The sequence below is a fragment of the Biomphalaria glabrata genome, chromosome 10 (assembly GCF_947242115.1).
Source record: "Biomphalaria glabrata chromosome 10, xgBioGlab47.1, whole genome shotgun sequence".
Taxonomy (NCBI): domain Eukaryota; kingdom Metazoa; phylum Mollusca; class Gastropoda; family Planorbidae; genus Biomphalaria; species Biomphalaria glabrata.
Window position 1 is genome coordinate 42951701 of NC_074720.1, and position 288358 is coordinate 43240058.

At 35.5% G+C, this 288358-nt stretch overlaps 10 protein-coding genes and 3 long non-coding RNA genes across 20 annotated transcripts in view; 4 read left to right on the forward strand and 9 right to left on the reverse strand.

Moving 5' to 3' along the window:
• LOC106056806 (uncharacterized) overlaps window positions 1-10746 on the reverse strand; it is a 25599-nt gene extending 14853 nt beyond the window's left edge. The window contains exons 1-3 of the mRNA XM_056045180.1: window positions 10166-10746; window positions 818-921; window positions 181-334 (exon numbers count right to left, since the gene is read on the reverse strand). Of these exons, the coding sequence (XP_055901155.1) occupies window positions 181-334; window positions 818-921; window positions 10166-10223 (316 nt within the window). The 5' untranslated portion in view covers window positions 10224-10746. The remainder of the gene's footprint in view (window positions 1-180; window positions 335-817; window positions 922-10165) is intronic.
• Window positions 10747-24235: 13489 nt separating this feature from the next.
• On the reverse strand, window positions 24236-31839 carry LOC129928840 (uncharacterized). Its single transcript, XR_008780358.1, has 3 exons — window positions 31671-31839; window positions 26877-27016; window positions 24236-24296 (listed from the first exon to the last, which is right to left on the reverse strand). It is a non-coding gene; the product is annotated as an uncharacterized LOC129928840 (long non-coding RNA).
• A 3434-nt stretch (window positions 31840-35273) lies between these two features.
• LOC106056807 (uncharacterized) lies at window positions 35274-74601 on the reverse strand. Its single transcript, XM_056045197.1, has 34 exons — window positions 74422-74601; window positions 71802-71941; window positions 68570-68739; window positions 67876-68036; window positions 65603-65679; window positions 65137-65219; window positions 63744-63963; window positions 62513-62592; window positions 61382-61528; window positions 60642-60744; window positions 59314-59462; window positions 57953-58063; window positions 57799-57865; window positions 56717-56817; window positions 55536-55694; window positions 54148-54270; window positions 52685-52789; window positions 51628-51685; window positions 49376-49525; window positions 47262-47454; window positions 46970-47074; window positions 46784-46862; window positions 45464-45578; window positions 44726-44806; window positions 43822-43931; window positions 43585-43698; window positions 42168-42329; window positions 40968-41096; window positions 40025-40155; window positions 39573-39704; window positions 39294-39417; window positions 37418-37514; window positions 36810-36917; window positions 35274-35371 (listed from the first exon to the last, which is right to left on the reverse strand). The coding sequence occupies exons 1-34, from the start codon at window positions 74487-74489 to the stop codon at window positions 35298-35300; spliced, it is 4026 nt and encodes a 1341-aa protein (XP_055901172.1). The 5' UTR covers window positions 74490-74601; the 3' UTR covers window positions 35274-35297.
• A 4370-nt stretch (window positions 74602-78971) lies between these two features.
• On the forward strand, window positions 78972-109327 carry LOC106056808 (osmotic avoidance abnormal protein 3-like). Its single transcript, XM_056045198.1, has 19 exons — window positions 78972-79274; window positions 79860-79975; window positions 80752-80921; window positions 82667-82900; window positions 84649-84788; window positions 85514-85748; window positions 87551-87642; window positions 88053-88212; window positions 89890-89946; window positions 92788-92877; window positions 93460-93521; window positions 93681-93698; window positions 99139-99332; window positions 100304-100419; window positions 101127-101233; window positions 102718-102979; window positions 104466-104563; window positions 105181-105271; window positions 106410-109327. Exons 1-19 carry the CDS (start codon window positions 79047-79049, stop codon window positions 106637-106639), a joined length of 2700 nt encoding a protein of 899 aa, XP_055901173.1. The 5' UTR covers window positions 78972-79046; the 3' UTR covers window positions 106640-109327.
• Window positions 109328-114568: 5241 nt separating this feature from the next.
• LOC106056809 (transforming growth factor-beta receptor-associated protein 1-like) lies at window positions 114569-135435 on the reverse strand. The gene is made up of 22 exons (XM_056045172.1): window positions 135204-135435; window positions 133011-133063; window positions 131547-131640; window positions 130612-130710; window positions 128726-128812; window positions 128209-128313; window positions 127914-128048; window positions 127643-127803; window positions 127068-127200; window positions 126604-126699; window positions 126400-126504; window positions 125555-125746; window positions 124273-124466; window positions 124065-124133; window positions 123752-123824; window positions 122556-122690; window positions 120860-120960; window positions 119891-120002; window positions 118929-119089; window positions 117318-117390; window positions 116203-116393; window positions 114569-115668 (listed from the first exon to the last, which is right to left on the reverse strand). Exons 1-22 carry the CDS (start codon window positions 135276-135278, stop codon window positions 115527-115529), a joined length of 2586 nt encoding a protein of 861 aa, XP_055901147.1. The 5' UTR covers window positions 135279-135435; the 3' UTR covers window positions 114569-115526.
• An 11170-nt stretch (window positions 135436-146605) lies between these two features.
• LOC106056813 (ecdysone-induced protein 78C-like) lies at window positions 146606-178535 on the reverse strand. The gene is made up of 8 exons (XM_056045177.1): window positions 178080-178535; window positions 157832-157956; window positions 155630-155771; window positions 154762-154970; window positions 154042-154186; window positions 152550-152713; window positions 147903-148008; window positions 146606-147701 (listed from the first exon to the last, which is right to left on the reverse strand). The coding sequence occupies exons 1-8, from the start codon at window positions 178504-178506 to the stop codon at window positions 147448-147450; spliced, it is 1572 nt and encodes a 523-aa protein (XP_055901152.1). The 5' UTR covers window positions 178507-178535; the 3' UTR covers window positions 146606-147447.
• Window positions 178536-186103: 7568 nt separating this feature from the next.
• On the forward strand, window positions 186104-191925 carry LOC106056821 (zinc finger protein Pegasus-like). Its single transcript, XM_013213684.2, has 3 exons — window positions 186104-186238; window positions 187122-189685; window positions 190470-191925. The coding sequence occupies exon 2, from the start codon at window positions 187145-187147 to the stop codon at window positions 188297-188299; it is 1155 nt and encodes a 384-aa protein (XP_013069138.2). The 5' UTR covers window positions 186104-186238; window positions 187122-187144; the 3' UTR covers window positions 188300-189685; window positions 190470-191925.
• Window positions 191926-197999: 6074 nt separating this feature from the next.
• Window positions 198000-205193, reverse strand: LOC106056814 (prenylcysteine oxidase 1-like). Its single transcript, XM_013213667.2, has 5 exons — window positions 205039-205193; window positions 201744-201956; window positions 200473-200644; window positions 199481-199689; window positions 198000-199341 (listed from the first exon to the last, which is right to left on the reverse strand). Exons 1-5 carry the CDS (start codon window positions 205145-205147, stop codon window positions 198518-198520), a joined length of 1527 nt encoding a protein of 508 aa, XP_013069121.2. The 5' UTR covers window positions 205148-205193; the 3' UTR covers window positions 198000-198517.
• A 9784-nt stretch (window positions 205194-214977) lies between these two features.
• LOC129928841 (uncharacterized) lies at window positions 214978-218195 on the reverse strand. Its single transcript, XR_008780359.1, has 3 exons — window positions 217996-218195; window positions 216598-216709; window positions 214978-215869 (listed from the first exon to the last, which is right to left on the reverse strand). It is a non-coding gene; the product is annotated as an uncharacterized LOC129928841 (long non-coding RNA).
• A 4055-nt stretch (window positions 218196-222250) lies between these two features.
• Window positions 222251-244269, forward strand: LOC106064700 (uncharacterized). Of its 3 annotated transcripts, XM_056045171.1 has the most exons (11): window positions 222835-223456; window positions 225301-228674; window positions 230372-231361; window positions 231793-231946; window positions 233806-233924; window positions 236610-236849; window positions 237760-238001; window positions 238359-238583; window positions 239637-239741; window positions 241670-241896; window positions 243985-244269. In XM_056045171.1, the coding sequence occupies exons 1-11, from the start codon at window positions 223440-223442 to the stop codon at window positions 244253-244255; spliced, it is 5964 nt and encodes a 1987-aa protein (XP_055901146.1). In that variant the 5' UTR covers window positions 222835-223439; the 3' UTR covers window positions 244256-244269. The 3 variants fall into 3 exon arrangements, with proteins under 3 accessions (XP_055901143.1, XP_055901144.1, XP_055901146.1); XM_056045168.1 differs by lacking the exons at window positions 222835-223456; window positions 243985-244269 and adding an exon at window positions 222251-222460 and having other exon boundaries at window positions 241670-242109; XM_056045169.1 differs by lacking the exons at window positions 222835-223456; window positions 243985-244269 and adding an exon at window positions 222251-222420 and having other exon boundaries at window positions 241670-242109.
• Window positions 244270-247681: 3412 nt separating this feature from the next.
• LOC106077259 (uncharacterized) lies at window positions 247682-251713 on the reverse strand. The gene is made up of 3 exons (XR_008780352.1): window positions 251553-251713; window positions 249499-249624; window positions 247682-247838 (listed from the first exon to the last, which is right to left on the reverse strand). It is a non-coding gene; the product is annotated as an uncharacterized LOC106077259 (long non-coding RNA).
• An 11016-nt stretch (window positions 251714-262729) lies between these two features.
• LOC106056810 (kielin/chordin-like protein) lies at window positions 262730-273099 on the reverse strand. Its single transcript, XM_013213664.2, has 5 exons — window positions 272965-273099; window positions 270875-271000; window positions 269299-269424; window positions 267399-267524; window positions 262730-263057 (listed from the first exon to the last, which is right to left on the reverse strand). The coding sequence occupies exons 1-5, from the start codon at window positions 273032-273034 to the stop codon at window positions 263005-263007; spliced, it is 501 nt and encodes a 166-aa protein (XP_013069118.2). The 5' UTR covers window positions 273035-273099; the 3' UTR covers window positions 262730-263004.
• A 5600-nt stretch (window positions 273100-278699) lies between these two features.
• LOC106056818 (kielin/chordin-like protein) overlaps window positions 278700-288358 on the forward strand; it is a 17145-nt gene continuing 7486 nt past the window's right edge. Inside the window, exons 1-2 of one of the 6 annotated variants that reach the window (XM_056045189.1) lie at window positions 278700-278718; window positions 286745-286842. In XM_056045189.1, the coding sequence (XP_055901164.1) occupies window positions 286785-286842 (58 nt within the window). In that variant the 5' untranslated portion in view covers window positions 278700-278718; window positions 286745-286784. Of the gene's footprint in view, window positions 278719-278910; window positions 278930-284406; window positions 284849-284892; window positions 285035-286744; window positions 286843-288358 lie in introns of those variants that run through there. The other 5 variants (XM_056045186.1, XM_056045187.1, XM_056045191.1 and 2 more) reach the window with 5 other exon arrangements.

Here is a 288358-nt window from a genome sequence, read left to right on the forward strand (position 1 = left end):
CATCAAATAATGTATACTTGAAATTAGGCCAGTAGGTCAATGTGTATTTGTAAGTAGATATGGTGCTGGTATATTCCTGTAGTTACTTTAGATTAATTGCATGACGCGTAGGACGTAGCCTAATCATCTTCTTTTTTGAAGTAACGTCTGTATTATATAAGATAAGATTATTCTACGTACCAGCAGGCGAGTTAAAGGTGACGAAGGCCAGTTTGACCTGTCTAGTCAAGGCGGTTAACTCTGTTTTATTATGGACGTCACTCAAGCCAAACAGTCGCGAGGCCAGGGACAATCTGATTGGCTCTGGGTTGTCACATGACATGGAACTTGACCCCTGAATATTGAGAAATGGAAAAAGAGAGAGCTGATTTCTGATAATGGATGCCATCGACCATACAATGAAGTTAATACTTAAAACATATATTATATTGATTGAAGGGACAGAACCGTTAAAATCTCTGTCATCTCTTAATATTACAATGTTTATCTCCTCCTTTTCTATTTAATACCAGAAATTAATCAATTACGACTGATAAACTAAATAATTTGCTAATTTATTTTATTGATCCATATGTTGTCAGAATAATTGTGCAAAATGTCCACTAGATGCGAGAATGGGAAGTGGGAGATAGAAAAATTCACCTCTTCAAGCCAAACGGAGTGGATTACTATAGGCCTAAACTTTGTATAAACTGCAGATGACCGCGACAAAACGATGGCATATGATTGTGAACGCGTCCACAGTGTTGCCCAAAAGAAAATAGGATAAGCATTATTAAAACTTCAGCATTTTTATTTTACAACATAGCCTACTTACTTGGCAAGTCTCGTTGTGAGATGTTCCGAACCAGTAATAACTGGTATTAACCAGCACCTGGCGCATAGTCCTCACACATGTCACTTGGTCTTCGTAACATAAACCTGAACAAGGAGATACATAATAGTTAGTGTGTGTATACGACTCTATTTTAAAAGCGAATTATATCATATAAGTATTCTATATGTCTGGCGTTTTCAGGCAAAGTAGGAAAGAACTACAAAATAATTAGAAATACTTTAGGCAGTGTATAAAATATCTCGAAAGAAAATGTTACAATAAAACAAAAGTAAATGAAAAAAAGTAATTAACAATGAACAATGGGAAAGAACTAGACCAAAGCCCATAGCCCAAGACATCACAAAGCGAAAGTGGAGCTGGATAGGACACACCCTGCGAAAACCAGCTACCAATGTTGCAAGGCAGGCACTTGACTGGAACCCACAAGGAAAGAGGAAAGTGGGCAGACCCAAGCTAACCTGGAAGAGGTCAGTCATCAGTGAAGCTGAGGGTACTGGAATGGGAGCAGATGAAGAAAGCTGCTCAGAGCCGAGTTCGGTGGCGACTAGTGGAGAGGTGTGGTTGCGGCCCTTTGCTGCCCTGGGCGTGCACAGGATTAAGTAAGTAAGTAAGTAATGAATACCATGTTATACAATTGTACAAATTTGTCCTAGCAGATGGAACAAGTAATGTGCCTTTATCTTTGTGTCTTTCTGAGTATTTTATTAAATTTTGTTTTTGAATTTGAAGATTATGGTTCAGTGTTTTATATATAATTGCTACTTTACTTTTGAGTCTTCTATCCTGAAGGCTTTCTAAATTTAGTGATTTTACTAAAGGTGTTACTCTAGTCAAATGCGAATATTCGTTTGTTATGAATCTCATTGCTCTATTTTGTGTCTGTTCCAGTTTCTTAATGTTTTCTTGAGTTGAGGGGTCCCAAACGGAGGATGCATATTCTATTATTGGCCTAACCAAGGTCAAATAACATTTTAGTTTTAATTTTTGTATTTGATTTATAGAAATTTTAAAAAATAAATCATTAAGCTTTGCTTGATTTTTGTTATAGTTTCATCAATATGGGGACTCATGTAATTCTCTTTGTAAAATATCTGTACCTTGTGTTGTTTTTATTGTTCTACTAGCCTGACATTACCCGCGGCCTGCGGGTCTAAGTTTGTGTTTACTAATCTAGTGGATTGGATTTAGATGTATGTTAATTTTAGCTAATGATCCTTTCAAGTTTTTTCTCTTTCGCTACGAAAATAAAATTAGTTTTGCGAAAATGGGTTTACCCGAAGCCGATACATTCTTATCTATTAAAAACGAAAAGAGCGATAGCTTTGTTAAATGAATGGGATTGTATAAAGTAAACGATTAAACGAAATAATTGTTAGTACGCGATTCATGAATGAATATAGATCTAGGCCTATCTCAACTCGGCTTCGCAGCTTTCGTAAATGAATGTAGCTTTGGAAAACCAAATCTGAATGTTTATTTGATCAAAATATGAAATGAATGGACTATAATTAGTATGTTCATGTGTTAAAGTATAAAACTATCTGTGCGTAGAGAAGTTTTATCATCTTAGAGTTGAATTAGAGTTTTAGATCTAGGGATGGGATTATAAAGTAAACAATTAAACAAATTAAATTTTAGTACGCGATTCATTACGGTATTGTCTAATGAAAGAATGTTCGCCAGGAAATCTGTAGTCACAGATATAACGAACTAATAAATGCAAAAAATGCTTTTGAAACACAAAATTGAAGTTTAATTTTATTATATAATGAAATTAATGGATCTTCTTTTGTATTTTCATGTGTCAAAGTAAAAAACTATCTGCGCAAAGTGTATTTCTTAAAATTAGATCTAGGTCTAAATCCTTTCGATCTTTTCTCACGTCAACATTTTAGACATGGCCTAGATCCATAAAATACTATAGCTGTAATAGAGTTGAACAACTTATTTTTTTTTAGGGTCTTAAGTTTGTTTTAGGGCTACAATACATACACTAAGGTCTAAGTTGGTACCCAAGAAACATTCCTGCCAAGTTTTATCAAGATTGGTCAAGCGGTTTTGATGTCTATAAGTCACATACATACACCTCACATTCTACTTTATAGTATAGATATATTTTGCAATCGTCTGCGAATAATCTGACTTTTGCTGCTGAACTAATGTAAATATGGCTTCAGGCTTGTGACTTTTTAAAACCCATTTACGACTTTGGTCTTATGTTAACATGAGTGGGTGATTCAAGCAATGTGAATATGTTACAAAAGTCGTTAACTATTTTGTTGTTTTAAGGCGCCTAAGAATAAAAAAAATTAAATTAAGATAATCTTGGTGCACCAGGATTGGATTTTTGGATTTGAGGCACATCGGCACAATTTAGGCCATGTCGTGCCTGCAGTCCCTTAAGGACTACTCTCTCTCTAAACAACAAGGGCCAGATTCTATACAGTCATATAATTAAGATCAAGGTCTATTCACAGTTAAAATAGTAAAGGTAGTAAAAATTTAAATATTTGGTAAAAATCTAATGTAAATAGTGCATGTTCACAAATTCAGAAATCAGATCTTCGTAGTTAGCCCCACTTCCCGAATAAAGCCCAGTACCTTCCCAGGGTCGACATTATTAAATAGTGTTTTTAGATTAGTGGCTCTAAAATATTTCGCCCTGACATCCTGGTATCTGGGGCAATCAACGAGGATATGTTCCACGGTGAGGCGAGAGTCACAGTACTCGCAAAGTGGGGGCTCCTCTCTCTTCAGTACAAAAGAGTGCGTGATGTAGGTGTGGCCAATCCTAAGTCTGGACATGGTTGTGCTACCACGCCTTGTCAGACCCTTAGATGTGGGCCGCCACCTGACATCCGCCACAATCTGCCTGAGTTTACTGTGAGTCTCAGCCTCCCATCGGTTCTGCCACTCTCGATAGGTGGCAGAGGCAATACTTTGTCTCAGGTCCGAGTAGGGAATTTGGGTTCCTGACACCGCATGATTTAGGGCTCTCTTTGCTTCTCTGTCTGCGGCTTCGTTTCCCTCAATGCCAACATGGGAGGGGACCCAGATGAAGGTGACATCCCTACGGTCGGCTGTTATTAGGTCCAACAGCTTCAGGCTCTTATGGTGCACCAGTAACCAAAAGTATCAAGATGGAACTGAAAAGTCAATTAGTTCGACATAATGACAAGAGTTATAATTATGCCTATAACTATTATAATTTCCCCTTTTTTTTAAACAAAACTCTTTCTCTCCAAATCGACGATGCCAACGTTGATTTGACACCCATTAAACTAAATGGATTTTCGGATTTATAAACTTGAATTAGTGTTGTGTACAAAGAGCATGCATTCTTCTTTAACCCAATACCAAATATAACATTTTCTGACAACAAACATAAACGCTAATACTATCGAAACGAGAGAAATATTGATGGAGAGAAAGAGTTAAAACATTTCATATATCTATAAGAGCTCATACTGGTAGTTAAAAAAAATTGTAGCTCTATGGCATGATAAGTTAAGTAGGCGCGGCAGCTGAGTGGAAAATGCGCTTGGCTTCCGAACCGGAGGGTCCCGGATTCGAATCCTGCAGCAGACTGGGATTTTTAATTTCATAACATATGAGTGATCTGTTAAACCAAGTTTGCATGTCAGAATATTCTGATAAATCCACGTACCTGCATTATCTCCCCTCGATGCTGTCCACCTATTTAATGGCATTAACGCATGTATCGTATTAACCAACAATTTATGCAGTACAAAAAGTTACGCACACTAAAAAGTCCAGTCCCAAATTCAGACGTTCTCTAGGGAAGATGATGTTCAGTTATGGCCAACGTTTGACGAGGGTGTAGTGTAGCCAGCACAACAACCAACCATCTTTCATCCACTAATGTTAGGTACCCAATAGAGTTTGCTGGACTAAGGGGGGTCCTTAAAAACCCACAAATTGGAAATCCCAGTCTTCAAGGAGATTCGAACCCGAGACTCCTCGGATTGGAGTCCAAGCGCATTACCACTCAACCACCACTCCCCCCTTACTTTCACTATAAAGTCATGGAAAGATACATCCTTTATTTCTGCAAGTCGGACTAGAATTACCCCACGTAATTTTCGCCTCGACAGAGAGCTCGGCTCAGAAAAACAAAGAGGGGGCTGGAGGAGAACAAGTAATCTTTCTCTTTGTACATTCTATATTTGACTACATTTATGTATGTATATTTTTACACACGTCAAAATCTGGTGTTATTAAACTAGTTGCATGTCTTTTCTGTAGCTTTGTTTTGATTTTGCCCCTTCGTATTTCCCTTCCTTTCCTAACCATGGCCACCGCTTCACATATATTTCGTGGAGTCAAACAGGTCTTTAAATGTAGTCCAAATTCCTGCATCAGGCAACTGTTTTTTTTTCTATCAGTCGCATATTTCTGGGAAAATGTCATCGACGAAACTGTTGCTTTCGAACTTCGAAAGATGGCTGTAAGCTTTGTTTGCGAACATAGTGATAACCATGGCGTTGTTCTTACTCCTGGAAGCACATTCATACACTCTGCTCGACAATACGCTACCTACGTGAATGCTTCCGGTAAATAGCGGCGTATGCTACGCCGAGGGTCGACAAGTATATAAAATTTCGTTACATGTATCAGGGACAGACTCATTGCAGCAGCAAATCTTATCTTATATAATACAGACGTTACTTCAAAAAAGAAGATGATTACGTCCTACGCATCATGCATTTAGTCATGCATATTAACCAATGACTTAAATTCTGCCAAGTCACTGGTTTTTCTGGCTAGCTCAGGCAACCCATTCCATGCTCTAATAGCACTAGGGAAGAAGGAGTATTTGTACAAATTTGTCCTAGCATATGGGACGAGGAATGTGCCTTTATGTGCAAAAATCAAATATACAGAGACCATTGCTACTGAACACAGGAAGCATCTCTCAACACATTGAATGGAAGTTTAGAAAGATCGAAAAAAGTCCCATGTAACGGGCCAGATGTGGCCCGCAGGTTGTAGTTTGGGCATCACTACTTTGATAAATAGATATCCACCTACGTAATGATTTAACTCTTGCGTCGCGATGTAAATATGAAGGGGCATTTTAAAGTTGATGAACATTTGATGCAAGTTGAACATTTGATGCAAGTTGATGAGCATTAGATGCACGTTGATGAGCATTCGATGCAAGATGCTGAACATTCGATGCAAGATGATGAACATTTGATGCAAGTTGATGAACAATTGATCCAAGTTGATGAACTTTTAGATAGTTGATAGTTCACACGTTACGAGTCAGAATCCTGTTTTCCCCCCGCCTCCACCACGGTGCTGTAAGATTCAAACAAATGTGACATTTGATCGGATTGGTTCAAAGTCAAAAATTTGGGGTAGAGAGTAGTCAAAGTGTCAACACTGAGAGAGTAAGGAATGCTGGTCACATTACTCTCCACACCTTCGTGTACACAGGAGAGCTGTGTGTGTGAGTGTGTGTGTGTACTACACTCGGACAGTCATCTACCCTGTTTGTAGATCATTCACGTGACGATCAAAGCGGGAAATCCTTGAACGTAAATCTAACGATTGATTGTACACTGTTTGGGAAGTCGGTCGCATTATTTCTAGGGATTATTTTGTAAAAAAAGGGGGGGGGGAATTTATAAAAAAGGGAAGGGTATACTAGTTTTAATATAAAAACAAGATCGATAATTATATTCAATTTATGAATTGAGTATTTATAAATTTAAGAATGTTCCCAAACATCGTTATTAGATCCACAAATCACGTGACTGGGAAGAAGAAAAAAAGGAGCGCTAAGCACAACAGACTAAAATTCGTCCCCCATTTGTGTGTGGCGTGTGGCATAGAACTGTTTGGCCAAATCAATATTGAAATAAGTTCTTTGGTCAAATTTGTTCATTTCTTATATTTTAATAACTTTGGTCTATGTTTGTCTCCCTCCGTACGGTGATTTCTGTTTTTGGTTTGCATTCTTTTCATATGTTCAAAAAATGGTTGAAAAATGGGTGAACGGGTTTTTGAAAAACAGCTCTAATAATTTTTTTTAGAAATGTGACAGTTTATGTTTATCTTTGGGGAAAAAATCACCAGCTGATATCCACACAGTAAAAATTAAAAAACTAAACTCTGGTTTGACTGCCATAGTTTTTTTTTATATATATACAATGAATCATCTTCAATAAAATAGGACTTACCTCTTTAAGCAATTTTTAGCGGGAATTCCCGATCTCGCCTCAAATGTTGTTGTTTTTGTATTAAGTTAAGATAATGGTAAATAAGAGTAGGCCCTAAATAAGAGTAAATAGACGTTCATGAATGTTTAGGGCACCGTGCTACGTAGAATTCATTAGCTTCATATTTTACTTGGCATTAAAAACAAAGAGAAAAGAATGGCTAATGTTAGCACTACGCTAACCCCGAGCTCCCTTCATAGGTAGCCAAGCCAAGTCAAGTTCAAGCGTACTTACAACCATGTAACTAGATAGGATTTCGATTCACATGTAAGGAGCGCGGCTGTAAGGTGTATGTCTAGAGCTGTTTATATGTCTAGAGCTGTTTATATGTCTAGAGCTGTTTATATGTCTAGAGCTGTTTATATGTCTAGAGATGTTTATGTGTCTAGAGCTGCTTATATGTCTAGAGGTGTTTATGTGTCTAGAGCTGTTCATGTGCATAGAGTTGTTTATAAAGTTGTATATGTGTATAAAGTTGTATATATGCCTTTGTACCTTAGCGAAGTTATCACTCCATATGTCCCTCAGAGTGGTGTCCAGTTTGTCCCTCAAAAGCTACGGTCTGCGGGCTTTTTCAGTGCACGGTTTAAAACTCACTCCCCATTGATCTCAGGCAACATGCTTCACTACATTCAAGAAGAACATTAAGACCTATCTGTTCAAAACTTTTTTTTTTGTAGATTAGTTTATCATTTGAGCTCTCGTGTTTATGTTTGTAATGTTATCACAGCGCCTTGAGCCTACATTTTGTTTGTTAACAGCGCTTTTATACATTAAATAAGTTTAGTAGTAGAAGTATATGCGAATTGAGCTGTATATATGTGCTGAGTTGTAGTATATATGTATAGAGTTGTATATGTGTACATATTTTTAAATGTGTATAGATTTAGGTATGTGTACTGAGTTCAAGTATATGAGTATAGAGTTGTATATGTGTATAGATTTTCGCATATGTGTATAGATTTAGGTATGTGTGCTGAGTTGAAGTATATGTGTATAAAGTCGTATAAGTGTATAGATTTTCGCATATGTGTATAGATTTAGGTATGTGTGCTGAGTTGTAGTATATGCGTATAGAGTTGTATATGTGTATAGATTTTCGCATATGTGTATAGATTTAGGTATGTGTGCTGAGTTGTAGTATATGTGTATAGAGTTGTATATGTGTATAGATTTTTGCATATGTGTATAGATTTAGGTATGTGTGCTGAGTTGTAGTATATGTGTATAGAGTTGCATATGTGTATAGATTTATGTATGTGTGCTGAGTTGTAGTATATGTGTATAGAGTTGTATATGTGTATAGATTTTCGCATATGTGTATAGATTTAGGTATGTGTGCTGAGTTGTAGTATATGTGTATAGAGTTGTATATGTGTATAGATTTTCGCATATGTGTATAGATTTAGGTATGTGTGCTGAGTTGTAGTATATGTGTATAGAGTTGTATATGTGTATAGATTTTCGCATATGTGTATAGATTTATGTATGTATGCTGAGTTCAAGTATATGCGTATAGAGTTGTGTGTATTGTTGTGCGCTTCCGCGGTGATGAGTACTTCAACTAGGACCAAATCCCAATGAGGTAACACCGAACTCAATGCTGGAACATGAACACCGACAAAAGGCCAACAATCGATGAATGGAGTCGACTCGGTGTTGAACGATAATAAACACTTTTAATACCCGAAAAGGGAACCGTCGGATGTCCTCTAGTACTAGCCGTCTATATAATTCTTCTTATTCTCATTGTCCTAATGAAGAGCCTCATGTTGATAGAGTCTAGTCGAGCGTTCTTACTTTTTAAAGATCTGTCACGTCACTTGTCACTAAGTAAAACTTTCCCCTTATTCCCGAAACAAATACCTAATTCCTAATCATGTCATAACCGTAAACATAAATAAATATAGACTGGAAGTAGGAAGTTATTTCTATTTGGGGGGGAGTCAATATGTTTTATGTACTATATCTATGTGAAAAAAAAATGGCGGCGATTGAGCTATAAATTCTAGGACTAACATTTCAGCCAATATATACCTTTGATCTTTAGTTTTGAAAAGTGCAAAACTGCCATATTCCCAATATTTTGTCTTTGTTTCATAATCATAGACATAAGCAAATATATATAGGTTTGTGATGTGGATCTACAAACTTATCTTTTCCCAAATATTTCCCATAATAATTTGTTCTTTATCGTCCTGTCTATATATATATGTCTATGGTCATAACAATGTGTATGTGTTGTTGTGTATGAGTATAGGCCTAGAGTTGTAGTATATTTGTATTGAGTAGTATATGTGTGTAGAGTTGAATACGTGTATAAAGTTTTATATGTGTATCAGTGGCGCAGCTAGGGTAGGGGTAGGGGGTGCACATTTGAAAATCCCTCCGGTTCCCCAAAAGGATTGTACGAATTTTTTAAAAATTAAATATAAAGCCAATGCCATGTTATCTTGCTATTCATGTTGTTATGTAAATACATTATATCATGTCATGATTTCGAATGTCAAAAAGCAGGGGCCCCTAAAAAGGGCAAGGCTCCCCCACCCGGCCCCGGGCCACCAAATCCCTTGCTACGCCACTGAGACGCAGATATTTTTTGTTAGCTTAGAAATCTAGCGTCCCTTTTAGTCGTTGAAAGGCTATTTCTATTGGTCTCCTTTAGTCACGGAACTACTACATGGTCATTAGGTCAGTCACGGAACTACTACATGGTCATTAGGTCAGTTATGGTACTACATGGTCATTAGGTCAGTCGCGGAAATACTGCATGGTCATTAGGTCAGTCACGGAACTATTACATGGTCATTAGGTCAGTAACGGAACTACTACATGGTCATTAGGTCAGTCACGGTACTACTACATGGTCATTAGGTCAGTCACGGAACTACATGGTCATTAGGTCAGTCACGGAACTACATGGTCATTAGGTCAGTCACGGAACTACATGGTCTTAACTTTATTCGGAAGTACACGGAAAGTTACACTTATAAAGAAATTTTTTTGAAGTATGCGAATGTATGTTTGAATTTTAAAGCTTGAATAAAATGAAAGAAATTGTTGTTGTTTTTTAAGTTACCTTTACTTGAATGGACCAACAATAGAGAATACAGCGTCAGGAACAATAACTCAAACATTTTGTGATTTATCCACGACGTTCAGACAGAGGTTGTGAGAACTCTTCAGTGATGAGGATAAAATAGTTAAAACTCACACAACTTGTAGTCCGTACAATTCCACAGAATTAAAAATCAAAGGTATAGCACAAAGTCATGGCATGCCACTGTTTGTCAAAAACGTTGGGTGTGACTTTTATATATTCAGTCATATGACTGCTTAAGTCACTAAAATTCTACACTATGGTTAAAGTCCACCCGAAGCACGAAACACGGCCTCTCCTTCGATAACGTCAACCGACTGAAGATCAAAAGCGAAGCGTACTCCACAAGCAAGGCCACAGAATCAGCGATCACATAATCAACTGTCACATAATCATCAGTCACAAAGTCAGCTTTTTCCGAAGCTACCTTTTTATTTGTGCATGTAAAAGTCTTTTTTTCTCTCTTTCCACCAAAAGAACAGCCTACACTTGTTCTATAAAAATCCGTATGTATTCAAGCAGATGGATGTCAATAATACTGTCGATGTCACCCGATAGTCTGAAAAACATCAAACTAACCGTTTCGCTGAGTCACTTTGTACCGGCTCAAGGAACAATGTCAAACACTAATGAAGGGGGGACAAATCCCTGCGATGAAAATTAACCTTTAACCCTTGGTTATGTCCCCGCGACGGATTTTTTACTCCATTTTTTGGATAACAACCACAACAACAACAAAATCGACTTTAAAAAAAAATATTCGGTCCATATAGATTTTCGCTGCATCATAAAAACAACTAGCTACAATATTTTGAGCTCATATTATTCTGTCAACTGTTATTTTGAAAAAAAAAAAATGTTTTTTGTTGATTTTGTGTATCTTTCTGTCAAAGTTTCTTTCGTTTCTTTATCCTCCATTATATTGAGCATTTTTAAAAAACCTATAGCCAGAGAGAAAGTTTTTTAAACTTTCTCTCTTAAAAACTTTCTCTCTTTGTCTAGACCAAAATTACTCCAGAGAGACGAAACGAAATATTTACTTGTCTATTCACTGAACGGCTTGCATAATATAAACCTTTGTATACATTGAGAAAGTGGACAGAGGTACGTTTTACGTTAGGTTGTTGTTGTTGTTGGTAGTCAGTGTTTTGTGGGCCCGTGTTCGGCTTCTACCTGGTTGGATTGAATGGCTAAGCCCCCCCCCCCCCCCAAAAAAAAAAAAAAAAAAAACCCTATTTTTTTCCCCAACACAGTAGCTTCCCTTGATATTATTTTTTAAATTAGCTACACTGTTACCATACAGATGTTATTACGATGAAGCGATTCGTGTGACTAGAGTAACAGTCAGTAACACCTTTAGTAAAATCACTAAATTTAGAAAGCCTTCAGGATAGAGGACTCAAAAGTAAAGTAGAAATTATACATAAAACACTGAGCCATAATCTTCAAATACAAAAGCAGAATTTAATAAAATACTCAAAAAAGACACAAAGATAAAGGCACATACCTCGTTCCATATGCTAGGACAAATTTGTACAAATGCTCCTTCTACCCAAGAATTTTGTTCCAACTGAAGAGTTCAATCCTGCAGGTCTAATTTATCAGCTTAGGAGTGAGGCACTTATTACATGCTATCAAACGGCATGCGTCTCAAATAGCTTCCGAAAACCAGTTCAGCTCCTGGCCTTCACGTGTGGGTCATTTGCTGGGTCAGACGAAACTGTAATCACAGAAAGGGCTAAGGCTGGGGTGGCCAAGCTATGACGCATGCGCCAAAAGTGGCACATTGCACTATTTCAAGAGGCGCATATCACATTGAGAAAAAAAAAATTAAGAAAAAGCATGTCTGTTCGTAAAAAATGATAACTACCATTTTCTATCGAAATAAGAAATCAACGGGAAGTTAACTTACTAGCTATTACGACGCCCTAATTGACCGAAATGTTTATAAAACTAATCAGACCAAAAAAAAACAACAGCACAGAACACGATGGCTAAATGTAATTGTTAGCATTGGCTCATATTCTACTTGTGAATATGTATGCTTTCTTCTCGTTACCTTTGTACATTTTGTTACTTATTCAAGCTTTTCAGTATTAGAAAAAAAAAAATGATGATAATTTCAACATTTTTGAATAACTTAATGGCCTTAAGTTAGTCTAAGGGAAAAACCAAATCGTCAGACATATTTGAGGAAGCAAAGTCATGTCAAGGAAATCATCAAGTAAATAAAGTAAACTAAACAGTAAATAACAGTAAATAAGGATGGCTGCCTGGTCGTGCGGTTTGCGCGCTGGACTGTCGTTCGGACATATCGATGGTCCCGGGTTCAAACCCTGCCCGCTCCCATCCCCCGTCGTCCTGCGGGAGGTTTGGACTAGGAAGTAATTATCTTCAACTCTGAAGGAACATCCGAAACATGTAAAACATTTTACAAACATTTTTAACTGGTAGAGTTACTGGAGCTGTAATCTTGCTTAAAAGAATTTTAGATTGTCCTTTTCTGAGATAGTATTGCTTTATACACCAAGAGGTTGTGTGGGGAAGGAACACTTCTAAACTTGCAGGATACCAGTTGTGAAATGTTTGAATAAAATTAGAAAAAAAGGGTTCATAAATTATAATTAGTCTATAATTATAAATGCAAACTAAAAATCTTAACATAGACTTATATAAGTAAAGTTTATTTTGTTTTGTTTTTCTTAAATCCTCTCCTCTACTAAACACAAATGTGTATAACCGAACAAATATGTACAAATTACCATTCTTTAAAGGACTGAATTAAACTTGTAAAATTCTAAGTAGCACATCTGAATCATAAATGAACAAAATTGGCGCACGGAAGCAAAAGGTTGGCCACCCCTGGACTAAGGCGACTAAGTGGCACCCAGACCAGTCAGCTACGCACAGGAGGGGCTCGTAGATGTAGACAAAGCCTTGGCACTCTTTTTGCGCTTGTCTCTCGTACAGGGGCTTTTCTTTGGGCCTCAAAAGCTTCCACAACCTTCTTGAGAGCTCTTCAACTCTTTCAGAAACCATCTGCTGCCAGCTACTTCCCTCTTTGACAGTGAGCGCTAAAGGGCGCCTGAATTGAATTTAACGCCCTTCCAGGGGAGGGGGGAACCTCTGTTACGCTGCCCTTCTTTAAGCTAGACAGTTTTTTAAATAAGCCCTAATTATACGAATGTTCATGAATGACTTTATCAAAGATTGATTTTGTATGTTTATAACTAAATGTAATTAACTTAGTTACGAAGAAATAAATAAATTCGATTGCCGAAAAATGCAGCCTACGATCATATCTTACAGACATTCATTCAAAAGAGAAGATAATTATCTTATCTTATAAATTACAAACGTCACATTCAAAAGAGAGGATAATTACGTCTTCCGCATGCCATGTGTCAATCTAGTCATGCACTTAAACTCAGATAAGTCGTTGGTTTTCCTAGCTGATTCAGGCAGTCCGTTCCTCTGACGACACTAGGGAAGAAGGAGCACTTTGTACGATTTTAGTCTTAGCATATGGACTAAGAATTGAGGCGTTGTGTCCTACAGGAAATAAGAAAGAAAGCCAGACACGGTGTTCACACTTGAGGCTAAAGCCTGTCGGACGGAGGACACGTACCCTTAAAGGAGGTCATGTCCTCCTTTTGCCGGACGGCTGGTAACCCTAATGAAATAGCAATACAAATAAAAACTAACAGAAACCATTTATTAATTTATGTTCTTTTCACCCGATGGAACAATCTAAAAATAGCCACTGTGGTACGAAATCGGAAGTTGTAATCAAACAGACCATGCAGTAGAGAATGTTAATACAGCATTCCTTGCAGACGACAGCTTCCATGCGGGGGTGGGGGCTGACGCAGTAGATATGACGACGTATGTGTCCGGTGATCCTGACCTAGCCGCGCTAAGACTAAGCAAACGTCTGGATTTTATTTTAGGACACCTGTCATGACCAACACTACAGCTTAATTTCGATCAGAGCTTGAATGTAACATTTTCCCGTCCCTAGCAAACGTTGGTAGCCTAACCAAAAAATAAATGTGAATCCGAATCATCGACAGCTGAACTTTGACCTGGAGAGAGGGATGAGGTGATGTTATGGGAACGTCTGTCATTGGTTGATTTTGTTTTTATCAGAATAGATATTTGACAGTGGTTTAAAACTACAGTACTATTTCCACCAACACTTTTCAGTATCTTCCTTGAAGGATAATGGAAGATGCTCTTGAAGGTAAGGTACTGTAAGCACTGGAGGTACAAAAACCTACTAGATCTAACTTTGCAGATGGCACACATGATCAGACAAGGACAAATAGCTGATCCGGTGATGCACACATTGACATGACTTCCGCAGCATATGATATGCAAATCAATGCCGAAAAAAAATTATGACCAATAGCCAACAAGGCTTTAAAAGGGACATAAGTATTGTGGGCGAAAAAGTGGCAATAAGTGGCAGAAGTTTTAAATACTTCGGATCTAGGGCCTATTGTTTCAGACAAACGAACCAAACCTGAACGACTGGTCAGAATAGCACAGTCCACATCAGCACTTGCAAAACAATCTGGAAATACAAAGGCATATCCCTCGACACTAAAATAAGACTGATGCGCTCGGTCACGGCCACATTCTAATACGCTAATGAATCTTGGACGCTAACTGCAGAACTGGAAAGAACGATCCTAGCAATGGAATTGAGATGTTATAGAAGTATCCTAGCAATGGAATTGAGATGCTATAGAAGTATCCTAGCAATGGCATTGAGATGCTATAGAAGTATCCTAGCAATGGAATTGAGATGTTATAGAAGTATCCTAGCAATGGAATTGAGATGTTATAGAAGTATCCTAGCAATGGAATTGAGATGCTATAGAAGTATCCTAGCAATGGCATTGAGATGTTATAGAAGTATCCTAGCAATGGAATTGAGATGCTATAGAAGGATCCTAGCAATGGAATTGAGATGCTATAGAAGGATCCTATGTATCAAATACAAAGACCGCATCAAAAAACAACAACAGGACATTAGAAAAATAACAAATAACTATAGTCAAAAAACGCAAACTAAAATACTCGGGTCTAGCAAAGACCTTCCTTCAGGGAACAGTATCGGGAAAAGGAAGAAAAGGCAGACAGATTTGAGAGAAAGCGATAAGGAGACGACATAAAAGAATAAACGGTTCTATCGTTGAAAGAGATGCTATTCAAGGCAAAAGACAGAAAGCAATGGAGAAAGATGGTTGACAGATCATATGTGCTGCCCCAAAGGTTCAACGGACCAAGGGACAGGTGAGACATGAAGGTGACTGCCTTACGGCTTTACCTAAACATAAGAAAGGCTTCAGGAGTCAACCTTGAGGAAAAGTCAGGGGCAGGTGATCCTTAGGAAGTTTGGTACTATGACCTTTAAAGTGACTCGAGTATCTTCTATATTCCTTTGGACACAGTAGCTGTGTGGAGAGGGACCATCACTCACTGATTTTATAATTATATAATTGTTTCGAAATTTTTTAAAATTATATAATTGTTTCGAAATTTTTTTTTAACAAAATAGAAAAACAAATGTTTCAACAAATGTAGATTTAATCAATATTAAAAAAAAATTAATCAAATCAAGAGAGGATAATATACGCCATGTTGTAAAACAAAAACATTGAAAAGTTAAACTGGTAATTATCTAATTAAAAAAAACAAAACATTATAAATAAAAAAGAAAGCTATAGATAGTTCTTTTATATAGCATTTTTTAAATTTAATGTTAACAAGAAAAAATTATCTAAATAGTTTTTCAAAAATTATATTTCGCAATCCTGGTAATAAAGACTTCGAGCCAACCCATGCTACTTCAAGGGGCCCAATCAAGGGTGAGCTTGGACTTTTAATAGCTTAGATGAACCCTCCCATGAAACTGTGGTGCCAATAAGGTGTGAACCCAACAAGACCAAACACATAGGGCCTATTAGGAGGATGAATGTTTGCCCTAATGAAAGCCCCTTGTAGTGAGCCTGGATACAGATAGAGGGGCTCAGACGAACCTCTTTGATAGTTCTGACATTGTACTAAGTCTAGTTGTTACGCAATAAACTATGTAATCATAGCTCATTGTTGCAGGTATTAAACTATTTCTTTTATCTAATGTTGGAATATCTCTTTGGTGAGGAATACATTGTCTAGACTGACAATAATTGTGGTAACAAATGAGACAAACAATTTTCATTCCAATAGGTCAATGAAACCCCAAAGGTTATCAAATGGGTACAATTCACATGGATACCATTCACTTGGTTGTAAATCTTGTATTCAATATAACCCCATTCATCACTCAAAATGCATTTCTATAAAGTTCTCACCCAAATGATGCTTCTTGTATGTATCACAAACTTGTATACAATAAATACATTAAAACTATCAGATGTAATATATTGCTGCAAAAAAAGATTTAGGTATTCTGTTCACCTGATTCAAGTTGGTTATGAAGCAGAAAGAAAAAAATATAATAAATAATATATAATATATATATAATAAATAATTTCAAACTCTCAGCTATAACTATGGAACAGATGTAATATATATTCCCATTCATCACTCAAAATGCATTTCTATAAAGTTCTCACCCAAATGATGCTTCTTGTATGTATCACAAACTTGTATACAATAAATACATTAAAACTATCAGATGTAATATATTGCTGCAAAAAAAGATTTAGGTATTCTGTTCACCTGATTCAAGTTGGTTATGAAGCAGAAAGAAAAAAATATAATAAATAATATATAATATATATATAATAAATAATTTCAAACTCTCAGCTATAACTATGGAACAGATGTAATATATATTCCCATTCATCACTCAAAATGCATTTCTATAAAGTTCTCACCCAAATGATGCTTCTTGTATGTATCACAAACTTGTATACAATAAATACATTAAAACTATCAGATGTAATATATTGCTGCAAAAAAAGATTTAGGTATTCTGTTCACCTGATTCAAGTTGGTTATGAAGCAGAAAGAAAAAAATATAATAAATAATATATAATATATATATAATAAATAATTTCAAACTCTCAGCTATAACTATGGAACAGATGTAATATATTTTGTAACAAGCAAGATGTTGTTTTTTTGTTCACATGATTTGGGTTAATTATAAAGCAGAAAATTAGTGAAGAATCTTCTAAGTTTTTTCAGTGAAAACAAGGTACTCATCTACCTACTATGAAAAAAAAACAACAGAACAAAATTCTGTTTTTTTTTATACACATAAGATTGGTTTCAGTTCTACTCAGCAAATTATACATATATTGTTTTTGTATACTGTGATAAGTATTGGCCAACGCTTAAGGAGCAAATAAATATATAATATATTTCATCAGAATATGATATAGACAAAAAAGCCTTATTTTCCAATAACAACTATGTGAAACACCCTTCTGTTTTAAATTTAAAGTACTCCATCATATATTCAAGAGAAAAAACAAAGAATATTTATTTCATAACAAAGTTTGTGAAAGTCCATTTATATAAATTTGTCTAAACACAATGTCTATAGTGCATAGTGAATTGTTGTATATAGATTCATTATATTTAGCTCTATTAATACTACTATTAATATTTTTTATACCACTGCTTACAAAAATAATGGTAGAAAGTAGCAATTTAAAAAGATGAGAAAAAAACAGCAACATTTTACAAAAACAAAAAGACAGTTACCACTGAATTTTCTGTGGTTTTCGACAGCCAATTTTTTAAAAAATCACAAATATAATGTTACCAAAAATAGAATTGAAAGTTGAAAAAAATGCCTTTTTACAAAAAAAATATTTAGATTCCAAAAGTAAAATTGCTGATGTCATTCAAGCAGTAACCTTGAACTTTGTCAGGTGTAGCAGGAGCATCTGGAAACATAAAAATTAAATACTTATAAAAACTCATAATACACAAATTGTATTAAATAAACTATTACAAATTTTTAGCTCTTTAAAAACAATAGATAAATGGAAGAGAAAACAATAAAACATTACAACACTTTAACTCTCAGTGTTTATAAAATGACATACAACAACATTGTTAAAGACAGACTTTTAAATGTTATAAAGTTCTTTTAACACTGAAAAAAAATCTTTGGTATAAAAGAAGTACAGTTAACCCATATTATATGAATGTGATGGCCAAGATTAGATTACAAGGCCAGCTCAGCAGCTTTACCCCAATTCATTCCATGTAGATATTAAAGCTAAATATACAGAAAAGTATGAAATATATACAAGTCTTGAAAGAAAGAAATGTTTTAATAATAATAATAATCTTTAATACCCATAAGGAAATTTGACTAACAATTTGTGCATGACATCAGAAACAAAAAAACAACAAATATACATTCAAACTAGATTTGCATAAAAGTGATTCTAACTTAGCATCATCAGCTGAAAGTGCTTTTGAAATAACATTGTTTTATTTCAAGTTAAGCAATTATTTCACAACAGGTAACCTATACCTAGGAACAACTTTTGGGTTTTCCCATAAGTGCAGTAATATTTTTCTAATATTAAAAATAACATTCTAACAATAAAACATAAAACAACTCACTGAGGGCAAAGAATGAGTCCTGGCTGACCTCTGACCTTGCAGCCTCCACAACATGTTTTATAGCCAACAGTGCAGCCACACCCATAGTAAGTGGTGGCTCACCAACAGCTAGGGGAGAGAATTGAATCTCTAGTACTTAATGTTTAGTTTTTTGCAAGACTATTAATAAAATTCATTCATAAAATATGGTTTATATTTATAAATGAAAATATGTGGAGGAAATTGCCCTAGATTGAAGAGAACATAGACACACTTTGCAAGCCAACATAACTCTTGCAGAAAGCAAAAAGTCAGAGTAAGCCTTTGAAGAAAGATGTTCTAAAGCTGAATCATTGTAATGCATAAAATGTGGCAAAGTTAACCAAGTAAGGAGAAGCAATCAACATGAGTGATTCATGCATTTTTATCAAGAAAGAGGAGCAAACACATAATAATATAAATAAGTCAAAATAATAATAATAATGGCAGTGCCTTTGATTCCGAAGATTAAGGATGAGTGCAGTGTTTCACAGTTGGGACCTGCATATTTTCCAGCAAGGCTAACAAGCTGCCCTAGTCTGAAACTGCAGTCCTCAGCCTCTTGGATGATAAATTTGTCACATCAAAACACAATGGTTGAACTACATTAGAACTCTATTTTGATTAGTGATTTCAATAAAACCAGTATTTAATGTTTAGTTTTTTACAAGATTATAAATAAAAAATAAATGGCAAGTTATGATGCTTGATTATTTTTAAATTGTCATAAAACACCTTGATCAGACCAGTTAAAGATCAGAATTGTACAAAATATTCCTTTAAAATGGACAATAGATCTTTCATGATTCTCCTTTTATAATAATATTCATCTACAAAAGTTGATGGTTCTTTACTTTAATGACATTTTGGTATTAATTTGGTCACATTTTACTTTTTTGTGAGCACTAATTGTATACAATTTGTGTAATAAATAAATTATTTAAAATTCTCCCAAGTTATGCTACATAACAAAAATGAACACTTTTTGAAATGAATCAAGTCGGTAAAACAAAAATCTTTACCTTTAGAGCGAAGAACTCCAAGAGGATTTGGGGCATTCCTTATAAACTTGAAGTTAAAATTCATTGGTAGATCTTTGGCCAGTGGTATCTTGTATTCCTGCATAAGGTTTAAAGTTTAATTATACATATAAATTTTTATGTTAACTGAACAATTGTTAAACTATTAAGACAAATGTTTAACAATTTAAAAGAGTATTTTTTAAACAGCTTTTTGTTAAAAATGTAATCTAGGTATTTGGGGTTTTATTCACTGGTTTATTAATTGTTTGTATTCATTTTATTGTATTTTGTTACTGTTAAAAACTGTCACTTTTCTGTTACTTGTATTTCAGTACCTTGTGTTGTTTTCAATCTATACAGATCTAGATCTAGAGCCAACAGCAAAAATAAAAAAGTTTTTGTTGTAATTCTATTGAAATTATATCTGTTTTTTTTTTAGTTCGAAATCTCCTTTTCTGTTTTTTATACTATCAAAAGTAAACTTATTGAAGATGTTTAGTATTGCAAATGTCTAAGTTTCATTCTCAAGTTCCTCAGCATTATGCACATTGTCATTGGTTAGAAGGTCTGGTGCATGTTGATGTAATGAGGGATGATGTAAGTGAGATAGCAGACAACATGAATGCCAATCAGCATTCTGATTTATGACTAAATTAACACAAAAATACACATAGGATGCAATTTTCTGTTCTTTTTTTTTTGAAGGAACTTCTTTACTTTTATAGGATTTAAATATGGATTTTAGTTTTCAAAAGTATATCTTAGTATGGATAATTATAATACAATTCCTCATTACATTTAACTATTTGTTTTAGTTCTTACAGATGATGAAATACTCTGTTTTTAAAGTTTGAAGATTATATATAATATATATATATATATATATATATATATATATAACTTAAAGAGTTGATTTAGCTCTATTCCACATTTGTTTAAACTGTGTTTAAAATATTTAGAAAAATTTAGAAATGTCTGCTTAAAGAGTCCTACACATAAACTAAAATCTACTTTAATAGTACATAGAGCACCATGAAGTCTTCAAATACTGTTGAAACTGTTAATTACCCATGTGCCATCATTTAAAGCCTTGCCAGTGGTAGGATCAAACTTCATTCCTTCTAGTAAGAAGTAGCCCATGCCCATGATAAATCCCCCCTTCTGCTTGACCAATGTCCAGTTCAGGAATCATGCTTAGAAAACAAAAAAGAAGCTTTCAATCAGTAAATGCCAGTAGTTGAATAGCATCAAATGCACATTATAAAATCAGATACATAATCAGTTTGTTTTTAATAATTGAATCACCATCCACATTCTATTCAGATATTATTTCTTTTTCTTTTCAGTGACATTTCTGGTAGGCCCTCACCTTATGCCAGCATCATAAAGCATGTCCATTAGGCGTAGTTGGTATCGGCCAGTTAGGACATCCAATTCAGCCTCAACACAAGCCACGATGTAACAGTTGTATCGGCTGGCATACTTGTCTGTTGGATAGGTCCTGGCAAACAAATTATCAAAAGCTATCAATGAACCCGCTAATCTTATATAACCAGAGCTTTTTTAAAACTTAAAATGGATTTATAATAAAGGGCAATAATGAGGCCAAAGACATCATTGAAAAAAGCTAATGATGATAGCCCAAAAAATATATACAAAGTCAATTTCTTGCATTTAAATTTGCCAAAAGTATAGGTTGTTGTTTTTATTATCCTCTTGATTTATTTTTATTATATATGAAATGAAATAGTATTTAAAATTTTAAAAATAAAAATTTTAATTTATTAAAAAAAAATATATATCTAAAAAGATAAAAGATGAAATGGTACATGAATGAGCAGTCAAATCAATGCCTTTCTCATAACACTACTGTACTAATTGCTCTCATGCTGGGTTGACCATAGAGGCTTTGACTGGAGCCATTCTGTTTTTCAGTATAGTGCAAGCTTCAATAACACCCTGGTCCATTGAACAAACAATGTGTCTTCAATTATTTAGAGTAGGAATGCTTTTTCTTGTCAATATATAGTAACTATTTATAATGAATAACAAAATGCCTTAGAAATTTCATTCTTTTATTGTTTTTTTTTTTTAAGTTGATTTTCACTCATTTTACACATAAAATTAGGTGCCCCCCTACCCAAAAGTGTTATAAAGATGAAGTCAGGCATCAGTTTGCCCTCACTGGCATAGATAAAGATGAAGTCAGGCATCAGTTTGCCCTCACTGGCATAGATAAAAATGAAGTCAGGCATCAGTTTGTCCTCACTGGCATAGATAAACACAGCTGGCAGCAAATGGCTTCTGAAGGAGACACCCGGAGAGCCAGTGACTCTGAGACCCAAAGATAAATCCGTGTGGAAGACAGGCACAAACGGCAAAATGAGAGAGAGAAAAAAAGACCCATGGTGTACAATGGCTTTGTCTGTATGAGATGTATCAAATTATGCAGGTCACTAATTTGTTTGTGTAATCCCATGAAATACTGCACCTTTTTATCCTGTCAATTACAGACGATCCTTCAAAAGGGAAGGTTACATCCTAGACATGTGTTAGCCTAGTCATGCATGTCAATTAGTGACTTAAACTCTGCTAAGTCATAGATTTCCCAAGCTGATTCAGGCAGCCCATTCCATGCTCTAATGGCAGAAGGGAAACCCTAACCTTTAATCCTCAGACAATTCATTTATTTCACAAAATCATTTGCCATACATACAACTAGTGAAAACCATACAACTAATCGATTAACATAGCACACTAGCAAAAAATTATATGATGATAGTATCATCTAATGCAACATGTGAAAGGATTATGTGATATGGTTATGGCAATATTATTTACATATCAATTGTGTTGTCAGTTTAACTATACTATCTTTCAGGCCAATGTGATAATATTATGACAATTTAATCAAACCAATATAATATTGTTATAAAAAGACAAGAGTGATATGACCTTTGCAAAATTATTTTTTAGATTATCATTCTACACAGTTATAATTCTTAACAGGTAACAGAACACATAAAATAACTTACCATACAACAAAGTTCAGAGGTAATGGATCTTCCTGATGTGATGGAGTTGGCATTGATAATAGAGGATGATGTCTGCACTTTAATCTTGTCCATTGGAATGCCAAACTCATAAGCACAGACCTGAGTCACCTGATTAAAATAATGATAGAAAAAAAAACAACTTGTTAACTTATAATCCTTTTGTATAATTTGTATATAAGCATTTAGAAACTTTTATTCCCTTACTAACATTTTACAAAAGAAAGATGATGGTTTAATTATATCTTGCCTATGAAGCTTAGTTAAGTAGAGAGTTATTTTCAAAATCATAGTCTTACATAGAAGGTTAAAACTTAGTTATAAATATTTCAACATTATACAAAATAATTGCCAGGTAAACTATTGATCTGTAAGTTAAAAGTGCTATTGACTCTTTCTCTCCATAACTATTTTTCTAGTTCTAATAGTATTATTCATTTTGCTCATTTGGATTTCACTATTCTGTTATGAATAAACTTCAATAAATTTTGTGTTTGTTATCAGAAAATGTTATATTTGGTGTTAAATTATAGGAGAATGCATGCTCTTTTTACACAACACAAATTAAAGTTTATAAATCCAAAAACCAATTTAGCTTAATGGGAGTCAAATCAATGTTGGCATTATAAATTAGGAGAGAAAGAGTTAAAAGATGAAAAGCACATATTCCAACAAGCTTCATACATTGGAATCATCTGTCATCTGTATATCCCTGTATATTTCAGAATGAGTCTAATTCAAGACATAAATTAAATTTATTTCCTAAGTAAAAAAAAGTACTGAAACATTATTTTTTTACACGAAAATTTTGTAGAGATAAAGTTCCCCTTTCAGACCTTTGATCTATACTGCAGATGATGTAAAGGTCATCTGTTTTTGTGGCCCACGGTTAACAAGTATGTCATCCATCAGCACAATGACCAACTGGGTTTACTTTCCCCAACTAGAGTCAGGCACCCATTAGAGGTTGGTAGACTAAGAGACGCCCAAAGATCCTGAAATTTAAAATGCCAGTCTACAATACGATTCGAACCTGGGACCCCTGGTTCAGAAGCCAAGTACTTTACTACTCAGCCACCACGCGAAGAGATATTAAAAAAATTATTGTATTTTAAAAGCAAAAAGAAAAATATATATTCTGAAACCTTGGTGTTAATGCCTTGACCCATGTCAATGCCACCATGAGCAATGGCTACACTGCCATCGCCAAGGTAAATAATCACATGTGTGTTGAAATTTTCTCCTGACCAGCCAATACCAAATCTGTTGGGCAGAGTTCTCTGTATGCTAGTTTTAGCAAGTAATGTTCTATTTTATAATTTCAACAGCTCAGCTTAAAGCAAGAGTCTTAGACAGACACTCCAGTCATACGCATGTATTCATTCAGAGATGTAGCTGGGCTGAACTCATTGCCAACTAAGAGACAGACCTCAATTTTAGGAGGGCTGGACAAGGTTAGTCTCTTTGGTTTCAAGAGAGGGACATTTTTCTTTTACATTACTTGCAAAAAGTCTTTTGAATTAACTCTTTCTCTCCTAATTGACAATATGATTTGACCTCATTAAATTAAATTACTGTTTAATTTTATAAACTTGATATTGTGTTATATAAAAAGAGCATGCATTTCCCTTTAATTGTATACCAAATACAACATTTTCTGATAACAAACGACAAAGCTACTGTAGCTCAATCATAACAGGGTAGTGAAATAATAATGAGCAAAATGGAGAATTCCTTCGAAACGTGAAAAAATAATTACGGAGAGAAAGAGTTAAGGTAAACAAATAAAGATGCTACAGAAAGATCCTAGTTGTCACTTACCAAGACTGCATGACGAACAAAGAGATTAGAAACAGGATTAATACAGCATTGGACCCCACAATGACCTGCTAACCAGGGTCAAAAACGTAAACTCAAACTCTCATCACAAGGTCCTCAGGGCTTGCAAAAACCTTCCTTCAGGGAACAGTACCAGGAAGAAGAAGAAGAGAAAAAAAGAGAAAGTGATGGAAAGTGATGGAAAGACAACATCATAGAATGGACAGGCCTGTCAGTGAATGAAATTCTATCCAAGGCAAAGGACAGAGAGTTTTGGAGAAAGACTGTCAACAGATCTTCTGTGGTGCCCCAATGGTCCAACAGACTAAGGCATAGGTGACGGTGAAAATACAAGGAGAGATTCAAACACAAAAATGCAAACAAACACACATAACATACTAGTGATATAACCTATGCTTTGATCATTACAAATGACAGTAATGGGGAAATGGAGAGACTATTTAAAGCTAAATTTTTTTTATTCCAAAAATACGGTCATTTACTAAGTACAAGAACTAGCAAGCCTATCATTGGAATCAATAAAATCACATCTGTAAACATGTATCTGAAATGGGAACTTAAAATATGAGGGATGATCTTATCTACTTTGTTATTAGTATATAGAAAAAATTACTTTACACTATTTTATACATATTATTGGAATCAATAAAATCATATCTGTAAACATGTATCTGAGAAATAGGAACTTAAAATATGAGGGATGATCCCAATCTAATATGTTATTAATATATAGAACAAAATCGAGAAAGCCTGGACATTGTTTATGGTCAAATTGATGTCACCCACACATGAAAAAGAGTTTGAGATGAACCATAGTCATTCTACAACTGAAGGAGGCCTGAATAGAATAGAATAGAAAAATAATACTTTACACTATTTTATGCGTAATTTTGATTTTTATGCAATCAATAAAATCACATCTGTAAACATGTATCTGATATGGGAACTTAAAATATGAAGGATGATCATATCAACTTTGTTGTTAATATAGAGAAAAAAAATTACTTTACACTATTTTATGCGTAATTTTGATCTCAAAACAACAATGATAACAGTGCGCCTATGTAGCTCAAGAGAAAACTAATCTGACTTGATTGATAATCAGTTAGTAACTCTAAGATACAGAAAAAAAACTGAAAACCATTTTCCAACAACTTGGATAAGAGATAACTTTCGATTTTTTTTCCTTTACTCTATCAATGTTTAATTTAAATAAAACAAGACATGTTTCCTTTTTTAACTGGGATATTTAGCATGAATTGATAAAACTGATGGATCTAGCAGGTCACAGTTTGAGCTAAAAAAAAATCTATTCTCAGTGATTGTTAAGTTCAAAATTGGATCACAGTACTATTATCAATCATCATTGATAGCCCAGTAATGATCTGATAAATAAAAATGCTTTGTCACTTTCAAGACATGGAAACAAAGGGAAATAATCAAACGTGACTGTCACTATTCGCTTCACAGTTTTTTTTTAGCTGACTCACTGAGCTCTGTGGAGATAAGATCATTATTCACATTTTAAGGTCTCATATCAGATACATGTTTTGAGATGTGATTTTGACTCCAATGATATGCTTTCTAGTTTCTAGTACTTAGTACAGAAATTTATTTTTAGAATTTAAAAAAAAAAAAAACTGTAGCTAAACAAATTATCTCCCTTTTCCCACATAAATTTCAAGCTCAATTACATTTACAAAAAAATGTACAATGCTTAAATACATAAGAAAATAAGTTTTGTTTTGTGTAATATATAGACATAAAGCCCACCATTCTGGCACATATTTAAAGATAAAACAGACTCACAGAACTCATAAAGTCTTAGTTTCCCAATCATGCTTGCTCCAGCCAGATGTCCCAGTAGTATCATTCAAGACCTTAAGAAGAATTTAAGTTAAAAGACCTTAAGAAGAACTTAGGTTAAAAGACTTCAAGAAGAACTTAAGTTACAAGATCTTATGAAGAACTTGCAAAATTCTAGTACTGCTACATGGCTGTGAAGTCAGAGCTTCATGAGTCATGCTATAGACATAGCATGCTGTTATTTCCTCACTTTCTTTCATTAAATTACTGTACTCTAGTGCTGTCATTATATCTGTAGCATGCATGTATATAGACATTACGATAGCACATAGAACTCTACATGGCACTAACCTGTATAGGAAATGTTGTTAATCGTGAAAGTCACAGTACTTTTAAAGTCATGAATAGCTTTGAATTTAAAGAAGTGTCCGCAGTTCTCACAAGTGCATCCAAAGACCCCATTGGTCAGGCTCTTCTTTAAAGGGAGATGACTTCAAACAAAGAAAAAAATGCATTTTAAACAATAATTATAAAAAATAATAAATCTGCTTTTGTTAAGTTATTAAAGACACAATTAAAAATGTCTAATGGCATTATCTAGGCTGTGCTTTTTTGATAGACCTAGCTATATAAATTTTGATTGGATAAGTAAAGGTTGTCGCTGTGCTTATTTTAAATGTTTTGGTCATTTCTTCAAAAAAAGAAGATAATTACGTCCTAGCAAAAAAAAATCCTGCACAATGGCAGGCAATGATGGTGGACAATGTTTAAACTTGAGACCATTGGATGACAGTCCAAGGCAAATATAACTCAACTAGTTACACAACATTGTGTGAAAGTGCTGGCTACATTTTTATCTTGACAATGCTTCATGACTAATTGAAGAATACATCACCAGTAGATGTGACAAGTCACTTCTAATAACTTTAAGAGAAAAAAAAAAGAGCCAATGCATTATGAAAATATTACAGAAACTCTATATTACATTTTGACTAAGTTGTAAAGTGCTTGCTAGCTACAAAAAGCATCCAGAAAATTTGGTATCTACTAAAAGCATTCAGAACAATTTATAGCTACACATAGCATAACATTCAAAACACTATCTAGTTACATAACATTCAAAACACTATCTAGTTACATAACATTCAAAACACTATCTAGTTACATAACATTCAAAACACTATCTAGTTACATAACATTCAAAACACTACCTAGTTACATAACATTCAAAACACTATCTAGTTACATAACATTCAAAACACTATCTAGTTACATAACATTCAATACACTACCTAGTTACAAAACATTCAAAACATTATCTAGTTACATAACATTCAAAACACTATCTAGTTACATAACATTCAAAACACTATCTAGTTACATAACATTCAAAACACTATCTAGTTACATAACATTCAAAACACTATCTAGTTATATAAAATTCAATACACTAGCAAGTAACATAACATTCAAAACACTATCTAGTAACATAACATTCAAAACACTATCTAGTAACATAACATTCAAAACACTATCAAGTTACATAACATTCAAAACACTATCTAGTTATATAAAATTCAATACACTAGCAAGTAACATAACATTCAAAACACTATCTAGTTACATAACATTCAAAAACACTATCAAGTTACATAACATTCAAAACACTATCTAGTTACATAACATTCAAAAACACTATCAAGTTACATAACATTCAAAACACTATCTAGTTACATAACATTCAAAAACACTAGCTAATTACAAATAATAACAATCAAAACATTAACTAGCAATGTAACATTCAATACACTAGCTAGTTACATAACATTCGAAACACTGGCTAGTTATATCACAGTTAGAACACTAGCAAGCTGCACGTAGCCTTCGGAATATTTTCAATACACTAGCTAGTTACATAACATTCGAAACACTGGCTAGTTATATCACAGTTAGAACACTAGCAAGCTGCCCATAGCCTTCAGAATATTTGTTAGCTTTACATTCAGAACATTTGCTAGCTACATAAGAACATGATAAGAACACTTGTTAGCTACATAACAACACTTGATAGTTAAATAACAAGAACATTTGCTAGCTACATAAGAACATGATAAGAACACTTGTTAGCTACATAACAACATTTGATAGCTAAATAACAAGAACATTCGCTAAGTACCTAACAACATGATAAGAACATTTGTTAGCTACATAGAAGACAAGCTTTATTATTATTATAACAATCTAAATAAATAGAAACATGTGGAATGTCAAATTAAAAAAAAAAAACTATTGACGATTAATTTATATACACGAAGATGACATAAAAACATAGATCTTGCTATATACAAATTAAAAGCAAGTAAAAGCCCTGTTTCACACAGTCTCAACCCATCAGATTTCATAGTGAATGTTTTGTAAAGCTGGTCTGAATCAATCATCACGGGGCGATTAGTGCAACTTTGTATGTGATTAACAATTGCTGACGAAAACTACCAAACTGTGCACATAAAATGAATTCAAATGGCTTGACGACATATGGCTGTTAAGACGCCAGGCATGGAGATATTTGGTTGGAAAGATGCCCTACCAACAGTCTTGACTCTTGTACAGTCAAACGTCACCTTGTTTATGTTTCTTCACTCACACTGTAGCACTCTCTGATGGTAAAGTTAAAGTTGACAATGGCAAGGGTAGATCGCTATCTTTCTGTTGGTCGTGTGGGTATTTACCAGGAATGCACTGTCTCTTAATGCTCAGGTTTCAAAAACTTTCTTCCCACACAAAGAAGATTAATTAAATGTAGTGGGGTAACAAACTGATGACAAGGCTCTGTCTGAAGTCTGCCATGTTGCAATATAGTATTCTTACGCTTGATGCACAGCGAATAACCCAAGAGGGACTCCGGTGCGATACGAGACAGAAAGTAGAGCCAGTTTAGAAAGGGGGGGGGGGAAATGTCTCTACTCTCTACACACAGCAAACGTGTGACTAGACCAAATAGATACAAAGTGTTTTCTTCTGGTCGCTAGATCAAAAGGTAATTAGAAGATATATTTCGTAAAAGTTTTCCACACAGGTATTTTCTTCTCTTCAGTTTTTGCAGTCACAGGAACTGAATGTAACGTCTCCAACACACACACACACAAAGGTCAGCTACAATATGCGTTAGAACTCTCTCCTTGACCTTTAGGAAGTAGTTTCCAAACAATAAAAGCAGTTCTACACATGTGTAGTTTTAAAATGCAAGTCAAGCAGAAACAAATTCTTAGCTACGTTTTCATTCATGTCTTTCCACCAGCCATACTAGAGCGTGAATTGCCCGAAGCGGCGCAGTTAAAAGCCTCAAACCTAATTGTAAATCTTTTTTCTCTATAGTTTTTTAGTAAGCAGGCGTTTCCTCTTCCTCATCTACACCATCGACCTTCTTGGCCAGATTTTCCCAACTGTCTGGACATTTTACACAAAAGATGTCTGTCAAAAAAAATGTCAATCTCGACCACCTGGATTTAAACTTTTCATTCTTTGTTGAACTGAGATGCCTGACATCGAATAATGCGTCTTGCTTGACCTTCACCTTTCTCATGGCCTATGCCTTTTACTTGACCTACTTTTCTAATCTGATTTCCACCTTTTACTTGCCTATTATCATAATGTTCCACAATGGGCTCACTGATATATATATCTCGTCTTACAGAACTACTAAACTTTTCACGATTTTGTTTTATGGTATCCGCCGCTCATAAAGCCTTCCTATTTTCATCCAGAGACGTTTGGTCTAATAACTCTATTTTGATACATGCATGGGACTCTCACTTTACTTTCTTCCCCAATAAACGTTTTTACAGATGTCTTAGCCTCTTCATACGGCGTCTCCTGATTAGCAGATCTCATACCTGTCAGAACTAGCATCTTCTTATTCTAATTCTTGCCTTTCTGAGCAACTAGAAGGCCAGAATTTCAGGTAACAGCTTCATCTTTTTCTCTTCTATACATGGTGTCAAACTCTGGGATAAAGTCTTGTATTGATTGATTTTCATTGCCTGAAGTCTTCAAAGTCGTTGAATTTATGAATACTGTCTGCCAGGTCAACTTTAGCCAGGTTCTTGTCAAGAAACTTTAGATGATTATAGAAACCTTCCTGACATTTAAGATCCAACAAATCTAATGGTTCAAAAACTGTACATATTGGTATTATATGTACATTTGCACACTAGCGCGTCAGTGCAACACCGCTTGTGTTTACGTAATAAATGGAGTTCCTAATATGTCTTCCCTCTTAAACACTAGCTTGTTAATTGTGTAACACAAATATCATACATGTATCAAGAGTTTTTAAGGTTTCAACAGCAGGTGAGCTTTTGTTTCAAAAGACCGTTAGCTGGTGCCGATAGTAAACAAAAAGCCGGATGGCTGGGAATGTGGATAGGTCAACAGGGTCGAGAAGTTTACAAAACTCTTAATATTAGTGATAGCGAAGAGGGAGATCCGCAATTGCTATTAAAGAAAATAGAAGACTACATAAGGCCAAGACAAAATAAGAAAGTGTCTAGATTTAGAGCACATCAGAGAAAGCAGGAAGAAGGAGAAAGTTTTGATAACTTTGTTAAAGACCTAAAGCTTCTCATTATGGACTGTATGACGATCCAGACGATATGCTCATTGATTTGATTAATTAATTAATAATTATTTATTAGTGGAGTCATACACGAAAAGATACTGTTAAGACTGCTTGATCAGGGACAGAAGTTGACCCTTAGCAAGGCTATTGAAATTGGACAACAATATGAGGTGTCGCAAAGCCAAGTGAAAATGTTTAGGGGCCAAGAAGTTCTAGCAATCAAGAGACAGTCATACTATGTACTCAAGCAGAAGTCTAAAGACAACTCAGATAAATTATGTAGTAAATACGGCAAGAACCACGAAAAGGGAAAATTCTTCTCTCTTATAGAGGCCTATGATTCACTGCTTTGTGGTACTGGAAGGGCTACGGATCGCTCTTGACTTTTCTTTTCCTTGAGATCCATGCAAGCAGTTTTTTTTTTCTTATAGAGCTCATAAGGTATATCTTTTAATAAGGATGGGATCTCAGTTAGTGTAGGCATTATCACGTCTAATAGGATCAATAGGGTAAATACCTTTACTTACACGCTCTTGCTGCCACTTGTTAGCTTATATAATGATACACTTTAAACTTAGTATTACACTAAAGAACACTGAACTTAAGGGGCGCTAATCCTTGATGCTGGATACATTACACTCTTTTAATCACACGCTCTCACATAACACAGGTTACACACAACAATACAATATGAACTTTTTTTTTTGCCAAGGGGAATAATTCTGCACGCAAATAACATACACATACACATAATGTCAACAAATATGACCTGCACATTTTAAGCTGTCTGTGGGTCAATTTTAACTGCTGTATAGATTATCTTATCTTATCTTGTAAAATAAAGAGGGTCTCTTAAAAAAAAGAAGATGCTATTAGGGAGGAAGGAATAGGTTGTCTGAATCAGCTAGGGACCCTATATAAAGAGCGGAGGTGTCGCAGTCAAGACGGTTCGGAAAGGAGGTTAATTGAGAGCCCGGTTCACGACAGCGGTTCAGAAAAGGGGTTCAGAGCCCAGTTCACTACAGTCCGGTCGACTACAGCACAGTTCAGTGTGGTTCAGCGGTGTGGTTCTGTACGGAGCATTACGACGGTTCAGTGCGGAGTACTATCAAGTACAGTTGAGACGAACGGCGTCTTGATCTTGGTCTGTGATCGAGTCCGACACAACGAGCCCAGTGTGTGAAGTCAGTCCTGAACTGTTGAACCCAGTGCAAGCCCGGAACGAGACGTAGAGACCAGTGCAAGAGTTGATACGGTGGTACGGTTGATACGGAGAGATATTTGTACAGCCTGTGTTACGTGTTGCCAATTGTTCAGTATTGGCTGTAATTTATTGGACATTAAACTGTTACGTTACTTTGGAGCCCTGAGTTGTCAAGCTCTTTAAGTTGGTGGTGTATGGTGCAGTTTGCAGAGAGCCTGGAAAGTGAGATTCGTAACAATATTTTAGAGACATAAAATGTATTTAGGACTTGTGACTGTGAACGCCATTAGGCTACTGAAAGCCACATAATATGTTCTATAAAATTGTGTTCCTTCAGTTCTAAGCAAATTTGTCAATATCCTAATGAACAGCAACACAGGTGTTGAGGCCGCTCCAATGATAAATCTTTCGGTTATCAATAGAAAACTAAACAACTGATTATAAATAATATATTTGAATTATTGCAATTGTTACAGTGTTTGCTAATATTCATTGTGGGGCTAAATTTATAGTCTTACTCTGCATTGTGTGTTGAAAGGTTGACCATGTCTAGCACAAGATGTTGAGATCTTGGTTAACAGGTCCACATGAATGTGTGTAGGGGACTATGAGGTGTTTAATAGAGTTAGAGTTGGTGACTGGATGAGAGACTGAGTTTAACTCTTTGACTGAGTTTAACTCTTTCTCTCCGTAATTATTTACCACACTCTGGTGGAATCAACGCTTTTAGCGTCAGTTAGGAGAGAAAGAGTTAATAGAGTTAAGAGTTGGTGACTGGATGAGAGACTGAGTTTAATAGAGTTAAGAGTTGGTGACTGGATGAGAGACTGAGTTGAATTGAGCTGATGATCCACTTGACGAATATGTAAATAGTTGAATACAGTGTTATTTACTATACTTCTGATTTGAGTCTTTTTGGAGAGTGTTATTGCTCCATTGCTAGACGTTAAGATGTCATGTCATCAAAAGACTGAACTAGGGCTTGGAGTTGCTCGCCAGTGATCCAACCCTTAGAGAACGACCTTCTCAACCACCCAAGCAACCAAAATATACACAGGCGATTTTGTAACAGCCATGATACTCAGCTGACAATATATTTTAACAATATTTTATTGGACTTGTTCAATAGGATTATAATGGATTGTAAATCAGTTTGAAAAGTTAAATATAATTAATTAATTTGATGCCACTTTATAAAGGCTCAAAATTCAATGGAAACAATTTAACTCGAAAAATAGAAAAACAAAACAAATTGAATACAACCTTATTATATGTATATATATATATTTTCTTTTATTGTAAAGATTTTTCATATTAAGTAGCAAATAATAAATCGGTTTATTTTAATCTAAATATCATAATCTCTTTTGTTAGAAGAAATGGCATTGGTCTAATCAACAAAGTAGGCCAATACATACCTCTATGTCATAGTTACAGAACTAATGCTGTAATATCTCTTAGGAAGTCATGTCACAGTTACACAACTAATGTTATAATATCTCTTTGGAAGTCATGTCACAGCTACACAACTAATGTTAGAATATCTCTTTGGTAAAGATAATGCTGCTTAGTTACCAAATAGTTGTCGTAACAAATAAATGTAAACACCAAAACATGAAAGAAGTTTTTATCACAATGTGTACTCATTAGATGAAACCTAGAAAAAGTTATAACAAAAGGGTACACTTGATTTTAAATTTGTTTTTTTTAACCTTTGCATACACATAGGTTTATCACTAAACTTACATCTTGATAAACATTTCCAGCAAAAGACTAAAATAATAACATAAAATGTGTGTACAATAAAAGAATCAAAACCATAGGATATAATTATGGCACAGTTTGTATAAATTGCATCAGGCAAGACTTTTCTCATTTCATTTGGGTCAGCAAATGTATTTTATGTAACTTAAATCTTCTAGTGAATACAAGTAAGTAGTAGTAAGTAAAGGTCCCCTTTCAGACCTTGTGGTCTATAGGGCAGATGATGTGAATACAATACACTCACTAAAATTATTTGATTAGGGTTTGCTAATACATTTAAAACTTATGTTAGAAGGGTCACAATTAGTCTTCTAGTGAATACAAGACACTCACTACCATTATGAAAGACAACACAACCAAAATAGTCTAACAAATGCAAACAACTACAAATTATATAAATGTCACATTTTGGAGGTGTAAACTGAAATTAAATTTGACTATCAGTTATAACATATCAAAAGATGAAAATGTAAATATATATCACACTATTTACTTTTCAAAATAAATATGCTGATTGTATTCAAAATGCCGAGTTACAAATATAAAAAAATATAACAAGAGTATTGTGCTACAACAATCAATGCAGCGTCAAACAGACCTAAAATGGGTCTAAGATTTTTTTTTTTTACTGTGATAAGTATGCAACGCTAAAAAAAATTGAGTATACAAGTGATCATATTATAATGCAGACCAAAGAACCTGATTATCCAACAACCATCAATGTGAAAAAACAACTGTCATCGTTTTTAAAACATTTCAGAGGAATACCCAAAATTTAATTTATTTTGCACAGATAAAACATTTGAGACTGTCAATTAATATAATATTGTTTGTAACTTAAAACATTGTGTGACAGTTCACAGTTGCTAAATGCTTTTTTATTATTATACCTTTGAAAGGTTTAATGTTTAAAAACATTTCTTAATCAAATTAATAGTTAAAAAAAAACAAAAAAAAGGTAATTGAAGTAAATTACATTTTTTCATGCAATTAACATCAACCAAATTTCTTTTACAAAAAATAACAAGTACTTTACTTCTGGATTGGGCAATGTTCTGGTGAACATCTACAGGAAAGTAAAAAATGAAATACAAATACAGAGCTGTTCAAGACTTTGTGCATACTTTTTTTTAATGCAAATATTTTGTTTCATTAGTTGTTGTTTTTTTTAAATCTCAATTTTTATTCAGTTTCCAAAAGTAAAATTGTTGATGTCATTCAAACAGTAACCTTGAACTACATCAGGAGTAGCAGGAGCACCTGGACCGAATAAAAATTTGACCTCAATTACATTAAAGTAAGGAGCATGATCATCCTTAAATCTCAAAAACAAAAAGGATTTTAAACTCTTGACCATCAGCTCAATAAACTATAACTGAGCCACCACAGTATTGAAGGAGAAACAATGTTTTATCATCATCTGAGACATGTCGATATACAGAAAGCAACTTGGGATTACCGAAGGCTTTCACCGAAGGTTTCTGCGCTTCATCACGAGCAATATGATGGCAAGTGACCTTTACAAATAGCAATGTTCAAAGCCAGTGTAGAGGGACTGCTTATTGTACGACAGATATGCTGAGCAGGGCACTGTCCCTGCATTGGGCATGACCATAAGCCAAAGTCAATCTCATTTGGTGAGCTGATAGGTCGTCAGCTTAACAGAGGTGCTCCACTGCCCCCCCCTCCCAATACTTTGTTGTCATCTTGCTTGAACTGACATAAAAAAAGATTTCCTAGAAGCAGGCAGTAAAAGCAACAAGATCAAAAGGAAACTACTGACAAGCACAGAAGTAGTAGGAAAAAATAAATTAAATCAACCACTGGCAGACAAGGGTTAAGCCTATGCTAGTTCCCCTATCACAACTTTGGATCTATAGGGCGAATGATGTAAAGGTCATCTGTTTCTGTGTCTTACGGTTAACGACGGTGTCATGTGGCTAGCACAACTACCAACCGCCTTTACTTTTCCCCAACTAATGTTAGGTATCCATTAGAGCTGGGTGGAGTCAGAGGCACCCTAAAAATCCTGAAATTCAAAATCCTAGTCTTCACCAAGATTTGAACCCAGGACCCCCAGGTTCAGAAGCCAAGCCCCCCATCTTGCTTTAACTGGCATAAAAATAAATAAATTAGGCAGCAAAAGCTACAAGATACACATTTGAACTCAAGAAACTCCAAGGACAGGAGCAGTTGAAAAAAAAAGAGAATTTATATCAACCATTGGCAGACAAGGGTTATGCCTGTGCAGGATGGGGAAAAAACTGTATATCAAAGCTAGGGCTGCATATTATTATTATTATAGCTTTTATATAGCGTTACTTTCATGCTTATAGCATGCTCAGAGCGCTTTTGGTCCAATCTCATTTGTGGACCAGTGGGGGGAAGGGGGTATATAGGAGTTGGTTTTCCATTCTGCCTTTAGGTGCTCAGTAAACACAACTCTGCCCGTGTCGGGTGTCGAACCTCGAGCCCCCTTCTAGGTAGCCAAGCCAAGCCAAGTTCAAGCGCACTTGGCCTCTCGACCACGCTTCCCACTTACATAGATGCGTGAGATACAATTCTTTATCTTCAGACTTAAAGGCAAATCTTATTTTATTTATTTCTTAACTTAATGATTATTTTTGTTAACCATAAGCACTTATTACTCGATATTAAAAATAACATTCTCACAGTAACTAACATAGAAACAACTCACTGAGGGCAAAGAATGAGTCCTGATTGACCTCTGACCTTGCAGCCTCCACAGCGTGTTTTATAGCCAACAGTGCAGCCGCACCCATAGTTAGTGGTGGCTCACCAACAGCTAGGGGAGAGAATTGAATCTTCAGTATTTAATGTTTATTTTTTTAGAAGATTATAAATAAAAAATAAATGACAATTTATGATTATTTTAAAATTGTCGTAAAACTTGTGGATCAAACTTTTTGCAGTCAGAGATCAGTATTGTACAAAATATCCCTTTAACTCTTTCTCTCCGTAATTATTTAGCACATTCTGGTGGAATCAAGGTTGGTATCGTTAGTTAGGAGAGAAAGAGTTAAAATGGACAATAAATCTTTCATGGTTTTCCTTTTCTAATAAAATAATATCCATCTACAAAAGTTGATGGCTCTTTACTTTGATGTCATTTTGGTATTAATTTAGTCACATCATACTTTTTTGAGAGTACTAATTACATACCCTTAACTGTCATTAACAATTTGTGTAATAAATAAATTATTTAAAATTCTCCCAAGTTATGCTATATAACAAAAATGAACACTTTTTGAAATTAATCAAGTCGGTAAAACCAAAAATCTTTACCTTTAGAGCGTAGAACTCCAAGAGGATTGGGGGCATTCCTTATAAACTTGAAGTTAAAGTTCATTGGTAGATCTTTGGCCAGTGGTATCTTGTATTCCTGCAAAAGGTTTAAATTTTAATAATACATAACAGTTTGATGTAGAACAAACAATTGTTAAGACATAATTGTCAAGATACAAGTCAAACAATTTAACTTTGCTGAATCAAAATGCTTTTGTTTTGTTTTATAAGTTTTGGCCATTCCTTCAGAAATGAAGATTAGGAAGTCTTGCCTAAACCTCCAGGAGGGATAAAAGCGAACAGGGTTTGAATTGAACAGTCTAGAACAGCGGTTCTCAACCTTTTAAGCTTGGCGACCCCTTTTTACCTCCGTGACACCCCCCCCCCCCCCCCCATAACACACACAGCAATAGAAGAATACACTAAATACAATCCATATTTTCGATGGTCTTAGGCGACCCCTGACAAATCCTCAATCGACCCCTCAAGGGGTCGTGACCCACAGGTTGAGAACCCCTGGTCTAGAACATCTAAAACACAACCAGAATTAGGGGAAACCTGACAACATGCTACTAGAAAAATATAAAGGAAGTCCTCATCTTTGAGGGAAGATATAAAAAAAATGCTAGAACATTTAGAACTGGGAATGGCTTTTTACAGAAGAAACAATTGCAAGCATGCACTGAAAATATGAATGGCTGGTCTGGAAAATTAAATTGAAATTAAATGAAATGTGTAGATTTGAGAAGGAGGCGCCTTGAGGTTTAGCATTTTAACCAAAGATGTTACTATTATCTGAGAATAATCATTTAAAACAAACCATTCTGCTCTTTTTCAAAGCCTGTCTATGCATTTTTTTTTGTACTTGGTAAATCTTAGACAGAGGATAATCAAGTGTAGGACTAAATTATGTGTATTACAACTTTTCTTTGAAGGATAGAGTTAATAGTAATTGTTGTTAAGATCCAGTTATAATTACTGGATTCTTTGGTGTAGTGGCCAGAAATGCCTAAGTATTTTAAATACACTAAAGTCGAAAGTGAAGTTTATCAAAAAAATTGAGAGAAGTGTAACAAGAAGCACTTTATTTTTATTTGTAAGAAAATATTTAGCAAGCCTATTTGGCAAATCACAAATGAACTAAGTTTTTTAAAGCTAGGTTTATTTAAGTTTAGAATATTAGGTTAACTTGCGGTTTGTATTGTGTCTATAAATAAGTCATTTATATTTTATTTTATTTTCTAGCTTTCAAGGATTCCTTCAGAAATGAAGATCATCATGTCCTAGTCCATCCCTCCTGCAGGTTCACAGGAGATAGCAGCAGGCAGGGTTGCAACTTGTAACCAGCCTAATGGCAGTGTGAAGTGCAAACCACATAAGCATGTAGCCAGGGCCAGATTTAAGAATATGGAGGCCCTGGAGTTTTTGTGGCGTTCCCTACACTTTTTCGAAACCTTTAAGACAAATCCACTTACTAATAATAATACAAATATCTAAAAGCATGCCATATTATAGAAGAAGCCCTACACTACATGCAGCCTTTCTGACCAGGCAGCCATGTCTATATTTATTATTCCTTGATAGTTACACAAACAGCTGCATTTATATTGATCTGTATTGATATGTACTAAAATTGGTCTATAAAGAACTTAACATTAAAATTTGGTGGTCTCACTCTCTTTATATATATATATATATATATATATATATATATATATTTATTTATATATATATATATATTTATATATATTATATAACTTTTTTAATATAAAAAGTGTGTTTAACATTTTTAATGGTCTTGAAATGTTGACAAGGTACTGAATGCATGATAAAAGTTTTTATTCCAGGTAATGATATCAGTATGAAGGTGCATTACCCATGTCCCATCATTCAACGCCTTGCCAGTGGTAGGATCAAACTTCATTCCTTCTTGTAAGAAGTAGCCCATGCCCATGATAAAGCCTCCTTCAGCTTGACCAATGTCCAGTTCAGGATTCATGCTGAAAAAAAAAATGAAATACCTCTATGTCAATGATGTTCAAATAAACATTTTAAGGTCAACTAGTTTTTTTCTCAATATTAAAATTTGATCCACTTTTTGTTCAAAAATGAGTTAAAGTTTTTTTTCCACTAACACTTTTTGATAAACCCTGACCTGATGCCAGCATCATAAAGCATGTCCATCTGGCGTAGTTGGTATTGGCCAGTTAGGACATCCAATTCAGCCTCAACACAAGCCACACTGTAACAGTTGTACCGACTGGCATACTGGTCTGTTGGAGAGGTCCTGGCAAACAAATTTAATATAAAAAGCAATCAGTGGTCTTTTATCTTTTATAACCACATCTTTTTTAAAACTTGAACAAAATAAATGACAACACCGAAACAAATCAAAACATTTTTGAATAAAGTTAATGAGGATAGCCCATTGAAGATGATTGAAGTGGATTTCTTTCCTTAAAATTTAAATCTTAAAAAAAGCTACATATTTTTCATATGTTCTTAAATATTGTATATATTTAATTATATAAAAATATTTTTAAAATAATCATTAATAATTTTTAAATAATTCACTAAAATAATTTTATCAAAAAGATGAAATGGTACATGTATGAAGCGGTCAAATCAATGCCTTTCTCATAACACTGCTGTACTAATTGCTCCCAAGTAGGGTTGACCATAGAGGCTTTCACTGGAGCCATTCTGTTTTTCAGTATAGTGCAAGCTTCAATAACACCCTGGTCCATAGAGCAAACAATAGATACAAGATAATAAAAGCTAGAATTTGTTTTAGCTGATGAAATACATTGATGGAGGTTGTATGTAGGCTTAGTGAAATATCTTCTACGTCTGCATCTTGGTAAGTTAAAAAGTTTTGAAGTTACTGGCATAAAAATTTATTACAAAATAAAAAATAATATTTCATTATTTATACAATTTAGCTATGCAAAGTTTACAACTTCAGTATTAACTTCATACCCCAGAAAATAGTGATATGAAAATATCATCTTGCCTGGCACTCTAATATAAAGCGATGACAATATTATCTCTTATGGTAATTTGATATGACCTTTACCTTTATCTGTTTGTTTTGGCAATACTATGAAGCCTTTGTGACATAGTCAAGAAAATATTTTTAGGCCATTAAAATATGGTCTTTGGAAATGCAATCTAACAAACAATTCTCATCTGGTCAGGACAATGTTATCTATCAGATCAGCTTTAGATGACTTTCACAATGTTCTACATCATTCAACATGACAAACAATTAAAACTCTAGACAGTCAACAAAACACTAAGACAACATACCATACAGCAAAAGTTCAGAGACAGTCAACAAAACGCTAAGACAACATACCATACAGCAAAGTTCAGAGACAGTCAACAAAACACTAAGACAACATACCATACAGCAAAGTTCAGAGACAGTCAACAAAACACTAAGACAACATACCATACAGCCAAGTTCAGAGACAGTCAACAAAACACTAAGACAACATACCATACAGCAAAGTTTAGAGACAGTCAACAAAACACTAAGACAACATACCATACAGCAAAGTTCAGAAGTAATTGATCCTCCAGATGTGATGGAATTGGCATTGATAATAGAGGATGATGTCTGCACTTTAATCTTGTCCATTGGAATGCCAAACTCATAAGCACAGACCTGAGTGACCTGATTAAAATAATGGTGGAGAAACTTATAGAATGTCTATCTATTTAAGAAAATATCTAAAACGGCTAGGTATATCAAAGGAGGTAGAATATCTAAAACATGGCTAGGTATATCAAAGGAGGTAGAATATCTAAAACATGGCTAGGTATATCAAAGGAGGTAGAATATCTAAAACATGGCTAGGTATATCAAAGGAGGTAGAATATCTAAAACATGGCTAGGTATATCAAAGGAGGTAGAATATCTAAAACATGGCTAGGTATATCAAAAAAGGTAGAATATCTAAAACATGGCTAGGTATATCAAAGGAGATAGAATATCTAAAAAATGGCTAGGTATATCAAAGGAGGTAGAATATCTAAAACATGGCTAGGTATATCAAAGAAGGTAGAATATCTAAAACATGGCTAGGTATATCAAAGGAGGTAGAATATCTAAAACATGGCTAGGTATATCAAAGGAGGTAAAATATCTAAAACATGGCTAGGTATATCAAAGGAGGTAAAATATCTAAAACATGGCTAGGTATATCAAAGGAGGTAGAATATCTAAAACATGGCTAGGTATATCAAAGGATGTAGTTGGGGAGAGTTTCTGAATGCACTTAGTTCTTTTCAGTTGAATAATTTTTTTTTCTTTAAACATTGGATTAAAAAATAATGTATTACATCTGATTCAATTGTAAATGCAAGTTTGAATCAGAGTTCAAGTTTTTATTCCATTGACTGTGTTCCCTTTTATTCATTTACAAACACATCTGAGCATTGCGACATAGTAGTCAAAATAAAGTTAGACTTTTTATTAATACAAAGTATAAATGAATATCAATAAAACAAAATCAAGATTCCAATCATGGATTTGAATGGGAATCTCCCATTTTATTAAGCCCTTAATAGTTGAAACTGACTCTCAGATTTAAAATGGTGACACCTCCACAGTAAAAGAAATTAAAGACCTTCATCAAATCCATCGACCAGTTCAATGCAAACACTGAAATCTTTTGATGCATGTATTGTGAAGATATATAAACAAGTCAAAAGTGAAATGAAAAAAAAAAAAGCATGCTGAAACCTTGGTGTTAATGCCTTGACCCATGTCAATGCCACCGTGAGCAATGGCTACACTGCCGTCCCCATGGTAAATAATCACATGTGTGTTGTAATTAGCTCCGGTCCAGCCAATACCAAATCTGTTGGGCATCACAGCCAGGCCACGTTTTTTCCATCTGTTGGCCTGTAATATTAAAATATAATAATGACATTATTTTAATTATCCTGGAGGAAATTTGTTTTACAAAACTGCTTACACATAACAAAATATATTGCAATGCAAATGAAATGTACAATCATACAACGATCTCACTCAAACATTGCATGTAGACTTTAGATTTTAAGAAAGCTGGCTTTCATTTAATAATACATACAATAATAATGCCCTGTTAAATCTAACAAATACATCTCTACATGATTATAAAAATATCAAGAGAATAACTAATATTCTGCTTGTTGATGGAATGTTACGCCCCTTTCAGTAACTCACATAATTTTGTATATTACCCCCCCTTTTAGGGATACTGTATATAGTAGAAAGAGTTGTGCCCATGTATAGGGGACATTTCTCTGGTAGCCAAGATGGCTGATTAAAGTTGTTATGATCTTAAATGTTCTTATTTCAAATTTGTGTACTTTCAACTATCTATGGCAACACTGCTAAGGACTACTGCTGACTGACTATTACTGATAGAAGGGATTTAGTTGCATGAGCCATCAAAGCATCCCTACGACACAAATCAAGGGGCTGCTTATATTCATAATAAATATCATGGAAGAAAATATATGTTGCATAGTTATGGACCAGGTTAGGGACATGATTTTGCAGAGAAATTACTTTTATATTTTTCCAAATATACAGAAAGACCAAATTACATTTTATTGGAAATTTTAGTATTTTAGGTGTACAGAATTCAGTTTGATAAAATGTGTATTGCATAAAGTATACAATAATTTCTGTGCCCTTTTTAGCAATGTAAAATCTTATTTTTAAGCTCTTTTAGCTTACAGAAAAATTTTCAAGCTCTTTTAGCTTATAGGCAAAATTATTTTTATTATATAGTTGCTACAGTGATCTTTTAATATAACGTTTTTGAGATTTATTTCAATATCTCTCCCAATCTTTCTTATTTTCATTTTTTTTTTAAGGTAAACTACATTTCTCCAGATTTTTGAAAATAGCTTTTATATAATGTAAATTTCATGCTTCCAGCATGCTCAGAGTGCTATGGTCAAATCTCATTAGTGGACCAGTTGGGAGGGGTATCTGGGAGAGGTTTTCCGTGCTGCCTTTAGGGGCTCAGTAAACACAACTCTGCTAGAGCCGAGTGTCAAACCTCAAGCCCCCTTGATAGGTAGCCAAGTTAAGCTCAAGCATACTTATACTCTCAGTCGCACATCTCTTCTCTAGAACTATTGTATTTTTATTTTCTATTTACCTGGTTGAACTGGTTGACAGCTTGTTGTCTTTGCGCAATGTTGATGTCAACCTCGAACTGGGAGACAACATTTCGTATTGTGCAATAGTTCAAGGGCATGCCAGTTGGTGTTTTCTACAAGAAGATTACACAAAGAAAGAATTTTTCTTTCACCAATTTATGGTTCAAAATAGCTTTTATTAAAATGATTAAATAAAAATAGGTAATTCTTAGTTGACAGCTATGTTAACTCAATACCTGTCCTTTCACATAGAGGTTTTGTTTTCTGACTGAGAAAGGATCTTTTCCTAAAGACTTGGCCACATGATCCATAATACTTTCAATAATAAATAAAGCTGGAGTTGACCCTGAGAAATAAGATAAACATATATTTAGTTTGAAAAAAGTAAACATTTAAAACTAAAAACAATTGCCATTCCAAAAGTACTAAAACAAAATTAAATATCTAAACATGTACTTTTTCTAAGGCAAGTAATCTAAACAAAAACAAAGAATAACAAGCTCTGACATGCAGTACTTGTTGGTTTGAAAGTACTTAACAGGAGACCTACATGGAGTACTTGTTGGTTTGAAAGTACTTAACAGGAGACCTACATACAGTACTTATTGGTTTGTAAGTACTTACCAGGAGACCTACATGCAGTACTTATTGGTTTGTAAGTACTTACCAGGAGACCTACATGCAGTACTTGTTAGTTTGTAAGTACTTACCAGGAGACCTACATGCAGTACTTGTTAGTTTGTAAGTACTTACCAGGAGACCTACATGCAGTACTTGTTAGTTTGTAAGTACTTAACAGGAGACCTACATGCAGTACTTGTTGGTTTGTAAGTACTTACCAGGAGACCTACGTGCAGTACTTGTTGGTTTGTAAGTACTTACCAGGAGACCTACATGCAGTACTTGTTGGTTTGTAAGTACTTACCAGGAGACCTACACGCAGTACTTGTTAGTTTGTAAGTACTTACCAGGAGACCTACATGCAGTACTTGTTGGTTTATAAGTACTTACCAGGAGACCTACACGCAGTACTTGTTAGTTTGTAAGTACTTACCAGGAGACCTACATGCAGTACTTGTTGGTTTGTAAGTACTTACCAGGAGACCTACACGAAGTACTTGTTGGTTTGAAAGTACTTACCAGGAGATCTACATGCAGTACTTGTTGGTTTGTGTGTTTTCACAGCTATAGGAGAAAACAGCCAGTTGGGACAGTAGTAAGCTGACAAAGAGACAACAGTTGTTAATAAAACATTTATTTTTTCAGAATATTAAGAAAATATACAAATCATTTAGGTACACGTTACCCTTTGAAGCTTGAAACTCGACAAAGAAATACAAAAAAATATACTTTAATTGTTTTTATCAAACATAGGTCTCTTAATCATTAGCTACTTGGAATCATTAGTTAAAAGCATTTCAGTCTAAAAATCAATCTTTACAACAAAGGTATCACACCCCATTAAATTGCAATGATAAAAAGTTCTGGTCTACTATCTAATTGAAAGTAGCAGAAATGTGAAATTAAAATTATAAACTTTACAACAAACAAGCAGAAATCACTAGGAAACAATATTTTTGAGAATCCTAATCTTAAATTTAATTTAAATTGATAAATCTATCATTTTAAATTATTATATCAGTATAAATTATTATACATTTTAGACATCCACCAATTATCCATCATTATTGATTCAGAAACGTATCAATATCTACCCATTGTACATTAAGTCTATAAATTTAGAAACATTATCTATACATGTATTGCTATATATATAGTGATCACTATCAAACAATAATTCATTATCTAAACATAAATTGACTGTGTTCCTTGAATTCCATTAATATCTGTACATTATCCACAAATTATTCAACTGACCATTATCAATCCAGGTCAGCAGGTCTCCACCATCACTCTCAGCCAGTATAATTCCCTCATCAGCGTAGACTGTAACAATGACACCCAGTAATGTACCATTGTCATCAAAACCAACCTGTGTCATAAATGTCAGGTGATTAAATATGGATTTCATTTTTTCTTTTACTTTGATAAATACAGTTTCCACTTTCTCTCATTGCTTAAATGGTAGCAAATGTCATGTTTTAATCTAGCATGATTAATATCCCTTGCAAGACAAAGTCTCATGAGCTGTTTCCCTCTAAAAACAGAACACTAGCTCTAAGGGAGGCAACTCACACAGAATGCTTTGCTACAGAAGAATTAAAAATTAGAATTTAAAAAGAGGTTTTACATTCTATCTATTGCCATATTGTTTATATTTATTTGTATATTATGACTGTGTTTGGTGTCAGGCAGTTGCATTGGTATTCAACATTTAGAAACATTTTTCATTTTTTAAATATTTATTGTGTAGATTAAAGATGATAAATTGGAAAGAGGAAATCTTTGTGTCCTGTGGGTATCCATGTGTCAATCTAATCACACATGTTAATCAGTAACTTAAACTCTGCTAAGGCCTTGGTATTTCCTGACTGATTCAGGCAACTACCACTAGGGAAGAAGGAGTACTTGTACAAATATGTCCTAGCATTTGGAATAAGAAATGTGACTAAAAAGATATGTTTCTATTTGGATGTAAGAAGAGAAACCATACAACAAACTTGCATGACTTGCAGATTAAAAAAATGACTTGCAGTAATAAGCTCTGAGCCACAGACTGTCTGTTACATCTCTCAATGACACCAGCCTGCTAGCATTAAAACATGATGGAACGATGTCTAAGATTTTCCCAATAATCGTGCAGCATTTTTCAGCTAGGGTAGGAGTCTTACAGCATGTTTCATATAGCAAAAGATTCTTACAGCATTTTTTAAGTAGTGTAGGAGTCTTACAGCATGTTTCAAATAGCGCTGGATTTTTAAGCATTTTTCAGCAAACGCTGAAGTCTTAAAATATTTTAAGTTTGTATTAAAGTCTTCAGTACTTTTATTTTGGAATCTAAGTTCCTTTCCTTTTCCACAGTATTAAAGTCTTCAGTACTTTTATTTTGGAATCTAAGTTCCTTTCCTTTTCCACACTCAAGCAGTCATCAGATTATTTTGAATAAATAATTTTTATAAATAAATAAATAATATATAATTATGATAACCTATCAAATCTGCCCCATGACCTAGTATCAAGTTATATTCTGTCCAACCAGCAAGTTTACGTTTTCTAACAAACAATGAAAAATTTTACCTGATAATCTGCGAAATAAGCTTCTCTCTTTCCTGCCAACTGCATGTTGCGGTGAATATCAAGATGCATTTTCACCGGCCTGTATAAGAAAATTTCTGATCAAATGAAAATAGCTTTGTTTTTTTTTTATAAAAAAGAACTCATCCATTAAAAAAAATTACATTTGGTGTCCAGTAAACTACTTACTTGCCAACAACATAAGCAGCAAGGGCACATAATCCAGAAACCAGAAAGTTTTGAGTAATTTTACCACCAAATCCTCCTCCAAGTCTTTCTGTAGTGACTTCCACACTGGAAACAAGTGAATTAGCCAAATAAAATAGATAATTTTTTTCTTTTAAAAATATATGAGTTGAAACAGAAAGAAAAGATTCATTAGATTCAAAATTTTAATTTCTTCTTCAGAGAATGATACAAAATTTTAATTCTGAGCTGTATTTTTTAAGGAAAAAAATAAATTAATTTGACAAAGTGTCACCTAGATTGTGGCAAGCCTAGAATCTGTGCCACAGCCATTCCTACACCATCAAGCCATTGAGTTGAGGCCTTGACCTTCATGCCTCCAATATCACTGGGTGTACAAACAGAGGTCTGTGTCTCCAGGTAGAAATGGAACTGATCACCACATCGAATGCTACCACTAATTTTATGAGGAGCTGAAGCGATAGCACCTGTAGTAGAGAACAAAAAATAATTTCAAGCTCAGGATTTCAATATAATTGAAAAAAAAAATTAGTGGAACAGTTTTAATCAAGTAAAGCAGGATGTAGATGAAGTCATTGGATCTAAAGCTTCAAAAAAATACTAAATTGCTTTTAAAATATTTAAAAGAAATGTGCTTTAATAAAGAAAAAAAATGTATACATTATTTATTTACTGGTGGCATGGCAGCTAAGTGGTAAAGCACTTGGCTTATGAACCGGGGTGTCCTGGGTTCCAATCCTGGTGATGGATTTTTTTAAAATTTTGGGATATTTAGGGTGCCTCTAAGCCCACCCAGCTCTGAGTACTTGACAATAGTTGGAGAAAGGTAAAGGCAGTTGGTGGTTGTGCTGGCCACTTGACATCCTCACTAACCATGGACCACAAAAACAGGTGACCTTAACATCATCTGCCCTATAGACCACAAGGTCTGAAAGGGGAACTTTACTTTTTTTTTTTACTTTCATCCCCATTAACTAAAAATATTAATTTAATCTTATAGATTTCATCATTATCTGTCCCTTGACTTTAGTCATAGTGGTGCTGAGACAGCTCACATACTAATCCCTAACCTTTTTACGGTCAGGAGCCGTTCTTAGCAGGATATCAGGAGAGGCCAATCCATTCTTTAACACTGCCCAACAAGCTTTTTTTTTTGGACGACCCATGTTAGATTTTAAACTTTACAAAACACTTATCACTGGGACGGCAATGAGCTTGGTCATAGAAAGTGGCAGAGAGGAAAGAATTCTGGGTATTATTGTCATTAGTTTGCAAAGCTTTGAAAGTTATACCTTATCATCCTTGTAAATATTGAACTATTTTTATCATTTTAAGATTGATGTAGAAGTAAGACTATTAAATTTAAATTTGGGAAGCGTGGTCGAGAGGCCAAGTGTGCTTGAACTTGGCTTGGCTTGGCTACCTAGAAGGGGGCTCGAGGTTCGACACCCGACTCGGGCAGAGTTGTGTTTACTGAGCGCCTAAAGGCAGCATGGAAAACCAACTCCTAGATACCCCCTCATCCCCACTGGTCCACAAATGAGATTGGACCAATTGCGCTCTGAGCATGCTATAAGCATGAAAGTAGCGCTATATAAAAAGCTAGAATAATAATTCTTATTGCAAATTTATTTTTCGTATACCAATTTTGACATTATTTATCCTCACTTCTTCTTTTAAATTATTGTCTGTTGTGTTGGAAGCAAATATAAATAAAAAAATATGCAACAAGTACTAAACCTTCCCTACCACTTGATTCACAAACATATGTTTTCAGAATTTCAGAATATGTTTTAAAACTACATTTAGAAATAAAGGTTATCACATTGTAACCCAAGACTCCTGAAGGACAGCAGAGAATGGAAGTGATCAGGGTTTGAACTCAAGACCATCAGATAGATGACAGTCCAAACCGCATACCACTAGACTAGGCAGCCATCAGAGCTAAGTCTAGTGCTGCCATTTTGACAGTAGAAAGATTCTGGCCTTGTCACATTTGTTTCCACCTTATCTTATTAATTATAGACGTTACTTCAAAAAAAGAAGATAATTATGTCCTAAGCGTTTCATGTGTCAATGTAGTCATGGATGTTAATCAATGACTTCAACTCTACTAAGTCGTCGTTTTTTCCTGGCTGATTCAGGCAACCCATTCCCTTCTCTAACAGCACTAGGAAAGAAGGAGCACTTGTAGGAATTTGTTCTAGTGTATGGAATAAGAAATGCGCCCCTTATTGCACTCTTATCTCTCATCAGAACCTTCACTTTCGTCGTGGGGGTGCTGTGATGGTTTGCATAACCAAATCCTTCCATTTTTCCAGTCAGCAGTAGATTAAATAAAAAATATGTTATAGGTTTGTATCATCTAAAAGTATAAGGCAATCTTACCTTTTGGGTCACCAACTTGTGTGGGGGGAGGTGGGTTAGGAAAGAATGACTTTTGCTGCACTGCTTGTTCCACATCAACAATGACTGGCTTGACATTTTTGTAAGTCACTTGGACCAAACTGGCACCGGTCTGAGCCATTGTTTCAGTGTCTGGAATGGTTAGATTAGTCACAAGTTATGCATGTAAGTTTATTCAATATGAAAAATTCTATATATGGATGCTTGCACATTCTATATATAATTATTATATAGTACTTATAATCCAGTAGCTAAAACTCACCAAGAGCAAATGTCCTCACCCTTAGTTGGTTAAGACCATAATGTCAAGTGCATATTGTACCATAATTTATTGGTCAACATTTTGAATAAAACATTTTGATATTACAGTTCATCTTTAGAGTTCAACAATTTATTAAAACTAAGCAGATCTAAGACAGCAAAAAAAAATGGATGTGCCTGCCATTGAAAGAGATTCTATCCAAGGTAAAAGACAGACAGGAATGGAGAAAGATGAATGACAGATCTTGCGTGGTACCCCAACAGTCCAATAGCCTACAGGATAGGTGAAGGTGAAGCAGATGTAAAGAAGAGCAGAACTGAAGAGGAAGCCATCTTTACTTTAAAGTCATTGCTTGATAGAGTCTAGTATTTGATCTTAAAGTGTTTATAAACTTGTCAGTCTAGTCATGAGGCAGATCATGAATAATGATTGTGAGGCTTCAGTCATGAGGCAGATCATGAATAATGATTGTGAGGCTTCAGTCACGAGGCAGATCATGAATAATGATTGTGAGGCTTCAGTCACGAGGTGGATCATGAATAATGATTGTGAGGCTTCAGTCACGAGGCAGATCATGAATAATGATTGTGAGGCTTCAGTCATGAGGCAGATCATGAATAATGATTGTGAGGCTTCAGTCACGAGGCAGATCATGAATAATGATTGTGAGGCTTCAGTCACGAGGTGGATCATGAATAATAATTGTGAGGCTTCAGTCACAAGGTGGATCATGAATAATGATTGTGAGGCTTCAGTCACGAGGTGGATCATGAATGATTGTGAGGCTTCAGTCACGAGGTGGATCATAAATAATTATTGTGAGGCTTCAGTCATGAGGTGGATCATGAATAATGATTGTGAGGCTTCAGTCACAAGGTGGATCATAAATAATGATTGTGAGGCTTCAGTCATGAGGTGGATCATGAATAATGATTGTGAGGCTTCAGTCATGAGGTGGATCATGAATAATGATTGTGAGGCTTCAGCCACGAGGTGGATCATGAATAATGATTGTGAGGCTTCAGTCACGAGTTCAGTCACGAGGTGGATCATAAATAATGATTGTGAGGCTTCAGTCACGAGGTGGATCATAAATAATGATTGTGAGGCTTCAGTCACGAGGTGGATCATGAATAATGATTGTGAGGCTTCAGTCACGAGGTGGATCATGAATAATGATTGTGAGGCTTCAGTCACGAGGTGGATCATGAATAATGATTGTGTGGCTTCAGTCACGAGGTGGATCATAAATAATGATTGTGAGGCTTCAGTCACGAGGTGGATCATGAATAATGATTGTGAGGCTTCAGTCACGAGGTGGATCATGAATAATGATTGTGAGGCTTCAGTCACGAGGTGGATCATAAATAATGATTGTGAGGCTTCAGTCACGAGGTGGATCATAAATAATGATTGAGGCTTCAGTCATGAGGTGGATCATGAATAATGATTGTGAGGCTTCAGTCACAAGTTGGATCATGAATAATGATTGTGAGGCTTCAGTCAAGAGGTGGATCATAAATAATGATTGTGAGGCTTCAGTCACGAGGTGGATCATGAATAATGATTGTGAGGCTTCAGTCACGAGGTGGATCATGAATAATGATTGTGAGGCTTCAGTCACGAGGTGGATCATGAATAATGATTGTGAGGCTTCAGTCACGAGGTGGATCATAAATAATGATTGTGAGGCTTCAGTCAAGAGGTGGATCATAAATAATGATTGTGAGGCTTCAGTCACGAGGTGGATCATGAATAATGATTGTGAGGCTTCAGTCATGAGGTGGATCATGAATAATGATTGTGAGGCTTCAGTCATGAGGTAGATCATAAATAATGATTAAGAGGCTTCAGTCATGAGGTGGATCATAAAATGATAGTGAGGCTTCAGTCTTTTTTAGCCACAGTGAAAACTTCAGTTTATAAATAAGAATACATTATTCTAAGTATTTATTAATTTAAACATTCCAACCTGCCACAATGATGCCAAGGGGCTGTCCAGCATATAGAACAGGGCCAGTGCTGAGCAGCTACCAAGTTAAGAAACAAACATTTATTAGTTCAACGAAACAAATATTTATATACTTGGTTTTATTTTATAACATAAATTTGTGATAGTGTGTTTTGGGTTGCTATTGTGTGTATCTATGTATTGATAAACTGATAGTGTGTTTTGGGTTGCTATTGTGTGTATCTATGTATTGATAAACTAAATATTTTGTTGTTGTTGTCATTTGGAAGAGGGAACTGCTGATCAAGAGGGTTCATGTATCACTGTCTCAGAATGGCTGAGTTGGCAGTAGAGTGCTGATAGAGAGCCAAGCCAAGGATTAAAAGAGTAGTAAATAAAGTTAGTTGCTGCCTAGTTATTCAATCTTTTTCTTGGTGTCTACTAGACTTCCATGGCAGAAGCAAACTAAAGTTGGTAAATAATTGAACAGCGCCAGTCATTAGAATTAGATAAACCTAAAACCTCACAGAATAACATATAATCAAAGACAAAGGCTAAAGTGGTGACACAGGATGCTGTTATTAAAGCTGTTACTAAAGTAAAAAAAAATAAAGTTCCCCTATCAGACCTTACAATATATGGGGCAGATGATGTAAAGGTTATTGGTTTCTGTAGCCCATGGTCATCTAGGGTGCCATATGGCCAGCACAACAACCAACACCATTACTTTTCCCCTATTAATATCAGGTGGAGCTGGGTGGAGCTGGGAGGACTGAGATGCGCCCCAAAAGATTCTGAAATAAAAAATCCTAGTCTTCACCAGAATTTGAACCTGGGGACCCCTCGGTTCAGAAACCAAGTTCCTTACCACACAGCCACTAAAGCTGTTTGGGACTAAAAAAAAAATAAAATGGTGAAAATGATTGTTTATTGATATTCCTTTAAAAAAGAAGCTGACCCCCGACCCCAACTCAAACCTGCTACAGAATGGTGGAGGATGACGAGAAAGGTCTGACTCTTACATGTATCTTACATGTATCTTACATGTATCAATTACATTTTTTATACATCTCATTACCTCTTGATGGCCTTTTACGAAGGGAATGCCTTGAGGTCTCCAGTCATTAGACCCTCCTTTGGGTATATCTGAAGCTTTGATGAACGCTTTAACACCAGGAAGTGTCTGCAAAATATTAAACATGATCAAAAATTATAAGTGATAACATATACCAAGAAATCATTTTTAAAAATCTGAATTGATATTTCACAATAAGATTTTTCTTTAAACTATAAAGAGAAAAAAGTATGTTTGAGTAAATATTAAAAATTCTTTGATTTAGTTAAAAATGTTGGACAGGATAAAATTTTGTAGGCCACACAAAACATTCAGCAAGCAGCCCCATTAAGAGTTAACTGTATTTCACCTTGCATTATAGTCTACTCCATGGCATGTCATTTGATTTTAACCCCAAAGGTCTAGTTTGAAAATACATATGTGTTTTTAGTTTCTGTTTATTTGCATAGATCTGTCTAGATAAAGAAATTATGTAAAACTATAAGACAAGTCCCTTAATCTTTAGTGATGCACTCTTATGGTACCAACAGTAATTATCTCCTCATGAAACAAGACAACCTACATGACAGCTGGCTACTAATGGCTCAATGTATTTGTGCATTGCAATACTATGTTACTTTGTCAGCTTGTTTTCCTTTCACGTACTGTGTAGTCTGTCTTTCACATGTCTGTCTGTGGCATTTTATGTCTTAAGAGATTATCTTTTCCCTTTGCAACTTCTTGTGTGACTGAAGAGGCCAATTCTTGATACACAGCTGGGGTCACAGGTTGGGCATCTGTAATCACCAGGCGCTGTTGCATTTTTCCCCTTCTTTCTGCTTCTGTTGTGTATGGCATCTGCAATCCGAGACCCTTCCTTTATGCTCTCTCTCCATGTGGATCTATCCAGTGCCACTTTTCCCCAGTTGCCAGTGTCGATTTTGAAGAGATTCATGTTGTGTTTGCATACATCCGTATAACGTAAAAGTGGGCGACCAGAGGCACTCCTGCCTTCTTTGAGATCGCCATACAGAATGTCTTGTGGAAGTTGACCTACTGGCATTCTACGAACGTGGCCAAGCCAGCCAAGGCGTCTGCTGCTGATAACAGAGTGAATGTCCTGGCACCCTGTTCTTCATAGCACTTCCTCATTTTATCTTGCCACCTTATTTTAAAGATCCGCCTTAGGCATCGGAGGTGGAAGACATTCAGCTTTTTTTTCCTGCCATGAGTAGGTTGACCATGCTTCACTTCCGTATAGCAAAGTGCTCATCACACAGGTCCGGTAGACTAAGGCTTTAGTATTGTTAGTCAGCAATATATTGTCCCACACTCTTTTCTGCAACCGTGACATGGTGCCTGTTGCTTTGGCTATCCTGTTGTTGATGTCTTTATCCAGTAGATCATTGTTGGATATGATGGAGCCAAGATAGCAAAAGTGACCAACAATTTCACATGTATATTTCAGATAAAATGTGTATATTTACCAATGCTATAGATGGATCCATAGAATCTATTTCAGCATTGCCAACAGTACTCAACACAGGGGAGGCAAACAATTGACCAGGGACAGGAGGCAGATCATCCAAGAATGCAACTTTTCCACTGGTCTATAATGATAGAATAAAATAAAAAAGATGTATAAAATGTTTAGAAATTTGAGATAAGGATTATTTAAATATGTTGTTATGTGTTTTACTTTTCCAGGCAGCACTCCAATAAACTCCTCACACATTGATGTGTTACATTATGAGGTCTAATGATCCCAAATCACCAATAAGACAAAATAGTTTTTCAAAGCTGATAGATTTTATGAACATGAACTTACAAACATGAATGAATATAGCCAACACAATATTAGTTAATGAGAAAACATTATTTCTTAATTCAGAACTCAATAAATGTAGTCAACACAAAATTAGTTCATGAGAAAACATTACCGGGTATTTCCTAACTCAGAAATCAATAAATGGCCTTTGTCTCTCTATTTCTCCCTAATGTTCCCTTAATGATATCATGTACTTAATACAGTTGGGTGAACTCTGCTGTGTCCTGGAAACCCACACAGTTCATATTCATAGTCTTCATCAGGTTTCAAACTCAAGACCCCCCACTTCAGAAGCCAAGCGCTTTACCATTCAGTCACCATGCCGCTTTTAAAGCAGCTATTGAACTAATAAATAATTAAATTATACTATTATCCAGGTCATGATGCTCTCGACAGGTAGTATCAATCATTATCTTGGTTGATTTTATGCAAAAACAACTAACTAAATAGAAGTTTGCTAAGAAACAATGACAAGCCAGATTTAATTGAACTTCAGAAAGCAAAGAGTTACAAAGGGTTAAAAGAAAAGAAACTAGACCTGTGTACAATTCAGTTTCTAAATGTTAAATAACTAAGTATCTAACTGAGATGGTCCAAGATGGATCTAATGATATTCAAGATAACACTATTACAAAGTCAATAGCACCTGTAGTTTCAAATTAAAAAAAAAAAATTTAATTAAAACAAGAAAATGTAGGACAAGGTTATCTTCTCGTTGAAGTAAGTCAAAAGTCTTTCTTCAAAGTACAATGGAGGTGACATGAAGTATGGATCATCTAAAAAAAAAAGCTGGCTCAACAACGTGAATGAATGGACCGGCCTATCTCTTGAACTGCTGCTGACTGGGAAAAGTGGGGGGGCACTTCTACGACAAGTCAAGGGACAGATGATGATGATGTTAATGAAAGAAATTCTGTATTTTCCATGATAGATTAATAGCAATAAACTTTTTTCTTTACAAATCATAAATCTTTATAAAACATGTACGAGCTCAACATGTCTATGAATAATAAATAAAAGTTTCATTAAAACAAATATGAAACCAACCAAATATGGAGCAGTTATTTTTGGCATTGGTTTAGAAACAGGATATTCTGATGGGTCTGTGCCATAGTCTTGTGTGCCAACAATCGGAGTTCTGACAAGTCCTGTGGCCCCACTGGTGTAACGTTGATTTACTTTGGATTGGCAAACATTCAACACAAACTGTAAAACATACATGTGTGGTTACGTTGCAAAAATAATTTTAAATTGGATAAAAAAATGACTTACTTAATTTCAGGTTTTTTTTTATATAACCTGTAAATTATGACACCTACTGTGTCAAGAGAGAAGTTAATTTTTTAAAAATCTTATTATTACTGTTATTGCACGGATGAGAATTATTTGTTTCATAGATAGGGAAAGTTTTGACTTTTACTTGACAAATTAAAAACTTGAGAAAGTTACTGTAAGCAGTTAGTAAAGAATTATTATAAAGCAGTTGAGATAAGTACTAGTTGTCAAGTATTTCTATGAAGGATTATTACTGATTATTCTTTAATTGTGTATCATATTTTCTATGTGGTGTTATTACTGTTTATATTAAACATATTATTTGTGTCTGCTACATCAAGAGTTATTTCCTCATTTACGAGAGAGGTATGAACGTGCAAGTATTCATCCAAATAATGCCTACAATATATATCATTATAATATGAACCCTATGTCACCCAATGACCCTCTAAAAAAACGTGGTGACATGAACCAAGTAGTTTTTGCCACTCTGCCACCAACAGCCTTCATTTTTACTTTTCAAGTCAATGTGTACTCCATTTTATACATGTTATTCTGCATGAGGAATGATCACATACCAAAGATGATCTTCTTTGATAAGCATCAAGGAGGTTAGCATAAAAGAGGTGGCCCCCATAAGTGCTATAATGATTAACCTTTTGAACTCACTGGCATAGAGGAAAGCTGGCAACAGGTGGCGAGACACGCATTTGAAACCAAAGAAAAGTCCTTGTTGAAGACAGGCAGACAGAAGAAAAATGCCAGAGGCAAGGCAAACCACACTAGCTCCAGCTGGAATAACCTGCCCAGTGTGCGGCCGAACATTCACATAGGTCTCACCGGCCACATGAGGAGGCATAATACCCCAGTGCAAAGCTCTGAGCCCCCTGGATGACAAAGTGGTCATCATCGAACCACGATGGACGAACTATATATATTATTATTATCCTTACCTTATAAAACAAACTGAGAGCAAGGGATTTTCTAAATGTTGCACTGGACCAGTTTGGCCTTGACTCTGGAACAAGCTCAGTTGACAGAAGTGACAAGGCATCTAATAACATTTTACAAATAGTAAATATAAGTGGTTTAGAAGATATGAATAATATAAATAGAATACAGTTTACTAGTTGAAAAGCTTATTTCTCTTCCCAAAATAGGTTTCCTTTTTTTTAAAGACAAAATTTATCTTCATATTAATATTTTGTTGTTGTTTTTTTAAGTAATAATTTAAAATAGCTTCTCATGTCACAAGAAACACAAACAAAAATTAAAGTTGTTAGATATGGAAAGACAAGGGCATAACATTCAGTACAAAAGTCAGGCTGATGAACGCCTTAGTGACAATTCCAGTAATCTTGGTCTCTTACTGCAGAACTAAAGCAGAAGGGTTAGGGGTAATTAAGGGTTTTAGCCAAGAACTGAAATGTTACAGAAGGATTCTAGGCAGCACATACAAAAACTGTAATACAAACTTGGAAATCAGAAACAGGATCACTGAAAAGTTAAGACTATGGCCATATAATAAGATCCTCAGGACTTTTCTGCAGGAATCATTGCCAAGAAAAAAGGGAGAGGTGAATGGAAATACAATATTAAGGAATGTACAGGCCTGTCTGTGGAAAGGATCTAATCCTGGCAAAAGACAGAGGAATGGAGAAAGATGGTTGACAAATCATATGCGGTGTAACTGTTAGCTTGCTACTAAGGGAAAGGTGAAGGTGAAGTTAGATGTGCGAGACATAATTCATTGACATAAAAATTAATTTGGTAGCAAAATTAAAAAACATAATGACCTAATGACCAATGTAATGGCTAAAAACTTTTTGTCAGAAAAGAAAGGCTGATTGCATGACAAACTAGTAAGTAGGATTTCTGATGGAGGGGCTGCAAGAAATTTGACTGTGTAATCGTCAATGCAACTCTATAAAATTATTCAAGATTCCAGAGAATGAAGGACATATTTCTCAGGCATCAAATACTATTTGAAAGTTAAAAAGATGTCAAATAAGCAGACAAGAAAACAAATAATTACTTTTTAAAACAGTTGGGTCGCCAAGTTGTTTGTTCAATAAGAAGGCTTCAGTTTGTACAGCATGAGTCTGTGAACAGACATTGAGCATTTAGTATTGGTAGATAGTGCAATTATAGTTTTAAAACTTGGATTTCAACTATTTACACAGAATTACCAATTGAGAATTGACTCCTTGAATGACAATGGATGGCTTGGTTTGTATCAAAAAATTTTGGCTGGTAACCACATCAACCATAAAACCAGCTGAGACATAGCCTTGACTTGCCTGTGGAAACAATCAACAAACATTTTTTATAAGCTAGAAAGTTCTCACCTTTTCTTCAAACGGAAAATAAACTATATCATAAAACAATCAATATTAATGTGAGACAGTTCTCACATGTTTATGAGTTTATAGAGTTAGTGCTAAACATCAGATCCCCTTTCAATCTTACACTAGTTTTTATAATGAGAAACTTTTGGTGACTATCACAATTATTGTGACATTGTCATGGTCTATGGTTTCACAGAGAGAAGAGATTACAGAGAAAAGAACTGGTTTGTTAGTCCATGTCAGGTTTGGACTATTTTTTTTTTGTAGTTTGTTGATGGATTGGTTTGATTCATTTTATTATACATTTGGTATAATTTAAATAATCACAAGTTGTTTCTTTTTAAGAGAACTACCAAGCAAAGAGTAAGAGAGAGCCAAATACCCCAATAAAAAAGAAGATATCCTGTTGGCAAATGATTGGACTATTTTAAATTGCCAATGATCAAGCCCCTAGACCTATACAACCACCCCAAATCAGCATATGTAGACATGGTTTTGAACACATTTTCTCAATACAGAGACAGCTAATGTACTTGAAAATCAAGATTCTATAGAATAATGTAATTAACAGTAATGAGTTCTTAAACTGAGAACTTAATTTCTTTTTAACCTTAGTAAATAGTTAGCATGTCTACAACGACAAATCTTTGACTAAAAAAAAAGAGATTCTAGATGATCTGACAACAGTTAATAAACAATGCCAACAGGCCTTCCAACAAAAATTTTCTTTACTTGAAAACATGACATTAAGACTTTTTACCCTAAAAAAACATGGCAGCACCAGCAATTCAAAAGACTATAAGACAAGTATTGAAATATTGCAAACAACACACACATTTTACTTAAAAATTATCAACTTTAACTATTATTTAAACTAACCATATGAAATTTAAAAAGTCAAATTTAACAAATACATTTTAAATACAGAACATTGTACATTACACAATACAAAGATCATATACTCTTACATATTAGATGCAGCTAATCCTATCAGATTTATCATTGGCATTTTTCTCTCTTCTTCAGATCAATGTCAATGGTATTAAATCAGATTTATCATTGGCATTTTTCAAAACTATTACAAAATTTGAAGGACATGAATAAAAGTATCAAAAGAAAGTATACCACATTAATTAGTCATGATCTCATATCCCAGATCTTTAATCTTTGATTAATTATAACTAAGCAATCACAACACTGACCTGCAGACGATGTGATGGCTTGTATGTCTGAACTCTGACTCCAGTAGATGTGAATTTGGGTAAATTTACTGAAGTGATCACTTTGCCTTTCAGATCAAGTGAAAGGAAATCCACAAGGGAGTACTGGGCCTGGGTGCCATTACTGTCAGCTATAACATACAAGGAAATACTTTTGTTTGTAAGCAATGGGATGGGGTCAAGTGGGTAAGGATAATATCTATTAGAAATTATTCACGTTAAATTGAGATGTTACAAAGATGCCATCACCTATGAGGAAATCCAAAACAGAATCACAGTGGTGACCTTCTGATATTTAAAAAAAAAAAAAGCAATTAAAACCAGTGACTTGGCAGAATTGAAGTCATTGGTTAATATGCATGACTAAATGCATGACGCGTAGGACGTAATCATCTTCTTTTTTTAAGTAACGTCTGTATTATATAAGATAAGATATTAGATCTTATCTTATAAAATACAGATGTTACTTCCAAAAAGATGACTAAGTCCTATAAAAAAAAAGTACAGTTCCCCTTTCAGACCTCATGGTCTATAGGGCAGATGATGTAAAGGTCATCTGTTTCTGTGGCCTATGGTCAATCTAGTCATGCATGTTAACCAATGACTTAAATTCTGCCAATTCATTAGTTTTAGTGTCCGAATCAGGCAACCCATTCTGTGCACTAGGGAAGAAGGAGCATTTGTACAAATTTGTCCTAGCATATGGGATGAGGAATGTGCCTTCATCCTTGTGTCTTTCTGAGTATCTTATAGGTTTTGTTTTTGTATTCGAAAATTATGGTTCAGTGTTTTAAGCATAATTGCTACTTTACTTTTAAGTATTCTGTCCAGAAGGGTCTTAAACTTTAATGATTTTACTAAAGGTGTTACTTCTGTATTATGGCCATATCAGGGCTGACAAAGACTTTTCTGCAGGGAACAGAGAAGAGAAGAATAACAACATCAAGAAATGGAAAAAGACAGTTAACAAATCATGTGTGATGCCTCAATGTCTAACTCTAAGGGACAGGACAGAGCAGATCTTTATTTTTAAATAGATAACAGAAATATAATTAAAAAACATCCCTCTTAATGTATTGGTTCAACATTACAGAAATCGCAAATGTTTTGGAAAAACAATCAATTTTAGTTTTATCTAATTAAAATAATGCATCATTTTATATTAATTGTATCCCAAATATATTTATATTGAAGAATCTAAAGACAGCAGAGAAAACATAATAATATAGTTACTTACTGATAGACAGTTTGGCTCCAACAGTTTCAAAAGAGAAAGCTAAATGAAATCGTATAATAATATAGTTACTTACTGATAGACAGTTTGGCTCCAACAGTTTCAAAAAGAGCAAAAATGTCTGAAGGAAATTCTGGGTGTGCATGCTTCATGACCAGATTTCCAGCCCAGTTAGCCATCTGCAGGTAGGAAAGAGAATGAATCAATATTTGGTTACATGATCTCCTTACTGGGGAATTTAATGAGTGAAATTTATAAGAACATTTATTACAGTAGCATTTTTAAATTGTCATTGGCACACAAAATGCAGATGAGGATCCTTCCAGAAAAAAATAAATTTATTCCTGGTAAAAAACAAAACAAAATCAAGATCTTCAGTATTAGATCTATGAAGGCAAGTATGACTCAGATTTTTGTGAACTGCTGCAAATAATGATAGCAGATAACATTTTTCTGTCAAAAATAAACTAATCACATGTTTGCTTCATATCTATTTCATTCTTGAATAAAAACAATTTTTTTATTATAGTATGTAAACAAACGTTCATTTTAATACTACCTATGCAAATTATTAGACACTAAAAAATGTTCACCGCAGATATGAAACAAACTATTTGACTTTAAAAAATTATTTCTAGCATATGATTTTTTTATGTAACAAACAAATTCATTGAAAGTTTATAAACAATTTATAAACAGATTAAACCTACAGTAACAAAAAAAATGCAGAAATGTCTGAGAAATTTCTAGTTTATTTCTTGTTTTTTTTGTGTGTGTTTTTTTATGCAGTGCTTTAAGATGCAGTTCAAAACTTACATTTCTGATGCCATGATGAGCCACATACTGGAGGTGTTTAGCAAATGTAGCAGCATATGGTAGAGTGGCATCACTCTCAGACTGGGCAAAAAGTTCTTGAAGGTTGCTCAGAGATAGATTGGCTCCCAACACAAGGCTTGTCCCACGCTTCAAAAAATAATTTTACCATATGTATACATTGCTCACACTGACTAAATGGAGTTACATCAGACCTCTGATCTTAAAAAAATTTTAATCATTGAAATACTCATTTACTGGAGCTAACAAAACAAGAAAACATAAGAAATACTTTCTTTAAAAAGCAGAATTTATATTAAGTGTAACGACTGTATCAATTAGTTTGGATTTGTCATGTGATTAAATTTGTAATAGATTTAGCCTAACAATAATAAATCTGTGCGATTAGAAATATTTTTACCAATTGTTTTGTTTAGCCCAATTTCATCCTTTTAGCTTTCTCAATATGCTATGATCCTATCACTTGTCTAGATCAGTTCGGAAAGGGGAGGGGGGAGAAGGGGGCATCTGGGTTAATGTTACATTAAAAACTTTTTTAATACATTAAAAAAAAGTACAACTTGAATTCAAACTCAGGGCTAAAGCCTCTTCAAGGGGACAAATTCAACTTATACCACCACATCTGTCAAGTACAATTATTTTTCTTTGTTTGATGCCATACAAAATAATTATCAATAGTTAATTAACTAATTGGTCAGTTTTTTGTATTTTCTGTTATTTTGTCAGGTAAAAAAAATTAGCAAAATTTCAACTTGATCAAAGATTGGGTGTGGAATAACGTGTATAAAACTTTTACCATACAGAGTTGACATAAGCTTTGTAATAAGTAACAGTCTGTACAATCAAGGCTCTTCACTTGCTATGTGTCATAAATCATCAACATTAACTTATAAGACAGTCCTTTGTGTATTCAAAAAGCTTCTGCATTACAGTGAAGAACAATCTTACCCAAAGCAACATATTTCACAATGTGACCATACCATCCCATTCCAGCAATCTACTGATGCATTTACCCTCAAATAGCCTAAATTGGTATTTCAACCTTAGCATTACCCAAAGTGCATCAAATTATTGAGTTTCAAACATTATAAAGAAGTATTATATGCTCTATACCTGGATGGTGTATAGTTCCTTGACACCTCGTATGTCAATCAAGACAGAAAAATTCCAAGGGCCAAACTCTTGGTAAACACCTAGAGAGAAAACAAGTCCAGATTTTCTTTGAGATATAAACACACTAGGGTAAACCAAGGTACACTGCATTAAAAATATTATAAGCAACCAAAGTATTGAAAAACCAAAACACATTTCAAACATAACATGAAACCCTAAGCTACCAAAGTCAAAACAATAAAACTAACTATGGCGATTTGGGCCCATGATTATTTTCTTGACATTGTTAAAAAGTGCAAGCTAAGCCGGTATGGCCAAAACAAGAGATTATCAGGATCTAAGTAATTGGAAGAAAACATTAAAGAATGAATAGACCGGTCAATGATAGAGACTGTAATCCAGGCCAAAGACAGAGAGGGATGAAGAGCTAGATCAAATGTAGTGCTCCATTGGTCAAACAGTCAAAGGGACAGGTGAAGAAGATTAGTAATCCAACATTTTTTACTTCTGCATAGAAGATTTATGAATCTAGACATTAGACAAACTTCTTCCTGTCATTATACTCTGACAAGGGAGATAAACCTACAAAAATTAAATGTAATTTTAACTCTTAGAAACACAGAGCTCTAAGAATTTATGAAAGGAACTTTGACATCTGAAAACCATGTAGGGTAAATATCTCATTTTGATGGGAAATTTTGTTTTAATGTAATGAGCAGAGAAATTAATTTTAATTGATAAACATTTATTTGAAGGGAAATTCTGTAAACCTTTATCTTGTTGTTTGTGTGTAGCTATGAGGTCAAAATGCTTATGGGCATAGAAAAACTGCAACAGGGTATTAAAAGTTCAGGAAAGCTTCTGATTATGTTATGTGGTATGCAAACTAGACAGTCATCTTGATGGTCCTGGGTTCCAACCTTGCCTGACCCCATCCCCAGCTGTCTTGCTGGAGTGGTTGGGCTAGGATGTAATAATGTTCACTTCTGAAGGAACATGCAAAAAACAGATTATGGTGAAATGCAGAACCTTTTAATTTCATAGAAAAATTTAAAAATCTGGAAGAAAACTTTCAGAATTAAACAATCAGGCAAGCATATTAAGTAGAATGTAAATTGTTTAGAAGTTAAAGACATTCAACAATGTTTACTCCTGGTAATGAAACTCAATAAAAAATCCCAGAGAGTACTAAATGGACTTGCAATAGATTACTTGTATAATGACATTTTACCAAATGCAGTATTTCCAAAGACTAGTCTGTAGTTTTCTGTTTTATGTTGAGCCAACAGCTGGACCAAATCTTGAAGGTTGGTGGGTTTGAACCATTGGGCCACATCACCAATAATGTGTATGGGTCGTTGGATCTGGTTTTCACATTTCTGTCCATCTTTGGTCTTGCAGTGACCTACACATGCTTTGCCAGATTTTTTACACAGCTTGCCATCTAGTTCCTACATGACAATTAAAAAATTTTTGTTTAGATTTTGAAGAAAGGGAAATTAGTCATTGAGAATATTAATACTGTGGCTGATTGATAAACATTACAATGACAAGTAAAAGATCCAAAGTTTAAGCCCTTTTAAAAAATGTGATTTTGACTTCATACAAGATAATTTTCCTGAATATACTCACAGTTTAATCTCATATTTGTTGTAGACGGTAAATATAGTTTTTGATGTTTGCATAATATCTTCAACACATTTTTAATTAACTGCTAGAGATTGAATGATAAATCAGTTATCTCAAAAATGCAATCAATGCAAAATAATACCAAAACTCTACAAGGCAAGAAATGCAATCATTCAGATGGGATTCAATCCACTTTTTTATTGAATGGATGATATTTTTGTACAGCGTTTCTCAAACTGTGGAACACTGACAGGGCAGGCGTTAAGGTCTTTTTTTGTTTGTTTTCGAATAAAAAAAAATGTGCTGTATGAATATTTTAGTTAAAAATACATATCTTAATATTAATTAAAGAAAAAACAACAACATAATATGAAGGTTTAAGAAATGTCATTTCATCTTCTGAGTAGGACCTTTTAAACTGTTGAATTATGGATTCAGAATTTCTTTAAGAAGACATTTCAATATGCCCATCTTACTTGCATCAGAATAGTAAAATTTTTCCTTATCTTACTTGCATCAGAATAGTAAAATTTTCCCCATGAGACATGATTGTTCTGTAGACTTCTTTTGCATGAACAATACAGACCTGCTAGGAGACATCTAGCTAAGCATGAGGGTGATATTACAGCAATGTAGCCCATTTCAAAAATACATACTTAACTGTCTAATATCTCTCTCACACACTTCAATGTCAATCTGACCCCCCAATTCTACAACTTTATTTTGCCGGAGTTTATCTTATTAAGGGAAAAAGTGTATTTTAGAATGTTATTTTTTTGGTTTAGGAGGGCATCATAAGTAAAAATGTGAGAGACACTGTTTTAGTATATCACTATTAGTAAGTCCTTCACCTTCACCTATCCCTTAGTATGGCCCTTGGGGTACCACACATGATCTATTGACTGTCTTTCTCCATTTGGCCTTGTCTTTCAATAACAGGCCTGTCCATTCCCTTATGTTATCAGTAAGAGTAACAGAAAAAACAAAAGCTATACCTCAATGTCAATGAGCTTTCCTTTCAGCTCACGAGGTGCATCCACAGCGAATGATTTCATTGCATCTAAAATTGCTCTGTAGCCTGAAATTAAAATCATTCCCAATGGACCTCATTCACCAACGGTAAAGAAACAACATTTAGCCACGTGGTGCTCTATCTCTTCTATATAATTTACGATCTTATGTTTAATTCATGATGGTTGTCACGTGACAGTTTTTTCCCATTGTTTTATCAATAAGATCACGTGACTCAATGTTGTTTGTTTACGTTTGGTGAATGAGGTCCATTCACATTTAAGTTAATTATTAATCATGTAAGTAATAAAAAAAAGTTGTGTGTGAATTTGAAAAGAAAAAAATGAATAAACAAAATTGAAGTTTTGTTATTGATTCCAAGTAAGGAAATATTTTCAATCATCCACTCTTCAATGTTTTTAAAAAATTTAAACAACAGAAGATTCAAACCTGTGCAGCGACATAGAGTAGCATCAAACTCATCTTCGATTTGTTGAACTGTTGGCTGGGGAAATCTTTTCAACAGTCTGGTGAAATAAATATAAAAATTAAATATAAAAGAATACGTTTAAAATGATATAGCGTACACATAAAAAAATTGCTTTTAAAGCAAAATTGTAATTAGAATCAACCTGCTGTCTAAATAAAAGTGTTTATCCTTCATGAAATTCTTATTAATTTTTATATGTACTTTATGAAGGAGTTAATTTTTGAATTATGAAAGAACTTTTCAGTCAGCTTTATAAATATTATATAAAATATACACTGTCATCTAGACAAGCAAATAACTTTTAGTTTATTACTTTTCAATCAACCATCAATCGAAAGTTATTAAAATTGATAGCCAAAGGTTAAAGTCTTGGAATTTCGGCTAATATTAAATACTTAATATTAAAAATTTAATTCATCAAATTATTGTATGGAGTACTCTGCTCTGTTGAAATGATACTATGTCTTTCTAGTAGTAATAAATAAATGATCTTTAATTACAGTGTCTCAAAAAGTCTGTCTTGGTTAAAATTTTAAATGCGGAGTGCCAAAACTTTCATATGATATAATATAACCATGCGTTGCACCAAGATAAAGTCATGGAAAGATAACTCTTTTATTTCTGTCAGTCGGACTAGAGTTACCCCTTGTAACTTTCGGGGTGATAGAAAGTGAGGCTCAGAAAAAAAAAAAGAGGATGGGGGGGGGGGGGGGGGCTTATCCTATGCAGCAGGTCGGCTCACATAATAAAAAAAATTGTAATGTCAACTGGCTACAATATATATATATCAAATTCTAAAAGGCATTTTGCATAGAACAACTTCAGTAGCATCGTATTTGAGCTAAAAGATATTTATAGATATGCATGGCTGTTGTATGTGATAATCATAGGCAAACAGGAACCTAAAAACATTAAAGCTGACAAGAATGATGAATGTTATTCAAACTCTAAGGAGGAAAGGCAACTGTAGAAAAACCACACATTAAAAAGTTTATGACAACCTCTCCTGCTTTTATGTGACCATACTAAGCTGTCAATGAATAGGAAACATGACAATTTAAGACATAACATCCTGCAATAAGCTTATTAACTCTTTCTCTCCGTAATTATTTACCACCTTATGGTGGAATCAACGCTGGTATCGTCAGTGAGGAGAGAAAGAGTTAACACTGTAAAACTCAATCATATATAATCACAATCTGTCCAAGCATACATTGTAAAACTTAACTTACCCATATATAATCATAATCTGTCCAAGCATACATTGTAAAACTCAACTGACCCATATATAATCATAATCTGTCCATGTGAACATTGTAGTCAAACTTACCAATACATAATCATAATCTGTCCAAGCATACATTGTAAAACTCAACTGACCCATATATAATCATAATCTGTCCATGTGAACATTGGAGTAAAACTTACCAATACATAATCACAATCTGTCCAAGCATACATTGTAAAACTCAACTTACCCATATATAATCATAATCTGTCCATGTGAACATTGGAGTAAAACTTACCAATACATAATCACAATCTGTCCAAGCATACATTGTAAAACTCAACTGACCCATATATAATCATAATCTGTCCATGTGAACATTGGAGTAAAACTTACCAATACATAATCACAATCTGTCCCAGCATACATTGTAAAACTCAACTTACCCATATATAATCATAATCTGACCATCCATGTGAACATTGTAGTAAAACTTACCAATACATAATCACAATCTGTCCAAGCATACATTGTAAAACTCAACTGACCCATATATAATCACAATCTGTCCACGTGAACATTGTAGTCAAACTTACCAATACATAATCACAATCTGTCCTAGCATACATTGTAAAACTTAACTTACCCATATATAATCATAATCTGACCATCCATGTGAACATTGTAGTAAAACTTACCAATACATAATCACAATCTGTCCCAGCATACATTGTAAAACTCAACTGACCCATATATAATCACAATCTGTCCACATGAACATTGTAGTCAAACTTACCAATACATAATCACAATCTGTCCCAGCATACATTGTAAAACTTAACTTACCCATATATAATCATAATCTGTCCATGTGAACATTGGAGTAAAACTTACCAATACATAATCACAATCTGTCCAAGCATACATTGTAAAACTTAACTTACTTATATATATAGTCATAAACTTTTCAGGAGTAGGCATACACTGTAAAACTATTTAACTTACCCATACATATTCATAATCTGTCCAGGCGTACAAAAGCCACACTGAGCACCATCATGTTGTACCATCTTGTCTTGTATTGGGTGGAGGCCAACTCTGGGGTCACCCAGTCCTTCAATGGTGGTGATCTCCAGGCCGTCACACGTGTACAGTTGGAGGCAACACTGAAACATCACAACGATGGAATCAGATATAAAAAAAAAGATATTTATAAAGTGCATCTCATATCAAGGTGATTATTGACAACGAAAGATGAATGAGACTTTTCATCACAAGTTTGAAAATGATGTCCATTGTATCACTATATTTAATTCCCAATTTTCTCTCATTAAAAATGTGGTCCCTAGTGTTTCATTTATAAGTGTAACCTGCAAGCATCATTAATTGTTTCAGCACTAAGCTTCACATTACCGTACTAATTTTTATTATTTCAAGTTAACTAGACAGTAGATCATGTGCTGACCACTTTATAAGCTTTAAAAAAAATAGATCATAGATCAAGTAACCAATTATTTTACTTTCAATTTTCACTCATTCAGAATCATATAAAAAATTCTTTAAAATTTATTTTAGAATAAAATCTTCTTGAAGTTAAATTTATTTAAAAAATAATAAGTATTTGATGATACAATAAATGTATAATTTTTTTTTTCAGAACTACTAGATGTTTTATGAAAAAGAAATCTTAGGCCCTTACAGAGTTGATAGCATATTCCACAGTCTGTCCAGAAATTGGTTCAAATAATTTGACAGTGACGAGGCAGACTCCACAGCCTCCTTCATAGCAGCATCCTTTGGTGCCAACAGACACTCCAGTCATACGCATGTATTCATTTAGAGATGTAGCTGGGTTGAACTCATTGCCAACTAAGAGACACATAAATCACTTGTAACAGGATGAAGCTAATCAAATTAGTTTTAAAGGAAAGAGATTTTTTTATTCTATGCCATTCACAGAGCCTTTTATTAAACATTATAACTTAAAGGGGACAGAGTTAAATGACATGCATGAAAACAAAAACACATGCATATATACATAGATCAAAAGTAAAAAACATTGGATCAACAAGGCTGTCATGTGGCCTTGTGGCCAGGAGGTAATGTGTTGAAATCGCCTTTACTTTCCCCAACTAATGTTAGGTACCCATTAGAGGTGGCTGAACTCAGGGACATCCTATGAATATCAAAGATCTGAATCTGTTGTATTTGAACATGAGACCACATGAAACCCTTTGTTTTAGATGCAATTTGCTTTGCAAATCAGCCAATATGCCAAGTGATAAAAAGTATATTTAATAAGCTTTATTACATAAAATATAAATATGAATGCATAATAGTGTATGACTCCAATTCTGAAAAAGTTACTTCTTAATAGTTTCTGCGAATTTTTTCATTAAAAAATGTACAGAATTCAAAATGCTAAAAGATTTCAATGATGTTTCAAAACGCTTTTTCTTAGCGTTTTCTCTTAAGGATTTAGTTAAATTTTATAATTTTTTTTTTAGAATTATGTTGCAAACAGTGATTCAAATATAATTTTTTTTTCAAGATTATAAAGTGACTTAAGAAAAAAGTAAAAAATTTAGTTACAGAATTTTTATTTATTAAGTTTTTGATGATTCTGTGACAGTATTAATGGCAGACATACAGGTATGTGTATACTTTCTGAACTTAGTAACACATACGAGGACATTCATGACAGATTAGCTGGAATAACAGAGAATTATTGATAGCATGATTTTATAGAGCATCTTGTAGTTTATTGATAAAGTCAGTTGCTTAACAATGAGCTAGAGTTTCTTCAGTGAGTGGCTGTGTAGTAAGTGGTGGATAAAACAGACACCATGATACCATTACAATTACACATTCATAGATTTTTTTAAAATTTCATTTCTATTCAGTACATCAATAATGCTATAGCATTACTGGGTAAAAAGTTGACAATGAAACTACAACAGAATAGAAAGAAAATTGAAAAAAAAAAGTGTTCCAGCGATTTGATTTAGAGATTCCCTGGGATTTTCCCCCTTGTTTTATCATTGTTCTTCATATTGCAACAAAACAAAACTGGCTTTAAAACAGTGATATGTAACATGATTAGATAAAACCAATTATTTCTAATAGGCCATAGTATAAGCTGAAAAGCTATTCGCAGTGATTGCTTAGCTCTTAATAAGACAAGTAGATCAACTATCAACCGTCATCCACTTGATAGCCCAGTATCAAATGACCTGATAAAAAAAATATGCTATGTCACTTTGAAGACATGGAAATAAAGTAAAAAAAACAACACATTAATGGTTGTCTCAAAATCGCTTCACAGTTTTTAGCTGACTTACTGAGCTCAACAGTGAAATAAAGCAGATAAGATTATCCCTCACAGTTTATTGCCCCATATTAGACACGTGATTAGAGATGTGGTTTTGTTTACTACAAAGATGTGCTTGCTAGATTCTATTACTTAGTTCAAGGCTCTAATTTACAATTTAAAACAACTGTATTACATCTAAACGGAATGCTCAGATTGTCTCTGTTTCCCTAAGAAAATTTTAAACTTAATTACTTTATATTAAAAAATCTGCAAACAATTAAACAAGAAAATGAGTTTTGTTTTACTGAAGATATAAAGCACATCAATACGGTACAGAGTTTGCAAAGAAGAAACAAGACTCCAGAACTCATATTACAACAATACCTAACCTGAGAGTACCTGGATGGCTGCCTGGTCGTGCGGTTTGCGTGCTGGACTGTCGTTCGAATTTATCGACGGTCGAGGGTTCAAACCCTGCCCGCTCCCATCCCCCGTCGTCCTGCAAGAGGTTTGGACTAGGAAGTAAACTATCTTCAACTCTGAAGGAACATCCGAAACATGTCAAACATTTTACAAACCAAACATGTTTGTTTCAGCCAGATGACCCTGGTTTATTAATCAAGTAAAATGACTCTAAGGAGAACTCACAAAATACTAATACTGCTGTTTGGTGGAGTTGTCAAGAGTCAGAGGTTCATCTCATGCCTGATCAGAGATTGCATAATGTCACCAGATTTCATTTACTTATTCTCACTGTTAAAAATATTGAACTCTAGTGCTGACAGTGTGAATGTTATATGTATGTATATATTGACAATGAGAAAGGACATAGATATATGTTTGCCTCCTGACTCATCTTGCGGAGCACTTTTTCATGTGACTGTACACCATAGTCTGGAGAGACATTTCCATCCACAATCCACATGCAATGCAGGTAAAGGTGGCATTTCTTTTGAACATAGCTATATAAAGGTTCCGCAAGGCTGTCATTGCCAGAAATGGAAATGGATATAAGCTCTGCACTACCTAAAAATACTTCCTATTGGTATGCGTCTGAAATAGCCTTTGACAACCAGTCCAACTCCTGGCCTTCACGTGTGGCTCAGATATTGAGTCTGGCGGAACTGTTTTCACTAACAGAAGAAGGGGTGAAGGTGAGAAACAGGTGCCTAAACCAGTAAGATTTGGGCAGGAGCTACCCACCTAGCAGAAGAAAAACTCTGAATTCAAACCTCTACTGTTTTGCAGCTAGACCCAAACAATATTGGCTACCCACCTAAGAGAGGGGGAAAGGGGGGGGGTAACTCTGAATACAAAACTCTGCTGCCTTTCAGCTATACCCAAACATGGGAAAGACTTTGAGAGTCAACCCTGAGGAAAAATCAGGAGCCAGCAACAGTGCTACACCTTGGCAGAGCCTGCAATGTTGCTGATCACAAACTATATTGGCTTTTCCTGTTCCTACAGATAGATCAGCTGCATCGAGAGGTGGGCACAGCTGTGTGGGTGACATGTCAGTCACATGTTCCAACCATAGCTAATCCCAAAGCATTCATCTCATTTCTATGAGATGATCCATAGTAGCTTGGCATAGATAGATCTCTACATTGTCACTAACCTGTATAGGAAATGTTGTTTATCTTGAAAGTCACAGTACTTTTGAAGTCATGAATAGCTTTGAATTTAAAGAAGTGTCCACAGTTCTCACAAGTGCATCCATAGACCCCATTGGTCAGGCTCTTCTTTAAAGGGAGATGACTTCAAACAAGAAAGAAAAATGCATTTTAAAAATCATTCATTTGAGTTTGTATGCTAATTTTGTTTTTCAAACCGGTGTCTTAAACGAAAATAACATTAATCTAAAATACAAATGTCCCAATCTCTACAATGTTTTGCTTTTTTTAATAGCTAAATTAAATAAAGTTGGGAAATGATAAAAAGTAAGTCTCTAAGTTTTAAGCACAGAACACATCTAGAACACTTTCTAGCTACATAACATCTAGAACACTTTCCAGCTACATAAAATCTAGAACACTTTTTAGCTACATAACATCTAGAACACTTTCTAACTACATTGAAAGTTAAGTTCCCCTTTCAGACCTTGCAATCTATAGGGCAGTCTAAAACTAATAATTGATGACCACTAATTCATTGACTAATTGAGTATTTTGTTTATTGATTCATATTTGTTTACGATAAAATAAAAAATTGTTTAAAGTATCAACTTGATCGGAGAAATAACGTTAACAACTATTTGAGTGGACTAAACCCAACAAATTTAGCCATATCTGTGACTACTTTAGTATTAGTTTCCCTTGTTGCTATTAAACAAAATAATGATTTACCAGTAATTAATTGTCTAATTGGTTACTTTGTTTTAATTGATTCATCTCTTGCCTATGTCAATGAATAATTGTGCAAAGTTTAATTAAACTTGATCCAAGAATGGGTGTGGGAGAAATAATGTGTACACACTTTTTACCAGACAGACAGAGTGCGTTGAAATAAGCTTTGTAAAAATAACAACTTAGTGTTTTAGTCTCAACACTGCAAAGGAGCCTACAGCTCATTTGTAAAAAGCTGGCTAGTTGAAGAAAAAGAATGAAGGAGCTCAGCTAGTTTATGATACATATAGAAACAAATTCTGTAATATATTGCATTATAAATGTATTCCCATGTATTATATGACATATCGTGACTTAGATCTAGACTTATGGCAAGTAGAGCTCAAGTGGCACATGACTCACAAGTCTAGATCTATATTGTGATTGAATGTGATTCATGATTTTAAGCAGCAATGCTCTAACTCATTGGTTCTCAAACATGTGTTGTATACAGTCAAAATAACTTCTTTACTAAAAGCTAATTTATCTGATTATTTTAATAATAAACTCCCTTCTCACTACTGTTTAATATGTCTACTATGTACTACTCTATGCTGACGCAAACCAAAGATTTTAACTCTTTCTTGATTTTGACCTCATTAAATTTAATTAATGTTTAATTTTTCAAACTTGACTTTGAATTATATAAAAAGAGCATGCATTTGCCTTTAATTCTATACCAAATACAACAAAGCTATTGAAGCCCAATCATAACAGGGGTAGTGAAATAGTAATGAGCAAATGAAGAATTCCTTCAAAACATGGAAAAATAATTACGGAGAGAAAGAGTTAAGATAATCCTATCTTGTATGTTCCTAATTTGGTATTAAACCCTTTTGGGAGTAGACAAACTCAGATACTAATCCAGAGGCATAGCTAGCCATGGGCAGGCAAGTGGTGCAGGCCGCATGGGACAAGTGGTGAGGGGAATCAAATTTTCTCAGTAAAAACAACACATTGTACATACATGAACAAAGTCAAACTACTGTACTAGAAATGTTAACTACAAATTTAATAATTTCGCTACTTTGTTAATCTCTTATGTTCTTTCTTAGATTAAATGTAAGTTGTAAACCATGTTGAATTTGAATCACATTTCTTAAATCGAACTTATGAAACAAGAACATGCTTGAGATCTTCAGTTTTATATTTTAAAAAAAAGATATTGGCTAGATGATTGAGTTCCGAATATTGTCTTTATTTGCATATTTCTGACAGTTGCGGTAAGTACCGTGTGACTATATGCGAGCAAAGTTGTTTAGGCTTACGATGATCAAGAATTAATTACGCCAATGATGACAAATTTGCAACTCACTATTCTGCCTATTGATGGAAGAAAATTGATTTTGATAAAATTGATAAAATGATTGATAGTTTTGTGAGCAAGAAAAAATGCATTTTAAGATTCATTTGTAGTATATTTTTGTCAAAAAAGGTGGCATCATGAGGAGCTGCTGCACTGGGCATCATATAACCTAGCGACACCACTGTACCAATCACAGGTGAATGCATACTAGACTTAATAAACACTTTAAAAAAATATTTGCTTTTGTATTTGTAGCTTAGAGTTACATGTATATTAGTAATACTCTATGCATTTATGTATATTTTCACTTAGAGGTCCGTATGCAAGTTTTAATTAGATTTAGAAAAAAAATCTAGATAAACTAATTAATAAGGGGTCGCAGGATCACAAAATTTTGTGAACCACTGCTCTATCCTAAATATACTCAATACTGTAAGACAGTTACTCTTTAAAAAAAAAAAAAAAAAGTCTAAGTCAAATAAAGTATTAAATTAATTTAAAAAAAAGTTAACAATAGATTCTAGAATTATGTAAAACTATATAAATACCTGGCTGCACAAACAGGACAATTCACCAAAGAGACAAAAGGTTTAGAAAAGTGGCTGCTGTCAGACATTATTGCAATACCGAGTGGGTGTTTGAGCAGTGTCCTTAGTATGCATCAACAGCAGTTCAGTTGCATTTTGACAGTCAAGTAACACAACACCGACACCCAATTTAATAGTAAACAGATAAGTCACGTGATGCAGATCTTCATGTGACATAGAAAAAAATATTCGTTTTTTTTTTCTGAACGACACTAGGCTCACTAGCGATTATTTTTAATCATTATTATTGTAATTTTTTATATATTTTTTTTTTTTTGCATGTTGTCTGCAATGTAGTTGTATCATGATTTTTTGGATGATTGATCACGATATCTCAGCATTGTTTTGAATTTTACAAATACTAAAAAGAAGTTTATTATTTCCTTCGATTTCTAAATTGACCAATGCATTTCACAATTCAATTTCTAAAAATTGTCATTTTAGATTTATAGATTTCTATTTGTTTTCAGAACTTCAGACACATAGTTTAGAGATCCTATCTGGCGGTCAAAAGCACTTTCCCAGTGTCCCTACAAAATAAAATCCGAAAATTCAACAAATAAAATGCGAAAGCAGTTCTTTCGTATGGCGCAGAGACCTATATTATAATAAGGCTAGTCTGCGAGTCCGAAGAATGGTGAGGAATGCAGTATTTCCCGTGGCTGCGCAGCCCCAGACGTGACCTACATATTTTGCCACATCCAGGGCAAGCACAACCATTGTCCGCAGGCGGTCGATTTAGATTTTCTTTTCGCCGTCTGCGTTTGTCCTCGGCAGCAGATTTTCTTTTGGTCTCAAATGTGTATCCCGCGGCCTTCGTGAGAAACCTCCAGCTGTCTCGTTCTGAGGCCGCATGCAACCTGGTGCTCTCTTCTATGTCAGCCAAGGAAAGTTGACACCTAAGCTGGTCTTTGAGGCGTTCCGTGGGGCGCCTCTGTTACGTCGACCACCTCTTAGCTCATCAAAAAAGACTGCCTTTGGCATACGTTCGTCTCCCATACGAGATAATACGTGCCTTACCCAGCGTAACTGCCGGACCATAAACTAGACGTCCTTCTATACTGTCCATACGGCGTTCGCAAGGACATCACTGTTAGTAGTGCGGTCTTGCCACCGTATGTCCATGATGGAGCGCAAGCGTCTCTGGTGGAAATGCTCAAGAAGTCTTAGTTTTTTTCTGTATAGTGTCCATGTCTAAGAACCATATAGAAGGGTTGAGAGAACCACCGCCTGGTAGACATTGATTTTTGTAGGCAGGCGGATCGATTTGTTCCGCCAAACTCTTGCCTGAAGGCGTCCAAAAGCGCTACTGGCCCTGGTCAGAGGGTTATCAACTTCCCTTGAAAGTGAGGCCTTATTTGACACCTAGATATGTGAAGTGATCTACCACATTAAGGGGTTGTCCGTTTACGGTAATCCTTGGGACTGAGTATGTATTACTGGGTGACTTCTGGAACATGACTTCTGTTTTCCTGAGGGCAGCGTATGCAGATAACAATACATATAATTATCTCCAGGCATTCACTAACAAATGTTGCGTCAATAGACGTATATAACAGCAGGCGTCAGATGGTGTTAAAAAATCTCAAACTACATCCCATTTGAAACAACTCTGCAAACAACAATATAATAATAAATCAAATGACGCGTATTATAGTGTATTTTACCTTGTACATTTCAGACGTTAAAAAAAAAAAAAGATAGTTTAATACTTTCTACACATTTCACGTGTCAATTTAATTTATACATGCATGCTAATCAGTGACTTAAACTATAACTGCTAAGTCATTGGTTTTCCTGATTCAGGCAACCCATTCCATATTCTCTAATGACGCTAGGGAAGAATTCTTAAGGAGCACTTGTGCGAATTAGTCCTAGCACATATTTGTATCTTTTCGAGTATTTTATTGGGTTTTGTTTTCTATTATCTTATCTTATTATATTATTGACGTTACTTTAAAAAAAAAAAAAAAAAGAAAGAAAAAAGCCTTCGTCCTACGCGTCATGCATTTAGTCATGCATATTAACCAATGACTTAACTTCTCCCAAGTCACTAGTTCAGGCAATTTAACCCATTCCATGCTGTTTGTAAATTATGGCTGAGTATTTTATATATTATTGTTAATTTACTTTTTATTCTTCTGCCCTGAAGTGTCTCTAAATTTAGTGATTTTACTCATTTACTCTAGTCATGGGGCTGGACTGGACATTAGCCTAATAATGCAATGAACATGGTTGCCTGTGGTCATGCGGTTTGCTGAACTGTCTTTGGATGGTCCCAGGTTCAAACCAAACTCGCTCCCATCCCCCTGGGGGAGGTTTGGACTAGGAAGTAAATTTTCTTCAACTCTGAAGGAACATCCGAAAAACAAACATTTTACAAACAACATTTGAGAAATGCTCTATGCTGAGACGAAAGAAAACATGAAAAGATCGGTATTATAGGCTAAAAAGCAAAGATGGCAGGATAGACATAACGAAGTACTGTTGTGGCCCAGTAGGAGTGAAAAAGATTAATCAATTTAAGAGGACATGGGCGGAACCTAAAAAAAAATTAAAAAGGTGGAAATTTATGATGTTCACGGAGATGTCGTATTAAAATGCGAAATATTTATTTTTAATGCGATACTTGGTTCTGCTTTGTATATTTTCTGTTGCATCCGCTACCATGTAAACTTCCGGAATCCTATGAAGTTTTGTATTCTCGTGAAACTAGTAGCCTAAATAGGACTCTAGATATACGATATAATCATACTTTACTGACTAGATAGATTATATCTAGACTCTAGATCACATTGACTATCTTCATTAGTCTAGATCTAGATGTGAAATCTATGGGGAAAATATAAAAAAGGCTATTACACTCCGTAGTTATCTAAATTTCTTTACAATCAGTCACAGTGAGTGACAGTGCCAGCAGTGCAATCACAGTGTCTACTGTCTTGTAAGTTGTAGATCTATCATCTAGTTAGTCTACTATCATCGACTATTGAGTATATTATATACTATATATTATATAATACATGCACCGTTCACTAGGCCTATATGTGTATGTCTAGCTGACCAGGTTGCTAAAATCAGTTGGACACAGTCTATTTACTTTATGGTCAGAGAGGGCATGGATTAAGATTTTTTTTCTAGTTCAAGTAGTTGGTTATCCTTCAGAAGCCTAATGAATAATGCTTTTAGATCTATATAGGCCTAGCTGTCGATTTAGACTTAAATTTCAATAATAGGCCTATGTCTACTTGGTGGGTGTACTTGATGTTCCTGCATTTAAAAAATTATTGTTTGCCGCAAATGAATTGATTAAAACCACTAAATATTGACCTAACTCACTAGTCAGATTCCCACTATAAACAGAAATTAAACACCGCGCTCACAAAAAAATTTGGAACAACTCCATTCATATTGCATAGAAGCTTTTGGCAAAATATGTTTAACAACATTTTATATACTGCTACTTTCAATTGCAAATATTTATTCCCATAACTTCTACCAGGATCTTACTTTACCCTCTTCAAATGCATGCTGACTATATAGTTGTTAACTGCATCATTTTTTTTGATAATCAAAGTTATTGATATCACATGACCAGAAAAGAGGGATATGCGTTTCAACCCTGACCACATGTTGAAAAGTTGTACAAATTTTAATTAAACTTTTTAGTTTGTAACTAAAAAAAATTAATTAAACTACAATTTTAACTAAACTTTTTTTTTCTGGTTAAACAATGGCCTTAATTAATTTTTTTTAGTTAAACTAAAAGTTTCTAACTTTTTAGTTAACATTTGCTCATCACTAGATTTAATCAGTAAAACTTTACATCTATGGCCCATGGTTTTTCAGGTCAAAGGTCAATTATTTGGCAGCTATCTTACCATTGAATTACCATTGAATCTACTAACTAAATCTATATCTATATATAGTATAAACTCTATATAATTATCTAATAGCTTGAAAAGTTAAATCTAGATCTATTGTCATTTTGCTATACATTCAAAAGGGGTAAAATAAAGGATACAATAAATAAAATAAAATCAATATTTCTTTTTATTTGGAGAACAAAATACCAAGAGAAGTATTTTAATGGGAATGTGTATGAAGGACGAACTTTTTGTTGTTAGCAGGGGATTGGGATGTAGGCATGAATAAGTAAAAGCGCTACTAAAATTAACCGGCCAAAAAATATGAGAGCATGAATGTGTCAGGGGCACATTATGAAGTGAATCTTTTCAAATCAAGTCAAAAGTCTATATGGGAGAAATTCAAAATGTAGATATACTGCTAAGTTCTTAGTATGGAAAATTGACTTTTTTTCCCCAATATTCTCTGTTGATACATTGCCAATTGTCTCTTTAACATGTAAAAAGTCTAGAACCTACATAGAATCTTAGATGGAGTTCTTCATTCTATGCAAAAATATTTTAATATATATATCTTATATGTCAAATAATGTGTTATAACATTCTTTTGTTCAATATTAAATTCTTAAAATGCATATTTGATTATTTTATATTTATATTAAACTAATTACTAGATTCTAGCTTTGAACACAGCACAAAAACATATTGAAAAAAAAAGCCATGGCTGAAACAGTAAAAGTCATTGTACGATGCCGCCCGATGAACCAGAGAGAGAAGGGGCTCAACTGCAAAACAGTCATTGCAATGGATACCCCCAGGGGGCAGTGTAGTATTGTTAATCCGTCTGACTCGAAAGCTCCACCCAAAATGTTTACCTTCGATGGGTCTTATTTTACTGACTCAACTACTGAACAAATTTATGGTGAGAATGCCTACCCTCTTGTTGAGGTAAGTTTAGTGTCAAGTTCTGTCTAAACAAAATTATGAAAAATTTAATGATATTGGACCTTGGGAAAAGCCCATTAGGGCATCAGAATGCTTTTCCCCTTTGACCACTGAGAAGGGTTTCTTAAGGTTATTGAAGTAATCAATAATTTTATATTTTTATTTCTGTTTTAAAAAATTAATAAAAAAAAAAAAAAAGAAAATCAAGATTTCAGGAAATTAATAAAAAATGAAAGGGTTTGTGAGAACATTTAAATTATCTACTCAAAACTACATTGTCACCTTCTGTGCTAGCTATTTTCTTACTATGGATTGCTGCCTGGCCATGTAGTATGCACTCTAGACTATCATCTTGGTGGTCCCAGTTCAAACTCATCCCCATCCCACATTAGAAAACAAACACATACATTTTTTCTTAAGACAAATGACTGAGAGAAATGGAGAAAGATGGTCAACAGATCTGTGTGGTGCCCCAACAGACCAAAGGATAGGTGACGGTGGTAAAAGACAAATGGAATTTTAAGATCATATGAATCTGTATGACCATTTCTAAACAAGAATATTAATTGTTACTTTTATCTCGACAAGGGTGTCATCGAAGGCTATAATGGAACAATATTTGCATATGGCCAAACAGGATGTGGAAAAAGTTTTTCGATGCAAGGTGTACATGACCCACCAACACAAAGAGGAATAATTCCAAGGTAATCAGAAACAATATGTGCAGTGTGATGTTACTTCTTACTTCAAAATGATAGGGTTCCATGGAAGGTCTACTTCACTTTCTGAAGAGCAACTTAAAGAGTCTAGCCTATATTGACAAAGTTGTGTAACAGCCAGATGCATAATTCAAAATCTTTGTGCCACATTGGCATTGGCTGAACACATCATTTTTTTTTAATTTAAAATATCAGCCACAAAAATAAAATTATTTTTCAGACAGTCTTGACCAACAAAGAAATTTGACTTTGGCATAACATTGAAGTAGTAATTCTTTATTATAAAAAAAAAAAGTTTAATATAAGTTAAAAAAAAAAGATCTCTAGCTTTTGTTTCTCATTAAATAGACAGATAATTGATAAATCATGTGTTTAATTTTTAAAAACATATATTACAAAAACATAAAGATAAATTTTGTAATTTGCACCAACAAATTTTGTCTTTTAATATTACCATGTCTTGCACTATCTTTTAGTTGCAGAGTCCTGGGCTCAAATCCTGGTAAATTTTAATTTCAGTATCTTTAGGGTGCTTCTGATTCCACCCAGCTCTAATGGGTACCTGACATTAGTTTAGGAAAAGTAAAGGGGGTTGGTCATTGTGCTGGCCACATGACACCCTCGTTAACCATTGGCCACAGGAACTGATGACCTTTACATCATCTGCCCTACAGATTGCATGGTCTGAAAGGGGAACTTACACTATCTAATTAATTATTTCATTTCATAACTTGAATGTATCAACAACATTTCTGTTGCAGAGCATTTACTCACATCTTTGAGTCTATTAGCATCAAAAACGGCATAAAGTTTCTTATCCATGCTTCATACCTGGAAATCTACAATGAAGAAATACGTGATTTATTGGGTAAAGATGTCAAGGCAAAACTGGAGCTGAAGGAACATCCAGAGAAAGGAGTGTATGTCAATGGTCAGAAGGAATTCTTTACTTTTTTTGGTCTTTTTGTGGTTTAAAATTGTTTTGAATGGTTCTTATTTGTTTATCTTAAGAACCTTCAAGGGAAAGGACATCTTTTTTACCTTAATACTTGATAAAACTGTTATGCATTATTCCTCAGTAATCAAAACATTTTATGTACTTGTATAATCAAAATTATAAGCTATTTACAAAGCTTATATCAACTCACTCTGTCTGGAGTGTATGTCAATGGTCAGAAGGAATTCTTTTTTTTTTTTTTGGTCTTTCTGTGGTTTAAAATTGTTTTGAATGGTTCTTATTTGTTTATCTTAAGAACCTTCAAGGGAAAGGCCATCATGTTTACCTTAATACTTGATAAAAATTTTACGCATTATTCCTCAGTTATGAAAACATTTTATGTACCTGTATAATCAAAATTATAAGCTATTTACAAAGCTTATATTAACTCACTCTATCTGTCTGGTACAAATTTTGAACATATTATTTCTCCCACTTCCCATTCTTGGAATGAGTTGCACAATTATGCATTGTTCCTAACAAAACAGGAATCATTACAAAATTAACCAATCAGTTAATTGATTAGGGGTCATTAATTAATTTTGTTTGATCTAAAAAGGGGAATATATCTTAGAGTAAAATTTTTTTTTGTTTTTAAAATGTTTTATGTGTTTCGGATGTTGTTTCAGAGTTGAAGATAATTTACTTCCTGGTCCAAACCTCCCGCAGGACAATAGGGGATGGGAGTGGGCAGGATTTGAACCTTGGACCATTGATCAGTCCTAACGACAGCCTAGCACGCAATACGCACTACCAGGCAGCCAGTATTGATATTTCTGGCTGTAAATGTGGAGTTCTTCTCTTAGACAAAGTTTGGGGGTGTTTTTTTTTTTAGAGCATTTATTTATTTTGCTTGTTTTCTAGATAGAACTAATATGAAAAGATAGAAAATATTTTGCTTACTCATAGTAGGCTATAGGCTTACAGTTTTAATACACTCATCATACTGGATAAGTTTTGGCATATAGGCTGGTACAAGGGGTCTGATACTTTCATTCCCAGCAATGTATCAGCAACTGTAGAAAGTTTTTAAATTGGTGTTGTTTAGATGTTTTTCTTAGGAAAGTTACTCATATAGTCAGCTGACTATTATTTAACAAGCTAGGAATTTTGTTGTTGTTAGTAAATCTAAAAAAAATTTACCCACTTTACCTTCCCTTAGTCTGTTGGATCATTGGGGCACCACACAAGATCTGTTGACCATCTCTCTCCATTCATCTCTATCTTTTGCTTTGGATAGAATCTCTATCAATCATAGGCCAATCCATTCTTTTATATTGTCCTCCCATCGCTTCCTCTTTCAGCCTCTTCTTCTTTTTCCTGATACTGTTCATTGGAGGAGGGTCTTTGTGAGCCCTGACGACCTTGTGATATGGTCATAGAGTTTTAGTTGTCATTTTTATGCAGTTGTTAGCAGGTCATCATTGGGTCCGATTGTTGCATTAATCCTGTCTCTACTAGCAAGGCTAAAGCAAGTTTTAATTTAATATTAATATTAAACTTCATTGAATATTAAACTTCATTTTCTTTAATTGCAAACAAAGATCTCCTTTGAAACTTTTAAAGACTTCACCTACAACCTCTACAGATTTTTAAAAAAAGTAAATTTCATCTTTCATAATTTTTTTCTCTGTTAATTGTTCATAAATAATATAGGTTGCAAGTATTTCTTGATTCAGGTCTCTCCATGCATCCAGTACACAATGTATCAGAGTGTGAAAATATCATGAACAAAGGCTGGATGAATCGCAGCACCGGAGCCACGTTGATGAATGCTGACTCTTCAAGAAGCCACTCCATATTTTCCATCAGTCTTGAGATGGTGACGCAAGATGAGAATGGAGAAGATCATATACGAGCTGGGAAACTGAATCTGGTGGATTTGGCTGGCAGTGAGAGGCAGGGAAAAACTGGTACATTTTCTTTGCTATCATATACTCTTTTTCATTGGCACTATTGTAGTTTTTTTTTGTAAGTAGTTAAGAGATTACTAGTCCTCATGGTGGTGATTTGTCGGCAGACACCACAAGTATTTTATTTTGTCCCTGTATTTAGGATTTATACTAAGAAATCTAGCATCTTACTGCTAAGTTAAGTTATTTTCTGCTAAATTAAGTTATTTTCTGATATCTTCAGAGTGTGAGGAAATTCCAAAATTAACCGAGCTCTAGAGTTGGTTAAAAAAAAAAACTTGATTTGTTGATATCTTCATACATAACAGCACTACACTGTTGCTTTGGAAATAGTCAAAGTGATTTTTAAAAAAAATCTTTTTATTATTTATAATATTTATGGTTTGTATAGCATGACAAAATTAATCTTAGTTTGTTTTTTTCTTACATCAATGATGATTCATACTTTTAATTGTTCTTTCCTTTAAACAAGCCTGTACAAGTTCCTTACTTTTTCCTTGGTAAACAGTTGCATTAATTTTGATTTAACCTGCACTGTTGGTTTTGTTTCCACTAATTAGAAATTGTTGAAAATGTTCTTCTTGAGTGTGTTACTTCATCCTAAAACATCCCCTTATGCCCAGTAGTCAAGACCAGACAATACTTTGTATGGATAAGGCAGCCTACAATTTAGCAGCATAAAAAGATGGTTAAGAGATTAGATGACAAGTGTTAAAAATAAAAATGAGATAATCAATAGAGGGAGATAATACAGGCATTTTTTTTAGTAATTCAAGACTATATCTTGTAGGTAATAATAGGAATATGATAACTGAACAAGGATTAAGATTTTATCATTCTATAACACTCATAAGAGCTGCTTCATTGTGAAGATGGCTTCAATTAATTTTATGAAATGTTAACATTCCATTCTCCCCCTTGGCAGAAGAATAAAATTATATTTTCAGTATTATACATTCAAGGAACAATGTCATAGAACCCAATCTTCGTTCTGTTTTGTAAGGGCATTTAGGAGCATCAGGGCACGTGGCACATTAGCAGCCTTACAACTTCCTTGTCTTTTAATTGACTTGTTTTTATTCTGGGATGGTCACTTCTATGTATATGTACAAGTCGGAGATGGAGAAAACTGGGGAATTGTGGGAATTGTGTCGTTTGTTTTTTATTTGTCGTTAGGACTTAGCATGTTTGTTAGGAATATGTGGCAGGCTACTGCTGCTTCTGCATAGATTGAATTGTAGTCTGTAGGTCTACTATTGATATCTAAGTTTAGATGCACAGTTATGTAGATCTAAGAGCATTAGGAAAACCAACTCTAGAAGAAAAAAAAAACTCATCCACACCCTTCATACCATGTTTACAGTTAGTATGTTACCTGAAGATGTGTCAGCTTACTGGAGCAGTCAAATTATGTTGCTGTATTTTTCTGACCCTTTTGAGTCATATCATTTCATTGCCTTTGCTTTTGTTCCCCTGGCAATCAAATCATTAAATAAGAACAATCTGGTACAAACTTTGTCACATGTAAATTATGAGTGAGTCTGGTGTGAATGTACACTTTGGTTTCTTATAGTTATAATGTTTTTTGTTTGGTAATGCACAAATTGTAAGACAAATTTCCTTACGGATAATAAAGATTATTATTATTATTATTATTATAAAGGGGTGAGCAAATTATATACAACTGCTAGGATTAAGATACAAATTTGCACAACATATTAAGAAGTAAATTTTGTTTTGCATTGTAGGTGCCACAGGTGATAGATTGAAAGAAGCCACTAAAATTAACCTATCTCTTTCTGCTTTGGGGAATGTCATCTCTGCTCTTGTGGATGGGAAATCCAAACACATACCTTACAGGGACTCCAAACTTACCAGACTTTTACAGGTCAGTGAGTACATAGCAGACATATAATATTTTTTAATATCATTATTTTTTTATGAAGATACTGTGGCTGAATAAAGACTTAGCATTTGTATGTGTTGATAAATACTGTGTACAGGCCTTTGTGGGATGTGTGGCTGGTTAGCATAAACTGCTTGGCTGCCTAATGAGAAAGCTTGAATTCAAATCTTGGCTTGAAACCTTCTCCCAAGTTATCACCCCCCCCCCCCCCCCACCTGTCCACAAAGAGAATGGACCAAAGAGTGCTTAACATGATTATAGCCTGATAGATGTGTTACGTTATACAAAAACAATTTAAAAAAAACAACCTTTCATTTAAGAGAAGCTTAGATGTCAGTTTGTTTTCTTCTTCTTTTTCTGCATTCTCATTGTTATGTTAGAAGGTTCAGATAACTAGACCAGTATTTGAGATGAAATAGGCAGTGGTTTCCAGATCAGGGAGCTCTGATGGTCTAAATTGTGCCAATGTGACACATATCCAAAATATCAAATATCAACACCATATAGTTTTCCTTCCATAGGGGTGTTTTAAGGCCATTGTCTTGCTTGTACATCTCAATGGAGAATGCAGTTTTGAAGGACATGGTCTGCATTCTCTAGAGACACTCCAAAAGGGCAAATGTTACTAATTCCAACTTTTTAGTTACCAAAATGTTTCATTCTGTTGTGTCTGTTTCTGAGGGAGCTCATTTTGAATTTCTTCCAAGGATTCTCTTGGCGGTAACACTAAGACCATGATGGTAGCGTGTCTGTCTCCAGCGGACAATAATTACGAAGAGACTCTGTCCACGCTTCGCTACGCTAACAGAGCCAAGAACATCAAGAACAAACCCAAGATCAACGAAGATCCAAAAGACGCCTTGCTGAGGCAGTACCAGGAGGAAATAGAGAAACTCAAAGCGATGCTTTCTGGTCAAATACCTGTAGATGTCAGTCTCAGCGGTGAGTTATGCTAAACATTACTGTGACGATCACCCTTGCCGGGGATTATTATTATCAAACTTGACAATTCAATGAAATGAAGAAAGAAACATCTCTCTGTATTTTCTTAAAACTTCTTTAATGATACTTCTCCAACTTTTACATAAAATTGACTTCTCAATTCAATAACAACTTGACTTGATACTTCATAAATAAAACTTAAATGATACATGAAACTTCACTTAGTCTAACTTCAACTTCAACTACTAAAACTTTACTTAATGGACCCGCTAATATCACAAAACTTATTACTAATCGAGGACTGAGCGAGGACCCCCGTCTAACTGAATTTCCCTTAATTTATACCTTTCTTAATCATACATTCCAGAATCATGGAAACTTCTCAGATAATTATTTTAGTAACTTTGACCTTCTAGAAGCTGACGTGTGCTATTTTTGTCCTTAACCCCTTTCTTTGATTGGATACCTAAAATTAACTTGTTTACGCTGGACACTTGCACTGGTTTGAACTCGAGCTTCTAGAAACTGGTCGAAATAGGTCACAGACTCGACTCGTGACAATTACATCCTTTGAGAGTCAGGATGTTGTAGGTGCCAAATCTGTCCTTAATCCTTGTGTTGCTTGACTTCATCCTTTTTACTCCCAGTGGAACATAGGGTCGCAACAATACTTCACTATCTGACTCTGTTCTCAGTTGGAATCATGTCCATCTTGGCAACCTTGCTTCTTGGTCTGCAGATCACCTCTGTAACCCAGTAGCTACCATTTCCTGTTTTATAAAGTCATGTCTAACACCTGAGCAAAGTAACGCTTTTTAAAAATTTGAATTAAAAAATAAAAATTGTTTTAAAGAGAGAAGATGTATTCAAAATAAACGGGAGATAATTAATACATTGATTTGCACAGATCCAGTTTTTATTTTGAAAGTAACAAAGCTGATCTTCTTGTTCTGAACAAGACTAGAACTCTTCTTATACGATGTACAAAGATGTTGGTAACATCCTGTCGCATAGCACTTCATAGCCTAAAAACCACATTTTATTGCTATAGGAGCTATTGGGTTATATGAGTTAATATCATTTTCTCTTTCTTGAATGATTAGTCACTCATCATTAACAACCAAAAAAGAAAAGGAAAAGGAAAGATGATGTAAAAGTCATCAGTTTCTCTGGCAATGGTTAACTCTTTCTCTCCTAATTGACGATACCATCGCTGATTTGACCCCATTAAATTAATTTTTGGTTTTAGAAAGTGTAACTTGGGTTATAGAAAAAGAGCATGCACTCTCCTATAAATCTAGACCAAAAGTAAGGTTTTCTGATTACAAACAAAAAAATGTTATTGAAGTTTAATCATAACAGGGTTGAATGTGAAAAACGAACAATTCTGTCAGAACGTGGAAAAATAAATACGGAGATAAAGAGTTAACAAAGGAGTCATGTGGCCAGCACTATGATCAAACTGCCTTTAATGTCATGTATCCATTAGAGTAGGGTGGCATCTTAAAAATCCCATAGTTCAAAATTCCCAGTCTTCACCAAGATTCCAGCCAAGCACTTCACCACTCTGCTAACATGCACCCAAACAACCAAAGCAGTTGATCAAAAGAAATTTCAACTGAAAAGCTATATATTTTCAAAGCCATAGAAGTGTTAATCTCAAGAGTTGATTGTCAATTTATTTATGATTGTAAATGATTATAACAACCTATATTTTGTGTGTCCCATTCCATAGAAATGAAGATCTTCTGCATGATATATGATTTGCAATAAAATGTACATTATCTAACAAACTTATACAGCAGGTCCAGTGAAGACTACATCTAAAGAGAGCCAGAAAGATATTGAAGTTGTCAGACAAGAACTCGAGGTTGAGAAAGAGAAAATTAAAGAGGTTAGTAGAGTGAAATGATTTAGAAAAAAATGAAATGAATTTAATTAAAATTATTTCCCTTGAACTATTTTTATTGCATAGGAATGATCCTTGGTACATTGGTTTACTTTGAGCCATGATTGCTACCCCAATGACTGTTAAGTCTGTAAAAGATCTTTTATATACTCCCCTTGGGGCCTCTTTATAAGTGAATAATATCAAATCTATAACAGGCCTTTATTATTAAAAGTGTCCCTTTCGATGGTGTTCCCACTGGCCAAATGAGTTTTGGTCCACTGGGCATTTTCCAGAACGCCTATATAGCCAGTCTGCCCCTGTATATTTGTGGAAATTTATAAGAACTGTGGCATATAGAATATCTAGTTACAGAGATGCTGTATATTTTTACGTTTAGTCAACATATCTTTCAGGAATACGAAACTAAAATGAATGAGCTAAAAATAGCCTTTGAGGAAGAAAAGACAAACAAAACCAAACTTCAACAAGACATGGACAAACTGAGGGCTTTCTACGACAGTAAGATTAAAAGTGTGGATGGTCAACTGGCTGGACTACCTTCCACTGACGTCGGTAAGATGATAATAAAGACATAAATAGATTATGTTTATTTGACAAGATTGTACCATATAAGGAATATCACATGCACTTGGCCAGATTTTTAAATGAAAAGTAAAACTAAAAAGAAATATGTCAAAATATTTTTAAAACCCTATAAAAATTGTTGGACCTTTTTCTTTCTATTTAAAAAAAATTATATAGTAAATGAAAGTCAGACTAAATAACTTAATGGTTTTTTTTTAAATATAAATATTATTAACTCTTTCTCTCCTAAGTGACGATACCAACGTTGATTCCACCAGAATGTGGTAAATAATTAAGGAGAGAAAGAGTTAAGTTACACATTCTATAAGTTAATGAAAGAAAAATAAAAGGCAATGCATAGGTACGATATATCATAAACTCAAATCTTTGTTTTGAAAAAAATATAATGAAACCATCTTAAAGCTGTTTTTATCTAATTAATTAATTAAGCAATCTATCAATCTGTATAACTCTTCCGTCACATTTGGTCATTAGACTACTATGTACCGGTATTTATGTGAAAACATTAGTCATTTTTGCTTAGTTTTTCTTAAAACTCATTTTATACTTAACGCTTTCATTCGATAAAAAGAAACTGGTAAGGTGGATTTTACATTCAGACTTATTTTCAATTGGTTTTAATTTAATCCTCACAAATATTGTTGGTAAGAAATGATGCAACAATTTTTTTTTTTAGATTTCAGTTTTGAAATAATTATTTACCCTTTTTTTTTTAAATAACAAAATACAAAATTATTAGTTGTAAATATTGTATTGTATTATCAACTTAGAGCTAACATTTTGGCATGTTTTTTTTTTTCACACATCACACACTTTAAATGTTGTACAAAAAATGTATGTGTATTAAAATTATAGCTATGTATATTTAAGTCTAAGTATTTTTTTTTCTTTGAGGCTATTGATTTGTATAAACCCTTTCCTTTCTTAATAATTAACAATATAGGCCTACACTTTTTTTTTTAAAGTAAGAAAACTTCCACACAAAAGAAGAAAAAGGAATAATTGCCATTATTGGGTATTTCCACGATAATTTTGTAATACAATGACAAGGATGCTATAGTCGGACAGTTGGGGCACCTTATATGATCTGTTGACCATCTTTCTCCATTTCTTTCTGTCTTTTAAAATTTTTCCACCTAAATAACAGTTTCTGCTATAAAAACAAGAGATTGGAAATATGATTTTACATTGCAAAAAAATTTTTTATATTCCTTCTAAATGACATAGGTAATCAATACTTCTTATTTTCTGTACACCAGATACACCAATAGATAGCTATTTATAGTTTTCCACCGAAGATGAAAATCTCCAATAAAAGAAAAATCTATTGAACTTATACACATCTCAACAAATGGACTATCTCTTCCATTGAGGTTCTTGAATAGTTGATTAACGTCTCTAAAAGACACTGTTTTGAATAATGATCCATGACCAACACACACACACGACACACAAACGAGCATGCACACCCATGCCTGCATCATACAGGATGGTCTTTACATGAGAACCACTGCCACTGTTATAAGCAATTTAACATTTCTCTTAACGCTATTTAAGCAGAGCTTTTCTTATAGCCATTCTGCACCATATATTTGCTTCCTTAGATTGTGTATATCTTTAATTATCCCATGCTATATATGTTAGTGCTAGGGGAGAAGACTCTTAATGAAGACAAGGAAACAGATGTCACATCACAGAGGAGTAAGTCCCTACACCAGAATTATTTTTCATTTGTTTGAAATCTGTAGCTTGCATTTTTTCTCCTAATTTTGTTTTGTTTATTAATTTTATGAAAGAAAGCAAACAATTATTTGAACCTTTTATTTTTTTTTGTTGAAATTTTTATTTTTAAATATTCTTCAAAGTAAACTTAAAACTTTTCTATGACTCAGCAGTTTTGAAGAATAGCATCATCAAGTATGAATTCTATTTTAAACCTTAAGCTCAAAAGTTGTCAAATAGACCATTAATAAAAATAAATAGACCATTAATTATCATTTTTCTTCATGATTTTAATAAAAAATAAAATAGCATGATTTTATAACTTGGAGTGAAATATCATGACCTAAATGGTTAAATATATTTATACGTAGGCCTTCTCAAATTTTAAGCACCTCATAATATGAGACCCATTCAGGATCTTCATTTTTTTAAAAAAGATTGTTATATAAAAAAAGAAAAACTTTATTTCCAGAAAGATGTTTTATTTTTACTCTTTTTTTTTTTAATTACATCTAAATACTATCAAGAAATTTTATTATTTTTTTAAATTATTTTTTTCATTTCTAAATAGTTCCTTGTTTTTTATCAAAGCAAGCTCTCCTTTCTTTTTTTCTTAACTTTCAATATGAAAGAATAAACAAAGACTTATGAGGTCATAGTTTGAAGAGAAAAAAAACATAAATAGATCTATATGCAACTAAAGTTTATCAACACATAAATTGCTCTGTCTATAGCTTTCTTGTCTAAAACCTGTTTGTTCTTCTGATTTAATTTTAAGTCAAGCACCCATACAAGTTTTCCTGGAGATGACATTGGAAGTGACCATATTCCTGGTGAACTTCTACAGGCTGGAGGAGAAGCCATGATAAATGCATTTTTAAATATTAGCAACCAGATCAGGCAGTCAGGAGAATGGCCAAAGCCCTGGAACCAATCACTCGTTAGATGAGAGGTTAATTGGTAGGAGTCACTTCCTGCCTTGGCATTCCAGTCTCCTTGTACAACAAGAATGTCCTTTTTTGGGACTTAATTGAGGCCAAAGCCCTGGGCCCCATCACTCGTTAGATGAGAGGTTTGGTAGAAGTCACTTCCTGCCTTGACATTCCAGTCTCCTTTTTCTGGACTTTATTGACCTCTTCCGCAAATTTTGTGTTAAGCTCTTCCATTGCCTCATCATACTAGGTTGATGTAGCAGCATAAGCTTGTATAATGATTATAAAGGGTGATGCCTTTAATGTATGGAATTGAGTTGGCTTGATACTGGGTGTGAACATCTTGCAGTCCACTGTAGTTCAGTTAATGACCCTATTTGGTTATTTCCCCAATGCTTTTGCAGTGCATTTGGCAGAGTTCAATGACATTGAAACAGAGTCTGTTCAGCTGATGTGTAAGCTCTTCAACTTTTCCTTCCTCTCATAAGGATCCTGGTTCCAATAGTGATTTTATTTAGGGCATATATTCTATTTTTATTTGGACCTCTGCTATGGGTTTATTTACTGAAAGAGTTGTCTTTCTCTTTTAAAGTTTGTCATCATTTTAATTCATCTCATGATGAAACTTGTTATTTCTAAAAATAGCTATTTCTTGTTATAAATAAAAGAAAGAATTAATCTATTTATGAAAAAGGATGGAAGGGGAGGGGGGTAATCCAAATTTTACAAGCACATTCAATTGCTCTGCTCATGAAAAACTGTATGTGTGCTTTGAACCAATAAAATTGTGTGTATTTATGGTTTCCATTAAAGAAATTGATTTTATTTAATGACTTATTATTTTTGTAACCACTCTATGAGAATATAATCCTATTCATAACTAACAAGAGATGATCTTGGTTTCTTTGACATTAACTTTCCTATTTCCCATGTATCTCTATTTTGTAGTCACCTTATACGGAGCTCTTCAGTCTGAAACTTTCATTTTGTTTCATTAGCAAATGCGTTATTGAAGCAATTGAAGCTATTTATGAATTTCAAAAAAATTAGTTAAAACATAAATTCTATATATCTTTAAAAAAAAAGAATATTAAAAAATTACATTTATAATGTAACTATTAGATCTATATTCTGAATTTTATTTCACTTTTTTTCTGTAGTTATACTCTCCATAATCTAAATTTTTTATACTTTTTAAAAATAAATAATCTATATATTATTATATCTATAAGTGGTATCTATGTTATAAAACGTAGTGGTATTACATTGGAACTGAAGTTCAAGAATAAATTACAATTTTTATTGTCTTTTTTTAGGTTTTTAGAATTTGAATAAAATAATTTGCTTTGTAGTTCTGGTAATGAAACAGAGTAACTCAAATAAATAATAAAAAAACTGCTGCATTATCATCCCCAACTATTCAGTATTTAGAAGAAAACATCATCCAATGAGTAATGAAATTAAAATTATGCAACTATACATTAGATTAAATCTTGTGGTTCTGTGGTTAGTGGCAGTGTCTGCCAAATACAAGGTCAAGGTTATTTTGTATATGAAATAAACCTGACACTAGTTGGGGAAAAGTAAAGGCTGTTGCTCATTGTGCTGGCCATATGACTTCCTCATTAATCATTGGCTACAGAGATGACCTTTACATCACCTGCCTTATAGATTGCAAGGTCTTGAAAGGAAACTTTACTTTTTTATTGTAATGGGCCATCATCACAAAAGAATTTTTGTATAATATTTTTTTTTGCAGGAAGCTAAAATAGTCATTGTCTCTCTTCCTAAAGGAATCCATTTCATTCTAAGATATAATGGGAGTTTTAGTTTGATGGAGTGTTTCTTGCATTTATTTGCATTCATATGTTTTCTTGGACTTTATCAGGTAAAGCCACAAAGGTGAAAAAGAAGGGAAATGATACAATCTTACATCCAAGCTCAACAGCTGTTGAAGACTCTGGGATAGTTGGCCCAGGTATGTTTGAACTTTTATGTTGTATAATTTAATCTTGGCTTCTGAACATGGGGTCCTGGGTTCAAATCTCAGTGAAGACTGGAAATCTAAATTTTGTGATTTTTAGGACACCCCTGACACCTTGCTTGGCCAAAGAAACAGATGACCCTAACATTGGCCCTATAGATCAAAAGGTCTGAAAGGGGGAACGTTACTTTTTATCGTTTGTTTGTTGTTGTTGCTTTTTTAACGATTCTAAGCAGCTCTTTTCAGTTGTTTTTTCTTATGCTTGTGTCTTTGACCATCCACGTTTACAACCTGTAATGGCTAAGGTTATATACAAATAAATGTGTGTACATTTTTTTTCTCTTGGTTAATCTTGCTCTATGCACTTCTGCCCTTTTTGTTATAAATCTTCCTTAAAAAATAATTACTTGCCAGCTTGCTTTTTACATAAGGCTTAAAATTCTTAAATCTGGCCAAATAAAAACTAAAAGATCTAGATCTCTAAAGCCACAGCCAATGAATGTGTGTTGTTTTTTTTTATTCTGCATTTGTATTTAAAAACTTCAGTAGCACAAATTCACTGTTCAATTTCTTCAGATATTTCTGACATTGGGAAGCCAATTATACTGGGACCTGACGGACTGCCAAGAATTGAAAAAGTTAGTTGTTTGTTTGTTTTTTCATTTAATTATTTACAAAAAAAAGAAAATTTTAGAATAATTGCCTCATATAGATTTCTTTATTAGGGCTATGACCCTTTTGTGCGTTTAGCAAAATATTTTTTTCTCAACACACATTTGTAACTTTCTATCACAAAGATTGCAGAAGATGAAGAGGTAAGATTTGTTTTCGATGTTTTGTTTTTAAATGTAACAAAAATGTGCTGGGTTCAGTGAATTTGTGTTTTTTTGTTTGCTGTTCTATTTATTTATTTCAGTTGTTGGCATATTTTAATGTGGATTTGGTGTTTGTTTTTCAGTTGTGCAAGCATTTATTATTTCAAAAAATTTGAATAAACTAAAAGTTTGGCCTCAGCGATTTATATTCTCTCAGATTAAATTTTTTAAAAATCTGATTCATTTAGACACCATTCTATAAATTCTATACTTTTGGTTTGTCATTACCTATCAGGTTTCAAACTTTTTTAGAATTATAAATTATAACGCATTTTCTACAAATGAAATAAATGTATTTTTTTCATTTTCAGTATAAAAATTTAAAAAAAAATGTTTTTCTTTTTAAATTAATTATTTGTTGTCACTTATGTTTTTTTTCACTACCTTTAAAATGTTTATAATTCAAAATGTATGTCATTTAGCTATTTTAATCAGTAATAATGGAGTGTTACACATGGTGACTGGCTTAACATCTTGAGTTTCCATTGTGGTGCCTGGCTTCACCTATCTAGTGCTACTTGACCAATTAAAATTCTTTAAAAATATTTCTTGGTTTGCATTGCACAGGTTTACAAGGTAATCTTGATGACCATGCATGGAACAAGAAAGTCATCTTGATGAACATGCATGGAACAAGAAAATCATCTGGATGAACATGCATGGAACAAGAAAGATATCTTGATGAACATGCATGGAACAAGAAAGTAATCTTGATGAACATGCATGGAACAAGAAAATCATCTGGATAAACATGCATGGAACAAGAAAATCATCTTGATGAACATGCATGGAACAAGAAAGATATCTTGATGACCATGCATGGAACAAGAAAGTCATCTTGATGAACATGCATGGAACAAGAAAGTAATCTTGATGAACATGCATGGAACAAGAAAGTCATCTTGATGACCATGCATGGAACAAGAAAGTCATCTTGATGACCATGCATGGAACAAGAAAGTCATCTTGATGAACATGCATGGAACAAGAAAGTAATCTTGATGAACATGCATGGAACAAGAAAGTAATCTTGATGAACATGCATGGAACAAGAAAGTAATCTTGATGAACATGCATGGAACAAGAAAGTCATCTTGATGAACATGCATGGAACAAGAAAGTCATCTTGATGAACATGCATGGAACAAGAAAGTCATCTTGATGACCATGCATGGAACAAGAAAGTCATCTTGATGACCATGCATGGAACAAGGAAGTCATCTTGATGACCATGCATGGAACAAGAAAGTCATCTTGATGACCATGCATGGAACAAGAAAGTAACCTTGATGACCATGCATGGAACAAGAAAGTCATCTTGATGACCATGCATGGAACAAGAAAGTCATCTTGATGACCATGCATTGAACAAGAAAGTCATCTTGATGACCATGCATGGAACAAGAAAGTCATCTTGATGAACATGCATGGAACAAGAAAGTCATCTTGATGACCATGCATGGAACAAGAAAGTCATCTTGATGAACATGCATGGAACAAGAAAGTCATCTTGAACATGCATGGAACAAGAAAGTAACCTTGATGACCATGCATGGAACAAGAAAGTAATCTTGATGACCATGCATGGAACAAGAAAGTCATCTTGATGACCATGCATGGAACAAGAAAGTAATCTTGATGAACATGCATGGAACAAGAAAGTAATCTTGATGAACATACATGGAACAAGAAAGTCATCTTGATGACCATGCATGGAACAAGAAAGTCATCTTGATGACCATGCATGGAACAAGAAAGTCATCTTGATGACCATGCATGGAACAAGAAAGTCATCTTGATGAACATGCATGGAACAAGAAAGTCATCTTCATGACAATGCATGGAACAAGAAAGTCATCTTGATGAACATGCATGGAACAAGAAAGTCATCTTGATGACCATGCATGGAACAAGAAAGTAATCTTGATGACAATGCATGGAACAAGAAAGTCATCTTGATGACAATGCATGGAACAAGAAAGTAACCTTGATGACCATGCATGGAACAAGAAAGTCATCTTGATGAACATGCATGGAACAAGAAAGTCATCTTGATGAACATGCATGGAACAAGAAAGTCATCTTGATGACCATGCATGGAACAAGAAAATCATCTTGATGACCATGCATGGAACAAGAAAGTCATCTTGATGAACATGCATGGAACAAGAAAGTCATCTTGATGAACATGCATGGAACAAGAAAGTAATCTTGATGAACATGCATGGAACAAGAAAGTCATCTTGATGAACATGCATGGAACAAGAAAGTCATCTTGATGACCATGCATGGAACAAGAAAGTCATCTTGATGACCATGCATGGAACAAGAAAGTCATCTTGATGACCATGCAAGGAGCAAGAAAGTCATCTTGATGACCATGCATGGAACAAGAAAGTCATCTTGATGACCATGCAAGTAGCAAGAAAGTCATCTTGATGACCATGCATGGAACAAGAAAGTCATCTTGATGAACATGCATGGAACAAGAAAGTAATCTTGATGAACATGCATGGAACAAGAAAGTCATCTTGATGAACATGCATGGAACAAGAAAGTCATCTTGATGACCATGCATGGAACAAGAAAGTCATCTTGATGACCATGCATGGAACAAGAAAGTCATCTTGATGACCATGCAAGGAGCAAGAAAGTCATCTTGATGACCATGCATGGAACAAGAAAGTCATCTTGATGACCATGCAAGGAGCAAGAAAGTCATCTTGATGACCATGCATGGAACAAGAAAGTCATCTTGATGACCATGCATGGAACAAGAAAGTCATCTTGATGACCATGCAAGGAACAAGAAAGTCATCTTGATGACCATGCATGGAACAAGAAAGTAATCTTGATGACCATGCATGGAACAAGAAAGTCATCTTGGTGACCATGCAAGGAACAAGAAAGTCATCTTGATGACCATGCATGGAACAAGAAAGTAATCTTGATGACCATGCATGGAACAAGAAAGTCATCTTGATGACCATGCATGGAACAAGAAAGTCATCTTGATGACCATGCAAGGAACAAGAAAGTCATCTTGATGACCATGCAAGGAACAAGAAAGTCATCTTGATGACCATGCATGGAACAAGAAAGTCATCTTGATGACCATGCATGGAACAAGAAAGTCATCTTGATGACCATGCATGGAACAAGAAAGTCATCTTGATGAACATGCAAGGAACAAGAAAGTCATCTTGATGAACATGCATGGAACAAGAAAGTCATCTTGATGACAATGCATGGAACAAGAAAGTCATCTTGATGACAATGCATGGAACAAGAAAGTCATCTTGATGAACATGCATGGAACAAGAAAGTCATCTTGATGACCATGCATGGAACAAGAAAGTCATCTTGATGACCATGCATGGAACAAGAAAGTCATCTTGATGACCATGCATGGAACAAGAAAGTCATCTTGATGACCATGCATGGAACAAGAAAGTCATCTTGATGAACATGCAAGGAACAAGAAAGTCATCTTGATGAACATGCATGGAACAAGAAAGTCATCTTGATGACAATGCATGGAACAAGAAAGTCATCTTGATGACAATGCATGGAACAAGAAAGTCATCTTGATGAACATGCATGGAACAAGAAAGTCATCTTGATGACCATGCATGGAACAAGAAAGTAATCTTGATGACAATGCATGGAACAAGAAAGTCATCTTGATGACAATGCATGGAACAAGAAAGTAACCTTGATGACCATGCATGGAACAAGAAAGTCATCTTGATGAACATGCATGGAACAAGAAAGTCATCTTGATGAACATGCATGGAACAAGAAAGTCATCTTGATGACCATGCATGGAACAAGAAAATCATCTTGATGACCATGCATGGAACAAGAAAGTAATCTTGATGAACATGCATGGAACAAGAAAGTCATCTTGATGAACATGCATGGAACAAGAAAGTAATCTTGATGAACATGCATGGAACAAGAAAGTAATCTTGATGAACATGCATGGAACAAGAAAATCATCTGGATGAACATGCATGGAACAAGAAAGACATCTTGATGAACATGCATGGAACAAGAAAGACATCTTGATGAACATGCATGGAACAAGAAAGTAATCTTGATGCCCATGCATGGAACAAGAAAGACATCTTGATGAACATGCATGGAACAAGAAAGACATTAAAAACAAAATATTTAAACAAAAAACAAAAACAAAGCTTATATGGAGTGTAATTGTAACAATTAGTTTGGATCAGTCATGCAATTAAATTTGTAATAGATCTAGACCATCAGCAAGAATCAGTGTGATTAATAATATTTTTACAAATTGTTTTTGTTTAGCGCTATTTCATGCTTTTGGCTTTCTCAGTATGCTATGATCCTATTACTTATCTGGACCAGTTGAGAAAGTGGGGTGGGTGGGCGGGGAGAGATGTCTGAATTTTACCGTAATCATTTTTTAAAAGCATTAATAAAACATATTTTTAAAAAGAGGGGAAATGACCTGATTTTGAACTCATGACTCAAGCTTCCTCAAGCCAACATTCTAACTATTCTGTATTAAAATTGAAGAATTGTATAGTTATCTATTGTTTGTTTAAAAATTACTTTAAAGTGGTGACCTAAATAGTGAACTATCTCAGCTAAAACACTACCTCAGTCAAGTACAGTTTCCCTTGTTGGAGATACCAAACAAAATTATTAATTACCAATAGTTAATTGACTAATTGTTAAATTTTTTAAATTGATTCTTGTGTTGTCAGGTAAAAGAAATAAATGTGCAAAATTGTGGGAAACGTGGTCGAGAGGCTAAGTGCGCTTGAACATGCCTTGGCTTGGCTACCTAAAAGAGGGCTCGAGGTTCAACACCCGACTCGGGCAGAGTTGCGTTTACTGAGCGCCTAAAGGCAGCACGGAAAACCAACTCCTAGATACCCCCCCCCCACTGGTCCACAAATGAGATTGGACCAAAAGCGCTCTGAGCATGCTATAAGCATGAAAGTAGCGCTACATAAAAGCTATAATAAAAAAATTTCATCTTGATCGAAGATTGGGTGTTGAAGAAATAACATTTTAAAAAATGTTTGCCTAACCGACAGAGTGAGTTGATATAAGCTTTGTAAAATATTTCTTGCTTTGCATTATACAAGTTTAAAAGTCATCTTGACGAAGATATATGAGAAAAAAATTACTTTCAAACTAAAATTACCTTGCAACATTAAACTCAGTTAAAAAAAAAAATATTTTTTTTAGAATTTTGATACAAATTGTAATTTAAGAAAAGCTGCAATAAATACATTTTTGACTTTGATTTTCTTTAAAAATTTAATTTTATATGTTTTTTTCTTCTTTAATGACTTTTTAAAAATTTAATCTTCTTTTTTTTTTTTCCAAACAGGAAATCCCCAGTGTTAAAGTTGTTGTCCCAGAATCCTTGTTTAAAGACCAACAAGATCAGCTGCAGAAGATCACCCAGCAGCAACAACAAAACAAACACAAGCGTCAAGCTGATGATGAAGTCATTCACAGGCCGACCTCTTCCCCTGTTTTGGAAGCTGACCTTGAAACAAAACAGCGAGAAGCTTTAGCCAGGCATGTGTTAAACTATTTTTTCTGGTTATTTTATCACCAAATCGAACTCAAAGACTTTGTAATATTTTCTGAACTGGTCTGCATTCAAATAGAGTCTTGCTTGAGTTACGACTGCATTCGATGAATTAATAATAAAGCTTGTCTTCCTGTTGGAAGATATAGGAGGAGTGCAGTATTTTACATGGCTATACAGTCTAAGCTATGATCTACGTATTTTGCCACATCCAACCTGTCTTGGCAGTAGATTTCCTTATGGTATTTGTTGCATTAAATGACTTTCATCCCCAATAAATATTTAAAAGACTTCTAAATAAGATGAGCTGTCATAAAGTAACTGTAACCCTTTAGATCCCATTCATAAAGTAACTGTAACCCTTTAGATCCCATTCATAAAGTAACTGTAAACCTTTAGGTCCCATTCATAAAGTAACTGTACCCTTTAGATCTCATTCATAAAGTAATCGTTACTCTTTAGATCTCATTCATAAAGTAATCGTTACTCTTTAGATCCCATTCATAAAGTAACTGTAACTCTAGATCCCATTCATAAAGTAATGGTAACCCTTTATGATCCTTTTCATAAAGTAACTGTAACCCTTTAGATCCCAAGGATTCACTGAATCCTATAACACAAGTCACAGAAATTTCTTGTATGTTATCAACATCACCTAAATAGCAACTTAACCATTAAAAAGGGATGGCTTCCTGCTGGTCGTGTAGTATGCACTCTGGAGTGCGTCTCAATTGTCCCATGTTCAAAGCTTTCCACCCACCATCTCCCCCCCCCACACACACACACACACCATCCTGCGGGAGGTTTGGCTAGCATGTAGTAATCTTTAATTCTAAAATAAACATCCAAATCTTGTAAGACAAACGAATGTTTTTTTTAATCATTTTTTACTTTTAGCTTTTTGTATTGCTTGATAGACTAATACATTTTTTTTTGTCTGCATGTTTCTGCTTGATAGACTGTTGGCGCTACAAAGTCAGATGGTGGGTGGAGAGAATGCTGACAATGAACAAGTTAAACTTGAACATGACAAGAAATTACAGAGGGCCAACAAGATACGTCAGAAACTGGATGGTACATTTTAATCTTGTTCTATCATTTCCTTCAGCCCAATACACATTTTATTTTCTTTCTCTCCATACACATTTTATTTTCTTTAGCTCAATACACATTTCCTTTCACTCAATACACATTTTATTTCCTTTGATTCAATACACATTCATTTTCTTTGACTCAATATACATTTTATTTCCCTTGAATTAATACACATTTTATTTCCCTTGAACCAATACACAATTTATTTCCTTGAATCTATACACATTTAATTTTCTTTGGCTCAATACACATTTCCTTTCACTCTATAAACATTTTATTTCCTTTGACTCAATTCACATTTTATTTCCCTTGAACCAATACACAATTTATTTCCTTGAATCTATACACATTTAATTTTCTTTGGCTCAATACACATTTCCTTTCACTCTATAAACATTTTATTTCCTTTGACTCAATTCACATTTTATTTCACTTGAATCAATACACAATTCATTTTCTTTGGATCAATACACATTTCCTTTTACTTAATACACATTTTATTTCCCTTGAATCTATACACATTTCATTTCCTTTCACTCAATACACATTTCATTTCTCTTGACTTAATACACATTTCATTGCCTTTGAATCAATACATTTCATTTTATTTATCTCAATAGACATTTCCATTCTCTTTTCACTAAAGTAGAAAAGCTGCGACTGGCAAATTTTAAAATTTTTTTCAGAGGCCAATAAAAATTTAGAAGACGACGGCATCATGTTGAGCATATTTGACAACGTCCAGGAAGAACTTCACTTTAAAAATCAAATTCTAGAAGACAGGAAATCAAGAGTAAGTGCCCCTTTATTACTTTGGGATGTTTTGGCTTGGATGTAATTATCTTCAAATCCGAAGGAACAATCTGAAACATGTAAAACAAAGCCTTATTGTAATTTTTTTAATCCATTTTTTTTTAAGGTTTTTGAAACCTATACATTGTTGTTGATTGCATGGCGCATGATTTTAAAGTATTGTTTTTGATTAAAATTTTGAGCATTGGATCAGTTTAAATATTTAAAAGGTCAAACTCTAAATGAATAGATTATAAAATAGCAGAAGATAGAATTATCTTCCCTGAAATAGTTAAAGCCAAAACAAGATAAGAAAACTAAATTAGATACAATAACAATTTACTAGAAGAAAGAGACGCTGGAAGAAATAAACTATTCATTTAAGAAATATTTATTTATATATAGATATACATAATTTGAATTATTTGAACTAATTCTAATTCTAAAATCCATCTCTGGCTAAGAAGAATAGTTAAATAAAATTTTATATTATCTTTTAAGGGGGGATGCAATACGATGGCACTATCTTTGATTCCAAAGATTAAGGCTGAGTACAGTGTTTCATATGGCCATGCAAACCCAGTTGCAACCTGCATATGTTCACACATCTGATGCAGACAAAGCCGGGGGTCTATTTAAGTTCTCTTTACAGCATCTGCTGCCAGCTACTTTCCTCTATGCCAGTGAGGGGAAAATGCCACCTCAGTTGATCTTTATAGCACTTACAGTGGGCATCTTTGTTACGCTGTATTCCTTTAAGCTTGCCCCCCAAAAAAAATTGCTTTTGGCATGCAGTCACCCCCCATGTGGGATAGGTGTGTCTGACCCAGCGCAACTGTTAAATGGTAAATTGTGCTTCTATACTGTCAGCACCAGCCTCCATCAGAACATATGCCCATTGTGGAACAAAGGCACCTTTGATTGTAGCATTCAATGAGAATAGAGGACCCAGGTTTCAGAGCCTTTTACCAAGTTTAAACTGGTGATTATGTAACTGATTGTGTTTTTACATATCAGGTCTCTGCAGATTTGAGAATTTTAAAAAGTAGGCTATCTGGTTACAGCTTTTTATTACATTTTTGTTGAAGAGCACATTTTCATGTAATTTTTACATAAATAGATTTTTTTTTTAAATTTAGTACTTTTATACAATTTAAGTGAAAATAAAATCAGCTCAAAACTAACTTTTTACCATATTTATACCTGGAAATACACTGAGCTGAGCACCATTCACTTTGATGGGTTAGGAGCGCAAATGAGTTTTTGTTTTCTTCACTTCTTTGCTTCCCTTGTAATATTTACATTGATGACATGGAGTTGCCTCCCATGAATTAAAGTCATGCCTAATGGGCAGATTTTGTAATTTTTTGGGGTCAAATGTTAATTTTGTTAGCAAGAACTTTGGAAAAAAGAAAATTTAAAGATAAACATTTATCATTGTCTCGATTAAAACTAAGATGTAAATTTACTTCATTAATTCTCTAGATTGAAAGTTTAGAAAGAGACATCATAGACATTCAGTCCGAGTTTGAGTTTGACAGGATGGATTATCTGGACACCATAAGGAAACAAGATCGACAGATTGCGTATCTTGAAGCTTTAGTCGAGAGGATTCAGCCTTGTCTACGCCGCGACTGCAACTATTATAACCTAGATAGAATTCGCATGGAAAGTAAATATAATGATGAGACTGAGAAATGGATCCTGCCGAAGATGGTGATCGACAGAACTGCACTTCCTGTTTCAGGTTCTCAGTTATCAATTGAAATTTAAATATTGTTAAATGTTTAGCAATGAGATAGATGGTAGATGGGTAGCTTAGGTTGATATCTTCAGTCTGTCAAGGTGGACAAGGTGATAACATTGATTGCCAAACTAAAAGATTGAAATCCTGTTAGAACAGACTTAATACTAGTTTGATGCATAGGACAGGTGATATCATTGATTGCCAAACTTTCCATCTATCCATCTTAGTGGTGCTACAGGCCATGGAAGGCTCTGGCTTGCTTCAATACATCCTTCCATTCAGATCTCTCCTGGGCCTTTCGTTCTCCACACCCTAACCCCAAGCTGTTGCAGATCTGCCTCCACATCATCAATCCATCGCATTGCCAAACTAAAAGATAAAAATTGAAATCCTGTTGGAACAGAATTAATACTAGTTTGAAGCATAGGACAGGTGATAACATTGTCTGACAAAGTAAAAGATAAAAATTGAAATCCTGTTGGAACAGAATTAATACTAGTTTGAAGCATAGGACAGGTGATAACATTGTCTGACAAAGTAAAAGATAAAAATTGAAATCCTGTTAGAACAGAATTAATACTATTTTGAAGCATAGGACAGGTGATAACAATGTCTGACAAAGTAAAAGATAAAAATTGAAATCCTGTTAGAACAGAATTAATACTAGTTTGAAGCATAGGAGAATTTGTCAGGGACTAGGACTAGATTCAGACTTAATAAAACCCTAAGCTATTTGAGATATGGGCCCTTGTAATCAACAAAAGCCTAATTTTCCTCTTTTCTTTTTCTTCAAAATGATTGAAAACATTCCTGGAAGTATTTTTGAGGAAGCAAGAGGGGGGGGGGGCCTAAGCTATAGTTTTTGTTGCCTATAGGTAAGTTCCAGGGCTGGTCAGGATGACACCTTTCGTGGAAAAAGAAAAATAAGGGGTCATTATTTTTGCCTTGAAACATTCTCATCAATCTTAAAGTCATAGAAAAAGTTGGAACTCTTCCTCTCAAGAAGTTCATAAGATCTTACCCTCAAACTTTGATTGAACTTATTAGAATGGAAGAAGGACTAAATAGTAACATTACTTGTAGGCCATTCTTTTATGTACAAAGCTTATATCAACTCACTCTGTCTGGTATAAATCTTGTACATATTATTTCTCCCACATACCATATTCAGATCAAGTTGAAACTTTTCACAATTTTTCATTGTTAATAACAAATGAATCAATCGAAAAAGTTAACAACTAAGTTAATTTTTTTAACAGAAAAGGGTGGTAAATATTGCAGTATTTAGACATGTCCATAACTGCACAGTTCCATTATACAAGGCTTCGTTGTTTTTTTAATTATTTGTTATATTTTGCAGTTTTTTTTCTCAAACTGCAGTGACTGTACTATAACCATTTAAGATAAGATAATTTGTGTTAATCCATTCAAATGGAAATTCAGTTTGACTACAATTGACAACCTCTGCATTTCATGTATTTTACAGGCACCGTGCTTCCAAATGGCAAAATGGAAGGAAGAAATCGTCATATGGGAATGAACGGAGACTTTGACGATGATGTGGATGATGAGAAACTCAGAGAAGTTTGTTATTGAACTAATTCCTTACATGTTGTTGAGTGAAAATTACCTTTCTAAAATATTTGATTAAGAAAATTTTAAAAGTACCCTGTTAATCTATCAGTCAACACCCTGTCTGGATTGATGAAGCAGTTGAAGTCACCATTGGGGGATCAGGCATCAGCTGTCAACCATCTTTCTACATTCCTCTCCGTCATTAGCCATGAATAGAATCTCTTTCTATGGCAGGCACATTCATTCTTTAGAAGGGTATTTTAACATTGTCTTCCCATCGCTTTCTCAGTCTGCCTCTTCTTCTTTTGCCTGGCACTGTTCCCTGAAGGAAAGTCTTTGCAAGCCCTGCGGATCTTGTGATGTAGCTACAAAATTTTAGTTTGCATTTTCGAGTGGTCAGCAGGTCATCATGGAGGCCTATTGCAGTTGTGTCCAGTATTGAATCTTCTCATTTATGATGCGATCTTTCAAGCAGTTGAAGTATTAAAGCATTTGGGCCGTTTATATTTTAAATGTACCAAATTTACTTGATCATCATGAAATATTTGCTTTTCATTTTGCATAATAAACAAAATGTTCCATTAGTTATAAGTCAGTTGATGTATTTAAATTTATTTTTTTTCCAGAAACTCCGTAGGTCAGAAGATCAAAGTCATTTGCTTCAGCCCCGACGAGCTTCTCAATTAATGAATATGAATGAGCCTGTGAATAAACTTAGTAAGTTCAAAAGTTTTGTTAACAAATGTGTCACCAACAAAGTTTTTACATGCATAGTTAGATTCAAGATCAGATCTCCATGGAGCAAGTGACATAGAATGTAAAAGTCCTCTGTTTCTGTGTCCCATGCTTAATGAGGGTGTCATGTGGCCATGGCCGGCACAATGACCAACCTCCTTTACTTTTCACCAACTAATGTCAGGTGCCCATTAGAGCTGGATGCACTCAGAGGTGCCGAAAAGATCCCAAAAGTAAAAACCCCAGTCTTCACCAGAATTCCAACCCAGAACCACTGGTTTGAAATCCAAGGGCTTTACCACTCAACCACCGCACCTCCCGTTGAGCTCAATGGACATCATAACATCTTAAAATGTGGATTAAATTAATGATCCCTATCCTAGCTGTGATATAAATTTTAAAGTTCATCAGTCAAGAGATTTAGCATTTCTTATAAATAGCTTTTGATGTAAAAAAAACCCACAAAAACTCATTTACAACATACATTCTCATTTTATTTTCATTTTTAAGTTGGCACATTATTTCTGTTCTCTTTTTATAAAATACAGATATGCAAGACATCCGTAATTCTCATTTTATTTTCATTTTTAAGTTGGCACATTATTTCTGTTCTCTATTTAAAATACAGATATGCAAGACATCCGTAATTCTCATTTTATTTTCATATTTAAGTTGGCACATTATTTCTGTTCTCTTTTTTTAAAATACAGATATGCAAGACATCCGTAATTCTCATTTTATTTTCATTTTTAAGTTGGCACATTATTTCTGTTCTCTTTTTATAAAATACAGATATGCAAGACATCCGTAATTCTCATTTTATTTTCATTTTTAAGTTGGCACATTATTTCTGTTCTCTTTTTTTAAAATACAGATATGCAAGACATCCGTAATTCTCATTTTATTTTCATTTTTAAGTTGGCACATTATTTCTGTTCTCTTTTTATAAAATACAGATATGCAAGACATCCGTAATCCTCATTTTATTTTCATTTTTAAGTTGGCACATTATTTCTGTTCTCTTTTTATAAAATACAGATATGCAAGACATCCGTAATTCTCATTTTATTTTCATTTTTAAGTTGGCACATTATTTCTGTTCTCTTTTTTTAAAATACAGATATGCAAGACATCCGTAATTCTCTTCGCCAACCAGGATCCTTACACTCAACAACTGCAAATGGGATGAACTATCTAGAAGAGGATGTCAGCAGTGATCTCCGAGCAGCTCAGGTTCATGGCCAGATTCATTCAGACGAACTGGTTCGCAAGCCAACTCGTTTGGATGCACTACCGTCCGTCAGTAACAAAAAATCTCGCAAGAAGAAGAACGGCATTGACTATTATTGACCTTCAGTTTTTTGTTGATTCGTTGATTCTTTGTTTTCCGGGTGATTATATTCACGTGTGATATTTTGACTTTATTAGATTATTTGTGTAACATGTTGATATCTAAGTGCTCATGAAAGTTATCATTATTATTTATATACATCCGTCCTTGACCTTTCTTATTGATTTTCAATGGTCGAATGGTTTATTTTTTACAGTAATAGAAATAACTACCCACCCCCCCCCACACCCGCTTGATACTGTACAGGTATATCTGGTATATCTTACATGCTTTGATCTGTGTGTTAAACATTAAGACCCAATCAGCTATTTAGCGTTCTGAGATAAGTTTTCTTTAACTTTAGTTAACTATCATAACATAGTACAAAGAAAACAAATTTTAGCCATATTCCTTTTTATTTATTAATACTAAGAATATGGAAATAATTTTTTTTTATTAATTCATACTTAGGAAATTATTTTTTTTTATTAAATTATACTAAGGAAATTAATTTTTTTTATTAATTTATACTAAGGATAAGGAAATTATTTTTATGAATTAATACTAAGGATAAGGAAATTATTATTTTTGTATTAATTTATACTAAGGAAATTATTATATTTTGTTTAATTTATACTAAGGAAATTTTTTATTTTTTAAAATTTATACCAGGTACTAAGGAAATTTTTGTTAATTAAATTATGCTAAGGAAATTATTTTTTTTATTAAATTATACTTAGCAAATTAATCCTTTTTATTAATTTATACTAAGGAATTTTTTTCTATTCAATTATACTTAGCAAATTATTTTTTTTATTAATTTATACTAAGGAAATTATTTTTTTTATTAATTTATACTAAGGAAAATATATCTGATACACAATCTTAAATAGGATACTTTATGAGGAAAAGCCTTTCAAGTCTTGGCAATAAGGAAGAAGTTTGATCTATTTTTTTACCTATCTCTAGGCCATTCATTTTTCCTTACTGTTGAACTATCATTAATTTGCTAGGATTGGCAATGTTGTTTCATTAATTTTTTAGGAGCCAAATGAGTTATTTTCTAAGAAATGTCTTCTATGTTTGATAGTGTGCAATACAGATGTCACATAAAAGTTACAGTGTGTGTGTGTGTTTTAGATGCCAAATGATGTGTACATATACAATGTTATCACTTGCATAGAAATCTTTTGCGAATCTTGTACTTTTGTGGAAATCACAATTGCGTGATAGCTCAGACTGATGACACTGTTGCATATGGCAGTCCTAGCAGTAATGAGCTTACCTAACAATAAATTTTAACCATGTCAGTGAACAGTGGCAGCAAAGTGGCTAACTTCCTAGCCTTCAAATGCAATGCTTCAGAGATTTACAGTTTAAATTGCTTTTTATAAGTTTCTGTGTTCCTTCAGAAAGGAAGATTATTAACTCTTCATCTCCGTAATTATTTTCCATGTTCTGACAGGATTGTTTGTTTTTCACATTTGTACATTCTACCCTGTTATGATAAAACTTCAATAACATTTTTGTTTGTAATCAGGAAATGTTACTTTTGATACAGAATTATAGGAGAGTGCATGCTCCTTTTTATAAAACACAAAATTAAAGTTTATAAAATCTAATATTAATTGAATTTAATGGGGTCAATTCAATGATGGTATAGTTAATTAGGAGAGAAAGAGTTAAGGTCTAGCCCAAACCTCTTTCAGGATGAAGGAAATGGAAGCAGACTCGGGACTGCCATAATGACAGACCAAGTGCATCTGACATGACCATGCATTCAATTAGTACAGTGCTCGAGTAATGACATCCAGTATCGACAAAAGCAATTACATGTGTTCCTTATTTTGTTAAGATAATGATATGCACGCATGTTAAGAAGTCTCAGCTAATAGTCAACAATCAATTTTTTTAATTATCATATTACATTGATGCTTTTTTTTTGTCAATCTTAAATCATTTTCAGCCATGCAACAAAATGCCCTGGTTATGAATTCATCTGAACATTTTTATTGTAGTTGAGAAGTTCATTCCTGTTCAATATTGTGATAGAAGCTATAACATCTTCGACTTTAATCGTCTCATTGGTTAGCTATAAACATTTCAACTGATTTGTATAAATATATTTATATGTTTTTTTGTTGAAAACAACCACATTCCAGTTCATAGTTTCCTTAATTTGTTTAAATATTAAAATAGTTGAAGTTTGAATAGCATACAAAATACTAACACTTTATTAAAATAGAAATATGATGTTTTTTTGTTTAAACATATTTGGCATTGAAGATTGATTCAGTATAAAATGTTTTAAATACACATTTGGGAAACTTTGTTGAGACTTTTAGGTGCAAAAAAACAAACAAAAAACTATTAACAATACTCAATCACATAAACTTGACTTGTATGTGACTATATTATGTTAGTGATCAAAGTCATTCATTCTTCGTTATATTTCCTCCATCTCTATACGTCGTTACATTGTATTTTCCGTCCATCCATTTCATTCATTAAAAATACTTCAGTCCAACCTATTACCTTTTTTTTTTTTACTGTTTGTTAAATGTTAGTAAGTACTTCCATTACCAGAGTGTGTTGTCATCCACATTTATTTAAAATTTGATCTGTTATTTATTCAAAGATCGTTGAAAGATTTTAAATTGTTTACTAAAAAATTTTATTTTATTAACATTTATTTGGTGAAGATTTTTCATTTTGGACTTATCTACAATGATTATATTTTTTTAAAAACATGTCTTCAAATGGTGCAGATCTGGGACTTACAAAAAAGATCTGGGTGTTACCTTAACTGAACTCGAGTCCAGTATCTATTTTTTTTAAGTTTAAACTTTTTCAAAAGACTGATTAACAGACAATAAAAGAAATATGTTTCACTAATAAATTTGTGTTCTTTATTTAACCTTATGATGTAATAAAAACAAGAATTGTGAGTGTGCGTGAGTTAGCCTTGGTGTTAAGTCACACAGTAAAAAAAAAATCATAACTGAGTGCGTACTGAAACATTCTTACAGGATTAAGTTTTTATTACTTGAAAATGGTTATTAACAAAAATAGGAGGAGTGGTGGCTGAGTTGTCGCTCAATTGGCTTTGTGAAGGCTGGAATTTTGGACTACAGGATTTTCAAGACACTCCAGAGTCCACACAACTGTAATGGACACCTGAGATTAGTTGGGACAAGTAAAGATGGTCGTTGTGCTGGCAGATGAACTTTACATCAACTGCCCTATAGATCGCAAGGTCTGTACGGGGTGCTTTGGGTACTTTTATTAACAAAATAAAGAATAAATATTGATTGTTTATTTTTTTTAATATTTTTATAAACAATTTACTGAAAAAGTAATAAAATTCATTTCCAAAAAAATTTTATTTTCATTATTTGAAAAACAAAAAAGTTACTTTGTACAAATGACAATAATTACACAAAGTGAACGAACATTAAAGTTTACGAGTGTCTAACACTTCAGTCTTCCACTACAAGTTTCAGTGGATGACTCAATGTTAAACATGATCAATACCTACATTCCTTTATGTTTTAATGTCACTATCATTTTGACATTTCACAAACAAAACAATTAATTACACACTCAAATAATTGCACATTTTCCACAAAAAACAAAATATTGAAAGCTGTGGTAGAAACATTATCAAGAGATAGGACAAGACAATAACAATGCCCTAAAGCTAGAAGAAAGAGACACTGGTTTAGTGTGATAAAGCTGTGCTGAGCTTCAGTCTCTTGCAAAGGGAGGGGTGGGGGATGGCTGACTGCATGCTTCCTTAAACATTCTAAGATTGATTTGAGACATCTTAATTCTAAAGACAAAGAGAGAACAAAGAGGCAACTGGCCTCTGAGCTGGAACAGCGGGAGAGATGCTAATGAAGACTTTGATACAAATATTTGACATTCAAAGAGAAATCCAACATCAAAGAAAATAGAACCAAAATCAAATCCCAGAAAAGTCAAAAGCACCGTTTGCATTAGGCATAGCTAAATATGTAAGTCGAAAGAGGGTCTACATAGTCACATAAACTCTTCAGAAGACTTGGCTTCTAATTATAGCAGGCAAAAAATGTTTAATAAAAGCAATGTATTTTTAGTTAAAAGGGAGACAAACAGTATATATATTACTCTGGGATTGACAGTAAAATTACTTAGGCCTTTTTTAAAAAAAACATACTTCTGATCTTTTTTTATCCCCCCTGCAGGAAGAACTGGAATTCCATTTTTATTTTTCCTAGTCAGGTTCATTCTCAAACAGGAAAAAAAAAAACGATATGAAAATTCAATTTCACTGATGAACATGTGACGTCTGCTTCCAAAAAGTAAAACCGTTTCATTAACTCTTTCTCTCCTGATTGACGATACCATCGTTGATTTGACCTCATTAAATTAAATTGGAATGCTTAAACTTTACTTTGTGTTATATACAAAGAGCATGCATTCCCTTTTAACTCTATACCAAATAAAACACTTTCTGATAACAACTGAAAAAGTTCTTTAAGCAGGTTAGAAAAAATACCAATGAGCAGAATGAAGAATTCCGTCAGAACGTGGAAAAAAATTACGGAAAGAAAAAGTTAATGGACTACAAATGTATGTGAAGAAAACTTTAAATAAGAAACAAACTTGTATAGAAGGCAATGCACTGAATGTTGATTTTTTCAAAAAAACTATTTTTGTTGTTGTTCTGCAGGCAACTAGATTTCTCCAAGCTACTAAAGATGTAGACTCTCAGAACAAAAATATGCACCACTTTCAGAAGGTGGCTCATGAAATATGGAATAACCTTTAATGAAAGTAAACGTATAATTGCTACTGATAAGGTAAAGCTGCTCGGATATGAAATATCCAAAGGACATTGGAAGACAGACCTTGATAGATTTCAGCTCTTCAAGATTTGCCACTACCTAAAGATCTGAAGTCTCAGAAAAGAATTGTAGGACTCTTGGCATATTATGCTCAATGGATACCCAAATTCTCTGACAAAATGTATCCTTTATGAGAAATCAATTTTTTCCTGTACATACAGAAATAAGAAAAGCTTTAGAAGACTTGAAACAGGAATTGCAAAAAAATTATATCTTCACAATAGACTACAATGGTCCTCAAATTGTCAAAACTGATGCTTCTGTCATTTCAGTAGCATCTACATTGAACCAGGATGGAAGTTTAATTGCCTTCTTCTCTATGGCTCTTTCATCTTATGAAAAGCATCAATCTGCGATAGAAAAGGAAGCCACTACAATAGTTGAATGAAGCTATACGCAAGTGAAAACATTATTTGTTTGGTAATCATTTTACCCTGATTACTGACCAGCTATCTATTGGATTTATATTCAAGGACTCTCATAATAGAAAAATTGTAAATGACTCAATACAAAGATGGAAATTAGAACTAGCTGGCTTCAAATTTGACATTCAGTACAGAGCTGGTAACGCCTACACAGAAGCAGACATTTTGTCTAGTGGACACTGTGCTACCATGACAAAAAAAATATCACGAATACCTCTGTCATCCATGTGTTACAAGGCTTGTACATCATATCAAGTCTAAAAACTTACTTTTCTCAGTAGAGGTGGTTAAACAGACCATTCAACAATGCCGAAATTGCCACCTGATCAAACCTTGATTTTATAAAGAATCTATGCCCTAAAATGGGAGGACACAAAGAAGTTTTATGTCAATCTGCAAAAGGACTTTTAAAAACTGTGTAAATACAGCATATATTCCCATGAAAGTGAAAACTATTATTGACCTAATCACGAGAGATCAAATTTACAGTATTCTGTCAGAGGACATTGGAAGCCAGACCTTGATAGATTTCAAGCTCTTCGAGATTCGCCACCACATCAAGATCTGAAATCTCAGAAAAGAATTGTAGAACTCTTGGCATAATGCGCACTGGATACCCAAATTCTCTGACAAAATGTATCCTATTATTGGAGGACATTCTAAAAAAAAAAACAACACAACAGCCAAGGAGGCACTTGAATGCATTGATCAACTTAAAGAGGCAACTCAAGTTTCATAAGAAATTGTAAAAAAAAAAATTCACTAAGTCACCATCAGAGATACTCCTCATCTAGGAGCCCCGTCCTCTAGCCCTTTTGTCAGTCTGACCAAACAATGGGGGCTAATATGTTTTAATTATTGGAGGTTCCATGCATGGTGGAAAAACTATAAATAGTAAAGCTTTTTGGTGTAACCAGGGGAAAAAAATAATGTGTTTAGTGTTGATAAGCTTTGCTTTTTAAAAGACATGCGATAATATTTTTAGCACTTTTAAGCACTACAGATACAAATTTTCTTCCAAGCTCTTCCATTTCTAGCACAGAATCAACGCGTAATGGACGAATCAACTCGTAATGGACGAATCAACTCATAATGGACGAATCAACTCCTAATGGACGAATCAACTCCTAATGGACGAATCAACTCCTAATGGACGAATCATTAGAATTTTAACTTTAAGACAGTGGCACAACTCCAAACTAATTTAAAAACAGGGCAATTTACGACAGGTAATAAAACAAAGTTGATATGAAGATCAACCGGGTTCAAATGACAACGTCTCAGGAATGTAAAGTTGAGTTTAATAATGTTGTCAATAAATTAGAATGAAATCTAAACTATGTAGATCTTGTCTATCATTTACAAATATGATGTCAACAATTGATATTGTTTAGCTACAATAATAGTTCTGATCTTTAGATTTGGCTTATCTAAACAGAATACCATTGCATTTAAAAACTAGATTTTGAGATTTATTAACAAGCTATTACAAATTACCCCCCGGTCCCCGGTTCGGAAGCCAAGCGCTTTACCGCTCAGCCACCACGCCTCCAATCTTCGGGCGCCTCTGAGTCCACCTAGCTCTAATGGGTACCTGACATTAGTTAGGGAAAAGTAAAGGCGGTTGGTCGTTGTGCTGGCCACATGACACCCTTGTTAACCGTAGGCCACAGAATCAGATGACCTTTACATCATCTGCCCTATAGACCACAAGGTCTGAAAGGGGAACTTTACTTACTTACTACTATTACAAATTATGAGTTCAGTTTCACATCTTCGGGCTTATAAAATATATTTGACACATGGATATGTACTATAGAATTATAGGCTAGTGTATTCATAAAAGAAAACATTAAGAATTTTATACTTTTTTTTTATATTCAGTTGGCAACATTCAGGGTCAATTCAGTGTCCTTGACATTTTTTAGTTACACTTGGAAACCACCAATAGACGCAGAAAAAACAGGTCATTTGTCCTATGATCACATGTGAGGACAAAATAATAATCAATACTTCTATGCATCTAGTCGACAAAGACCACCTCAAAACCAGAATCAACCGACATTTCCAAGACAGTGTCAGTCACAAGGGAGTAGATGTTATGAAAGCTGTCAAGGGGACACAACATCATCTACAAGTGTTATTCAGAGAGCTAGAAGATACTACTCTCCCTAGTGCTGTAATGTCTTTAGGATTCTATAAGATCCTTAAACAATAGTGTAAAAAGCTAGCTGACAATGTGGCACAGAATTGTAAAAACTCGTGTTTGCTACTGAGAGATCATAAATTTAGTGTTGGCTTCGACCCCTAAACCCTCCTATAGAACAAAAACTGTAAGGAGAACTGCCTGATCTGGAAACCACTGCACGGTTCATCTCAGATATAGGATTACTGTTCTGAACCCTTCGACGTGAAAAAAATAAGAAGGAAGAAGAGGCTACTGAGAAATGATAAATTTAGGACTTGTTAGGCGCTTTGCTGTGTCTAATGCAAATAAACCCAATGGAGGTAAAAACTCAACTGAATACGTAATCCAATAACACCGCCAAAAGGCCGAACAATCAATAGAAGTTAGTCGACGCTGATACTCAATGTCGAACAAGTTTAATAGCAATGAAGGGAATTGTCCAATGTCATCTACCTCTATACATTTATAAAATGCTATTTGTTTCTACATTGTACTGAAAGTAGTCTAATTACGCCGACTTCTATTTAGTTCTGACTCTAAAACCCTATCCTTGTTTTACCAGTAACATCATTGTCACTTAGTCAAAACTTCCCCTAATTCCGAAACAAATAATTAATTCCTTATCGTGCCATAACATTATGTTGACTCTGGCTTCAAAACCCTCCAACAGAGAAAAAAAAACTATATGGAGAACTGCCTGATCTGGAAACCACTGCGCAGTTCATCTCAGATATAGGAATACTGGTCTGAACTCTTGGACATGAAAAAATAAGAAGGAAGAAACTATTAATTAATTCCTAATCATGCCATAACATTATGTTGAGTCTGGACCCAAAACCCTCCAATAGAGAAATGGACTGTATGGAGAACTGCCTGATCTGGAAACCACTGCACGGTTCATCTCAGATATAGGAATACTGGTCTGAACTCTTGGACATGAAAAAATAAGAAGGAAGAAGAAGACGCTGCTAAGAGATCATAAATTTAGTACTCAAGAGAATGTCTAGCATAAGAACCTCTACAATTTTACAGTCAGATTACCACACTGATTGCAGATGACTATAGTCAACTAGACTAGACAAAGATTACAAATGAATCAACACAGAAAAAATTTTTTACAACAGGCTTACTACTAAAAGTCACTAGCGTAACTAATTAAACTAGTTAGACTAGGATTCTCAATGGGAGCTACTTTTGTTCAAATGTTTTGTAACAAATATTGGTGACATATCAAAATGCATTTTTAAATAGTTAGTGGTGAAAAACAATTGAGTATAATAATTTAACAATGTCATTGACCAATCATTTGAAGACTGTGTGTCCATAAATGCTAGCCAGTGTCATTACTATAAATTCTTGTCTATAAATTCTGCTATACAAACATAAAGCATCATCACCCGCTCTGTCATCTTTTGCCAACGCTGAAGAGTTTCCCAGATACAGGACAAACATACTTATTCTTGGCACAATGGACATGGGTTATAACTCCGTTTGGATAGCGCACAAATGTTGAGTCGTTGAAGGCTCTATTACAAACAGCGCACGTTCTGAAAATAGACAGAATATAGATCTTTATTGTAGTTGTAAATTCAGCGTTTTATGCAAAATTGCAACTTTACTTTTTACAAAGCTTATACCATCTCACACTGTCTGGGTGGATTCTTTTACACATTTTTTCTCCCTCTTTCCATTCTCAAATCATTTTGAAATTTTGCACAAGTATTCATAGTCAAAGACAACACATGAATCATTAAAAAAATTAACCAATTAGTTCCTAAGTGGTCATTAATTTTGATGTATTTAGAAAAAGGGTAGATAAACCTTGCAAATAATGAGTGATGGAAGCAATCTAATGGTCCTCACCCTTTTTTAATATAGGCTGTGTTTAAAAAAAAAGTATTTTTTATATTTTGCTTGTTAGTTTTTTGTTCTGAAGAGTCTTCAGGTGCAGTGATTTTTACTAACAATTGCTGCTTGTGTTTGCAACTAATAATGATCAAAAGGTTTTAAAATATTGATAACTTCAAACAGTTAACTGAAAGGAATGAAACCAATAATGCAACAAAATACTGATCACTCACTTTTCATCGTTCATGACAATTGCCTCCCTTTGCATCTCAATGAAATTTTGCTTCACTAACAGGTTCTCTCCCCTGGCCATCATTCTCTGTATCCGGGTCATTCTGTAGTTGTGCATGCCCATCCGCATAGCTCGCGTCAGGAATTGAGACAGAAGTCCAATGGACCAGTTGTCAGGAAGAAGGTGAAGAACCTTACGAATAATAAAAAACAAAACAAAAGGAGAATACAAAATAATCAACAGAGGAGGACTACAAAGGTAGATAATTATTCAAAAAGACTCGTACAGGTAGTTCATTACAGTTTAAATTGCGGCTACAAATAAATATTGCTTCTTCTGTCTTGGGAGACAACAAATGTGTCAAGCATTGAGCGCATATTTCTGGACTCTAGAAAAAGGGATCATGGTCCCTCTTTTGGCTTTGCTAGTGTATTTCCAAAAGGGTAAAAATGTGTAGGTTACTGTGATTCCTTCAGGTTACAGAACAGCTGTTTCACTAGGTGGAAAGAGTAGAATGATGTACAGAAGAGGTTCGCTTATAGTATTACTATAGGACCCTGCAGAATATTCACAAAGTATCTAAAGCTGTTTAAGTACAAAAATGTACATTTATTTTTAATCTTATATTATAAAATACAGACGTTACTTCAAAAAATAAGAAGATTATGTCCTACGCATGTTCCTAGATAAATGTTAATCAATGATTTCAGCACTGCCAAGTAATTGGTTTTCTTGTCTGGCTCAGGCAACTTATTCCATACTCTAATAGCACTAGGGAAGAAGGAGCATTTGTACAAATTTGTCATAGCATATGGAACAATGAATGTGCTTTTATCTTTGTGTCTTTATGAGTATTTCATTAGGTTTTGTTTTTGTATGTGATGTTTATGGTTGTGTGTTTTTATGTATAATTGCTCCTTGACTTTAAACTATTGTTTAGAATAACTTAATTTTGGTTAATGGAGGTATGAATAAAAAAAACTGTTTTCTCAGTTTTTTCCCCTGTAAATGTTGAAAGATATATTATTCTCCAAACGTTTCTAGCCATCCCTACCCCGCCCCCTTCCTAATGGTCTCAAGCGCAGGTATCAAGGTTCACACGATGATAAGAAATACCTTTAATGTATCAAAGTCAGCGACTGAACTGTTCAACAAAGCAATGGCAGGTGCCACCAAAGTATCTCTTCTCCTGAGGACACAAAGTAAACCATGGATCTTGCACAAACTACATTTTACTAATCTACTTGGAAAATGTTCAACATAACTTATAATGAGTTTAGTAAAAAAAAGAATTGAATTCTGCCACTATGGAATAAATATTTTGTTAAACATATTGACTATTTGTGCAATGTTTTTTTTATCTAGGTTAGTCTTTTTTTTTAATCTAGGTTTGGCTGGGTTTTTTTTTTATCTAGATATGGCTTTTTTTTCTAGAAGGAAGGAAAGTATAAAGATTTGGCTATTTTTTTTTAACCTGTTCAAACTTTTTTAAGAAATTAGTTAGCATGTTATGTTATGTTCTCATAGCCCTTTGAGCCTAAATTATGTTTCTTGGCAGAACTTTATACATTTAATTTTAAATGTTCATAACCTAATTAACATTTTTAAATAAAAGATATTCATTGAAACATTGCCCTGGAAATGAATATCATTTAACTTAAGCTGTTACAGAACTGGGTTTTAACTTTTGCTTCTATAAAAACACTTGATCTAGACTTCAATTTTAGTCCAACTCAAAACAAAGTTTACAATGAAATCATGATTAGTGGCAAAGTGGCAGTAACTAGTCGGTTATCTATCAAGGGGGCTCAAGTTCGAATGGAATGTGTTTGATAAGCGCCTCGGAAACCTTGTACAAGTTATCCACTTCCACCACAGATCCTCAAAAGAAATTGGACCACAGTGCACTGAGCATGATCATAGAGTGAAAGATCCACAAAAGAGATTGGACCATAGTGCACAGAGCATGATCATAGAGTGAAAGATCCACAAAAGAGATTGGACCATAGTGCACTGAGCATGATCATAGAGTGAAAGATCCACAAAAGAGATTGGACCATAGTGCACCGAGCATGATCATAGAGTGAAAGATCCACAAAAGATATTGGACCATAGTGCACCGAGCATGATCATAGAGTGAAAGATCCACAAAAGAGATTGGACCATAGTGCACTGAGCATGATCATAGAGTGAAAGATCCACAAAAGAGATTGGACCATAGTGCACAGAGCATGATCATAGAGTGAAAGATCCACAAAAGAGATTGGACCATAGTGCACAGAGCATGATCATTGAGTGAAAGATCCACAAAAAAGATTGGACCATAGTGCACTGAGCATGATCATAGAGTGAAAGATCCACAAAAGAGATTGGACCAAAATTAACTAAGCATGCTGAAAGAGTAAAAGATCCACAAAAGAGATTGGACCATAGTGCACTTAGCATGATCATAGAGTGAAAGATCCACAAAAGAGATTGGACCATAGTGCACAGAGCATGATCATAGAGTGAAAGATCCACAAAAAAGATTGGACCATAGTGCACAGAGCATGATCATAGAGTGAAAGATCCACAAAAGAGATTGGACCATAGTGCACTGAGCATGATCATAGAGTGAAAGATCCACAAAAGAGATTGGACCATAGTGCACCGAGCATGATCATAGAGTGAAAGATTTGTTATACTAAAAGTAATTTAAAATAAAAATAAGACATCTTTGTGACTCACTCGTAAGATGGATCCAGGTACACACTCAGCAGCACATGATATAAACGTTTTCTATAACCTGGTTCTTTCCCTTGGGAGTTCAGCTGACAGTAGTTCTCCGCAGCTCCATAATCTTTGAGTTTGTGAACCAAAATACGAAGAGCTTTGTCATGTTCTTCCAGCTGAGAAACAAATTTGTCGATTTTATGTTCATGTTTGTCATTGTATGTCTGCTATTGTGGCTAAGAACACAAAACCAGGTCAGTGCCCAGCTAGTGGTGAAGGGTGTCATACAAGAGGTCATTTTTAGTGGGTGTGCAGATTAAAGTCTGCGAAATGGGTCAAGTCAAAAGGTCAAGATGATTCCATTGATGAAAATAATTTTTGGCAGCGTTGGCTCAAATAGTTAAATGGAATTAAGTCATTACTGTTGAGAATTAACAATTTACATTCACATTGGACATTCTCCCATTTAGAATTTTCATCAGAATGAAAAAAGGGAAAAAAAAATATCAAGTCAACATTAAGACTAACTGACTTATACCTACAAAGGAGAACAATTAAATGTTGTCAGCAAGGCACATATTAAATGTACATTAAAAGGAAAAATAGAAATTATAGACTTTCAAAACCAATTAAGGGTCTACAAGGCTGCCAACAAAGTAGATATTTCAAAAATGAAACATTGTCCTGCAATGCAGATGTCTCACTATAAAGTAGAGTAGAGTTCCCCTTTCAGACCTTGTGGCCTATAGGGTAGATGATGTAAAGGTCATCTGTTTCTGTGGCCTACGGTTAGCGAGGGTGTCATGTGGCCTGCACAACGACCAACCTCCTTGACTTTTCCCAACTAATGTCAGGTACCCATTAGAGCTGGGTGGACTCTAGACTTCCTCTAGCCTTGACATCGCCAAAACTCTTGATCTGATTGGATTGCTAAAGAAAGTCATGTAAGTTTTTAAAAAAAGGACAAAATCTTTTACCTTGCCATAAAGTATAGCACATTCAGCGTGCATGTCTTTTTCTTTAGCCTTGCCTAAAATCAGCTGAACTCTGTACAAGTTGGACATTTGTAGCATGTGGCGTAACTTAGACCTTAGAGGAAACAAGTATTAAAATAAATTATTTTTAAAATATGACGATATTAGTTAATGGAGACAATACACAACTACATTGAAAGCAAACAGTGCCAAGGACCAATCAATTAAAAAAACAACACCTTAACTAACAGATCTTGCCAAGTGGTAGAGCGGCACATTATTCGTGGTCTATTTTATCACGAGGGGTGCGGTGGCTGAGTGGCTAAGCGCTTGGCTTCCAAACCAGGGGTCCTGGGTTCAAATAGAGGTGAATAATGGGACTTTGAATTCCTAGGTTTTTAGGGTGCCCATGAGTCCACCCAACTCTAATGGATACCTGACTTTAGTTGGGGAAAGTAAAGGCGGTTTGTCTGTTGTGCTGGCCAAGTGACACCCTGCTCGTTAACCATTGGCCAAAGAAACAGTTGACCTTATCATCATCTGCCCTATAGATTGCAAGGTGTGAAAGGAGAAACTTTTTATCATGACATTGTTAAATGAAAAAGTGTAATAAAAATGCTAATTAGTAAAAGAAAAATCAATTTAAAAAAAAAAAACATAGCTTTATGAGTACAAAAACATATGCTAATAAAATCCTTAAAAAGACTTAAAAATCAAAACATTTTTCTTGTTCCATATTCTAGGAAAAAAAAATATTTTTTTTGCCAAGTGTCATATGCGCATGAAATATATGTATAACTTGGTAGAGTTTGAAAAATTTCCAATAACACAAACAACTAGATTAATAAAAGATCTGCGTTTTAATTTTTTTTTTTAAGGACTGTCCATAAAAGATAAGTTTATGTACATGGGTATATCGAGCGATGCGTCAGACTAAAGCAGCAAAGTATCTAGCTATATCGAATCACTGACCTGGCTATGTCCAGCTCCTCTTTCTTCACATTGTTAGACTCCATCAGTTTCAGGACATCCTCCAAGTAGAGCACCGCTAAATGTGTGTGGTATTTTTCTTTCTGGGAAACACGCAAAATATAGCCAATAAAAAAAAGAGTAAAAAAAAAAAAAAAAAGAAAGAAAGAAAGTTACCTGAGTTCTACTAAGAACCCGAGGTCTCAAGCCTCCAGTATGAAAGGCTGACATGCTAACCACTGATCTATTCAAGTTCTTATAACAAATAGACACTGTGCCCACCCCTTTGAAACCGTAAACCATATCCTCTTTGAATGCCCCTCCCTAATCCACCTTAGGCAGACCCTACTTCCACTACAGCCCAACATAACCAACACCCTGTACGGCAGTGCTGAACAACTGAAGAAAACAGCACACTTTTTTTCCTTGGCACAGTCTGCAAAAGAGCTCACAGCTCAGCAGCAATAAAGCTGGCTAGAAGAAGAAGAAGAAGAAGAAGAAGAACAAATAGAAAAGTTTTCTAGTCTAAATAAATAAATTTAAAATTTTCTGAGAATGACCTAATTCTCATCACAAGAGTTTATCTCCCCTTAACTTAGTACATTTTCTATATAAAACAAAAAAAAAGAAATTACAACTAATTGATTAACTAATTAGTTAATTTGTTTTAGGAAATCATGTGGTGCAAAGTTTCCACTTGATCCGAGAACGGGAAGTGGAAGAAACAATGTGAACAAGATCCCACCCAGACAGACAGATCCCACCCAGACAGATAGACAGAGTGAGTTGATATAAGCTTTGTAAAAAATGTTTTGTATTACTTGTCAGACTCTGCAACACAACAAATTTTACCCTTTAAGCAATGTTCCAGTGTAGTAGAAATGGGGGACGGGGGGTGTATGGAGGTGCATAAGGGATAACAGGGCACAATTTAAAATACGGATTTACCTAAACAAGCATAAACCTAGCACTTTAACATTAAAGTATAAAACATTTTGACCTAATAGAATGATGTTGCGTGTCAATGTGTTAGGCACCAGGAGGCCCATTGATTCCGACTTCAGCCTGTTTTTCTTTCTGGGTGTGCTCCCATAGCCTTTGATCATCCCAGATCATCTGCAAAGTGTTTATTTTCAAAGTTTTCTCTCCTAGATGAACTGCTATCCCTAGGTAACGACTTTCATCTACCCAGGTTTAGAATTAGAGTGCCCTATACTCGCTTTTTGCCATCATTTCCCTGGATTTCTCAGATGTTTTTTAGTAAATATTCTAACCACTGGAATACTTCACCTCATCCTCCGTGACTGCAAACCAGTTGGTCCGCGGCTGTTTATTTGCTATTCACAGCTAACCCTTATATCTAAGGGTCTTTCCCCTATCCGCCACCAGGGGATGCGCTTGGTAGAAGGTGGTAGGGGATAAGGGTGAACAGGGCACAATTTAAAATTAAAATACAGATTTAAGTAAACAAACATAAAACTAGCATTTTAATTTTAAAATATAAAATATTTTGACCTAATAGAATGTTTTGACCTAATACAATGTTATGACCTAATAGAATGTTTTGACCTAATATAATATTTTGACCTAATAGAATGTTTTGACCTAATACAATGTTATGACCTAATTGAATGTTTTGACCTAAAAGAATGTTTCGACCTAAAAGAATGTTTTGACCTAATAGAATGTTTAGACCTACTTCAAGTTTCCTCTGAAAGATCAGGTACTCTAAATATGTTATGATAGCCTTAGGAAATCTGTGAAGATAATCAATGACCATTTCTGGTCGGAGTCTTTCCGACTGGGCTTCACTAGTTGGACGGTCTGTAAATATCTAAAATTGATACAAAAAAATTACATTGTTAAAAAAACTAGGCCTGACTATCGAAAGTATACTTAAGCTAGAGTTCATCTTAACAATGAACTAAAAGATTTAAACTAGGCACCCTCAACAGACATTGCTTTTATCAAACCATATGATGTTTACATACATAACACACAAAACTTTGTCGTTTTAAAAATCTAAAATGTGCATGTAATGAGGTAAAGCATGGGTAGAAATACCTGTTACATTAATTTGAATACCACCATATTGTTACAAGATTTTTAGCACCTTCACATTGTCATATGACTTACAGTACCTGATCACATGACTCAGAATACCTTCATAAGGCCTTGAAATACCTTTCTTTATGTTACATGGTGTCACGTACACAGTATCTATATTTAGTTAGTCAACGACCTCGGGAAATTCCTTCACGCTGTATCACGCGGAGAGCTATGTGTCAGAATAAAAGTGATTGGTTTGAGGTGTTGATTGTTGCTGCATTTATTGGTCAGATTTTAACCAAGCGGAAATTAGATATTTAGTCACATGACAAAGCGCCCAAAAGCTTTGTTAAGCTGGGATTTTGACCGCCAGTCTTGTATGGAACGTGTTAGGATACAGATGTATATTACATTATTGTGTAGATCAGTTATTTTATTCAAGTACATTTAACCATTGTAATTATTTGTGAATAGCTTTTTCAAGTTCTGAATTTAAGTAATTGTTTTTTGGACGAAGAGAAGTTTCTTCATTGAATACAATAAAATACTTAGATCATACTGTCAAATAGTAACTCCTAGATCTAGATGATCCTCTTATCAACTGGCAACATTCTGAATGATCGAATTATCAACATAGATCTAGCTACTTCTATACGATCATCTTATTGAAAGATTATTTCAAGATCCTCGGCAATCACGATCATTGATGGTGTGATACAGATCAAGATAATCTACAACGTGACATTCATCATAGCATCTTCATAGATCTTGACATCTGACATCCACAATCAAGATTGAACGTAATATCTGACACCATTGATGAGCGTGAGACATGAATTGACTTACCCTGACTCCCAGCTCTTCATCTTTCTCTAAGATCCAGTCCACATACTTCCACAACAATTCATGATCTGTCAAGCTGATTAATGACATTGAAAAAAAAAAAAAAAAAAAAAAAAAAAAAAAAAGATATAACTATGTTGATTGTTTAACACAAATTTCATTTAAAATAGTTTTAGAAATAGTTTATTGAATATGCATATTAAGTTTTAAAAGCAAATGATGAAAAGTAATAATTCATCTACACTGAACAAATTGTGTCTTCAACAGCTAGCTACATTACAAGCTCTTAAATGTTGGAAGCTTAATAACACCTTACTTGGCTAAAAAGTCAACAACAAAGTCCAGTCCTGGGAAAGAAGGATCACTAGTCTGGCTATCTACCAATCTGGAAGACAAAAGTTTAATTTAGCTACAAAATGAGAAAATACTAAATGGCTGATGACCTTAAAGCAAAAAAACAACGCTGCTTCTTCGGATCTAAAATATATCTACTTCTAAGTACTTATGGCAATGTAACAACCTACCTTGTCCAAACACCCAGGGCTTTGTCACTTTCTCCGTGTCTCTGATACAACAGACCAAGGGCATGTAGCCTGTTGTACTTCTCCAACCACTCCACACAGTCGCCAAGGTCACAACCAGTGTCAACAGAGATAAGTTCTGAGAGTTTCTCTGGCATCAACTCAGCATACAGCTTCAGTAAGGCAACGTCTACTTCCTAGAGTGTAGAAAAACTCTGACATCACTCAACCACAATCAAAGTAAACAGAATGCATATATACATTAAATATCTCAATCACACTGAAAGTAAAGAGACCCCAGACATACATTAAATAAAACATGATCCTGTTTCACTTTTTGTTTTAGTGGTAATTAAAAAATATGCATCTCATAAATAAAGGTCATTTTCTAAACAAAACAAAAAACTTTGCTGTTTTCTAATAAAAAAAACAATGGAATGAAATCATTTTTGTTTTAGTGGTAATTAAAAAATATGCATCTCATAAATAAAGGTCATTTTCTAAACAAAACAAAAAAATTTGCTGTTTTCTAATAAAAAAAAACAATGGAATGAAATCATTTTTGTTTTAGTGGTAATTAAAAAATATGCATCTCATAAATAAAGGTCATTTTCTAAACAAAACAAAAAAATTTGCTGTTTTCTAATAAAAAAAAACAATGGAATGAAATCATTTTTCTTTTCAAAGGTCTTCAATTGAGGATGATTTTCAAAAGAACCAAGTCTACTTTTTCTATACCTGTGACTAATTTTATGAAAGCTAAAAACTGAAAATAAAAAAAAACTGTTTGCACTCTGGGCATGTATGACATCACACATTCAAAGATCTGCTAAAGCAGCAGTTCTCAACCTTTTATGATCGGCGACCCCTTTTTACAATCCCCCACTCTTCAGCGACCCCCCCCCACCCACACACACACAGCAATAGAAGAATAGACAATAACAATTTTTAACAATTAATAATTTTCTATGGTCTTAGGCGACCCCTGGCAAATCGTCAATCGACCCCCAAGGGGGTCGCGACCCACAGGTTGAGAACCCCTGTGCTAAAGCATGAACTTACAAAAGTTGTCATCAACAAAATGACTGACAAGTTATCATCTAACCTTGCTATGTAGATGCTTGACATTTTATTTGTTTATAAGACCAAAATAAAGCTTTAAGCATATGTAGATTTGGTCTCTTGTATAGATAATCCAATTTTACAGACAGATTACTTAAAACATAAATTTATATATTTTAATTATTTAAAGACTATTTTCAAATTGTATTTTCTTTTGAATTACCCTTTTATATCCAAGAGCGAAATTCGTTCCTTTAATTTCCTCCAGAAAAGTTTTGAGAAAATCTTTGTAAGCTGCCTTCAGGTTTTCATCCGACTTTGACAGTTGGTTAATATCAGCTATTTCATGCAGTGGAGGCACTGATCGGGTGAAGTTTGAGTGGGCTGGGAGATAGTGAGGATAGAGGCAAATGATCTGTGGATAGATTATTCATGAAATCTTGACCAACTATCGAGAGTACTTTTTCTATGGACTTCAATGATGCTTTTTAATAGTACATAGTCAGTAAACTCTGGCTCATTTCTTTCTTGGTCTCTCATAACAACCAGAGATGGTGTTGGCAACATTTGAAATATCATGGCGGCTGAGTGGTAAAGCATAAGGCTTTTGAACAGAGGGTCTTGGATTTGAATCTTATTGGTTTTAAATTTAGGGATTTTTAGAATGCCCCTCAGTCCATTCAACTCTAATAGGTACCTGACATAGTTGTAGCAAGTAGTATCTACTTAGATTTAAACTTAAAATGGAAATGACTTTTCTTTATATCTTTGTCTTGTGACTTTTCTTTATGGGAAAAAAATTCTCCATGACATTTATAGGATATGTTCATTTATCTGAGCCTTAGCCATGAAATTACTCTTAAAGCTGTAGATTACTATATATTTAGAGAAGCATACTACTAGCTTTATTTGATTTACAGTTGTTAATCGCTGGGTGTATCATACTTGCAGTGGTACACTATTGGTTTAATTATATTTAAGGTGGAGCAACTCTATTACATTAGCATCAACAACAAGTGTTGAACTGAATTAAAAACTGAATTAAAAAAACTATTTATACTGGCTTACCTCCCGGACATCTATGGAACTCTCTTTAAACAGCTGACTGGCTTCATCAAACTGCTGACGAGAGAACTCTATAAATGCTGCTTGCTGCTGAATTGTTTTAAACATCTGAAACAGCCAAGAAGAATCTAGAATTAAATTGCTTGGATAAACATTTCTAACCAGGAATACAGCAATCAAGTTGACAGAAGCATTTGACCAACTTACTTTTAGGAATTTATCTCTAGACATGCCAGTTTTGTTTGCATTCCTGGCCAAATCTAAGGCTTCTGTGACACGCTTGTCTGCCAGTAGAGCTTGAATCTAAAATATATTTTAGACTAAAATTAATGGAAGTAGTTTATTAATAAAGTTAACTAAATGATTGTAGAAATGTCATAGTCAGAAAAGAAAAGTACATTTTAAAATTACTGGACTGAATTAAAATTACCGAACTAAAATTACTGATAAAACTACTAAGAGCTCATGGCATGCTGAAATACATTGCATATCTTTATAGATAAGGAATCATCTGATTATACAGCTTTTAAAGCAAAGAATAAAAAGGATAAGGTTAGTTGCTGGAGGTTTGCTGCAGGAGATTAGCTGCAGGTTAGCTGCCAGAGGTTTGGGCTAAAACGTAATTATTCTTATTTCTAAAGGAACCTCAGAAACTTGTGAAACAAACAAACCTGTTTTTCAAAAGGTATTGGCACTAGAGAGTAAATTTCTCTACCAGATGCTACAAATATTCTTCCATCAAAATCCCCCAGAAAAACACCTCCTTGGAATGGTATAGCTTGTTTTTGCTGCTGGTCTAATATGCTAAAGTAATCATAAAGTAATGACATAGGTTAATTAATTATAATCTTACATAATATCTTGCAATATCTTGTTTTAATTATTTTTTTACAATATTAGAGTATCAAACTGGCTTTTTAAGTAAGTTTATAAGTTAGAAGAGTATACAAATTATCCCTACAAAACAAAACAGTACCAAGTAAACCATGTTTCATATAAAATAAATATACATAGATTCCAACCCTACAATCAATTTTTAATGTGAAGTCCCCTGTAAAAGCCTCTTCAAGGTCTTGGGTCACTTAGATTCACTTAAATGAGGGAGTGATGAAAACAAAAAAGGCTAGAAACCATTTGCTTGAAAGTGTCTTCTATATTTATTTTTATGTGAAAGACACTAATCTCCAACTAAAAGTAAGAAAGACGATGCAGACCTACTGCTTAAGTGTTTGAACTATGCACTGACCTATGTACTGTGATAAATTCATCATTCATGGCCAGAATGTAAGGATGAACAAAGCAGACTGCAGTCAAACGATCTGACCATTGCATAGGTGGACGCTGTGACACTCCAGCGGATGTGGCAAATATTCCAAGCGCACTTGGGCCACTTAACAAAAACTCTTCCTAAAAAGAAATGCAAAGTAACGAGTTCTCATCCCTTTAATGTCATCAGATTCGCTTTTAAGGCAATAAATATTTAAAGCAACGTTTAAAAAAAAAAATTACCAACAAACCTTGCTAATTCGTTTGATTACGGGATGAATTTGTTCAGAATCAATAGGGAACAGCTCTGTGATGTGACCCCCATCCATGTCAATCATGCAATATTGCGAGGTCAATGCAGCACAAACAAATATTCCATCGACTCCCTGCGGAAACCAAGAAACAGCTGAAACAGCTTCAAACAGATTGAAACGTCTTTTTTTTTCTTATTAGGATTAATATTATTATTTTTTTTTTAATGAGAGCTATCGCTAAATTATTTAGACCCTTTGTCTCTACAATTGAAAGTTTATCTGCAGTACTGACCAGAGACAGAGGCAGATCTGGTACATTCACATCTCTCAGATGTATGAGTCTGTCTTCAGTCACTGTGTACAACTGGATAACTTTCTTCTTTAGAGCCACACAGATCTGAAGACGACATTATTTACATGACATTAAGATTGATCAAACAGAGGTAAGAATTCCCACTGGGAATATTTATGAATAACATTAGGAGTACTGAAAATACATTTAAAAAAATAGCAAATAACAGAAGTGAGGATCTTAAAATCAGGGCCACAAATCAAACATTTGAAGAAAATGTCGTCCTTAGATTTACCTTATAAAGGTAAATATATATACAGCTTTGTTTTGTACATTCAGGATTCTATATACCTGTTTTGCATAGTCTGGACTTTGTTTTCAAATGCCATTAGCTTTTCAGATTTCTATTTAGCCTATAAACCAAGATTTTTTTACCATTTATACCCAGACAAGTTTATTTTACTATAAATAAACCTTTGCTTAATTATATAATTATTGTTTAAAAAAAAAAAATCACCTCAACACTGAAAGGATTGGTTCGAAGTGGATTTTCATTAATACAGAAACACACAACGCCTTTCACTTTGGCACCGGTAACAATTGGCTGAGAAAGGAAAACAAAGAATGAGAAGTGATTTGGGGAAACAAATGTGCATCTCATGGGACATGTTGAAATGTTACTTTTCATGTTGTACATAGATCTAAGTAAAATGTTTAAAATATTGTCATTTTTCCCCATCTTTTAGTTTCATACTGATCTTATATATAAACTGTATAGCACTTTGATAGCAGTGTGGTCATGTGGTATGAACTCAGATGCACAAAGATGCCAATGCAAAACAAACTGGACAGTATTAACTTTTCCCCCGCAAAGAGCAATCTACAATCTTCCAACTAAGAACAGGACACACACCTCTGTTTAAATTACCACCTGAACAAAATAAATCCCACACACCTACACCTTTGTAGACACTGCGCCCACCTTTATGAAACTGTAAACCACATCTTCTTTGAATGACTCTTCCTAATCTACCTTAGGCAGACCCCACTTCCACTATAGCCCAACATAACCAACACCCTGTACGGCAGTGCTGAACAACTGAAGAGAACAGCACACCATTTTTCCTTGGCACAGTCTGCAAAAGAGCTCACAGCTCAGCAGCAAAAAAGCTGGCTAGAAGAGGAAGTATGAACTCGGAACTGTCCTGTCAATGGGCCAGAATTTGAAACCTGCCCATCGCTATTTCCTGCTGTCCGGCATGAGGTTTGGACTAGGATGTAATAATCTTCCTTTCAGAAAGAACTTTCAAAACTTACAAGTCATTTCCAAACCAAGGGGTCTTGCATTTGAATTCTGGGATTTTTAGGGCAACTATGTGTCAACCCAACACTAATTTGTACCTGACATATATAAATGAAAGTATTATGTGTTGTCATTGTGCTTGCACATGACAACCTCTTCAACCATTGGCCATACAAACAGATGAGCTTGATATCATCTGCCCAATGGATAGGAAGGTCTGAAATGGGAAACCCTGTATTACTTAATTTCTCTTGATGTGTAATTTACATATGTTTCTAGAAGGATTACTCATATTTTGTCACAAGCTCTCAACTCAGTCACTCCTTATTAGAATACCATTGTTAGTGGCTAGATTAAAATAAACTATTTTATTTTATTTTTTATTCTAAATATTTTATAGTCATACAATATGACCTGTCTAATGCTACAAAGTTAACCATATATAAAATTACTGTTGCTTTTAATGCCAAAAACTTGAACATACTATGTGTGATGAACTGGCTGAGGATTGTATTCTCAAACTTGACAATTCAATGAAATGAAGAAAGAAACATTTCTCTGTATTTTCTTAAAACTTCTTTAATAATACTTCTTCAACTTTCACATAAAATTAGTTCTCAATTCAATAACAACTTGACTGGATACTTCATAAAAAAAACTTAAATGATACATAAAACTTCACTTAGTATAACTTCAACTAATAAAACTTTAACTAATGGACCCACTAATATCACAAAACTTATTACTAATCGAGGACTGAGCGAGGACCATCGCTCTACAAGAACTACTACTATGCGAGGACCCCATCTAACTGACTTTCCCCTAATTTATACTTTCTTGGATCGTACGTTCCAGAATCATGGAACCTTCTCAGATAATTAATTTAGTAACTTTGACCTTCTAGAAGCTGACGTGTGCTTTTTTTTCCCTTAACCTCTTTCTTTGATTGGATACCTAAAATTAACTTGTTTACGCTGGACACTTGCACTGGTTTGAACTCGCTTCTAGAAACTGGTCGAAATAGGTCACAGACTCGACACTATGAACCAAATTACTATCCTATCCAGTTTTAAAAACTTAGACATACAGTCTCCACTTACTTCTAAATCAAACATATTGAGCAAGGTGAGAGTGTTATCACAAAGAACCATGATACGATTCAAGGCAGAGGCTCCTCGTAACTGTACCACTGGCTTTTTCTGAAAATCAAAATAGTCCTATTATTGTTATTATTATGACACCCTCGTTAATAGTAGGCCACAGAATCAGATGACCTTTACATCATCTGCCCAATAAACCGCAAGGTCCGAAAGGGGAACTTTTTACTATTATAGTGGAACAAATAAACACTAGCTAACAAACAAATAATTAGTTACAAACTACTAATGACTTCAAGGAGAATGACTGATCTATTTCAGAACATTAAAATAATTCTATTATATAAATTGTAGAATGTTTAAGTATTGCTAATTGCAATTAAGTATTGCTAACCCCAAGGAGAATGACTGATCTATTTCAGAACATTAAAATAATTCTATTATATAAATTGTATAATGTTTAAGTATAGCTAATTGCAATTAAGTATTGCTAACCCCAAGGAGAATGACTGATCTATTTCTGAACATTAAAATAATTCTATTATATAAATTGTAGAATGTTTAAGTATTGCTAATTGCAATTAAGTATTGCTAACCCCAAGGAGAATGACTGATCTATTTCTGAACATTAAAATAATTCTATTGTATAAATTGTAGAATGTATAAGTATTGCTAACCATTAAACAATTAATTATAAAAGGGATGTGTGACTGAGTGGTGTAAATCGCTAAGCTAACTATCACAGGGCTAGAATTTGAATCCTGACCCGAGCTGAGTTTGCCGAACGCCTAAAGGTAACAAGAAAACCCTCTTCCAGATACCTCCTCTTCCCACTGGTCCTCTTAGATAAATTGGACCATGGCGAGCACCAAGACTGCTAGAGCATGGAAGATAAAGATGCCTTGTACAAAAGTAATAAGAAAAAAATCATTTCTTACCACAAGTAAAAACTTATGACCTTGTTTTTCAGTTATAAAAGTAACTCTTCCGTTAGACTGAGTTTTTTCCTCGATACTGTAGTGGACCACAAAACTGAAAGAAAAAACATGCATGGTATTATATGACAGTTAAAGCAGGCTAAAATGTAAAATCAAAGTAATAATAATCTTCAAAGACAATAATACAGTTGATGAAAATAACAGTAGGTCTATTCACAAGTTCTATCTACTAATATAGCAGCATAACACCTAAATATGGGGCATGTTGGTGAAGTGCTTGACTTCCATACCAAGGCGCCCTGAGTTCAAATCCTGGTGTAGAGTAGGATTTTGAACTCCAGGATTTTAATGATGCCCCTGAGTCCACCCAACTCTAAGGGATACAGGACATATGTTGAGGAAGTAAAGGTGGATGGTTGTTGTGCTGGCCACATGACACCTTGGTTAACCATCATAGAAAATAGAATCAAATAAGCTTCACATCATCTTCCCCCACTTCTGATCTAAAAGAGATACTTTTAGTTGACTATTGAAAGGTGTCAGGGGGAGGTATGGCAAGAATGAATGTTACTTTGATATTTTGGTATGATTGTTATATCCCCTTGTTGTGAATGTGTTGCACGTGTTGTGAACTGAGTGATTAAGTTTCGTTGAATGTGTGAGAGAGTGTGTTCAGTTAGTAAGGTCTTGCTTCCGGTCCAGGAAGGTTGGACGTTTACTTCCTGGACTAGTGTTTGTTAATTAATATTCATATTTATTGTGCATTTTTTGAGCTATATTGGATATTAAAATTTCATTGTTATATTCTTGGAGATCTGGAGTTGATGTGTATTAAGAACATTGTTCTTAGTTGTAATATTTAAGAATTGAAGAATTTAAGAATCAAGTAATATTTGTTCGTATAAGTGAAACCCCTAGTGAGCCACAGGAACCAAGTCAAGAAACACAAGAACAAGAGCCAAGCATATAATTTGAACTCTGACATCTGGGGGCTCGTCCGGGAGATTTACCTTTAGTTTACTACAACACCTAAATACAGTTTTATGAAATTAAAATAGAAGGCCCATGCACAGGTGTCATAGAAGTCCAATGTTAGAGCTATTCTCAGACTTGGCGTTTCTTTAGTTACAAGAATGAACTTAAACCTAATCTTGATCTTTTTTTCTTGATCTTCCTTAAAATGTGGGGATTATATAGAAAAGCCTGAGGAACACCCCCCCCCCCGGCCAACATTAAATGCAATACTAACTTACTAACTTAAAATAAGAATACTTTAGATTACAAACATAAACAAACATTAAAAAACTACTACTAAAAGAGTATTTCTATAATATTTCAGTAAACCAATCTGGTTGGCTAGCAAAAGGCATTTTTTTTCAATTCAGATATAACATTATCAACAGAACTAGCCAATATATATATATATTAAAAAAAAAAAAAAAAAAAAAAGAACAAGATACTAACCAATCACTGGTTCCTATATACATATTTTTCCCACACACATCAAGGCATTCAATCTGTAAAAATAATAGTATTACAATTTAGAATACATCTGGACTATAAATAACCAATGTAATCAAACATTGTGAACCAATAAAGCAATCTTGTTCACTTAGTGAGGATTTTTCTTTTAGTTGACATTCAAAAAACTCTTGACTAAATATATGTTACTTCTTTTTTATGTTTACATTAATTTTAAACTTAATCAGAAGTAACCATGGCAATGCATCTCTTTATCTTTATTGCTTTTGTGATAATGTATAACATTGGAAGAACTAACTCTCACTTCATGGATGACATAAATGGCCTAGCAGGGACAGAAGTAGCACTAGCTGACTTGGTGATGTGCATAGACAAGACTTGCACAGCATATGGTATGCAAATAAATGCAGAAAAAACTCAAATTATGACCAATAGCCAACAGGGCTTAAAAAGGGGCATCAGCATTGGAGGTGAAAAGCTGACAAGTCTCAGATGAGGAAACCAAACCCAAACTACTGGCCCAAATTGCACACTCCACAGCAGCACTTGTGAAACTCAAAACAATATGGAAAGACAAAGGCATAGCTCTCAACACCAAAGTCAAACTGATGCATTGCCTGGTCATAGCCACATTCTTACAAGTCTTAGACGCTGCCTGCAGAGCTAAAGAGGAGGATCCTAGCAATCGAATTGACATGCTACAGAAGGATTTACAGACCGCATTACAAACGAAGAGATTAGAGACATGGTTACTACAGTGATTGGACCCCACGATGACCTTCTAACTATTGTAAAAAAACACAAACTAAAACTCTATGGAAATATTAGAAGGTCTTCAGGGCTTGCAAAGACCTTCCTTCAGGGAACAGTACCAGCAAAAAGAAGAAGACAGAAAACGTAATGGGAAGACAACATAAAAGAATGGATGGGCCTGTCAATTAAAAAGGTTTTATCCAAGGCCAAAGACAGAGAAGAATGGAGGATGGTCGACAAATTTTGTGTGGTGACCCAATGGTCCAGCAAGATTTACACTGATGCCCAAAAATGCCCAATTAAAAAAAAATACATGATTGGAGGTGCAGTGGCTGAGTGGTTACGTCTTGGCTTCCAAACCAGAAGGTACCAGGTTCAAATCCTGGTGAAGATTGGGATGTTTAATTTCTGGATCTTTAGGGCACCTCCCAGCTCTAATGGGTACCAGACATTATGTTTTAGCCAGCAATTATAAAAAAAGGAAGCACAGACCAAGCTATTTACAGAGAAATGACCACGCATGCCTAACCAGAAAGTTCCATCTCTACAATCTTCCAACTTCCAACCACCCATCTTTAAATTTTCAAATAAAAAAAAAATAACTGTCGAGTCATCGTACCCTCTTTGAATGACCCTCCAATTTAATTCACCTTAACCCTTAAAGTGCTGAGCTGTTTTACAATGAGTGCATACAAAATGGAAATACAATGTATGGAGGCTAAGCTACCACACGCGCTTTAGGGGTTAAGCAGACCCTATTACCACAACAAGGGCTTAAATTAACAGGTGGTTGATGTTGTAAGTTCCATAAAGGAATGTCTATGAGTTGAATGAAATAGATGAATGACTGAAGTGAATACTGAAATTTCAGACTGATTAAAAATGAATCCTGTATGGTTATGGAGTATAGACCTAGAATATCTAGACTCTAGATCTATTCTATCTAGAATCTATTAATAGATCTATATACATTAATATATAAATTTAAAGTATATATAATTATATAAAATATAATATAATTATATATATATATAAATCTAGATAAGTATTGGACTTGGAGCCATGGTATGAAGATAATGAAGTATGGACTCTGGAGGTCTTGGTCTAGATTCTAGATAGTAGATCTAGATCTAGATTATAGTAGATAGCACTATAGCAGGGAGTAATGACACTACTACTCTGACTACTAACTAGACACTAGACTTCACTTAGACTTTAGTGTCTTTAGACTCTAATCTATTTAATGTCTAGAGTCTAGATCTATGTCTCTAGATCTATTATCTCTGGGACTCTGACGAAAACGTATTTCTTAATAATAATAGACTAGAGGACTAGACGTCTAATCCTTACTCAAGTTACTGTTAGTGTTACTCAGTCACTGTAGTGTTAGTAGTGTTAAGTGTTAGTGTTAGTAATTCTTACCTGTGTTTTGGCTTTATCGGACATTAATTTGACCCGCTCTATGGCGGAAACAAGTTCAAAAGCCTTAATACTCATTTTAGAGTTGAGTATGTTACAAGCAAGTCTAACTATAACTTAATGATTTAAACCATTGGTGTAGATCTAGAATAATGTTTTCTTTCCGGGAATTTAATCCTGATGTGTGCCATCTTGTAGATCTACACACATAAGAGACATCTAGTGAAACGAAGCCACCTCCCACTCACTGACATGCATAATTATGAACTCTCGTGGAATCTATAATCTTAGTACCAGGTGACATTAATTTCATAAGGAAATAATAGGATATATAGATATAGATCTATACCCGAAGTCATTTTGGAAATATTTTTGTTGCTTTTGTGTTCTGTTAGTTCTAGGTCTAAATGTATTTGTACATGACAATTAGTTGTCCTGTAGAAAGATTATCAGGTCCCCCAACAGTGTAGAAAAAACAACAACACTTCAATACTGTTTGTAATTGGCCTATTATTGGTTTGGAAGAAAGTCTTAGTCTTTGCAGTGTAACTTCTCGATTGGTTATGTTGAGACATTTAATATTGCAATTAGTATATTCATTATGGCTTTACGAAACATCAGGTGATGCAAAATCTCTACGTTATAGGGTAAACATATGCACTTTGAAATAAAGTAAAATAGCGCATTTTTTTCCCAAAGAGACTTAAAAACACTGCGTTAGTATTCTAAAGAAACGTTTCCGTGGGGCATCTCTGTTACGCCCACCACCTTTCAGCTCAATAAAAAAAAGATTTCCTTTGGCATATTATTGTTCTTCCTCCATACGGGATACGTGCCTTGCCCAGCGTGACCGTCGGACTATAAGAAGTTCATACCGGCATTGGCAAGAACATCGCTGTTTGGAGTGCGGTCTTGCCACCGTATGTCCATGATAGAGCGCAAGCATCTTTGGTGAAAGCGTTCAAGAAGTCTTATATTAGTTGCTCTCTGTAAAGTACCCGTGTCTCAGATGAATGAGTTATTGAGATTTTTCCCCCATCCATATACACACAGGCCTACCTTGAAATTTTAAAGAAAACCGTAAGAGTCGTTTTCGAAATAAAATTTATATATATATTTATAGATAGATAGATAGATAGATAGATAGATAGATAGATAGATAGATAGATAGATAGATAGATAGATAGATAGATAGATAGATAGATAGATAGATATAGATACATATAGATAGACAGACAGACAGATAGATAGATAGATAGATAGATAGATAGATAGATAGATAGATAGATAATATATATATAGCCTATATGTGTGTGTGTAATGTAGGCCTATATAGGCCTATGCCCTTTTGTAAGAGCCGAAGATATCACTAAATAATTTTGTGTCAGCTGCCTGACCAGAATTGTATTCTTTGCAATGTGACGCTGAACTTCTAATTATAGCCTACATCAGCATTTCTCAAACCGAATCAATTAATAATTAACCAATCAGCTTCCACGTCATATAGTTGTAAATGTGGAACACTTTCCCTTAGATAAGCTTTGTTTATCTTATCTTATATAATACAGAAGCTACTTCAAAAAAAGAAGATGATTACGTCCTACATACCCAGAAAGACACAAAGATAAAGGCACATTCCTCGTCCCATATGCTAGGACAAATTTGTACAAATGCCCCTTCTTCCCAAGCGCTATTAGAGCATGGAATGGGTTGCCTGAGGAAAAAACAGTGACTTAGCAGAATTTAGGTCATTGGTTAATATGCATGACTGAATGCATGACGCCTAGGACGTAATCATCTTCTTTTTTTTTTGAAGTAACGTCCGTATTATATAAGATAAGATCGCAGAATCCGAAAGCTACCAAGCATAAGGCGCTTGTGAATTGTAATCCTCTGTAGACACTGCACACTACCTTATGACTCATGAGACTCAATCTTTGAAGGCCCGAATTTAATTCCCCCTAAGCAGACCCTCTTTGAATGCCCCAATTGAATTCACCACATGCATTAATTTACCACTGCAACCCAACTTAAGCCAACACTATGTATGGCAGTGAGGAACAGCTTTAAAAAAAAAGCGTATGATATAAATGTCATCTGTTTCTGTGGCCCAGTTAATGAGGGTGTCATGTGGTCAGCACAATGACCAACTGCCTTTACTTTTCCCAAACTAACATCAGGTACCCATCAGAACTAGGTGGACTCAGATGTGCCCTAAAGATACCAAAATAAATAAGGTTATAAAGACAGTTTGTGTTTCCACACAAACTTGGAAACACAAACCCGAAGTGGTCCACCCAGGCAGGTTTCAATATTTTCAGAAAGAACATCAGAATGAAATTCTATCAAAGTTAAATGACAGAGAAGAATGGAGAAAGAAGGTTGACAGATCTTGTATGGTGCCTCAGCAGACCAATGGATAGGTGTCTCCCTAAAGTAAAGTTTCCCTTTCAAACATGCAATCAATAGGGCAGATGGTGTTAAGGTCAAACTTTGGCAGTGGTTAACGAGCAGGGTGCCAGCACAATGACCAACCAGCTTTACTTTCCCCAACAATAGTCAGGTGCCCATTAGAGTTGGGTGGACTTAAGGGCGCCCTAGTAATCCCAAAATTCAAAATCACAATCTTCAACGAGCCCAGGACCCAAGAATTGGAAGCGAAACGCTTTATCACTAAGCCACCTGGAAATAGAAAACTGAAATTGGACTTAAGGGCGCCCTAGTAATCCCAAAATTCAAAATCACAATCTTCAACGAGCCCAGGACCCAAGAATTGGAAGCGAAACGCTTTATCACTAAGCCACCTGGAAATAGAAAACTGAAATTGGACTTAAGGGCGCCCTAGTAATCCCAAAATTCAAAATCACAATCTTCAACGAGCCCAGGACCCAAGAATTGGAAGCGAAACGCTTTATCACTAAGCCACCTGGAAATAGAAAAGTGAAATTGGACTTAGGGGCGCCCTAGTAATCCCAAAATTCAAAATCACAATCTTCAATGAGCCCAGGACCCAAGAAATGGATGCGAAGCGCTTTATTACTAAGCCACCGGGAAATAGAAAACTGAAATGAAAACAAGTCTTAAGTGTACATTTTTCAATATATATTTTATTGACTTGTACTTGTTGCATACTTTAAAGAGTAAAAATAAAAATTATGAAATAATTAAAATGATTAAAAATAAGAATACATGTAGAGAGGAAAAAAAAAGATATATTGATATAAAACAAACACAATGTACCCAAAATAGAATCAAAAAGTTCCAGTTCAAACCAGATTTGTAGTTCATACAATGAAAAGTAGCTGCTGATAATGAAACAGACTTATTCCTAGAACTCTCCAAGAATAAAGTTTAAATTTGTTATATTTCACTTATTTAAATGATACATAGTTGCTGCCTCTTCTAAACTGTTAACATATCAGAATGGCATCTATCACACACAATCAGTCTATAGTATGGACTCCTTCAATGACCAGGTAGGGAAGTGTTTTTTGTATTCAATCAGAGAATTATATAGTCAAATCCTTTGTAGCTATTAATATTTCTAGACAAATCATTCAATTCACAAAAGCTTTGCATAAAGAACAAAAAAATTAATTGGAAACCTGAAGTTCTAACAATATTTGTTGTTACAAAAAAAAAAAAAACAACTTGATTTTAATATTCCAAAAAAAAAATATCACTAACAAATAAATAATAATGGAGGCAAAGACTAAGCCAAATATATTGAACAGAAAAAAAAACAAAAAAAGATAACTCAAAACTGTTATTTTTTAAAAAAAAATACTGAACAAAAAAATATTTCAACAAATTCTATAGAGATATTATCACTCAATGAATAAGAAATGTTGATGAAAACAATGTGACCCAGTGACAGCTGCATGTCAGCGTGAACTATTTAAAAGTGTTGCTGTCAATGTGACAGCCAGACGTGCACAGTCCACGATGACGCTGTCGTTGGTCAAGACTGAACATAAAAGATGAACAAGAAGGTCAAGGGTTAGTTCAGACGTCTTATGAAACTGGCCAGCAATGACATGTCAGGGGTCTCCAAACTATGGATTGTTGTCACAGCTATTATAGCCGGCTCTTGGCCCAAAGGAATTATATAAGAAATACTTAACTCTGTATTGTGATGGCAAGTCAATCTGAAAATATTAGATTTACTTAAAAACTTGTTTTTTTTAATAGTATATAACCATTGTTAGAAATACCTGAATTTAATTGCTATATTTATTACCTTTGCACTAAAGATCTATATGAAGTGAAAATACATTAAAATGTTGTTTTTTTTTACATTTTTAAAATTAAAAATAATAAACATGTCAAATTCTGCAATATTACAAAAACTATTTCTATGAGTTGAATAGGGGGACATAATGGATAAAATGCATCCAATTTATTGATTTATTTTGACTTTTATCTTGAATTTAGATCAGTAATATTAATTATTCTCACAAATATTGAGCTGCTGGTGAAGAAAAGTTGGCAATGCTGAAAATGAGCAACATTTGAAAAAAAATTAAACATTTGACAGTCAAATAAAACCCAGTAAAACCAAGCCACTTTGTCCAACAAAGATAATCTTGTACACTAGCAGGTTGCTGAGCTACAAGTTGAGCTTCAAGTTGAAAAAAAAAAACGGGGTGGAGTGGGGAGGGGTTAAAGAAATATTATTTTCCTCGAGAAATTAACAAGAATATGGAGGAAACAATATGGCAGTTGTAGTGTCCCACTATGACTCAGGCTTTAAGTGTGGTACTAGTACTAGTGATTTGTGATCGTAAACTAGTGTTCAATACAGATTCAATCAAGAGAAAGGATTGAAATGTATGGATAGTTTCCTGATTGTCATTATATTATTATGAATGGTTGATAATCATGTACTGCCTACTTGTGCTAATAAAACATTATTTCCATGTTGTTAATTTGAAGGTGGCTGCGTGATAAAGCACTTGACTTCCTAACCAAGGGTCCAAGGTTAAAATCTCAGTAAAGACTCTGATTTTTAATTTCGATACTTTTAAGGTACCTAAGTCCACCCAACTCTGAAGGGTACCCGACAATTGTTGGGTAAAGTAAAGTGGTTGGTCGTTGTGCTGGGCACATGACACACTCGTTAACCATCAGCCTTAGAAACAGATGACCTTTACAACATCTGAAATCGTTACCTTGCTCTTTAACTTTTTTTTATATGAACTATGGATAAATAGTTTACAGCGATTATTAGAAGGGAAATTAATTTAAAGCTTCATATCTTCTATCAAACTAAAACGTTAGCCACGATGGAAATGATATTAATGAAAAAAAAAAAAGCATTTATTATACATTATATTCTTGTATGATACTTTTAAAGGCTAAACACCCAATGCTTTAATTCGGGAAAATAAAACATAATCTTTAATAATTGAAGCAGGATCAAAATTTGGAGACCCCTGACCTATGCCAAAAAAAAAAATATTGAAAAAAAAATGCAAATATATACAAATAAAATGATTTCTCAAAAGTTTGTAACATTATATATAAAACTTTCACACCATATAAATATACTCAAAGAGCTGCGACATGACAATGTAGTAAAATGATCTCTGTTTTCATGCAACAGTAAAGTGGAAAAAAAACAACAACACATACTTGATATAATACAGCCTTATGGTCTTCCAAAAAATTATTTAAAAAAAATGCCAATGACTTTTAAGAAATAAGACTGTAAATTCTTATCACTTTAAAACCTGATCACTTTCTCAATCGTAGGGTATTAAACAATAATGCTACTTTAAAAAGGGTCTTCTTAGTTGGAGATTAAAAAAATACTCCTCTCCCTGAAATGAGTTCACATTGTTACCGTCTATAAGCCAATATGATATATACATCCAATATTAATGTCAGAATGCTTTATGTTATAAAATATATATTTCACCCTCCAGTGACTTATATTCATTTATCTATGGCACATAAATGACTTAGTATACAAATAGAAGGGCACAGTACACACACACATACACTTGTATATATAAACACAATTCATTTGAAATAAAAATGACTGAATTGTTCAATACAGATACAGATATCAGAAGTGACAGGCTAAACTAACCACAGAGTTCTTTAGTCTCTGAACAGTTGCTGCTCTAAATAGTTTAACTCCTAATACTTCAAGTTCACAATTGTAAAGAAAATTTTTATTGTTAAAAAAAAAAAAAAATCATTAAAAAATATATTTATTTTCCCCGCTAATGAAATCAATATTCAACCGATGGTTCACCAAAAAGGAAATAAAGTTTTCTAAGGGTGTTCTCACATAAAGGGGGGTAATCAAATTGATCAATTGTAATAGCATTCTATGCATTAACAATTAATTTGCGACTTTTTACACACAGAAAAAAAACCTGCCGCTATTTGCATAACTAGTAAACAAAGTCACTGTGTATGAACAAACAAAAAATTGTTGACTTTCAATATGATGAAATCCAATTTAAAATAAAACTTTAAAAAATAAATACAACCTCAGAACCATGTTACGGTAACCGTAAATGAAATGCAGTTTGGCAATATTCCTACTTGACAATGTACTATCCTGTATGAGGTAGATGTTACAGGTGGCATCAATTGTGGTGTAGACTGCATTGTACTTTAGCGATAGGAGGTAGCGTCTGGATAAAGTTAACTCCTCTAAGAGAAGATCAACTTTCAATAAGAGATTCACTTCTATCTAAAGATATAGCATTTGTATATAAATCTCATCATTATAAAGTAAGTGTGAGCAGATGACTCAGAGAGGTATATCAATCTAAAGTGTTTCTTACAAATATCTAGAATATAAATTATTTCAAGAGGTAGCTACATAAAATTCACGTATATTTACACGCACGCAAAAAAAAAGATCCAGGAAAGAATTTTGTTTTTACCTTTTCTTCCTGGGTCAACTCTTTGTTTCATGTTAAAAATGCATCATATAAAACATAGGACAACATCTATATATTATGTTTTCAATGTTTAAGATAAGATAAAAGAATCGGATACAATTCTAAAACTAGCTGAATATTTCAGACTGACCAGGGCAGAGGAACGTAAATGCAGAGTCGAGTCCTCAGACCTCTGGGTGACAGAAGTACTCATCAATCACTACGATGGGGGAAAGTTATAAAACTTTAGAACAAATAGTTTTTTACCCTCTTCAACTAGACTTCACCAATGAACAGGACACTTCTCATGAAGGATATGCACAACAAAGATTTAACAACAAGTTTAGACTACAAGTGCAAATCGTTGAGCCAGGTCACCAAGGCAAGGCTCAACCTGGATGAATGAAACCATACTGGCCAGACATAAAATCATAAATATCAGGCATTTAAAAAAAAAATTCTCCCCAAACACAATAATAGTAACTAAATCAACAGAAAACTAAAAAACATTCCTGAGTTGAGCCACAAATCTGCTAAGTGTTCAAGATGTATGTTTAAGTTAAAAAGAATGCTAAACTTTTTGAAGATATAATGTATTGAAAGCTATGAAAACCCCATGTACTCTACTCATGTAAGGTATCACACCACTTGTATTGCTGGAGTCCTCTAGTTCTAGCGCTATAAGCTAAGCCAAGCTAATTATGATCAAACTCAGTATGCTTGAGATCATTAAAAAACCTCTCAGTTAAACTTTCTTTAAAGTTGAATCTGAATGTCAGAACAGCCTTTGAATACATTGCTGTTGGTTTTTTGTCATTATTGTAAAGGTTTTAAACTAAGTTACTATCAAGTCCAAGTGTGTGTTTGAGTTTTTGGCACACCAGCACAATTTAGGCCATGTCATGCACGTCAAGTCCAAAGCAATTAAGGATTCTGAAGTACAATGAGATTTTGGTTTCAACAAATTTGAATGAATTCAGTTGATATCAGATACATGAAGCTATAATTAAACTGCAAGTAACAACAGAGAAAGAAGAAACAGATGGTCTCTCTAATGTAGTTTTAGTATTGACATGTGATTGGTTAACTCAACTATTTCAGTGATATAGTTAGACAATCAATGAAGTGGCCAATAAAGTTGACAACTAAACAAAAGACTTAAGCAATAGTTACAAGTGTCCCCCAGACCAAACACAAACTTTATACACTCTCAATATGAAGAGAACTTTAAAAAAAACAACATTTTTACATGTTTTAAAAAAAGGTCTAAAATAGTTTTGCTAAAATGCAAAAATAATGTATACATTAAAAATAAGAATTCTTATATAACACATACATGCTTCTAGTTCTGAAAACAATTATTGTTTGTGCCAATAAAAAAAAATGGTTGTAAGTCCAAATTCTAAACCTTGCTTACAAGAAATCAAATGTTCAGGCCATACTAAGAAACTAAATGCTAGTATTATATCCAAATGAAAACTCTTCAAACTATCTAAGCTATTTAGAGCAAATGAAAGAAAATTATTTTTCAGCCATATTATTGGGCATGAAATGAAAATAATTTGGGTAATGTATTTATAAAAGGTTAGATATTAGTTGTTTCTTTTTTAAACTGTATTTTTATAGGTAAAAACAGACTTCTGCAAATTAACAAAAAATCTTTGACTTAAAACAAGTAATGCCCTAAATAAAACACTTCAAAATGAGGTCACATTACCAAACATGCAGTGATCATTTTGATCTTAGTGGTCTATGCTTTTGCATATCAATACATCAATAACATTGCTAGCCCACAAAACACTTGATAAGCAACTTTTCAAATTAAGTTTCTAAATCTTCTAACCAACAGTTAAGTTTCGACTTTAATTACAGTTTAACATGAAAACTTATTTAGCAAGTGAGAAGCATATGAACATAAAGTCAGTATACGTTATTGAACTACAGAAAGTAAACTGGTACATAACACCATTCAACATTTGAGCCTCACAGTTGAGGAATACAAGACAACAGACAACAAACAGTTTTGTTTAATACTCAGTACTAAGTGATATCAGTACCTTCCGCCCATACATTTTAACACATTGGACACACAACAAATTGTAATGGCATGTATAAGAAAAAACCCCCCCCAAAAAATATGAATGAATGAAATAAAAATAACACAGAAGATAATCTTTGGTAATGATGTCTGTTATGATGAAGCTAGGAGGAAGAGCAGAGACCAGTGAAAGCTGATGACTAAACTCAACAGCTTCACAATGATAGTGTAGGCAGATATACATTGCTCAACACAACTGGAACATCTTTCATTTCAATACTATACAAAACAGTTACACAGATCAGAATTGAAGATCATAACCCAAAATCTCCTGCAGAATGACGGGGGATGGCAGGCTTTGAACCTGGGACCATCAAGGTGACAGCACTGAGCGCATTCTACATGCAACTGCAGCAATTTTTTTGATACACTATAAAATTTTTTTTAAAAAATGTACTGCTCCCAAGGTTACAAAAATATATATTAAAGGGTTGAAGTAAGGAGATAGTTCAAAGCCAAAAGATTTGTTACAAGTTTGAAACAAGTCGAATACAAATAAAATGTTTATAATCGAAACATACTCTGAAACTTTCTCTATATACATTTGTTTCAGAAACTTTAAAGGTGTCCACCATAAAGGTCAAAGCTTTAATTCTAAAGGCCAATATGTTAGAATATATAGTGTTCTTATTAGTGTTTTGATTACAATATAATGTCACAACTCTATGTTATAGGAAAGTAGAATCTTGGAGTGACAAGACAATCCATGCAAGAAGGTGAAGAGCGACTGTGGCTCCTTTTGCAAGTATCTCTGAGTGGACTGGCAAACACAAAGTGGAACATTGTCATTAGATGAACGTCACACCAATTTTCTACATTACCTCCAAATTCCGTCTTATTCTAATCATTTGTTTGTATACTGCTAACATTTTGTTTTACTTTCATGCTTTGAAGGTTAGGAGTAGGGAACAGTTACTTTCAGGTTTCAGATATGGATATAATAATTTCAGATATAATAAAAAGTCTTATTTATTTAAAGAAAAATAATTTCTGATTGATAGGAACTTTGAACACTTTACTAATTATCAAATAACAATTTTGTGCGTTCACTGGACTAGATTGTTGGAAAATTTGAAAAATTACAAAACACATTTTAAAAATCTAATAATATTACAACAGTCATACCAGATTTAAAATGAATCATTTTTAATAGAAACCAGCCCTACAATGTAATTTTTTTATTTAGCAGGCATGTTTGTTCAGTAATGTTAATTGTACATCATTTTTTTTTATGGAGTCATTATTTGCCTGACATCACAACGTTAAATAATAATAGTAGGACAGTTTTCTTATAACAGAGTTACTAAAGCAGTGTTAACTGTAATTGTTATGAAATTCTAAACAGACACGTGAAACAGCATTTCAAAAACAAATAAATGTTGCCATACAGCAGAAACATTGACACACAAACTGCGTATGCTACAAAAATTATGATGTCACCTGGACAGAAAAATTTGATGTAACTCGAAAAAAAAAAAAATCTTACGTCACCCGAATGAAAGATTTGATGTCACTCAAGCCATGCCTTTTAAAATTTGACAAAATGTCCTTCAAGTTTAGGTTTTAAAAAATGTACTCTGAAATATTATCTTATATAATACAGACATTACTTCAAAAAAGAAGATGATTACGTCCTACGCGTCATGCATTTAGTCATGCATATTAATCAAGGACTTAAATTCTGCCAATATAAATTCTGCAAAAATATTGCATTTGTTTAAACCTGTTTTTTCTTCAAACTATGCTTTTTTTTTTTTCAATTCAGCTTAGTATGTCAAGGGAAAATAAATCTATTAACAGTCCACATCATGGCATGCCAAGGCTCTCAGTGTTTGTGGAGGCCGACAAAGTGTTCAAGTTATGAAGACAATGATGATGAGAAAGTGCTGGGCTATACTGATGGCACACAGAGAATCACTGACACCACCGTTAACAATTTACAATGCAACAAGTTAAATGACACAAAAACTGACGTCACAAAGAAGTGCTGCCGTTCCCTGAGCATATTTGATTCAGGTGCAAAATGATGACAATGACTTTTTTTTTCCCCCGATTAAAACAAAAAATTGATCGGAGGTAACCCATTGATATTTAAAGTATTTATAGGAGACACTAAATAGATTTTTAAAAAAACAGAACAATTTCATTTCAACAGAGACTAGGATGTGATGATTTGGTTTAAACAAATGTTCCTGCGCTATTTCAACAACAACGTTTATTCAGTCCATAGAGACCCAAGGAGCAATACTACTGGTCCTAACTGGGCTATGAAAGTTTTATAGCCAAAAAAATATAAATTAATAATTAAATGGTCAACTGGCAATAAAGAACAGTAGTGCCTGAGCTTTTCAAAAAGGTCAAACCAAATGCCAAAAACTAAGCATGTTCTATAAGCCCCACAGCCAGGGCGCCATATAGATCTCCCCTATGCAGGGCCGGTCCTAGCGATTACGGGGCCCTATGCAAATCTAATTGTGCTGGGCCTAGTCAGGGTGGGAATAAGGATAATAAATGAAAATTAAGATTTTGTATTAGAAAATAAATTCGGCTTTGCATTTTATTCATTCTTTTCTAAGTAAAAAATTGCGATCAAGTTAATTTTACTTTACCAATCTTGCAACCTATGGTATATTTATATTCCAGTGACTATAAAAGTAAATACAGTATTGGAACTTTCTGTTATGAGGAAAATTCGTCCGATTATTACATTTTATCGCACGAAAGCTGACACTGCCTTTTTTTTTAATCGCGTGTAGGAATGGCGTTTTCCATAATGAATGACACACACAAATGATAATTTTGTCTATTTTTTAATGAGTTTTCAGGAAATTTTAATAAGTGCAGGTTATTTCCAGGAATTTTTCTTATATATTTTGCAATTAATAATTACACATAAAATTAGCGCGGGGCCCACTGCGACCGCATAGGTTGCAGTGGCCTAAGACCGGCCCTGCCCCTATGTCCTGTGAGAAGTTTCAAGGAGCTGCTTTTGACTCATGGGCTATAAGCTGGCATCAATGTTCAAAATGATTCAGACCAGTTACTCAAACTAGCGAAAAACCATGATATAAAGGATAACTTTTCCACATGCCTATTATCTAGGCTAATATCATCACATTAAGAAAAGAAAAAAGAAAAACATCATTCAGTAAAAAATATTTCTCTAAAAAAAAAAAAAACAACCTTCAATCTAATACTCTTACATGTCAATTTGATAAAAACGCATAACTCTGACCAAATACTGGACTCAAACTTTCATAGGAATATCGTAAATCTCAGCAAATAACTGTGGCACATTGCTGCGGTGCCACTGCATACGGTACCACCTGAGCAGGTCATTATGCTGCGATCCTAGAGTCCGGAGTTCAGGCAGTTTCATAATTATTGAAGGGAAGAGATTTTCTTCGGTGGAGTGGTTGCGGCTCACTTGAAGCTTCAGGGCTTCAACCAGTCTGTCCTGTATCCGTTCTACAGATTGTGAATCTGATAGTCCCTGACGATCTGGAATGGACAAAATGATCAAGTTAATATTAATTTTCACAAATTTATATACACTAGGAAAAATTAAGAAGAACAGAAATGAATGTGTGAGATAACTGCTAGAATAAAAGAACCAAAATTTTCTATGCAATTCGTCTACTTTATCTCAGATAACTTATGATCATGCAGTGAAAGAAAATAACAGAGAAAGTCAACAATTACCTGATGTTGCTAAGACTATGCCTGTAAATAAGCCAATTTCAGTATCATTTAAATTCAGCAAATTAAATCCACTGGCCACTTCAAAAAGTAGGGTGACAAAGTCAGGCTGAGAAAGACAGGATTTCAAAACAACACATTTATAAACAATTTTTATACTTCATTTGATGTACTACTTTTTTTTTTTAACCAGTTTTTCATTTGCTTAATTTTAATCTCTAATACAGTCTATGATTCAGTCAGGTTAGGCTCTAATACACTCTGCAATTTACTTTAAAAACTCTAATACAATCTGTGATTCGTTAAAGTTAAGCAGCTTCTGATAATTCTTTTTACTTCACATTTCAGGGGATTGTCCAACCCCCCCCCCCCCCCCACCACCCAATCAAAAAAAGCTACATGCAATTATCCCCCTTCAGAGATACATACAAAGTTTAATGTTTGGGTTAGGATGTAATAATCTTCAAATCTGAAGGAACAATTAAAACATGTAAAAGAAAACATCCAAATGCAAACTGAATTGTGGTTTTGCAAGGAGCCTATACATTCACCAGTCTCTTTAAACACCCATACTTCAGCTGATATAGCGGTACTACTGTTGGTTACACCTATATGAAACCTACTAGACTAGAATAAGCTCTAATGACTATCAGATATCTATAGGTCAAAATGAAAGGTAGTTGATCTTTCTGCTAACTTCTAGGCACTTAAGTTAACCTTACATAACTTCTAGGCACTTAAGTTAAAAAAAGTAAGTAAAGTTTCCCTTTCAGATCTTGCGATCTATGGGGAAGATGATGTTAAGGTCATCTGTTTCTTTAGCCAACGATTAACAAGCATAGTGTCATGTGGCCAGCATAATGACCAACTGCCTTTTTTTTTCCCCAACTAAAATCAGGTACCCATTAGAGTTGGGTGGATTCAGGGGTGCCCTAAAAATCCCAAAATTCAAAATCCCAGTCTTCACCGAGATTCGAACCCAGAACTCCAGGTTCGGAAGCCGAGCGCCTAACCACTTAGCCACCGCGCCCCCTAGGTACTTAAAGTTAACCTTACATAACTTCTGGGCACTTAAGTTAACCTTACAATAACTTCAAGGCACTTAAAGTTAACCTTACATAACTTCTAGGCACTTAAGTTAAGGGGGTCATCTACCTTGAAAACTTTTTTTTTTGTTTTTAACATTTTAGGCTTTTTAATGTATTCAAATGATGTATTTGATCATAGGAACACATAATATGCCTTTAAAAAATATTTTTTTAATGAAATTCAACTTTTTTTCATCATAAGGGGGGGTCAAGGGGTCAAATCATGTCATTTCTAAGAATGTGTTTCTGAAATAACCATTAAAGCTACAGGTCTGAAATTTGGTATATTGATAGACACCCTATCTCCTTACAGGATGACAATGAGACATTGTGAAAAATGTATATAGATTTTTTTTTATAAATTTTTTAATTTTACCCTCTTCTGCGGACAGCGTTTTCAGCCATTGTAACCAATTAAAATGTCCTTTACTCTTTTCCTGTAAACATTTTATAACATTTTCTATTGTCATCCTGTGCTAAGACCATATTTAAACATGTATACCAAATATTATTATAATTGAACTGATAGTTTTTGAGAAAAGTGATTCTTAAGATCACATACCCATGTAAAATAGACATTTTGAGAAAAATCAAAATGAAAGTTTCAATGAGTGAGAAAAACAAGATATGTATGTATATTGTTCAAAAAGATGTTTTATTTAGCTCATGTAACATTTAGGAATAGAAGCAAACACAGAATTTATTAAAATATTGTTAAATTTTATTTAAGATAGCTTCCCCACACTACCCCCCCCCCCCCCCGGCGCAAAAAAAAAAAATTCACCCGAAGACATAATAAGTCCAATTTTTACTTTTCAGACATTATTGTAATCCCCAAAACAACTAAAAATCAAGATAAAGTATCCCTTAATTATAAATACATGCAAATAATAAGTAAATAAATAGTTACAATATAATTAATATGAATATGGTTGTGGTTTACACAAGTAGTTTTTCAAAGTTAAAAAAAAAATTACCTACACCAGTTCAAATAATTTGGAATCTAGTCTTTCTCAGGTTTCAGGCATGCATTTTTTTTTATAAGCACCTAATGTTATTTGTACTCATACTAGAGGTTTGATAAGAGTACACACAATAATAAATCCAGTGAATAGAATGGCACCAGTATTTGAAAAAAAATGCAACTTGTATATTTTAGGTGGCTGAATAATTGTAGAGTGCAGTGCCTTTATAGTAGATAGTCCTTCATTGTAATATGATATGGCTTTTTATATATAGCCATTGAACTGATAATGCACATATGTAAGTTGTGCAGTATAAATGTTATACATGGTAAGAAATGCTGATATAATGTGACATGGCGAGACTGAAGCTCATTGCATGTGTACAGCTACAACGACAGAAAAACTCTGGTCCTTATTTATGTTGAAACAGTAGTTGATGATAAATTGGTTCACCAGGAACCATGCAGTGCTTGATGATGAATCTTGTAATGAAATAAGTTAGGTAGAACTTTATAATGATGTAAGAGTCTTTGTAGCTGGAGGTGGTGGTCAACGACAGTATCCAACGAGAAAAGAATCCCAGGTTGTTAACATGATATAGATCCAGGTCTATAAAGTGGAAATTATTGCTATATATGTGATAAGCAGCGTGTGATGTGTTTGATTATGAAGTACTTCTATGTCATACTGCAGTATTTAGGCAGCTTTCAGACAGGGTAGGTGGCTGACGAGGTACTAGTATGTGGTGATGTTTTCTTCCAACAAGAGGAAGGGTCAGTGTACACTGCATGTGTTGTTTTGATCTGTTGATATAAAGAAAAGGAAAATATAAATTAAATAGCCTATTATGAAAGTATTCAAATGATAAATATAGCATTAGTGTTATTTACTCAATATATAATCAAGAACTAAAAAGAATGATAGAAAAAAATTAATGGACAAAACCTTTTTTTCTTACCTACAATTCCCAATGTGATTGTGTGTAGATCTAATGTCTATATCCTTGTAACAGATTAGGTAGATCATTACTTCTAATGGTAGTCAGGAGAACCTGAGACTGGAAAAAAAAAAGGAAAAAGTTATTGTATGTAAACAGTATGTATCAGTATGCTATTGTAGCCCAGTAAAATTTAGATCTAGAAATCTAGTAAATAAATCTACACTAGCAGGACTCACTCATAACTCATTTATTCACTACTCAGACTATTTATTCTTGAGTCATCAAAGTTATTTTAGATCTAGAATTAGAAAAAGCAACAACTAGATCTAGACTATATTAGATATATAGATCTAGATCTAGATCTAATATCTATTCTAGAATCTAATCTTCTCTTCTGCAGTGGATACGATCTTACTGCTCATGAAATGGAGATCTAGATCTAGATCTAGACTAAAGTAGACAAGATAGATGATAGAGATAGACCTATATAGATCTAAAACGAAATCAAGTTTCTAAATCTATTTTATAGAACTAGATCAATCCAAATACTAAGGCACTAGAATACTAGAATATGAATCTAGATCTATCTAGATCTAGACTAATAGGATAGCCTTAGCCTTGCCTTAGTCACCTTAGACTAGCCTAGCCCCAAGGCCAAGCCCAAGTGAAAGTGTAGTAACTAAAACTAGATCTAGTACGACCTAAACACTGAATATGTGCTTGTCCGACCCCTAGATCTATGTTTTTATGATAATGCTATATCTAGATCTATAAAAATATTAGGAAACATGTACTTACCATAAATAATAATGGCAAAGATAGCATACAATATCCAAAAGGGTCTTCTATCGATTCACGGACGCCATCATTGTTGCTGTAAACATCGGAACCACATGGCCGGAAGGAACCAATCAAAATCGTTTATTTCATAAATACACATCATGATCCAATCGGATTTGAATAGAGACACGTGTAGTGGTCTAGTTTGAACTAGTTTCAAGGCTAAGGTTATTTTTAGATGAATGAGTCATTGAAATGGACTTGTAGAGCTGACCGTAGGCTTTTCAAAGACACCAAACATGACCCACTTTTATGGCGGGCTACGCGGTAATCGGCATCGTAAAACGGCGATTTTTTCAACATTTAGAGCAAAATTAGCTTACCCCTACCCCTTTCTAACTCATTTTTTACATTAAAATACCTTTATTTTAGTTATTTTAGCTAAACTATATCATTTATAAGATATTATTCTAACATAATATGCAACTTTTGAAAAATCGATTTTTTTAATGAAAAATGATTATTTTTGACCCGTTGACCCCCTTAACCTTACATAATCAGCTCTCTAAATGAGATTTGGTCAAACCAGTAACCACAGTTTGGTCTTAAGAATTTGTCAAAAAAAAATATAAAAAATAGATCAACCTACTTTCATTTCATTTTACTTTACAGAGCTAAAGTGGGTTTGCTAAATAATGAATTAGGTCATTGGTTAATGCATGACACGTAGGACGTAATCATCTTCTTTTTTGAAGTAACGCCTGTATCATATAAGATAAGAAACGATAAGATAAGGCAGAGCTGTGGAAAAAAAGCCGCCTAATAAACAATGAAAGTAATAAAAAAGGTAAAGAGACCTAGTCAATCTGGTACTTACTGAATACACCACAGCCAGTTCTTGTCTTGCTATACAACTGCCATCTTCAAACACAATGATATCCTCATCTTTTAGTATCATACGAGACATTCTTGCCAACCAAATTTCAAAAAAGCCTGTCTTTATCAAAATAAGTTGATCATCTTGAGAAAGATCAGGAAAATCTGAAAACAACAAAACAAACAGTTGAACTAAATTGACTATAAAATGTGTCACACCAAACTGCACATTTGGTTAGCATGGCAGGTTTTGAACAAAAGTAAAACAAAAATTACAGAAAGTAGATTTTATAAGTAGAGATTTTGTTTTGTAAACAAATCCATGTGGTCAGCTATATAATAATAATAATAATATTAAGGCTTGTCTTCGAGTCCAAAGATTAGTGAAGAATGCAGTATTTCCAGTGGCTGCGCAGCACAAGCTGTGATCTACTGTATAAAGAATATTCAAAGGAAGAGTCAATAGTTAGTAAGGTTTCTAGAATGGCCTTTTTGAAATAATACCAATGACCATTTCAGGGGTGGGTTCAGTTCTATCGGTCAGCAGTACATCATTACTGTCACTTAATTGTACAAACATTTGAACAGTTAATATCATATTTATAAATATGATATACAATTCATTTCAACAAAAGCATTCCTATTCTTTTTCTGTGGATTGAGTTTGAAAGAATTAAACATTAGTCCACTTTATATTGAGAAGAAACATAAATACATAAGTGTTAATATACATTTGTATACATACAAGTTTTATTACATTTTAATTTCACAGTTCTTAAGCAACAGGAATAGAGTCCTTTGAAATTATTAGAAATAAAGCAATTTAATGTGTTTGTGTTAAGTCTGCTCTTGAAAATTCTTGTAAAACAAAAGGCCTAGAATCTTTATAACCATACGTTTATTGCAGATGCCCTACCTGTGACAGCAGCTAAATATTTAGGATTGGCCTCCTTAGTCACATAAGAAGTTGCAAAGTGAAAAGATAATCTCTCAAGATGTAAAATGCTACAAAATGTTTTGTTTTACATGTTTCGGATGCGCCTTCAGAATTGAAGATAATTACATTCTAGCCCTAGCCTCCTGCAGGATAGCAGGGATGGTAGTGGGCAGGTTTCAAACCCAGAATAAAAAAGATGTGAGTTCAGAGAGAATACAACATGACCATCAGAGATTGAAATCATTTCAAGAAAGAACTGAATGTTCAATGAATCAGGACCAATGCCATACATAAACCTTGTTTAATACTAAGTAGGAACCTGCTTTAAAAACCTTTATTTGATACTCACTAGGAAACTGCTTTGAAAACCCTATTTGATACTCACTAGAACCCACTTTGAAAACCCCTATTTGATACTCACTAGGAACCTGCTTTAAAAACCTTATTCAGGAGGAACCCGCTTTGAAAACCGTATTTGATACTCACTAGGAACCAACTTTAAAAACCATTGATACTCACTAGGAACCTGCTTTAAAAACCTTTATTTGATACTCACTAGGAACCCGCTTTGAAAACTCCACAACACTGTGTATGGAGGGTGTGACTAGTGCTGCTAATTGCTGCCACATTAGTAAACGATGCATCTCTATTTCTTCATTTGTAAACTGCAGCCTCCCTGTTGGTAACTGAATTTTTGTCATCTGAAAATAGAAGGTCATTTTTAAATGTTTAGTAAGCACAAAATAAAAATGATGAAAGCAAAGAAATGTTCTAAGGTTTACTTTAAGAGGTTAACAAGAAATAAGCAATGATTTAATAAATGTAAAAGAAAAAAAGCTACCCCTTTCAGACCTTGCGACACATGGGTAAAGGCCATTGGTTTCAATGGCCAATGATTAACACCAAGAAAGAACCCCCTTTACTCCCCCAACATTTGCCAGGTACCCATCAGAGTTGGGTGGATGCTGGGTTACCTAAAATTCCAAATACCAGTCTTCACTGGGATTCAAAATCGAGATCCCTCTGCTTAGAAGCCAAGCCCTTTATCACTCAGCCACCTTACCCACAATGAATGTGAAATCAACAAGTCAATTTTGCCTAAGATGCTTTATACTCCTGCAAGTAAATTTCGAATCAATACTGAATTTTTCTTTTCAAAACAAAAATCAATCCCCACAAGCTTCTCATGATTTGATTTTTGATTTGAGGCACATCGGCACAATTTAGGCCATGTCATGCCTGCCGCAAGCTTCTCACGAGTGTTAACTAGACTCACCAGCGTAGCGTGACGTTTCACAATATTTTTACTTTTATCTTCAGTGATGGCGCAGTGAGCGTGGTGGGCCTGAGAAATACTGAGAATCACATCATAGATGGCCAGCTGTTTACTTTCCAGAGCTGACTGGTCTTGACTAGAGTCGCTGGAGCTGACGCTCTGTTCCTCTTGACCTTTTGACCTCTTGGGTACACGCCCATAGCGAACAGCTATACAATGCAAAGACATAATATTATAGTGTTAGTATGTCCATCAAAGACAAATTCAACAGTAGAAGACAAAATAATATCAAACCAAAGAGTGTTTAAAAAATTTTAGCTATGGGATGATTTTGTATTTTTTTTAAAGCCATAAAATATCATTGTATAATCTCTATACAAATTTTCAGGGTCCAGAATCATTCTGGTTAAAATATAAAATTAGCGCCATATAAAAGCCATAATTTATTTATTCATTATTTAATTATGACATACTTTTAAATTAAGCATTAACCTCAAATTTATTTCAGAGATTGTTATGACAAAATATTCACTGTGATGGTGTAACTATGCTTTGAAGATGAACACTTAGACTATTATTGAAAACAAAGTAAAAAATTTTTTAGATGGACAAAAATATTATCATATCAAAATAACAGACTTAGAGACTTAAACTCTGCCTAGTCATTGGTTTTCTTGGCTGATTCAGGCTACTGGTTCCATCCTCTAATCATCCTCTAATCACACTAAGAAAAAAAGATGGACTTGTACAAATTTGTCTACGCATAATGGAATAAGAAATGTGTCTTTATTTTTGTATCTTTCTGAGTATTTTAATAAAATAAAAAATTTCCCTCCTAGAGCAAAAGAAAGTAAGGCAAGTAACTTACAGTCCCTCGACATGCCGACTGCCAAGCATTTTTTAAACCGACAATACTGACAACGATTTCTATTCAGGCGTATGACCATACATTTGCCTTCTCTGAGACAGCGATATTCAATTTGTTTCTGTATGCTGCGTCGAAAGAAACCCTAGGAGAAATAAGTCATTGTTTAGATAAAGTAGTTAGCAGGCATAAGAGTAAAAAAAAACCCAGTTTTAATTTAAAACAATACCCTTATGTTATGATGCAAGTTTTTTAAAACTATTGATGACTTCTATTTCTTTGGTTATTCTTCAATAATGCAAGGACAAGTGTGTGTTGTAGCAGTTTCAATAGATCTAGTATACAAATACTTTTATAATACAACTCCATCTCTATTGTCTGTACAACTCCAACTTCTAATAATGCAAGGACAAAGTGTACGTTGTAGCAGTTTCAATAGATCTAGTATACAAATACTTTTACAATACAACTCCATCTTTATTGTCTATACAACTCCAAATTCTACAAACTTACTATATGTCTACAAGCTCTCATTTCTGACTACAAGTTCTAGCTCTACTTTCACTCTCTAACTCTCTCTATAAGCTCCAAGTTCTAACTAACTCTCTCTATAAGCTCCAAGTTCTAACTAAATCTCTCTACAAGCTGCAAGTTCTAACTAACTCTCTCTACAAGCTCTCTCTATAAGCAAGTTTTAACCAACTAGCCCTAAAAAAATACCTTTTTGCTGCACCCATACTTTTTCACATGTACATGCTCAAACACACCACAAAGACACTTTTATTGCTGCATGTCTCAAACTTTTGTCTCACAGTCACCCGTACCACCACGACAACAACATCATTCCCCTCCAGACATTGACACATTCGCCCTCTCGTATCTCACACAATCGCCCTCTCGTATTTCCAGTCCTCACACCTTACTATGCATGAACAACATGTCTGATATGCACAGCTGTGCTAGAGGATGTCACAATGAGTGGAACTCCAGTCCCACTAGAATGAAATGCAGGTTTAAGAACTTTAAATAGTTGAAACACAACTTTTAATATGAATAGACAAAGTAGTTTCTCTTAACAAAACCACAACAGAAGAACATTTGCACTTTTCAAGCGACGGATTCAAATTCTTCTTTTATCCCCTGCTTCCAGAAACTATGTGAAACAACAGTACTACTTTATAATATTTTTATGAATTTCTGTTATTCATGCTGTATAATTCATTGTTTAATCATAGCATCAAACACATTTCATTCTAATTTTATAATCATGAATTGTAAAAAAGACTAAACATGTCTGACAAGATTAAAGTAAAATGAAAAGTTCCCCCTTCAGACTTTGTGGTCTGACAAGATTAGAACTTTAAAAATATCTTTTGCAAAAGAAAACTTAACTGAGATTTTGAAACTAAATGTAAGATAATGCACACAAAGGATAAAATGAGAAACAATAAATTAGATAAAATCAACTGTGTGTAAATCTCTGAACTTAAAAATGGTGTAACACTTGAAAGAAATGGAAGCAAGATTTACAAAGGATCAAAGAGAAGTGGTCAGTCACGTGTCCACTTTACTCTCTAAATGTAGTATTTGGATTTTTGGCACATCGGCACAATTGAGGCCATGTCGCACCCCTCTCTAAATTTATTTCGCAGGTCAAAATGCTCGACGAGACCTAGAAAACAAAATGTCTTTTATAGTTTAAAAGAATAGAGGTGCCAAAGATTACAACATAATGTCCCAGGACTTATAATTACTGTTGCCTGTTTAATAGATTCTTTTATAGTTGTTTTTACTTTAAAACAACAACTCAATGTTTAATTCCACTACTACTGGCTGTACAACTGCAACCAATACATAATAGTATTTATGCTAAGAATCAGAACAATCAGTACATTCTCTGCTCTAAGTCTTTGCGGCAGTAAGTTGTTTAAATGCATATACACTAGTGAAATGCTAATACTATACTTGATAAAAAAGTTGCTTAGCTGGAGACTTCTAGTCAGAAACCAATTTAACACAATCTTTCTTGAGCTAGGCAAGATAACTAAAGACTGAATGTTAAAATCCCCCACTTTTCTCCTTTCACAAGAAATATTTAACCAATATTTTCAAAATCTAAATGGTGTCAGAAGTAGTCTAGTCATTTTATGGTATGGTTATCTTTAGTACATGGATAAAAAAAAAAGTACTAAAAAATGGACTCACTTTGCATCCCTCACAAGATGTCACTCCATAATGATAACCCGAAGCCTTATCTCCACACACCTTGCATGGAACAAACGGCTGCTTAGAACTGTTGGAGTCCGCAGCTTGTTGAATTTTGTCATCATCTGAAAGGAACAAATATCAGTGTGTCAATTCCTGTTCATAGGTCTTGTATATGTGTGTGTTTTGTGTTACATGTTTCATGTTGGGTTTGTGTTAGGTCTGTGATTATTCTGAGAATTGAAATTACTATGTAGTGATAAGGTTGTTTTTTTGTGCAATAATTCATAGATTGGTTATTATTTTGCACTGACAAACACCAATAATACCAAAAGAAGTGATTTCCATTTATTTTTTCAACTTGTCTTATGTTTTATACACAGAAACAACAGAACATTTGTTTTCATGTTACTAAAAAAAACCCAAAAAAACAGAGGATTGGGTGAAAGGTTAAACATATTTACAAATGAAAACTTGGTAATGTAAGAGAGAGATGAGCTTAAAGTCAATCACATAGAGATCTAAGCAAAACTTCATCAAATGGAATAAGAGAATATCATTTCTATTGATCTAAGCAAATGGAAATTCTGTTGACTACAATGAACCATTTAAGCATAACTACTGTAGAAAAAATAATATTGATGCAGATACGAACAACATTCACACAAGAAACACACTCACAACCAGCACTTCATGAATTAGACTTCTATGTACTTCTCGATGATGAAAGATGACCTTGTAACACTGACCGAAAGTGGGATAAAGGAGTTTTTAAATCTCTCTGTTTTAGTCCTAATGGAAAGTAGACAACCACTTCGTTCAGATCTGGTGTAACAATGGTTTAATGGGTGCAGGTTGTCTTTAAGAATCGTGAGTGTTTTGGAAAGGCATTTTTCTTGAAAAAGTTATTCAAGAGATAGCTGTGTTCGAGTGATATACCATGCTTTTTTAATTAGTCTATTTAGTCTATGTCTTTGTGCCAGTGAAGTATTACCATACCAGCAGGTGATGGCAAAAGTTAATTAGACTGCTGATGGTTGCTGTATAGAAGAGTTTAATTATTGTTTTGTTGATTTTAAATTTTCTTATTTTTCTAAGATAGAAGAGTCATTGATGAATTTTGGTGTAAAGGTTTTGACAGTGTTCACTACATTTTAAAAAGTGAGATTCAGAGCTAAACAACAACAACACCAACAAAAACTTGAAAAAAGAAAATATTTTTTTAAAATACTTTAAAAAAAAACAAAGTTTATATTAAGGCTACTTGTATCAATTAGTTTGGTTCAGTCATGTAATTAAATTTGTAATAGATCTAGACTATCAATTAAAAAGCGTTAATAAATTAATTTTTTTTAAATAGGGAATGACCTGAAGTTGAACTCAGGCTCAAGCCTTCTCAAGCCAACACAGTAACCACTCTGCTAGTGGAGAGCTTATGAAAATGGAAAATTGTATAGTTATCTATTGGACAGGTTTTTTTTTAAGTCATTTAAGTCATACAAACTTTTAAAAAAAAAATACACATTGTTAAGAGTTGCTAGTGGTACAGTGATACAATTTTTAGTTTGAAAATAAATGTAAAATTCAATATTAGACTTTGGTAAGGTCTCAATATAGGATGAGTGGTGCACAATACATCATCAGGTAAGTGCACAATGCGTTGGAAAAAATAAGTGCACAGCAATGTAAGAGTACAATGCATCAGCAAAATAAGTGCATAGTGCATCAGCAAATAAGTGCACAATGCATCAGCAATTTAAGTGCACAATGAATTGGCAATTTAAGTGCACAATGCATCAGTAAGTCAGCACAATTTCAGTCTAGTCTGAAAACGTGTGAATTTCAGGTCATCTCCCTTCCTTTTCTCTTCCTCTTGTTCCCTTTCTTTGATCCTGGGCTGTCCATCTCCAGCCTTGGTTAATGTTTGGCTACCATTGTTGTAAGCCACATTAGATTCAAAACTGTCATTGAAAGACACCCGAGTTTGTCTCCCGAAATGTTTATGAAACCTCTACATTATTGCCATGTTCCTATCATATTATTTGCGATGTTCTTATCACATTATTTACTGTGTTCCTATCACACTATTAGCCATGTTTCTATTATATTGTTTGCCATGTTTCTATCATATTGTTTGCCATGTTTCTATCATATGGTTTGCCATGTTCGTATCACATCATTCGCTGTGTTCCTACCACATTGTGGCTATGTTCCTATCACATGTTTCTATTATATCGTTTGCCATGTTCCTATCACATCATTCGCTGTGTTCCTACCACATTGTGACCATGTTCCTATCAATCAAAGCTCTTCTGTGTCCACGTATTTTCCGTAATATTTCACTCACAGTATTTTGAACAGTCCTTCTTTCGGCATATCTGCACTTGCCAGTGTGACTGTTCAAACTCTGGACATGCTGGACGCCTTGGTAACTTCCGCCACAGACATAGCTGTGTTAATATCTAGATATGCTTCTACTCGTGTAATGTCAAGCCCGTAGACTGGGTCATATGTTTCCATTCTATGTGTGTGTGTGGATACACGAAACAAATCTCTGGACATCAAGTTTTTAAAAAAAAAAACGTTTGGATGAAGCCCCCCCCCCTGCCCCCTCTCTTTACACGAACACGAATAACGCTAAAGTTCAACATTCTGATGATCGTATTTCAAGGTGGTGCACAGGTTAATGACAAGTTTATTATGTGTGTCAGGGGGGGGGGGAGAGACGGTGAAAAACGTCACTGGCTCGCCGACTTGCCTCCAGTTCTTCTCGCTTAGAAGTTAAAATTATTTTACCATTTTTAAAAGTGGCACTGCATTGTCTCTCAATGAAACAAAACCACGTGCTTCTACACTTCCTGTTCTCTACATCACACACACACACACTTGGGGGTGGAGTCATTTCGTTTCACACGCCATGACCTCTATACTACAATGCTACAACACACACACACGCGTAGATAATGAACAGTGAGATAAGGAGTCACGTGGGAGGTGTGAACCAAATATAAGCCTACAAGTAGATCTACATTACGACTTTAAACAAATTTTGTGAACCAAATTAGAAACGAACTTTTTTTCAACATGTAAACATTGGTAACATTACATCAAACAATGCAAAAGATAGCCGGTACTCAATTTTTAATGGATATCACACAGCTACATAGATAGACCAAGGATTTACTCAATTTTTTAATGCATATTATAAACAGTTAGCCGGTACATAGATCAAAGATTTACTCAATTGTTTTTCAACACCCACTGTAACCAGAGCAAAAACGGAAAATAGTGTTATCGTTGAATGTTTGCAATGGCGTAGCTAGGGTGGGGGCAGGAGGGGGGAGACTTTGAAAATCCCCTCCGGGCCCCCACTTAAGGGGAGCCCAAATTAGTGGGTTTTTTTTACATACAAATTTAAATATTTAGCAAAATGCAGGGGCTCCCAAAGAGGTCAAACGATGTAAAATTCCTGGCTACGCCCCTGATTGTTTGCTTCATTTTGTCTAACTCTAACTTTAGGCTATTCAAAATATTGACCATAAGTAGGTGACTGAATCAGAAGACGTTTTTGTCAACTGCGAGAAAGAAGACTTGAAACTGGCTCTATCAGTCAGAAGTTCTGTCCTCATGTCACCCACAGTGAAATCAGCGTGCGCACTGTTACGGGCGGTGTCAGTGACCCCGTGTGAACTGGGGCTGACCTCGCTGGGAACCGGGCTGTGTGTTCAATGGGGAAACTGGGTCAAGTTCAAGGCACGCCCCAAGACTAGTACTATGTGTACGCCTGCTAGTGAGACTACGGGAACCAACAAGGACAGGGATACGCAAGATCCCTATAATTAGCTTCCTTAACGACTCAAGACTAGCGGAGAACATAAATAAATCAAGGTCTAGTTAAACAACGAATCCGAAAATGTGCACTTAACTGCTTAGGGCATTTTCTTCTAGTGATTACAAAACTAGACCGACTGAAATGAAATCATGCATTAACGTTAAACTTCAATGCAAAAGGAAGGAAGATATAACCTGTATCATCATTTATGACGCCTCCTATAGATCTAATAGTAAAGTTCCCCTTTCAGACCGTGCGGTCTATAGATCATCTGTTTTTTTGTGGCCCAGTGTTAACGAGGGTGTCTAGTGGCCAGCACAACGACCACCGCCTTCACCGCGAAGGTACCCATTAGAGAGCTGGGTGGACTCAGAGGCGCCATAAGGATTCCGAAATTAAAAATCCCAGCCTTCTAATAACGAAACGATAATTTCAAAATGGATATCCACACATTTCTGAGTATATAACGGAACACTTTGCTTATTTTTTTTAGAGAGATTTATTTATGTGGCGGCCTACTGGTTAATTATTCCAACAGTTTGTGGAATACTTATTCATCCCTCGCGGAACACAGTTTGGGAGACACTGGACTACTGAGTGACAGAATCTATAAAAACTAGTTGACATTAATAAAAAAAAAAAAGCGTAACGCTTACAGGCAGACACGCCCATGGCTACCAACAATAGTGTAATAGTTAAACATAATTAGATTCTCGCAGACATCTTTTCCCTTCTTTAAAAAAAAAACATGAACATGCAATGGACCTCATTCACCAATCGTAAACAAACCACATTTAGCCACGTGGTGCTCTATCTCTTCTATATAATTTACGATCTCGTGTTTAATTCATGATGGTTGTCACGTGAACGTTTGTTTCGTTGTTTTCTCAATAAGATCACGTGACTAAATGTTGTTTGTTTACGATTGGTGAATGAGGTCCATTTTGTGGTTTCATTTGCATAAAGAAATAAATAATAATTCTAATAATAATAGAAAGAATAAAATCTATGGCCATATTACCAGATCTTCGGGGCTCGCAAAGACCATCCTTCAGGGAACAGCACCAGGAAAAAGAAGAAGAGGCAGACAGAGAACGCGATGAGAGGACAACATAAAAGAATGGACGGGCCTACCATTTAAAGAGGTTCTAAGGCCAAAGACAGAGAGGAATGGAGAAAGAGCTCGACGAATGATGCATGGTGCCCCCAACTGACCACACGTGTTTTCAGCTCCAAACTTCTGGACACCACTTTGTGACCAGTGGATCAGTCTTGCCACCCACCAGCCAGGGTAAGAGCTCTCTGGTTATAACAACCCGTCTAGATGGCTCTGTCAAAGCCAGGGCCTTTTTTTTCTCTCTCTCTTTTTCCGTGACCTCATTTCGCTGAATTTTAATCAAATTTTAAAGCATGCAACGAATGTTGTGTAGCTCTTCTTTTTTTCTTCTTCTTCGTTTTTTTCCCCCCGGACAGACGTAATAAAGATTATGGGCGAGAGAAGGTGGAAAATCTTGTTATCGATCTGGCGCCCCCCCTCCTTTCCCCCGCCCGAAGTGAGGCGCAGACGTGAAAAGTTTCCCAGAATAGAGGCGACGGAAGAAGAAAAAAAAAAGTTGCAGAATAAAATCATTATTGTTGCAGAAATTGGCCTCCGTGCTGACCAGGTGCAAAACAGAAATGTCGACAAAACTAAATAGGACGATTGGAGAACCATTTAGAAATCCATCATTTGAACTGCGTGTTCGCCTACAAGTGTGCGCGCCATCGCTGGGCGAGACGATCTAGCCTGCATACTATACAAAACAGATCCAAATCATTATTGTTGCAGAAATTGGCCAGGTACAAAACAGAAATGTCGACAAAACTAAATAGGAAGATTGGAGAACTATTTAGAAATCCACCATTTGAAGTGTTCGCCTATATGTGTGCGCACCATCGCTGGGCGAGACGTTCTAGCCTGCATACTATACATAACAGATCCAAATCATTATTGTTGCAGAAATTGGCCAGGTACAAAACAGAAATGTCGACAAAACTAAATAGGACGATTGGAGAACCATTTAGAAATCCACCATTTGAAGTGTTCGCCTATATGTGTGCGCACCATCGCTGGGCGAGACGATCTAGCCTGCATACTATACATAACAGATCCAAATCATTATTGTTGCAGAAATTGGCCAGGTACAAAACAGAAATGTCGACAAAACTAAATAGGACGATTGGAGAATCATTTAGAAATCCATCATTTGAACTGCGTGTTCGCCTACAAGTGTGCGCGCCATCGCTGGGCGAGACGATCTAGCCTGCATACTATACATAACAGATCCAAATCATTATTGTTGCAGAAATTGGCCAGGTACGAAACAGAAATGTCGACAAAACTAAATAGGAAGATTGGAGAACCATTTAGAAATCCATCATTTGAACTGCGTGTTCGCCTACAAGTTTTCGCCCCATCGCAGGGCGAGACGAATTAGCCTACATGCTATACATAACAGATCCAAATACCTTTGTTCAAGATAATGATACTATCGTTTTCAGTTTTTCAAAGTTGTGATTCCATGAAAAAAGACACCAGATCGACGGAATCGCTGAGCCTACCTTTATTATATCTTGTTCGTTCTTACTTGGACCTTAAATTCGAGAGCAAACTTTATCAAAAGTGCAGTAGTGACAATCCAGAAATTTATAGAAATCAGAGTTGTCAACGGCGAGATGAACTTTTTTTTTTTTAAATCTACAAGAAGAAATATGTCCCAACGTTTTTGGTTGAGGGTAGACCAACAACCGAATGTATCGTTCCATAAAAGAATACAAGAATAGTGTTCGAATGACACACGTGTAAATATATCTAAAAAAGAACAACTTTGTGCTTAAAAGATGGATTGGTTGTTCTCTTCCAAACGTTTCAACAGATTTAATACAAGGCTTGCAAGTTTCAATATGGTTTTCACCTTCACCCATACCTTAGTCTGTTGAACCGTTGGGTCACTAAACATGATCTTTCGACCGTCTTCCTCCATTCAGCTGTGGCTTTTGTCTTAAAAAGAATCTCTTCCAGGCCCGTACACTTTTTGATGCTGTCTTCCCATCGCTTTCTTCGCCTGTCTCTTCGTTTTTTCCCGGTACTGAGCCCTGAGGGCCTTTTGATATGGCCATACAGTGTAACTTTGCGTTTTACAGCGGTCAGCAGGTCATCGTGTTCCCCAACTGCCATTATGATCCTGTTCAGAATCTCATCATTTGAGATGAGGTCTTTGTATGGGTATCCTTCTATATAATAACATCCCAATTATATTGCTATGATCCTTTTCTCTGGTTCTGCAGTCAGTGCCCGCAAGCGTGAAAGACTGAAGTGGCCACGACCAACGAGAGCATCAGTCTGATTTAGCGTCGAGGGCTATTGGTCCTCCCAAATTGTTTTGAGCCTTGCTGGTGTGGCCTGTGCAGCTCTGACGTATGAAACGATAGGCTCAAAGGTATTTCAAACTACTGACACTTGTCAGTTTTTAGCCTCCAACACTGACGCTCATTTTAAAACTTTTGTGTTTTGGACGAAGATATGCGTATTTCAGAAACCATAAAAGAAAAAAAAAATCCGTTAGATTAACTAGGACTGGGATTTTGAATATCGGGAACATAAGGCGCCTCCGATTCCACTCAGGTCTACGGGGTATTTGATATTAGTTGGGGAAAAGTAAAATCAGTTGGCCATTGTGCTGGTCACATGACACCCTCGTTAACCGTGGACCACAGAAACATATGTCCTATAAAATACAAAATCTGAAAGAGGGCCTTTACTTACTGGTAGATCTTGTACTGGAAAATACCGAGCTATTACTATTTACGGTTATATAAAGAAAAATGTCATTCAATCTTAAGGAAAACTCGAAAGTATAGCCCACACTCTTAAAGTCATTGATCCAGACACAGAGAGCCAGAGAACGTGTCCTTCTTAAAACTACTAAGATTTTTATGGTCAGCTTTCATTCAATCACTTTTAGCTTTGAATCCTAATCTAATCTTGACAATGTCGACATACTGACTTGGCTGATATTCTACAACTTGTTTTGTTTTGTTTTTGTATGCAAACAACTCAGACATCGTCCCAAAACTAAACACGTCAGACTCGTTTCCTTCAATGAACACGGACCGGCGTACTCTTATCTACAGCAACCTCAGCTTTATACACTTGAGAAAATACTATCATTCAGTAAGAAAGTCGTTCTCGTAGTGACCAGAGACGCAATAGGGAGATTTTAAAGGCCGGGGAGGGGAGGAGGGGGGCAAAAGTGAGCTAAAACTTTTGTGGTCACCAAACAAAAAAAGGCGAAAAACTTGTGAAAGGCATACATTTCATACATTTCTTCGTAATTGGTAAAATTAAAAAATACACTTCTAGCTAAGATGCTTCATGTAGTTGTAGGATTCAAGCGTGATGTCATGAATAAGGGAACAATTAGATCTAGTGTACACCAGTATGTGTAAGTCAGTGTGTGTAAGTCAGTGTGTGTACACCAGTGTGTGTAAGTCAGACCACATATGTTGCATCTTTTTACTAAAGTTTATAAGAACTATTGTGCACCAGTTGATGAAAGGCTGAATGTATTGCACCTCTATAAGAACTATTGTACACCAGTTGATGAAAGGCTGAATGTATGCACATCTCTATAAGAACTATTGTACACCAGTTGATGAAAGGCTGAGTGTATTACATCTCTATAAGAACTATTGTACACCAGTTGATGAAAGGCTGAATGTATTACATCTCTATAAGAACTATTGTGCACCAGTTGATGAAAGGCTGAATGTATTACATCTCTATAAGAACTATTGTACACCAGTTGATGAAAGGCTGAATGTATGCACATCTCTATAAGAACTATTGTACACCAGTTGATGAAAGGCTGAATGTATTACATCTCTATAAGAACTATTGTACACCAGTTGATGAAAGGCTGAATGTATTGCATCTCTATAAGAACTATTGTACACCAGTTGATGAAAGGCTGAATGTATTACATCTCTATAAGAACTATTGTGCACCAGTTGATGAAAGGCTGAATGTATTACATCTCTATAAGAACTATTGTACACCAGTTGATGAAAGGCTGAATGTATGCACATCTCTATAAGAACTATTGTACACCAGTTGATGAAAGGCTGAATGTATTACATCTCTATAAGAACTATTGTACACCAGTTGATGAAAGGCTGAATGTATTGCATCTCTATAAGAACTATTGTACACCAGTTGATGAAAGGCTGAATGTATTACATCTCTATAAGAACTATTGTGCACCAGTTGATGAAAGGCTGAATGTATTACATCTCTATAAGAACTATTGTACACCAGTTGATGAAAGGCTGAATGTATTGCACCTCTATAAGAACTATTGTGCACCAGTTGATGAAAGGCTGAATGTATGCACATCTCTATAAGAACTATTGTGCACCAGTTGATGAAAGGCTGAATGTATTGCACCTCTATAAGAACTATTGTGCACCAGTTGATGAAAGGCTGAATGTATTGCACCTCTATAAGAACTATTGTACACCAGTTGATGAAAGGCTGAATGTATTACATCTCTATAAGAACTATTGTACACCAGTTGATGAAAGGCTGAATGTATTGCACCTCTATAAGAACTATTGTGCACCAGTTGATGAAAGGCTGAATGTATGCACATCTCTATAAGAACTATTGTGCACCAGTTGATGATTTGATTTGATTTGTTGATTTGAGGCACATCGGCACAATTTAGGCCATGTCGTGCCTGCAGTCCCTTAAGGACTACTCTCTCTCTAAACAACAAGGGCCAGATTCTATACAGTAATATAATTAAAATTAAGGTCTATTCACAGTTAAAATAGTAAAGGTAGTAAAAATTTAAATATTTGGTAAAAATCTAATGTAAATAGTGCATGTTCACAAATTCAGAAATCAGATCTTCGTAGATAGCCCCACTTCCCGAATAAAGCCCAGTACCTTCCCAGGGTCGACATTATTAAATAGTGTTTTTAGATTAGTGGCTCTAAAATGTTTCGCCCTGACATCCTGGTATCTGGGGCAATCAACGAGGATATGTTCCACGGTGAGGCGAGAGTCACAGTACTCGCAAAGTGGGGGCTCCTCTCTCTTCAGTACAAAAGAGTGCGTGATGTAGGTGTGGCCAATCCTAAGTCTGGACATGGTTGTGCTACCACGCCTTGTCAGACCCTTAGATGTGGGCCGCCACCTGACATCCGCCACAATCTGCCTGAGTTTACTGTGAGTCTCAGCCTCCCATCGGTTCTGCCACTCTCGATAGGTGGCAGAGGCAATACTTTGTCTCAGGTCCGAGTAGGGAATTTGGGTTCCTGACACCGCATGATTTAGGGCTCTCTTTGCTTCTCTGTCTGCGGCTTCGTTTCCCTCAATGCCAACATGGGAGGGGACCCAGATGAAGGTGACATCCCTACGGTCGGCTGTTATTAGGTCCAACAGCTTCAGGCTCTTATGTACCAATGGGATGTCAGTCTTCATCCGCCCCAAAGCTTGCAATGCAGATTTGGAGTCGGAGCAGATTATAAATTTACTCCTTTCTGATGCTTTTACGGCCATAAGTGCAAGCAATATTGCGTGCAATTCGGCCGTAAAGATGGAGCAGCCATCGGGGAGTCTACGGGAGATTGTTTTGTTCCGAAAGGAGCAGGCACACGCGACCTTTCCCTCCATTTTGGATCCGTCTGTGTAGATGGTGCCACAATCTCCGTAGCTCTCCTGCAGTTCCCTAAAGTGGACTTGTAGTATGCTTGGGTCTGTATTTTCTTTTTTGAAATTAAGGAGGGATAAATTTAATTTAGGTTTATTCATTAGCCAAGGAGGATTCTGAGGGGTTTCTATTTTAGAGATTTGGTCAATGGGTGGGGTTAAATTTTGGATGGGTTCTCTCATTCGAAGGCCCAACGGCTGTATGACGTTAGGCCTTCGATTGTATAATTCTACCTCTGTGGGGTTAAATATGGAGTCAAAAGCAGGGTTTGTGGGGTTGGATTTTAGCTTGACTATATACTGCATTGCAAGCTTTTTCATTCTTATATCCATGGGGAGTTCTCCAGCCTCCACATGGAGACTTGGGATAGGTGATGTACGAAACGCGCCGAGACAGAGACGCAGGGCAGCATTTTGTATTGGTTCCAGTATTTTTAGGTACGACTTCCTTGCTGCTCCATATATTATGGATCCGTAGTCTAGCTTGGATCGAATTAGACTCCGATAGAGCAGCAGCAAGGTATCTCTGTCAGCTCCCCAGTCCGTATGGCTGAGTACTCTTAGTATGTTTAATGACTTTTGGCATTTCTTCTTAAGTTCCTTAATGTGGGGGAGAAAATTAAATTTGGAATCTAAGGTGAGGCCTAAAAATTTTGTAGTTTTCACGACAGGGATCTTCTTTTTGAGTATAAATAGTTCAGGGTCTGGGTGGAGCCCCCTTAGATTACAAAAATGCATACTAACTGTTTTGGAGTCAGAGAATTTGAAACCATTATAGTTTGCCCAACCCTGAATTTTGTTTAAACATAACTGTAATTTCCTTTCTAAGGTGTTCATGTTTTTCCCATAAGTAAGAATGACAAAGTCATCAACATACAAAGAGCACTCTATGCCAGGGGACAGCGCATTTATGATGCTATTTATTTTAATGTTGAACAGGGTGACTGACAGAATGCTGCCCTGGGGTACACCCATTTCCTGGTCATGAGTGTCAGAAGCGGAGTTGCCCACTCGGACCTGAAATTTTCGATCTTTCAGGAATTCCTCCACAAAACGGGGGAGGTGTCCCTTAAGCCCCATAAGCGCCAGGTCACGTAGAATGCCATGTTTCCAGGTTGTGTCATAGGCCTTTTCTATATCGAAGAATACAGCTACTAGATGTTCTCTTCTGAGTAATGCATTTCTAATATAAGCTTCCAGCCTTACCAGGTGGTCAGTTGTTGTCCGCCCCTGCCGGAATCCACACTGGTAGTTTGAGATCACTTTATTCCTTTCCAGGTACCAGACCAGCCTACTGTTAATCATTCTTTCCATGGTTTTGCAGATGCAGCTTGTTAGTGCTATTGGTCGATAGTTAGCTGGGTCAGAGCCGTCTCTTCCCGGTTTAGGTATCGGTATAACTGTGGCTTTCCTCCAGCTGTTTGGGAAAGCGCCTGTTTGCCACACACAGTTATAGACCCCTAGTAGGACTGCCAATGAGGGTTCGGGAAGGTGCTTGAGGAACTGGTAATGGATTTCGTCTTCTCCAGGCGCTGTGTCATGTGACTTGTCCAGCGATTCCCTCAGTTCCTCAAGCGAGAACGGTTTGTTGTAGTCTTCATTGTTCTCTGACCTGAAATCAATGGGGTGTCTTTCCTCCCTGGTTTTGACTTTTTGGAACTCTGGCGTGTAGTGTGCAGTGGATGATTTTTCTGCTATTGAGGATGCAAGGCAGTCAGCTATTTCTCTGGGGGACGTGACAGTTCGTCCTTGGTTTTTCAAATGCCCTATTGCATTTGATTCTTTCCCTTTGATTCGCCTTACTGCCTTCCAAACCGCTCTAGCAGAAGTTTTGGCATCCAGACTGCCGACAAAACTTCTCCAGGAATTCCTTTTGGCTGACCGTATGGTTTGTCTAGCCTTTGCTCTAGCTATCCTGAATAGCTTTAGGTTTTCCTGGGAAGGATTCTTTATAAATGCAGCCAGTCGTTTTTTCCTATCACCAATAGCACTTTTGCAAGCTGTATCAAACCATGGTTTGCTAGGCCGTTTTGGATTTGCAGAGGTTAGGGGTACAACTTTCCTGGATATACTTAGTAGCTTGCTAGCAAAGGTATCAGCTGGGTTCTGTTCATGGAGGATATTTTCTGTGATATCCTCAGAGCATCTTTTTTGGAATTGTTCCCAATCGGCCTTATTCAGTTTCCACCGCTGAGGTCGTCCCAATGAAGGGAGATTGTTAGTAATGATGATTGGGAAGTGATCACTTCCCCGTAGATCATTGCTAACTGACCATTTAAAATCGTCCAGAAGTCCGGGGACGCATACGGTGAGGTCAATGCATGTGAATGATCCAGTTCCTGGGTGCAAGTAGGTCGGTGATGCATCATTAAGTATGCATAAATCATGTTGGAGGAAGATATCCTCCAGCATACGACCTCTTGTGTCGGTATTGTTGGATCCCCACATGGTGTTATGGGCATTGAAATTCCCAAGGATTAAATAAGGCCGGGGGAGTTGTTTCAATAGGTCCTCCATGTCTGTTCGGTTTAATGGAGCGCCTGGTGGTAGATACAGGCTGCAGCAAGTGATAACCTTGTGAAGGGTTATCCTAGCTGCTACGGCCTGTAGTGTGGTCTGTAGTTCTACCCTCTCATGGGGGATGCTATCCTTCACAAGGATACAGACTCCACCTGATGCTCTCTCTGCATCCTCAACATTCTTGGTGTAAGCACGGTAGCTTCGGAAGCTGATGCAATCTTTTAGAAATGTTTCCTGTAAGCAGACAGCTACAGGAGTCTCAGAGTCCATCAGTAGCTGCATTTCCTCGTAATTGGCCTTGAGGCCTCTACAATTCCACTGTACAATTCTGGAATCCATGGCTTATTCTAGATGACCTACTTGGAGCTATTTGGCCTTGGGAGGCCCCCGGAGGGGTTTCCCTTTATTCCAGTGACCTTGGTATTTTTATTCTTGGGTTTGGATGGAGAGGAGGACAACCCCCTTTTGGGGGAAGTCTTTCTCTCTGGAGAGGGGAGATCCCTCTGGTTAGAGCGGAGGTTATTTCCTCCTCTCTCACCTCGGGCATCCTCTCCGCTTTGATTTCTCCCCTTAGGGAGTTGGTCAACCTCTAACTCAGTAGAGGTTGGGGTGTCTGGCTGGGTTCTCTGAGGAGAACCTGTGTCAGACATGATGTCTCCGGGTTCTCCCGGAGTATTGGTTTTGACATGCTGCTCAGTCTCCATGCTCTCATCAGCGAGCACAGAGAACCTGTTCTTTAGCATGACAACAGGGCTTTCTTGTTTCTTCAGAGGTGTGTTCTTTGGCGGTGTTTTCTTCTGAGTTGGGGGAGGAGGAGGGGGTGGTGGGGTCAATGTGTCCGTCTGTGTGGCTATGGATCTTCCTTTCTTAGCAACAGCCTGGGCGTAGGTCTTTGTCAAGCCGAATTGGCCCTTGGGTAGGGCCAGTACAGCCGATTTCGCCTGGCTAAAGGTACATCCGTTTCTTGCCTTGTACTCCTGCACGGCAACCTCCTGTTTCCACACAGGGCAGTCCTTGGAGTAGGCTGAGTGGCCAGCTTGACAGTTTGGGCATTTGAACTGGGCTGTGCAGCCCTTGTCCTCATGACCCTCTCCAGCACATCTGGCACACACAGTGTTCCTCTTACAGACTGCCGCGCCGTGTCCATAACCCTGGCACTTAAAGCACCTCATGGGGTTAGGTATGTAGGGCCTCACTGGAACTCGTAGGTATCCTGCCTTCACATACTCTGGCGGTGTCCTAGTTCCGAATGTGAGGATAATAGTGGCGGTTTTGACCTCCTCACCCTCCCTGCGCCTGGTAATGCGCCGGGCATGGGTGACTCCTTCAATGCCCTCCACTATTTCCTTCTCGGAACATTCCAGTAGGTCCCTAGAGCTGATTACACCTCTGCTGGTGTTCAGACTCTTGTGTGGCATGACTTCCACTTGGAGTTCACAGAGTCTTCTGCATCTTAAAAGCCCATCAGAGTGTGTCTTGCTGTCTACTTCTACAAGGAGTTCCATTGTTTTGTGTAGCTTAGACACACTCTTGGGCTCTCCCACTACTGACTTGAGTCCCTTATAGATAATAAAAGGGCTCAACTTGGTCAGGCTTTTTCCCTCCTCTGTGCATCTAACCACCAGAAATGATGGCCAGGTGGCACAGCTTTTTGGGACCTCCTCTTTTTTATCGTCAATTCGTCGTTTCTTGCCCAGACATAGGTCTGGGGCAAGTAGTTTTGTGTGTGTTTTTTTGTCCATATATATTTTGGTTAATTCGGCACCTGTGCTCCCCACCCGCCATCGAGTCCAACAAGGGGACGGGCCATTCGGATGTCCAGAATGAGCCCGCCAGGGCTACACAGGTGCTATACTCAGTCAGCTGCTACATCGGACATGTGTCCGATACAGCAGCTCCCTGATTGACCCTCCAGCCACCGCCCTCCAGCATAGGTCGACGACCTATGCTGGTAGCTCGGCATGACCAGCCGGTTGACCCAGAGCGGGCCATCTGGGTCTCAGGTCTAGGGGAACTTGGAGCCAAAGTATTGTGTTGTTGTGGTTTATCCTCAGATAGCCACCACTCAAACACCAGGATCTCTTTATCCCCCCTTACCCGTCGCAGTCCACGGCAAACGGACTGGTCTAGGACGTAGTGAGAATTTAAAGTTAAGGAGACAGTGTGATGATCAATGAAGGCAGACTTAGGAAAAGAGGAGGCAGACACAATGATAGAAAAGAAGTAGGGCACTTTTGAGCTCCAAAAGTGCTAAGGAAAGAGGAGCGCAGTTTAACGTCATGTCTCGGGACGAACCAGTTGATGAAAGGCTGAATGTATTACACCTCTATAAGAACTATTGTACACCAGTTGATGAAAGGCTGAATGTATGCACATCTCTATAAGAACTATTGTACACCAGTTGATGAAAGGCTGAATGTATTACACCTCTATAAGAACTATTGTACACCAGTTGATGAAAGGCTGAATGTATTGCATCTCTATAAGAACTATTGTACGCCAGTTGATGAAAGGCTGAATGTATTGCATCTCTATAAGAACTATTGTACACCAGTTGATGAAAGGCTGAATGTATTACATCTCTATAAGAACTATTGTACACCAGTTGATGAAAGGCTGAATGTATTGCACCTCTATAAGAACTATTGTACACCAGTTGATGAAAGGCTGAATGTATTACATCTCTATAAGAACTATTGTACACCAGTTGATGAAAGGCTGAATGTATTACATCTCTATAAGAACTATTGTACACCAGTTGATGAAAGGCTGAATGTATTACATCTCTATAAGAACAATTGTACACCAGTTGATGAAAGGCTGAATGTATTACATCTCTATAAGAACTATTGTACACCAGTTGATGAAAGACTGAATGTATTGCATCTCTATAAGAACTATTGTACACCAGTTGATGAAAGGCTGAATGTATGCACATCTCTATAAGAACTATTGTGCACCAGTTGATGAAAGGCTGAATGTATTGCACCTCTATAAGAACTATTGTGCACCAGTTGATGAAAGGCTGAATGTATGCACATCTCTATAAGAACTATTGTGCACCAGTTGATGAAAGGCTGAATGTATGCACATCTCTATAAGAACTATTGTGCACCAGTTGATGAAAGGCTGAATGTATGCACATCTCTATAAGAACTATTGTGCACCAGTTGATGAAAGGCTGAATGTATTGCACCTCTATAAGAACTATTGTGCACCAGTTGATGAAAGGCTGAATGTATTGCATCTCTATAAGAACTATTGTACACCAGTTGATGAAAGGCTGAATGTATTGCAACTCTCTATAAGAACTATTGTACACCAGTTGATGAAAGGCTGAATGTATTGCATCTCTATAAGAACTATTGTACACCAGTTGATGAAAGGCTGAATGTATGCACATCTCTATAAGAACTATTGTGCACCAGTTGATGAAAGGCTGAATGTATTGCACCTCTATAAGAACTATTGTGCACCAGTTGATGAAAGGCTGAATGTATTGCATCTCTATAAGAACTATTGTACACCAGTTGATGAAAGGCTGAATGTATTGCAACTCTCTATAAGAACTATTGTACACCAGTTGATGAAAGGCTGAATGTATTGCATCTCTATAAGAACTATTGTACACCAGTTGATGAAAGGCTGAATGTATTACATCTCTATAAGAACTATTGTACACCAGTTGATGAAAGGCTGAATGTATTACATCTCTATAAGAACTATTGTACACCAGTTGATGAAAGGCTGAATGTATTGCACCTCTATAAGAACTATTGTACACCAGTTGATGAAAGGCTGAATGTATTACATCTCTATAAGAACTATTGTACACCAGTTGATGAAAGGCTGAATGTATTACATCTCTATAAGAACTATTGTACACCAGTTGATGAAAGGCTGAATGTATTACATCTCTATAAGAACTATTGTACACCAGTTGATGAAAGGCTGAATGTATTACATCTCTATAAGAACTATTGTACACCAGTTGATGAAAGGCTGAATGTATTGCACCTCTATAAGAACTATTGTGCACCAGTTGATGAAAGGCTGAATGTATGCACATCTCTATAAGAACTATTGTGCACCAGTTGATGAAAGGCTGAATGTATGCACATCTCTATAAGAACTATTGTGCACCAGTTGATGAAAGGCTGAATGTATGCACATCTCTATAAGAACTATTGTGCACCAGTTGATGAAAGGCTGAATGTATGCACATCTCTATAAGAACTATTGTGCACCAGTTGATGAAAGGCTGAATGTATTGCACCTCTATAAGAACTATTGTGCACCAGTTGATGAAAGGCTGAATGTATGCACATCTCTATAAGAACTATTGTGCACCAGTTGATGAAAGGCTGAATGTATTGCACCTCTATAAGAACTATTGTGCACCAGTTGATGAAAGGCTGAATGTATGCACATCTCTATAAGAACTATTGTGCACCAGTTGATGAAAGGCTGAATGTATGCACATCTCTATAAGAACTATTGTGCACCAGTTGATGAAAGGCTGAATGTATGCACATCTCTATAAGAACTATTGTGCACCAGTTGATGAAAGGCTGAATGTATTGCACCTCTATAAGAACTATTGTGCACCAGTTGATGAAAGGCTGAATGTATTGCATCTCTATAAGAACTATTGTACACCAGTTGATGAAAGGCTGAATGTATTGCAACTCTCTATAAGAACTATTGTACACCAGTTGATGAAAGGCTGAATGTATTGCATCTCTATAAGAACTATTGTACACCAGTTGATGAAAGGCTGAATGTATGCACATCTCTATAAGAACTATTGTGCACCAGTTGATGAAAGGCTGAATGTATTGCACCTCTATAAGAACTATTGTGCACCAGTTGATGAAAGGCTGAATGTATTGCATCTCTATAAGAACTATTGTACACCAGTTGATGAAAGGCTGAATGTATTGCAACTCTCTATAAGAACTATTGTACACCAGTTGATGAAAGGCTGAATGTATTGCATCTCTATAAGAACTATTGTACACCAGTTGATGAAAGGCTGAATGTATTACATCTCTATAAGAACTATTGTACACCAGTTGATGAAAGGCTAAATGTATTGCATCTCTATAAGAACTATTGTACACCAGTTGATGAAAGGCTGAATGTATTACATCTCTATCAGAACTATTGTACACCAGTTGATGAAAGGCTGAATGTATGCACATCTCTATAAGAACTATTGTACACCAGTTGATGAAAGACTGAATGTATTGCATCTCTATAAGAACTATTGTACACCAGTTGATGAAAGGCTGAATGTATGCACATCTCTATAAGAACTATTGTACACCAGTTGATGAAAGTCTGAATGTATTGCATCTCTATAAGAACTATTGTACACCAGTTGATGAAAGGCTGAATGTATTACATCTCTATAAGAACTATTGTACACCAGTTGATGAAAGGCTGAATGTATTACATCTCTAAAAGAACTATTGTGCACCAGTTGATGAAAGGCTGAGTGTATTGCATCTCTATAAGAACTATTGTACACCAGTTGATGAAAGGCTGAATGTATTGCAACTCTCTATAAGAACTATTGTACACCAGTTGATGAAAGGCTGAATGTATTGCATCTCTATAAGAACTACTGTACACCAGTTGATGAAAGGCTGAATGTATTACATCTCTATAAGAACTATTGTACACCAGTTCATGAAAGGCTGAATGTATTACATCTCTATAAGAACTATTGTACACCAGTTGATGAAAGGCTAAATGTATTGCATCTCTATAAGAACTATTGTACACCAGTTGATGAAAGGCTGAATGTATTACATCTCTATCAGAACTATTGTACACCAGTTGATGAAAGGCTGAATGTATTACATCTCTATAAGAACTATTGTACACCAGTTGATGAAAGGCTGAATGTATTACATCTCTATCAGAACTATTGTACACCAGTTGATGAAAGGCTGAATGTATTGCATCTCTATAAGAACTATTGTACACCAGTTGATGAAAGGCTGAATGTATTACATCTCTATAAGAACTATTGTACACCAGTTGATGAAAGGCTAAATGTATTGCATCTCTATAAGAACTATTGTACACCAGTTGATGAAAGGCTGAATGTATTGCATCTCTATAAGAACTATTGTACACCAGTTGATGAAAGGCTAAATGTATTGCATCTCTATAAGAACTATTGTGCACCAGTTGATGAAAGGCTGAATGTATTGCATTTCTTTATAAAGTTGAAGTTTATTTTTCAATTCGCGTATGTCATGTACTGAAAAATTTAACACTACCACAGAGACATTCTTTGATGGAGAGTACAGATGACTTTTACATCATCTGCCCTATAGGACCACAAGGTCTGAATGGGGAACTTTACTTTTACTTTCTTACTTACCATATAACATCACCATTTTATGGTGAACAAGATATAAATAGCTCAACTTGTTTTAAATTATCCAGCATACAGAAGAAAGGAAATGCTGATAAGTTATATTTAAATGTTCTTTTTTTTCCCTTCTAAATTTTTTTTTTTTTTTTGCACTTTTAAGCATTGCAAAATCAAATTTTACTAGTACTTTTTTCTTAGTTGGCAACATACAAGTTCAATTTAGCATCCTTGACATTGTTCAGTCTCTTGTGAAAGCCCCCAGTAGTAGCTTTTGCAGCAGACTAACTGCTAACAAAACAAAATTCTTAGACCTAGTGCCGCTGCATTTATGTAAATCTGATCATGTAGTGTTAAGTAATAACATATTTTCTCACATATAACCTGCAGGTTACACATGTTTATACACACCGATGGCAGCTGTGTGGGGTAAACAAAGGTGTGGGGTTAAGACAACTTATTTTACTCAAATATAGGTGTCTCTTTATATCTACTACAGTTTGCTGTGAGGTTCTGAAATGTACATTGGAAATCTTTAAGAAATTCTCAACCTCAAGAAAACAAATAGTAGTGATGCAGTAGAGAATTTTTAATAGACCTGTAATCAATTGTGATCAAAGAGTCATGTGCAGGGGTATGCAAGGGTGTGGAATGTGTGATTTTGTTTTTACTTATTTTGTGATTTCTGCGGAGTATGCATGAGAAAATAAGGTACTCAAACCAAGTGCTGCTTATAGAAGCAAGAAATACTTACCAAAATGATCTTTGCTGCTATGTCCCTGAGTAGTTGATGGTCTTTCGCTTGGACTGGATGCTTCTCTGACTGGAGCATGTGAAATTTGGTCAGGTGATGTTGTGGACGATGGCAAGCCATAAACACCTACACTCTGATCCTCCTCACTCGGCACAGTCTGACCAACCTGTGACGCAAGCATTGAAGCACAGCCGCTGCCTGATGGCCTCTCTGTTGGTAAATTGTATCCAGAACATTCTGCAGCCATGTAGGTCACTCTCCTAGGGTTTTCATGAGCCACTAAGGAGCTGCCTGAGCTTCCTGCCGACATATTGGCCGAAGTCATTGAGCTGCGCAGAGAGGAGGAGGAGGAAACTGCAGACGACAGAATGTTGAAGGAGGGACCCTGGCCACAAGGAGTGCTGGAGCCAGGGCCATTTGAGTCCATGGTGTCCTAGCGCCCCAGAGTACAGAGACACCACCCTGGAACATAAAAGAATGATGCTTAAAATTAAATATTTCTATTAGTAATTCAGTGGTATTTGACACAAATAAAATGTAAATTTGAACTAGTGACCTAGTGGCTAGCAGGTAAAGTAAAAAACAAAAAGAGTAAAGTTTCCCCTTTCAGACCTTGTGATCTATGGGGCAGATGATGTTAAGGTCATCTGTTTCCTTGGGCCAACGGTTAATAAGCAGGGTGCTATGTGGCCAGCACAGCGACCAACTGCCTTTACTTTCCCCAACTAAAGTCAGGTACCCATTAGAGTTGGGTGGACTCAGGGGCGCCCTAAAAATCCCGAAATTCAAATCCCAGGCTTCACCAAGATTTGAACCCAGGACCCCAGGTTCAGAAGCCTAGCGCTTATTCATTCAGCCACCGCACCACCCGCTAGCACCAAGATTTGAACCCAGGACCCCAGGTTCAGAAGCCTAGCGCTTATTCATTCAGCCACCGCACCACCCGCTAGCACCAAGATTTGAACCCAGGACCCCAGGTTCAGAAGCCTAGCGCTTATTTATTCAGCCACCGCACCACCCGCTAGCAGGTCAGATAATGTAAAATTTGGCTTAGATTCAAGTGGTCTTTATAACAAATGATGTAATGTTTGCCTATTTTGACATTTTCTTTACTTTTTATCTATCAGATGCAAAAATTTCAGTTACTTTTGAGTAGAGATGGGAAACGAACTGAACCTGAACTGGACAAACTGAACTCCAACCTAACGACCGAACCGAAGCCGAACTTTAAAACTGATCATTATGGACACAAACAGAACGAACTGTCTTTACCTTGACCGAACTGAATCAAAGATTTTGCAATATTTTTTAAGCAAGAAAAAATAAAAACTTAGTTCCAGTGAGAAGATTTGACAGTTATTTTAATTTTTGGAAAACTCAGCTGGCTCACTTTGGGTTGTCTTCTTTTGATTCACCGCTAATGGTACCTTAACATGTAATATTTGTGTGTTAATGAAAGGGGAGAGTCAAAGAAATTAAAAGTAGACTCCCAATGTAGAGACTACCAGGAAAAGTGGATAGATCTTTGCCTTTTTATGTAGCACGAAAATAGGCCAATATTTTTTATTGGTATAGAGATGTTGTGGCTGTTTTTATTAAAGAAAGTAACTTTAAACAGCATTATGAAATCAATAACATAAAAATATTGAGGCATTCTTAGTTTGAGCCACCAAGAAAAAATTACTAAGAAACGTCTAAAGATTAGAGGATTGACGAGAATATTTACCTAGAAGGGACAAGAAAATGAGTCAGCGGTAAGGGAATGTTACATAGTTGCTCACATTTTAAGTAGTGAAATGAAACCTTTTTTTTTTGACATTCAGTAAATGCTTTAGAGGGGACTACTATCAGTGATGGAAGAAATGTGGCATGAAAATAGGAATGCAGTTGAAGCCGCCATTAGTTCCGACATATCTGATAGCCTTCTACAGCTACTTGTTAGCAGTACAAAAAGCAATTTTTAAATCACAGAGAAGATATCTGCTATGAGGAACATGCATTGGGACCACCACTGCCGGTTCAAAGAAGTTTCAGACATCATGGAGGAGGAGGCTTCTTCCTTTGGGAGAAATTATTGTGAGTGACTACTGATACCGCCAGAAGTATGGCTGGATGACATAGCAAAATGGCAGCAAGAGAAAAATTGTCAAATCAAACGGAACCTCTGTGGCAAGAAGCTGAATCAGGCTAACATAGGCGCCTTCTAAATGAAATTGCAACTCTTTATTTAGCTGGCGGAAAGGGACAAAACCATTTTGGCATATTCGCCTCACAGATGAGCATCAAGATTCAGTGCAACTTGGTGCAGTGGGATCTTCAAAAGTTGGATTTGGATAAACTTCCTACATCCCATGAATTAGTGTACATATTATATTCACATGGCAGGCGCGTGACTTAGTGGTAAAGCGCTTGACTTGGGATCCGAGGGGTCCCTGGTTAAAATCCTGGTGAAGACTGAGATTTTTAATTTCGGGATCTTAAGATCGCTTCTGAGTCCACCAAGCTATAATGGGTACCTGACATTTGTTGGGAAAAGTCAAGGTAGTTGATCGTTGTGATGGTTACAGGACACCCTCGTTAACCTTGGACCACAGAAATTGATGACATTTACATCATCTGCCCTATAGATCGTAAAGTCTAAAAGGGAAATTTTTTTTAGAAATTATATCCATGTGTTTCTAATAAAAGTGCTTTATTTTATGGGTTGTTGTTTTTTTTGTTCTTTTTTAAAGAATCTTTACTGTTATGTGGCCCACAAAACGAGTGTTGGAAATTAAAGTGTCCCACCTGCCGAATAAGGTGTCACATCACTTTTTTATCTAATTAATAACTGAATTAAACAATATTACATGTACCTAATAACATAATAACATAACATTGAACCGAACCTGATCCCAAACTTTAGACCTGACTGAACCGAAACTGAACTTTACTCGTCATCAAACCGAACCCGAGCTTAAATCTGACGGAACCAAACCGAACCCGAACTTTAAAAGTTGGGTTCGATTCCCATCTCTACTTATGAGTGAAACTAATGTGAATGTATATTTTGTTTCTATAGTTATAATGTAATGTTTTTTTAAGGCAAAAATTGTAAGACAAATTTCTTCAAGGATAATAAAGATAATCATTAAAAGAGAGCTATTTTTTCGCTAGAAACTATGCTGTGCCAGCAATGACCTGCTAAGTACCGTAAAAAAAAATGCAAACTTAAACTCTAAGGCTAAGGCATTTCACAAGAAGGTCCTCAGGGCGCGCAAAGACTTTCCTTCAGGGAAAAGTACCAGGATAAAGAAGAAGAGGAAGACAAAGAAATCAAAGGGAAGACAACATTAAAGAATGGTCAGACTTATACTATAGATCTACTTAAATCTACTAACTACTAATCAATCTACTATTACTACTAGATCTAGATCTACTGTAAAACTTACTAGATCTAATCTAGGTCTAGAATAATCTAGATCTAGATGAAGAATAGATCAGTTATGTGCAGTAGATCACAGGATGGCCTCCTTAAAAATAATGGTGAATATGGCAATATATGCAAATTATAGGGTAAATAATGAAATTAATGAATATCTGATTCTGATCGCACTATCATGACTATCACAGTGGACAATATCCACGTCCACGACACATGCACCCAAGCCTTGAATACAGAATAGTATTATTATAATTATACTGTGGGCTGGGCTTTAATATATAAACATAGTTGCCTTTTCAGACTTTTCTACATATGATCTAGATAATTGAAATGACAAAATCATCCGATGTGACAATGATCACAATCATGGAATCATCATATCATGATGAATTTGAATGAAAGAACTCAGAACTAGACAGATCTACATTCTAGTAGATTATCATGATGATATTACTAGAATCTAGATCTAGATTACAATCTAGATCTTGAATATTCCATATAATCTTGATCTAGACCGTCTAGTAAACCCCAACCCTAACCCGCACAACCACTATTCTAGATCTAGATCATCTAGACTCGAAATCTACTCTGATCTAATGATATCTCTGAGCTCTAAAGAGCCTAGATCTATTCCAGATCAAAGACCTAAACACTCTGTTGCAGTGCTTGCCAGTCGACACAGTTCCAAACTAGGTCAAGATGGAGGCGTTAAAGTGTAAATATAGATCTATATCTATATAGTCAATATAGATCAATATAGATCTATATATTTTTTAAGTTAAGGATAATCCATAATTAATTACGTCTGCGCAAAAAAAAATGGTTATCGGGTCAAAGTAGAAGCCTAGCTTTAGCACTTCAGGCATTAAGGGGTATAGTTATTATGAAAAAAAAAAAGGCAATCATTTATAAATAATTTATTTTATGTCATTAATAAATTAAATAGCAACACACGGCTGCCTGCATGCATGCACTTTTTTCTGTCCCGAGTTTGGACCTTGCCCGCCAACTTCCCCTGTCGCTCAGACTAAGCTAATATAGATTCTTCATTTGAGAAGCAAAAGAAACTTAAAACAAAACAACAACTCTATGTAATGGGCTATGCTGCTGCAAATGCAAGTAAAAAATTATATATATGTCAGACGCAAATAGTAAAATTTGTTTTTGTAAAAGAAGTTACAAAAGTTATTTTTCTATAAAAGAAGTTACGAAAGTTATTATGAATGTATATGTCTGTGGTATGTCAGGTGAACCATGGATGAACGAATAATCGTGTGAATGAATTGTCGGTGAACGAATTGACGTGGAGCCGGCTGGCAAGAAGGAAGAACTCCTCGATACTGTGAAGAGACGAAAGCTGAGCTGGTTTGGTCATTTTGCAAGACATGAACCAATATCAAAAGTCATTCTTCAATGTACAATGGAGGGAGCATGAAGAAAAGGTGGCTGGAGAACATAAAAGAATGGACCTGCCTCTCTCTCTTGATATCCTGCTTAAAACAGCTGCTGATCGGGAAAAGTGGAAGGATTTGATTACTTGAACTGTCACAGTAGGGCCTACCCCTAAAGTAAAGGGACTAATTAAAATAGAATGAAATCCATAGAAGAAATATTGAGAACCCCCAACGTCGTGAAAAATACATTTGTTAATAATAATAATAATAGTAATCTTTATTGTCCGTATGGAAATTGGTCTTACAATTTGTGCATTACACCAAACAAAAAACATTATAACTATAAGAAACCAAAGTGTACATTCACACCAGACTCACTCATAATTTACATGTGACAAAGTTTATATCAGATTGTTCTTATTTAATGATTTGTATCTCTTTTATGATGGTAAAATCACAAAATCCTGACACAAAGGGTGATTCTTTATTTCGAGGATCTTGTTAGCTTTTTTTTTTATAGATGTTTGTCTCAAACAACTGATCAAATGGGGTTTGTTTTTTGCCAATGATTTTACCAGCAGCATGTAGGATCGTATAAAGTTTATTTTTAATGCTCAGATTGCCATACCATTGCAGGCAGTGATATTGAAACTTAAAATATTGCAGATGTGAGCGTGATAAAACATAGCCAAGGCCTTTTCGCTAACATTAAACGAGGACAGTTTTCTTAGTAATCGTAATCTTTGCTGCCCTTTTTTGCTTATATAGTCAGTATTTGCAGTAAAATTACGTTTATTGTCTAGAATAGTAGGCCTACAAAGGTATTTAAAGGTTTGCACTATTTCAATGGTCTCTCCAGCTACAGAAACAATTTCATTTTCCTTCTTTTCCCAACGAAAATCGATTATCATTTCTTTGTTGTTGTTTTTTACATTTAATAATAAAAAAAAATATTTTTACAGTAGGCCTATTCTTCAATGTGTTCTATTTCTTTGAAATACTCATTTACGTCTGAGCTCTCAGAGAGCAGGGCAAGAAGAGCCGCATCATTAATAAATCAATCTACACAATTGTTTGTATGAGTGGCGCTTCTTTAACAGAACAAAAAATTATTTTCGTTTTTTTCTTACATTAATAAATCAATCTACACACTTGTTTGTATGAGTGGCGCTTCTTTAACAGAACAAAAATTAAAAATTAAAATGTTATTTATTTTCAAGAGCAAAAATAAATTAAAGGTATGGAAAAATGTTAGAGTAGATTTTGGAAGAGAAATTGAAATCTTTTTTTTTTCCAGACCTTGTTAAAACACAAATTGAAAGCGATGAATATTTTTGAATTGCATTGGGATTTTATAATTGTGAATATCTTTTTAGTGCACCCGAAAGGGAAAAGGCCGCTAATATTTGTGGTCTGATCTGTAAGGAAAGATGTTAAAATTTGCGCTCCAAAATAATAAGGCTTTGTCTTCGAGTCGGAAGATTAATGAGGAATACAGTATTTCCCGTGGCTGCGCAGCCCCAGCTGTGACCTGCATATTTTGCCACATCCAGGGCAAGCATAACCATTGTCCGCAGGTGGTCGATTTAGTTTTTCTTTTCGTCGTTTGCGTTTGTCCTCGGCAGCAGATTTTTCTTTTGGTCTCAAATGTGTATATATCCCGCGGCCTTCGTGAGTGACCTCCAGCTGTCTCGTTCCGACGCCGCATGCAGTCAGGTGCTCTCTTCTATGTCAGCCAAGGAAAGTTGACACCTAAGCTGGTCTTTGAAGCGTTTCCGTGGGGCGCCTCTGTTACGTCGACCACCTTTTAGCTCACCAAAAAAGACTGCCTTTGGCATACGTTCGTCTCCCATACGGGATACGTGCCCTTCCCAGCGTAACTGACGGACCAAAAGAAGTCCCTCTATACTGTCCATACCGGCGTTCGAAAGGACATCGCTGTTTGTAGTGCGGTCTTGCCACCGTATGTTTATGATGGAGCGCAAGCTTCTTTGGTGAAAGCGTTCAAGAAGTCTTAGTTGTTTTTTTATATAGTGTCCATGTCTCAGAGCCATACAGAAGGGTTGAGAAAACCACCTCCTGGTAGACATTGATTTTTGTAGACAGGCGGAGCGATTTGTTCTTCCAGACTCTCGCCTGAAGGCGTCCAAAAGCGCTACTAGCCCTGGCCAGACGGTTATCAACTTCCCTTGAAAGTGAGGCGTCATTTGACACTATACTACCTAGATATGTGAAGTGGTCTACCACGTTAAGGGGCTGTCCGTTTACTGTGATCCTTGGGGCTGAGTATGTTTCATTGGGTGACTTCTGGAACATGACTTCTGTTTTCCCGAGGTTTATAGATAGACCGAAAGAGGCGGCAGCGTATGCAAATTCGTTTACCTCTCCATGATGCACTATAAAATAGAGATGTTCTTGCAAATTCCGATATAGACAGTGGGCAGGGTACGTATCGCGTAGGCCTATGCGAAACGCACGTATACCAAAGGCAGTTTTTTTTTTGGTGATATTTATTTTTATATATAAATCTTCAAAGCCAATAATACGCTAATTTAAGCCTTTTTTTTTTTTATAAAAAACAAAAAACGACTGGATGCGAGTTTTTCAAGACTGTTGGGGCACTAAGAGACTTTCTGTTAAAATCGCCATAAATGTACAATGACATTTAGAACTAACAGAACAAATAAGCAATCCATAGGACTGGAAGTCGCTTCCCAATCGCTCGATTTCGTCATTGCAAATATGTTTCCGAAATGAGTTCTGATAAATATCAATGTTCATCAAATTATTCAACGGTGCGAGGCTCGGTTACCAGATACTTAATTTGGTAAGCAATCTTTCGTCATTTAGTCTTGCCTAGATCTATAGATAGTGCTAGACTAGTAGTAGTCTCTAGACTTCAATAAATAGTCTATAATTATAAATATTAGACTAGATCTATCTATCTAGATTTATATTTCTAACTAGATTTATCTAAACAAAAAGTAGATGGTACTATCTAGATCCAGACTCTTTATAATGGCTATATAGATCTAGATCTAAAAGTGTGTAGGCTAGGAAGTCTTTTGAAGTCTATTCTGACTATTCATATAATCATGATATTGTATTTCTATCTACATCTATATCTAGATCTTAGACTATAGATTTACTCCTTAGTCCGCCTTAGAATACTTAGATTTAGATCTAAGATTAGCCTACCCCTACAAGCAAGCCAAGGCTACATATGAATTATGATCTAGTTATTCTAGTACATCAGTACACTGAGTACATGTAACATTAGACTCAAATTAGTTACAAATTAGTTAGTAACGCTTGTGCTTGTTGGCTTGTTTTAATTTTAGGTAATTATCATTAGATTATCATCATTATGATTATGGTAACAAACTTTGCTCTATCTTCAATCTTGATCTTAGTTGTCTTAGACTTATAGAGTACTTAGACTTATTAGTTAGAGTCAGTAGACAGTAGACTCACATTAGAGTGTCATAATCTAATTCTAATCTAGTCTAGACTCTAGACCAGTCATTTGAGTCATTGATAATTTGATTATTAACAATAATAATTAATAAAATGCAATTGTTTGAATTATGCATATGTTACATTGTGGCTAAATGATTATTATTGAATTATTATAATTATATAAATAATAAATATAGTCAATATTTAAATATAGATCTAGAATCTAGTCTAGATATAGATTGACTATTAAATTTAAATGCAAAAGGGGAGGCTCATAATTTAGATATAATTAGACTACTAATTATAAAATCTTCTTTTTTGAAGTTACGTCTCTAAGTCTAAGTGTAATATATCATAATATGTATTTAATATAAATATAGTATTTAATAAATATTATATTATATAGATTATTTATAGATCTGTAAAAAAAAATTAAGGATTTGGTTGGTGACAGAAAATTTTAATATATCCTATCTATGGTCTTCCATCAGCTTCATAATGGTGGAATTGGTTAAAAAAAATTAAGGGCCCTTTGGTCGGTAGAAAATTTTAATTATATATTTCTAAGCACTGATCTAAGAAATATCCATAGTAAACCTAGTTGATTTAAGGAGCATTCATATATCTTACTTTTTGCTCTTTCTTTATATATTATATATAATTATAGATTATTTAGATAAGATTTAAATAACTTTTGCTGTATATTTTTATAATTAGAAAAGCTATATAAACACAATGTATACTTTTGTTTTCTCTTTATTACAGGGTGGTAAATTGAAAGAAAAAAAATGAAGGAAACAGAGCCTAACCCGACTGACATTCTAGAGAACAAGGTTCCAAACCCTACTGATTTCAAATCTAGTGACTATTCTAATGTGCCTCTTGATTTTAAGCAAGAACTGGCTCACTTTTCAGAACTGAATGGTCGATATGAAGAGACCAATAAAATGTTTATTTGTCATTTGTGTGATTTCCGCACAGCTTTCAGGAACAGTCTTTTAAATCACCAAGCTGTCCACTCAGACTTGAGACCTTGGATATGCTCCATGTGCGACTATGCAGCCAAACGGAAACAAGACTTGAAAAAACATCTTCACACAATCCATGGCATGATGGTAGAGTCTACCATGCTGAGACCCATCGGGATGAACCTGAACATAAGCGGCTCTTCCAAGTCTTTGTCTAGGGAGGAAAGCAGTGAAGACAACTCTTGTGATAATGATAAAAACAAAGGTATAGGCATGGTTGACCCTGCTATGTACTATCCTCACATAAACACAGACAGTCCATCTGTGATAGTGAAGCAAGAGATACAGGATAAGGCGTCTCATCCATCGTGTCAAGCCAACTTGCCCAGTATGTCTAACTTTGTTAAGAAGAAACAACGAGACTCGCCTGATCTTGACTTGCCTCTTTCTTTTCCCTCAATAACATTCGCAAAGACTTTGGGTAATTCGCATACAGAATTTGCCAAGGACAGTAACAATGGAGAAGATTATCCCTTCCAGGCAGAGCACTTCCCTGCTACAAACAGCTCAGCTTTATCTGCAAGAGATAAATCTTCTTCCGAAACATTCTCTTCCAATATCTCACAAAAGCCTAACAGAAAAAGACCCTACTCCAGTGTATCAGAGGGGCAGGCAGGCCTGCAGGAGTCCACACATCCATCAGATAGGCCAGCGCCCTCACTTTCTAAAACCAATGACTCTGATGAGCACCATCCATGCAGCAGCTCGAGTGCCGCCAGCAGCTCTCACAATAAAGAGGGCCAGACCCAGGCCACATTTCTGTGCGACCACTGTGACATCATGTTTTTCCAACGGGCCATGTACCTCATGCACATAGGTCTGCACTCGCCAGAGGACCCATGGTGCTGTGCAGTGTGTGGCGGAACTTTCACCGAGAAATATAGTTTTACCTCCCACTTTATTAACCAGCATTGATTTCTCATAGTTATCTTTAAAATTGCTTTTTTTTTCCTAGTCTTGTAGCTATGTAACTTCTAAGAATTCATCATTGGATAATTACATTATAAGTCTTATAAATTAGACTTAGACTTAGTCTATATCAGTCAATAGTGCCATATAAGCATTGTACACTAATTTCAGTTGGGTGAAATCAAATATTGGTGTGTAGCATATCTTCAAACCCCCCTCCCCCATTTTTTTTTCATAAGTTAATGGCAATATCTTCAATTCTTAAGAATAAGGGGTGAGTACTGTTTCACATGACTATGAAAACCTGGTTTTCCAACCTGCATATTTTTCCACATCCAATGCAGACAAAGCTATTGTCCGCTGGGGGTCTGTTAAAGTTTTCTTTATGTCATAAAAATAAATAAATTATAGCTTTTATATAGCCCTACTTTCATGTTTATAACATGCTCAGAGCGCTATGGTCCAATCTCATTTGTGGACCAGTTGCTGTTTTTAGGTGCTCAGTGAACATAGCTCTGCTCGAGTCGTATGTCGATCCTCGAGCCCCTTTTGTAGGTAGCCAAGCCAAGTTCAAGCATACTTAGCCTCTCGACCACGCTTCCCACTGCTTCATCTGCGTCTTCTGCGCCTGTCTTCTACTGTAAGGGTTTTTCTTTAGGCCTCAATAGTATTTTCCAGAAAAAAATGTCAATGCTAACTCTATTAGGTTAAGAATGTTGCAAACTATTAATTGTTATATTTAAAAATGTCACTCTTTCTATTTCTTGAATAGTCTTCTATATCTTTGTGTTTTATTTTAAGGTGCCTTTGACACTTCACATTATACACACACTGGGATAATATAAAAGAGTAGTTAATTATTCTAGAGGTAATTAGCAATCTAAAGTAGAAACACATTTTCCCTTAAGAAAATTGAAATAATAATGTTAAGTTTTACTATTCAATCCACAAGGTAGTGCTGGTCATACTAAAGGATTACATTGTTGCTTTAAGGGGGAAAAAAAAGGCAATTTTTTGTCTTAAAGTTAAACATAGGCAATCATTTCCCATAATGGCCTTTTTTTTAATATTATTGTTATCAAAGAGTATGGCTAATTCTGCTAGATGCTGAGGAAGGTGATATGCTTACAGGGCTGTCTTGTGCTTGCTACCAAGGATTTGTTTCCCTTGCAGTCACCACTCCTTCCTTCACCTACCGTTAGACAGTTTGGGGCACCACGCAAGATTCTTTTACCGTCTTTCTCCATTCCTTTCTGTCTTTAGCTTTGAATAGAATCTCTTTCAACAGCAGGCCTGTCCAGTCTTCCTATCTGTCTCTTCTTCTTTTTCCTGGTACTGTTCCCTAAAGGAAGGTCTTTGCGAGCCCCAAAGAGCTTGTAATGTGGCCATAGAGTTTTCCATCCATCCATCCCAGTGGCGCTACAGCCCATGGAGGGCTCTGGCCTGCTTTAACACATCCTTCCATTCAGATCTCTCCTGGGCCTTTCGTCTCCACGCCCTAACCCCAAGCTGCTTCAGATCTGCTTCCACGTCATCTATCCATCGCATTCGGGGTCTGCCTTTGGGTCGCCTGCCTTTTGGTTTTTGCCTGTATACGATTTTCGCCCCTCTGTTGTCTGACATTCTTTCAAGGTGACCTGCCCAACGTAGTCTGTTCTTTTTTATTTCGGTCACTATTGGTGGGTCTTCATATAATTGATATAACTCATGGTTAGTGCGTGTCCTCCACCCTGTTTCATCCTGTATGGCACCATAGATTTTCCTAAGAATTTTTCTTTCCCAAGTGTTAAGTAAATTTTCAGATGTCTTTGTCAGTGTCCAGGTCTCACTTCCATACATTGCTGCTGGTCTTATTATAGTTTTGTATGTTATTTTCTTGGTTTTACTTGAAATCATTTTGCTCTTAAGTAAATGGTGGGTGCTATAAAATGCCCTGTTGCCTGCTGCTATTCTTTCCTTTATTTCTGTTAGTAGGTCATTTTTGAAATTAATAGTACTTCCTAGATATTTGAAAGTTTGGACGTTTTCAAATTCGTGGTCTTTGATTTTGATATTTTGTCCCTCTGTTTGATTGTCTCTTGTCATTGTGATGTACTTGGTTTTACTGTCATTGACCTCAAGTCCTGCTGGTCGAGATGCTTCTTCTAGTTGTATGAAGGCTCTAGCGATGTCAGAGGTTTTAGTTTGCAAATATATGTGAGCTATTCAGATAAAGATTTCATCAGGACTCAGGAAGCATTGTCCTTTAAATTTTTTAAGAATCAAATTTTTTTTTAATGATTTACATTTTTATTATACGTATAAAACAAAATGATGGCAATTAATTTTATTCATTCAGTTTTAGAATGAAGGTCTAACATAAATTCTAATTTTTTCTGTCTTTTTAGGAAATCTACCAAATAATTAACATGTAAGCAGGGTTTATTTTATTTATTTTCATACATACATGTCATATGCCATTTTTATTTGTATTTTTCAATCAGATTTACATTTGTTTTGATGTTTAATCATATTTTTGTTTTATGACCTGATGTAATAATCATGTCTATGTTTTATGACCTGATGTAATCATATTTATGTTTTATGACCTGGTGTAATCATATCTGTTTTATGGCCTGATATAATCACATTTTTATGTTTTATGACCTAATTTAATCGTATTTTATGTTTTATGACCTAATTTAATCATATTTTATGTTTTTTTTTTTAATAATTTATTTAAGGACATTAATGTTATACAACTTTTAATATAATTATGTTTTATGAATACACTATATAGGATCATGTGCAATGTAGCACATAGGTATTTGGTCAATGTCCCTTGTTTCTAATAAACATCAACAACTGGGTGGTATACTGAAGAAAACAGCACACTATGGCACAGTCTGCAAAAGAGCTCACAGCTCAGCAGCAAAAAGCTGGCTAGAAGAAGAAGAAAAATGGTGTTACTCATCTGAAGACATTTGATAGCTGATATCTTCACAATTATTTGGTTATTTTGAATCGAACTTAATCTTATCACCCAAGAGGTTGAAATGAATTTCCTTGGAGTTGCAAATACGGTATATAAAATATGCATAAAAAACTTCAAACTGATGTGTGAAGATCCCAGATGTTGTAAATAGCTTCCTAAAGGTCTTTTTTATAAAATTTTGTCAGTTTCAGTTTATCCTATCCATATTTTTAATATACCAGTAACTGATTTGGTCATGTTGTAATACTTGACTCACTGTCCAAAATCATCCTTCTTGGTACAGTGGAAGGAGCAAGAACTGACCTGGAAGAAAGGAGGGATTTACTTAAATGGTCACAGCACATAATCTATGATGCAAGTCAAGGGACTGTTGCTAATGATGATGATTAATAAAACAAAATACTAAATTATTCATGAAATTGGAAACTATTTTACTAAAACAAATGCATTGTATATGTCTCAAACATTTCAAATCAGAAAAGACAATTGCTACAGTTACAACATTTTGTTACATTAAAAAAGATTGTTTGTAGTTTAGTCTCCACCTGTTGGCCGCCCTTCAGACTTAGAAAGACTATAGTTCATCTCAGTGAGGTGAAAGCCTGGGCATTAGCTTTGGTTGGAACATTGTGGCCCACTAGCTCACCCCCCCCCCCCCCCTCCATGCAGCTGAAATGTTCAAAGGAATGGCAATAGTTGATACAGTTTGCAATCAGTGATGTCGCTGGTTCTGCTAGGGTGTGGCTCTTTAATTTTCTTCAAGGTTGAAGCCTTTCCCATGTATGGGTCACCTTTCATCATTCAGTTTTTCCCCTACATATAATGAGTAGAGTTTTAATGCTTCAGCTACTGGGAATCAAAAAACACATTTTTATCCCTTGTTTTCTTGTGTTACGATGACTTGAAGTGTATTGTATAGAATAGGATTGAGGAGTAATAAAAAGAAAAACAATTCTATCTTTGTTGTTGTACAGATATACAAACAGACCTGCAGGCTCATCATATATGACTGTAAATGACACTGCAGGTTGAAGCAATTTCTTTAATGAAATTGTCTCTACTTTGACCTAGAATTTTTTAGTTCACATTCTATGATTGTAATTATATATTTTTTTTAATTTCTGGTTCGGGTATCTTGAGTGCAAATAAATTTACCTTGACCTTTATTGATTGAATATTGATCTAAATAAATAAACTACATTTATAAAAGTATACATCAAATGAAGCAGTGAATTGATTCTGATTTGTTTCCAGTTTTCTGTCTCTAGAGTCAGCAGTTCTGTTGTCTCCCTTCTTAGCCAATGACTTACATGGTTTTATACTGCACAACTCATTTCAAAAACATTTGACCATAATGACAACAGTAATGCTGGCCACACGAGACCATAGTTAATGGTGAGCCACAGAAACAGATGACCTTTACTTCATCTGCCCCATAGATCACTTTTTTTTTTTAACTTTGTAATAGTACAAGAGATTAGTTCTTTATATCTGGCTTGCTGGCACTTGTAATTGGCAGCAGTCCTGTGATGCTATTAGGAAGTTATTAAAGCTTCAAAAAGCTTCAAATAGAAGAACTATAAACGCTAACATCAATTCCAAATATTTACCGAAGATTCACATGAAGAGACTACTAAAAAATGTTTTATTCTCACTACTTGCTTAGATGACAGTTTGAATCAGCACAGTTGTGTGGGACTCAGCATTTCCCTTTGGGGTGTGGGATGGTGGTGACATAAATTTTTTTTTTTTTTTCACTCTTGGTAATCAGAGGTTGACACACTGGCTGAAAAAAAGAATTAACTCCTCAATAATGTGAAGAGAGGAAAGCTGAGCTGGTTTGGTCCTATTGTTAGACATGACTCACTATCAAAAGTCATTCTTCAAGGTACAGGGGAGGGAGCTTGAAGGGTCATCCATTAAAAGAAAAGCTGACTGGATAGTGTAAAAGAATGGACCAGCCTCTCTATTGATATTATTATAGCTTTTATATAGGCGCTACTTTCATGCTTATAGCCTGCTCAGAGCGCTTTGGTCCAATCTCATTTGCGGACCAGTTGGGGGGAGGGGGTATCTAGGAGTTGGTTTTCGTGCTGCCTTTAGGCGCTCAGTAAACGCAACTCTGCCAGAGTCGGGTTTCAAACCTCGAACCTCCTTCTAGGTAACCAAGACAAGCCAAGTTCAAGCGCACTTAGCCTCTCGACCACACTTCCCACAATATGACCAATATTTACTAAGGGCAGCTGCTGATTGAAAAAAATGGAAGGATTTGGTTAATCAAAGTGTCACAGCACCCATATCAAAGGACAGCTGAATCAGAAACTGGTTTCTTCAGGCAATCCTTTCTACAAAACAATATATAAAGCATTACATTTAAAATGAGGTTTGCAGTCAGACATTTTATTTACCAAATGGTGGCTCTAGTCTCAGTAGTGTCTAGTCTATGACACAGCTTCAACTAATTGCACAAAACAAAAAAACTCAAAAGCTAAATGTATTTATTCTTTGTATTTTAATTATTTTGTTTTTTAAAAGAGACATTTCCAATTTTAATAACAAATGACTAACAAGTAATGTAGGAAAATAAATATGGCCAACATAAATTGACAAAATAATTACATTTGCAACCTGGCAAAAATAAAAACAACAGCAAATAAACCAACACCTATAGAAAATAAAAAAAATACATTTAATATTTCATAACTTAATACTTTCTTTTATTTTAACAAAATGGTATGAGATTTATGTGCGATAAAACATTTAACCCAGGTCAAAAGAACATACATAACTATTTGACTCTCAGCAACTTGGTGGATTTATACAGGATTGTTATTAGGCCTCAGAGCATTTGTTATTGATGTTTATGTGTTTGGCAAAAACAACTAGGATGGAACTATTGTCAGAAATGAATGATGAACATACCAGATAAAGTTAGACCACTTTTTCAGTTAATATTTGATATATTGGCACAATACAAGCCATGTCGTGCCCACAATTGTATAGTAATAAAACCATAGTGGACTGAATGGAATAGAGACCTGAATGACTAGAGTAATAGATTTAATGTCCTATGAACATCTATGGACTTCCTTTTGAACATAATGAACACATTTTATTGCCAAATGCAACAAAATAAAGTCTCATTCAAACTGACAGACACTTTCATGAGCCACATGACATCAGGAATTGTGCTGTGACTAATAAAGGAAGGTAAAAAAAAAAAAAAGTACCAATTGAAAGTCATACATCATTTCTTAATCAAGACAGTGACAAGTTTTAGACTTTACAGCAAAATTTCTTTTCATATAGACAAACTGATCTCCAGTGGATCATAAATTATGTAATTTTTAATGTACCACAACCATTATTATCTAAATCTTAATTATGGTTTTGACTAAATGCATGAATGTGAATCTAACATCATTTTGGAGTGACTATAGTTATTGCATTTAAATTAATGTCAAGCACAAATCTTAAAATAACATACTGGCTAGGGCTCAGTACATGCTGTGGTTGAGTGGCTAAGCCCTTGGCTTCTGAACCTGGGGATTTGGATTCGAATCTCGGTGAAAACTAGGATTTTGAATTTTAGGACTGTCCACCAAACTCTAATGGGTACCTGACTTGAGTTGGGGAAAGTTAAAGCGGTTGGCCACATTACACCCTGCTCGTTAACAGTTGGCCAAAGGGTTAGGGTTGCAAGCTTTTGAAAGGGAAACTTTATTTACTTCACCTGGCTAGGCTTTATCAAGGATGTGACCCACTGGTGAAGAATGCATTGTGCTGGCTGAACATTATTTTGCAGTTCATGTCATTACAGAAAATCTGTTATATTCAAAGATGTCAAGCTTTTAATGCAAATCAAAACGTATGTTTTCAAATCAATTCTATAAATATGTAGTTTGGCTGTGCATTTCAGAACAGTCCTGGACTGCCTAACCTAACCGTAGAATAGTTATGGCAGACAGACGCAAGGTGACCTTGTACAAAGAAATGTGTCTGTCACAGGTTAGGAAAAACATAGTAGAGCTATTTAGAACATGTCATTAATTCTATGAAATTAATAAAAAAACAAAACAACAGGCCAGCTCTACAGAAATTAGAATGAAAAGGATTTGGTCTAAGTTAAAAAGAGTTTAAAAAGATAATTATAATCAGCATTTTTACCCAGTTATCTTCCCACATAGATATTTTCAAGTTTAAAGATATTGTTTATAATAGTTCAAAAGTCTAGACTGTAACTGGTAGACTTGTATAAGGGGAAATAACACTAACAAGTGAGGAGGACATAACTCCTTCATTAAGGCACATCAATTTATGAGCCAAACAAAAAGTAAAAACAAACAAATGCCATGACTTTGAACTTCAAAACAAAACAAGAAGATAATAAGTTGAAAATAATAAGTCCTCACAATCCCTTTTCAAATTCTTTTTTTTTTTCTCCAAGCCAAGAATTTGTTTCAAACCGAACATAGATCAGCAGAAAAAAGTCAATAAAACCACAACCACCTAAAAATGACAGATAACTACTTTCGCTTTGATTAGTTCCATTTAGATAATTCCTGTAAAACATTTTCTGAATGTGCAAAATGATGTCAATTCCATGCAACTCAAATTCATTTTTGATAAAATATGTAACAAAAGAAAGGACTAGTGTTAAAAATGTAAACCTTTAGTAGCTTTGCACCAATCTAACCTTTACTTCTCAATAAAAAAAAAAAAAAAAAGATAAAGGCACATTTCTTATTCTACATGATAAGGACTAATTCATACAAGTGCTCCTTTTTATAAAGCTAATAACAACTAACACTGTCTGTCTGGTCTGTTTGATACTGACAAATGAAATAAGTCCTTCAATATTCACAGATATGGCTAACTATGCAGGGTTTGGTCCCCTTATAGTATTGTTCACATTATTTCTCCCACACCCATTCTCGAAGCAAGTTGAAATTTTAAACAATTATTTATTGTAACTATCAAAACATGAATCAGTAAAAATAAATTAACCAATTAGTCCATTAACAACAGATTTGTTATATTTTGCTTGTTTCCTAGTTGGAGCATGGAGTGGGTTGCTTGAATCAGTCAGGAAAACCAATGACTTAGCAGAGTTCAAGTCTCTTATTAACATGCCTCACTAGATTGAAACATGCACGTGTAGGACATAATTATTTTCTTTGAAGGAACATCGGTCACGTATAGGATTTATAACTCAAAACTAAATGGTGATCTAGAGATTTGCCAAGCATTAGGAGGAGAGGGGGGGGGGGGGGGGCACTTTAATTTGATTTTAAAATTTAAATAACGGATTAGAATATATATATATGTGCATCAATTACACACAATTAAACTCCCACTTAACAGAATTTGACTATTAAAGAATAAAATTGCCTAAAGAATAAAGTACAGCAGAAGCTAAACATTTTTTTGAACTTTTCAAAAGAAGATTGTGCTTCAAATTAAGCCAATGTCATCCCTTTAATCATAACAATAACATCATTATAAACCCAGATTATGGAGACAGAAAAAAAAAAAAAAAAAAATACCTAGAGTTAAACATTTCTTTTTAACGACAATTCCTTTGAAATGCTAGGCCACTTAACAATAATTTTTATAATGTTTGATGAAATCCCAAGCGCTGACGAAATGTGTGGTTATTGCAACTAACATAAGACCACTGTTTAGTTTGATGATATTGTTACGAATCTCACTATCCAGGCTCTCTGCAAACTGCACCATACACCACCAACTTAAAGAACTTGACAACTCAGGGCTCCAAAGTAACGTAACACTTTAATAGTTGAAGAAATAACAGCCAATACTGTACAATTGGCAGCACGTAACACAAGACTGTACAAATATCTCTCCGCCGTATCAAATCTTGCACTGGTCTCTCTGTCTCGTCTCGGACTTGTACTGAGCCGTTGTAACGAACTGTAGATCGGGAAGTTGTGACTGACTCGTCTCTGATACCTTCGCTCTTTATATAGGGTCCCTGCTGGCCTTCTAGAACCGGGCAGAACGTCGCTCGACCATTCTGGGACGCTCCTGAGCTCTGTTCACAACGCCGATCCTACTCGAACCTTCATGTTGTTAACTCGTCTCGGTTGACCGTCGTAGCTCGTCACGGTTGACCGCTCGTCAACCGTTGGCCTGGGGCGATTTGCGTCGGCTGACTACACACACACCACAACCCCCATCTGTGCCACCACCAGGTTTATAACAATATTAATAACATGCTAGATTGTGCAGGTTTTGAACAAAGAGATAAAAAAATTTTTTTTCGAGTTTTTTTAAGTCGAAACCTTGTTCAGTTCTTTTGTAAATAAGTTCATTTGGCAGGCATAAAAGAATATTCAAAAAGGGGAATCAAGAGTCACAAGGCTTCTGGGAAATTCTTTTTGAAATACTATAAACAAAAGACAGAGAGTTGGTTGATCAGCGATCATTGAGATTTCACATTTATTTCAACATTTAGACTTCTTTTTCTTGGACTGAATGGAAATGAAATTAATGCTATGTGTGATCTGAATGAGAAATAACAATACTACAGGTATGCAAATACTTCAACTCTCAAATAAACAGCACAACTACTAAGATGCTGTGTGTAAAAAAGCATGAGCTCCACATGTCATTGAATACTGCAGGGCTATTCAAACAGGCATATGTCATTGAATACTGCAGGGCTATTCAAACAGGCATATGTCATTGAATACTGCAGGGCTATTCAAACAGGCATATGTCATTGAATACTGCAGGGCTATTCAAACAGGCATATGTCATTGAATACTGCAGGGCTATTCAAACAATGTCAAATGTGACATCTCAAAAAATAAAGATCACTAAAACAATAAATTCAAAAACATTGACATGTGATGGTTTAGTTAAATCGTAACTTTAGAAACACATAAAGTATAAAATAATAATTTGTAAAGTTTGGGACACGTCCAACATGAATCCAGCACCTGCTGGGACAATTTCTTCCTTTATCAGACGAGACTTAGCCCAATTCATCATTTCATACAAACTTTCAGTAATGCCAGAATAAAAGTAAGGGATATAACTAATGTGTATATATTAAAAAAAAAAAAGATTCATTTAGTTATCACATCATCAAACATTTCATGCAAGTTTCTGTTATCAAGAAAATTTCAGCAATTATTATAATAACAACATTTTGAACAACAAACAACAATAACCGAAGCCAAAAAATTAAAATATAAAATATGTTAACTACACGAGGACTATGGTTACAATTCAGAATTCTTATTGTCTGCCGATGGAGTTTGTAGATGGATTTCATCAATCTTGTCAAAATGGCCAAACCACTGGTTGTATGCCAGCAAGGCTACATTTCTGGAGCCTATTACTGCCATCTCCATTGCAGACGCGGCAGACTCAATGGCATTGATATAGTAAAGCCTATCGTACAGCTGAAATGGAGGCAGCTTCATATTGGGTGCATACTCGGGGTAGGCCAGCCAATCCACTAGTCTCAAATCTTCACGGCTTTCAAACAAACTACTTATTTCTTCTTGGTTTGGGTTTTTGTTCAGGAATGTTTTCCACACAGCCTGTCCCGGCTCATAGGCATGCTCAGGTTGGGCAGTGTCGACTGGGGACAGTTTGCCTATTGAGTTGAAGAAACTGTCAGGCTGTGAGGTGAAAAGGTCAGCAGGAAAGTCGTCTGGATTGTCCAGATGAAATGTTGTCGTGTTTACTTTACCTAGAACAAACATGGCCACGGTGGTGTGGAACTTCTGCGAAAATGGTGGCATTGGGCCAGGGAAGTCTGCGAAGGCTATCTTAAACTTAGTTCCTTCCAGAGGCGCTGCAAGGATGACAATGTCGTACTCTCTGGTTTCAGTACTTTCAGATTTCTCATTCTGATTTTCATAATCTACTTCGTAGGATATGCTACCAGTGCCCAGCTCATCTTTGTACAAAGTGACAGTCTTCACATTGGCTTCAATAAAATTTGCTTTTGACTCCTGCAGTAATGCTTCAGAGATTTCCTTGTTGCCATTTTCTACTGACCACAAACCTGGCTCAGCACCAATTAAAGAAACAGCACCTGTTAATTAAATTTAAAACTTTTACTTCTTTTTAAACAACAAAAAATATAACAAAACAAAATTATTCACTAAGCCATGACTGGTCAGTGTCTCTCTTAGCCTTGAAATGCTAATGGGCTATCCTCAGTGAATACTTACCCACCAAACCATGTACACCTGTGGACTGTGCATAGTTATTTCTCATGACCCCCTGAGCCAGCTCATCAATGAACTTCTCGGACACTCCAATGTCTAGCAAAACATCCTTCAAAGAAAAGTGCGTCATGTTGAGAAGCTCATCACCCATTGCACGCAGCATGTCTTCCACAGTGGTGAATGCCATTCCACCATCCTGGAACTCATAGATCCTAAAAGCAATAATGCAAGTCGATTAGAGAATTGGTCATAGTAGATTACTAGAAAAGCTCATCAATAAAATGTTATGGAAGAATTTTTTTGAAACCATAGTTTTTAAAATTTACTATTATTATTGTGCTGGTTTCTTTTAAGAGTTAAGATAATCATATTATTATTGATTTTTGTCTCTCAAAATGGGAGGTGCAGTGGCATTGTGTTAAAGTGCTTTGCTTTTGAATCAGTGGGTCCCGAATTCAAATCCAAGTGATGATTGGGATTTTTAATTTTGTGATCTTTAGGTCATCCTAAATTTCAAAATCCCAGTCTTCACCAAAATTCTAATTTGAGACCATTCGGTTTGGAAGCAAAGCATTTTACCACCCGGCCATCAAGTCCAATATATACATGTTAACTTTTTGAGATTATTTTCAAAAGTGGCAATAAATTTGATCATATAAAAGTTAACCTGTCCCATTGAGCCACTGTTACATCAGATCTGAATGTTTTATCCCACTTTCGGTCAAAGTATTACAAGGTCATCTCTCGTCATCGAGAAATACATAGAAGTCTAATTCATAAAAGGGCTGGTTGTGAGTGTGTACATGTTTTGTATGTTAATGTTGTTCATATTTGCATCTATATTGTTATTGTCACAGTAGTTACGCTGAGGTGGTCAATTGTAGTCAAACTGAATTTCCATTTGATTGGACTAAAAAAAGTATCTTATCTTATCTTAAACAAGTCGCAGATGCTTCCATTTGTTATAATCATTTGTTATAATTATTAGTGCTTACCTGTTAAATTTTTTTGAAAGAAAATTCTTAGTCCAGTCATGAATTTTGTAAGCATCCAATCCATAGCGCCACAAGAGTTTGGATAAAGTCACAGCTGTCCACCTGCTTGTCTCAAACACAATGTCTCCATTACTGTACAAACCAAAGATACCATCAGATCTGGACAGTCTTTCTGAGGATACATATTAACAATGTCAAATTTTAAACACAAACTTTAAACCAAATAAAAGGAACATAATGATAAGAATTGTATTTTTGTGTTATTTGTCACACGATTAATGTTTCTGTAGCGAGATCACATTGAAATATACAAGCTGGACAGCAAAATCATTTTTCTTTGCTCCTATTTTTATGATATCTATATATAATATATCAAAAATAGAAAACGAAGATTATGGGAAATTAATCTAAACTCAAATAAAACAAAATATGTTTGAAAATATAAATATATTATAGAAACTACACAATGCCCATATTTGATATTTTCCTTCTGTATGAAAGAAGTTAAGTTATAAAATCTTTTTTAGTGATTTAAAACTGAATCAGGTTCTGTAAAGGTAGATTTTCAAAAAATCTTAAAAGAAAATGAACCGAGTGAGTTCTTCAATTTAGTAGAAGTTGTAATTAGTATTAATTTCAATGCTATGTCTGAAAAATAATCATTCTTAAACTTCTTGTAAGTATCAAACAATACAAAAAAAAAAAAACTACATAGATACAACTCTATTTGCTAAGATTCATTGTTAATAAAATATAACCAGTTTATATATATATATATCTACTTAATTAATGTTCTCTGTGCATTGCAAAACTTTATAAATATTTTTACAGCAAGATCTGTCCTTAAAATTTTAAAAGAGTAAACTTAAATCTAATTCCTCAAGACTAGCCTCAAATTTAATCTGGGCAAAATGATAGTCAATAGAAAATTATAAAAGATGATTATTTACAATGGACTAAAATGACATTTATAATCTTTATCATGAATACTACTTGGCATTTATGAAGTTCCCCTTTCAGACCATGCTTCTTATAGGGCTGATGATGTAAAGGTCATCAGTTTCTATGGCCTACGGTTAATAAAGGTGTCATTTGGCCAGCATAACGACCAACCGCTTTTACTTTTCCCAACTAATGTCAGGTACCCATTAGAGCTGGGTGGACTATAAGATCCTGAAATAAAAAATCCCAGTCTTCATGAGGATTCAAACCCTTATAGATCGCAAGGTCTGAAAGGAGAACTTTAGTTTATAAAAAGGTTTGTTACACACTTTTATTGAACTTTTCAGCAAAGTCGACCATGTATTTATTTTGATTATGAATGACACTGCCACCAGCTTCAAACTTTTGACCGTTAATTTTGATGACTGCTGTTCTACCACCAACTTTTGAAGCTTCAAAAATATCTATGGTTGCTTTGCTGCCCAGTAACTGCCGCAAGTAAAAGGCACAAGATGTTCCACCAAGGCCAGCACCAACAATTCCTGCAAAACAATAAACACTAGTGGTTAGTTTAAATTCTCTTGAGTGAATAGTTCATGGATGATTCTTATAAATTACAGACCGTCGAGCATGTCAAGTAGAGATTTAAACTCAGCTAAGTCATTAATTTTCCTGGCTGATTCCTTGAGGTATAACCTGACTTGACCTCAGTTTACTGTTATTGATGTTGATTTGTAGTTGAAATTTATGATTAATTACAGTTTGTTCTCCCAATATGAAGAAATCTTAAATCCATTTGTCTAATCAACTGTAACAGACAAGTAATTCCCAAAAAATACTCTAATTTTTTATGTACATTCTAGACTAGACACTAGAATTGACTAATCTTTAAAAGATTAATAATAATAGATTAGTAACAATAGTACTAATAAAAATCAAGACTGACTAGGCCACTAGGTCTTGTAGACTCTCACTCTAAATTAGATATTAAAAGATATGTTTTACCAGTTAAGTTACAATTAAATGTATATATATATATATAATACTACATGTACATTACTACAACTACATTTAGTATGATCTAGATCTAGACCTCCTAAAGTCTAATAGAAGATAAAAATAGTTGAGTAACTCAATATATACTGTCAAAAGTGACAACACTTCAATAAATATTTATATTATACTTAAAATGACTTATTTATATTTTTATACTGTCAGTATTATATTAAATAGGACTAGAGATCTACTAGAAAACTAGAACTTTAAAGACTAGATTTTTTTTATATATATCATATATAATATTATTTATCTATAAAATGTATAAATAAATTCATCTTATCTGATCTTATAAAATACCTAGACTTATTATGACTTATAGACTATGACAAGATCTAGATCTAAAGTCTTACTTCATAAAATTCAAAATTATAAATAAATTTATTAAAAATATTTAGAAAAAAAATGATTGATGAGAGATCTAGAATATAGCCTAATGAATTCTAATGATCTATTAATTTAATTATTATATATATGGTAGATTCTTATAACTGGACACCGATTTAACTTAAGGGAACTAGGTCAAATTTTTTTTTTTTTTAATTTGGTGAAGGTTTCACTTACACAAAAACTGAAAGCAGATTCTTATTATTCAACTAAAGGACAATAAAAATAGCTGTGTTCCTTTTTATTACCACCCATCGTCAAGATTTTAATTTAAAATAAATTGGGTCACTTCATGCTCCTATTTTGAACTCAGTTTTTGGGCTTTCTCCTTTAGTTGAACAGTGAGCACCGTCATTGAACACTACTATGTAATTGCTAATAAATTATATCTGTGTTACTTAAAAATTATTTAGATTATATTATAAGACGTAGAGATTCACTTTTGCAATATGTATTTATAGTCTATTGCCTCTCTCTCCCTCTCTCTATTATGTATATATATATACAATTAAATGTATATATACTACATTACTACAACTACATCTAGTATGATCTAGATCTAGACCTCCTAAAGTCTAATAGATAAAAATAGTTGAGTAACTCAATATATATATATAAAAAATCATTTATTTATAGTTTATTTATTTAAATACCTATATAATCTATGTGTAGAAACAGACAGAAAATAATCTATATAGATTATAGATCAATAAATTAATTATTAGGAGTACTTTATGAGACATGAGAGCCTCAGGCATCAGTGAAAGTATGTGGGAAAACATAGCCAAAGACCGGAGTGCATGGAGACAGACTGTGCGTGCTGGGACAACCCTTGCTGAGAACAAAAGAATTGAAGCGGCTTTAATCAAGAGGGAAAAAAAGAAAGCTGCCCTGTCTGCTAGCCCTAAATCAGAGGCATACAAATGTACGAATTGTGGCAAAGTCTGCCGTTCTAGAATTGGCTTGATTAGCCACACCAGATTCTGCCCCGTCTCAAGATTAAGCCAAAACCAGTGACTCACTTGGGCGCATCCATTGCCTTTCGAGACAAAAGTAGCCATATATATATATAAATTAATTATTATTATTTAATAAACATGATTTTTTCAACTAGGATACATTGGCTACATGTATTTTCTCTCTGACTTTCTTTTAATTCCCATCCAAGGACCCTCTTCTTGTTTTCCTAATTTGGATGTTTGTTTTGTTACCCCCTCCCATAGATGCTTATAATTCTTTTCATGACTCTCTCCCACTACCCTCCACTGCCTGTTTTATAGTTTGTGACACTACAAGCTTAGTGTATACCTCTCATCACCTCCAGCTCATCTGGCATGATCATCTGCAGTGGGCATGGTCTCTGGCTTCAAATTAGCAGCCCGCACTTTTTCTTTCATTCATAAATTATATATATTCTAGATTTCTCGATCAAGGTCATGTTTATTCATTGAAAAAAATCATAGATTTATTAATCCCAATAATATTTCTTATTACGATTTTGCTTGTCCAAATGAAGGAGAATGAGCTGAATTCATTATTATTTGTTAGGACACATCCTTTTTAAATTTTATTTAACAGCTAACAGTATAAATGTGATTGGAATGTCTTTCTAAATATGTTTGGAAGCTTATTTTGATATGCCCATCAGCCTACGATCAAACAGTTTCATAATATAGCCCTTATTATAAATCCCTTATATGGGTATGAATTGCCAGGGGAGGTTAAAACAACAGCTACATGGTTACCTAGAATCTAAAAAACTGCCATCTGGTTTGGAAAAACGGAACAAAATTACCGGAACTTATCTAAAATTGGACATGCACAGTCCCGAATCGTCAATTTTTGCTCCAAACATAAAAACAAATGAATTACAAACAAAAAAAAAGCAAAACGTTCAAGGAAGGAGAATTTGATGAAGTGTTCAAAATATTAGAACCTCCTCTAGAGTCTAGACCTGACCTAGATCTAGAGCCTAGATATCTTAATTTTAATCAAGTATTAAATAAAAATATTTCTAGATTCTAGTCTGTAGTCACATCAGTCTAGATTCTGGATTAAATCTAAAAAGAGAAAGTCTCCACACACCCTTTTTTTTTACATTTAGATTGTAAATCTAGATCTAGATCTAAAATGATCTATGATCAAGTATGATCTCATCTCTAATCGATTTCGTCCACTCACCTATTCTAGGAAGCATTTCTTCGTTGTCGTTACATAGTCCAGTTTTCAACAACAGGATATGCATGGACAAAAACATAAACACCAAGTTGACTAATCCAAAGAAATGCATGGTAGAGAAATCTAGTTCTACTGACGTTATGATCTTACACTCTAGATTAGATGTGGGGATTTCCTCGGCGAAGTTTTTATTTTTACCTGGAGTTTTAAAATGCAACTAGAAACTACAAATAGATCCTTATAATCTAGATCTATATAGGCCAGTGATCTAGATAGTCTATGATATATATAGGTCTGTGATCTATTTAGATGCAATTGCCGAAAGTTGACAGAATAAAGCAAAACAATAACGAACAAATGTTTATGATGATTGATAACAAAATGCAGAACACTTGAACTCATAAACTAATTACATAAAGATCTGTCTGGTAGAGATGGTTGCCAGGTTGTTGCCAGTATGCGCACTGGAGTGACATCTCGATGGTCCCAGATTCGAAGTTCGAAACTTGGACGACGCCACTCCACGATGTATTGCGGGGGTTTGGGCTAGGCCGCTAGAATGCAATAACATCTAAAAACATCTAAAGTATTTAGATCTAGACAATAGATCTAGAGCATGGTATTTTTAATATTGTTTTTACAGCTGACTCTTGATACTCTGACTCAACATAATCCGACTCGGCGACTGTGTGGGCCATATGCCAGAAAACCTCGGTATCTTCCTACCATTAGGCTACCGGAGCACCGTGGCCTGGGTGGCCGCTTGGTTGACGCTGGACTGTCGTTCAGACTTCTTGATGGTTCCGTTTTCATACCCTGACCGCTGCCGCCCCCACCCACCATAGTCTCGCGGGAGGTGTGGACTAGGAAGTAAATTATCTTCAACTCCGAAGGAACAGCCAAAACATGCAAACATTTTACAAACACCGTCATTAGCAACAGCTACGGCAAAAAATCGTACAGTTTGTCAAGTTCCTAATAAGTTGATATGCGTAGAACGTTATTATATATTTATAAGGAGGTCTGTACTTTTCTTTTCAGCTTGCAAACTCTTCATGGTTCAAGGTGGGCAGACAAGAATCTCGAAAACGGCTTTAAGGGTTTGCCTAGAAATTTGATATTATAGGCCTATCTTTGGTAAAAGAATTACTAGTTGTTTGGCCACACAGGAAAAGTCAGGTTTATACGATAAGATTTATTTTTTTCAAATATTACAATATTTAAATTTGGTCTGGAGGAGGTCGACATTCTATATTTTAACACACACACACGCACGTCAGCGGGTATTCCCGCATGTATTCGTGATTGAAGAGTTAATCATTAATAAACAGACGTTCCATTTGCCTTAAGTCTGGTTGGATCTTTTATAATATTAATACATAGGTCTTGCTAGATTTCATTAGTACTTTATATATACTCATAGTTTATACATTTGCTTAACAAGGATTTTTGTTTCGAGAGATGAGGGATTGTGGCAGGTAAAAATATTCCTTTTTTTTTTCTTCTTGGTGATACGCATTGACAAGACTTCCGCAGCATATGACATGCAAATAAATGCCGAAAAAAAAAACAACAACAAATTATGATGAATAGCCAACAGGGCTTTAGAAGAGGCATCAGTATCAGAGGTGAAAAGCTAGCTAGTGTTAGCAGCTTTAAATACCTCGGAGCTATTGTCTCAGAGGAGGGAACGTAACCTGAACTACAGTCCACAGCAGCCCTTTGAAAACTTAAAATAATATGGAAAGACAAAGGCGTAGCCAAAATCAGACCGATGCGCTCCCTGGTCATGGCCACATTTTTATATGCTTGTGAGTCTTGGACGCTGACTGCAGAGCTAGAAAGGAGGATCCTAGCAATGGAATTGAGATGCTACAGAAGGATCCTAGGTATCACATTGAAAGACCGCATCAAAAACCAAGAGATTAGAGACCGGGTTACTGCAACGATTGGACCCCATGATGACCTGTAAAAAAAAAACAAACGCAAGCTTAAAATCTATGGCAATATTACAAGATCTTCGGCGCTCGTAAAGACCTTCCTTCAGGGCACAGTACCAGGAAAAAGAAGAAGAGGCAGACAGAGAAAGCGATGGGAGGACAACATAAAAGAATGGACGGAGAGGAATGGAGAAAGACGGTCGACGAGTCTTGCCTGATGCCTCAACGGTCCAACTGACTAAGGGATAGGTAAAGGTGAAAAGGTGTACAGATTAAAGGAATATAAAATGTGTATAAGCAATGTATTTTTGAAAATAAAGTTATATAGATCTAGATCTAATTATTTTTGTGCTCTTTTTCGCACTGTCGAAACACATTTTCACACCTTTTCCGATTATAGTTTTTATTTAGTTGGCAAAATTCAAGTTCAATTGAGCGTCCTTGAAATTGTTAAGTTTATCGTGAAAGTCTCCCACCGCTTGAGGCCTACTGCTCAACCACCGCGCCTCCTCTTTTGTTGTATGCAGGTCACATTAGTGTCTGCAGTGGCGGCGCAAGACCTACAATTTTATGTGAGAGAAGTATTTTTGAGAGGCTCTCAAATTTGAAATGCAATAAATGTAGTAGACATTAATATTAACGTGAAATGGTATTCTGAACAAAATCTAATGCACTAATATTCTTTCAGTCTGGTGTTTTGGAGTCGTCTCCCCCTATCTAAGACTGCTGACGACAAGGCCGTTAAACTTATAATAGATTTTAGAAAGAAAAAACAAACTATACGTGAACTGCTAATAAACACTACATCTATAGAACAAGTAAAGGCATATAAATATCTAGGCGTTATCATCAACAACAAGCTTTCATGGGAAGACCACTTTGGAACTCTGACTCTTTTTTCTATACAAACTCAACAGTTTTAAACTAAACAAGAAGATCCTTGAGACATTTTACGGCGCGACTGTACAAAATCTGCTAACATACGGAATAAGTTGTTGGCAAGGCAACGCCTCATCTAAACTGTTGCAACTTCTAGAAAACATCATTAAAAAAGCATAAAAAATTACATTCACAACATTACCACAACGGCCACCCGCACCATCAGAACTACGCCAGGTCGTCGCGAAATGGGCGACTGCTGTCAATCAAAACAAGAACGGAGCGGTACAAAAACTCGTTCGTACCTCACTCGGTCAGACTCTATCTTATCTTATCTTCTTATCTTATATAATACAGACGTTACTTCAAAAAAGAAGATGATTACGTCCTACGCGTCATGCATTTAGTCATGCATATTAACCAATGACTTAAATTCTGCCAAGTCACTGGATTTCCTGGCTAGCTCAGGCAACCCATTCCATGCTCTAATAGCACTAGGGAAGAAGGAGTATTTGTACAAATTTGTCCTAGCATATGGGACGAGGAATGTGCCTTTATCTTTGTGTCTTTCAGAGTATTTTATTAAATTTTGTTTTTGTATTTGAAGATTATGCTTCAGTGTTTTATGTATGATTGCTACTTTACTTTTGAGCCTTCTGTCCTGAAGGCTTTCTAAATTTAGTGATTTTACTAAAGGTGTTACTCTAGTCAAATGTGAATATTCGTTTGTTATGAATCTCACTTCTCTATTTTGTGTTTGTTCCAGTTTCTTAATGTTTTCTTGAGTTGAGGGGTCCCAAACAGAGGATGCATATTCTATTATTGGCCTAACCAAGGTTAAATAACATTTTAGTTTTATGTTCTTATTTGATTTATAGAAATTTCTTTTAATAAATCCTAATGCTTTGTTTGATTTTTTTGTAGTTTCATCAATATGTGGACTCCATGATAGTTTTTCATTTATTATAACACCTAGGTATTTTGCGTTTTTAGTCTGTGTTACTGGTTTGCCATGAATAAGATAAGTGGAATTAATTTGTTTTAGTTTTTTTGTTACTCTTAACAACTGACATTTTTCTGGGTGGAAAGACATGCTCCAATTTGATTCCCATTTCTGTAATTCATCTAATTCTCTTTGTAAAATATCTGTGTCTTGTGTTGTTTTTATTGTTCTATATATTATGCAATCGTCTGCAAATAATCTGACTTTTGTTCCTGAAGTAATGCAATTTGGTAAATCATTTATGTAAATTAAAAATAGTAGTGGACCCAAGACTGTTCCTTGAGGTACACCTGAGTTTACTGTTATCGGTGTTGATTTAGAGCCATTTATTATTACAGTTTGTTCTCTCCCTATCAGAAAGTCTTTAATCCACTGATGCAGTGGACCATTAATGCCGAAATATTTTAATTTTTTAAGCAAACTATGGTGGTGAACTTTGTCAAAAGCCTTAGAAAAATCTAGTAAGATAGCATCTATTTGTTCGCTATTATCTAAACCTTTTGAAAAATCATCAATTAGTCCTATTAGTTGTGTTTAACATGATCTATATTTCCTAAAGCCATGTTGGTATGGTGTGAGGACATTATGTTTGTCTAAGTGGTTTATGATGTTGCTACATATTATGTGTTCTAGGATTTTACATGTGATGCTGGTAAGTGATACTGGTCTGTAGTTTCCTGGATAGACTCTATCACCGCCACTCATTGATCAGGGAACATGAAATGCACCAAGATACCTGTGTGTAGTCGCTGAATGAACTCTTTATGTTGTCTGTTGTATTTATGTGTATTTTTCTGTTGTGTTGTCTTTATATGAGAAACGAGTCCTTGTAATCACAACAAATTTCCGTAAGGATCAATAAAGCAGTCTTAGTCTTAGTCTTAGTTAATCTTGCATCATTCACAACCATCCGTCATAACCTCTTCCCACCGTCACCAAACACACACACACACACACAACACTGACCCACTGTACATGTTTTTTTTTTTGTTCACAATTTTACTTTTGAAAAGCTTCTTTCAGCGGAGTCTGTTATTACCGGTACCGGTCGCAACAAGGTTTGCGTAGTGACGTAGTCATGCGGAGAACTGCACTGATCCTTAATCCAAGACAATAACATTAACAGCACTCAAATGACAATGTAAATTTGTTGATAAATTCCCCAGTGCCATGGGAGAATGGAATGGGTTGCCTGAATCAACCAGGAAAACCAACGACTTAAGTCAGTGATTAACATGCATGGCTAGATTGACACAAGAAGTGCGTTGGACGTATTGGACCTCATTCATTAATTGTAAACAAACAACATTTAGCCACGTGATAATATTGATAAAACAATGAAAATTAAGTATCACGTGACAGCCTTTATGGATTGCGTAATTTGTCTAGAAGATATAGAGAACCACGTGGCGAAATGTTGTTTGTTTAAGATTGGTGAATGAGGTCCATTATCTTCTTTTTTGAAGTAACGTCCGTAATGTATAAGATAAGAATGTAGCCTACTTTTACATTAGCTTCTCGATGACATTTGGTCAATTAGGAATCAGGCTTTTTAATTCCTCTTATGATTAGAAAGGTTAGAAGTTCCTGCTCTCACACACACAAGAGCGACTGTTTCTTCTTTTGGATTATTTTACAATCTACGAACTTTAACTCCACTTTTTACGCCGACTATCTTATCTTATATAATACAGACGTTACTTCAAAAAAAGAAGATGGTTACGTCCTACGCGTCATGCATCTAGTCATGCATGTTAACCAATGACCTACATTCTGCCAAGTCACTGGTTTTCATAGCTGACACAAACAATACATTCCATGCTCAAATAGCATCGTCGTATCCTTAGGAAAAACAGTTTTGAAAATGTAGGCCACTTTAGTAAGCTCTCCCAGCATTATGTTAGGTAAATTTTTCAATAAAGGTTTCTGTGATTGTATAGGTTGATGCATGGCCGGCCTAAGGCCGATTGCTCCAAATAGGACCCTGCGCCTGTCAGGGGCCTCGCAATTTTGGCCTACATTTAGCATATCCATATCAGCCATGGCTCTTGTCACAGGCTTTGAAAGATATAGTATTTTAAGGGTTGACATATTTAGTGTATCGTAGCGTTTTTATCGTACGTTTGACGCAACTCTCATTAACCCATGGGCGCCTATTGCGTTTAAGTTACATGTTGTAAAATAAATTTTGATACAACGATATAATTAATAATAGTTGTTATTGTTAAAAATAACAATAGAAGAGGGGCCTAGCAAGCATCCATTACATTGGGCAAAGCAAGTCTTAAGGCCGGCCCTGAGGTGATGTATGACAAGGTTTGAAGATAGCTGACATGCGTTGAATCTTACTACAGTATGATGTATCTATTGCAATGGACCTCATTCACCAATCGTAAACAAACATTTAGTCACGTGATCTAATTGATAAAACAATGGGAAAAAAACTGTCACGTGACAACCATCAAGAATTGAACATAAGATCGTAAATTATATAGAAGAGATAGAGCACCACGTGGCTAAATGTTGTTTGTTTATCTTATATAATACAGACGTTACTTCAAAAAAGAAGATGATTACGTCCTACGCGTCATGCATTTAGTCATGCATATTAACCAATGACTTAAATTCTGCCAAGTCACTGGTTTTCCTGGCTAGCTCAGGCAACCCATTCCATGCTCTAATAGCACTAGGGAAGAAGGAGTATTTGTACAAATTGGTCCTAGCATATGGGACGAGGAATGTGCCTTTATCTTTGTGTCTTTCAGAGTATTTTATTAAATTTTGTTTTTGTATTTGAAGATTATGGTTCAGTGTTTTATGTATTATTGCTACTTTACTTTTGAGCCTTCTGTCCTGAAGGCTTTCTAAATTTAGTGATTTTAATAAAGGTGTTACTCTAGTCAAATGTGAATATTCGTTTGTTATGAATCGCACTGCTCTATTTTGTGTCTGTTCTAGTTTCTTAATGTTTTCTTGAGTTGAGGGGTCCCAAACAGAGGATGCATATTCTATTATTGGCCTAACCAAGGTTAAATAACATTTTAGTTTTATGTTCTTATTTGATTTATAGAAATTTCTTTTAATAAATCCTAATGCTTTGTTTGATTTTTTTGTAGTTTCATCAATATGTGGATTCCATGACAGTTTTTCATTTATTATAACACCTAGGTATTTTGCGTTTTTAGTCTGTGTTACTGGTTTGCCATGAATAAGATAAGTGGAATTAATTTGTTTTAGTTTTTTTGTTACTCTTAACAACTGACATTTTTCTGGGTGGAAAGACATGCTCCAATTTGATTCCCATTTCTGTAATTCATCTAATTCTCTTTGTAAAATATCTGTGTCTTGTGTTGTTTTTATTGTTCTATATATTATGCAATCGTCTGCAAATAATCTGACTTTTGTTCCTGAAGTAATGCAATTTGGTAAATCATTTATGTAAATTAAAAATAGTAGTGGACCCAAGACTGTTCCTTGAGGTACACCTGAGTTTACTGTTATCGGTGTTGATTTAGAGCCATTTATTATTACAGTTTGTTCTCTCCCTATCAGAAAGTCTTTAATCCACTGATGCAGTGGACCATTAATGCCGAAATATTTTAATTTTTTAAGCAAACTATGGTGGTGAACTTTGTCAAAAGCCTTAGAAAAATCTAGTAAGATAGCATCTATTTGTTCGCTATTATCTAAACCTTTTGAAAAATCATCAATTAGTCCTATTAGTTGTGTTTCACATGATCTATATTTCCTAAAGCCATGTTGGTATGGTGTGAGGACATTATGTTTGTCTAAGTGGTTTATAATGTTGCTACATATTATGTGTTCTAGGATTTTACATGTGATGCTGGTAAGTGATACTGGTCTGTAGTTTCCTGGGTCAGATTTTTCTCCTTTTTTAAATAGGGGGGTGACATTAGCTTAGTTTACGATTGGTGAATGAGGTCCATTAAGCAGAAAAAAAAAAGCTTTTAAGCTACGAATCGTTTCATTAGTAGGTTTAACAGTATTTGACATTTGTGGAATCAATTTTCAATTATTTTGAATAAAAGTGGAATCAGTGGATTCGCTGCTATTATTTACGCATTTTTTTGAACTAATGGAAAAACCTTCGAGTGGCAAGGCTCCTAGAACCGCGAGGCCATGGGAGTTCCCCCACACCACCTACGCCTTTCGCCACCACTGTATGTCTGCATTGCCACGTGAAATAAAGCACTCTTCCTGTGAATCGAAGACACGCCCTTATTGTTATTATTGGGGCGTTTATTATTGAACTTGTGATGTTTCTGTTGCACTGTCCCTCATTGAATGTTTATCTTTCTGTTTATCTCCCTTATCACAACTCTTTTAATATCATTGTAAGCTGATCCGTCAACTTCGACCATCTGTCGACACTGACTCATGCCCCCTTTCGATCAGAGAGAATGTTTGTTTGTTTGACATGTTTAGGATGTTCTCCAGAGTTGAAGATAATTTACTTCTAGTCCAAACTTCCGGCAGGACGACGGGGGATGGTAGCGGGCAGGGTATGAACCCGGGACCATCGAGAAATCCGAACGACAGCCCAGCGCATACCGCTCGACCAGGCAGCCCCATCCATATGGGGATTCTTCGATCTGTGTTTATTTTACAAGTTTGATCTGTTACAACTAAAATCCACACATTAGGCTCATGTTTTCTTCCTTGCGTACCTCCAATGTGTGTGTATCAAACATGAATTAGTCTACCACTGTCACGTCACTAGGAGATGGGGAAAAAAGGGATAAGGGGGAGAACAGGATGCCACTACACTAGTGACGTCACTGTTCTGCCACGTCCGTTGATCCAGTCGTTTCTATCCAGAGCAGCGGTTCTCAACCTTTTATGCTCGGCGACCCCTTTTTACACCCCCCCCCCACTCTTCCGCGAACCCCGCACACACACATATACAGCAATAGAAGAATAGACGAGTACAATCCTTATTTTCGATGGTCTTAGGCGACCCCTGGCAAATCGTCAATCGACCCCCAAGGGGGTCGCGATCCACAGGTTGAGAACCCCTGATCCAGAGCATCAGTCTTTGTATGCAAGTGAGAATGATAGCACCAAAAATACCTCCAAATAATAAAGTAGTCCCACCTGCCGCAGATAATGTATAAAATGATTCCTTACATCTACTGAATAACGCGACATTCATCTTCATGTTTAAAAAAAAAGATTTTTAACTAAGTGTATAAACTACATACTAGAATTAAGTAAACAAAAAAGAAAATGAAATATTAAATCAAGACTATATCTGTAAACAGGGGAGGACTGGGTGTCAAAATCGGCCCGGGCATTTCTATAAAATTCGGCCCACAAATTCTCTATCATGTGATGGGCATCCATGTCTAGGTGTATCGGTCCTTAAAAATCATTGTTAAGTTTGATAATGTATCGATATGCATGCTTACAGTGAACTCTATATCTTAATAAGCAATATGGCGTCTTTTTAAATCAGCAATTATGTAGGCCCTAAAAAGATGAAGCCTACTAGTAGCACTGTCTACATTCTACATTTTATTTTCGGAAAATGTGTTTGATTAAAAGAGTATTACACTGTAATGTCTGTGAAAGACTTTTTGTTTAAACACGACGCTCAGAGGGCCTTTTATAAAAATAATAATAATAACATAATAAGGATATTATAAAACCTTTAACAACTTGATATGTGCCATAGTGACTTCGATCAGGCATTTCGGTGGCCCTACCGACCCATTTGGGTACCGGCCCACCGGGAATTTGCCCGAATGCCCATATAGCCAGTCCGCCCCTGTCTGTAAAGTTCGTAATTATAGAAACACCAAAGGAAGGGGACTTAACTCCTCTATTATGGCATGCCAATTTATAAGCCAATCCATACAGTATAACATAATGCCACAACCTTAAACTTTAAAACAAAAAAGAACAGTGTTCATTTGTTTGTAACTAAATCACAGCACAGCAGAAGTATATTGTAATAACTTAAGTGAGGCAACTCAACGAGGCACATATATGTTTTGTTTACACGATATCACAGGTACACAAACAACATCTTTCTTAGGCACAGTCTTTTCACTTCAGCTATCCAATTATCCCATTATTCTCCTCTCTTTCTAATGTTGACATCCTTTTCAGCCTCGCCTCATTGAATAGCTGAAGCAATAACTTGATTATCTGTTAGAATATTACACATAAAGATTTTAAACCAAGTCATACATATCTTTAGCTTTCAGACACATTTTACAAGCCACAGAAGCGGCGCAAGGAGGAGGCGACGTGGGCAATCGCATCGCGCATAGATATAGAGAGTATCAAATAGCAATGCAGGCAAGGTCAAGGCATTTACCAAGAAATGGTTACGACACATAATAGATGCAAAGTGGTCATAAAAATATCTAACTTTAGTCTATTGTAAACAGCCCAGCAAACACCAATTGAACAGGCAATCAAAAATGACAAATGGGGTTGGATTTGTAAGACAATGCCAAAATCTAGGAAAAATATTTAAAATCAGGTTTTAAACTGAAACCCACGGTGAAAGAAAAAGGCTGTGAGATGAATGGAGGAGATCAACAAAACAAAAAGCAAAGATGACAGGATGCACATGGTCCCAAGCAAAATTACCCAAAAGTGAGTACATAAGCAAAGTGCTTTTGCGGCTATAAGCTTGACTAGTAGTGTAAAGGATTAAGTAAAGTAGGTCAAGTGAATGCTATACATTCGTTTTTTATTTTACGAAGAAACAAGGTACTATCAATGACTGCAATTTGCTTTATCACAAAAAGGTCAGTTTACATTTAATCATATCTATAATACATTATGTTTTTACATATTGAATAATGCCCTTGGCTTTCAGAATAGAGCATGCAAACAGTTATCGATACATAATAGAAAAATAACATAATGATTTTGAGAACAGATAAAACTATATTTGAAGGGCCCGTCATATGATAAACAATTTCATGGGCTGTACTGTATAGAAATGCCTTGGCCGATTTCGACATCAAGTCCCCCTCTGTCAAAAATATATAAATTAATACAAAATTATCAATTTATTCGGTTGCCGTAATACATATTTTTCATTTAGTACAAAGAACAGAAAAAAGTAAAAAAAAAAAAAATAAATTGCTCTAGCTGAGAACTGAACCTAGAACGTTAAGCTCTAAAAGTAGACACTCTATCGGAATGCCACACAGCCGATGTAAATTTGTGAAAACAAGGTTATAAAAACATACAACTTATATATGCTTTTCAAAAGATAAATCTACAATATATTTTCTGCTTTATTTTGAAAATACTTCTTCGAACTTTTGAAATGTTTTTGAAATAAAACAATTTGTATGATTTAAAACTGTATTTGTAAAAAAATCTTTAAAAAATATGTTATCTCTTATAAAATTTACTTTTTAAATGGTTAATCTAGTAATATTTAAATAAATTAAAAATAGATTTCATCTTTTTCCAAGAGTTATCGAACTTTGAGGATGACCTTTCCGTATTTTATTTTCGTAGTACAATGCCATAGAGAACTCTATAGACTTTTTATGAACAAATTTTTGCATTTTTCGTCTTGAAAAATCATTTTCTTTGGGTAAATAATTAAAATAGCATAACATGTGTACAATTGTTTTACACTATTTTATTACACAAATGTTACAAAACGAATTTTTAATGTACATATATTTAAACTTCAATTCAAAAAACTTTTAAACTGTTACATTTCAATAAAATTACCAGTCTTACATTGAATATCTTCTTTATATAGTATAGACGTAAAAAATCCGTTTTCCTTACAACAAAGCTAAAGATATAATATCCTATCTTTTTGCACATCTTTTTTGAAAGTCTACTCGTCCTGGTTACTTAGAAACGTATACTGAAATAACGTATTTAAAAGAGTAATAAAAGATAGGAAATATTTTAAACAACAAATAAAAAAAAATATTGATCTTCAATTTTCGTCTCAATATGTCATTCTAACATTTTTTGTTAGAAAAGAAGAAATTGTGTAGACTAGCAAACAATTAGCTTTATCCAAGTTGAATAGACTTATGTAAGATATCTATAGAACTGCTTCAAGAAATCGTTTCCTTCTAGTCAGTTGCGTGAAAAGATGCTTAAAATTTACAGATACGCAAGTAAGGCCATATATCCGTATAAGGGTCGACCGTGTGCCTAAAACAAAGTTGTTTGTCAAGCTAAAAGTTAAAAGTTAAAACAAAACAGCTTTTAAAAAAAAAACGCTATAAAGACCATCTTAGATGCATTCTTGCTTGAAATGACATAGAATAGATCAAATGAACGATACCGGCTTCCGATACAGTTGGAGATTTCTAAAAAATTAACCTCGCCTCATTGAATAGCTGAAGCAATAACTTGATTATCTGTTGGAATATTACACATAAAGATTTTAAACCAAGTCATACATATCTTTAGCTTTCAGACACATTTAACAAGCCACAGAAGCGGCGCAAGGAAGAGGCGACGTGGGCAATCGCATCGCGCATAGATATAGAGAGTATCAAATAGCAATGCAGGCAAGGTCAAGGCATTCACCGAGAAATGGTTACGACACATAATAGATGCAAAGTGGTCATAAAAATATCTAACTTAAGTCTATTGTAAACATTCCAGCAAACACCAATTGAACAGGCAATCAAAAATGACAAATGGGGTTGGATTTGTAAGACAATGCCAAAATCTAGGAAAAATATTTAAAATCAGGTTTTAAACTGAAACCCACGGTGAAAGAAAAAGGCTGTGAGATGAATGGAGGAGATCAACAAAACAAAAAGCAAAGATGACAGGATGCACATGGTCCCAAGCAAAATTACCCAAAAGTGAGTACATAAGCAAAGTGCTTTTGCGGCTATAAGCTTGACTAGTAGTGTAAAGGATTAAGTAAAGTAGGTCAAGTGAATGCTATACATTTGTTTTTTATTTTACGAAGAAACAAGGTACTATCAATGACTGCAATTTGCTTTATCACAAAAAGGTCAGTTTACATTTAATCATATCTATAATACATTATGTTTTTACATATTAAATAATGCCCTTGGCTTTTCGAATAGAGCATGCAAACAGTTATCGATACATAATAGAAAAATAACTTAATGATTTTGAGAACAGATAAAACTATACTTGAAGGGCCCGTCATATGATAAACAATTTCATGGGCTGTACTGTATAGAAATGCCTTGGCCGATTTCGACATCAAGTCCGTCTCTGGCAAAAATATATAAATTAATACAAAATTATCAATTTATTCGGTTTTCGTAATACATATTTTTTATTTAGTACAAAGAACAGAAAAAAGTAAAAAAATAAATAAATTGCTCTAGCTGAGAACTGAACCGAGAACGTTAAGCTCTAAAAGCAAACACTCAAACGGAATGCCACACAGCGGATGTAAATTTTTGAAAACAAGGTTATAAAAACATACAACTTATATATGCTTTTCAAAAGATAAATCTACAATATATTTTCTGCTTTTTTTTACAAATACTTCTTCAAACTTTTGAAAAGTTTTTGAAATAAAACAATTTGTATGATTTAAAACTGTATTTGTAAAAAAATATTTTAAAAAATATGTTATCTCTTATAAAATTTACTTTTAAAATGGTTAATCTAGTAATATTTAAATAAATTAAAAATAGATTTCATCTTTTTTTTAAGAGTTATCAAAACAAGAAAACATCTGAAACAAGAAAACATCTGAAACAAGAAAAACATCCTAAACAAGAAAACATCTGAAACAAGAAAAACATCCTAAACAAGAAAACGTCTGAAACAAGAAAACATCTGAAACAAGAAAAACATCCTAAACAAGAAAACATCTGAAACAAGAAAAACATCCTAAACAAGAAAACATCTGAAACAAGAAAAACATCCTAAACAAGAAAACATCTGAAACAAGAAAAACATCCGAAATAAGAAAAATATCCGAAACACGTAAAACGTTTTACAATACATCAAAGTAATTTATCGCTAATCGCTTTTGCCGATCATACAGTTTTTCCATAATAAAAGTTTTGGATCATAATCTTCAAATACAAAAACAAAATTTAATAAAATACTCTGAAAGACACAAAGATAAAGGCACATTCCTCGTCCCATATGCTAGGACAAATTTGTACAAACACTCCTTCTTCCCTAGTGCTATTAGAGCATGGAATGGGTTGCCTGAGCTAGCCAGGAAAACCAGTGACTTGGCAGAATTTAAGTCATTGGTTAATATGCATGACTAAATGCATGACGCGTAGGACGTAATCATCTTCTTTTTTGAAGTAACGTCTGTATCATATAAGATAAGATAAGATAATGGTTCATTCTGTATTTCAATGGTATGCACTGTTTTTCTCTCAATGTTTCCAAGTCTTTCGCAATCTCTGAATCCTATTCACGACTGTAGGCCAACATTTTTTTTTTCAACACTAAATCTACACGAAACTTCTTGTTCACTGTTACAAGTAATTCACACGTACCCACTGGGATATTATGAAACATCCAAATATGAATTATCGGAGACTGTTTCCGTTTAATAGGAATTTCAAGAGGAATCAGCAACATTGGAGTGCGATATGTGAGAAATGTCGATCACAGTTTTCTGTCTGGATAAAACGAAACATCTGAACGCAATTCGTAATGTTCATTTAAAAGACATCTAATTGGCGCCCCCATCAAGGTGCTTCTCCAACATTTCCATATTTGTTCAAGAGTTAAACTCGCAGCCTATGGATTTATTAACGGTCATCATCTCATCTACAGAAGGATCCTAGGCATCACATTCAAAGACCGCATCACAAACCAAGAAATCAGAGACAGGGTTACTGTAGCGATCGGAGCCCATGACGACCTGCTAACTATTGTGAAAAGACGAAAGCTTAAAACCTTTGGCCACATTACAAGATCTACGGGGCTCACAAAGACCTTCCTTCAGGGAACAGTGCCAGGGTAAAGAAGAAGAGGCAGACAGAAAAAGCGATGGGAGGACAACATTAAAGAATGGACAGGCCTGCCATTGAGAGAGGTTTTAAACAAGGCAAAAAAAAAGGGAGGAATGGAGAAAGACGGTCGACAAATCTTGCTTGGTGCCCCAACGGTCCAACAGACTAAGGGATAGGTAAAGGTAAAGGTAAACTCGCAGCCGTAAAAGGTGCTTTTGCCGATCATACAGTTTTCCATAATAAAAGTTTTTGGATCAATGGACGGCACGTTGAAATTGCTTACAAATATATGACATAGAATACACTAATGCAAGAACTAAATGTGAAAGAATCGTCACTAAAGGTTTGGCCCTATAAAATGAATAAGGTTAGGTTTGGACTGGATGTCAAAATCGACCCGGTAATTTCTTTACAATCCGGCCCATAAATTGTATGTCATAATAATATGGGGTAATAGATAATATAGACGTCCTGTTGCTTTTTAATTTTTAAAAGGATGAAACCTACAAGCAGTGGCGTAGCAAGGCACCCATTGTCCAGGGCTCAAGAATATCTCGGTAGACCCCCACAATACGATATATTTAGTGTGTGACAAAGAATTGAGTAATCTGAATGTATTGGTACATCGATCAAAGGACATTCTGATGCCAGTGAAAGGATCGTAATAATTGCAAGTAATAATGCCATTAGGTTTGACTCTCTACAAGTCTTAAAAGTCAATGTTTGTACAACTTCTTAACAGAATCAAACGACCTTATTTAAATCGGTTTTCACAAAAGTATTTTTTAAATTTTATTTTGGTGTCATCCCAAGTGCTCGTGTGGGCCCCAACTGACCATGAGTCATAGGCTCAAGCGCAATGAAGCCCTTCGCGCCATGGTTGTTACGCCACAGGCTGTGGGCCCCTAATGATCGTGGGCCCGGATTCATTGAACGCCTTCGCGCCATGGATGCTACGCCACTGCCTACAAGTAGCATTGTCTACGGATCTATGTAAAAATTGCAATCAATGTGGCCAATTATGGTTTACGTAGGTGTCATGTGACCAGCAACGACCAATAGCCTTCACATTTCCCCTATCAATGTCAGGTACCCATTAGAGCTGAGTGGATCCCGAAACTAAAAATCAGTTTTCAACAGGATTCGAACCTGAGATTCCTCGGTTCGGAAGCCAATCGCTTTACCCCTCAGCCACCGCGGTCTTTGCCTTCGGATGTAGGCTATTACATTATTTCGGAAAAGTGTGTTTGATTAAATTAGTATTACACTGTAAAAAACTGTTTAAACACGACTCTAAAAGGGTCACTTTTAGAAGAGAGCATTATAAAAACCTTAAACAATTTAATACGTGTCATGGGGCCCTTTTGGTGGCCCTACCAGCCCATTTGGGTACCGGCTTACCATGCATTTGCTCGAATGCCCATATAGCCAGTCCGCCCCTGAATAAAGTCAAGAAGCAGGTTAATTAATGATGCTAAATTTTTTATAGCGTTCATGGATGCTTCGAGCCAACACAAAAAAAAAAAAATAAATAAGTTGATGATTCTTTGTGCCAATCTTTGCATGAAATAATAAAGTTAAAAAAAAATAAATTCGTCGGAATTACGGACTACGGAAAGACCAGGTAGTTAGCCTACCTCTGAAGCCTTCTGATTTGAAATCACATTTGTTTTCTCAAGAGAAATGTCCCATCATAGTCCAAAGCTTATTTAAAACTCCGTGTGCTCAATTGTGGCTGCATTAAAAAAAAATTTATTTTTTTTTGCACAATTTGCGGCAATATCCCTATGCAGAAGTTCTGTTTATTGAGTAACAGACATATGTCAGTGCTCTTGGAGTATCTTCTGCCATTGACGTTCAGAGGTGCATGAAAAGGTTCCTCCCCGAGACGTACGCATTCAACCTACCTACTATTTTGGATGAAGCATGTTGATTAGAGAAGTGATGTAGTAGCGAAAATCGTAAACTTTTACATCAAAGTTGTTGAAAGAAATAATAATAATAATAATCTTTATTATCCGTAAGGAAATTTGTCTTACAATTTGTGCATTACCAAACAAAAAACATTATAACTATAAGAAACCAAAGTGTACATTCACACCAGACTCACTCATAATTTACATGTGACAAAGTTTATACCAGATTGTTCTTATTTAATGATTTGATTGCCAGGGGAACAAAAGAGTGTTTGTGTCTGTTTGTCTTTGCTATCGGTGTCTTGTATCTCTTTTGCTGCTTGAAAAAAATCTGAACCTGTTTCTTTTACTTCTCATGATAGATCATCCACATGTGTTCCGCTTTCGCTCCCCAAATAGATCTATCTCTGGTCACCTTTGTATGATGTTTGAAAAAAAAATTTAAAAAAAAAAAAAAAAATTTTATCGGAAATTTCCGAAAAGAATGTTCCGAGCGGAGAACTATGTAGAATTATATAATACCGTATAATATATATAGGTCTGTGTTCCCGAGATTATTCCGATATTTCAATGAAGGTATTGTCATAATTTCTGATCCGATCCACTTCATCATAACATCTAAAGGCAGTTTTAACAAATTAGATCTGCAAGGCGCAACAAGCCAATTCAAGTATCGTCTGTAAATCATAAGATACTTAAAAGGGGTAATACTGAGAATTTACCAAGGCATAAATTAAATAAAAGGTGGGGCAGGAATCTAATCTAAAATTAAAATCTAGATTAGCTATAATTAATAGATCTAGTAGTATAATAATAATATTAAATAGAATCAAGGATGCCTAGATTTAGAATAATGATTGCTACTAAGACTACGAACATATCCATATCTGGTATGTCTATACTATATAGATCTAGATCTAGAATTGTAAAAATAGATTCAATTTAGGTAATTTCATCAATTTAATTTCATTTTTGGTTTCAGTTTCCAGACATTATAAGAATATTAAGATAATCATAACATTTAAAAAAAAAATAATTTATATTTAGACTATAGAGTCACTAGAGATCTATAGATCTTATTATTCTTATAGTGTCTATAGTGGGCACTCACAGTAAAGGAAATTTCCCATGGCCCATGTAACCATGTACTCTAGTGGGGTCTAGACTTCTAAAGTGCTATGCTATAGTTACACTTTACACTATAGTAACAAAATAGTTTATAAAAGAAATAGATCTATACTATATGGCCTATAGATTATTATATAGATTAGACTACAGTCTCTAATATCATTATCATCTATGATCTGAATCTAGATCTAGTAGATCTATATATTTAGATCTTAGTCAAAGTCTAAGTGTTAGCGTTGGTAGCCTAGAATATGCCAAATATCATACAATCAATTAATCAAATTAGATCTTTAGTCTATAGATGATGATAAATAATATAAGCACTGAATAATTTTCAATTTAGAAAACATTCTAGATAGCTAGTATTTATCATTAGAGATTCTAGATCTAGAATCTATTTACTCTAGTATGAACTTTTTTTCATTTTTAATCTATCTATATATATGTGTTTAAAGTCTTGTATAGATCTACACAGTAGATTTAGGCGAATAGTTAGCCTTAATGAAAAAAAAATTTTTTTCACAATTTAAAAGAAAAAAAATACTTTGCCATAGATAGATCTATATTTTAACTTTGAAGACTGCAGCTTTTTAGAATGGAATTAAATCTAAAGTAAGTAAAAAAAATTCATCTAGATCTAGATATAGTAGTTCTGGGCAATGCTTCTCAGCCTCAATGTGGCGCCCAGGTGGAAACAGTCATTAGAGAAGAGATTAGACTGATAAGGAAGCAAAACAGAATCTCCACTGGGGTGCCCAAAGATGAAGTCCATTGCACTTGCTGGGATGGAAGAGAGTCCCAACCATCCACACACCGTTCCCCATCAGGCTGTTTTATGACATGCACCCACGTGGCTGATCTAAACTCGACCTACAGCCTTGCCTGAAACCTGAACACCTGTAATGTGAGCCAGCGGATGTAACAAATTTACATCTTCTTGGATACCTTCAGTGGTTGCGGTGGCTGAGAGATAAAGCACTGGGCTTCCAAATTGGAGGGTTCAAATCCTGGTGAAGACTGGAATATTTTATTTAGGGATCTTTTGGGTGCCTCTGTGAGTCCATCCGTCTCTAATGGATACCTGACATTATTTAGGGAAAAGTAAGTAAAGGCAGTTAGTTGTTTTGCTGGCCATGCTCATTAACTGTGGACCACAGATGACCTTGACATCATCTGCCCTATAGATCGCTAGATATGAAAGGGGAACTTTACTTGGATACCTCCCAGACAGAACAGTGAAGCCAACAAAGGAAAACTCTTAAGACCTAGAGTTCCAAGGGTCTTCGATTCAATTATTACAACAATTATAAAAATCTACTAGTCATTAATTATCCACTAATATTTCTAAAGTCTGTCTAACAGGCCTTAGATGAATATCAACTAATAATTCTTTCCTGAAGCATTGCTTCTGAGGTTTTTACTGAACTTTCATATTAGGAATGAAGGTTTGCCATCAAGTCCTGTTAGGACCTATATATTTTGCCTAAACTAATACTGACAAGATGTAGTAGTAGTATAGTATCCTTTTTTTGTAGCTAACAGTTAATGGGTGGTGGGGTGGCTGAGTGGTAAAGTGATTGGATTCTGAACCATAGGGTCTCAGGTTTGAATCCTGGTGAAGACTGGGATATTTAATTTCAGGATCTTTTGGGTGCCTCCAGCGCTAATGGGTATCCGACATTACTATAACTAGTTGGGGAAAGCATAATGGGGTTGGTCGTTGTGCAGTCTACATGATGCTCTCGTTAACAATGGGCCACAGAAATAGAAGGTCCTTTATAGGATCTGCCCTATAGACCGCATGGTCTGAAAGGGGCACTATACAGTTAAAGAAGCTGGCGTTGGCTATATGCCTCTGTGAGATTAAAATATTAAGGGTAAAATAGAATCATCTTACAGAAAAGGCTTCTTGAAAATTGTGTATAATAATGATGGTGTGATTATGAGATGAAATTTTTTAATTATTTTATTATTCAATCATTTAATGTAACCATGTAGGCTAAGTGTTATAGGGGTATTGGTAAACTAAACACAAAAAATTATATCCATCAGTAATTTATAAATGAAATGAAAATATTGGTTCAAAAAAGTACAAAATATGATGCTAGCTAGCATGTTGTAAACATAAACATAAGTGAAAAAAAAACTCAAGTTATCAGGAAGATATATAACTAATGTAATAAATCACATTCGTCACCTAAAGTTTTTTTTTCTTTTACTGATATAATTATGTTTTTTATTTTTTGTACAGACCTATTTTATAACTGAAATTTTTAGCTTAAATTTTAACATTTTTTATTTTATATACACATGCCCACACAAGATGATACAGTCTTCACCGGCAACAAGCAAAACTCAGAGACAGAAAAGTGATGCTTTTAATTTTTAGCTTCAGTTTTAATATTTTTAATTTTATATACACATTTATTAATCAAATTTAATTTTGTCTTCACCAGTAACAAGGAAAACTTAGGAACAGAAAAGTTGCTAGGCAAACTTCACATTAGCAGAACTGAAAAAAATCTGGACAGTTTGCTGAAAAATGCACAAACAATAAATAGTCAGAAGCTACAAAACACAGAAATGTCTAGCTTTTCACTTCCAAACCAAACAGAAAACGTTCTTTCAGGCAGCTCAGGTCCTAATGGAGAAGCGTATGTGATGAATGGCAGTCGAGGTGTCTGTTACGTATGCAAGCTTGAACTGAACTCCCGGCAGCATTGTGATCAACACATTAACGGAAGCAAACATATCAAGAAGGTGAATGACGAGGCAAACAGGACTGCGCTTAATACCAGAGTCTCACATGATGCCGAAAGACCGGTGGGCCAAGACTATGTTCTGACGCCACTTGGTGGGAAATGCTACTTGTGTGACGTTGTGTTTACATCTCGAGCCCTTGCTATTCAGCATTTATCTGGACAGAAGCACAAGAAAAAGGCTGAGAGCAACTCCACACCCTATTTACTGCCCTCTGCAAGCATGCACCCTTCCCAGATTACCTCGTCCCAGGTTATCTCACCCTCGCTGGTCATGAGTCCATTCCAGTTTAGTGGTAGTAGCCTGACAGAGTCACGAGCTGCGGACCCAGCACCTTTAACTTCAGCGTTAAAGGGACCTAACGGCGAGGACTACATAATGAACGGAACCAGAGGCTACTGCTACGTCTGCGGCTTGGACCTGACCTCGCAAGAGCATGCAAAGTCTCATTTAAGTGGAACCAAGCACAAGAAGAAAAGCGGGGAGGGATCTGGTATGGACACTTCCATCCCTAACGGAAAAGTTCTTATGTGTTCTATTTGTAAAGTGCCGTTTTCTTGTATCAAAAATGCAGAGGAGCATTTCCGAAGTGAGAAACACAAGAAGAGGAAAGCAAGTCAAGAGCTTCAAGATTACAGTAAAGATCCAGAACAAACCTGTGTCATGAAGCTCTACAGTGCATCAAGTACTTCAGTTGAGTGTAACAGTCCTCATCTCCTAGGACTCGGTCCTGACCAGTCTATAAATTGTGAGGTAACAACTAATCCCTCTTGTTACCCTTTCTCTAGTAGGTCTGGACCACGCATAAGCCCTCTAGAATATCAAGAAATTATAGATCTTTCTAAAGCTAAAGCTAAATTAAATGAAGCGTCAAGCTCAGAAGCTTCAAAACCAACTGATAATTTAACACACAGGTCTTCTACTGAATCAACCATGAGAAATACAGCAACAAGTACTAGAGCTACACCAAGTGTGCTGACTAATAATGACACGAGTCGCAGCATTGAATACAACTTAAATCTTCAGTCCGACAAAAAATTGAATGTTGAAAATTTAAACGAGACATCGGAAGGCAAAGAAGAGTTAAAAAATAAAAACCTTCCCACCGAAACAAACTTACCTTTTTCTGTTACTTTTCAAAAAGATTCCAGTTCATTGAGTTTGAGTTTAATTGATAATGCCATGCAGGCTAGTCACTCGGCACATTTAGAGCCACTTACAATAAAAAGACACCAGATGGAGCAAAATTCAATAGAGAATCACCAGCAGAACCCAACACAAACTGAGGCTCATAATAGAAACAATGATTCAGCAGCCGTTAATCAAGATTTGTCTAAATGTTCGTTGGCAGAAAAGTCTAACAATACTCAACAGACGAATGACAAGAGAAGAAGCGAAGAATCGTTGTCAGGAATAAAGGCTCAACCTACAGCAGGTGAACAGACTTCACATTTATCAGAGACAATGAGAGGTAATGACAGTGGTACTAACCAGGAGGTTTTAAAAACAGTACATATTGTTAAATTAAGTCAGACAGGTATTAATGTAAGAGAACCAGCTCAACAGGACTTCACAATTAACATGTGTCCTCCTCTAGGACTTCCACAAGGACAAAGTCCGCGAGTTTTATTTTTCACACCATCGCAGCAACAGCTAGAAACCATGGCCAAATCACAGAAGTTTAATGGGCATTTAAATTCAAATATTCATGAAATTGATGACATTAATATCGATGTGTTACATGTCAATGAAAATATTAATGTAAATGAAGATGATATGAATGTCAATGAAGAGAATATGGAAAAGGATTTACAATATGAGATGAAAGATTCAGTTGGTATGGCAGAAACCAGTTGTAATGATTTTTACAATGAAAATGTATCATCCACGTGTATAAATAGAAGTAGCTATTTTAGTAGTGAGATTTCAGACCTCGGCTGCATCAATAAAAGTCTTGACTTCAGCTCTATAAATACTGAATCCAGTTTTAATGCCATTGGTAGTAACATGACTCCGTCTTTTCATGTTCGTGTGCTCAATAATATGCCTATAAATAGCAATACTGGAAAGCAAGAGGACGATGCTGCATTAGATTCTGTACAGCATTTGACGGGAACGTTGTCTGGTCTAAGCATTAGTCAAGAAAGTGCTGCCTCAAACCAGGTTGACCAACAAAGTTTCTCTGTGGGACAAAACCCCTGGGCTAATTCCGAGAACAAAGAGGAACATTATTACTTCAACGGGTCCAGAGGTTTTTGTCATGCTTGCACTATAGAACTGACCTCTTATCAGCATGCCAACCAACATCTTAATGGACAAAAACACCAGAAAAAGATGCAGCAGATTCACTTTACCAGACGGTTGCAAAAAGAGTCTAGGTTAGGGATAGCGACAAGTCCTGTTACTATTAGCCATCCAGTTACTCAAACTGACAGTGAAACCTCTGAGCTATTTTTCATATTTGATGGCTCTAAGGGAATGTGTCATGCATGCAGCATTGAGTTGACATCACCCCAGCATGCTAGGCAGCATATTAGTGGCAAAAATCATAACCGCGCTGTGGAACGGTTAAAATTAACCAAGCAGGGCATCCAGTATCCAAATTTCTGTCATGTTTGCAAGAAAGGATTTTCGGGTACAGAGAGTGCAAAACAGCATTTTGAATCCAGCAAGCATAAGAACAAGGTTCAGCTTCTAGAGATGGGGATTTTTCAGAGTTCTGAAGGGGAGAAAGTCGTGGTCAAAGATGACAAGATCTGGTACATGTGTGATGTGTGCCAGTGTGGTATGAACACAAGGGAGCAGCTATTAGTGCACAAAGAGTCAGCGAAACACAAAGAGATGGAAGCCAGCCTCAGAGACAAGCCTGTCGTCTTTCAGAGTAGTTCCTCTCCGAGATCTAGTGAGCTGGGAATCAAGGAGAATTCTCCTGTTGGACACAAAGAAAGCAGAGAAAGCACAGAGAGAACTGCACCTGCATATATATCAGATGATGATCGGCAACATTTGACATTTGGGGATGTGCCCAAAATAAATTTAGATAGAGCCAGCCCACTCAATTACAAATACAGTGAGTATGAAATTTTCTAAATTTCCAATTATTTGATCTCTAGTGTCCAAAGGATTTAAACCATAAACCTTTCAATGAAGATGGCACCAGATCAGTTTTTATAGTTTCACTTCAAGCAACAGTTGCCTGTGTTATGTGCTATGGGCTGACATCTCAATGGTCCTAGGTTTGAACTCTGCCCTCAGCCATCCTACGCTCTTCTGAGAGAGGTTTGGGCTTGTTTGCACCGTGTTTGCTTCTGATGTACGCAACAAGAACTTGAAATTTAATAATAATAAATATAAAAAAAAAAATAGAGAAAAAAATACTTTTCTTTTATTAGTGACTGGAATTATATCATTTGTAGTGGAAAAAATCCCAACACAATATTTTATTTAATGGGGGCCCGGTGGATGAGTGGTAAAGCCCTTGGCTTCCAATCTGAGGGGCCCCAGTTTCGAATCTCTGTGAAGACTAGGAATTTTTATTTCGTTACTCTTAGGGTGTCCCTGAGTCAATCCAACTCCAATGGGTATCTGACATTAGTTGGATAAGGTAAAGCAGTGTTGGTTGTTGTGATGGATACATGACACCTTCGTTAATCGTCTGCCATAGAAACAGATGACCGTTACATCATCTGCCCTATAGACAAGGTCTGACATGGATACTATTTTTTTCATCTTATATTTTGTATATCATTATATTAAGTTTAAAATGATTAGACTGTGGAACCTTTCTTAAAAGGTTTAAAACTAGCTTTAATTCACAAATGGTTTAAAACCAGCTTTAATTCACAAATGGTTTAAAACTAACTTTAATTCACTTTTTAAAATTAAAGACTCACTATTAGTTGTACATTGACAAAGTTAGTTATTTTTGTTTACCTGAGAATGACTCCTTATCATATTCACTACCCTCTGCAAAACCAGCTGCATTGGCTTGGTCATGTCTGCTCTATGGAGAATGAATGAATCCCCAAAATCATTTTTTATGGATGGCTGCCTGGTTGTGTGGTATGTGCTTTGGACTGTCTTCCCCATAGTTCAGGGTTTGAACCCTACCGGCTGCCATTCCTCTTCATTCTGTGTGAGTTTTGGGCTAGGATGTAATAATCTTTGAAATCTGAAACATGTCAAAAAAAGCAAATAAAGCCATGAGCAACTTGCAATTTACTTAGACTTAGGTCCTCCCGCGCTGTTAGGCGGCAAGCTGTCTCCACAGAAATCTATCACTCCTCCTCCCACCTGGTGTCCACTGTTCTGAGGTCCATGTACCAATTAGGGTCAGTTTCTTTGCATTGCCGGGTTTGCCATGTATCGGGCACTGGACATCCTGTTGGGTTTAGTCTAACACCGTCATCTGGGAATGGCTGCCTTCGACGCATGTATAATTTTCTTGATGTTTCAAGTTTGCAGTTTCTGTAGCTATTGAGGTTTTACAGGGTGGTGTCTCATGCTATTTGTATAAGTAGTGTGTTAGTAACTGTTTATGTAATCATACTGGTTCAAGTGTTTTATGCCCATAGGACATCATCATCTTACTGTCATTTGAACATAACAATGACACAGCCATGTAAATTGAATATGGCTGTACTTGTTTCATCTCAATGACTGAAATCAGAATTTTACTCTAGTCATCAGTCTGTTCACAACATTGAATCTCTTTATTGGTTTGTTTATAGAAATCATAAATTTGTATTGATTCTCCTCTGTCTACAGGTTCTCCAAGTTCTCAAGTAAATCTAAACTTTAACCAAGAAAATGTATCAACAGTTTTACATACATCTGGACGGCCAATTTTGGGAGCCAAGTTTCAGTCACAACTTGAACCAAGCTCCCTAGCCACTCCGGTTGGTTTAGATCTATCATCCAATAATCAAGCAACAGCCAGGTCTGGCCTCAGGGATTTTCATCTTCCAACTGAGAGATACAGAGGCCAGACAAACAGCAACACAGCTTCTGAAGTTAGAAATCTTGAAATCAATGCAGGTGCTGGTTTTACATTTAGAGGGCTAACACTTAGCGGACAAGCTCCAAATGGTAGCAGCAGTTCTGGGTCTGGAAATATGGATATGAGACCCCATTCTATTGTTTCAGATCATTTGACTATGGATGTGCCTTGTTCAGGAGGAAGAGGAATCATTGAAGGGACCCATCCAGGCAATGCTAATGATGATTCCGATGATGACGCACCAACGTCATTATTCTCTAGTAAAGAGACTCACGGTTTTGTGAAAAAACCTGGCAAGCCTAGACATAGTAATAATCGAACAGATAACAAAAATACCATTTCGTTTGGAAAACTTGAGAGTAACGACAGTGATGACGACGAACCTTTGGAAACTGTAGACTACAACATACCGCAAGAAATAGTTCCACCGGAAACACCTGAAGCGTCACAGTTAAAACCTGAAAAAAGTACAAAGCCTGGTTTTAAGTACTACTGCAGAATATGTGACAAACACATGAATACTAAAGCTAGCTATCAAGCCCATGCCAATGGAGCTAGTCATAAGTATATTGCCACGCTACAAAAGTCTCCAGTTCGGCGCCTTGAGCCCATCAGGAAAACAAACTTTCCATTCAATACTTCCTCTAAAGGCTTGATAGAAAGAGCAATGAGTAAAAGTAAGCACCTACCGCGAGCTTACCAATTTGAGCTGTTGGAAAAAACGATGAAGGGAGACTATATTGTGTATTTACCCACAGGTAGGGCCATTTTGTTTTCCATTAGACTTAATTTAAATTGAAATATGCAAAAACTTGTTCACCTTTTTTGTGTTTTTGCTTTTTGTATAGAAAAATAAATGTACTAAAAAGATAGTTCTTGTATGGAGGTCTTTAATTTACCTAGTCATTTGGGTAATCACAAGACAACTTTTAAATTGTGGTTATGTTTGTTAAGGAAACTTTACTTTTGTCTATTTTTAAATTTTCCTGACATTGGAATATATCAGGAAATATAAATATATTAGGAACGAAGACAATTTTTAATAAAAATAAAAAATTCTTCCAAAATTGTTAGCAGTCACGATGAACTTAGAGTAATATTAACAGAAAGTAAAATTTAAAGAAAAGTTGAAACCATTTTATTTACTCATTATTTAATGAAATTCACATTTTTTTTTTTATAAACTTAGGTACTGGCAAAACATTGGTTGCTGTTTTGACGATGGCCTTAATGTTAGATGAAAATCCTTCAAGGCCTGTGCTGTTTCTTGTCGACAAGGTCCTATTGGTCCTGCAACAGGCCAAATTTATCATGGATCAGTTGACGGCAGTCAAATTGAACAGGTAGGGGAGGTTTTGAGAATTTCCAACATTTTTGTTTCCCCATTGCTTTTAACTGTTGTGAGTCAGAACTTTAAAACACTCATTTATTTAGTAGTTTACTTTAATCCTTTCTGAGCATACGTTTGAAATAGTTACCCACTGGTTATCTATCAGTTGCATTAATTTTGTGAAACACTGTAGGGCATCCAGCCTGTGCTTGATGTTTTTCAAGTGGAAATTTGGTTGTGCAGAAAGCTTTAATAGAAATTAAAAGAAATTAAATAGTTAAAAGAAATTTCTATAAATCAAATAAGAACAAAACTAAAATGTTATTTAACCTTGGTTAGGCCAATAATAGAATATGCGTCCTCCGTTTGGGACCCTTCAACTCAAGAAAACATTAAGAAACTGGAACATACACAAAATAGAGCAGTGAGATTCATAACAAATGAATATTCACATTTGACTAGAGTAACACCCTTATCACTAAATTTAGAAAGCCTTCAGGACAGAAGACTCAAAAGTAAAGTAGCAATTATACATAAAACACTGAACCATAATCTTCAAATACAAAAACAAAATTTAATAAAATACTCAGAAAGACACAAAGATAAAGGCGCATTCCTCGTCCCATATGCTAGGACAAATTTGTACAAATACTCCTTCTTCCCTAGTGCTATTAGAGCATGGAATGGGTTGCCTGAGCTAGCCAGGAAAACCAGTGACTTGGCAGAATTTAAGTCATTGGTTAATATGCATGACTAAATGCATGACGCGTAGGACGTAATCATATTCTTTTTTGAAGTAACGTCTGTATTAGATAAGATAAGATAAGATAAGATAGACCCCCCAGTGGACATCGACTTTTGCTTCAAGTGTGGCAAAATAGGAAGATCACAACTGAGTTAGCTTGAACTTGCGAAACACTTTACTCATTCTTAATCTTCGGAATAGAAGATGATGCCTTATCTATCAGTGCCCTAAGCACATTGGCCATCCACCATTATTTCTTTTACAGTATTGCTTCTACTTTGCAATTCCGATAGACACTTTGTTTCTTTAATAGCCTTGTGAATATATATCTCAGTGTCTCTTTTTGCTTTCCATTTTAAAAATATTTGTTTGTCCTCAATGGATCTCCATCCTAGTTTCTTTCTGGAGCCTCATGATCTCTCGTCATCATTCATTGTTTCTCATACAGTGCAGACGTTGTTATTTCAGCTCCTCCAAAAGTGGCATTCCTTTCTCTGAATGTTTAGAGTTGGATCATTGTATCCCTTGCAGATTTGAAGATTCAAGGATATCCAGTAATGAGATGGTAGTCACCATTATGTTAAAAGCAAGTTGATTATGTGAGAAAAGTCGCTTCACTTGATCCATTCCTTAATTTCTATTTCCTTTATGGCTGTGAGAGCTGGTCAGCATTCCCTGTCTTCAACCCATCTTATCTTATCTTATATAATACAGACGTTACTTCAAGAAAGAAGATGATTACATCCTACGCGTCATGCATTTAGTCATGCATAGTAACCAATGACTTAAATTCTGCCAAGTCACTGGTTTTCCTGGCTAGCTCAGGCAACCCATTCCATGCTCTAATAGCACTAGGGAAGAAGGAGCACTTGTACAAATTTGTCCTAGCATATGGAACAAGGAATGTGCCTTTATCTTTGTGTCTTTCAGAGTATTTTATTAAATTTTGTTTTTGTATTTGAAGATTATGGTTTCAAATACAAAAACAAAATGTGTATTCTTTGGAGTAGTCGTGCTTCCAATCAGGAAGTTTTGAAATTGTCTAGTACGCACATTTGTTTGTTTGTCTTTTTGGTAGTAGAAAGTTTGAATGTTTAATTTAAAGCAATGATATTTCTATTTTTTAGGCGCAGTGATGATCAGGGTTTGGTCAAACGAGAGGTCAATGTCATGGCTATTTGTGGAGGATTAGCTTCTAAAAGTGAAAGACCAGTCTGGAGCTCTGATATTATTGTTACCACTGCAGGTAAAACACCACAAAAAGCAAACATCTATTTTCTTTTGTGACTTAAACCTTTGCCTTTGTGTCTATACAATCTTAAATCTTGGCCTTTGTGTCTATGTGTCTATACAATCTTAAATCTTGGCCTTTGTGTCTATGTGTCTATACAATCTTAAATTTTGGCCTTTGTGTCTATACAATCTTAGATAGTTGCCTTTGTGTCCATACAATCTTAAATCTTGGCCTTTGTGTCTATGTGTCTATACAATCTTAAATTTTGGCCTTTGTGTCTATACAATCTTAAATAGTTGCCTTTGTGTCTATACAATCTTAAATAGTTGCCTTTGTGTTTATACAATCTTAAATAGTTGCCTTTGTGTCCATACAATCTTAAATCTTGGCCTTTGTGTCTATGTGTCTATACAATCTTAAATTTTGGCCTTTGTGTCTATACAATCTTAAATAGTTGCCTTTGTGTCTATACAATCTTAAATAGTTGCCTTTGTGTTTATACAATCTTAAATAGTTGCCTTTGTGTCTATACAATCTTAAATCTTTGCCTTTGTGTTTATACAATCTTAAATTTTGGCCTTTGTGTCTATACAATCTTAAATAGTTGCCTTTGTGTCTATACAATCTTAAATAGTTGCCTTTGTGTCTATACAATCTTAAATCTTTGCCTTTGTGTTTATACAATCTTAAATTTTGGCCTTTGTGTCTATACAATCTTAAATAGTTGCCTTTGTGTCTATACAATCTTAAATAGTTGCCTTTGTGTCATTACAATCTTGAATCTTTGCCTTTGTGTCTATATAATCTTAAATCTTTGCCTTTGTGTCTATACAATCTTAAATCTTTGCCTTTGTGTCTATGTGTCTATACAATCTTAAATCTTTGCCTTTGTGTCTATGTGTCTATATAATCTTAAATCTTTGCCTTTGTGTCTATACAATCTTAAATCTTTGCCTTTGTGTCTATGTGTCTATACAATCTTAAATCTTTGCCTTTGTGTCTATGTGTCTATATAATCTTAAATCTTTGCCTTTGTGTCTATACAATCTTAAATCTTTGCCTTTGTGTCTATACAATCTTAAATCTTTGCCTTTGTGTCTATACAATCTTAAACCTTTGCCTTTGTGTCTATACAATCTTAAATCTTTGCCTTTGTTTCTGCTTGTATTGAGAAAAAAACAAATGAGTTCTCTCCCTGTTTCTCATCAGACAAAACCATTTCTTTCTCCTTTAGTCATATAGAAACAGTATCAGTGGTGTTAGCATTTTTTTCCATTCTGGGTGTCTGCCTTGTGGAGTGGTATGCATTCTGGACTTGAATCCCTATTGTCATAGGTTTGAGCTTACCAAGCTCCATCCTCTTTCCACCCCTACAGGAGGTTTTAATATGGAGATTTCTGAAGTAGTGTCTGAAATGTACAAGATTAAAGCATGATCTATAATTTATCCCTTCAACATTATGAAATTGTCTAGTAGAGTTGTGTGTCACACTTGGAACTCTAAGGCCAGCAAAAGCGAACAAGAGCTCCCTTCGCCTGCCTGGATGGGTGGCGAGTTCCTTCTTCCCGCCACCCTGTCTGAGGGGGGGGGTGAGACTCGGGGTTAAACATAGAGTTTGATTTTGTGTTCACTTCTGGTGGACACGGACACTCTCGCTAACTAGAGAAGGCCGCACCACCAGGATCCCCCGTCATTTTCGTTTAATCTGCCAGGCTAACCATGCGGGACACACCTATTTGTGTAACGGCCCCTTGAGGGACGGCGCCTGGACGTTGACAGATTGCTGCTGGAACTCTTTTTCATCCCCGCACAGTGCAATGAGGATGTTCCCACACCCGCGGGAGCCTTGTTTCACCACCCATTTGGCCTAGTTGTCCCCTCTCACGGCCGCAGGAGCCTTGTTTCACCAACCATTTGGCCTAGTCGTCCCCTCTCATGATCGCAGGAGCCTTGTTTCACCAACCATTTGGCCTAGTCGTCCCCTCTCACGACCGCAGGAGCCTTGTTTCACCAACCATTTGGCCTAGTCGTCCCCTCTCACGATCGCAGGAGCCTTGTTTCACCAACCATTTGGCCTAGTCGTCCCCTCTCACGACCGCAGGAGCCTTGTTTCACCAACCATTTGGCCTAGTCGTCCCCTCTCACGATCGCAGGAGCCTTGTTTCACCAACCATTTGGCCTAGTCGTCCCCTCTCACGACCTCAGGAGCCTTGTTTCACCAACCATTTGGCCTAGTCGTCCCCTCTCACGACCGCAGGAGCCTTGTTTCACCACCCATTTGGCCTAGTCGTCCCCTCTCACGACCGCAGGAGCCTTGTTTCACCAACCATTTGGCCTAGTCGTCCCCTCTCACAATCGCAGGAGCCTTGTTTCACCAACCATTTGGCCTAGTCATCCCCTCTCACAACCGCAGGAGCCTTGTTTCACCAACCATTTGGCCTAGTCGTCCCCTCTCATGACCGCAGGAGCCTTGTTTCACCAACCATTTGGCCTAGTCGTCCCCTCTCACGACCGCAGGAGCCTTGTTTCACCAACCATTTGGCCTAGTCGTCCCCTCTCACGACCGTTTCCACCCTGGAGCCACAATGAGGCAGGGCAAACATACAGAATTCTATTCAATATGTTTAGTTTGTTGGATAGATTGTGAACAACATTGAACTCTTGTTATTGTTACTCAATAAATTGTCCATCTTCCAGCATTCTGTCAGAACATGCTACAGAGAGAACTGATCTGGTGGGAAGATTTCTCTTTGATAGTCCTGGACGAGGTTCACCACTGCAACAAACTTCACCCGTACCTGAAACTTTTCAACAGCCATCATCACACGCTTGTCCCGGAGTCTCGTCCAAAGATACTTGGTCTGACCGCTTCACCTGCCGGGAAGTCCACAGTTTCAGAAACCTACCAAATGCTTCAGGGCCTGCTGAAGAATTTAGGTTAGATTTGTTATCTTTTACCAAAACAGTAATAGATATAGATAGTTCACATAAAAAAATTTAAGTCTATTTGAAAAAAATGTTTAATAGATATTTTTTTTTAATTTAAACCTTTTTTCCAGAGAATATTTCTAATTTATTTTTTAGGTTTTAAAAAGTTTTTGATTTGTGCAAATAGATGGTTGTTATATTTTGTTACTTTATGGCTAATGGTAAGCTTGGATTTTTACAAAGCTTATATCAACTTACACTGTCTGTCTTGTAAAAAGTTTGTACCCTTTTTAACTCTGACGCCCAATCTCGGATCAAGCTGAAATTTTGCACAATTATTTCTTTTACCTGAAAACACAGTAATCAATAAAAACTTAGGTCGCCGCTCTAAATTGAAAGAAACAATATGTAAGTATACAATCTTAACAAGTACCTCACTAGCAGAGTGGTTAGCATGTTGGCCCAAGGAGGCTTGAGCCACGAGTTCGAATTCAGGTCCTTCCCCTTTTTTTGTGCAACTGCTTTTAAAAACCAAATTTGGTAAAATCCACCCAGATACCCATTCTTCCCCTCCCCCCCACCCCCCATTTTCCCAGCTGGTCCAGATGAGTGATAAGATTATAGCGTATTGAGAAAGCTAAAGACATGAAATAGCGCTAAACAAAAACTGTTGGTAAAAATTGGTATTACTGATCGCGCAGATTTTATTGTTGATTGGTCTATCTCTAATACAGATTAAAGTACATGACCTAATCCAAATGAAGGGATACAATTACACTTCACATAAGCTTTATTTTTCAAACCAAAGTTTTTTTTTTTGTTTTTTTTTTTAAATATATTGTAAGACTAGGATCATTGTGTTCCATACTTAGTGAAACTCTTGCTAATGTCCATTCTATGTACTCTGTCTTGACTTCAGGTGGTGCCAAAATAGCAGTAGTGGAACGTGAGGAAGAAGATTTAAAGGGATTTGAGTCCAGCGCTGAAATCCATGCAATTAATGTTCCCCTTTCCAGTAAAGAAATACAATTCCGCAGGCATCTTCTGGAATACATCATTTTGTGCTACTCCAGGTTTGCTCAGATGTCCTCGTTGAAGAATTCACTGACTGCTCCCTGCTCTTACCTTGTAGATGCTGTGAGGTATCCTGGAGATAGACAGGTAACAAAGAAACTACATTGCAAGGAAACAATGCTTCATAATACAATGTCCCAAACTGAAATTATTTATTGTTTTGTGGCATGTCACTAATTTCATATTTTATGATTTAAACAAAAATTTATAATGTGATATGCTTAGCAAATTTTCTAAATCTTTTAGGTAAAGTAAAGTTTTTAAAAATAGATTTAATTTAATGTTCACAAGTTTATAATTTTGACTGAAAGAGTTGAAAGGTCACTTTATTTTCTCTGAAAAAACACTCTCTTAACCTTTTAGAAATAATTTTCATTTAAAAAAAAAAGGAAATTAAGAGAACTTGAGTTGTAGACAAATATCAAAATATTCAACTGATTTCAGGTAACAACTTCTCTTGCCGAACGGTTTCTGAAAGATGATGAGCCTTTAGCAGACCTGACAGGTGTAATCATTGCAGCAAGCTGCTCAACAAAAGATAACACCCAGACATTCACGTTTTTACAATTACATTTGGTTAAACTTTTGCTGACTTTACCTGAAGTTGGAACCGGGGCAAATTTTGTTGAAGAACTGGATAAAACCCTTTCCCCAAGTGATAATGTTAAAGTAAGTTCCTTCTGAATTCTCTGTATTGTGATACATTTGGATTAAAGATTTACAGACTAGCTTAATTATGTGATTATGAATCAGTTTGATAAAACTTCAATAAACCATTCTATCATTCTGACTTCTGAAATGCTAATTTTCTTTTCATTCCTTTTCAATTGATCTTTTTCATGTTTTCTGTGAGCTCTTTATTCTTCTTGTGCTGTCCCACTCATAGCACTTGGTCAGTGTGCCTTGTTTTGAAAATAGGTCCCAGTCTTCTCCACTTTCTGTGTTTGATGACTTCTGTTACTGGTAGAATGTCTTCTTTCTCTTTAAGATGTTAGACCAGCCGCTTCCCAATATTTGTTTCATGTACTAGTTTGGAAAAGCATTACTTTTAATGTTTCTCACATTGGTGGCTGTCACCATTCTTAAACATAAATGAAGATGGAAAACTCTATGGAGAATTGCCTGATCTGGAAACGACTTTGCTGTTCACCTCAGATATTGAACTGGCCATTTGATCCCTCCAGCATAATAATGAAGATGAAGATATGTCATTTTTGTAGCTGACTTTTTTCATCTGTGTCATGAAATAAAACTGCTTACCTCCCCTGTTCTATTTATGATTTCAAAAAAGAAGTCTCCAAATATGTGATCCTTGCTGACTTTGATGAACAAGTGAATACAGTTCTGTATTAGATTAAAACGTTTAGTTGTAACTCTGCATTCGTTTTTCTACTGTTTCACCACATGTCCAAACTACATAACCAAAGGGACACAGCTTGAAAGAGTACAGTAAGAGTGACTACTCTTTCAAATTTTGTGAAGAGGATATCAGCTCAGTTAAACTTGTGTAATTTAACCATCTTATCTTATATAATACAGACGTTACTTCAAAAAAGAAGATGATTACGTCCTACGCCTCATGCATTTAGTCATGCTAATTAACCAATGACTTCAATTCTGCCAGGTCACTGGTTTTCCTGACTCTTCTTGTTTGAAGTAACATCTGTATTTTATAAGATAAGATATTTTCATAGTGTCTAATTTATTTGTTTAAACCTTCAGGAATTTGAAAAGCTTGGTCTACCTTGTAGAGAGTTACATGACAAAGTGTTGCAGTTTGCAGCAGATGGAAACAAGGATTTAACTATGTTTTCTAAGTTGATTGAGGTCAGTTGTTTCATGGGTTTTATTTCAAGTGCATTTGTTTGTATTTTCAGGTTTGGGTTTTTCATGGGTTTTATTTCAGAGTCAAGTGCATTTTTTTTGTATTTTCAGGTTTGGGTTTTTATTCAGTAATGAAGATTATTACATTTTAGCCTAAACCTCCTGCAGGACAGTCAGGGATAGAAGCTGGTTGGGTGTAAACTCTTGACCATTGTGACAAAGCATGATTATTTTAGTAATTCATTTCCCCACCAAGTAATTGTCGACCTACTAAAAAAAAAAATCATCAGGGTTATAATAGAGAAAAATAGTCCTAAGGGTTAGCATCATGTATCAAATTAGCGATAGGGTTACTGAGTTCAGATATATATTCAGATATATATATATAGATATATTCCTTTCCACTCTAAAGAGCTCTAGAGTGTTATCACTATTAGATCTAGCATCTATTTCATCCTCGCCCTCACTTTAATTGTCAGGCTACTACGGCTCTACTCACATGCCCCGTCATATTCTTTCTGTTCAGCAGTAACTTTAACCTCCCCATGGTAAACCTGTTCAGTTAAAGCCCTAAGCATTAGCCGAATGTGTATGCATTTGGGCCTTGATGAAAGTACTAAGTAAACTCATCAAAATAAAAGTCACTGTCTTGTAAAATGTTTTACATGTTTCAGATGTTCCTTCAGAGTTGAAGATAGTTTACTTCCTAGTCCAAACCTCCCGCAGGACGACGGGGGATGGGAGCGGGCAGGGTTTGAACCGTCGATAAATCCGAACGACAGTTCAGCGCCCAAACCGCACGACCAGGCAGTCTTTAAGGTCTGAGCTAGTGATGGATTAAAAAACAACAACATTGTCAACCCAAACTTTTTCCTTAGCGGAACTCTTGGCACATTCTGAGAAATTAATTTAGCGGAACACTTTGCTTATTTTTTAGAGATTAATTCATGTGGTGGCCTGCTAGTTAATTATTCCAGTAGTTCGACGAACACCTAGTCAGGCCTAACACAGTTTGACAAACACTGAAGAAAAGCAAACAGCTAAAAGTAACAAAATGATTATTTTCAATTTCTCCCATTCAACTATTTTGGCTTCAAATTTTTGAGGATGTCTTTTTTTTTTTTTTACCTTCTATGTTGGCGCCAGAACTAAAGTCTGTCAATTTCCAAGTAAAAGCACTAAGCGAAAAGGCCTTGGCTATGTTTTATCACACTCATATCTGCAATATTTTAAGTTTCAATATCACTGCCTGGTATGGCAATCTGAGCATTAAAAATAAAAATAAACTTTATAGAAACCTAAATGCTGCTGGTAAAATTTGATTGGCAAAGAACAAACCCCTTTTGGGCAGTTGTTTGAGACAAACATCTATAAGAAAGCTAACAAGATCCTCGAAATAAAGAATCACCCTTTGTGTCAGGATTTTGTGATTTTACCATCACAAAAGAGATACAAGACAGCGATAGCAAAGACAAACAGACACAAACACTCTTTTGTTCCCCTGGCAATCAAATCATTAAATAAGAACAATCTGGTATAAACTTTGTCACATGTAAATTATGAGTGAGTCTGGTGTGAATGTACACTTTGGTTTCTTATAGTTATAATGTTTTCTGTTTGGTGTAATGCACAAATTGTAAGACAAATTTCCATACGGACAAAAAAAATTATTATTATTATTATTATTATTATTATTATTATTATTATTAAGCAGCTGAGGACTGTGTTGGCCAAAACTTTGTTATGCTTATCGTAGAAGGCCAAAACAAAAAAAAAGGGTCAAAATATTAAAACTCATGTTTAAGTACAGAGGGCAGATTGTTAATGAATTCTGCTTACTAAAAGTGTAGTGATGGTAAGCATTAGAAAAACACTGTGTCTGTCTTTGGACTGATCTCCTATTCACTTGTATTTGTTTTTTTTACTTTCAGACTCTACGAGACAAATCTTTCATCGACTGGAAAAACAAAAGCTGCAAAGCTCTGGTGCTGGTCAGAGAAAGAAAGATTGCCAGGCAGTTGAGCCATAGCCTCCGAGAGAATCAGTTGATTAAAGACAATGATCTGCACGTCACTTATTTGGTTGGCCATGGCAGTGGCACGCAGGATTATGGGATGGATGTGAAGAAGCAGAAGAGAGTTTTAGATAACCAGGACAAGTAATGTGGTCTTTTTTTCCCCTTAATGTGGTCTTTTTTCCCTTAATGTATTTTTTTCCCCTTTCAGACAGTTATGATACACTGACACACATTTGAAAATAAAAAAATATTTTTTTTTTTACTTGAGGATTTGACATTAAAATGTCACTCCTTAAGATACCATTAACCCAACCAGCCCTAGGCCCCTGAAACAACATGTCCCCTATGTCCTGAGGGGCATGTCCCCTATGTCCTGAGCTCCTGAGAGCAATGTCCCCTATGTCCTGAGCTCCTGAGTGCCATGTCCCCTATGTCCTGAGCTCCTGAGGGCCATGTCCCCTATGTCCTGAGGGTCATGTCCCATTTTAATTATCTTTCAAGCTCTAGATCTAATGAAAATCATTTTTTTTTAATCAATCAATCTCCCACAGTATCTTTCCATTAATAAAATTCTAACTCCTAAGAGTCTAAATCAACTAAAATCTTGATAACTCTAGGATTATTACAATTACAAAAAAAGCAGTACACTGGTCTGGTAGTGTTCATTACTAACTTTCTGGACATAAAAAATTAAAATCAAAGGTGAATTTCAGCTGTTTCTTTGGTCAATTTGGTAAGCAGGGTGCAACAATAGTTTTTGTCAGACCATATTAGTTTTTTAACTATATTTTTATGTGTACGATGTGATGATTAATAAAATCATATCCCATAAACCACAGTTAGGAGGCGCAGTGAGTGGTAAAGTGCTTGGCTTCCGAAACAGGGTTCGAATCCTGGTAAAGACTGGGATTTTTTATTTCGGTATCTCGAGTCCACCCAGCTCTAATGGGTACCTGACATTAGTTGGGGAAAAGTAAAGGCGGTTGGTCGTTGTGCTGGCCACATGGCACTCCATAGGCCACAGGAACAGATGACCTTTAGATCATCTGCTCTGTAGACCACAAGGTCTGAAAGGGGGAACTTTACATACACCACATCTAATCAATAAAACTAACATATATACTTCTCAATAAACATTTTTAAAAAATTTCCCACACCCATAACTGCAATTCACACCCCTTCTTCTAAGGCCACCGGCCTTCCTTCTGTCTGACCCAATGACCACCTGGTCGCTTCCTCAAATGCCGAATCTTTTAACCGCAGACCAGATCCATGGAGAGGAAAACGTTAAGGTTGAAAGTGATACACAACATCACAAACGCACTTACCAAAATCATAATCACAACATAAAACATTCCCTGACTGGTGGAGGTCACTCTAAATAATGTTTGCAAATTCTATTCCATTTAGATGATCACAATCTTAAAAATGGTTTCAGTCTCCTTAAATAAAATATAATTGTATCAGTCTAAGTTTCCTAAATCCAAGATAGTGTACACATATGTGACTCGCAAACAATAAAGAAAGAAAATTCATTCTCTGATTTAATGACTTGATCTTTTTAGAATTTTTGTCAGAAAACAAATTGAAACCATTTAAAGCAAATTGAAACCATGTAAAGAAAACACCTAAAACTCAAAACTTATATTATTTTTGGACCAAAATTTATAATCTTTTTGTAAGCAAAGTTTTATAACATAACCTTTAAAATGTTTTGGTATGTCCCAGGTAAGATGGTAACATATTCCTTAAAGCATATAACTACCAGATTATTAGATTCCAAGTCTTAGATATGAGACATTGTTTCTATATTAAATATAGATATAACATTATTACATCCTCAGTAGATATAATTCCCAGTCTTAGACTTGTGTTATTAATTGTATGTTGTTTATCTCAATAGATATAAAATTACTAAGTAAGCAATTTTGTAAAGGTTTTGTTTCTGTGGCCCACAGTTAAGGAGGGTGTTATGGGATAATACAACAACCTACCGCCTTAACTTTCCCCAACTTGTGTCAGGTACCCATTAGAGCTGGGTGGACTCAGAGGCCCCCTAAAGAACCTGAAATTAAAAATCCCAGCCTTCACCAGGACTTCATCCTGGGACACCCGATTCAGAAGCCAAGCCCTTAAACACTCAGCTACCGCACCTCCTATAAAATTATTTGATTCCCAAAAAATGTCTTTGACATGTCACATTTTGATGTACGTTCTCTACCTCAACAGATATAACATCGTCGTAGCCACATCCATCATGGAAGAAGGTATTGACTTTCAGTCTCTCCAGTTGGTTATCTCCATGAACCCGCCCACAAGTGTGCGCGCACTTGTTCAAATCAGAGGTCGCGCCAGGAGAAAGGGCAGCCATTTTGTCATATTGTGCAGCAGTGAGGAGGAGGTGGAGAAGCTCAACAGGCTTCAGATTCAGGAGAAAAACATGCAGGCTGCAGCCAAGATGTGCATTGAAGAAGACAGGAAGTGTTCAATGCAGGCTTAGGCCAAGATGTGCATTGAAGAAGACAGGAAGTGTTCAATGCAGGCTTAGGCCAACAAGTGTATCAATAGAGAGAAATTTGTACTCTTGATTCTTATCGCCTTACAGGCGTTGCACTTTTTACTCAATACTGGAGCATAAAATGGACTCCATCATTGTCTGCATTTAAACGTATGTGAAGTCTTTCATTAGTCAATAAATATGTAAATATAAAATTGAGACAATCAAGGGAAACATATTTATGTATAGTCTTTATATTTCTATTTTCAGAACTAGATTGTACTAACTATTGAATTCATGTACTTTTTATTTTTATGTACATGTTAACAAGTTATTATTTAGACAAGGATTTTTTTAAATGTCTGTTTCTGATTGTAGTTTCATTGCTTTCTTAATAAAATGTTTGTATTGAGCGTCAAGCACGGGCCCTGGCAAATGGTGTGTGACCAAGCTTTGAAATTCGACACCATTTTTATTGTCTGAGATTCTTTGATGGTCCTGGGTTCAAATTCTACCTGTGGGAGATGTGGGCTAGTGTGTAATACTCTTCAATTTCTTCTTTTTTTTTTTTCATATTTTCTCGGAAGGTATTTAAAAAAAAGATAGTGATTGTGAAATTGCAAATAATATTTGTATTTAGTTATAACAGATTTTTTTCAAAAATAGTTCAGCACTAGATATATTCATCTCTAGATATATTCAACTCTAGATATAAAAATGATCTTTAGTTCTTTGAGTTCAACATTTTGATTGTCTGGAGTTTCCAACTAATAAGTTCTTATTTTGTTGAACTGTTTGATAGATGAATAAATGAAGAACTTTTTGAATCATCTATGAACCATCCAAGAGTTTACTGTTGTCTCTGTCTGTCTATTATTATTATAAAGTATTATTATTATAGCTTTTATATAGCGCTACTTTCATGCTTATAGCATGCTCCGAGCACTTTGGTCCAATCTCATTTGTGGACCAGTGGGGGGGGGGGGGGGGGGGGTGGTATCTAGGAGTTGGTTTTCCATGCTGACAGTAAACACAACTCTGCCAGAGTCGGGTGTCGAACCTCGAGCCCCCTTCTAGGTAGCCAAGCCAAGTTCAAGCGCACTTAGCCTCTCGACCATGCTTCCCAGATATCAATCTAACTATAGAAACCAAAAAAGGCAGAAATCACTTTCTCTTTGTATAGACCATCCATGCATCACAAAATGTTGTTTACAAGTTCTGTAATTGAATTTGAATAATTCAATTGTATTCTTTGATTTAATTCTTATATTTTTTCAATCAATCAACTATAGAAACCCTTTCTCTTTGTATAGACCATCCATGCATCACAAAATGTTTACAAGTTCTGTAATTGAATTTGAACAATTCAATTCCATTCTTTTGAAAAAGAGCAAACCCGAGTCTAACTCTTTTTAACAGATTAAAACTTTTTATTTTGACAACTTTGTTTCTAGAATATTTAATATGCAGTTCTTTCCCCTGTCTCCAACTCTCCAGTTTCTAACAGACAGACAAGACTTGACAAGCATTTTGGGTCTACCAGTTCATTAGCACGTTTCTCATTCGATTGACAAAGTGCATCCTAAACTACATTCTTCCTGTGTATGCTAACGAGGGTCTCTAAGGATGGCTGCCTGGTTGTGCGGTTTGCGCGCTGGACTGTCGTTCGGATTTGTCGAGGGTTCAAACCCTGCCCGCTCCCATATCCCCCCCCCCCCCCCCCCCCCCCCCCCCCCCCCCCCCCGTCGTCCTTCGGGAGGTTTCGTACTAGGAAGTAAACTATCTTCAACTCTGAAGGAACATCCGAATTATGTAAAACAAACAAACTGACCCACCGTATTAAAGTAAAGTAAAATATACCTTTCTGACCTTGCCATCTATGGAGCAGATGTAAAGGTCATCTGTTTTCTGTGGCCCACTAATATCGAGTGCCCATTAAAGCTGGTCGCCCTAAAATCTAAATTCTAAATCCCAGCCTTAGCCAGGATTCGAACCTGGAATCCGTGGTTCAGAAGCTAAGCACTTTACCACTCAGCCACTGCACTTCTGACACACCGCATTAAGTTACTCCAATTTACATGTGACAAAAATAAACTTCCCTATCTATCTGACCTGACTAGCTTAGCTTCCACTTCCTCATTCTGTTTGTGATTGACCTAGTCTAGTGAGTATAAAATCTTAGTTCATTTGTACTTATGTCTAGCAGTGTGTATTTAATGTTTCAACAGAATTTGTGCAGTGTGTACAAACTAACATATTGTGATTTTGAAATGTTTTTGTTTATTATTTATTCACATGCAACTCAAGCTAATTGATAACAGGAATAGTGGTGGCGCTTCTAGGGTGGTGACACCAACATTAGTGGCACCGCTGGACTGTATTATTTTGTCTTTAGTAGCCTTAATGATATATTGAATTGAAATAGTAATTTGACTGATATAACCAAATGTAACTGTATCCAATTCAATGGTAGACCCCTTTCAGACCATCGCTTTGTCGGTATCTGATGCTGGCAAAATATGCAGGTCGCAAGGGGGTTTGGTTGGTCGTATGAAATACTGCACTCATCCTTAATGTCAGTGACTTTAAATGTTACAATCTGTCTAATTATTGTATTTTATTCAGGTGAAGGCAAGAGACTGAAGCCATATTTCTAGGGGACATCTGCAATAGTAGTGTTAATCATACACAAGCACCACCTTTTTTTTTTTTTTCATGTTTTCTTGACTGTTGAGTTTGTAAAAATGCCATAAACATGTTTATGTATTGCGCTGTGAACATGACTCAGTAATGCTTTGTTCCTTCAATGTACAGCACTGAAAGTAAATCATTGGATCGGAGGTCTTGGGAGGTTGACATCTCATAGACTCTGAAAGTACTGTCATTATAATGTATCATTTGAAATGTTAGGACAAGTCGCTAAGTGTCATTACAAAGTCTAATTGTAAAAAAGAATGAAATTTGTTTTTGTTTTTTTCTGTGACCCACTGTATCTAAGTTCTTTAAAATCTTTCATTCACAAAGTTGCAAATAAATACTAGTCTTATGACCTGAGTTGGATTTTGTCGATAAATTAAATTATCAATCATTACAAAGTGTATATCAACTCTGTTTGGTCAAAAGGTTGTACACATGATTTCTCTTTCTCCCTCATCCAATCTCGGATCATGCTGAAATTAGGTCAATCTCTTCATGCATTTTAATCATTGACTTAAACTCTGCCAAGTCAATGGTTTCCCTGTCTGATTCAGGCAACCCATACCAAGTCCAAAAAAAAGGATACAAGATCCGATGTTAGTTGTATCTCATTTATAAGTTTATTTCTTTATTAAGCATTTAATCATTGACTTAAACTCTGCCAAGTCAATGGTTTCCCTGTCTGATTCAGGCAACCCATACCAAGTCCAGAAAAAAATACAAGCTCAGATGTTGTATCTCATTTATAAGTTTATTTCTTTATTAAGCATTTTTGTTTCATCTATTTGCGGAAAAAAATTAAGAACACTGTGGAAGTAATACAAACACTAGATTACACTGCTCAATCTGGCCAGTTCCTTCTTTTACTGGAATTAAGAGCGTTGATATTCTGAAAATAAAAAAAATAAATTCCATATGTGAATCTCTCATAATTACGGTCATACAAAAATGAATTATGTAAAACCTCGAATACCTTTTTCTGAACTGCATTTGAAAGAACAAAATTTGTGCTAGATTTGTGAATCTAGCAGCAAGAGCCTAAACTTCGATTATCAATGATGTGTTCACGAGGGTGTCATGTGGCCAACCTTTACGTCACCCAACTATTGTCAGGTACCAATTAGAGCTGGGTGGACTCAGAGGACATTAACATCAAAACTGGGATAACTGTAAATGTGGGGGGAAAACTCCAGATGAATCTAAAAGTGACAAGGTTGCCGCTTCTTTAGGATTACATTAATAAAGCTAATATTAAATATTGAATGTCAAGTTAAAAAAAAAACAAAAAAAAAGGTGCATATTGTGATAAGCCTTCTGTCTTGTAGTTAATGATGCCTGTCTGACTTGGACAGATTACTCTGAAGATGTCTGAGTTTCTTGTGCGGGTGTATCAATGCGACTAACTAACAAGAACATAGAGTCACACAAAGTAACAAGTGAAGTCCAAACCGATAGACAATTCAGATGATAATGTAATACCTCAAAGGCCACAGTCGAGTCTCTGTCTATAAATACGTGTTATCCCTAAGAAATCCTATCACCAACTGACTTTATGTACATCGGTAGCCTCTAACCCAGCGGTTCTCAACCTTTTATGCTCGGCGACCCCTTTTTTACTATCCCCCACTGTGCCGCGACCCCCCCCCCACACACACACACATACAGCAATAGAAGAATAGACAACAACAAACCATATTTTCGATGGTCTTAGGCGACCCCTGGCAAATTGTCAATCGACCCCCAAGGGGGTCGCGACCCACAGGTTGAGAACCCCTGCTCTATCCCAACTAATTCATGATGTCACTAGTCGCGTTCAAAGTCCGTCAATTATGGTGCATCTCTATACAAACTACTAATATTGTCTTACAATATTTAAGCCCCAAGGGAGATAATGTATTTGTAAATGTTTACCCTGCCGTCTCATTTTGGTTTAATAATAATAATATATAATAATAATAATAATAATCTTTATTATCCGTAAGGAAATTTGTCTTACAATTTGTGCATTAAACCAAATAAAAAACATTATAACTATAAGAAACCAAAGTGTACATTCACACCAGACTCACTCATAATTTACATGTGACAAAGTTTATATCAGATTGTTTCTATTTAATGATTCCATTGCCAGGCGGGCAAAAGAGTGTTTGTGTCTGTTTGTCTTTGCTATCGGTGTCTTGTATCTCTTTTTGTGATGGTAAAATCACAAAATCCTGACACTAAGGGTGATTCTTTATTGGTCGATGTGCATGGTCGCTCCTATGTATTCAATGTGACGGATGCTTTTTTCAGATTTTGAAGATTATTAAAAGCAAGCCCAAACCTCCCTCAAGCTTCGAACTCGGGACTCTCGAGATGACAGTCCTGAGCCCATAATACACGACCATTCAGACATTTTTGTGTTGGTCTGAATTAAAAGTAAAAACCCACACTTGTAGGGCCTTCTCATACAACGTTTTTAAATTAGGATATAAAACAGTCATATCGTCTTTAGAAAAAAGCGTTTAGACTGAACGTGATTGTAAAAGAATTGCAGAACAAAGCCATACCTTGAGGACATCCCCTTCTGTTGCAGACTACTTGACCATTGCGACATCTGCAGCGGTTGCATGGGTCTGGAGTGAGATCACCACTAGCATAGGTCACACCGTCAAGGACACAAGGGGCCGAGTTCTCTGTGAATGCACACGTTTTAATCAACGCTTAGCTTTGACTTTGAAAACATGAATCTCATTCACTAGTTGAAATTGACATAATGCATTTCACGCACTTATCTATCTTCTATAGGCCCTACATATAATTCTCTTCTTCCCTCAAGAGTTTGGACGAGAAGAAGAAGTAAAGGAAAGATCACTCTTTTATTTCTGCATTTTTTTTTGAGTTTTCAAAAGATTTTAATAATTTCCGGATTTAATAATAATAATATTATTCTTCCCTCAAGAGTTTGGACGAGAAGAAGAAGTAAAGGAAAGATCACTCTTTTATTTCTGCATTTTTGTTTTAGTTTTCAAAAGATTTTAATAATTTCCGGATATAATAATAATATTATTATTATTCCCTCAAGAGTTTGGACGAGAAGAAGAAGTAAAGGAAAGATCACTCTTTTATTTCTGCATTTTTTTTTGCGTTTTCAAAAGATTTTAATAATTTCCGGATATAATAATAATATTATTATTCTTCCCTCAAGAGTTTGGACGAGAAGAAGAAGTAAAGGAAAGATCACTCTCTTATTTCTGCAATTTGTGTTTTTCGTTTTCAAAAGATTTTAATCATTTCCGGATATTTCCATGACCTTTTCGTATATCCTGATATAAGTTATAAAATGGTTTAATTTAATAATTTACACCTAGAATTAGCGCGGGTCCTTTGAAAGTGCGGGCCACACAGCGGTCACTTAGGGCTTAAGGCCGGCCCTGTAAAATAACGGCGTGGGTCGACTAGTATATGATAATACCATCAGTTTTTAACAAGGTTATATGGAGATCCAGATGTAACCAACATATAAGTTGTGAAAACATAACATAAGAAAAAAACATAAAAAAAAATATTTAAAGGGGAAAATAAAGACAATACCTCCCTTATACAAATTAAAATAAAATAAAATATTAAAAAAAAATTTTTTTAGCACAAATTGGGATTGAACGCGTGATGATGACAACTGACACTGTCAGCTTCTTGATGGACTGATTCTACCAGTAATGCCAGCGGTCATTGTAGAAAATCCAATTATTTATTCGTACCTTGATTACACGTAACACTAATCAAGATCTGCTTCTAGATCGACACGTAATCTTTATTAGATTATATCTTATATAATACAGACGTTACTTCAAAAAAGAAGATGATTACGTCCTACGCGTCATGCATTTAGTCATGCATATTAACCAATGACTTAAATTCTGCCAAGTCACTGGTTTTCCTGACTAGCTCAGGCAACCCATTCCATGCTCTAATAGCACTAGGGAAGAAGGAGCATTTGTACAAATTTGTCCTAGCATATGGGACGAGGAATGTGCCTTTATCTTTGAGTCTTTCTGAGTATTTTATTAAATTTTGTTTTTGTATTTGCGTAAATTTACGTACAAATATAAGCAAAGGTAAGATCAATAAGCTTAAAGCAACTTTAAACTTAATAAACAACCCTTTTTTTCTCTTGAATAATTCCAATGATATGTATCTAGGCCTTTAAATCTTGACTAAGGATACGATGCTCTAGATTTTCCCGAACATTAATTTATTAAACTCTTGAATCAATAATGCCTTACAATCGGAAATTCCCGAACGCGATAAAAAAAATGTTTTACATGTTTCGGATGTTCCTTCAGAGTTGAAGATAGTTTACTTCCTAGTCCAAACCTCCCGCAGGAAGACGGGGGATGGGAGCGGGCAGGGTTTGAACCCTCGACCGTCGATAAATCCGAACGACAGTCCAGCGCGCAAACCGCACGACCAGGCAGCCATCCGATAGTCTTTTTTTAAGAACGCGATACCCCTTTAAAAACAGATGTTGGCTCTAGGTCTTAGTCTAGTACTCAAGCCAAATTTACATTTATTTATTTTTTTAATTTGAAAAAAATATAACTCTGGCTAAGTATGTCCGTACCTTCTACTTCTTGGGTCCTCAGGGTGGAGGCACACATCAATACGATGCAGATGATGAGTACAGCTTTCATGGTCACGTGACTGGTCTTTTTGTTTGCTACTCAACCCGAATGTGAGAAATCCAAAAGTCTACACACATTATACGCTCACAGTCTTTATAACCATGTTTGGGAGTGCAACAGACCGGCAGGGTAATTAGCACTCTATTAGTCCCATTAAACATTTGGGTTTTGATTAGGGTAATTATGCTCATCAAAAGTAATGGTTCTCCCTCCCAAAAGTACCAGCTCTTTAGCTGTTGAATTGATGCGATATGGTGCCAGTGATACACTCCAATACGCGAAACAGACAGGCTAGCAGAAGAAAGCCAATATAGTATCTAGACATATAGTCTACTAGTATCTATTAACAAATAGTCGAAGTGAAACCAGAACTGAAAAACATATATTTCAAGCAAACAGAGAATTCTTTCCCTCCTATATCCACTGCTTCAGAACATCAGAGCTTTTTTTTTTCTCCCCAAGTTTTTGTAGATAAGTTTCACTACATCGATCCATATTATCCGCGGTCTTCCCTTTCTTTCTTTAATGTTACTTGCCTAGCGTATATTATAACTTGAGGTGAATACTAGGGAGCAACAGAGCATATTATAACTTGATGCAGAGGGAAAACCAGAGCATATTATAACTTGATGCAGAGGGAAAACCAGAGCATATTATAACTTGATGCAGAGGGAAAACCAGAGCATATTATAACTTGATGCAGAGGGAAAACCAGAGCATATTATAACTTGATGCAGAGGGAACACCAGAGCATATTATAACTTGATGCAGAGGGAACACCAGAGCATATTATAACTTGATGCAGAGGGAAAACCAGAGCATATTATAACTTGATGCAGAGGGAAAACCAGAGCATATTATAACTTGATGCAGAGGGAACACCAGAGCATATTATAACTTGATGCAGAGGGAACACCAGAGCATATTATAACTTGATGCAGAGGGAACACCAGAGCATATTATAACTTGATGCAGAGGGAAAACCAGAGCATATTATAACTTGATGCAGAGGGAAAACCAGAGCATATTATAACTTGATGCAGAGGGAAAACCAGAGCATATTATAACTTGATGCAGAGGGAACACCAGAGCATATTATAACTTGATGCAGAGGGAACACCAGAGCATATTATAACTTGATGCAGAGGGAACACCAGAGCATATTATAACTTGATGCAGAGGGAACACCAGAGCATATTATAACTTGATGCAGAGGGAACACCAGAGCATATTATAACTTGATGCAGAGGGAACACCAGAGCATATTATAACTTGATGCAGAGGGAACACCAGAGCATATTATAACTTGATGCAGAGGTGGACACTAGGAAACAACAGAGAATATCAAATATATTAATGCAGAGGTGGACACTAGGGAAAACCAGAGCTTATCATATATATTGATGCAGAGGTGGACACTAGGAAACAACAGAGCATATCAAATATATTAATGCAGAGGTGGACACTAGGGAAAACCAGAGCTTATCATATATATTGATGCAGAGGTGGACACTAGGGAACAACAGAGCATATCAAATATATTAATGCAGAGGTGGACACTAGGGAACAACAGAGCATATCATATATATTGATGCAGAGGTGGACACTAGGGAAAACCAGAGCTTATCATATATATTGATGCAGAGGGAACACCAGAGCATATTGTAGCTTCATGCAGAGGTGGACACTAGGAAACAACAGAGCATATCAAATATATTAATGCAGAGGTGGACACTAGGGAAAACCAGAGCTTATCATATATATTGATGCAGAGGTGGACACTAGGGAACAACAGAGCATATCAAATATATTAATGCAGAGGTGGACACTAGGGAACAACAGAGCATATCATATATATTGATGCAGAGGTGGACACTAGGGAAAACCAGAGCTTATCATATATATTGATGCAGAGGTGGACACTAGGGAACAACAGAGCATATCATATATATTGATGCAGAGGTGGACACTAGGTAAAACCAGAGCATTTCATATATCTTGATGCAGAGGTGGACACTAGGGAAAACCAAAGCATTTCATATATCTTGATGCAGAGGTGGACACTAGGAAACAACAGAGCATATCAAATATATTAATGCAGAGGTGGACACTAGGGAAAACCAGAGCTTATCATATATATTGATGCAGAGGTGGACACTAGGGAACAACAGAGCATATCATATATATTGATGCAGAGGTGGACACTAGGTAAAACCAGAGCATTTCATATATCTTGATGCAGAGGTGGACACTAGGGAAAACCAAAGCATTTCATATATCTTGATGCAGAGGTGGACACTAAGGAAAACCAGAGCATTTCATATATCTCGATGCAGAGGTGGACACTAGGGAAAACCAGAGCATATCATATATATTGATGCAGAGGTGGACACTAGGGAAAACCAGAGCATATCATATATCTTGATGCAGAGGTGGACACTAGGGAAAACCAGATCATATCATATATCTTGATGCAGAGGTGGACACTAGGGAAAACCAAAGCATTTCATATATCTTGATGCAGAGGTAGACACTAAGGAAAACCAGAGCATTTCATATATCTCGATGCAGAGGTGGACACTAGGGAAAACCAGAGCATTTCATATATATTGATGCAGAGGTGGACACTAGGGAAAACCAGATCATTTCATATATCTTGATGCAGAGGTGGACACTAGGGAAAACCAGAGCATTTCATATATATTGATGCAGAGGTGGACACTAGGGAAAACCAGAGCATATCATATATCTTTGTGCAGAGGTGGACACTAGGGAACAACAGAGCATATCATATATATTGATACAGAGGTGGACACTAGGGTAAACCAGATCATATCATATATCTTGATGCAGAGGTGGACACTAGGGAACAACAGAGCATATCATATATATTGATGCAGAGGTGGACACTAGGGAACAACAGAGCATATCATATATATTGATGCAGAGGTGGACACTAGGGAACAACAGAGCATATCATATATATTGATGCAGAGGTGGACACTAGGGAACAACAGAGCATATCATATATCTTGATGCAGAGGTGGACACTAGGGAACAACAGAGCATATCATATATATTGATGCAGAGGTGGACACTAGGGAACAACAGAGCATATCATATATCTTGATGCAGAGGTGGACACTAGGTAAAACCAGAGCATTTCATATATCTCGATGCAGAGGTGGACACTAGGGAACAACAGAGCATTTCATATATATTGATGCAGAGGTGGACACTAGGGAACAACAGAGCATATCATATATCTTGATGCAGAGGTGGACACTAGGTAAAACCAGAGCATTTCATATATCTCGATGCAGAGGTGGACACTAGGGAAAACCAAAGCATTTCATATATCTTGATGCAGAGGTGGACACTAGGAAACAACAGAGCATATCAAATATATTAATGCAGAGGTGGACACTAGGGAAAACCAGAGCTTATCATATATATTGATGCAGAGGTGGACACTAGGGAACAACAGAGCATATCATATATATTGATGCAGAGGTGGACACTAGGGAAAACCAAAGCATTTCATATATCTTGATGCAGAGGTGGACACTAGGGAAAACCAAAGCATTTCATATATCTTGATGCAGAGGTGGACACTAAGGAAAACCAGAGCATTTCATATATCTCGATGCAGAGGTGGACACTAGGGAAAACCAGAGCATATCATATATATTGATGCAGAGGTGGACACTAGGGAAAACCAGAGCATATCATATATCTTGATGCAGAGGTGGACACTAGGGAAAACCAGATCATATCATATATCTTGATGCAGAGGTGGACACTAGGGAAAACCAAAGCATTTCATATATCTTGATGCAGAGGTAGACACTAAGGAAAACCAGAGCATTTCATATATCTCGATGCAGAGGTGGACACTAGGGAAAACCAGAGCATTTCATATATATTGATGCAGAGGTGGACACTAGGGAAAACCAGATCATTTCATATATCTTGATGCAGAGGTGGACACTAGGGAAAACCAGAGCATTTCATATATATTGATGCAGAGGTGGACACTAGGGAAAACCAGAGCATATCATATATCTTTGTGCAGAGGTGGACACTAGGGAACAACAGAGCATATCATATATATTGATACAGAGGTGGACACTAGGGTAAACCAGATCATATCATATATCTTGATGCAGAGGTGGACACTAGGGAACAACAGAGCATATCATATATATTGATGCAGAGGTGGACACTAGGGAACAACAGAGCATATCATATATATTGATGCAGAGGTGGACACTAGGGAACAACAGAGCATATCATATATATTGATGCAGAGGTGGACACTAGGGAACAACAGAGCATATCATATATCTTGATGCAGAGGTGGACACTAGGGAACAACAGAGCATATCATATATATTGATGCAGAGGTGGACACTAGGGAACAACAGAGCATATCATATATCTTGATGCAGAGGTGGACACTAGGTAAAACCAGAGCATTTCATATATCTCGATGCAGAGGTGGACACTAGGGAACAACAGAGCATTTCATATATATTGATGCAGAGGTGGACACTAGGGAACAACAGAGCATATCATATATCTTGATGCAGAGGTGGACACTAGGTAAAACCAGAGCATTTCATATATCTCGATGCAGAGGTGGACACTAGGGAAAACCAGAGCATTTCATATATCTCGATGCAGAGGTGGACACTAGGGAACAACAGAGCATTTCATATATATTGATGCAGAGGTGGACACTAGGGAAAACCAGAGCATATCATATATATTGATGCAGAGGTGGACACTAGGGAAAACCAGAGCATATCATATATCTTGATGCAGAGGTGGACACTAGGGAAAACCAGAGCATATCATATATCTTGATGCAGAGGTGGACACTAGGGAAAACCAGAGCATATCATATATCTTGATGCAGAGGTGGACACTAGGGAAAACCAGAGCATATCATAAGTCTATCACCTACTTGCAGCATAAAATAACATATATAAAAGCAGCACTAAGAACCAAATATTTAATGAGAGAAGATAGTGAAGTGAATATAACGATAATAAGGAACCAAAGCACAAAGCAGTGACCCCCCCCTCCCCCACCCCGATACGGCCACTCCGCCAAGCAGTAACGCAGTACTAAGGGAGCTAACCTCTAGATCATTCATTGTGTCAGCCCTTAGCTGTTTTTCCCCACTAATTGACTCAGTAATGTTTACCAGTTTAATTTCAAAATATTTATTATCAATAATAATTCATAATTAATTAATTGAGCCTGAAGTAGACATGAAGTATAGAATTATATATGCGGCCCCTCATAACTACAAGAAAGTTTTAAATGTGTCTTTCCAAAGAGAATGTTTGCCAACCTTGGGCTTTTTGGTCAATATGCCGAAAGTGTAAAGCTATCAGCTGAGCTAGTAAGCTGACACCAAAATACTATAAAATGTCATCTGGCTACAATTATGACTATTATCTGGCTACATACTTTGTTCGTAAACGGGTCACACCAAAGCCACGGGTTTAGTGTCATTATTCTGATTATAAGAGTCAATCTCATAGACAACAATTGTGTAGCATAAGTGATGGGTTTTTTGTGTTGTTTGTGAACTGTTATGACATGATTAGAATTTAGTATTTGTTTCGGGAATAAGGGGAAAGTTTTACTAAGCGACAAGTGACGTGACAGATCTTTAAAAGTAAGAACGCTCTAGGATTTGATAGAGACAAGATGATTTTCCTATCACAGCAAGAATAAGAAGTAGTTTACGGACATAGCTGACATCGGACGATTCCCTTCTTGATCATTAAACATATTTGTTGACCAACATCAGCGTACACTACATATCTTGATTGTTTCGGCCTTTTGCCGGTGTTTGAAGGTTGCATCCTGTTTAATTCATTGTTTGTAATGACACGGCGGAAGAGCCAAAAACAGAACGCAACTGTGTTGTTTAGCAGACCTAACTCTGGGGAGATAAGGGAACCCAAAAAGAGTGTCTCATTGTATTATACTTGTGGAAAGAAGGAATGAAGGAATGAATGGGGTCTACTCACTGGGTACAAAGTACTTAATATATTTTAATTACATTTTAAGTTTTCTTTTCGTCTTCTGTGCCTAATTTTGACAAGGGCAGTGGCGTAGCGTCCATGACGCGAAGGGGTTCATTGCGCTTTGGGCTCATGAACAATGGGGGCCCACATATGAAGGGGTTGTTATGAATAGTGTAGAGTGTAGGCCTACTTGTTTTTCTTGATTTTCCATATATAATTAAATACCCAACTGACCAAAGAATTTCTAATTATAAACAATTATCTTTGGAAGTCAAACAGGGGTTTTGTAGACCTTGTTTGGATTTCCCAAAAGACATTTCAGGAACAAATGAGGGTCGGGGTTTTAGCTGCTTAAAAAAAAGATAAAAAATCGACAGAGGTTTAATACTACCTGACTTTTGGTTGTGTTGCTTCCCGAAACTGAATGTAGCCTATGTTACTGTCAGCCATTTTGATTGTTCTACGATTGCTCCCTGGAGGCGCGGTGGCTGAGTGGTAAAGTACTTGGCTTCCTAATCCGGGGGCCCCGTGTTCGAATCCTGGTGAAAACTTGGAGTTTGAATTTCGGGATCGTTGGGCGCCTATGAGTTCACCCAGCTCTAATGGGTACCTGACATTAGTTGGGGAAAAGTAAAGGCGGCTGGTTGTTGTGCTGGCTACATTACACCCTAGTTAACCGTAGGCCACAGAAACAGATGACCTTTAAAACAGCTGCCTTTTTAGCCGCATGGTCTGAAAGGGGAACTTTGCTTTACTTTGCAATTCGCAAAAATGTTTATCTACCATTGCTGACATCAAAAGTTCATCAATTAGCATTATTTTTCGATATTGTTCTGTGATCCCCAATGATGGGATGCTCAAAGAGATAGCCATTAGAGAGTCATTTCTAAGTTTTTAATTTTTGTGAGAATTAAAAGTCTGCAGAATTGACTGAACAAAATAAAAAAAAATCATCATTTATGTTTAAATAAACTGCGAGGCCTAGGCTATGATGGTGCTTCCAATATGAATGGACTGTTCAATGGTTTGAATCGGCCTACAAGCTGTCTTCGTCAATTATGTCATTTATTTCTTCTGTGCCAAATCCGCCAAAGTTACTTACTGATTGCTGGGATTTTTGTTGTTGTTGTTAATTAGTCTTTTATGAGGGTGAGGGCCTAAAAACATTATTGAACCCGGGCCCAGGGGTACCTTACTACTCTGCTAGATATCTTGCTATACAGCATGTAAGATCTACGTATTTACTGATATCTTGGTTTTGCTTTGACGTCACAGAAGCAAGCGAGATGTCATTTTACCCTAAATTGCATTGTGGTTAGGTCTTTCCGTTGTATGATATATTATGATTATTATGTATTTATTATTGTTATTATTATGTTAGAAACGAACGAGTATTCATTCTCTGGCACTGCCAGGGTCGAGTTTCGTTAGAGGGAAACAAAATTCATCGTAGTCACTTTATCAGTTTCCACCGAGGAATTTTCTGGTGATGTGGCAGGTCTGCAGTATTACCGCCCTTTGACAGGCAACGGTAATGTTTCAGGAATGCTAAAGGCCTTGAAGGTATCTGTGAGGTTAATTGTTATTATCCCTTCGGTTGATATAACAAAAAAGTTAATGGGGTATATTTTGGATAAATGCTTAATCTCCAAGCCTAGGTTCCCATATTTTCGATCTGCAGACGGGTGTTTTTGTCATTGCATTGTTATATAGCAGTGATGATGTGTTTATTATTATAAACGAATAATAACAAGACTCTGGATATAACTTATAATAAGACATGAAATCAGCTGTTTAATCTAACGCCATCTTGGTTGACAACAACAGTTACAAGGGATACTACTCCCAAATACGGAGTGATAAGATTTCGATGAGGCCAACCAATTAGAATGTAAGCCCATCCTATTTATAATATCTGCTAGTTAATGCAAAGCCCTCAGTCCTCTGAATGACAAACTTTGTCATTATGGGACAACGATGGACGGACAATATATTATGGCATAGGGGAGAGAATCCACGAAAAAAAAAAGTATTCCAGACGATACTCGCATCGGCAATTATGTGCTCTTGATAATATATTTTTAAAATTTTCATTTTGGAAATGGTTCCGCAAGTACGAACTTCTAGTTCACATTTATGGCATATACGTAGGCTATAGTTAGTTTGTTAAAGTTAAAAGGTTTTGTTAAAGTTAGGTTTTGTAAAAGTTACAAGGTTTTGTTAAAGTTACAAGGTTTTGTTAAAGTTACAAGGTTTTGTTAACTTTTGTTAAAGTTACAAGGTTTTGTTAAAGTTTCAAGGTTTTGTTAAAGTTACAAGGTTTTGTTAAAGTTTCAAGGTTTTGTTAAAGCTACTAGGTTTTGTTAAAGTTACAAGGTTTTGTTAAAGCTACTAGGTTTTGTTAAAGTTACAAGGTTTTGTTAAAGTTACAAGGTTTTGTTAAAGTTACAAGGTTTTATTAAAGTTACAAGGTTTTGTTAAAGTTACAAGGTTTTATTAAAGTTACAAGGTTTTGTTAAAGTTACAAGGTTTTGTTAAAGTTTCAAGGTTTTGTTAAAGCTACTAGGTTTTGTTAAAGTTACAAGGTTTTGTTAAAGCTACTAGGTTTTGTTAAAGTTACAAGGTTTTGTTAAAGTTACAAGGTTTTGTTAAAGTTACAAGGTTTTATTAAAGTTACAAGATTTTATTAAAGTTACTAGGGTCTTGTTAAAGTTACAAGGTTTTATTAAAGTTACAAGGTTTTATTAAAGTTACAAGGTTTTGTTAAAGTTACAAGGTTTTATTAAAGTTACAAGGTTTTGTTAAAGTTACAAGGTTTTGTTAAAGTTACTAGGTTTTGTTAAAGGTTTTGTTAAAGTTACTAGGTTTTGTTAAAGTTACAAGGTTTTGTTAAAGTTACAAGGTTTTGTTAAAGCTACTAGGTTTTGTTAAAGTTACAAGGTTTTGTTAAAGTTACAAGGTTTTATTAAAGTTACAAGGTTTTATTAAAGTTACTAGGGTCTTGTTAAAGTTACAAGGTTATATTAAAGTTACAAGGTTTTATTAAAGTTACTAGGGTTTTGTTAAAGTAACAAGGTTTTATTAAAGTTACTAGGGTCTTGTTAAAGTTACAAGGTATTGTTACGTGTAACACACAAATGTAAGACAAAGTTCCTTCGGGATAATAAAGAATTGTGTAAGCAGTACGCCACGTACACTTACAGTGCAGTGTATCAGCTTGTGTGTGTGTTTGTGCGTGCGTGCCTGTGTGCGTCTGTGTGTGTGTGCTCGAGTGTGTGAGCGTGATAAAGAGGCAAACAAATAATGTCAACAAAAGTTTTCTGTGTACTAGTTTATTTTTTCCTCGCCTGTGACGTCCTTTTGGTCAACTATAAGATAAGATAAGATAACATTTATTAATTTAATCAAATGGAAATTCGATTCGACTACAATTGACAACTTCAGCGTAACTCCTGTACAATTACAATATAGATGCACATACGAACAACATTCACACACGAAAAACACATACACACTCATAACCAGAGCTTTATAAATAGACTTCTATGTAATTCTCGATGACGACAGAATGTTTATTTTTTATGTTGGTCATCCAGGGTCTATTATCACTGAATGTTTTAATTATCTTCTTTGGTACAATCATGTTTTCACAGAACTGGATGTACGAATTAACAGTTGTGGTAAGTTCAGCTGTCTGGGCAGTTGTTTACAAACATGTCTCAATCTGCTCCAGACAACTTTGTAGCTGTAAAACAGCGTCGTCAGACCATGACTGGATGGACTGTACTTTGGGTTTTGTTGTTTTTAAAACCGGTTTGTACATGGGTGTAAGATGGATCATTGCGTGGTCCGACTCTCCGAGGGGAAATGACAATAGAGATGTGTAGGCCATTTTTATGTTGCTATAACACATGACCAATGTTTTATCGTGCCTTGTGGGACAATTAACATATTGACTATATGTTGGCAAGTGTTGAGCTAACGAAAGATGATTGAAATCTCCCATAACTAGTCGGACAGCATCAGAACTTTGTATCTGAAATAAATGTGCAATGTCTAATATATGTTTTGTTGCTTTCTCTGTATTGGCTGTGGGTGGTATTTGCACAAGTATGACGTATAATTGTGTAAACTCTCTCGGTAGGTAGTATAGCCTGAGATTGTTACATTGTAGTTCAATATCGGTCGCACACACTTTAGTTTTGATTGAGATATTGTTGACACAACAGTACTGTTTATTGACATAAATGGCCAGTCCTCCTCCTCTTGTTTTGCCACTATATGTTGTTCTGTCTGGTCTGTTCAAAAGAAACGCATCCAAGTCTACTGATGTGTCGGGAATAATTTCATGTAGCCATGTTTCAGTGAGACAGATTAGCGAGCTTTCGCGGAATTGGTAGAAATGTCTGCAGCAACAATTAAGATCGTCCATTTTGTTATTTAGTGATCTAACATTGCCCAAGACAATAGGAAGTAGGTGGACCCTTTGTTCTGTTTTCCTCGAACTCCTCCTCTACGGCCTCGTTTGTTTCGCTTTGTCTGTATGTTGATGGGCTCATGGCGGTTTGTTTTCAAGATGGCGGTTGTGTACATAGATTCATTGATGATCATATTATTTATGCTATCCACTGAAACACTTGTTCAGTGTTGGCTATACTGATTAGAACCAATAGCTTGCACCCACCTCAGATAATTTAACCCAACTGTTATAGACTCTCTCTCTCTCTCTCTCTCACACACACACACACACTCTCTCTCTCTCTCTCTCTTGATTGACATGTATGACTAGAGAGAGAGAGAGAAAGATATATAGAGAGAAAGAGAGAGACAAAAAGTTATGATGATCTTATCAAATCAAATGCGTTGGACGTAATCATCTTATTTTTTGAAGTAACGTCTGAAATATATAAGATAAAGAATTTATTGTTCTATGAAGTAAATACTAATTAATCAATTAATTTGCCTTAAGTATCATTGTAAAAGTTTTCTTATCTTATCTTCTTATCTTATATATACAGACGTTACTTTAAAAAAGAAGATGATTACGTCCTACGCGTCATGCATTTAGTCATGCATATTAACCAATGACTTAAATTCTGCCAAGTCACTGGTTTTCCTGGCTAGCTCAGGCAACCCATTCCATGCTCTAATAGCACTAGGGAAGAAGGAGCATTTGTACAAATTTGTCATAGCATATGGGTTTCTCGTGTATTTCTTGATCTTTCACTTGTGGCTTAAGTATCAGGTCCGCGGAACTGTTTTCATTATCAGAGGAGACGAAGTTGAGTAACTGGCGCTTACCCCGGTAGGGTGCAGGCAGGAGGGACTCGTTAGCCTTGGCTGGTCACCCACCTAACAGGAAAGATGAATTCAAACGTCTGATATCGTGGGTCAACCCTGAGGAAAAATAAGAAGGTGTGTGTAAAACAGTTTTTAAAACTACTTCAACGGCTGGTAAAATCAATGTTTTATCTATAGTGTTTTCTATATTTAACTATAAGTATAAAGATATTGTAAAACGCTCACAAACCATCATCTTCTCTATTTGATGTAATAGAGAGATTTTGTGGTGTCTATTCTGAACTAATTATCTGAGCGTTCGAAAATTTTTGAAACCTTTATATAATCTTTTTATCAGGAAGGCATCGTCTCAAAAGATCCTCTAGCATAAATTGTTTCATATGGTCATAAGAAGGGAAGACAGTTTGGCAGTTAGTGAGTTAAAAGCCAAATTATCGTCTCAAAAGATCCTCTAGCATAAATTGTTTCATATGGTCATAAAAAGGGAAGACAGTTTGGCAGTTAGTGAGTTAAAAGCCAAATTATCGTCTCAAAAGATCCTCTAGCATTAATTGTTTCATATGGTCATAAGAAGGGAAGACAGTTTGGCAGTTAGTGAGTTAAAAGCCAAATTATCGTCTCAAAAGATCCTCTAGCATAAACTGTTTCATATGGTCATAAGAAGGGAAGACAGTTTGGCAGTTAGTGAGTTAAAAGCCAAATTATCGTCTCAAAAGATCCTCTAGCATAAACTGTTTCATATGGTCATAAAAAGGGAAGACAGTTTGGCAGTTAGTGAGTTAAAAGCCAAATTATCGTCTCAAAAGATCCTCTAGCATAAATTGTTTCATATGGTCATAAGAAGGGAAGACAGTTTGGCAGTTAGTGAGTTAAAAGCCAAATTATCGTCTCAAAAGATCCTCTAGCATAAATTGTTTCATATGGTCATAAGAAGGCAGTTTGGCAGTTAGTGAGTTAAAAGCCAAATTTAGATAATCAACTGCTGTACAGTCTACATTTTTTTATGGTTAAACATTAGTTACATTTAGGTCAAAATTAAGCTATTTAAATAAGTATTGAAATTAAATACAACGATTTTTAAATTGAATAGCAGGATAAATAGCCTATTTATAACAAAGCTACAAATCATATATTAGTGTAGGAAATAATAAAATTAATAGATTGTGAAAATTTAAGTCATACCTGCTTAAATAAAATCTATTATCGTAGACCCCCATGGACATCTCATAGACCCTTAAATAATTTTTCACTTTCATAGACCCGTTAGTAGTCTTCATAGACCCCTAGGGGTCTATATAGACCTCTTTGGGAATCACTGCCTTGGACTCTACCAAGTCGATGGTTTTCCTGTCTGATTCATGCAACCCATACCATGCTCTAATAGCAATATAGGCCTATACAAAGAGAATTAGAAGGACAGAAATGGGAATCAAATTGGAGCATGTCGTTGCACCAAGAAATATGTCAGGGTGTATCTGGGTCACGTCTGGGTGTAATAATAAATGAAAAGTTAATCATGGAATCTCGATATTGACGAACTTACGAAACAAAAAAAATCAAACAAATTTTTTAGGGCTAATTAAAATATTTTTTTTTACAAAATCAAACAAGAACATACAACTAAAATTCTATTTAACTTTAGGCCAATATTAGAATATGTATCTTCTGTTTGGGAACCCCTCGAGATAAAGAAACTAGAATAAATACAAAATAAAGCAGTGAGACTTATAACAAACGAATAGTCCGATTGGATTAGAGTAACACCATTAGTAAAATCACTAAAGTTAGAGACACTTCAGGGCAGACGGATACAAAAGTAAAGTTGCTTAACAATTAAAACACTAAACCTTAATTTACAAACAAAATAACCTAGACCTAATGAAATACCCAGAAAGACACACAAATAGAGGCACATTTCTTTTTCCTTATGCTAGCACAAATTCGTACTACAAGTGCTCCTTCTGCTCTAGTGCCATTAGTGAATGGAATGGGTTGCCTGAATCAGCCAGAAAAACCAACGACTAAACAATTTAAGTCGCTGATTAACATCCATGACTAGATTTACAAATGAAATGTGTCGGACGTAATTATCTTTTTTTTTTTTTTGGAGTAACGTCTGTATAAGATAAAGAAGACAAACCACAATTTAGAGAAACATTCATAAACAACATGTTAACATTTGACAAATAAAATTTAACGTCAAATAAACAAAAAATACAGGATCAGATGTTTCTCACAAGTTTATTTCTTTATTAGCTATTATTTGTTTCATTAAATTGCGGAAAAAAAAGTAAGAACTTTGTGGAAGTAAAACAAATATCAGACAACGCTGCTCAACCTGGACAGTTTATTCTTTAAGAAGACAGTTTTATGTAAAAAATTAAGAGCGTTGTTATCCTGAAAATAAAAATAAATTCCAAATGTGAATCTCTCCTAATTACGGTCATACAAAAAAAGACACATTGAATACCTGTTCTTAACCATATTTAAAAGAACATTATTTATGCTAAATTTCTGAATCTAGAAGCGACAGTTTTAGCTTAGGATATAAACCATGTGAGAAGCATTTTAAGTCCAAGATCCCACTGTGCATTTACAGTTGTAAATGTTAACCCTGCCATCTCATTTTGTTTTATTGGCCAATGTTCATGGTTGCTCCTTTGTTTTATTGGTCAGTGTTCATGGTTGCTCCTTTGTTTTATTGGTCAGTGTTCATGGTCGCTCCTTTGTTTTATTGGTCAGTGTTCATGGTTGCTCCTTTGTTTTATTAGTCAGTGTTCATGGTTGCTCCTTTGTTTTATTGGCCAATGTTCATGGTTATCTCCTTTGTTTTATTGGCCAATGTTCATGGTTGCTCCTTTGTTTTATTGGCCAATGTTCATGGTTATCTCCTTTGTTTTATTGGCCAATGTTCATGGTTGCTCCTTTGTTTTATTGGCCAGTGTTCATGGTTGCTCCTTTGTTTTATTCGCCAATGTTCATGGTTGCTCCTTTGTTTTATTGGCCAATGTTTATGGTCGTTCCTTTGTTTTATTGACCAATGTTCATGGTTGCTCCTTTGTTTTATTGACCAATGTTCATGGTTATCTCTTTTGTTTTATTGACCAATGTTCATGGTTATCTCTTTTGTTTTATTGGTCAGTGTGCATGGTTGCTCCTTTGTTTTATTGGCCAATGTTCATGGTTGCTCCTTTGTTTTATTGGCCAATGTTCATGGTTATCTCCTTTGTTTTATTGGCCAATGTTCATGGTTGCTCCTTTGTTTTATTGGCCAATGTTCATGGTTATCTCCTTTGTTTTATTGGCCAATGTTCATGGTTGCTCCTTTGTTTTATTGGCCAGTGTTCATGGTTGCTCCTTTGTTTTATTCGCCAATGTTCATGGTTGCTCCTTTGTTTTATTGGCCAATGTTTATGGCCGTTCCTTTGTTTTATTGACCAATGTTCATGGTTGCTCCTTTGTTTTATTGACCAATGTTCATGGTTATCTCTTTTGTTTTATTGACCAATGTTCATGGTTATCTTTTTTGTTTTATTGGTCAGTGTGCATGGTTGCTCCTTTGTTTTATTGGCCAATGTTCATGGTTGCTCCTTTGTTTTATTGGCCAGTGTTCATGGTCGCTCTATTGTTTTATTGGCCAATGTTCATGGTTGCTCCTTTGTTTTATTGGCCAATGTTCATGGTTGCTCCTTTGTTTTATTGGCCAGTGATCATGGTTGCTCCTTTGTTTTATTGGCCAATGTTCATGGTCGCTCCTTTGTTTTATTGGCCAATGTTCATGGTTGCTCCTTTGTTTTATTGGCCAATGTTCATGGTTGCTCCTTTGTTTTATTGGCCAGTGTTCATGGTTGCTCCTTTGTTTTATTGGTCAGTGTGCATGGTTGCTCCTTTGTTTTATTGGGCAGTGTGCATGGTTGCTCCTTTGTTTTATTGGCCAGTGTTCATAGTTGCTCCTTTGTTTTATTGGCCAATGTTCATGGTTATCTCCTTTGTTTTATTGGCCAATGTTCATGGTTATCTCCTTTGTTTTATTGGCCAGTGTTCATGGTTGCTCCTTTGTTTTATTGGTCAGTGTTTATGGTTGCTCCTTTGTTTTATTGGCCAATGTTCATCTTTGTTTCACATGTTACGGTTGTTCTTTCAGATTTGAAGACTATTGAAAGTCTATTACAATCTAACCCAAACCTGCCGAAGAACGAAGTGGAGTGGCAGCAGGCAGGGTTCGATCTCGTGACCTTTGAGATTACAGTTCTGAGCGCATATCACACGATCAGGTGGACATTGTTTTTTGGTCTGAATTATAAGCGTAAACCACACATGTATAGCCATCTTATAGAACGCCTTAAAAATTGGATTGAATACAATAAAATCTTCATTCCTTAAAATGTCCATAAAATACAAGCATTATTGTAAGACAAATACAGAATTTAGTCATACCTTGACGACATTGCACTAATCTGCAGACTTCTAGACCATTGTCACATTTGCAGCGGTTGCATGGGTCTGGAGTGAGATCTCCACTAGCATAGGTCACTCCGTCAATGACACAAGGGGCCGAGTTCTCTGTGAAAGCAAGTTAGCTTTAACTGATTTAGATGACATTAATCAACCTCATCTAGTTGAAATCGACATAGCGCATTTCAGTCTTAGGGTATATTTATAAATGACTAGCCGGATACTGCCCGCGGCCCTCAGTTTGTGTATCTTGCGCCATAAATAGCTAATATAAACTGCTGAAAAAGCCAAGCGAACCCGATTTGTTTAAAAAGTTTCTTTCTTCGATAATTATAATAAGACTTGTCTTTGAGACCGAAGATTAAAGAGAAGTGCTTCTTCAATAATTCAGTTTATTGTTATTATTATTGTTTTATTTATAGGGACTTCTTGTGGCGGGAGGGACATTAAGCCTACACTACGGGCTCTGTCAATAGTTAAGGAAATGTTCCACTGTCGTATTATGTACTATTCATTAGTAATAAAGAGAAAAAACAATCGCTCTATAATATATAATACGGACGTTACTTAAAAAAAGAAGATAATTACGTCCTGCGCGTCATGCATTTAGTCATGCATATTAACCGTTGACCTATAAGTTGTTTAAAGGAGGTATCGTCTTTAAAAAAATATTACTTTCAAAGTTTTTCTCCTTTCAATGTGTGGGTGTGTAAAACAGCTCGCCCAGACACCCAAGTTGAGTTGGGAGGAGCAGAGAACTTTTTTTTTCTTGAAGAACGAAGTCAAAACATTTTGAGACGTGATTGGGTTTGATGTGAATTCGCTGGATTATTTTTCTTAGGTCAATTATTTTACTTAATTATTTCTTGATTATATCGGACTCCAAATAGGATTACTAGATTGTGCGTCCTGTTTTTTTAAAGAAATTTCTATAAATCAAATAAGAACATAAAACTAAAATGTTATTTAACCTTGGTTAGGCCAATAATAGAATATGCATCCTCTGTTTGGGACCCCTCAACTGAAGAAAACATTAAGAAACTGGAACAGACACAAAATAGAGCAGTTAGATTCATAATAAACGAATAATCACATTTGACTAGAGTAACACCTTTAGTAAAATCACTAAATTTAGAAAGCCTTCTGGAGAGAAGACTCAAAATAAAGTATCAATTATACGTAAAACTTTGAACCATAATCTTCAAATACAAAGACAGAATCTAATAAAATACCCAGAAAGACACAAAGATAAAGGCACACCCTTTGCTCCATATGCTAGGACAAATTTGCTAGTGCTAGTGCTATTAGAGCATGAAATGGGTTGCCTGAGCCAGCCAGGAAAACCAGTGACTTAGCAGAATTTAAATCATTGGTTAACATGCATGTCTAGATGCATGACGCGTAGGACGTAATCATCTTCTTTTTTGAAGTAACGTCTGTATTATATGAGATATGATAATCACATTTGAAAGAATATCATTTATGCTAGATTTCTGAATCTAGAAGCAACAACTTTGGCCTTGATTATAAACCATGTGATCAGCATTTTAAGATATAAAGGGATGTAATGTATTTACTATTGTAAATGTTTATCTGCAATTTCATTTGGCGGTATTGAGCGATGTGCCTGATTGTTTCCCTTGTTTTAAACGTGACGGACGCTCTTTCATCTTTGAAGACTATTAAAAGACTATTACATTCTAATCCAAACCTCCCGCAGGACGAAGGGGGGTGGCAGCAGGCAGGGTTCGATCTTGTGACCTTTGAGATGACAGTTAAGAGCACATATCATACGATCAGGCAGATATTTTTTTTTGGCCTGAATAAAAGCAAAAAATACACATATACAAGTTTCAAAGAGCAATACAGAATTAAACCGTACCTTGAGGACATTCCATTAAGTTGCAGGCTTCTAGACCATTGTAACATGTGCAGCGGTTGCATGGGTCTGGAGTGAGAGCTCCATTAGCATAGGTCACTCCGTCAATGACGCAAGAGTTCAAGTCCTCTGTGAATGCAAGCTTAGCTTTAACTGATTTAGATAACACTAAATCAACATAATACATTTTACGCTTAGGGTATATTTATAAATAACTGGTCGGATACAGCTTGCTCGCTGGCCTTAATTTGTGTATATAGCCTACGTTCCCTTAAATAGCTAATATAAAATGGTGTGAAAATGGGATTACCCGATTTGTTAAAAAGTTTCGTTCTTCGATAATTATAATAAGGCTTGTCTTCGAGTCCGAAGATTAATGGGGAGTGCTTCTTCAATAGAGATATAGTTTATTATTATTATTATTGTTTTATTTTTAAGGACTTCTTGTTGTGGGAGGGACATTAAACCTACACTACGGTCTCTGACATAAGTTAAAGAAATGTTCCACTGTCTTGTTAAAAACCAATCATTAGTTTTTAAAGAGAAAAAACAATCGCTCTATAAGTTGTTTAAATGAGGTTTCGTCTTTAAAATAAATTACATTCAATGTTTTACTTGTTTCAATGTGTGGGTGTGTAAAATTACTCGCCCAGACACCCAAGTTGAGTGTGGGGGGGGGGGGGGGGGGAAGCAGAGATTTTTTTTCTTGAAGAACGAAGTCAAAACATTTTGAGACGTGATTGGGTTTGATGTGAATTCGTAGGATTCTTTTTCTTAGGTCAATTATTTCATTTAATTATTTCTTGATTATATCGGACTCCAATTAGTCTTACCAGATTGTGCGTCCTGTGTAAATGGATTTGCATTCAAAGAGAGAAGAGAGAGAGAGAGAGAGAGAGGGAGATAAGTGACCTGATAATTGATAAATTCCTCAAAACCATGGGCGGACTGGCTTTATGGTCAAACGAGCAAATGATGTTTCTCGCAAAGCTTATTTCTTTATAAACCATTATTTGTTTCATTAAATTGCTAAAACATTTCAGAACATTGTGGAAGAAAAACAACCATTAGACAATACTGCTCAATCTGGACAGTTCATTCTTTTTGAAGGCAGTTTTACGTGAAAATTAAGATCTTAGAAGTTCTGAAAATAAAAATAACTTCCAAATGTGAATCTCTCCTAATTTCGGTCCTACAAAAAAGGACATATTGAACACATTGAATACCTGTTCTGAAACACATTTGAAAGAACATAATTTATGCTAAATTTCTGAATATTTTGCTGCATAAGAGAGTTGTAAGTCCATTACAACCTAACCCAAACCTGCCGCAGAACGAATGGGGGTGGCAGCAGGCAGGGCTCAATCTTGTGACCTTTGAGATGACAGTTCATTGCGCATATCACACGATCAGGTGGACATTGTTTTTTGGTCTGAATTAAAAGCGAAAACCATACATGTAGAGCCATCTTATAGAACGCCTTAAAAATTGGATTTAGTACAATCCAATCTTCGTTCCTCAAAATGTCCACAAAATACAAGCATTCAAAGACGTGATTGTATGATAAATACAATCATACCTTGACGACATTCCACTAAGCTGCAGACTTCTAGACCATTGTCACATTTGCAGCGGTTGCATGGGTCTGGAGTGAGATCTCCACTAGCATAGTTCACACCGTCAATGACACAAGGGGCCGAGTTCTCTGTGGATTAAAATCGGCATAATGCATTTCACGCATAGGGCATATTTATAAATAACTAGGCCGGATATGGCCCGCGGAGAGAGAGATAGTGGCGACCGGATAATTGATAAATTCCTCACAACCAGGGGTGGACTGACTTTATGTGCAAACAGAACCAGGGGCGGACTGGCTTTGTGGGCAAACAGAACCAGGGGCGGACTGGCTTTATGGGCAAACGGGCATATGCACGGTGGGCTTGTGCTTAAATGGGCCGGTGAGGCTGCCAAATGGGCAACATTAAATGTCAGTAAGTACATTACCTTAGACCCGTATACAGTGCTTTCTATGAGTTTCAATTTCTGTACATACTAAGAGATTAACAAATGACATAAGACCTATATATTTTTTTTTATAGTGCTATAGAAGTCGAACTAGTGTGAACATACTCGAGTGGATCTAAAATTGGACCCTGAAATCACTATCTATCTATATATATATAATTCTCTACTTCCCTCAAGAGTTTGGACGAGAAGCAAGAAGTAATGGAAAGATCACTGTCTTATTTCTGCAGATAGTCATCCCACGAAATAACAAGAGGGAGGGGGGGGGGGAAGAGAAGACATGGGTATTCACACATCGTTACGGATGGCTGCGCGCTGGACTGTCAAACCCTGCCCTCTCCCATCCCCCTTCGTCTTGCGGGAGGTTTAGACTAGGAAGTAAACTATCTTCAACTCTGAAGGAAAATCCGAAAAATGTAAAACATTTTACAAACACTAAATAGCAGGGCCGGACTTAAGAATTGTGGGGCCCTATATGAAACGGATTTCGCGGGGCCAAGTTTGGGTAGGGAAGCGGACAATAAGTGAAATTTAAGAGTTTGAATTAGAAAATAAATTCGTCTATGCATTTTATTCATTCTTTACTACGTACAGAATTACTTTACGAGCCTTGCGTGTAGCAAAGTCATACAGTATATCATAATAATTCTGTTTCCTACATAGATCACGCTCAATAGCAAGAATTACCAAATGTTTCAATCTATCTTTGAGAATTGTTGACCTTAAGTAATTCTTCATTAGTTTGAGGCGCAAGAAGCTTCTTTCACCTAATTACACAATTATGGCTAATGCATAATGCCGTTTTTATTTATCGCGCGTATGATTGGCGTTTTCCATATTGAATGACACCCCAAAATGACAATTTTTGTCCATATATTCTGTATATTTTATGGACATTTTCGTATCTTTTGCAATTTTGGGAGATTTCCAGGAGCTGCTGGTAAATCGACAGGAGGGTGTGGGAAATCTGTTTTAAGTTATAAAATGGTTTAATTTAATAATTTATACACCTTGAATTAGCGCGGGTTCTATGAAAGTGTGGGTCCTTATAAAAGTGCGGGGCCCATTGCCTAATGCCGGCCCTGCAAAATAGTGGCGTATGCTACGCCGCCTGTCGACTAGTAAATATATAATTCTCTTCATGGCTCAAGAGTTTGGACGAGAAGAAGTAAAGAAAATATCACTCTTTTATTTCTGCGGATAGAGTTACCCCACGAAAAAACAAGAGGGGGTGGGGGAGAACAAGTAAAATAAACAAAAAAAAAAAAAAAAACCTAACCCTGTTATTAAATAATAAAAGTTTAAAATGGTGAACAAACAGGTTTGGGCTATAACCTCAAAATGACGCCATCTTTGTTTCCCAATCGTTAAGACAAAGGAACACAACTCGTGTAATACATACATCAGTGCTAAGAAGAAAAACGCCAGAAAAGAAAATCAAGATAAACGACACTAGCTCCAGCTGGAATAACCTGCCCAGTGTGCGGCCGAACATTCCGGGCTCACATAGGTCTCACCAGCCACATGAGGAGGCACAAAACCCCAGTGCAAAGCCCTCAGCCCCCTGGATGACAAAGTGGTCATCATCGAACCACGATGGACGAACTATATAGATACATACATCAATGCTAAGTATGTCCGTACCTTCTACTTCTTGGGTCCTCAGGGTGGAGGTACACATCAATACGATGCAGATGATGAGTACAGCTTTCATGGTCACGTGAGCAGTCTGTTCGCTACTCAACCCGAGTGTGAGAAATTCCTAAAGTATACTCACATCATACGCTCACAGTTTTTAAAACCATGTTTGGGAGTGCAACAGACCGGCAGGGTAATTAGTTCCATTAAGTCAAGTAGTTCCTTTAAGTCAAGTAGTCCTATTAAGTCAAGTAGTCCTATTTAACATTTGGGTTTTGATTAAGGTAATCATGCTGATCAAAAGTAATGGTTCTCCATCCCAAAGTACCAGCTCTTTAGCTGTTGAATTGATGCAATATGGTGCCAGTGATACACTTCAATGCGCGAGATAGACAGGCTAGCGGAAGTAGCCTATATAGTATCTCTTAACAAATTGTCGAAGTAAAATCAGAACTAAACAAGGTTACAAAGACAGTTTGTGTGGAGACACAAACTCAAAATCGGCCCCCCGAAGTGGTCCACCCAGGCAGGTAAAAAAGGCAGGTTTCAATATTTTCAGAAAGAATATCCGAATGAAAATTATTCAAAGGCGAATGACAGAGAAGAATGGAGAAAGAAGGTTGACCGATCTTATGTGGTGCCCCAACGGTTCAGCAGAAAAAGAGATAGTTGAAAGTGAAGGCGAAGTTAAATGTGATCCTGGCCTAACTGATATCATATAATGATTATCTGATTGATCTAATTGTTTTGTAAAGGGTCAATCTCTTATTCAAAGCCTCAAGAAAAAATTCCGTTAAAAAAATTCCCTTAGTGCTCATAACCTCTATTACTAAATGAATAAAGTATAACACTTTGAATGGGGAATCTCTTAACGTGAAAAAATTCCTGCTATGTACATTAATATATACAAGTACGTAACATTCACATTCAAGGCATCTGAAGATCATCAATGATCATAGTGTTTATGGTTCAGTTTCTCTCCTCGCCATGTTCTCAAGCATATTGAATTCAATTTAAAAATACAATTCATCGTCCTCTATTATTTAACTGGCTTGATTTAACTGGACGGCTGCCTGGTCGTGCGGTTTGCGCGCTGGACTGTCGTTTAGATTTATCAATGGTCCAGGGTTCAAACCCTGCCCGCTCCCATCCCCGTCGTCCTGTGGGAGGTTTGGATTAGGAAGTAACTATCTTCAACTCTGAAGGAACATCCGAAATATGTAAAACATTTTACAAACATCTAACTAGGTCATAGATCGCTGTGGCTGAGTGGTACTTGGCTCACAAACCTGATGGCCTGAGCTCGAATATCGGTAAAAACTGGGATTTTTAGGAATCCCCTGAGGAAAGTAAAGGCGATTGGTTGTTGTGCAGGTCACGTGACACCCTGCTCGTTAAAACCGTTGGCCAAAGAATTAGATGATTCTTAACATCATCTGCCCTATAGATTTCAAGGCCTGAAAGGGAACATTACATTATACTCATTTCAAGGCCTGAATGGGGAACATTACTTTATACTCATTTCAAGGCCTGAAAGGGGAACATTACTTTATACTCATTTCAAGGCCTGAAAGGGGAACATTACTTTATACTCATTTCAAGGCCTGAAAGGGGAACATTACTTTATACTCATTTCAAGGCCTGAAATAGAACATTACTTTATACTCATTTCAAGACCTGAAAGGGAACATTAATTTATACTCATTTCAAGGCCTGAAAGGGGAACATTACTTTATACTCATTTCAAGGCCTGAAAGGGGAACATTACTTTATACTCATTTCAAGGCCTGAAAGGGGAACATTACTTTATACTCATTTCAAGACCTGAAAGGGAACATTACTTTATACTCATTTCAAGGCCTGAAAGGGGACATTACTTTATACTGCATTCTAATTTACTTATTTCAAAACCTAGTTTGGCTTAAATAAAAGTGTGTTGGGTGTTGACTCCGTTAGGTTGTAGGTTGCCTGACATGCAGGGCCGGTCCTACAGATTGCGGGGCCCTATGCGGAACGGATTGCGCGGGGCCTATTCTGGGTTGTGATAAGGATAATAAGTGAAAATTAAGATTTCGTATTAGAAAATAAATTTGTCTTTTGCATTTTATTTATAGTTTACTAAGTACAAAATCACTTTCAAATTAACACTTTACGAGCCATCTACAGTAGATAGTAAAAAAAGACGATAAATATTTAGATCTGCCATTTAGATTTAGTATCGACTAGCAAAATATCGCTTTTTTTTTAAAAGAGTTTCAGATAGATTGACGCATAGACATAAAATATGGATTAAGACCTATATTTATATGCCAGTGACTATTAAAGTAAATTAAGAATTTGAAGTTCTTGTTTTGGTTAAAATTCGCCTTATTATTACTTTTTTTTATTAAATCAAAGCTGGCAATGCTGTTTTTTTTTTATCGCGAGTAGGATTGGCATCAATACTAAATGACACCCTGAAATGACAACTTTGTCAGTTTTTAAGGAGATTTGCATGATTTTTCAGAAGATTTAAATAGTTTCATGACATTTTCATGACTTTTTCGTATATTAAAGAATTTTAGGGAATTCCATGAACCCTTTAATAATAAGTTAGAATGGTTTAACTTTATAATTTACTCCTAGAATTCGCGCGGGGCCTATGAAAGTGCGGGGCCCAATGCGGCCGCATAGGGCCTAAGACCGGCCCTGCTGACATGTAAATAAGTTTGTTTTCGATCTGCAGACGGGTGTTTTTGTCATTGCATTGTTGTATAGCGGTGACGAGGAGATCAGCGGTACTTCTATGATGTGTGTTATTAAAATGAATAGAGACGGGCTGAGTTGCAAAATTTGTGTCTCTAAGGTGTTATTGGAGTCGTGTTTTTAAAGTCCTACCTGTGTTTCCAATATACATCATTTGACACCTTTGTTTTTTTAGCTAATCTTATCTTATCTTATATGATACAGACATTACTTCAAAAAAGAAGATGATTACGTCCTATGCGTCATGCATGTTAACCATTGACTTCAACTCTGCCAGGTCACTGCTTTTCCTGGCTAAGACAACCCATTCCATGCTCTAATAACACTAGGGAAGCAGGAGCTTTTGTACAAATTTGTCCTAGCATATGGAACGAGGAATGTGCCTTTATCTTTGTGTCTTTCTGGGTATTTTATTAGATTTTGTTTTTGTATTTGAAGATTATGATTGAGTGTTTTATGTATAATTGGTACTTTACTTTTAAGACTTCTATCCTGAAGGCTTTCTAAATTTAGTGATTTAACTAAAGGTGTTACTCTAGTCAAATGTGAATATTCGTTTGTTATAAATCTCACTTGCTCTATTTTGTGTCTGTTCCAGTTTCTTAATGTTTTCTTGAGTTGAGGGGTCCTAAATAGAAGATGCATATTCTATTACTGGCCTATAGCTCGCCTACAAGGATTGCCTTCCCGTGCGGTCGTTTTTCAACAAGTCTTTTATGGAATGTGTACTGTCGATAATGTTTAAGAATAATATTCAAACTTTGAAATAGTGTAATATATCTGGTGAGAATATCGTTGATTAATATGACTACGTCAATTGTATTTCCGGTGACGATAACTCTAAAGACCGAAAGACGTCCAATGCATAAACAACTATTACATCGATATTGTAAAAAATGTTACAGCTGTTGATAATTTATTGAGTTTGTAACTGTCACAGAAACGATCAAATGTGTTTTTATGTCACATTCAGCTGTTGCCGAGCAGTAAATTCAGTTTTGAATACCTAATTATGCTGTTGTTGTTGTTTTGCTTTAGCGACACTGCGTATCGATTACGCCCTTGCTGGTGAAAATTGTGGGGATGAATTGAAATAGGAGAATACTTCTGTGCCGCTAGGCAATAGTTAACAAAAGGGATTGCGTGGCCAGCACAGTCTAGTTCCACTTACCAAAATAAAGCGTCAGGCTCTGGTAGGAAAGTATCCAGATCTGACCTCTACATCTATAAGCTGATGATGTCGTTTGTTTCGGTGGCCCACGGTTAACAGATGACCAGCACAACGACCAACCGTCTAAACTTTTCCCTAACTAATGACAGGTACCCATAAGAGCTGGGTGGACTTAGAGGCGCCCTAAAAATTTCAAAATTTAAAATCCTAGAGCAGTGGGGGTAGCTAGGGAGGGGGAGAATTTGAAAATCCCCCCGGGCCCCCACTTGAGGGGGCCCACAAAATGATTGTTTTTTACATTGAATATTAAATATTACACAAAATGCAGGAGCCCCCAAAGAGGTCAAGCCCCCCCCCCCGGACCCCCAAATGATGGCGAATTCCTAGCTACGCCCCTCTTCCAGAGAAGCCTTTGTTTCATGGTCCGCACGTACAATGCTTGTTCGCTAGAGTGTGATGTGGGAATCTCGTGGAGGCAGTGATCTATCCCTGAAAGTTGAAAGTTTGGTTGTCTGTAGCAGTCTGTAGCAGTCTCATCTGTTACACCTCTCATCTCCATAGTAACGATACGTCACTCTGGCGCCATTGTTTATCATATACAACGCTGAAACTCTTTTTTTTTCTTTCTTGTATGTTTGTAGTGTAGTGTTCAGTGGCGTAGCCACCATTGCGCGAAGAGGTGGAGGTCATCCGAGGCCATTAGTTATAGTCGGCCTCAACACTGACCAGCGACGTCGCAAGCTGTGGGCAGGGGAGACCAATAGCTCGTTGCCACGTCTTACAGACCTGTGGTCGATTTAGATTTTCTTTTCGCCGACTACGTTTGTCCTCGGCTTCGGATAACAACTACAATGAAGAGGATGATGATAATAATAATAATAATAATAATAATAATAATGATAATAATAATAATTATAATAATAATACTAATACCTTCAAGGCCCTTAACATTCCTAGGAACATCTTCGTTGCCTGTCAGAGGGCGGTACTGCTGCAGACCTGCCACATCACCAGAAAATTCCTCAGTGGAAACTGTTAAAGGGACTACGATGAATTTTGTTTCTCTTTAGCGAAACTCGACCCTGGCAGCGCCAGAGAATGACTACTCGTTCATTTCTAACATAATAATAATAATAATGATAATGATAATAATAATACTAAAGAAAAAACCGCTACCACTATTGTTGATGGAATGTTATATGTTAGGAAGAGTTGTGCCCATGCACAGGGGAAACTACTCGGGTAGCCAAGATGGCTGATTAAACTTGTTTGCGTTTACCTGAGACTGTTCTTATTTCAAGTGTATTTATTTAAGTGTCCATCGTAACAATTATTGACATCGCCGTACAAATGTCTCACAATTTAGTAAAAACTGAAACAAAAATCAACAAAAAAATGGGAACCTAGGCTTGGAGATTAAGCGTATATGGAAATTGTCCAACCGAGGGGATAATAACAGCCGACCTCACAGATACCTTTCAAATCTCTATTTCCAGTGACTCGGGTCTTGGGACTCTCGCATTAGAGACGAGGCCGAATGCCGAGTACATCAGAAACCCGCACCATTTCCTTCTCTTTACTATGCTAACCGTTTGGGGCTCGCCGTCATCAGAAAAAAACCTAACGATCATTGGGATATTGAGGACGCACAGACGTTCCGATTTCCAACAGACTTTTTTTCGAAGGTACAAAGAGATGTCTCTTCGACATGTGTATGAGTCTACTACTAGATCTACTCCATCTGTTGCAATGAAAGGGAGCCCGTGTCAACAAACCAGTGGAAACGATACCGCTCGTGGGAAGTCAATGTGTGTAGTTTTTTTTATGAGAACACTGTGTAGTTGGTGTGTAGTTTTCACAATCAACCTCGGTCAGCTACACGTTTTTAACACCCAAATACACACCGATTCACACACACATGGAGGGCTAGATCTATATACTCTCACTCTCTCTCTATCACACACACGCATACAAATTAAGTTTTTTTCTGTATGTTACATGGTAAAGTATTCAAGAACTAGGCTTTACACTCCAAGATGGATTTTATTGTTACACGTATGTCCTTAGGTTCAATTTTAAATTATTTATTTAGAATGACAGTGTATGACTAGACACTAGACATTGTACACTATCACTAGGCATTATGAAATATTTAGACTATCATTAGACAGTTTCAAACAACGAACTATAACTGTTCATAAAGTATTAACTAGCCTATCACTAAATATTTTTTAATAATATACTAAATTTTGCCACTAGACATTTTGAAATATCAATCTACACTATCATTAGACATTTTGAAATATTCTAGATTCTAGACTATCACTTGACATTTTAAAATATAGCCTACTAGACTATCACTAGGCAAAATTAGGTATAACTGGACATTATGAAATAAGTAAACTATCGCCGGACATTTTCAAATAAAAAATAAATATATTCCCGAGAATAGTGGTCATGGCACTTTACAGGTACAATAACATTATTTGTTTACAAGTCAAAGGAATGAAGTTATCTGTTCTTGTTTCACCCGAAGAAAGCTAACCCGCTTCGCGTATATGTAATTTATATTGAAGAGATTTAAACAACTAACTTGTTCTGACTGCCTAATAATTCACGAAACACTGGATGGCTGGCTGGTTGTGTGGTATGCGCTTCGGACCATCGTGACGATGGGCCCAGAGTACGAACCCTAACCGCCCCCTCTCCTCTATCGTCCTGCAGGAGGCCTGGACCAGGTCTTAGTAGTCTACCCTTCTTGATGAGCGTCGGAAACTAGCAAAACAAAACAAGGAAAAAAAAAAGGAAATAAATGTTGATTTTTTTTTAATCACAAAGCTAATATTAAATGTAATTGTATCAATTAGTTTGGATCAGTCATGTGATTGATTATCTGTTTTCTCTCTGTAACCTAGATATAATAAATCTGTGCGATTGAAATATTTTTACCAATTGTTTTTGTTTAGCTTTCAGCTTTCTGAATGCGCTATCACCCTATCATTTGTCTGGACCAGTTGTGAAAGGGGGAGGGAAGAAAAAAGGGGGGGGGGGGGTAATCCTTGTAAATGTTTACTCCAGTGTTTCCCAAACTTTTCCCGTAACGGAACACTTCGCACATTCACAGTATTTATCGGAACACTTTGCTTTTTTTTTTTCTGGAGAGATTAATTCACGTGGTGGCCTACTAGCTAATTATTCCAGTAGTTCGTGGAACACCTATTCAAGCCTCACGGAACACTATAGAGTTCTGAGGAACATAGTTTGGGAAACACTGGTTTTACATGGTCTTTTTTTTTTTTTAAATGCCTAAAAATATGTTCACCCAGGTCTCAAGATTCCTCTAGGGCAGGGGTTCTCAACTTGGGGGTCGATTGACGATTTGCCAGGGGTCGCCTAAGACCATCGAAAATATGGATTGTTTTTGTCTAATCTTCTTTTGCTGTGTGTGTGAAGAGGAAGGGGGGGGGGGGGGTCGCGGACGAGTGGGGTATTCTAAAAAGGGGTCGCCGAGCTTAAAAGGTTGAGAACCACTGTGTCTAGGGGACTAATTCAACTTACACCATTGCATCTGCAAAGTACGATTTCTTCTCCTTGTTGAAGATACAAAACAAAATAATTACCAAGAGTTAATAAATAATTTGTTTTTAATTGATTCTTGTGTTTTCTGGTAAAATAAATAATTGTGCGAAATTTCAGCTTAATCCGTGATTGGGTTTGGGAGAAATAACGTGTACAAACTTTTTACCAGATAGACAGCGAGACAGACAGAGTGAGTTGATATAAGCTTTGTAATAAACTTTCTCTTCGCCACGAACAAACAAACAACAAAAGCACAACAACAAGCAAATTAGCAAAATATAAAAAAATATTTGTTAAAAACTAAAGCTTATCTAAGGGAAACAACTCCGCACTTACCACTATATTTCTCAATAAGCTAGAAGTTATTTCCCCTATACGATATCAAACAAAATTAATTAATTACCACTATTTAATTAACTAATTGGTAAATTTTATAATTGGTTCATGTTTTATTAGGTACATTAAATTATCGTTTAAGACTTGAACTAGATCCGATAATGAGTGTGGCATTCAATTATCTAAATCCTAAATCACCTTTACCATACCATTACCTATCCCTAAGCACTGGCGGATCCAGGGGGGGGGGGGGCGGAAGGGGCGATCGCCCCCCCCCCCCCCACTCGGCCGCCCCCCCCCCCCTTCGGACGAACTTTAGTATAGGATTCACACAATTTGTATACGAATTTATTACTTATGTTAAAAATATATACTAATTATTTATATTTCAACCTATTTTTAGATTATTTCGCCCCCCCTCTAGTAATTTGGCCGATTTGGTGGGGTCGGGAGGGGGCGATGGTATCAATCCCGCCCCCCCCCCCCCACTTTCGAGTGGGGGGGCGGTTCAATTTATTGGTAGAAATCACAGCCTGCTAACAAAATCAATTAAATATCTATATCCTTGTAACTTATTATTAATATTTTAACCGATCTTTATATTATGTCGTTCCCTGTTTGCCGATTGGTGGTGGGGGGGGGACGAATACCTCTTCTGCCCTTCCCACCTAAACCCTTTGAGTGGGGGGGGGGCGGTCCGTTTTTATGGAGAAATCATAGTTTGTGAACAAAAATAGTTGAATTAATATATACATTTTATATTATGTCGCTCCCTTTCTGGTATTTTGGCCGATTCGGTGGGGTGAGGGGGGCGATTGCATGTACTGCCCTCCCCACTCTAGCCCTCTGAGTGCTGGTGGGGGGCGGTCCTATTTTTGTGGAGAATCATAGTTTGTGAATAAAATTAGTTGAATATCTATATAATATAAACTACGTATTGATATGTGACCCATTGTAAATATGTCGTACCACACTCTAATCTCAAATTGTATCATTAGTAAATTTAAATGAAAAAGGGTTTTACCAGGTGGGAGGGGCGATACATGCAATCGCATTTCCCCCATCGGACAAATCAATACTTTTTCTTTTTGTATTATAGTTAAGAAATTACAAAATTAAAAAAATCTGTCACTAATATAATTTATATATACTATAAATTATATTCTTATATCGAGTCGCCCCATACCTATTCTTTAATGCCAAATGCAATCTTTAGCAGAAATTAGTAAAGGAGCGAGGATTAATCGTTTTCACTCTACCGCCATTCCCATTTCCAGACAGAGTTTTTGTAATTTCACATGAAGTTATCATAAGTATTTTAAGAAAGACTTTGCATTGGAAAAGTTAGAATTCAAACGAAATTTTTCAGTTTTAGAGTCATGATAGAGATGAGTTCTAAACTCAAATAAGGTTTTCATAGTCGCCTTTTCCTAACCTTTACTCAATCTGATATTTTTCTAGCTAAATAAATTTGGGACTATTACTCACAATTTATACTAGAGTTTTCTTGAATACTATTTATCGAATAAGTTTTTTTTCGGCGGCGATCCTCAAAGCAAAAATCTAAATACGTGGGGTATCCTATCTTTTCAAGGAACAAATCGGTTTTATTTGCAATGTATTATGGGCCTATAAATTCAAATTAGAATATTTTTCAATTACATCATTATTCGAAAGGTCGTTTTTTAATAGTATGAATAATGAGCTTCAGGTCAGGAGAATGCGTTTCTGCAGTGAAGAATGAAAGAAAACGCTTTTGGCGTCGAGGCTTCGCCCGAACTCCATTTATGAGTAATGAGTTGTAGATGTCAGGAGAATGCGTTTCTGCAATGAAGAATGCAAGAAAACGCTTTTGGCGTCGGGGCTTCGCCCCGAACTACATTGTGAAGAATGAGCTGTACTTGTCAGGAGAATGCGTATCTGCAGTCAAAAAAGCAAGAAAACGCTTATGGCGTCGGGGCTTCGCCCCGAACTCCATAGATGAATAATGAGCTGTACTTGTCAGGAGAATGCGTTTCTGCATTGAAAAAAGCAAGAAAACGCTTTTGGCGTCGGGGCTTCGCCCCGAACTACATTGTGAAGAATGAGCTGTACTTGTCAGGAGAATGCGTATCTGCAGTCAAAAAAGCAAGAAAACGCTTATGGCGTCGGGGCTTCGCCCCGAACTCCATTGATGAATAATGAGCTGTACTTGTCAGGAGAATGCGTTTCTGCAGTGAAAAAAAGCAAGAAAACGCTTATGGCGTCGGGGCTTCGTCCCGAACTTCACCAGAGAACCTTACAGCGCTGCCCCAGTTGTTTTGTTTTTCGCCGAAGGTTGAGAAATGCTGCTTTTTTTATTCTCATATTTATATATATATATATATATATATATATATACATATATATATATACATATATGTGTGTGTGTGTGTGCGTGCGTGTGTGAGTGTGTGTGAGCGCGCGCGCGCGCGCGCTGTATGCATGTTTATGCGTAGGGTTAGGGTTTACTGGGCGTTAGGGTTAGGGTTTGGAAAAAAATCGCCCCCCCCACTCCAAAGTTCTGGATCCGCTAGTGTCCCTAAGTCATTTGGACCGTTGGGGCACCACTCAAGATTTGTCGACCGTCTTTCTCTATTTCTCCCTCTCATTTCCATAGGATAGAACCTCTTTCAATGGCAGGCCCGTCCATTCTTTTATGTTGTCTTCCCATCGCTTTCACTGTCTGCCTCTTCTTCTTTTTCCTGGTACTGTTCCCTGAGAGAACCCTAAATATTTAGCCCTACCCGTGAATACTGAAGAATCGTTAAATCTCTTGATGGTATCAAGAAAAATAACTTATTACTAGTAATTAATTGACAAATTTAAAAAAATAATTTAATTAATGTCTTGTCTTTGCCAATAAATAATTGTGCAAAGTTTCAACTTTATCCGAGAAAGGACGGTGGTCGCTTTTTAAATGTATTTTAAAATAAGTTGTAAGATATGAACTCGAACTCAAGGGCTCAAGGGGACTACTTCAGATTATACCACCACAACTTTCAAGCACAATTTCTTTCCCTTGTTCGATATCAAGCAAAATAGTTAATTACCCAATAGTTAACTACCTAATTTGTATAATTTTTTACATTCTTATTTTGTCAGGTACAAGAAATAATTGTACAAAATGTAATTTCAAATTAATCCGTACTTGGGTGTGGGAGAAATAACGTGCGCACAATTTTTACCAGACAGACAGACAGACTTAGTTCATAAAAGCTTGAAAAAATACTTTAAAAAACTGTTTTTTTTTCTAAGGGAAAGAACATTTACTGCGATATGAAACAATATTAATTAATTACCTCTAATTAAATAATTGTTTTGTTTTTCTTGATTCGTGTTTTGTTAGGATGTATGAATAATTATGCAGAGTTTCCACTTGGTCATAGAATGGGAGAAAAAACATGTACCAGACAGAGTGAGTTGATATAAGCTTTGTAAAAATAAATAGCAAGTAATTTTATTTAGGACATCAATGTCTGGTGCTGGGACTATTTTTGTGTTTTCTGGGTTAATCTATTTTTATCAAGAAATGGGTTTATTTATGGTTTGGAGTGATATGCATTATTTCTAAATTATAAAATATGTCACTCTTATTAACATTGCAATGAGCACTCCAAAGAACCAGTCTGAAATAATGCGAGTACTGTATCAAACAGCGCACCTGGTGTAGGTAACAAAAGACACTACGTCAAAGGGGTTAATGAAGCGTAGCTCTGGATAAGTTGGATAACTGTGGGATACAAACAATGACATCAAAGGGAGACAATGCGAAATAAGGGGAAACAATTTCATGTACATTAGACATTGCTTTTAAATGTCCAACACCAGTCTACACTAGGCGATAGTGTGGTCAATATAAGACATTTTAAGCATATGAAGGTTGACGTGCCTGAAGTGACTTATGTATGACTGACTTATATGACTTAAGTCAAAGGGTTGTTGAAAGCAACGAAGTTTGAAATATTATTCCTAGTTCATTTTTTTCCTTGACCACCTGTTACAATCTTGGCTCGGTTTACATTCGCAATACCAAAGCAGGTAGATAGATCTATATAGGCAGCCGAAATGTCAATGCCACTTAGAAATATTTGCCTATTAAATATCGAATATTGTTACACCAGTTATGTATTTTTGTTACCATAATATATCTCGGCTCTACAGAAGGACTACTTGTTAAGTATTTGAGCCAAATAGTATCATATAATGTACATATGACTTTCAAATGTAACTCAAACTTTGAATCGAATTGAACATGTATTGTTAAATATTGAGTGTACTGTAAGTTAGCCTTTTACGCACTCTACATGGACCATCGTACTTAGGATTCAGTTTTCAGTTGAACTAGTTGACTCGATTTGAAGATTTATCATTTCCATGATAGTCAGCTGTTTCAGTTTAATAAATTTGATTAGTTTTGGAGATTTATCTTTGTCATGATAGTCAGCTGTTGCTAAAATTAATTTGTTTCAAGTTTGAAAACAAAAATACAAAGAGATAGTGCTTCATGTTAAACTCTCTGATTTGATATTTAAATCGTGTGTTTTCCTGGTTCTAAATTTTATTTAATTATTTTCACATGTTTTCATTGGTTCTGATCGGAATTCTTTTGGAAAATAATTGGAAGCGATCAGCACGTCTGTAAGGTTTCAACACACCTGGGAGTAGAGATTATGAACTTTCAGAATTGAAAAATTCTAAAGTAATAGTAGAGATTAGGAAAATATAAAGTTGAACAATTCTAGCCAAGGAGTAGATATTATGAAAATATAAACTTGAACAATTCTAGTGTAGGAGTAGATATTATGAAAATATAAACTTGAACAATTCTAGCTAAGGAGGATAGATTATGAAAATAAAAAGTTGAATAATTCTAGATTATACAAACAAATCTCAATTTGAACCTTTCTCGTCTAGAAGTATAATATTAATTGTAACAGATTTTATTATGCAGAAAAAATAACTTATGGTCATGATATAATCAACTTATTTTCAAGTCTTAAGCTGTAAAAACTAGTCAGGTTTTTACCTACATGACCATAACTTGGTTAAATCTTTATATATTTACCTACATGACCATAACTTGGTTAAATCCGAATGTGGTTACCCACATGACCATAACTTGGTTAAATCTTAATGTACTTACCTACATGACCATAACTTGGTTAAATCTTTATATATTTACCTACATGACCATAACTTGGTTAAATCTGAATGTGGTTACCCACATGACCATAACTTGGTTAAATCTTTATATATTTACCTACATGACCATAACTTGGTTAAATCTGAATGTGGTTACCCACATGACCATAACTTGGTTAAATCTGAATGTGGTTACCCACATGACCATAACTTGGTTAAATCTGAATGTGGTTACCCACATGACCATAACTTGGTTAAATCTGAATGTGGTTACCCACATGACCATAACTTGGTTAAATCTGAATGTGGTTACCCACATGACCATAACTTGGTTAAATCTGAATGTGGTTACCTACATGACCATAACTTGGTTAAATCTGAATGTATTTACCAACATGACCATAACTTGGTTAAATCTGAATGTATTGACCTACATGACCATAACTTGGTTAAATCTGAATGTGGTTACCTACATGACCTAGCTTGTTTAAATCTCATTTACCTACATGACCATAACTTGGTTAAATCTGAATGTATTTACCTACATGACATAGCTTGTTTAAATCTCATTTACCTACATGATAATAGCTTGGTTGAATCTGAGTTTTAAATTACATGACCATAACTTGGTTGAATCTCAATGTTCATTCATTAGTTGTACATAAAGTTTAAAACTTATTCTGTTGTAACATAACACGTTTTTTTTTTTTTTTGCAACGACCAACTTCACTAACAACGACCAACTTCACTAACAACGACCAACTTCACTACGCGCACAACAAACTGAACAAGAAAAAAGGCGGGACTGTCTGTGACATCTTATAAGTCAGCGATGCTTTGGGTCACCTTGACACTAGTGTTTTTGATGATTAGTGGAGGTCAAGGCCAAGGTGAGTGTCATCATTTTTTTTTTCTTGTTACTCACTTTATTGCATCCGTTCACACTTCACAAGGAAGGCGTCGCGGGGAGATCTAGCCGGCGATCTGCTGCGTGAATTTTTTTGAAAACTTTATAGAGTTAAACTTATTCCGAAGTTGCGGTTTCATGTCATTGATCCATTTATTTCTTGATCTTCCACATTTTGTTTTGGCTCTCCATAATCTCTCTTCACACTCTCCACATTCTATAAACACTCCACATTTCTCTACACAATCTAATTACATACTCTCCACAATTCTCTCCACAATCTGTCTCCACATTCTCCACACACTCCAAATTTCTCTCCACAATCTCTCTCCACACTCTCCACATCCTATAAACACTCCTCAATCTATTTACATACTCTCCACAATCTGTCTCCACATTCTCCACACACTCCAAATTTCTCTCCACAATCTTTCTCCCCATACTCCACACTCCAAATTTCTCTCCACATTCTATAAACACTCCACAATCTATTTACATACTCTCCACAATTTCTCCACAATTTCTCTACACATTCTCCACCCTCCTCTCCACATTCGACAATATATCCACATACACACACATTCCACATTTCTCTCCACGACATCTCACCACACACACCACATTTCTCTATTCCCTCTCTCCACACATTCTCGTCACCGTCTCCACACACTTCACATTTCTCTTCACAATATCTCCACACACATCCACACACACACACACTTCACACACTCCCTATTCACACCTCCATACTCTTCACTATCTCAGGACATCACAAGCCGATGACATTTACTCCAAACATTTGCTTCGCGAAGTCATAGTAACAGTTCTGATAATTGGCATTAGTGAGTTTGTTGATTTTAAATAAAGTCCCACAAGTTGGTGGAACTGGTTTCTTACAAAGCTTCTATCAACTCGTTCTGTCTGTCTGTCTGTCTGTCTGTCTAGTTACAATCTTTTGCACATTCTTTCTACCACTTACCATATTTTTTTTTAATTAAGTTGAAACTTTGCACAATCATTCAATGTTCATGAATCAATAAAAAAAAAATTAACCAGTTAATTAATCAATTAGTCGTAATTAATTAACTTTTGGTTTACATCAAAAGTATACTAAGCTTAGGGGAGATAATTTTTGTGTACAGAATTAAGTCGTTTTTTAAAAAAAAAATTAACAATAAGCAACACTCGTAATGTATTGTTGTTGTTTTTTTGTAATGCACAATTTTAGAACGAAAATTCCTCATGGATGATACAGATGTTTCTTCTTCTTAATATTATTATTACTGATAAACTATACAAACTTCTATTTTTATAAGTACTTGAATAGCTCAGTGGTAAACATGTCGGTCTTGCACCATGGAGGGTAAAGTTGGAATTCAGACTTGATCAACTTTCTTTTATTTCATTGCTTTTGAAAAGGCAGCACGGAAACCTGCTCCCAGCACACACACCCCTCTCTCCCCCCCCCCCCCAACTGGTGCACAAAGGTTTCGCTGAAC

What these genes read in the sequence shown, in the direction of transcription:
- LOC106056813 (XM_056045177.1), bottom strand. Translation starts at nt 178,506, where the DNA reads ATGGACTCAAATGGCCCTGGCTCCAGCACTCCTTGTGGCCAGGGTCCC. An exon ending in CATCTTGTGAGGGATGCAAA is followed by an intron (nt 155,772 to 157,831) that starts GTGAGTCCATTT and finishes TATTTCTCCTAG; the next exon opens with GGTTTCTTTCGACGCAGCAT. An exon ending in TGAAACGTCACGCTACGCTG is followed by an intron (nt 154,187 to 154,761) that starts GTGAGTCTAGTT and finishes TTCTATTTTCAG; the next exon opens with ATGACAAAAATTCAGTTACC.
- LOC106056808 (XM_056045198.1), top strand. Translation starts at nt 79,047, where the DNA reads ATGGCTGAAACAGTAAAAGTCATTGTACGATGCCGCCCGATGAACCAG. An exon ending in AACTGCACTTCCTGTTTCAG is followed by an intron (nt 102,980 to 104,465) that starts GTTCTCAGTTAT and finishes TGTATTTTACAG; the next exon opens with GCACCGTGCTTCCAAATGGC. An exon ending in ATGATGAGAAACTCAGAGAA is followed by an intron (nt 104,564 to 105,180) that starts GTTTGTTATTGA and finishes TTTTTTTTCCAG; the next exon opens with AAACTCCGTAGGTCAGAAGA.
- LOC106056809 (XM_056045172.1), bottom strand. Translation starts at nt 135,278, where the DNA reads ATGAGTATTAAGGCTTTTGAACTTGTTTCCGCCATAGAGCGGGTCAAA. An exon ending in CCAATCCTTTCAGTGTTGAG is followed by an intron (nt 128,314 to 128,725) that starts GTGATTTTTTTT and finishes TGTCGTCTTCAG; the next exon opens with ATCTGTGTGGCTCTAAAGAA. An exon ending in GAATTTATCACAGTACATAG is followed by an intron (nt 127,201 to 127,642) that starts GTCAGTGCATAG and finishes TGATTACTTTAG; the next exon opens with CATATTAGACCAGCAGCAAA.
- LOC106064700 (XM_056045171.1), top strand. An exon ending in ACGGCAGTCAAATTGAACAG is followed by an intron (nt 231,947 to 233,805) that starts GTAGGGGAGGTT and finishes TCTATTTTTTAG; the next exon opens with GCGCAGTGATGATCAGGGTT. An exon ending in TGTTTTCTAAGTTGATTGAG is followed by an intron (nt 239,742 to 241,669) that starts GTCAGTTGTTTC and finishes TTTTACTTTCAG; the next exon opens with ACTCTACGAGACAAATCTTT.
- LOC106056821 (XM_013213684.2), top strand. Translation starts at nt 187,145, where the DNA reads ATGAAGGAAACAGAGCCTAACCCGACTGACATTCTAGAGAACAAGGTT.
- LOC106056810 (XM_013213664.2), bottom strand. Translation starts at nt 273,034, where the DNA reads ATGAAAGCTGTACTCATCATCTGCATCGTATTGATGTGTACCTCCACC. An exon ending in CTTAGTGGAATGTCGTCAAG is followed by an intron (nt 269,425 to 270,874) that starts GTATGATTGTAT and finishes TTGCATTCACAG; the next exon opens with AGGACTTGAACTCTTGCGTC. An exon ending in ATTAGTGCAATGTCGTCAAG is followed by an intron (nt 263,058 to 267,398) that starts GTATGACTAAAT and finishes ATTTTTCCTCAG; the next exon opens with GGTTGACCCACGATATCAGA.
- LOC106056807 (XM_056045197.1), bottom strand. Translation starts at nt 74,489, where the DNA reads ATGTCTGACAGCAGCCACTTTTCTAAACCTTTTGTCTCTTTGGTGAAT. An exon ending in GCTGACCTGGATTGATAATG is followed by an intron (nt 44,807 to 45,463) that starts GTCAGTTGAATA and finishes TCTCTTTGTCAG; the next exon opens with CTTACTACTGTCCCAACTGG. An exon ending in CTTCTGAACTTTGCTGTATG is followed by an intron (nt 40,156 to 40,967) that starts GTATGTTGTCTT and finishes TCTATGGACCAG; the next exon opens with GGTGTTATTGAAGCTTGCAC.
- LOC106056814 (XM_013213667.2), bottom strand. Translation starts at nt 205,147, where the DNA reads ATGCATTTCTTTGGATTAGTCAACTTGGTGTTTATGTTTTTGTCCATG. An exon ending in TGCTGAAAAGTTCAATAAAA is followed by an intron (nt 200,645 to 201,743) that starts GTGTGTAACAAA and finishes ATGTATCCTCAG; the next exon opens with AAAGACTGTCCAGATCTGAT. An exon ending in AGGTGTACATGGTTTGGTGG is followed by an intron (nt 199,342 to 199,480) that starts GTAAGTATTCAC and finishes TTTAATTAACAG; the next exon opens with GTGCTGTTTCTTTAATTGGT.